The 288,358-nt window shown below is 42.6% G+C and overlaps 9 protein-coding genes and 1 long non-coding RNA gene across 13 annotated transcripts in view; 8 read left to right on the top strand and 2 right to left on the bottom strand.

The window, feature by feature from the left end:
* The first annotated feature begins 51,608 nt into the window (after positions 1–51,608).
* LOC143415135 (G2/M phase-specific E3 ubiquitin-protein ligase-like) lies at positions 51,609–53,426 on the top strand. Its single transcript, XM_076880580.1, has 5 exons — positions 51,609–51,680; positions 52,415–52,587; positions 52,695–52,778; positions 52,885–53,099; positions 53,233–53,426. Exons 2-5 carry the CDS (start codon positions 52,547–52,549, stop codon positions 53,424–53,426), a joined length of 534 nt encoding a protein of 177 aa, XP_076736695.1. The 5' UTR covers positions 51,609–51,680; positions 52,415–52,546.
* A 5,048-nt stretch (positions 53,427–58,474) lies between these two features.
* urp2 (urotensin II-related peptide) lies at positions 58,475–61,605 on the top strand. The gene is made up of 5 exons (XM_076880751.1): positions 58,475–58,988; positions 59,277–59,600; positions 60,129–60,163; positions 60,772–60,928; positions 61,221–61,605. The coding sequence occupies exons 1-5, from the start codon at positions 58,892–58,894 to the stop codon at positions 61,250–61,252; spliced, it is 645 nt and encodes a 214-aa protein (XP_076736866.1). The 5' UTR covers positions 58,475–58,891; the 3' UTR covers positions 61,253–61,605.
* Positions 61,606–64,736: 3,131 nt separating this feature from the next.
* Positions 64,737–76,021, bottom strand: LOC101485119 (uncharacterized). The gene is made up of 6 exons (XM_014407668.3): positions 73,230–76,021; positions 68,521–68,630; positions 68,306–68,431; positions 68,114–68,220; positions 65,913–66,094; positions 64,737–65,823 (listed from the first exon to the last, which is right to left on the bottom strand). The coding sequence occupies exons 1-6, from the start codon at positions 75,624–75,626 to the stop codon at positions 65,671–65,673; spliced, it is 3,075 nt and encodes a 1,024-aa protein (XP_014263154.3). The 5' UTR covers positions 75,627–76,021; the 3' UTR covers positions 64,737–65,670.
* Positions 76,022–83,460: 7,439 nt separating this feature from the next.
* rcan1b (regulator of calcineurin 1b) lies at positions 83,461–105,415 on the top strand. 3 transcript variants are annotated; one of them, XM_004564133.5, is made up of 5 exons: positions 83,461–83,618; positions 83,781–83,917; positions 97,990–98,163; positions 99,407–99,566; positions 102,393–105,415. In XM_004564133.5, exons 2-5 carry the CDS (start codon positions 83,792–83,794, stop codon positions 102,575–102,577), a joined length of 645 nt encoding a protein of 214 aa, XP_004564190.1. In that variant the 5' UTR covers positions 83,461–83,618; positions 83,781–83,791; the 3' UTR covers positions 102,578–105,415. The 3 variants fall into 3 exon arrangements, with proteins under 3 accessions (XP_004564190.1, XP_012778164.1, XP_004564189.1); XM_012922710.5 differs by lacking the exons at positions 83,461–83,618; positions 83,781–83,917 and adding an exon at positions 90,654–97,330; XM_004564132.6 differs by lacking the exons at positions 83,461–83,618; positions 83,781–83,917 and adding an exon at positions 90,655–97,336.
* A 5,354-nt stretch (positions 105,416–110,769) lies between these two features.
* On the top strand, positions 110,770–124,877 carry carm1l (coactivator-associated arginine methyltransferase 1, like). Its single transcript, XM_004564131.4, has 14 exons — positions 110,770–110,916; positions 112,504–112,630; positions 113,437–113,565; positions 113,653–113,807; positions 113,879–113,983; positions 114,266–114,376; positions 115,812–115,989; positions 116,511–116,601; positions 118,960–119,041; positions 121,980–122,065; positions 122,561–122,650; positions 122,881–123,018; positions 123,411–123,500; positions 123,604–124,877. Exons 1-14 carry the CDS (start codon positions 110,854–110,856, stop codon positions 123,644–123,646), a joined length of 1,488 nt encoding a protein of 495 aa, XP_004564188.1. The 5' UTR covers positions 110,770–110,853; the 3' UTR covers positions 123,647–124,877.
* A 16,938-nt stretch (positions 124,878–141,815) lies between these two features.
* On the top strand, positions 141,816–205,898 carry plcd4a (phospholipase C, delta 4a). Its single transcript, XM_076880403.1, has 19 exons — positions 141,816–141,896; positions 155,245–155,292; positions 155,799–155,957; positions 156,164–156,392; positions 163,843–163,972; positions 164,525–164,756; positions 164,902–165,103; positions 173,343–173,487; positions 177,381–177,533; positions 177,677–177,787; positions 179,760–179,768; positions 182,519–182,542; positions 187,044–187,058; positions 197,703–197,859; positions 197,944–198,060; positions 203,072–203,250; positions 203,363–203,495; positions 203,955–204,104; positions 205,706–205,898. Exons 2-19 carry the CDS (start codon positions 155,268–155,270, stop codon positions 205,795–205,797), a joined length of 2,262 nt encoding a protein of 753 aa, XP_076736518.1. The 5' UTR covers positions 141,816–141,896; positions 155,245–155,267; the 3' UTR covers positions 205,798–205,898.
* Positions 205,899–212,519: 6,621 nt separating this feature from the next.
* On the top strand, positions 212,520–224,271 carry slx9 (SLX9 ribosome biogenesis factor). The gene is made up of 7 exons (XM_012922704.5): positions 212,520–212,995; positions 213,534–213,654; positions 216,940–216,972; positions 220,296–220,364; positions 222,242–222,416; positions 223,842–223,907; positions 224,000–224,271. Exons 1-7 carry the CDS (start codon positions 212,825–212,827, stop codon positions 224,124–224,126), a joined length of 762 nt encoding a protein of 253 aa, XP_012778158.3. The 5' UTR covers positions 212,520–212,824; the 3' UTR covers positions 224,127–224,271.
* A 4,560-nt stretch (positions 224,272–228,831) lies between these two features.
* Positions 228,832–230,017, bottom strand: LOC143415169 (uncharacterized). The gene is made up of 3 exons (XR_013095800.1): positions 229,926–230,017; positions 229,556–229,636; positions 228,832–229,096 (listed from the first exon to the last, which is right to left on the bottom strand). It is a non-coding gene; the product is annotated as an uncharacterized LOC143415169 (long non-coding RNA).
* A 121-nt stretch (positions 230,018–230,138) lies between these two features.
* On the top strand, positions 230,139–259,887 carry LOC101480434 (adenosine deaminase RNA specific B1). Its single transcript, XM_004564127.3, has 10 exons — positions 230,139–230,178; positions 241,370–241,414; positions 242,525–243,447; positions 246,117–246,231; positions 250,955–251,123; positions 251,961–252,115; positions 252,232–252,400; positions 254,256–254,437; positions 257,339–257,517; positions 258,580–259,887. Exons 2-10 carry the CDS (start codon positions 241,411–241,413, stop codon positions 258,754–258,756), a joined length of 2,073 nt encoding a protein of 690 aa, XP_004564184.3. The 5' UTR covers positions 230,139–230,178; positions 241,370–241,410; the 3' UTR covers positions 258,757–259,887.
* Positions 259,888–277,141: 17,254 nt separating this feature from the next.
* The window catches only part of cep70 (centrosomal protein 70), a 15,291-nt gene continuing 4,074 nt past the window's right edge, over positions 277,142–288,358 (top strand). The window contains exons 1-5 of one of the 2 annotated variants that reach the window (XM_012922701.3): positions 277,142–277,729; positions 278,069–278,168; positions 278,513–278,636; positions 279,744–279,924; positions 280,409–280,560. In XM_012922701.3, the coding sequence (XP_012778155.1) occupies positions 277,721–277,729; positions 278,069–278,168; positions 278,513–278,636; positions 279,744–279,924; positions 280,409–280,560 (566 nt within the window). In that variant the 5' untranslated portion in view covers positions 277,142–277,720. Of the gene's footprint in view, positions 277,730–277,817; positions 277,967–278,068; positions 278,169–278,512; positions 278,637–279,743; positions 279,925–280,408; positions 280,561–288,358 lie in introns of those variants that run through there. The other variant, XM_076880255.1, reaches the window with a different exon arrangement.

Raw genomic sequence — 288,358 nt, 5'->3', positions numbered from 1 at the left:
TTAGAATATAAGGTGCTTAAATTTGCTTGAGGGGTCCAGTTGTAGATCAGAGGAATAGGAAAGGATTTGTCAATGTGTGTGTGTTTAAGTTTGGTTTAGCCGTAGGCCTGAGAGTGTGTGTTGTGTAGAGGGAGAGGAATTTATTGACACTGGGGTTCTGCCTGTCATACAAGGAGGCAGGAAGCTACAGTTGGTGGATGCTAGGACTGTATGGAACAGATAGGAAAGAGAGGAGAAGTCTGCTACCTTTGTCCCTGAATGTAATTAAAGCTCATAAGTAGAAGTAGGTTTGCCGGAGACCCTCCACAAGCTTAGTGGTAAAAGTAAGACAACAAGAGGCCAATGGCCCAGTGGAAACTGCCAAATGGATGCAGAGGGGGGGTCTCAGTGCTTGTAATCTGTTAACTATGTTTTCTAGAGGAATTTGTTGAACCTTGGGTGAGGGGAGATGGACTTTTATGACTGGCAGGAAGTCACATACACAGAGACATACACATAGTGCTTTAACTGTTTCGACGCACACCCACCCACACACACACACTCACTCACGTGCTCGCGCATACATACACAAACACAGAGTTTGCAACAAACCATGGGGGTTTTACGATGGGGTCGCTCCTATAAAACTGGTGGAAACAAACAAAGAAGTGAAGATCTGCAGAGGGACACCAGCCCTGTACGTCTCTCCTTCTGGAAGGTGCACGCGTAACTGAAGATGAACGAAGGTTTTGTGAAATGACTGCTGAGTCCGGTGTCGTCTCTGGAGGCACGAGGAATAAAAAGAACCGGGGTGAACCTGCTTTACATAACAACGGATGGATGGGTACAGAGCATTACTACTACACTCACTGGCCACTTCATTTGGTATACCTTGTAAGTAGTAGGCTGAACCCTTTTTTCCTGCAGAACTGTAGCACAGATTTAACAAAGTGCTGGAAACTCCTCAGAGATTTAGCATTATACAGTTGGTGCAATGTTTGGTCAGTGCCATTAGAGTGAACTCATTGTCATATTTAAAACCAGTCTGCAATGATTTGGCATCTGCTTCTCTTGCTGGAAACATCCAAACAAACAAGGTATTTTCATAGAGTGACTGCTGGTCACTGGATAGCCTCTCATTCTTTGGACCATTCTCTGTAAACTCTGGAGGTGGTTGTGTTGGGAAATCTGAACAATCATGCCACATTCAGAGTCATTTAAATGACCTTTCTTCCCCATTTTGATCCTGCTTTGACCTCGTCTCTGTGCCTAAACACAAAATAAACAAGTTATTGCCACATGATTGGCTGAATAGATTTAGTTTCAGCACTCACACCTAATGAATTTGCCAGTGTCGTTGTGTACAACTCTTCCAAGATTTTAATAATTCATGCAATAATATTTGATAGTTTTTAACCCACACGTGACATTGAAGTGAATCTCTATGTATGACTGTCACACAAAACCACAAATTTGACAACATTAATTTGATCAGTGTGTTTAACAATTTAAACAACTTGCAGACCATATCATATTCCCTCTGTGATATCCATTTACTTATTTATTGATAAATCCATTCATCCTAAATTATTAATTGTGTTATGTCAAAAAGGTCAGTAGTGGCTCTCTTTCACTGACAAACTGCCCTCTTTATCTAAAAAGTGAAAGTGATATTTTCAGTTCAATTCAGCTTTGTTTATACAGCACCAAATCACAACAACAATTGCTTTAAGGCACTTTACATTGTAGGGTCGACCCTACAATAATACATTCAGAGAAAAACCCAACAATCATATGACCCCCTATGAGCAAGCTCTTTGATGACGGTGGGAAGGAAAAACTCCCTTTTAACAGGAAGAAACCTCCGGCACAATTCCTAGGCCGCATCCTTTGAGCGGCTGTGAAACAGCCTTCAGATTTGTGTCACCGCTGTCTCGGTGGAGTTTAATAAACTCAGCCATCTGCTCCTTGCTATCTAAAATATAACAGGACGCTGGAGTAAACTCTCGACTCTCACACTTCTGTTTAATCAGTTTTCTGTTTGACGTTTATTCAGCTGTGTGAAAACTATAAATTTAATCTCAGCCAAACCGATTTACTCAGGAACAAAGAAATCACTGAAAAAAGCCAAACAATAACATTTTTAAGTTGTCTGAGTGACTCATATATCATGTTCAACCTGAGCAGTGAAAGACCGCGGGGTTTGAAAACGATGTGCTGGGAGTTTGCCTTCGTATTTCTGGCAGGTTTTCATATTGTTACTATTACTAAATTTTTATACATTAGATTAAACTGTATCAACCTCATTATAATAAAAATAAGGTATTTTAAAAAAAATTTTTGTCAACTTACTTACAGTTTATTTTGTTATTGTTATTATTAAATTACTAGCTGAGAAATGTTTGTTGCTAAGCGGTCTTTGGTTGGCATAGGCAATCCATCCACTACAACAAGAGAAGATTGCTATCTGTGCGGGACAAGGGCGCTGAGATTGATTAAATATATTACAGATCCAGTCTGTTTGCTACATTCGGGCGATCGTGGCTCAAAGAGTAGGGAGTTCATCTTGTAATCAGAAGGTTGCCAGTTCGAGCCCCGGCTCAGACAGTCTCGGTCATTGTGTCCTTGGGCAAGACACTTCACCTACCAGAGGGGCCGATGGCGCGATATGGCAGCCTCGCCTCTGTCAGTGCGCCCCAGGGCAGCTGTGGCTACAACTGTAGCTGCCTCCACCAGTGTGTGAATGTGAGAGTGAATGAATAGTGGAACTGTAAAGCACTTTGAGGGCCCTGAAAAGCGCTATATAAATGCAATCCATTATTATTTGTAAATATTTTTGTAGTATGTTATTTTAAGCCTTTTGTTTAGAGAACAAAGCAATGCTGAGCAACAACTGCTTCTGCTACTGAAAGGAAATGACATCACCCTACCTGTGCTTTGATTAACAAAATAAAAGAACAAAACTGACATACTGAGGAGAAAAAAGATTTGAGGTTTACTGAAACTGTAACTCAGACATCGTGTCAGTTAATGTTTTCATATACTACAGTCAAATGAATAAAATATTTGTGTGTTTGTCTTTTAATATGGTAACATCCAATCATCCATTAATGCTTTTGTGCTTGTGCAGTTCAGCATGAGAACACAACGCCTCAATAAATAACATTTTAGCTGTGAAACCGTGTGCCATCAAAAAACAAGGAAATTACTGCTACGCTATAGTTTATTTCTATGCACGTGATTTAAACACACATGAAAATGAACACAGCTTTTTGAATCAAAGTAGATATAGTCAGTAGAACATTTCTTTTTACTCATTAGCAGCATGCTTACAATACATTTTACAAACTGTTTTTGTGATAATAATTCTGCTTTATGGTGCATTATTCAAAGAGAAACAATATGAACGTACTGACAGAGGTGATGTTTTAACACAATGATCCTACAAATACAAAATCTGTTAAAACACGCAACTGTTGATTTTTGTATTATTTTTATGGAATACAGTTGACTACAAAAAGACTAATAAAACAACTTTTATTGATGAGCAAATGAGTGTTTTATGTTTATTTATTGTGAAAAACACATTCCCAAAAATGTCCCGAACTTCCTCTGTGGTCTTTCTCTTTTCCTCCTCCATAGAAGGTCCAGTTTCAGCGTACTTTACCCTTTATATTCACGACCCTTCTTATGCGTGTTTTCTGCTCTGTTGTTCAGACCATTTCAGCCTCGTCTCTCTAACTTTATCCTCCAAACTGCTCAACCTGTGCTGTTGGAGCTCAGTGTCTTTCTAGCCAGTTGTGTACATTGCATGTGGCTGATCTGTCCTTAGTGTCCATGCATTAAAAGCCTTTTCCTTTGCTTTTGTCACCAGCAGGGTGACAAAAGCAAAGGAAGTTATGTTTCAGTTTGTTGTTGTTATGTAATTATGTTATCTGTGGTCATGGGGAGCCCCTTTCATTATTTATTTACAAGATCAAACAGCTGAGCGAAACACAGCAACAAAGCAAAAGTTCTTATTTATGAAAACAAAACCTTCATTGGTGAAAACTTCCATCATTCACCAAAGTAAACATTAACAAATCAGTAAACTTGGATTACTGATTATATGGCTCCCAGTGTAATTTGCATGTTCTTTACTTAAAATTGCTTATGCCGTACTGAAGCACCCTGAAATGTGCAGCATACTTATGATGTCCTGTAACATGGGGATGTTTGTTTTAACAGAAATAACAATTAAATTAAATTTTGTAGTTAAAATTAATAATGTTGAAAATCATCTTTAGCTTTAACATGATCACAAAGTTGTGTACTCAAAACTTGTGCATGTGAGTGTAGACGTTTACTCGGTATCTCTCAGATTTTACGACACCTCGTCATATCTCTGTTAATGTCTCTGCTCAGTCCTCGCTCATAAAGATTAACATGCTTGTCTTCAGTTTCCACAGCTGTGTCTAAAGTGCATAGGTTACATCTGCCGACTTATCAAGGTCCGAAGAGATGCCCATACTCATTCTTCTCTGATAGCAACATGAAAAGCACCCAGCAGAGTCAAGGTGAGTAAGACAATAATCTCCTTTCTCATTATTAAGCTTGAATGATTTTTTGAGCACTGGCAATGACACATAATGAAACAACACCAAAATTGGGGGACGAGATGGATTAAATCCTGAGTTCCTCCTGACATACACGCACGGCTCAGGTCACAGATATGTTTTTCTCCTCTGAGAGGAAGGATTGGTGTGTGATTTTGAGCTGCTGGTGTTTGAACTTTAAAGTGTTTGTCACACACACACACACACACACACACACACATAATGTGAGAAGCTAAAAGGGTGGTGTGTTTTGCCGTGTGGAGATGTTTCTGTTAGGTGTTGATGTAGTTAACATGATCTTAATCCAATAACATGTAGATACTGCTAAAAGGCTTGCTGCTAGCTCTCACACACTGGTGCAGTTAACAGAGCCCTGTCTGAAACACTGGATACAGACGTACTGAGTGCTGAAGAGGAGGAAAAGCACACTGATACATTTCACTTTGTTTTCATTGATTCTTTTGGTGAAGACAATTCAGATATTTTTTAGTTCAAACATTTAAACAGACACCTTGATGTAAGCAATCCAACATGTGATTATCAGTCATTATTTCACGTTCGACACTATTTTAAGCAAAAAGGAATGATACCCAGGCGATGGTCAGCACACAAGATCACTTTTCACATCCATTTCTCTTCAGTCCAGCCGACTCTTTCTGTCCTTCCCTGCTGTTAGTTTTTGTCTCTCCATGTGTCTTGGTAAATGGTAAATGGCCTGTATTTGTACAGCGCTTTTACTAGTCCCCTAGGGACCCCAAAGCACTTCACACACCCAGTCATCCACCCATTCACACACTGGTGGAGGCTACAGTTGTAGCCACAGCCACCCTGGGCCAGACTGACAGAAGCGAGGCTGCCGTATCGCGCCATCAGCCCTTCTGGCCAACACCAGTAGGCGGTAGGTGAAGTGTCTTGCCCAAGGACACAACGACCGAGATTGTCCGAGCCGGGGCTCGAACTGGCAACCTTCCGATCACAAGGCGAACCCTTTTTGAGCCATGATCGCCCCAAGATCGACTTTGTCTTGGGGCGGTCGTGGCTCAAGAGTTGGCAGTTCATCTTGTAATCAGAAGGTTGCCAGTTCGAGCCCCGGCTCGGACAGTCTCGGTCGTTGTGTCCTTGGGCAAGACACTTCACCCGTTGCCTACTGGTGGTGGTCAGAGGGCCCGGTGGCGCCAGTGTCCGGCAGCCTCGCCTCTGTCAGTGCGCCCCAGGGTGGCTGTGGCTACAATGTAGCTGTGAATGGCGCTTTGGGGTCCTTAGGGACGAGTAAAGCGCTGTACAAATACAGGCCATTTACCATTCTTGTCTGTTTTCATCCTTCACATCTTCTACTTCTGCCTTATTTTCTGGTTTATTTCTTTTTTATTTATTCATCCTTTTACTGCCACTTATCATCACATCTCTGCTGCTCGTTTCTTCATCGGCTTGTCTTTACCTTTGCTCCCGTGCCTTCCATCTATCTATATCTGTCTTCAGGTGTTATCTGTCCATTTAAAGCAGGGGGCAATTAGGCCGTCTCATTAATAATACATAGTAAAGCTGGTTAATTATTTACTTTAATTGCTGATTTAAGTTTCCTTTTCTTGGCAGAATAGCACACACACACACACACACACACACACACACACACACACACACACACACACACACACACACACACACACACACAGTGGTTACTGACTCTGAAAGGTGACAGAAGGATTGAGTTTCTCCAGCTCTCCTTCTCCCTTTTTTCATCCCTTTGCGTGAACATGCACAGACTGCGATTCTGCAGTGATAGATGTTGAAGCATGGTCCTCAGGTCAATACAGTCGGGTGTAAATGAAAGTAGCACAGCAACTTGTAAAAACTGGTGCCTCTGTGTTTCTGTGATTGCAGCAGAATAAAGAGGTTACTAATGAGCTAACGTTTACTGGATTACTGATTCCTGCACTTTCATCATTCACACTGATTCACTCCTCCCTGCAAGATAAATGACAAGACTGATACAATGACACTGTTCTTAAGGAATATGAAGCTGCAGGTGGCAGATTTTAGCTAACCCTAGTACAATGACAGGGACGATGCCAGCATAGCTCTTCAAAGGCAGTGACGACTGCTGCTGATGAGTGATGTTTGTATGGATTAACCAAACCAGAGATCACTGAGAAAGATTCAGACCTAGGCAAGCTGAGCACACTTATGATTGGTCAGGAAAAAGGGAAATAGCTAAAAACTAAACTAAGATTTTACATTAAAGCCTGATTTATCTTTCTTCATCAGTACTTTGGTGTACCTTTGGTTTTAAATGTGCTATATAAATACAGTTGTATTGTATCAGTCATGTAATCTGTTCCTTTCCTTTGATGTGTGTATCAGTCTAATTGTGCTTATCTGAAAACCTTTGGACTTGAGATTGCCTTTCAAACAGGATGTGCAGGAGTGTTTGACCACATTTCCTCCTGTGTGTCATATTTGGTCTCTGAATTCTTTGTGTCTCTCTCTAAGTAAAAAACAAACCTTCCTCACCTCTCCATGTGTTTTTGTGCAGGCCAGTGTCCCCATGAAGAAGCTGCTTGGACTTCATTAGATTGTACTGTATGGTGACGTCCTGCTGTCAGTAACAAGGATTCATCCTGTTGTGCTGCAGACTCACAGGAAATCACTGTTACTGGAGGCATGCTTCACATCAGCTTTCACAAGCATCGCACAAGTTTATACTGAACCCATAAAAGAAAGAAAGAAGAAAGAAAGAAAGAAAATGCTGGATGTAGCTGGATGATAGAAATTAAACCTCATAGATGCAATGTGACATTCAATGTTTTTTCTTTTGATTTGTCAGGAACAGTGTTGGTCAAGTTACTTGAAAAAAGTAATTAGTAAGTAATTACTGATTACTTCTCCAAAAAAGTAGTTACTTTTAAAAAACATGATACACTTCCTGAATAGACCTTTCAGCCCAATTCTGTTCTTTTCTGCATAATGATCATATAAATGTAATCAAATGAAAAAAAATCTCTTTGTAAAACTTGTTTTATTCGTGCCACCATGCTGCCCAATATTTAAACCTATTGTCTGCATATTCTAGCAGATAAAATAAAATCATGTTTTGTGTTTACACTCTTTGAAATAAATGCAAGTAAAACACAGCAAAAAAGAAATAAAATCAAAGATTCAGCAGCTCTGAGTCCTGTCACTCTTAAACCTGCTGTCACCCAGCAACAAGAACGGTTTCTGGGGTCAGCTCAGGATCACAGTATACAGTATAAATAGTCTTTGACTGAGCTGGCAGACAAATACAAGCAGTGTCTGAAGGAGTTAGCTTAGAAATGTGAAAAACTACGTCTGCTGGCTCACAATCAAAAGTCCCAGACTTTACAACAAAACAATCATAGACTGGCTCGGAAACATCAGACAATATTTTATTACCGGCTGACTCACAAACACCAGTCAATGTTTGAGAAACACAAAACTTTTTATTACTGAAACAAAACACACAGTTTCCATATCGGCACTATGGAACTAGGAACAATAGTCTCTGTTTTCATTTTCTTAGGCTCAGCGTGAGCATGAAGGGAAAGTTGATTTCACTCACTGTTGAGGTGGGATCCACAGACACAGCATCAGTAGACGCAAGCGATAACACAGGCTGAAGCTGGGACTGGACAGGACACGCAGCGTCAAAGTGCCAGGACGGTACAGGGTACAGGTGGAAATCTAAACCACAAGGAAATGAAGAAAAACTGAAGCTATATAACACCAGCAGAAAGACCCAGGACAGTGTACTGAGTCTGTCTTTGTGCCACTGCTCTTTACTTTGCTTACTTTGTGGGAATATTTCAAATGAATGGCCAGAAGTTAAATATTATTAAATACATCAGAGCTTGAAGATCATTTTGATAGGTTCAATTATGAGCTTACCTGGTGATTTATTTGATTGTGAGTAATAACCAAGGCACACATCTCAGCTTTAACAAATCTGATAAAAGCTTTTTATTAAAGCGTATCCAGTGAACTGTGGTGACCTAAACCTCGTGTTACAGGCTCATTCAGGTCATTTGATTCTTTGTCTTGCAGTAAAGAATCTAAAAAACTAATTTTGGATGGTCACATTTATTTTTTGGTGGATGATAAATGAACCAGTACTTATACTGCATTTTCTCTAATATTCACTTGCCCCTCACACTCACACTGCAGTGCATCCAACAGATGCAGCCATGGATTCAGTACGGTGCCCAAGAACACTTTAACATGCAGCCTGGAGGAGGCAGCTTTTGGTAGATGGCCCACTGCAGCACTCTAACGACCCAGCAAGTTTGAAGCAAATCATGTAGCACAAAACGACACAGTCGTGGACGCTGATCGTGCCGTAGCGAGTCATTATTATTTTTCTTTAGTTGAACTGATGCGTTCTGTTTTTGTCAGGCAGTTAAATTTTTGTGTGTGCTGGCAAGTGATGTGAGAACTTTGTGTGTGTTTGGGAGAGGGGGGGTTAAAGTAATTACATTTCCATGAGCGTGTACAGTCTCCTCAGAGGCTCTGTGTGTTCTGCCACTGTGAGCTTACACACACCTCTTGATGCGCACACACCGTTAAGCTACTGTGGTCGTATTTCATCCTGTGAGTTTGTAAACAGGGCCTGGTGTGCATGTTTGTATGGGTGGCCATTTTTCTGCCCAACATGTTTTCCGTTTTAGGCTGTTCAGTGTAACCCAGGGGAACCTGTGACTAATCACACACAAACGCACACGTGCAGGCATGCATATATTTTTAAGCAAGGCAATATACTGACAAAAGTTATGCATAGATATACATAGTTTCAAGATATGTACACAAACAAAAGGACAACTCTCTCTCTCAAACACACACATGCACTCATTGGCCCCATGAGGCCTTCCGTTAGCTCTCACTTAGACATTTGGTCATGACACAATGGAGGAAAGGCGGCCCAGCGGAACCAACAATGGGCAAACACAAACAAATAACAGCAGTGAGATGCCAAAACAACAGCAGGAGAGCTGAGGAGGAGGAACTGAGCGCTCACATTGGTTTATCTGAACAACAAAAAGACTCAAGTGAGTCTGGACTTGACAACCTTAAAAAGCTTTTGCATGAATTGTAGTTTATGTAGAAAAAGAAATAGATGTACAGTAAGCCGAAGAGTAGGAGACAAATTTTGAATTCTACATCGACAAATCTCGTCTGACAGACAATTAAAGGGGGTAACAAACGCACCACAAAAGCCGGATCCGTGGAACCATTTTTCAAATGGTGAGCTCTGGATACAGTGGGGCAAAAAAGTATTTAGTCAGCCACCGATCGTGCAAGTTCCCCCACCTAAAATGATGACAGAGGTCAGTAATTTGCACCAGAGGTACACTTCAACTGTGAGAGACAGAATGTGAAAAAAAAATCCATGAATTCACATGGTAGGATTTGTAAAGAATTTATTGGTAAATCAGGGTGGAAAATAAGTATTTGGTCAATAACAAAAATACAACTCAATACTTTGTAACATAACCTTTGTTGGCAATAACAGAGGTCAAACGTTTACTATAGGTCTTTACCAGGTTTGCACACACAGTAGCTGGTATTTTGGCCCATTCCTCCATGCAGATCTTCTCGAGAGCAGTGATGTTTTGGGGCTGTCGCAGAGCAACACGGACTTTCAACTCCCGCCACAGATTTTCTATGGGGTTGAGGTCTGGAGACTGGCTAGGCCACTCCAGGACTTTCAAATGCTTCTTACGGAGCCACTCCTTTGTTGCCCGGGCGGTGTGTTTTGGATCATTGTCATGTTGGAAAACCCAGCCTCGTTTCATCTTCAAAGTTCTCACTGATGGAAGGAGGTTTTGGCTCAAAATCTCACGATACATGGCCCCATTCATTCTGTCCTTAACACGGATCAGTCGTCCTGTCCCCTTGGCAGAAAAACAGCCCCATAGCATGATGTTTCCACCCCCATGCTTCACAGTAGGTATGGTGTTCTTGGGATGCAACTCAGTATTCTTCTTCCTCCAAACACGACGAGTTGAGTTTATACCAAAAAGTTCTACTTTGGTTTCATCTGACCACATGACATTCTCCCAATCCTCTGCTGTATCATCCATGTGCTCTCTGGCAAACTTCAGACGGGCCTGGACATGCACTGGCTTCAGCAGCGGAACACGTCTGGCACTGCGGGATTTGATTCCCTGCCGTTGTAGTGTGTTACTGATGGTGACCTTTGTTACTTTGGTCCCAGCTCTCTGCAGGTCATTCACCAGGTCCCCCCGTGTGGTTCTGGGATCTTTGCTCACCGTTCTCATGATCATTTTGACCCCACGGGATGAGATCTTGCGTGGAGCCCCAGATCGAGGGAGATTATCAGTGGTCTTGTATGTCTTCCATTTTCTGATGATTGCTCCCACAGTTGATTTTTTCACACCAAGCTGCTTGCCTATTGTAGATTCACTCTTCCCAGTCTGGTGCAAGTCTACAATACTTTTCCTGGTGTCCTTCGAAAGCTCTTTGGTCTTGGCCATGGCGGAGTTTGGAGTCTGACTGTTTGAGGCTGTGGACAGGTGTCTTTTATACAGATGATGAGTTCAAACAGGTGCCATTCATACAGGTAACGAGTGGGGGACAGAAAAGCTTCTTACAGAAGACGTTACAGGTCTGTGAGAGCCAGAGATTTTCCTTGTTTGAGGTGACCAAATACTTATTTTCCACCCTGATTTACGAATAAATTCTTTACAAATCCTACCATGTGGCTTCATGGATTTTTTTTTCACATTCTGTCTCTCACAGTTGAAGTGTACCTCTGGTGCAAATTACTGACCTCTGTCATCATTTTAGGTGGGGGAACTTGCACAATCGGTGGCTGACTAAATACTTTTTTGCTCCACTGTAGCTCCAAATCACAACAAAAGTCGCCTCAAGGAGCTTCAGAGATACAGAGAAAAACCCAACAATCATATGAAGCACTTTGGCGACAGTGGGAAGGACAAACTCCCTTCTAACAGGAAGAAACCTCAGGCAGAACCAGGCTCAGTGAGGGGCGGGGCCATCTGCTGTGATTGGTTGGGGTGATGCAGTTGTGCATAAACCTTGTGTTTGGCCACCCCTAACCAATGGTCACAAGCAGAAACGGCTGCAGTGGGCCCAGAACTACATGAAGACTAATTTTCAAACAGTGTTGTTCACTGATGAGTGCAGCGCAGCCCTGTATGGTTCAGATGGATGTAGAGGTGGATGGTTGGCTGCATCGTCAGCAAGGAGGTGGAGTCATGTTTTGAGCCAGAATCACGGGGAGAGAGCTGGTCGGCCCTTTTAGGGTCCCTGAAGGAGTGAAAATGACCTCTGCAAAGGATGTGGAGTTTCTGACTGACCACTTTCTTCCATAGTAGAAAGAGAAGAACTGTGCCTTCTGCAACACAACCATCTTCATGCAACACAATGCACCACCTCATGCTACAAGGAACACCTCTGGATCATTGGCTGCTGTTGGCATAAAGGGAGAGAAACTCATGGTGTGGTCCCCATTCCTCCCTGACTTCAAGTCTATTGAGAACCTTTGGAACATCCTCAAGCAAAGAAATATGAGGGTGGGAGGCCGTTCACATCCAAACAGCAGCTCCGGGAGGCTATTCTGACATCAAGACATTCAAGTAGAAACTTTCCAAAAACTCATAAGTTCCATGGATGCAAGAATTGTAAAACTGCTATCAAATAAGAGTTCCTGTGTTAATGTGTAACTTGACCTGTTAAGATGTTTCTGACTGAAATAGCTTCTGATTTCAGTGAAATTGATCCACTAATGCTGCAAATTCAACAAATAACCATTTTCAATTCTCTACAACCTATAAAATGTTTTGAAACTCTGTGTGCGTAATAATTTGGAACAAAGCATTTTAAGATTTTTATTTTTGAAAAACATACTGTTTTCATTGGGATGTTTGTTCAGTAACATTTTGTCGATGACTCGAAATTATGCCAACTGTCATTTGAATCGACTATTTAGGAAAAACAGAGAAAAATATCATTTGCATAATAATTTGGAATGCAGTGTAGAGTGCAAATGACCAGTCAGCTGGCAGACTACGAGAAACTAATGGATGTGAATCAGTGCCTACAGGAAGATGCTGGAAGCGGGGGAGGAGAGATTCAAACTGTCGCTCAGCCCCTTGCACCCTGCATCCATTATCCGAAGACACGAACACAGCAGTCGATGGCCCAGAGGGGAAAATGGAAAAATGAAGAAGAGTCTGGAAGCTTGCTTGCCTACGCACCCGTTTGATAGAGCGCGGCACCATGAGCGTGGCAGAGACTCACAAGGATGGAAAACGTGTTTGACTGAAGAACAGGTCAGAGAAACATTACTCTGAGACCAGTTGTGGTGAGATGTGTCGGGGGGTCCTCTCATAAATGTCTCCTGAACAAATATAGGCGTAGTTAGGAAGGGTTCTGAGCATGTACTTTATTATACCGGCCTCCCAAGTGCACAAAGGACTATTTACAAAAAGAATAAACATGTAACTTTATTATTTTATTATTTTATTTACAAAGCTAAGTGGATAAACCAGCCTACATGTTACCCTCACCGAGTGCCAGATAGGCCACCAATACCTCCCTTTATAATCCATTGCCCCTCCCACTAGCCATAATATTTCTCCATCATGCCAATTTTCTTCACAAAACAATACTTTTCTCTGCTTATTTCCAGCCATATTTTCCATGATAATCATATATGTATTTATGAGTGTCATGGTCCTGGGTCGTGTGACCCAGTGTGTTATGCTTAACCTATTTTGATGTTTATTGTTTTCTTAGGTTCTTTAAGGTAGCCCAGTCCTTTTGTAATTATGTTACCCTTGCATTACGTCTCCCTTGCCCTTCGTGTGTTTATGTCTGTGTGTCTTGTACTGTCAAGTTCATGCTGTCAGTTATGTCACCTCCCCCTGTACTACGTCTCCCCGGTTCATGTCTCATGTTTCCTGTTTTACTTTGAAGGCCTGCATTCACTGTCTGTGTATTCAGTTTCACTCCTCCTGTCCTGTCGTTAAGTTCATGTGTGTCAGCTGCGTTCCCATGTGTGGCCACTTCCCCTGATCATCCCTCATGTGTATTTAGTCTCTGTGTTTCTTACAGTCTGTGTCGCGTCGTCTGTGTTCCCACCCTCCATGTTTCCATGCCCGGTCTGTTGTAGTCATAGCCTTACCTTAGTTCATTCCCAGTTTAGGTTTCTGTTTAGTTATTGCTTTTGAGCTGCCCTTATTCTTGTTTGTTTCTCTTGCGTTACCAGCCACAATAAAAGGCTCGCTTTTGTTTAAAGTTTACTCCCGTGTCACTCGTGTCTGCACCTGAGTCCTCCACGCACTCTCCACACGGTCTGTCACAGCGGACCGTGACAATGAGTACTTTCAGGCAACTTACAGTGTCTCGCAATAAGGGAAAAACCCAAACAAAAAGTAATGCCGTTCACGTGGAACCCCCCTCCCAAAAACGTGCAAACCCACTATTCACTCACTGGGCCCACGTCTTCATTTTAGGTTTGACAGCGTTTTAGTAGGTAAAGGTGATGCTTTGACATGAATTTGGGGAAGGCCTCAGAGGGGACTGATGATGGCTCCCGGCCTGGTAGATCCTCATGGATCTGTACCACATACAATTAGGATTTTGTTTCCATTACATGTAATTTAATACTTTAATTTATTCAAAATAATAATAATAAATAAATAATAACTCACGGAATTAATAGTTAAAAAGTAACAAACAATAATATAGTTATTATTAGTCCTGTTTATTATTGTTAGCATTCAGCTTAAAGGCATGTTTCTACAGTCTAAGACAGCCAGGCCTTCATCACGTGTTCATATTGATGGTCTGAGGCAATCCTAAATTAGTTTGTACAATATAATGTGATTCCAGTTAGCACTGATGAATGATGGTTTGTGAAACGTTCATATGCACACTCAGGTTTGTGTGTATCCACTGTTTGGGATGGAGTTCCAGTGTTTGATTAAACCTTCATTTCGAGTAACCAGTGAGAACAGAGAGACGTGGCTCTCTTTGTCAGCTCGTTTTGCCTCAGCAGCCTTTGCCATGCAGCTCCAACAGCCTCCTCTCCATTCTCCTTGCCAGAGCCTCCTGTTCAGGCTCTTTTACAGCTCTGTGGCATTCTCAGCCTCCTGCACAGCCTTTCAGGGGGATCCCATGACCAGGTAGATTTGAGCTAAGAGACAGTACGATTAAAAAAAAGAAGACTAGCTAGTTAACAAGGGACACCCTGTCCTCATTCATTTTGCTACATGACATGAACCCACGACACACTTTTGTCTTTTGATCAGTTTTTGTGCGCTCATGCAGGTTGGGTCAGCTTGGCTTCTGCTGTGGAAAAGGCAGACAGACGGACAAACTGGAAATGTTTATTCCCCTTCCCAGTGTGCGAGCACTTATGCATTTTCAAGTTACAGTCAAGTTATAATGAGGCAATTAAAACAGGACCTGGCACACACACACACGCGCACGCACGCACGCACGCACGCACACACACACACGCACACACGCACGCAGGCACACACACACAGGCACGCACGCACGCACACACACACACACACACACACAGCATGCAAGGTCATTCCTCTTTGTTTTTCTCTTTCTTGCACTTCCAATATTTCTTCAGTACATCTCTTCTTCTCCCATCTTTCTTTTCTGTCTCGTCTCTCCTTTCTCATCCCCACTTTGCTCTGCTGCCAGTGCATAATGGCACTGAGCAAGGCAGCCCGTGTCCCCCTCCCACCCACATCTCAGAGAGATTCAATTGGATTGGAAGCCAATCAATCACTATGAGTATTGAGCTGTTATTGGATTTGACCGTGGCTGACGGGGTGAGCTGGGTGGATGGAGGGGGGCTGGTTTGATTAAAGCTCTGCTCCAATGAAGGTAGATCTGATGGATTATTGCTATGGATGTACAGGACACGGAGACTGTGTGTGTAGGTGGAAGGGTGGATATCATGTGTGATTATGGTTGACATGTGTCATTGTTTGAGGTTTTGAAGCACGGCCAGCCCTGACTGATGTCTGCTGAAGTCCAGCACTAGCTATTTATCATATAGGGATGTACTCACTCTGTGTCTCACGTTTCATTTCACATTTCAATTACTAAACTAATGCGATCAGAACAGACTGTGACCATGGAGTAAGTATGGTTTTCCACATCGCAAGAGGACTCCTAAAAGGAAACGTGGCTTAATTACTACGATCACAATACGTTTGCTGGTATTTAAAGTGCACATGTTTCTGTGCATGTACAGCAATATACTGTAACCTAGGAAACACAATACGACAATATGTATTAAAGAAAAAGAGGCAACACGACAAACAATGACCACTGGAAACTTTTCACTCGCACACAAAAATGCACAGATACATAAATAAACAATCTTCTTGTGGTGTGTGTGTGTGTGTGTGCATGTGTGAGAGCGAGTGTCCGTGTCATCAAATATACTTGAAAAGGAGGGTGGGAAGCCGCAGTCACGCATCAGGAGCCAGCTGCAGACAGATGGATCCAGGATATCTGGGCCGTCCGCAGCCCACAAGAGTACCAAAGGCCAAACACCCCGGCAACGTCAGCAGGAGAACGGGGGAGGCCCCGGCAACGACCTGAACCACCAGTTCAGTCGACCCCACCAGGTGGGTCCCCAGGCGCCCAAGAACTTGGCTTGGTTGGATGCATGCTAAGCTAAGTATTATATTTCAGAACAACAACGTAACATCAGCAGACTCGGGAAAGGACAATAAACCTCGTGAATTCCCATCAGTTACTTTTACAATAAAACCTACTGCAGGTGAGAGGGACTAGGGCTAAAGTGCAACTTTAAATGAAAAAATAGATTTTTAAAAATTTCAGTGGAGAAATATCTGAAGATTTCTGTCTTTTGTTTTTACTTTCTTTGAAAAATGAAAATAATCTCACATAATGTGGAGACATTTCTCACAGAGGTCCTGCTGTTTTCCTGACCTGGCTGATGATACATAGTCCCGGGATTTAGCATGAGCCTCACTCATTATTACCGCACTCTTTTGTATTCCTTCCTTTTTCTCTTTGTCACTGTGTGTCAGTGCAAACTGCTATAAATCCTCCTCCCTTACTGAGAAATGACAGACCACCAACCCACCCCTGCAACCACACACACAAATAACCCTTGGCAGTGTGTATGAGTGATGGCTGCATTAGGTCTGTGGAGAATCTCCGTTATGACAGTGATGATGCTAAAGGATCTCTGACTCACACACACACACACACATGCGCAGGCACACACACCATGATCACAATGAGAGAGGAGAGAGATACAGATCAGATAAAAACTACACTTTAAACAAAGGTGGCATTTACGCTCAGATTATGAAATTTCTTCATAGAAATCCTGTTAATTTAGACACAAACACACACACACACACAGTTCTGACAGTAGTGGCAAGCTGCAGCCACAGATAATGCTGTAAGGAGCCAGTCAATACTAATTCACTCACTCTAACCTGCTTAGCACTGACCAGTCATTCTGTGTGTATGTGTTTGGATGTGTGTAAGTGAGAGAGAGGAAAAAGTTTCCCTTTCACTGTAAGTGAATGTGTGTGTGTATGTGTGCGTCCACCAGTGTGTCAGTAACCCATTTAGTGCTCCCCATACATATTTCTTTGCTGTAACATGAAACGTAGCTGTAGACCAGATCAATAGAAATGTTTCTTTGTTAATGAAGAAGTGTCCAGTGTGTGCGTGTCTGAGCGTGTGCTGCACTTGACCACTGGTTTAAGTTAGCGGACAATTCATACAGCCCATAAACGTCATTTCTAACGCACACATGCGCGTCTTTGTCACCGTAGGTGAAGGGCGTCTACCAGTTGTCCTCACGTTTAAGAGGAACACCAAATTTCATGGGATGTGCAAAGCTGGATGCTGCTGATACAGTAACTGGCCAGAATCACAGGTCAGGCAATAACAACAACAGTTCAGTGTGTTTATTCACAGTGAAAACCAAAGATCAGCACTAATGAAGGTCCCGGCCTCCCACATGTCAGGGTTATCCATTTTCAACACTGCATCCACTGGAATCTGCACACAGGGAAATGGTTGGTGAGCCATTATACACAGGCAAGTAGCACAGCCACACACACACACACACATACAGAAAACAGCAGGTCAGCACAGCGGCCTGTAGGCCTCAGTAAAAAGTTCATAAGCTACAGTAGTTACTGTAACGCATTATTAAGTAACGCGTTACAGTAACTACGTTATTATTGTGGTAACGAGCACGGTAACTAGTTATTATGCCAAAATCAGGAACGCGTTACTCGTTACTGGGATTCAGATAGGCTCGTTACTCGTTACTTCGTGTGGTGGCTATCACGGAGCTTCCACAGATTCAGTAACATTAGCAAGTGGTGGAGGCCAGCAGGTGGATGAACGAAAAGGGACGCAGAAGGAAAAGAGACCCGAGGTGGCCGCCGGTCCGAGTGTGAACTGAACTTCAGGTAAGAAGTTATGACCTGCAGTCTCTCTGGGTCAGATATGAACCAAGTTTAGGTGGAGTTTATTTTCGTTATGCTGACTTTTTCCGTACTGCGTGCTAGCTAGCATGACGGAGTTTCTATACAGCTGGGTGGTGCTATGATGTTAGTGATGTTGAACTTTATTTTGTTCATAAGTTATTAGAGTTGCCAACCGTCCCGTCTGGTATTCAGAGAAAATATTACGCGTTTCTTATTTAGGTGAAAAGGAACAGTTTGTCCCGTAATTCAGCTACAATGAAAAAGACACAAAGCTGCAGTTATTCTGTCTTTATGCTGCAGCTGCCCCTTCTTCTCTCATTCTCTCCTCCTGCCTCTCCTGTTTCTACTTCAATCATGAAACTGATCAATGATCAGCTGATCGTCTCTCTTGTTTGTTTATCGCTCACTTTGCGCCGAAAGAGGAAACCAGCAGATGTCGTGCTAAACAACAGCAGCACGTTTAAGCTTGATCAGCTGTTTTTAGAATTTATTTCATATTAATTTCTAGTATCAGCTGATGTTTGCTGGAGCCACAGCTGTAAAGCTGCTGGTCATGATGTGGGTTTGGATATGTGGTGAGAGGGAAACATGAAGATGAAACCAGGAGATGTCCTTACTGAATCATCAGAGCTGTGATGGAGAAACAGGTTTACCTTTTAGGTGACATGGATGAGTTGAAGTTATGAACTGTTTCTGAGAGACTAATAACACCAGGATCCTTTTCTAAGCAGCTGACAGCTGGTAACTGTGCAGGGGCGGGTCTAGCAAAGTGTTGCCAGGGGGCCAGGTAGGGCATTAACAGGGAGAGGGGGGCACAAAGAAATACTTTTCTTTCTTATTCTCATTTAAAATGTCTAGCTTTTAAAAAATAATTATCTGAATCTTACAACAAACGATTGATAGATTGATGCATATATACCATCAGAACAGTGTCCATCACTGTCACAACAGCGTTTGTTTTCATTCAAAGGCTTTATGATTTTTCCTATAATGGCGGCCGGTCTCTAGTCAAAATGCCCGGGACGATTTTTTGTCCCAGTCCAGCCCTGTATGCAGCTCATCTGCAGTCTGGTGTTGCCTACATCTTCCTATTCAGAAGGCAGAATTTCTGAGTTCTGAGTACAATCAAAAGCACCACGACTGCAGTTTTTGTGTTGGATGTAAAAGGCACACATGACGCTGTGACGTAGGCTAGAATCATGGCAGCAGTCAACAATGGTCCAGGCGTGGGATTTCTCTCGTGGAAATATGCACATTATCTTTTCCTTTCTATTGGTCGGTGGCACAGTGCACTGTGGCAAGTAAGCAAGCTAGAAGACTGCAAAGTTATGGAAGAAACACATTAACAAGAGAATTCTGAGTAAAACCAAAGTTACTTTCCCTAGTAACTAGTTACTTTGAAAGTAACGAGTAACTTGAAGTAACTGAGTTACTTTTGAGAGAAGTAACTAGTAATGTAACTAAGTTACTATTTTAAAGTAACTTACCCAACACTGTTCATAAGCCTGCTATAAAGTTTTCTGCAGTCTTCTATTCCAGACCTTCTTCATTTAGCAAGCTGATACAAACATCTTCATCTTTCCCTACAAGTTTGCATTGAAATGAAAGTGAGCAAAAGTCCTGGGAGTAACTTAGCATATGTTGGCACATAGCATTATCAGTTATTACATAAAACCCAGGAAAAAGGGGACCTCGGATCAGCTAAAACATGAGCAAAGCCAGACGGTAATTATTTCCTGTCACGGGGTGGCCTAAACAGCATCTTCAGCCAACTCACAAGCACCCACCTCCGATGGGTCAGCTGGAGGGTCTTACAGTGTCATATTCTTAGTGATGGCGATTAGCCTCAACAGAGCAAGTCTGCATTTTTGTTTGGCTTGTTTGATTGTAACTTTATATGGTTACAGAGAAAAACTAAATGAATGAAATGAAAAAGAAAAAACATCTGTAGATATGTAGGATTTTTTCAGTATACTCATATTTTTTTAACCTTATTGTTTTCTAACCAGTTTCACCATAACTGCTTAAACACCGTCTTTTTTTACATTGGCAGCAAAGTGAAGGGGCTGACGGGCCTTTCAAACATCTTGATTCCCTTTAGCTGGACTGCCATATCTCTTATTGATAACCTGTCCAGTTTCATTAGCATATCTAATTCATACATAACTCACATAAACTGATGAGTATGCATGAATCCCCAGGGTCAATATTTCATTTTTGCTCCATTTGCACAATCATTGAATTTCTCTGAGAATGGGAGATTGTGCAGGTGCAAATGTGTGTGTTATGTGTATTGCATGAAGGTGTGATAAGTAGACAGATAATAATTAGATTCTGATTAGATTTGGATCAAAGACATAGTCTATGTATTACTTGCAGGATTGGACTTCATAGCTTAACAGCCAAATATCTAAATGGTTTTAGCAGCATTAAATTATCTATTCCATAAAAAACAAAGTATTCACAAAATTACTGAAGTAACCAATCATGTGCTATTTCAGATGGAAGTGTTGTTCTGAGTCAGGTTAAACATTGGTTATCTCTTTATCGAGGCACATTTTAGATGCTAAATGAACAGCTGGTTTTTAAAATGGAGGCAAAAGACATTTAGCCTACGTTCACTCTGCAGGTCTTAATGCTCAATTCAGATTGTTTTATCAAATACGATTTTTTTGTCTGCTCGTTCACACTACAAATAAAATGCGACAGCAAACGTGCTCTAGTGTGAACGCTCAAAGCGGCCCGCATGCTCAAAAGAAGACGTCACGCACGACGCGCTCTGTTTAGACCCAGAGCAACAGTATTGTTTGACTGATGGCCTTAATATAAAGACTTCGGACTTCACGTTTCCCAATTTTTGCTTTAAGTTATTTTGTTATTTACATAATAATGTAAATAACCTAATAATGATCCTTATTGCTGTTTTAGAGGAGCGGTGCTTCAAAGGATAGTTGCAGATTTCTGTCAGAATCTGCAGATTATACAGTACAAAGAAAATGTTCACGTTTCTCCAACGTTGTCTTCCCAAGAGTTTCACTGACATCTACGCTGGATGGCCAGGAAGCGTTCACGATGTCTTCTCCGGCGCTGATAATTGGCGTCAGTCTTGTGTCGGTGACGTAAAAGACGGATTTAATGCGACATGACCATCAAACAGCAGTCGCTTTCTAAAACATCGGATATGTATCGGATTCAGAACCACATACGAAAGTGTCCCAGATCGGATTTGAAAATATCGGATTTGTGCCGTTCACACTGTCACACCATGATCGGATAGATGGGTCGCATAGGGTCAAAGAAGTCGGATTTGATGCACTTTCGCCTGCAGTGTGAACGTAGCCTTAGAAAGGAGCCATTTTTGAGTGACTGGAAGTAAAGAGTTTTCAGAACAGTGAACAAAGGCGGGTGCAACAAAGCCATAGAAAGTCATGACACCAGCTGAAGTCTATCAGTAATTAGAAAGTAATCGTGCCACTTAATATCAAATTAATATCAGATGGTTCAGTTCAGTCTCATTACCAAGGTTTCACACAAGAAGAAGCTCACGATGGGTAAATCATTTCCCCTAGGGATCAATAAAGTATTCTGATTCTGATTAAAACCAATGAGCTCAAGACCTGCAAAACAACAAAAACATACTGATGGGATTGGTTACAGAGGAACTTCTAAACTACTGAAGGTTCCAGTGAGCAGTGAGTGTTGGGACCATAATCCAGAAGTGCAAAAATCACAATTTTACCATGAACTGACCTTGACAAGATGCCCCCACAAGATTTCAGACAGAGTGAAAAGAATGATCAGAAGAGGTCTCAAGAAAAACCTGGAATCAGCAGAAAAAGCATATTGAAGCGCATTTGCTGAGCAGCATGTAGACAAGCCTCTGAAATACTGGGAGGATAGAGTTTGTTCAGATGAGACCAAAACTGAACTCTTTGGATGGCATAATACAATGAGTTCACTACTATGCCATGTGTGCCTTTGGAGGTCAAAGGCACTGCATAAACACAATATCAGCAGTGAAGTTTGCAGGTTGGAACATCATGGTGTGGGGCTGGTTTTACCTTATAGCACTGGCATACTTGATATAACTAAGGAATGGAAGAATGCAAACAATATAGTCCACAGGGACACCTGACTAAGCTCATCTGTCAGTCTGTCTATCACATCACAAACAATAAGGGGCTCAGAACCATCTCTGATGTAATCCCACTCCCACCGTGAGCCAATTTGCGGTCGTCATGCTGTCGTTTTAGATCCACTGTGAACTTGAGCACTCTACAGACTGGTGAGATGGAAACTTTAAATAAAATGTTAGATTTAAAAACACCACAGGACTTCATTTCAAGTATAACTTGTTCTTTTCGTTTAACAACAGGACCCAGACTCCACGTTATTATCAGAAAGTTCCTCCCTGTCTTTCATCACAGCTGTCCTGTGCCAGATGTTCTGGGAGACATGCCATCATTTATTTTTCAACAGCACAATACCCCCAAACACACCTCCAGGCTGTGTGAGGGCTGTTTGACCAAGAAGGAGAATGGTGGAGTGCTGCACCAGATGGCCTGGCCTCCACAGTCACCTGACCTAAACCCAGTGGAGATGGTTTGGATGAGATGGAGGAACAACAAGTGCTCAGCATCTCTGGGAACTCCTTCAAGGCTGTTGGAAACCATTTCAGGTGACGACCTCGTGAAGCTCATGGAGAGAATGCCAAGAGTGCAACGTAGTAATCAAAGCAAAGGGTGGCCACACACACACACACACACACACACACACACACACACACACACACACACACACACACACACACACACACACACACACACACACACACTTTCTTTTATAGTAGCAGATAGAGCGAAGTATGTCTGTACTGGTGGTAATGGCAGAGCTCTGGCACACCAGCCTGTGGAGGACACGTCTCCAGTACATCATCTGTCTGCAGCATCTGTATCTCACTTTAATGGTACTTATGATATTATTTATTGTCATTACCATCTGAGGCCACTCTAACCACTAGCATATACACAAGTGCATGCAAGTGCAGGTAGCAGCCACGGTAAGTGATATAGATTGCAGCACTCTTCAGTCCGTACAGAATGGAGGTCGTGACCTTGGACCAAATCATCAAAGAGCTGTAAATCTCTCAGTGTTTTGAGTAACATCCTCTTAAACTTGTCTTCTTTTGCACCAAAATACACTTAAATTAATGAAATTAAAACAACAATCCAAGGCACTGGAAAATTACCAAAAAGCTTATCCCTCATTTTAATCTGTTATCAAACCTTTATATGTAAGAACCCATGGCACACGATTTTACTTATTCAATGTGGAACTGACCATAAAATCACATGCAATTCAGATTAGATCTGTCAAGCTATGCTCTGCTGCCAGGTTTGTAATTTCTACATCAGATCATAAACTCTAAACATTTCTTTTGCCGTTTTTCCCCAATCCGGAGCCTGAGACAACATTTCACACTCAGTAGGATTAGGTTACTTGCAGATTCTGTCCATAGGTGTAAATCTAACTGTATGTCTTTGGACTGTGAGAAGAAGCCAGAATACCTGAACAGAAACCATGCAGACACAGGGAGAACATGCAAAGATGGTGGGCCAAAGGCAATACATATGACACATGGGATTACCAAACAGTGTCATATCAAAGTATAATTATTATTAGAGTCTGGAAAAACCTTGAGCCAGAGGGCTTGTCTCACTCGCCACCATGCTGAAAAAACGTGAGCCAAGGATGGCAAAGCTAACATGTTATCAATCAACACACGTAACCTGAAGAAAGGTTTTTATCATATGTGACCATAACACCTTAATATGTTGCAGATGACTGACAACATATACCTGTAATAGTACAGCATTCCACACGTTGCATGCAACATTGGGGAAAGTTTTAGATGACAGGTGGCAGAGCAGGTCGGCTACTAATCAGAAGGTCGGTGGTTCGATCCCAGGCTGCCTCCTGGCTGCATGCTAGGGCAAGATACTAACCCCATGTTTGCCCACTGGTGGTGGTTGCTTACCCAGGGCAGCTGTGGCTACAACGTAGCTGCCATCACCAGTGTGTGAATGGCTGGATGTGTAAAGCGCTTTGGGGTCCTTAGGGACTAAGTAAAGCGCTATACAAATGCAGGCCATTTACCATTTGATAATCCCAAGATGTAGTTTGCAGGTGAATAAAGGTGACAACTTACAGTGTTTGGCAATATATGCTGTTGTAGTACTCAGCATTTTGCAGCATATGTGAAACTGCAATAATATCCTATTTTAAGTGTCATGATGATATTCTCTATTCTCTGACACATGGTATATTTGCATTTTGGACACTGTCTTCATCTTCCAGCAGCTTTTAAAGTGTAGTATGTATTTATACTTTAAAAAAATCCACCAAAGATAAAAAGTCATATCGAACTTTTCCTCCCAAAAGATAATTTACCTATCTCTGTCTTCCTCCTCTTCCTTATTTCTCCATCTGTCTCATCCTTGCAAGGCCATTACCCCATTAATCAAATACAGGCCACCTCACCACTATCTGTCTTCTGCCGAGGCTGGTCATGATGGGATGGGGAAGCAGGGAGGAGAATCAATGAGGCCCCTGCCTGTCAAGTCTGCTCAGTCATTTTCATATCCATCTACCCATTGCTGTGTCCTCCTCTTCTTCTTCAACGCTGCCATTTTTTTCATTGTTAATTTCCAAACCCAAAGGTGTGTTGACTAAGGCACCAAATGCTGCTACAGCCTCTCTGCATCCTCACATGTAGTAGCTTACAAGCATTTGATGAACTTTGAGTCTCATTAACGATGCATATTGTGTAAAAAATTAACATTTATTTGTATTCTAAGAAAATGTCTCCGTATTTCTAAGAAATGTGTTGAATTAATGAAAAGACGACTTGATGACTGCTAGAAAGGAGAACGTTAAACTGAGGGGCATGCTACTAATGAAGTTCAAAATGATGTGGGAGTTTTCATGAATGCAGCTCTGTGCTGAAGACGTTTCTCTGACTGAGTGCACCTAAATCTATACAGGCATAGATCATTCCATCAAGTAGGAATTACCTCTACACATTTTTAAGTTACACTCTGCTCTAAACTCAACATGATGTCACAAAGTTGGCAGATTTATTAATACCAGTTTGAGTAACATGTGGTGGTGCACATTTTCACAGTAATGTAAAAATGTAAAAATCTTTTGTAATAAATTTTATGAAAGGACAAAACGCATCACTGACTTTCACTAAGATAGTTTCCCAGACAGGGATAGCTCAGTAGGTAGAGTGGTGGCCCCATGATTGGAAGGTCGGGGGTTCGACTCCACTGAACAGCTACCCTGAGGTACCCCTGAGCAAGGTACCGTCTCTACACACTGCTCCCCGGGCGCTGCATTGGTGGCTGCCCACTGCTTCACTGGGTGAATGGGTTAAATGAAGAGGAGCTATTTCCCTATGGGGACTAACACATACACATTATAGAGATGGGGGTCTGCTCTGTAGAAGGCTCTTATTTCACATCATTAAGAGGTGAAGATATGCAGCTGAAGAACAAGCACTAAACTGAGAAAAGCAAAAATCCCTCATTTGAACTTTGTCATAAAGTTCTTGAAGATACAAAGAAAATGATATATTTTATAACAGTGTTCTGTAAATACCTTTTGTTAATGATTGCTGGATTACCATTCACATGTGTTAAAATCACAGCATAGAGAGGATATTTGTGCCGGGGTTTGGAAGTCGACGGCCTTCTGTGGGGGGGGGGGGGGGGGGGGGGGGGGGCAGTTATTTGTCTGGGCTCTCTTACCTGTTTGTAAAATGACTGCAGTGATTTATCTGAGATGTGCAGAGCGTAGAAGGCGAGTTAAAATACATGTGGCTCACGGCGGCCAATTCACTGCAATAACATTAATAATGTAACATTAGTAACATAAATACTGTTATAATGTAGACGGCTCTTACTTACCTAACAGTAAAATTACTGTTAAGACATCTACTTAATACATGTAACAAATTGTGTTATTAAAGTGTTTATTCATTCATCGTATTTTAAATTTTACATGGTTTCTACATTCAGGTGGGGGCATATGATGATGATGAAGCTTTGATTGCACAATCCCAAGAAACAATGTGAAAAATGTATAAAACAGGTATCAGTTGTTTAGATTCTCCCGACTGCAGAGTTGAAACAAACTGTATCCTGTGGGGACAGCGAGCGCTGTTTGTATGGTCGCTCATTAGGACCAGGCTGAACACTAATAACTGTTCATTCTCTCCTACCTGTCAGCACATGGAGTTTTTCCACCTATAACTAAATAAATACTGCAGGTTGGACACTTATTTGCGGGACATGTACCAGTTGCTGGATTTGGGATCTCCCATTCCCAGAGCCAAATTTTTGAACCAGAGTATTAAAATAAATCACAAAGACGATAGACTAAGATTAGCAGCAGACCTTGAGTAAGCAGGCATGACTGTGATGGTCAAAGCTATCACTGTTAATTTATTTGGAAAACGTAAATGAGGGAATTTACAATGGTTTTAAGCACAGTGCCAGAGCTTTGTGGTTCTCTCCTACAGCAGCGTTTCACTGACCTTATTAATCATCAGAAATATTTAGAACAAAGGGCCACATGTTTCTGGCAGAAACACACACATGTATACATATTGTTGCACTTTTAAAATGTGATTTTTCATTTTATATAAGAACATTATCAGTGCAATGAAATAATCGTTTTATGCTTTCATGTTCAGAAACACAAATCAGTAATAATCATAGAATATAACAATCCCTTTCTGCCTGGCTTGTTCGGACAACCTGCATTTTATTTGCTTCAAACGTGCATCTATGTCAGTATTTCATTAGAACGCTGATTCTGGCACAATTATAGAATCCCTCAACAAATTTAAAAGGTGTACATATATAGTGTAGCAAGTCTGTAAATGAATGCACCTCCACACTGCTCCCCCTGGTGGATACACAAGACATTAATACTGATTTTCCTAAATGGGGTATTATTAGTTATTATTAGGAGTATTGCTACTCATGGTCACATCACCCACACCGCAGGCAGGGGATATCATTATGACCACACATCATTCAGTCAGGACTCCACGAAGGATCAATCGTGGTCCTGTTTTTCCATGGCCTCTCCAAACTCCTCCCACACCCAGGTTTTTGCTTCAGCCACTATCCAAGCTGTTTTCTGCTTGGCTTCCAAAGTCCCACAGGCTAACCAAGCCCAATAGGACTCCTTCTTCAGCCTGGTGGCCCCCTTCACCTCTGGTGTCCACCATTTGGTTCGGGGGTTACCACCACGACAGGCACCAACCACCTTGTGGACGTAGGTCAGTGCAGCAGCTTCGGCAATGGAGGTACTGAACATGGTCCATTCAGACTCAGTGTTCCCAGTCTCCCTCAGAGTGCTGTTGAAGCTCTGCTGGACAAAACAGCAGAGTAACAAAACAGCACTTGGGTTCAGATCTGGGAGGCCTTTCCTCCCAATCACACCTCTCCAGGTCTCACCGTCATTGCCCACATTAGCATTGAAGTCTCCCAGTAGGACGACAGAGTCCCCAGGTCAAGCACCCTCCAGTACCCCACCCAGGGACTCTAAAAAGCCTGGGTTCTCTAAACTGTCGTTCAATGCATAGTCAGGACCCGTTCCCTGACCCAAAGGTGCAGGCGAAAAACCCTCTGGTCCACTGGGAAAAACCCTAATGTACAGGCAGCAAGCCTTGGCCCCATGGGCTAAGGCCCGGCCACTAGACGCCTCGGGCACTTATAGGGGTCGTTTGAATGGCTCTTTGTCTGGTCCCTCACCCAGGACCAATTTGCCATGGGAGACCCTACCAGGGGGCAAAAACCCCCAGACACCATAGCCCCTGGGATCCCTGGGACACTCAAATCCCTCCACCACAATAAGGTAGCGATTCACAGAGGGGTGAATCATCTTCTTTTGCATGAATAAAGGAAGCATCTGCAGATGGTGTACCTGAGAGGAGCCATCCCTAACGAGTTCCCATAAAGTTGGAGGCATGAAACTGTCCAAAATGGAGCTAAATAAATAAAATAACATTGAATTGAATTAAACTGAGAGCGATCTATTCCTTCACAAATGTTTGTAGAAGCAGTCTGCATGCCTATGTACGTGATTTTATACACCTGTAGTCGTGGAAGTGAACACATGAATTCAATTATTTGGATAAGTGAGTAAATACATGGTCCTTGCAGCACAACCACCACAAACATATGATAGATACAGTATGATGATGGACATCAGAATGCAACATATGCAAAAAGAGTTCAAACTTAAACATATGTAGCAGTAATATGAATTCATTTATGACTGATAGGTTTATTTTTAACAGCTAGGATAGGCTTCAGAGCCTGTAACCCTGAGTGGTATAAGTGAACGTGGATGGACTGATGTACAGTTATTTTTATGTTGATACTTTTATGTGTAGCGAGGTATTTTTATACTGTTGCTTCTTTTCCTTAAGCCATGGGTTAAAACATTCTCTACTGCTTGTCATTCTCAGCTAATGTTAAGTCATTTTTGGCAATATGCTAGATATTTATTTTATAATAGAATAATAATACTGCGAAATTCTTCAGACAGTAAGGAGTGCAGAAAGGTGATCTGATCAAGTTTATCTCGTTAAACTGCTAAATAGAGGAGGAAGGTGTTTCTGTTTGTGTGTCTCTTGGGGGAGGGGCTTCTCTGGTTGCCTTTATGTAAAAGTCAGGGCTCGTCACACAGACCCAAGTATCTCTGAACACACTGTGAATGCTATTGGACCCAGTACTGTCACGATCCTGGCTCGTTTGACCCACAGTTTTGAGTTTTCACATATTTTGATGGTTTATGTTTAAGTTCATTTCGTTATCTTAAGCTCCTAGGTTGCCCAGTTATAGTTCATTGTATATTAGATTCCCCCCATGTTTAAGTCTCTCTCGCCCTTCATGTGTTTCAGTGATGTCTTTGTCTCCGTCTCATCCTCACTCCTCACAGTCAGCGCCTGCTAACTGTGACAAATACATGTTAAGTCATTAGAATCACATACACTGCTTTTTCCTACAGGCTATGCAGCATTAGATCCAAATACATAAGAATATTAAGAATAGATTCTGGAAATGCGTGCAAACAGCCTCTGTCCTTTTAATCACACACACACGGTCATATTCAGTACACCCATGTTCTTATTTTCTGCCTTCGTTCATCTCTCGCTCACACACCAATCACACACAGAATCAGGTCATGCCCTTCTCGTGTTTCCTTTGACACATGGTAATAGATTCCGCTGTAGCTCTACGCCTCGGCTAAGTGGCCTCACCTTTCACTGAAAACAAATCACTCTCTCCCACTCACACACACCCACACCCACACCCACACACACACATACACCCTCACACACACCCACACCCGCACGCACACACACACACACACACACACACACACACACACACACACCTTCACACACACCCACACCCGCACGCACACACACACACACACACACACACACACACACACACACCCGCACGCACACACACACACCCTCACACACACACACACACACACACACACACACCCTGACACACACACACACACACACACACACACTCCATCCCTCACATTTTTACACATTTTCTTTCTCACCCTCTTTCTCCTGTTTATCCTCATTTCTGACCTTTCTCTACTCTCTTTCTCTTTTTCTCCCATGGGTGCGCTTCCTTTCACTTGGTCCATCATCCTTATCATCAGTTTATTTATATGCAGTTTTTCCTTTTTAATCCCTTAAACATAAAACTCTTAATTTTAAGTTTTAAAGGTGTTATCTTCAGACAAATTACCAAGCAGCAATAGAAACTGCAGTAGAAATTAATAATAAAATAGTAGTATTTTAAGGTGATTAATAATTTTTATTATAAATGATAATTATAATTACTAATAATTATAATGGTAAGCATTTTAGATCCCAAACCTAACTGTAACTGTGACATTTCTGTATAGACAGAACAGAACTTTTTCCAACACTATAATAAAAACATTGTGGCTATTTTAAAATGTAAGCTTAGATTGATAAATAAATAAAGTTCATCATTTAGCTGCACTCAGAGTTTGCTGGTTAACACTGGTCTCCACTGCTGTTGTTCAGCAGCTACAAAAACAACCGTATTTATCATTAGTGCCAATTAACTTTAAAGATACTGGCTCGCTAAATGTCTGTCAACTATAAAATAGGAGACAGCTAGTTCCACTGTTTGACTGATGCAGCTGGCAGCTGTTTTATCCAAAATGATTGTTTTACAAAGCAAACATCATCAATTTGAACGCCGACTAAAACATGTAAATGTAAAAATTTTAATGCCTAAAATATTTTATATTTTAGGCATTACTCACGCAAGTCTACGATTTTCTTTAGAGAACAGAAGCTCAAAATATACAGACTCATAGAAAGACCTCAACAAACTGAACTCTTGGCTTAATATGTGTTGGATTTTATTTAATGTAATGCTTTTAAAAGTGAACATTTCAGTTGATAATGTGAAGGATCACCAGCATTTATTATTTCATGCAATAAGGCTTTACTTGTTTATTACACTGACTGTTCAAGCTCATTTTTTAAATTATTCTTGTTATTATATTTAACCTTTTTCTTTTTGACACTGCAGGGACTGCACCTTATTTTGTTGTACTTTTACAATGACAGTAACGATATTCTGATCTTTGTCCAGAATCACACGGAGACTTTTCCTATAGCTGACTTAAATAAGTGGAATTTGTTTTCACCATAAAATCATCAGTTCCTTGTGTTTATCTGTTAGAATTAATACAATACGAGAAGGGAAAAGGTTATATGTTGAAGGTATAAATGAATCTGTATCACCCAGTACATAAGATAAGATAAGATAAGATAAGATAAGATAACCTTTATTAGTCCCACACGTGGGAAATTTGTTTTGTCACAGCAGGAAGTGGACAGTGCAAAAGTTATGAGGCAAAAATTAGAATACAATAAGAATAAATACAGTACACAACTGTACAGAATAGAATAAAATAAAATACTATATACAGTAGAATAAAATAAAATAAATATACAATAAGATAAAAATAGAATACAAATACAAATACTATATACAACTGAGTAAAAATACAACGATGACAGAAAGGATTATTGCACTTAGTATTATTGCATATGTATGGATGTGTGTGCTTGACATCTAAACCACACTGCTATTTGCTTCATGACATTTATAAATATGTTGTTTACTATTTGTGACCATATCAACTAAAACGCACGTATATTAATGAATTCATAAACTAAGCCGCATTAATATAGTCCACTATGAAGGGCCAGCTCTGGATCCATGCATCTCTGAGGCCATATATGGAGGTTGATAGCCCTCTAGAGGTGAGCAAAAGGATCTCAAACACCGTTGAGCCTGAAACCAGGGACAGGTCTGGGATCACTCTGATAACCACTTAAAAAGAAAACATAGCTGCTTCTGAATGAAACAGGACCAAATACAGAAAACATGGAACGACCAAAAACATGCGGATTTGCTTGTGCTGACTGTCCCATTCTTCTTCTATCTCATCTTCTGAAAACAAATGAGCACAAATGATCCTTTTGTTTTCTTCAACACTTATTATTGACAAGACTTTCCCGGTTTACAAAAGAATAACAGAACAGGGGGCATCTTCACATAATAATGAATGCATTAACTGTGACATCTAAACTATTAAAGAAATTGCTATTTAAGAAATTCATAAATATAATAATATAATATAAATAAAGTTATTTTCTTACCGTTTGGGACCATGTCAACTAGAGTGCCTGTTAAATAACGAGCATAAACTAAGCTGCATTCCTGTGCTTGGGCCGACTCTGCACATATGCATGCATGTCCATAACATTTTGAAATTATGGCAGGTATCGATGATGTTGATGAGATAGAGATCTCAGAAACTCTTGTATCAAATATGATACAAAAGGCTTTATAGGGTTAAGTCGATCTTTGGATCTTGTCAAAGTCAGCTCTGCGAGTTCTATGAAACCTCAGATGAGAACTAGCGCCCATTTTTTTTGGTTTTTTGCCTGTTTGTTTTTTCAGCTGCCAGAATTGTTGTCTGACGGCCAAAAAAGATGCCCAACAGATTTACTTTACCAAGTAGATCAGAATCAGAAAGGGTTTTATTGCCAAATGTTGAGAAGGTTTACAACATTGCTTCGGTACTTAGTGCAAACATACTGTAAAACAAACACTTAAATACACATAAAAATTCTAATCAAAAGTGCTAGGCAGGTAGATATATACATAAATGCAGGTGATGATTAGCGCAAAAAATGGAACAGATGCAGAGAACACAGTATAGGGTCATCACGGCCTTGCCTTATTGGTCCATTTGATTGACCTTTGTTATTATTATTTGTTTATTTATTTTAATTTAAGTTATTACAGACGAGACAGACATATCTGGGGGATAGGAAAGGAGAGAGAAAGAGAGGAAGGGAAAGAAAAACAAAGGGGAAGAGGGGCAGTGAGAGAAGACACATAAAGGAAAGAAGAAGAAAAATCACCTGTTGAGAGAAAAAAAACAGAGAAACAAGCAAAAAGAGAGCAACATAATAAACACAACACCGCAGCAATAATCTAGCTAACAGTAAAGACTAAATATTGAACGCTTTTGTGCAGCACTTAGGACCAACAGCGGACAATGTGCTTTGAGGTAGCAGCCAAAAAAGCTGTAGTTTGTGTGGATCAGCACGCTTGTATTCAAAAGGTTTCTCCATGTAATGATCTGCTAGAGGGTGTGGGGAGCCATAGGGCATGGAGCAGAAACAAAACCACAAAAAACAAAGCAGCGAAAACACACAGAGCAAACACAAAAACAAAACCACAACCACCCACCCAGGGCGGGCGGAGGGGGACCAGGAAGGAGGGCCAGAAACAAAACCACAAAAAACAAAGCAGCAAAAACATACAGAGCAAACACAACAAGGACACAAGAGTCCGAGACCCAGCTTCAGGAGGGCGACCAGGAACCCGGCAGAGCAGGAGCAAATGGCGAAGCAGTTCAGGCGGCCGCCCCAGAGGTCGACAGAAAAGCATAATGGAGTACAAAAGTTCGGGAGGCCGACCAGGAGGCCAACGGTCCAGCAGTCCATAGCCCATGAGCTCAGGGGGCCGACCCGGAGGTCGAGAGCACAGCAGGTCACAGGCCAAAGATTCAGGGGGCCGACCCCGACGGCAATGATGTCCAACAAACGGCCCGGAAAGCGGCCGGCGATCCCGAGGGGCAAAACGAGGCTTGGGCGACAGCAACACAACCGCAGAACCAGGCGAGGCCGACACAGAAATTGAGGCCGAAGCTGGACCAGGCGGAGGCGAAGCAGGAACAAAAGCCGAGGCTGGAACTGACGACAGCGAAACAGGAGTCGAGGCCGAAGCCGGACCAGGCGAAACACAGGCTGAAGCCGGACCAGACGAACCAGAAGCAGAAGCCGAGGCTGGACCAGGTGACAGCGAGGCAGGAGCAGGACCAGGCGAGGCAGAAGCAGAGGCCGGACCAGGCGAGGCAGAAGCAGAGGCCGGAACAGGGGAGGCAGCAGCAGAGGCTGGACCAGGCGAGGCAGCAGCAGAGACTGGACCAGGCGAAGCTGAAGCCGAGGCTGGACCAGGCGAAACAGAAGCTGAGGCTGAAGCTGGACCAGGCGAAGCACAGGCTTAAGCTGGACCAGGCGAAGCAGAAGCTGAGGCTGAAGCTGGACCAGGCGAAGCAGAAACAGAGGCTGAAGCTGGACCAGGCGAAGCACAGGCTTAAGCTGGACCAGGCGAAGCAGAAGCTGAGGCTGAAGCTGGACCAGGCGAAGCAGAAGCTGAGGCTGAAGCTGGACCAGGCGAAGCAGAAACTGAGGCTGGACCAGGCGAAGCAGAAGCTGAGGCTTAAGCTGGACCAGGCGAAGCAGAAGCTGAGGCTGAAGCTGGACCAGGCGAAGCACAGGCTTAAGCTGGACCAGGCGAAGCACAGGCTTAAGCTGGACCAGGCGAAGCAGAAGCTGAGGCTGAAGGTGGACCAGGCGAAGCAGAAACAGAGGCTGGACCAGGCGAGACAGTAGCAGAGGCTGGACCAGGCGAAACAGAAGCTGAGGCTGAAGCTGGACCAGGCAAAGCACAGGCTGAAGCTGGACCAGGCGAAGCAGAAGCCGAGGCTGAAGCTGAACCAGGCGAAGCAGAAGCTGAGGCTGAAGCTGGACCAGGCGAAGCAGAAGCCGAGGCTGAAGCTGAACCAGACGACGGCGAAGCAGGAGCTGAGGCTGAAACTGGACCATGCGAAACAGAAGCAGAAGCCGAGGCTGAAGCTGAACCAGACGACGGCGAAGCAGAAGCTGAGGCTGAAACTGGACCATGCGAAACAGAAGCAGAAGCCGAGGCTGAGGCCGGACCAGGCGAAACAGAAGCAGAAGCCGAGGCTGAGGCCGGACCATGCGAAACAGAAGCAGAAGCCGAGGCTGAGGCCGGACCATGCGAAACAGAAGCAGAAGCCGAGGCTGAGGCTGAACCAGGCGAAGCACAGGTTGTAGCTGGACCAGGCGAAGCAGAAGCTGAGGCTGAAGCTGGACCAGGCGAAACAGAAGCACAAGCCGAGGCTGAGGCTGAACCAGGCGAAGCAGAAGCTGAGGCTGAAACTGGACCAGGCAAAACAGAGGCAGAAGCCGAGGCTGAGGCTGGACCAGGCAAAACAGAAGCAGAAGCCGAGGCTGTGGCTGAACCAGGCAAAGCAGGAGCTGAGGCCGGAACTGAACCAGGCAAAGCACAGGCTGAAACTGGACCAGACGAAGCAGAAGCTGAGGCCGAGGCTGGACCAGGCGAAACAGAAGCTGAGGCTGAAGCTGGAACAGGCGAAGCAGAAGCAGAACCAGGTGACAGTGAGGAAGCCGCAGGTGGTGGCTGGACGGGGTCCTCGGGCCCCCCAGCTGACATGGCAGGAGGCTGTGTAAGTTGCAGCAACACACAGTCTATAGTGGGTGAAATGAGTTTGTATGAGTTCTCAGACTGAGGTGTGGCAGAACCAGGCGAGGCGTCGTCCTCAGGCTGAGGCGCAGAAGCAGCAAGCGGTAGCGCAGCAGGTGGTGGCACTGCAGCCACAGGTGGTGAAGCAGCAGGTGGCCAGACGGGCTCCTTGGGCGAGGTGTGAAACTGGACGGGCTCCTCGGGCCCTCCAGCTGACGAGGCGTGAGGCTGGACAGGCTCCTCGGGCCCTTCAGCTGACGAGGCGTGAGGCTGGACGGGCTCTTCTGGCCCTCCAGCTGATGAAACATGAAGCTGGCTGGGTTCACCCGAACCTCCAGCAGACGAAACATGAAGCTGGCTGGGTTCTCCCGAACCTCCAGCAGACAAAACATGAAGCTGGCTGGGTTCTCCCGAACCTCCAGCAGACGAAACATGAAGCTGGCTGGGTTCTCCCGAACTTCCAGCAGACAAGACATGAAGTTGGCTGGGTTCTCCCGAACCTCCAGCAAACGAGACGTGAGGCCGGACGGGCTCCCCGGGCCCTCCAGCTGACACTGAAATAGGCTGCACAAGCTGCACCTCCGTCTCCAGCTCCAAACCGGCCTGGATAGCAGTCCCACAGCAGCTTAGCTGAGCCTGATGGCTAGCATTTCCAGTGAAAACAGTCTCATCATAGCCGGGCTCATGACCCGGAAAGGCAGTGTCCGTTCCAATAATCTCCGGAGAAAAAACATGAGGAGCCAAGATATAGTCACTCACTTGTGTTCGTGGTGTGGAGCGTCGATGGCGCGCACGCCGCTTTTTCTTGAGAGTGGAAGACGGCTGTGCAATAGGTGGAAGTCCCTGGTAACTCCGAGGTCCCCCGAGAGCCAGTCGAGTACCCCGGAAAGAGGGCTCGTGCTCCGGAATGTATTTTCTTCTATTTGATCTCAAAAAGCTCCTAAAACAGTCAGTGATCACTGTTGACCTCCCTCGGCTTTTATTGCCGCTAATCATTTATTTAAGCTCAGTTTTTAAAACCTTAGGATGTAACTACAGCCCAGCCCATGCAGCAGTATATGAATGACTTACCTCGTATTGTGGATGGATTATCTCAGTTGTTCTCCTGGCTGAAGTTTGGTCCTTTTACAGCATCCTGCCATGCGATTACATTTGTTCCTGACCACCGAGAACACTCACGGTAACTTTTATCGAGTGGAAAAAAAAGTTATCTTGTTTATATTATGCTAACGTAGCTGTGTCGCTAGCGGTCACGCAGCACATCATTATATACCAGCTAGCCCAACTTCAGTAACCCTACAAACGTTACTGCTGTTTAGTTTTCTGTCTTCATTTATGCTGGAAGTGATAACAGAGCTGTACGTTTTAATTTGTTTCCAAAACCCCGCAGTCAGGACATGCTATATTGTATTTAGATAGAAGCTAGCGAGCTAACTCCCTGCTAACTTCTAACTCCGTTAAATGTCATAAATTCCGTTTTCATGGATGCCTGGATGTTAAACTCAATTGTTACACCTGGTAGAGCAGAATGCTGATCATTTTATTAAAGATGAAAGACTTTAGACAGTTTTTCAACTCTCAGTAATGCCACAGTGATCGTTTGATATATGGACCTGCAGCGGAGTTTAGACCCAGACACGGCTAGTGACGTCAGACTGAACAACCGGATAGCAGGTGAGCCCGGGAGCTGAAGGAGGCGGGGATCCCTCTCCATAATAGCTTCAGCAACGTTAACCATCACAAGCTTGCTCTTCAAATCGGGCGCTGTAAAGATGCGGTCGAGGATCGCTTGGATCCGAGCCGTCTCCTCCAGACACTCGGTGAGAGCTGAATCCGCTGGGTCCATGACTGGTCGGTTCGTTCTGTCACGGCGGGGTGCGCCGATGTGTGAGGAAGCAGGACCCAAAAGCAGATGATGGACGAGGAGTTGTAAGTTGTAACAGAAAAGTGATCCTTTATTAATGACGGCACAGGAAACCAAAGCAAACTGACAAAAACACTAAGAGGGACTGAGACCAAAAAACTATAACTATAACTGTGGTGGAAAATAACAGGCAAAGACTATGACTAAGACTACCGTAGAATAACAGACGAAAACCATGACTGTGACTGAGGTCAAATAAACAGACGAACCGACAATGACAAGCAGAAAACAGAAGGCTTAAATACCCACATGAGGTGATCAGTGGAAGTGGAGGCACATGGGGGAACAGCTGACAGACATAACCCTAATGACAGGACCAAGAAAGGAAAGCTAACTATAATGAACAAGGAACACAAGACACTGTCAAAATAAAACAGTGTTACGGCCCTAGCTGGACCTCCTGATACTGCCCTTGTGTGGGCGTGGTGTTTTCTTCTCCCTCTCCTCCTTCGTTCTGGCCCCTCCCCTTGTCTCTCTCTGCCCCTGCCTTCTCCTTTAGGTCACACCTGCTGTTCATCTGCTCTCGTTACAACCAATTACCCTCAGGGGTGATATAAGCTGGAGAAGAGCAGTGTGGTGGAGGAGGGAGAGGTTTCTGGTGGATTTCCTCTGTTCTGGTCAGAGTGTGCTACTGGCCTAGGTGTGGAACAGCCTGCTGGTGTGTGACCAGCCTTCTGGTGTGTGACCAGCCTTCTGGTGTGTGACCAGCCTTCTGGTGTGTGACCAGCCTTCTGGTGTGTGACCAGCCTTCTGGTGTGTGACCAGCCTTCTGGTGTGTGACCAGCCTTCTGGTGTGTGACCAGCCTTCTGGTGTGTGGCTCTTTGTGAGTAGTGATTGCCCATGAGTGACGGCAGCCTTCATTAGTTTGTGTGGCCTGCCTGGATATTGTTTGCTAGCATCGTTGCTGTCTCTTTCTGTTGAAGCCTTATTGTTGCTTTCTTTGTTGAAGTGGTCATTACCACTTTGGGTTGACCTCCCTGATTTCTCATTAAAGCAGCGGTGCTGTCTCCTTTTGTTGTTGCCATTTATATGATTATTGAGGTGTTTGCCTACAATAAAGATCTATTTTATGTTAAATACCTCTGCCTGGCGTTCTTTCATTCCACCTGGATCTAACTGTTACTGTCCCCCACCCTCATCGCCTAGCTTTTAAGTGGGGACGTAACAAACAGGAACACTAAAACTAAGCATGGCAACACAAACTTAACAGACCTAAATACATAATGATAAATACCATCCATCCATTCGCTACCGCTTATCCTTTTCAGGGTCGCGGGGGGCGCTGGAGCCAATCCCAGCTGTCATAGGGCGAGAGGCGGGGTACACCCTGGACAGGTCGCCAGTCTGTCGCAGGGCCAACACACAGGGACAGACAACCATTCACACTCACATTCACTCACACATTCACACCTATGGGCAATTTGGATTATCCAATTAACCTATCCCCACAAACTGCATGTCTTTGGACGGTGGGAGGAAGCCGGAGTACCCGGAGGGAACCCACGCAAACACGGGGAGAACATGCAAACTCCACACAGAAAGACCCCGGCCTGATGGTGGAATTGAACTCAGGACCTTCTTGCTGTGTGGCAACAGTGCTAACCACCGTGCCACCGTGCTGCCCATGATAAATACCAAAACCCCAAAACATAGAAAACCAAGGAACAATAAACAATAACAACCCAAACTAAAGACAGATAGGAACTGACACAAAAACTAATAACATCAAAAATGAAACCAATACAAAAGAGAGGCTCAGAGCGCTGGGTCAGAGACCCAGCCTGTGACACAAGGAGGACCACCGGAGGAGCAACCGTGTCACCCTCTTGGGAAGAGCTAAGGAGAGCCACAGATGAGGGGTCACCCAGCAGCCACGGAGCAGAGAACCAGCTCACATTAACATGCCTGACTCAATAGTCTTCATGTGCATTAGGATGAATGATCACATTGAGGCAGAGGTGGGAAGTAACGAGGTACAAATACTTTGTTACTGTACTTAAGTAGAATTTTCAGGTACCTGTACTTTGGCAGCTTGTTTTTTTTACTCCCTACATTTTAACACAAATATCTTAACTTTCTACTCCTTACATTTCCAAAAACAGGCTTGTTACTTTTGGTTTAAGACATTTGAGGGGAGTTATTATTTCACATCACCGTGCACCTTCAAAACTCAAACCAGTTTGAGCCTAAACACATGAAAAGCATCCAAATGGTGCAGAAATCAGCAGGAGCGATCGCATCTCCAATCGCGATCGCGATCTCCAAGATTACATCGATCGGTGCTTCCAGGATCTTGTAATGAAGAAGGCCCAGAGTGCATCTTCCCCGGCCAAATGTGAGACGCCGTCGTCGAAAAGATGTCGCCCGGCAGCCAGCCGGCAAAGATATTGCCGACATACTGGAGTCAAACGACAACCGATTGTCCAGTTTTGATGCAAGGCTGCAATTGGTGTAGATCAGGGGTTGGCCACCCTGGGCACGCGTGCCACAGCTGGCGCGCGAAGGGTTAACTGATTGCATGACCATAGCTGGACTGGCCATCGTCCATACTGGGTATGTGCCCAATGGCCGATGGTGATTTTTCGTTTTTATGGGCCGATGATTTTTTTTTTCTTTTTCTTTTTTGTAAATAACGGTATAAACAATGAAAGCTGGTGGATTGGCCAGGTGCTGGCAGATGTGTAAAAATAACTCTGGCGGTGGCTATGGCGGAGTTTCCACAGAGTAGATGAGGGAAAGGGGAGACAGGAGGAGGAGAGACCCGAGGCGGCCGCCGGTCCGAGTGTCAGGTGAACTGAACTTCAGGTAAGAAGTTATGACCTGCAGTCTATCTGGGTCAGATATAAACCAAGTTTAGGTGGTTTATTTTCGTTGTGCTGACTTTTTACAGTCAGTTACAATAACTCGTACTGCGTGCTAGCTAACATGACGGAGTTTCTACAGCTGGGTGGTGCTATGATGTTACTGATAGTGAATTTTATTTTATTCATAAGGTTAGGTAGTAGAGTTGCCAACCGTCCGTAAAAAGACGGAATCGTTCTGTATTCAGAGACAATGTTATTCGTTTCTTGTTGAGGTGAAAAGAAACACAGTTTGTCCCGTAATTCAGCTACAATGAAAAAGACACAAAGCTGGAGTTATTCTGTGTTTACGCTGCACAGCTGCCTCTTATTCTCTCATTCTCTCCCCTGCCTCTCCTGTTTCTACTTCAATCATGAAACTGATCAATGATCAGCTGATCGTCTCTCTTGTTTGTTTATCGCTCACTTTGCGCCAGAAAGAGGAAACCAGCAGATGTCGCGCTAAACAACAGCAGCACGTTTAAGCTTGATCAGCTGTTGTTAGAATTTATTTAATATTAATTTCTAGTATCAGCTGATGTTTGCTGGAGCCACAGCTGTAAAGCTGCTGGTCATGATATGGTTTGGATATGTGGTGAGAGGGAAACGTGAAGATGAAACCAGGAGATGTCCTTACTGGATCATCAGAGCTGAACAGGTGATGGAGAAACAGGTTTACCTTTTAGGTGACATGGATGAGTTGAAGTTATGAACTGTTTCTGAGAGACAAATAACACCAGGATCCTTTTCTAAGCAGCTGACAGCTGGTAACTGTGCAGGGGCGGGTCTAGCAAAGTGTTGCCAGGGGGGCAGGTAGGGCATTAACAGGGAGAGGGGGGCACAAAGAAATACTTTTCTTTCTTATTCTCATTTAAAATGTCTCACTTTTAATAAATAATTATCTGAATCTTACAACCAAAGTTTTTATCTGATGTAAAATGTATAGAAATTATACATATACCAACAAGACATGCATTTTCTGTTGTACAGACCATTTGCTGTTATGGAGTTCTTGTTATGGATAAAAAATTTGTTTCAAAATAGCTGATAACTGTTCGCTGATAGCTGCAAACATCTGCAAACAAATACAATTCTATAAAGTTGTTGTCAGGGGTTGCTGAGTGGATGTGGAGAAAAGGACTCAAACGCAGGACTCATGGTGAAGATGCAGGGTGTTTATTGTGAGGGACGAATGACGAAAACAGGAGATGGCTGACTGACTGAATAACTGAATGAACGGCTGACTGATCTGAACTTGGGAGGCAAACATGGGGCATAGACAGCAGTTACAACATTAATGACGCGACGCTGACCAGGAGAGAACTGAGGACTTAAATACACTGGCTGATCAATGACTGATAGGTGACAGGTGAGTGAGCAGCTGAACACAATTGAACTAACGATGCATGGAATAAGAACTAGAACATAATGCACACAGAGTTACGTAACACACAACAGGAAGTGGAACGTACAGAGGATAAACAGTGAACATGAACTGAAAATACTGGGTCAACGACCCAGAAACCCTGACAGTTGTTCTATATAGTGTGTAACTGTTGATATAGAGGGTTATTATATTTATTGCTAATGCAATTATATGGCACATTGACTTCTGAGGAAATTTTAGATGGCACTCATCATCAAAAAGCAGAATTTACACCGTCACTCTCCGTCAGTGATCTAATTGGAATGTTTCCGGGTTTTCATGCTGCTCACCCCTGTCCTTGGTTTCTTTCTTTATTTCTTTCACTGCTTCGATCACCTGCTTCCACACTCATCCACAAACAACAACCTTTATTTCAACACATACGCACAGCACGATCATGCACAATCATGCGCTCAACGGCAGCACATTTACATCAATCAGACAGCGCACACAGTCGTATATGATACACACACTTAAGTATGAGGGTCCGTACAAGCCAAAATTTATTCTTTGACTCTCACACACATACATTCTTCTTTCACACACATATATTTTCACTCTCACACACATATATTTTCACTATCACATACATATATTTTCACTCTCACACACATATATTTTCACTCTCACACACATACATTCTTCTTTCACACACATATATTTTCACTCTCACACACATATATTTTCACTCTCACATACATATATTTTCACTCTCACACACATATATTTTCACTCTCACACACATATATTTTCACTATCACATACATATATTTTCACTATCACATACATATATTTTCACTCTCACACACATATATTTTCACTCTCACACACATATATTTTCACTCTCACATACATATATTTTCACTCTCACATACATATATTTTCACTCTCACATACATATATTTTCACTCTCACATACATATATTTTCACTCTCACACACATACATTCTTCTTTCACACACATATATTTTCACTCTCACACACATATATTTTCACTCTCACACACATATATTTTCACTCTCACACACATATATTTTCACTCTCACATACATATATTTTCACTCTCACACACATATATTTTCACTCTCACACACATATATTTTCACTCTCACACACATATATTTTCACTCTCACACACATATATTTTCACTCTCACATACATATATTTTCACTCTCACACACATATATTTTCACTCTCACACACATACATTCTTCTCTCACACACATATATTTTCACTCTCACACACATATATTTTCACTCTCACACACATATATTTTCACTCTCACACACATATATTTTCACTCTCACACACATATATTTTCACTCTCACACACATATATTTTCACTCTCACACACATATATTTTCACTCTCACACACATATATTTTCACTCTCACACACATATATTTTCACTCTCACACACATATATTTTCACTCTCACACACATATATTTTCACTCTCACACACATATATTTTCACTCTCACACACATATATTTTCACTCTCACACACATATATTTTCACTATCACACACATATATTTTCACTCTCACACACATACATTCTTCTTTCACACACATATATTTTCACTCTCACACACATATATTTTCACTCTCACACACATACATTCTTCTTTCACACACATATATTTTAACTCTCACACACATATATTTTCACTCTCACACACATACATTCTTCTTTCACACACATATATTTTCACTCTCACACACATATATTTTCACTCTCACACACATATATTTTAACTCTCACACACATATATTTTCACTCTCACACACATACATTCTTCTTTCACACACATATATTTTCACTCTCACACACATATATTTTCACTCTCACACACATATATTTTCACTCTCACACACATATATTTTCACTATCACACACATATATTTTCACTCTCACACACATACATTCTTCTTTCACACACATATATTTTCACTCTCACACACATATATTTTAACTCTCACACACATATATTTTCACTCTCACACACATACATTCTTCTTTCACACACATATATTTTCACTCTCACACACATATATTTTAACTCTCACACACATATATTTTAACTCTCACACACATATATTTTCACTCTCACACACATATATTTTCACTCTCACACACATACATTCTTCTTTCACACACATATATTTTCACTCTCACACACATATATTTTCACTCTCACACACATATATTTTCACTCTCACACACATACATTCTTCTTTCACACACATATATTTTCACTCTCACACACATATATTTTCACTCTCACACACGTATATTTTCACTCTCACACACGTATATTTTCACTCTCACACACATATATTTTCACTCTCACATACATATATTTTCACTCTCACATACATATATTTTCACTCTCACATACATATATTTTCACTCTCACACACGTATATTTTCACTCTCACACACGTATATTTTCACTCTCACACACATATATTTTCACTCTCACACACGTATATTTTCACTCTCACACACATATATTTTCACTCTCACACACGTATATTTTCACTCTCACACACATATATTTTCACTCTCACACACATATATTTTCACTCTCACACACGTATATTTTCACTCTCACACACGTATATTTTCACTCTCACACACGTATATTTTCACTCTCACACACATATATTTTCACTCTCACACACATATATTTTCACTCTCACACACATATATTTTCACTCTCACACACGTATATTTTCACTCTCACACACGTATATTTTCACTCTCACACACATATATTTTCACTCTCACATACATATATTTTCACTCTCACATACATATATTTTCACTCTCACATACGTATATTTTCACTCTCACACACGTATATTTTCACTCTCACACACGTATATTTTCACTCTCACACACATATATTTTCACTCTCACACACATATATTTTCACTCTCACACACATATATTTTCACTCTCACACACGTATATTTTCACTCTCACACACGTATATTTTCACTCTCACACACATATATTTTCACTCTCACACACGTATATTTTCACTCTCACACACATATATTTTCACTCTCACACACATATATTTTCACTCTCACATACATATATTTTCACTCTCACACACATATATTTTCACTCTCACACACATATATTTTCACTCTCACACACATATATTTTCACTCTCACATACATATATTTTCACTCTCACACACATATATTTTCACTCTCACACACATATTTTCACTCTCACACACATATATTTTCACTCTCACACACATATATTTTCACTCTCACATACATATATTTTCACTATCACACACATATATTTTCACTCTCACACACATATATTTTCACTCTCACACACATATATTTTCACTCTCACACACATATATTTTCACTCTCACACACATATATTTTCACTCTCACATACATATATTTTCACTCTCACATACATATATTTTCACTCTCACACACATATATTTTCACTCTCACACACATATATTTTCACTCTCACATACATATATTTTCACTCTCACACACATATATTTTCACTCTCACACACATATATTTTCACTCTCACATACATATATTTTCACTCTCACACACATATATTTTCACTCTCACACACGTATATTTTCACTCTCACACACGTATATTTTCACTCTCACACACATATATTTTCACTCTCACATACATATATTTTCACTCTCACACACATATATTTTCACTCTCACACACATATATTTTCACTCTCACACACATATATTTTCACTCTCACACACATATATTTTCACTATCACACACATATATTTTCACTCTCACACACATATATTTTCACTCTCACACACATATATTTTCACTCTCACACACATATATTTTCACTCTCACATACATATATTTTCACTATCACACACATATATTTTCACTCTCACACACATATATTTTCACTCTCACACACATATATTTTCACTCTCACATACATATATTTTCATTCTCACACACATACATTCTTCTTTCACACACATATATTTTCACTCTCACATACATATACTTTCACTCTCACGTAGTTTTATTTTAATTTTTATATTTAGATATTTTTATTCTCATGTTTACACATATTTAACACACACATTGCAATATTATGCTCTCTTATACATGTATTTTAATCTACATATTTACACATTTGCACTCTAACATACATGCATTTTCATTTATGCATTCCTACATTTTGCTCTCATTTACATGCATTCAAAATGCATTTAATCTTACAAATAATATATGTATGTAAGAAGAGAATGCATACATATCTGAAGAAAATATATGTATGCAAGAGAATAATGTATGTGAATGAAAGAGTATAGTGGAAACGGAAGGAGTTTAATGGAAACGGAAGGCTGGGTGTCTGTACCGCTGTGATTGGCTGAGAAGCACGCGCGGGTCACTTTCAAGTGTCTGACAGCATGGAGGGGGGAGAAGAAACTCGAGTTCTTCAGCAAGCTGTCGGGTTGTTAAGAAATATTTTATCATCTCCTGAAACGGTCACATCGTTGTCCTCGTCACTTGATCGAGATGGGATGGGCTCAACTGCACCCAGTGTTACCCACAGCACGGTGGAAAGTGAGATGAGGGAACTTTTTAGACCAGCTAACACCCGGGTATCTTCAACGAGTCAAGTAGCTACACGGAGTTCGACTGGAGTGGGGCAGTCTTTGCGATATCAGACCCAGAAACACTTTGGCAACTGGAACTGCAGATCAAGGAAAAGGTAAGAACAAAACAGTTTGCCACTTAACTATACAACTGCGAAATACAAAATACAAAATGTGCTTTGCTGATTTAGCAACGCACTTTTTTACCCTTATAAATTTTTAGCCCTAGCTAATTTATTCAGCAGCATCCACATTAAAAACAGTAAAGACAGTGGCATTTATTTCAATATTAGTGGCTGTTTGTACTTGTGACCCGAGTGTAAGTTGATGCTTACTTTAAGATTACTTTATTAAATCTTCTTTATTAATGTGGGAGGTGGTAGCTACATTAGCCTGCTAAATAAAAGGTTGGGTTAATTTTCTTGTTGTTTTTGTTTAGTTTTGTATTTATTTATTTATTTATTTTTTGGGGTAGAATTTTAATCTTGCTAGAAGACATCAATCCAACTCTGTGTTGTGAGTGGATCAATATCTGTACCACTGTAGAGGTAGATAAACATGGATGCCAAGTCATGCCTTCAGTCCAGTTTCTACAGTGTATGAAATAAGAAAAAAAGAAATTTGATCGGTGTCCTTTTTGTTCTTTAGTCAAAGTAATAGCAAATGTTTCTTTGTATGCCTCTTTGTAGAGCAGTAAAAAAAAAATCCTTATGCATTGTACTATATATATATATATATATATATATATATATATATATATATATATATATTTTTTTTTTTTTTTTTTTTTTTTTTTAATTCAAGCGTCAGTGAATTAAAATGGTCAAACCCCAAAACATTTTCTATTTTACGTACATTTTCCATTTTTTTTCAAAGGCAATTTATAGGCATGCTATTACTTTATGCATTTTTTTTCTTTCAAATTATGTTTCTGTTATTTGTGTTTGCTATTATACTCAACTCTTACATGCACAAGCAACTTTAAACATATTCAAGTGGGCTAAATGGCTAGCTGCGATACTGTTTTTTTTTTTAAATATAAACTGTGTAACATTTTATTTTATTTATAAAAGCTTAGCAACAGTTTAACGTGTAAGCTGGTCACTACCAAGTGACATTAGCAACTTTCTTAAGGAACTGATAGTGTCTAAGTATAGGTAAATAAAACAAAAGATACATAAATCTGAATATAGTTTCTGTTTTGTTTCATAGGGCCAAGACACATTATCATGATACTTTCAACAAAGATGTCATCCTTCTTCCACGGCCATCAAGCAGTGTTTTTGTCAAGCATCGCACAAAACAACATTTACATGAACAAGGGCATATATTGAATGGATTTGAATTCCAAAAATCCTGGGACCAGAAAACTGTCTCTGAACAAATAAGGGACGCCTTTGGAGATAAACTTTCTATTGATTTAAGGTAGGTTGTGCTAGCAGTCGAAACCTAATGCGACACAGCTTTTGTCAGTAGTCTTTTCGATATCTAGGCATTTCAAAGCTTTACATAACGATTTAAGTCAGAGAACAGGTAGACATGAATCAGTAAACTAAAATAAAAGAACCAAATCAGTTATCCTTTCTTGAACACTCCATTTTTGGCATACTTTTTTGACATTTGTATAAAGTTTACTTCTGTTACTACTGGTTTAAGTCTGATTCAAAGAGGAAAACAAGATTAGCTCTAAAAAAGTTATTGGAACATTTTTGCTGTTTTGGACTTTAAACATTTTACAACTTACTGTAACTGTTTTCCAGCCTGGAGTTTCTGATGGCTTGTGGAAACAGACTGATTGCGCCCAAACTGCGAGCAGGACAGGAGCTGGATGCAAATCTCATACATAAAATTTATAAATCGAAAGCCCTATACATCAGACCATCAAAACCAATTTTGGTACGTTGTTTGGCTTTTGAATGAATCTACATAGCACTGTACAGTAATAATATGAAGACCAGAAATTGGTGCATAAACAACCTTTGAACTTTCTCATCTCTGTTCTTTTTAAACTTGCCTTTCACCTTTTGTAGTTGGATAGAATAGTACCAAATTAATGTTCCTTTTTTAAAATGTTAATCCTAAGCTCTGGTATTGACTAAATTTACAGCTGCTCTGTTGGACTGTTTGTGAATTATAGAACGTAAGACTACTGCTGTTCAGGAGATGTGTTACAATTTTGTCTGCCTAGTATGTAAAAGTAATTGTGAGAAAGATCTATTAACTCTTGAAATTTCTCACCCTATGGTAGCTGGGATAGGCTCCAACCACCCCACCTCTGATAAGAATAAGCAGAAGAGGTTGGATATATGGTATTTAATGTTCAAATTCAATATATGTGAATTATTATAATTATTATTTTATTTCTAAGGATGATATTACAAGCTACAGCAGTGAGGAAAACTGTGAAGAAAACCCTGTTTCATCAAGGCAGCTGCGCTCATCATCTTCAGACAGTTTTGCCAGTTCAACAGCTGCCTTCCAACCAATCTCTGCTCCGACGCAATCTCCTGCCTCATCAGTTTGTAATGGAACATTATTAACGGAAACTCCTGCCTTGACCCATGAAAGTAGTATCTCACACAAGTACAGCAGCGCTTCAACAAACATTTCCTTCAGCCAGTTACCAGTGTCTTCATTGGAAATCTACCCTTCCACTAGTCAGCCTTCTACCTCATCATCTGCATCTTTAAGTGATCCAGTTCTGGTCCTGACGTGCCGAAATACCTCAAGCTCACCCTACCAGACCAGGAATCCAGAGAATGATTGTTCAGCATTACCCTCTACATCAACACACAGTCAATCTGTAAACTACGATAACTACCTTTCAATCATGACTCCACTATCTGACATGTCTTCTGATGATGAGGAACTTAACCAGGCTATACTAGCAAGCCTGCAGAGCGAAAGGTTAGTTTCAAATACAAATGTTTTACAGTAGCCAATTAAACACACCATATTTGTTGCAATCCAATACTGTAACCAGTGTTGTGAAGGAGTGTAATCCATCCTCAGATATTTATATGCATATATGATATTTATATTTGCTGTTAACAAAACAGTTTTTTGAATAATGTCTACAGAGTCAAATGATAATGCTGTAATGCTGGCAAATTTTATTTTATTTGAAATAGGCAGCGAATTTTTAACAGCCTATCTGACAATGAAATGAAATTTACTTATTGTGCATTGAAACTATTTTTCTTTGCTCTAGTGCTTTCTAGTTCTCCAAAACATATAAACAATATAAAAAGCCACTGAGCAATATACTCCTTTGTACATTTTGCTTATGATTATGATCATTTCCTTTAGGGATTAATAAAGTATGCTGATTCTGATTTTGACAAAACTTTGTATGTCCTTGTAGCCCTTGTATGTGAATGTTTTTACTGATGTTCTTTTCAATATTTTTTCTTTTTTTTTCTTTTCTTTTTTTTAATCCTACAGGACTTCAAGTTGTTTGGTATCAGCAAAAGATATTTTGGAGGAACTTTCTGCAAAAGTAAACCAACAGAAGAAATGCAAGTTCAACATTAATAGATCAACAGTCCTGGATGGAGCAATTAGAGGTTTTAAACAAGCGACATATGATCCATGCCACACAATTTCTGTCAGGTTTTCTGACGATATGGGAGTACCTGAAGAGGCTGTTGACTTGGGTGGACCAAGAAGAGAATTTCTAAGACTTCTGATCGAAGCTTTACCCCTGTCTCCAATGTTTGAGGGTGAAGAAGGCAAAATGAACTTGGCGCTTGATAGTGCTGGTATGTATTGATTTTAGGCTGATATCCCTGGAGTAATGCAATAAAAAAATCATTTTTATGAAGTTCGTGTCAAGCGCTTTCATGCATCTATTGACATGTAATGTTTTTCATTATTTCTAGCCATGAGGGAGGACAGGTACTTCATTGCAGGCAGAGCCATTGCAGTAAGCCTTGTATATGGTGGTCCACCAGCAGGCTTTCTGTCCCCAACACTCTTCTCTTGCCTTGTTGATGGCCCAGATTTGGCTAAACCAGTTTTAGAAGATGTTGCCGATAGTGACCTGCGTGAAAAAATTAAAAGGGTAAAACTGATTTGTCAGTTGTTGGATAATGGTTTAGTATTGTGTGTGTCGCGCTGGCCTAGTAGGTGTGGCTGTTATTCCTCTCTTCCTCCTCCTGCCCACTACCTGTTCGGTGCTGCTGCGTAGTGATGGGACGTTCTGTATCGAGGCTTCGGAGCGTGTGTCGAGTAATGGAGGGGGCGTTTCCGCGAAGCGCGTATCGAGGCTTGCTTCATTTATGGGAGGAGCTGAAAATGATGACGTCCGAAGCCTCGCTGCCCGGCTGTACCACGTGACTGGTTCATGAAGTGGTTCGAACTTTGCCGCGAGATATGACAGCGATATAAACCCCTCAGACTTCATTCAAAATGTGGGTGTTTGATGGAGAGTTGCGGTTAGTGAGAGTTTGGAGACAGTTTGGAGGTTTATGAGAGTGAGGAGAGAAAGTCAGGAGAGAATGGAGCCAGCTAAGAAGAGGAGGATGTCCTCCCCTGTGTGGGAACATTTTGATCTTATTCCTCCCAACAAGGTATGTAAATTTCTACAGAAGATGTATTTTCATGATACTGATGGTGCAATACAATTTATGTTGAGCTGTCTTGACTTTTGTACAAGGTGAAGTGTTTTCTATGTGCCAGGGAGCTGGGATATAACAACAACAACACCTCATCCATGCTTAGGCACTACAGAGCTTTGCATGAGAATAAGGGGGACACCGATTGTGGAGCAAGACCAGGTGAGCCATCAAATGCAATGATAATATAGGATGCAGTAATGTTACTAAATGATATAACAATATTATACAACTGTTATAAGTTACGTATGTGATATTTATATTTGTGCTTTATCTTTATTGTCTTTCCTCAGGAGAACAATCTCAAATAGATGAAGACCTGGTCAGCATGGTGATTGAGGACTCCCAGCCATTTAGCATTGTGGAGGACAAAGGATTCAAAAGATTTGTTAAATCATTAAATCCTAGCTATGTTCTCCCCACTAAAAAGGTCATAAAAGCAATGAAAATGTAGTTTTTACAGAATAAAATGTGAACAGGCAGGACTGAGGCTCAAAGCCTCAGTGTGTAGCTGTCCATACCTCAACGTTACAAAAGCACAACCACTGTCCACACCCCAACCACACCTCACCTCACAGTAAATGATCATTTCCATTTCAAGCATTTCCAAATAATCATTTCCCATACTGCCACTATAAATATACACAGTATACTGCCATCACTACAATATACATGTTTTACACACTCCTTTTGTTGTTGACATTTACAGGCTGTGTGCAAAATGCCACACTCTTCAAATTCATGCCAGCTATTATTTTTACGTCCAGTAGGTGTCCTGCTAGAGCAAATGAAGCTTCATGAAGCTTCGCGTTGGGGTGAACCAATTGGATGAAAAGCTTCAGTGCTTCATGGGGCTTCATCTGCCCATCACTACTGCTGCGTGCGCATGGCCACTGATTAGACCTTGGGTGCAATCAACAACTAAGCACAGCCTGGTGTGCGCCGCCCTGCCAGGTGAGCCACATTAGAGCAATCAAGGGTGGGCGTGCCTAGTAGACCTTAAAATGCATGCAGCAGTCATTTGACCTGTGAGCAACATACTGAGAGGACGGCAAACAAAGCACTTTTCCACTGTGAGGAAGACTTTGAACAAGACGGGCTATCGGTAAGCTCTTGAGCTCACATTTGCTGCACATATATTTGGAACTATGGAAGCTCAGTTGTGCAAATGTTTTACGCTTAGGGAAATAGTTGCTGCATTGAAGTTTAAAAAATTATATTGACAAAAATGAATGTTTAAGTTTGAATAAATTGTTTGTTCAGTTAGTGTTCCCACATATTTATGTTAATTAATATTAAAAATAGTTACCCCCCCCCCCCCAAATCCTTGGGTGGATCGTAAAACTAGTGAATAAATGTTTGGTTTTGATTTAAAGAAAATAATTCTTTGTAAAGAAAATCCTTAAAGTCTATTAAAATGTTTGAACTTTAAAATGTATACTTTAAAATACAATTGTTTATAAAAAAAAAGTGTTAATGCAAAGAAGACACATTTTGTATATTTAAGAACCACAGTTAAATTAACAGTTAACCACATGGTAAATGGCTTTACTGAAGTGTATTTTGTTATTTCATCTGTCTTCTGTGTAATGCATGTAATTTATCTGAATGGTTAATGGAATGTTCTTTATTTTTGTGTTGAAAGGTTTTTTTTTTACCTGCTGCTACCTACCTACCAGCTATCAAACTAGCTGGTCACAATAAAGTTGAGTGAAATTCAAAGTCTGGTCTTTTTCAAGTGTGGGCACCTCACAGTCAAAGGAACACTTGACAGTGTGCATTTTGTTCTACTCATGTATTAATTGGGGCCCATTAATTTTTTATTTTTTTTATTTGAAGGTTAAAGAGTGTAAATCCTTTGAAGATCTGATAGTAGCAACTGAGCCACTTCAGGAATACTTAGCCAATGCTGGCTGCCTGAGGCCGCTACGGAGGCTGGAAGACAAGGATCTGCTTATACATGACATTATCATGTTCCAAGTAATACACAGAGTCCGTGGTCCATTTGAAAGGTATGTATTTATTTATTTATTTATTTATTGTTGTCCAATAAGTAACTCAAACCCATGCTGATTGCCTTGTATTCTGGGAATTTTGTGTGACATTTCTTTATGTGTAGGTACACCATGCCTCCAAAGGTGACAGCATCACATGAAAAATGCAGATTTGGGATATACACTTTTGATGATGTGAATAATCTGAAGTAAAAATTATTGTATATATAAATTCATGTTTTAGATTATACTTCTTGGATCCATTCATTTTTGATGTGATTTGTGATTTTAAAGGTAATTCTGATTATCATTTAGATTTCAGGATGGACTACGGACACTTGAGGTGCTGGACAAAATCCAAGCTCACCCAGAGAGTTTTCGCACCCTTCTATGCTGGTCACCTTCAGTGCTTACAGCTGACCTTCTTGACAGCCTCTTTACCATCCGCCTTTCTCCAGCTGGGAGCAATAAAAGGCATGCTGAAGCAGTTGTCATTAGTTTCTGGAGAGACTACCTAACAGATGCAGAAGGTAAATTTAGCGTTTTAAGCATTGTGTTCAATTTATAATGCAGTGCATCTTTTCATTGAATCAGTTAAAAGTAGAAATGCTTGCTGTGTTTTTGTCTTTAATGACATTTTTGACAGTATTGCTTTTCCTTTAGATCAAGACGGAACACAGAAGCTGGGGACAATTCTTGCCTTCGCCACTGGAGCCAACACTGTTCCACCAATTGGCTTCTCTCCACAACCGTCCGGTTCTGAAATTCTGTGGCAGCTCTTTGAATACGTGAGAGAGAGAGAGAGAGATATATATAAAAATAAAAAAAATGAAGACAAAATAAATGGACCTCATTAAGTGAATCTAATACACCATGCTCCTCCATAAAATTGAAAAGATTAACAAAATGATATGAGACCACTCGATTTAATTCTGCCCATAATCGCTCAATTCTTTGATTATGCACAGACCTGCCAGTGATAACACTATCCCTGTTCAGTCCTTGCCTGTAAAGCATGAAACAGGCAACGCCAGTGTTTTCTAGTCCATGATCACATCTCACGCTGGATGGCATTCCAAAGTTCTGAACACCAACCATGAACAGTGACAAAACACTTGATGCCCTGTTGTTATCTAAACACGCAAGGTAGATGATGGTTCTACTGAAACCATCCACACAGCCATGGAACACCATCCTCCATCTCACAAGTTTGTGGTTTCCATCTATATGCCTATAGAAAAATGAAATAAGTATAAGTTATGTATGGGGAAACTATGACATGGTCAAGGATATGCACACGTTTGAGTAAATAAAACAATGAGTTATTTTGCTTTAGATAATCCATTTCGCTATAGACTTAGAATCAGGACTGTTTTCCTGTTAGAATTTTCTCACCATAACTGATTGGGGAAAGGAACACTGTACAGTCGTCGACGTATTGCATTGAGTCTTCTGAGGGAACGTCCAAAGGGGTCAATTTCTTGTAGACTTTGTCTTACACACCACCTTTGGATTCGTAACCCACGTGATCTCAAGCTGCCATGCACATATCGTTCACCTGCATTTGTGGTATACTGAAGGAGTTCCCTAACAACCCTGTTCAGGTTTTCATCGGATAATGTTGCATAAGTCAGTGGCTCAATGCCAAGGTCCTCTCTGTGCCTGTACAGAGTACGGGAGCTAACCCCTAAACATGTTGCAATGCTTTGCCAGTTCATTCCAAGAGATACTAAATGAGATATTTGCTCTCTTGAAATGCTGTATCGCGGTCGACCTTGAGAGCAAGTCATGAGAGGTGGAGGTAGCAAGACAAGTCTGTTCTCAGATGTAGTTCCTTGTCTGGTTTCATAAGCAGTCAGTAAAAAAATTAGCCATCCATTTAAGGACTGTAATGTATTCACTGCTTCTCTATTTCTTGCATCGTCAACAAATCTTGAGATGGACAAAATTCCAGATAAGGTTTGAATGTGATCACCAAGTTCTCTATGGAGCCTCTGACGAACAAAAGAATCTGTAGCTTCTTTGAATTTGTTCCAAACATTCTAATACATTATTTAAAAAAGTTCTAATTTCATTTTCATTACTACTTACTCGACAAATTAACTGCAATACTAGCAAAGAAAGCAGGACAACTTTGAACAGCTTCATTGCTTGGTTCTTCTGGTTTAGGTCTGGGTATGTCAAGTAAGTTCTCCAAGTGTATTACATTTCCTGGTTTAAGAATAACTTCCTGCTTAAAGGATTAACTTCCTGTGTTAGGAAATGCAGATGTGAATGTCAGAGTGTATGTATGCAAGGGTAAAGGATAAACACTGGGATTGTATGTGTATATGAGTATAGGAGTACAAATATATATGTGTTGAAAGGTAAAGGGTATGTATATATATGTATGACTAGAAAGGGCTGCACCTGCAAGGAGAATAAATATATGTCAACATAAAAATATGTAGCATTAAGAAAAATAAAATACATGTGTGTGAAAGGAAGATTAATGGATTTATGTGAGAGTGAATATACATGGATATGAATTAAGAATAAAGGTGTGCGAGATGACAATATATGTATGTGAGAGTGAAAATATATGTATGTATGTGAGAGTGACAATACATGTGCATGAAAGAAGAATATATGTATGTGAGAGTGACAATACATGTGCATGAAAGAAGAATATATGTATGTGAGAGTCAAAGTATGAATTTTGGCTTGTACGGCCCCTCATACTTAAGCCAAGCCTACTCATATTAGTAAATATGCACACACATAATCAGACTCAGGGAGCATCTCACCACGCATTTTTTCTCTCTCTCCTTCTCTTTACAGTGGGGCAAAAAAGTATTTAGTCAGCCACCGATTGTGCAAGTTCCATCCATCCATTCGCTTCCGCTTATCCTTTTCAGGGTCGCGGGGGGCGCTGGAGCCTATCTCAGCTGTCATTGGGCGAGAGGCAGGGTACACCCTGGACAGGTCGCCAGTCTGTCGCAGGGCCAACACACAGAGGGACAGACAACCATTCACACTCACATTCACTCGCACACTCACACCTTACGGAAAAGTATTGTAGACCTGCACCAGACTGGGAAGAGTGAATCTACAATAGATTAGATTAGATAGAACTTTATTAATCCCTCGGGTGGGTTCCTCTGGGAAATTCGATGGCAATAGGCAAGCAGCTTGGTGTGAAAAAATCAACTGTGGGAGCAATCATCAAAAAATGGAAGACATACAAGACCACTGATAATCTCCCTCGATCTGGGGCTCCACGCAAGATCTCATCCCGTGGGGTCAAAATGATCATGAGAACGGTGAGCAAAGATCCCAGAACCACACGGGGGGACCTGGTGAATGACCTGCAGAGAGCTGGGACCAAAGTAACAAAGGTCACCATCAGTAACACACTACAACGGCAGGGAATCAAATCCCGCAGTGCCAGACGTGTTCCGCTGCTGAAGCCAGTGCATGTCCAGGCCCGTCTGAAGTTTGCCAGAGAGCACATGGATGATACAGCAGAGGATTGGGAGAATGTCATGTGGTCAGATGAAACCAAAGTAGAACTTTTTGGTATAAACTCAACTCGTCGTGTTTGGAGGAAGAAGAATACTGAGTTGCATCCCAAGAACACCATACCTACTGTGAAGCATGGGGGTGGAAACATCATGCTATGGGGCTGTTTTTCTGCCAAGGGGACAGGACGACTGATCCGTGTTAAGGACAGAATGAATGGGGCCATGTATCGTGAGATTTTGAGCCAAAACCTCCTTCCATCAGTGAGAACTTTGAAGATGAAACGAGGCTGGGTCTTCCAACATGACAATGATCCAAAACACACCGCCCGGGCAACAAAGGAGTGGCTCCGTAAGAAGCATTTGAAAGTCCTGGAGTGGCCTAGCCAGTCTCCAGACCTCAACCCCATAGAAAATCTGTGGCGGGAGTTGAAAGTCCGTGTTGCTCGGCGACAGCCCCAAAACATCACTGCTCTCGAGAAGATCTGCATGGAGGAATGGGCCAAAATACCAGCTACTGTGTGTGCAAACCTGGTAAAGACCTATAGTAAACGTTTGACCTCTGTTATTGCCAACAAAGGTTATGTTACAAAGTATTGAGTTGTATTTTTGTTATTGACCAAATACTTATTTTCCACCCTGATTTACCAATAAATTCTTTACAAATCCTACCATGTGGATTCATGGATTTTTTTTTCACATTCTGTCTCTCACAGTTAAGGTGTATCTCTGGTGCAAATTACTGACCTCTGTCATCATTTTAGGTGGGGGAACTTGCACAATCGGTGGCTGACTAAATACTTTTTTGCCCCACTGTAAATGGAGAAAGGGTGGGTGGTTTCTCTGCACAGTTGGATAAATGGTAAATGGTCTGTATTTATATAACGCTTTACTAGTCCCTAAGGACCCCAAAGCGCTTTACATATCCAGTCATCCACCCAGTCACGCACACATTCACACACTGGATGTTGTATACTATTCAAAACCGGGTATCAAAATTACACTGAAGCCTATTGGTTGAGTTTTGGTAGCATCCTGGGTATCAGTAACTAGTCATCATTAGTAGTAGGTTTGAATCTCACCTCTACCTATCCAGTGTAACGTATTTTTGTTTCATTGGATGCTTCAAATTGCAGTGGGTCATATGTGTTGACTTTCACATCTTAACATCAGGGCTCCATTTTTATATCTCATCTATAGCACCTATGTGAGCCTGTCTCAGAGTACCTGAAATCGCAAAACAGCGACAGCAAGAGAGAAAGACACAAAAGGGAAAAAATCAAGCTGCTACTATCTTCAACTATGTCATGGTTATTAATAGACAGAGACTTTCACCAGCTGAAAAACTGCATGAAAACGTACTAGAAAATAATCTAGTCAGATTCTGATATTCCTGTTTTTGTTTTGATTTTTAAAGAATGAAATGAATGAAAGAAATGTGCAAACACACATCCTGTAAGTGTCTATAAGAGGAGAAGCTAAAGGCTTCTACAGAAACTGGAAGAAGAAAACATTCCGTTTGTATTTCCCTTAAACTTTCAAACTCAGTCACTTTTTGTCTCCGTGGACACACACAGCGTGTTAACGTCAAAGCTAGTCAGAAAGATTGAGACAATGAGGGAATGTTTTTAAACTAAATTCTTTTCACCCAGCAACTCTCCTGGTCTCTCTCACCCTTCTTATATTCTATCTCTTTGCAAAGTTCAATATTTCCCCCCATCGTGTCCTTCCACCATCACACGGATTAATGTGGTTCACGGGTGTATATTTGTAGCTATCACTAAGGTGTCAGCTTTCTGTCTGAAGGTTTAGTCATTCCAATGAGCAACAACTGAAAAGCCCTTTTTGGACATGAATTCCCAGCCTTCATGTGCACTTTGATGTGCATCCCGCTTGTTTTCAGAGTCTGTGTGTGGTTTTCACTATTCTTCCAAGTTCATTTGTATGTGTATGTGAGTTTCTAGTGTATTCATGTGTGTGTGTGTGTGTGTGTGTGTGTGTGTGTGTGTGTGTGTGTGTGTGTGTGTGTGCAGTCGGAGGCTCCAAGCCCTCATGCGTCAGAATGCTTTTCTTTTTCTGTGGCCCCTGAGCAAACATATTAAGAACTACCTTATCACTGCTTATACAGCCATGTCCACATACACAAGACACACATATTAAACACAAGCCTAAGCACACACACACAGACACCAGATTCACAAAACAATACAGCTGACACCAAACACACAAAGCTTGCCGCCACACTCTCCAAATGTCACCGACCCATCGAGGAGGAAGGGCTGGGCTACGTGGCCTTTCAGGTCTCATTGGTTGATGCTGAGAAATCAGTCTGACGCTCTGGGACAAACCAAGGATTATAAAAGCGAGGTACGCTGACTGTGTCCGAAAAAGCAACACACTCTTGACAAGCCTTCTTTGAGAGGTGCATCCATGGATTATGAAAAGAAAAACTTTCTCTGTTTCACAGATGAAACTGATGCTGAACTGTAGGTTTTTTAGAGAAGCTGCAGAGATTTAATTGACAAATACCAATTTAGGTGTAGTATCACACCTGAAGATAACGCTGATTATCTCTTTGAGTAAACTGGAAACGACAGACTCTCCATAGACAAGTCACTAAAAGAACCCAGAAAATCTCCAGAGCTCATTTTTTGGATGGATAATTTGAGCATCAGGAGAAACAATACAGACTGAGAACTTGTAGAACAAAAACACTGTGGGAAAAAGATTCTTAGTCCAAGTTTGAAACTTTCAGAAAAAGTAAATTCATATAGACTTCAGGCCTGAGCATCATCTTTTCTTCTTTTTCAACTAAAGCCACAATGCTAAACAGAGCAACAGCTTTGATGGGGATGGCGTTCATCCTGCACGTTCTGATGATTCTAGGGATGCAAGTGGAAGCAGCAGCTGATGAAAGAGGTAAAAAAATGTTAATAATACAAGACCGCCTAATTCTCATAGCCGGCATTTCCTTATTCTTGAAGAGTTACTGGTTAAAGGTTTGTTTGTGTTTAAAAAAACTGTGCTTTCATTTAAAGCACGTCACAGTTTTTAAAAAAGTCATTCAGTCTTCAGCCTCGGTCTTTGCATCAATCGTTTCAAAAGAAGGTGTATGATGGCTGGAACCGAATAGCAGCTTCTTGTGTTTCTGTGCACGCTCTTCATGGAAAAGCCAGCCTAATCGCTTTATTGTTATTTGTTTTGTAGGCTTTGTGAAACAACCACGTTCCCTTCGTAGTCTTTTTCATGTCTCAGCTGTTCCACAGAAGACCTTAGCATTCAATTCAAACCAATACCTGAAGCACTGGCTCCTCAAAAGCACAGCAGCTCAACATGATGGTACAGCACAAACCACTGACCGAACTGCCACAAGAACTATTGCAGACACCAAGTCCAAGCAACCAGTGGTCAACAGCAACACAGCTGGTCCTGGTACACAAGCCAAGCTGCAGAAGATGATCTCAGCCCTGGAGGAATTTCACCGGGCATTTAACAGAACCCGGAGCTCACAGCTTACCATCATGCCACGAGGTAATACCACTCTTCTTTTAACTTTTTTATGCATTTCCTTCTTCATTGTATTATAAAATGTATTACTCTTTAAGGTTCCAGCATTAGCAGAAAGAAAACGCCAAGAGAAAGGTCTCAACATAAAGAATATCTCTCCCACATTAAGACACTGTATCTGGGATATTTTCTACCATTGGCCTTTATCACAGCACGAAGGAGGAGATCAGATAATCAGAGCATCAGTCAATCACCTGCCCCTCCCCATGTACCTCGATGTCTCCACCAGAATGAATGAATATGCCTTTGTGAATATGTTTTTTAAAGTTCTTTGAGTACTCTGACTAGACTAGAAAAATATTAGTTCATTTCAAAACACTTTGTACTTACGAGTTGCTGCATTAAAGACTATTTAACATCAGACTAACTCAAACATGCAGCTCCTTAGGTAATGTCTGGAGAGACTCAGGACTGCACAGTATTTACAGGCTTGGCCTAAACCAAGAAGTGACCTCTGCTTTCCTGACATTTTTGTTTTGTTTTTCATTTCAGTAAGCAGCAGAAATGCCGGGGGGAAAGAGAAAGTGGTAAGTTAGACCCAAAGTCTAAAGATCTGAGTGCTGCATGAATGTATGAACAAATGTCACTTAGTAGGGCCCGCAGTCTGAAGCGGTTCAAGTGGTCAGTCAGATTAGAAACATGCAAAATAACTGCATTCAAATTAGACATAAAGAAAACAGATACGTGAATTGGCTGACAAGAAATGAGAATTTTGTGGTCCCTGCATTATTCACTTGCTTGAGTAGTCTTTGGTTGCTTGCAGGTTAATAGTCTATCTGAAGAGAAAACTGGCTTGTTGTTTAGTTTTATTCAAAACACTGGTCTTTGTCCCAAAGGTGGGCAGTTCTAATGAAGTGCTGGTTGCATTTTGAACATGACTTCTTAAATCCAGCAATAAAGAACTTTGACCAAAGGATTAAATGAACCAGAGTGTGACAGGGTGCAGAAACGAGGATGTCTTGAAATCCAAGCAAAGCCACTATGTAACAATTTCCACGTATAGGAGTGTAAAACAGCCAATGATGTTTGTGTGGTTGCATTCTTAAAAGGGGGGAGAAGGAAAGTATCTCGTTGATGACTCGTGCTTTGATTGCTGACAGCCAGTTTAATCTTTTTGTTACCGTTGTGATGGAAGCTCACTGCTGCTGAAGGAGCGGTGAATCCCACCACTGCGTGCCCAGTGTTACTTGACAGCACTGCATCCAAAGCCAGTGCAGACGTCATCCCAAGCCTGACTGGTCGAAACTTTAGGAAGTCCTTCCCACCACAGACCAAGAAGACCAACAAAAGAGGTGAGCAAAGTTAGTATATATCTTCTGACAGGTGGTGTATTTGGTTGACAGACCATAATAATAAACAGGTCAAACCTATTTATGTATTAAGCCAAGCTGCTCTCATTCAGCTTTGATTAATGCAGCACATTTGCAGAGCGGCAGTTCTTGGGGACTGGAGTGCATAATTATGTGTGCAATTTTTAGTGTGCATGAATTTATCATTGCTCTTTGAGGTGTTGTCACAGCTTTTTCACCAGCATGTCTTCAGACTGATTTATAACCACGTGTTCCTTCTTTGCTTCTTCCACAGTGTGTTTCTGGAAGTATTGCTCTCAGAAATGACAGCTTTCCAGCCGCGGCTCACTTTTGTGTCTCATCTTCTTCCTTTCGCTCATCCTTCCATCTACCCAAGTATGCGTCTCCATTTTTTATTCAGCCTCCATCCTCTTCTGTATCTCCTGCCTGACTTTTGAGTGCTAAGAAACTGTGGCTATGACAACAGAAAGATCTTCGTGCCGAACCAGGCCGGCGCCAGCCTTGGACCTTTTCATTCATGCATCAACTAACAAGACAGACCAGTCAAAACAAACCTTGTGCACCCTTGGTCAAGACACACACACTTGTTAACCCTTACGCTCCTTTATAAGACAGACACGCGTCAGTTTTTCAATGTGTGTGCCATATTTTAAATAAAGTTTATCATTTGCATAGCAAATACTGACTGTGATGACAAAGGCTGCCATTTTATTTCCTACAGTCAGAGATCTGAAACAGTAACTTCACTTTGTGGTTTTTCTTTGATTACACAGTTTGTATTTAAAGGATTTTGTAACACTGGTTGTTGAGCTGAGATCAAATGCAGTACTTTATTTAGATACAGCTTCAGCAGCAGTATGTTGCAATCTGACACTAAATCATCATCAGAGTTAATAGTATTTGATGAGTGACACCAGCTAGCCTCAGTAGTCAAACCAGCCTATGTCCAGACCAGCAGTGAATTCTTCAACCGGGCGTTTCTGGGGAAACTGGACTGTGAGTATTTGGTGTCCGGGTATGTAAATTCTGGGTCACTTCATTCAAAGGGTTTCTGCAGAAGTCAGCGTCATTGTCATCCAGCTGGTGATTATATACAAGTCTCTGTGTTAAATGTGCTTGACCTTGCAATCACAATCATTTTGTCTATTTTTATTTACCACAATGATTCAAGCATACACTGCTTTGGAAAGTCAAAAGTCTAGCACAGGACCAAGAGCAGGCTATTATATCAAACATCACACCACTGTTTGAGCACATGATGGACATGGACAGTGGTTAGGTTGTGGACTGTAGCAGTGATGTAGCAGGAAAATATCTAAAAATAGTCTATCCTCGCATGGCAATAATTTGTGCATCCAGCCTTTACACTGCTGCCTTCTTGTGGCCACAGTTAGCTACAGTCTGCTGCCCTTGCTTAAATTTCATAAGGGAATGCAACCCTTGCTGTTTTGAAGGTGTGTCAGTCAATTACTTTAGTGGGCAAGATGAGAGGCCAGGAGGTTTTTCTGATGGTTTGTGCGTAAGCATTGTGGATAAACCACTGGCCTTTGACTATAAACTGATTAGAGACCAGCATGTGGCACAAGCGACCACTGACTGACCTTTCACTGTTCTGAGATCACTTACTATATGCGCTTCATATACAGCTAGCATTAGCAAGTAAAAGAGCCTCAGTGGTTTGTCAGCGTAATACGAGTCTCCTCTTTGTACCTACTTTGGCTAACATGTGGGATGAAGAGAAGATGGAGAATAAAAAAGCCGTTAATAAATTTTAGTACATTAACAAGGAAAGCTCTGATTACGATAGAGAGGGGATGGCAGCTCTAATCATATCTGATCTAATAAAATGCAGGCTCAGCAGTACTTATTAACATCTATGAGATTATCTGAATGTACTGTCTTTAACCAGCAGCTCCAAATTCATTTTCATTCATATTTTTAATCCCCTGTAGATATTTACAGTTAAAGCGTTTGCTCAAGCCTTTAATTCAGCTGATTTTTTTAATTATTAACTTACTTAATGTGCTTTAACAAATCTAAATGAAGGCCTGTATTTCTGAGCTCACTAGTTTTTCAGAGATAAGTGGTCCTCACAGGACAGCAACTACAAACGTGATTTATTTTATGAACCATGTTGCTGGGCACTAAACTGTATATATGCAGTGTTGGGGAGTAACGGAGTACACGTACCGCCGTTACGCATTTAAAATACAAAATATGAGTAACTATTCCGTTACAGTTACCGTTTAAAAAGGTGGTATTCAGAATACAGTTACTTTGTTGAAATAAAGGCATTACACGGCAGTCTTTTCCTGTTTCATTAGGCTATGCCCTCTCTATTTTTGGTTTCCACGCCGGTGATACTCCCCCACTGAAGCTAAAAGTGAGTCCGCTGGATCCATCCTGGTCTCGTCGTTCTGTCAGGGCTCTGTGTGCGGGCAGGCGGAGATGAGCATCCAAATGCAGGACTTGGAGACATAAATGTAACTGAGAACCTCAGTTTTATTGCTGGCACCAAACAAAAAAAGAAACCAAAGCGTGAAAACACAAACTGGAACACACAGGCAGGATCTGAGAGTACAATGCAACAGAGAGCAGAGGAAAGCACAGGAAAACACAGGGCTTATATACACAGGGCGGTAATCAGGGAATGGGCAACAGGAGGGAGACACAGCTGGGAGAAATTAGACTAACGAGACAGGGGGAGCAAAGCTGGACACACTGACATAAGACACAATCCTTCAAAATAAAACAGGAAACAACACACAAATCACAAAGACGCAGACTTGACACTGAGAGGCAGACAGAAAGAATATAAGACATGGAACTCAAACTATACTAAACATAAGACACAACCGAAGAACTAATCCCTCACCAAGAATAAGACATATATATTTATAATAATAAAGCACCAGAGAATAAGAAAATAATCCATAATGCAAAAAAATAAACAATGACAACTCAAAATGCTGCGTCAGAACTGACCCAGAACCGAGACATCCCACCGTTCATCTGACTCCTCAGGACTTGCCTGACCCTCTGCAGCTTGCAGCTTTCCCAGCAGTCTCTTCATGGTTTCTATTTGCCTGTTGTTCCCAAGTTCCTGTCTTGGATTTCCTCGAGCTGTCCTTTGTTGTTATCCGACTACATTTCTCTAGTCCGAATAGCATTCCAGTGTTATTGCAGTAGATCTTGGTGGTGTAGATCAGTGCACTGATGTCTTGTTCACTCTTGGCATACAGTTTGATGTCATAAAATAAAATTATTTGCGATACTTTCTGGATGTCATAATACAACAAAAATCGACATACTACTAGAAAGATAACTTTAGAGTAACTTTGTGCTGAACATTGGGGGGTTAGGGGTTAGGAGGTTAGGGGGTCTCTGGATCTCCGTTTAAATAAATAAATAAATCTGGGTAAATTCCCAGATGGTAAACATGGGACTATTTTGCTGGTAATACCTGAAATGAATAAAGAAAAGCAACAGCCTATTTATGCAAGAATATTCATAATTTTATTGGGGGGGTTATATTGGTTGGGTCTGATTATTGGGGGGCGGGGGGGGGGGGGGGGGGGGGGGGTCATAACCCCCCTGACCCCCCTGGAGATTCTGCCCTTGTACAGACCATAATACTATTCTGAATGCTGACTGCTTTTAGTCTCCTCACCATTCTAACAATGCACCGTCAGATCTGCCTTCAGGAAATGTTTTCACTTTGATTACATTCATGTATACCTTACATAGAAGGGCTGCAACACAGACAGCAAAGGCAAAGAAAGTCCACAAAGTGATCCAATCAGTTTAATTCTAGCACTGAGCATGTACATGAAGAACAAAATGATTCTAATACTGGGACAAGCACGGCTGAATCAGAGTGAACTGTGATCTGCATCCATCAAAAACACATTTACAGTAGACAAATCCAGAATCAAAGCACGGCCACACACAGCTAGTGACAAGCGTAAGATTCAAAGTATTTCCAAGATTATTACACTAAACAGTCCCACTGCATGAGCACACATCAGTGTGTTATTGATCTGTTTTGTTGAGACACACTGTGCTCTTTACTACCTAACAAATGCTTTATGTTTTCATTTTCTATTATCACGAAGTAGATCATGAGCAGTGATTATAAATCAGCAGTGATAGAACTGAATCACTAGCTAAGGAGTAAACACATCACACTGGAAAAATAAGATCTTTCCATGTTGGGATTTTAATGGTGTGTGAAATGAACATCATTAACATTTTCACTTTAAATAGAATAAAAGATGAAAAAATCATTTTGATTTCCTATAAACTGAGTGTTGTTATTGATCACAAAGTCAAGGCTGCGATAATTGTTGTCTTTGAGACTGCGTCTCTCACTCTCTCGCTGTGTGTGTGTGTGTCCGTGTGTGTGTGTGTCCGTGTGTGTGTGTGTGTGTGTGTCCGTGTGTGTGTGTGTGTGTGTGTGTGTGTGTGTGTGTGTGTGTGTATACAACGGTCAGAGTCAGTGTTGCAGTGACACGGTCCTGCCATTATCTGAAAAGTGAAGTAGTTGTGTTGTCATCATTTTTAAAATGGTCAAGATAGAGATCACACACACACACACACACACACACACACACACACACACACAGACCCGTGTGTTAGTGCTTTCCTCTTTACTAGTTTTCCTTATGTTCTTTACATATTTCTTGATTTCCTTGATTTATACGCTGCCCTACATTTTGTTTAATTCATTTTGCAACATGCAAATAGGCAAACTCAATCTCCCTCTCAGCAGGACAGGTGCCGGTGAACTCCTCTCTCTGGTAGGCACGGTTCAAATACCGCCACACGCAGGTCATCTCCCGAGGAATCTCAAAGCCACGATATTTCTTTGCTACAACCTGAGAAAAAAGGCATAGAAAATAACCAACAATGGGTCCTTCTGATCGAGCTCATGTAAACGTTCTAGCAACCTGAATAAGCTGCAGACCTTTAGAATGTGGAGTTTGGGCAGCAGGTTGCAGTCAGCCAAGGTGAGCTCTGGCCCATCTAGGAAGCTCCTAGTTGACTCTGGCACATCTCCTAAGACATCAGCATCAATCTCTGCAGACAGGGGAGTCCTTAGGAAGTCATCAAGGCGCTGAAGAGACTTCAACAAAGCTTTCTGTAAGGCTACAAAGTCAGAGGGAGAGAAGTTCAAGTTCAAGGTTCTTTATTTGTCACATGCATAGTTATACAAGTATAACACAGTGAAATGTAGCCTGACACGCTCCTCGACATGTGCAAAAAAAAAATTGGGGGGGGGGGGGTGTAGAGGAAAAACATTATATATATATACATATAGTATGTACATTGGGTGAATGTGCAGTAGTTGCAGCAAGCAGGTGAATTCTGTACATTAATATGAATAGACATCTGACTATTTTACAGGATAGACAATGTAAACATATTTAAAATTAAAGGAATTGAAATGTACATTGTGCCTTGGTTTAGTGTCTGGAAGAGTCCTGTCTCAGTCAATTATAGATGATGTGAGAGGGCGGGTGTGTGTGTTTAGGGCCCGGATGGCTTGGGGATAGAAGCTCCTCTTGAGTCTCTCTGTCCTTGCCCGGAAGATGCGGAACCTTCTACCAGATTGCAGAAGTTGGAACAGTTTGTTGCCAGGATGGGACGGGTCCTTCAGTATCTGCGCTGCTCTAGTCCGGCATCTCCTGGTGTAGGTGTCCTGAAGCGGGGGGAGAGCAATCCTGCAGCAGCGTTCTGCTGTACGGATCACTCTCTGGAGAGCTTTTTGGTCCTTCACACAGCTGTTCCCAAACCACGATGTCATGTTCTGTGTGAGGATGCTCTCCACAGCGCCTGTATAGAAAATCCTGAGGATCTTTGGAGAGACCCTGAACTTCCTCAGTTGTCGTAGGTGATACAGGCGCTGTCTAGCCTTTTTGGTCTGGACCTGAATGTGGGCAGCCCATGTCAGGTCTGAGGATGACATGACATCCTGTCAATCACACGCTGATGTGATTGACAGGATGAACTATCTGAACAAACACTGATGTTTTCCACAACAACCAGCTCCTTATTTACACACCAGTATTCACCATTTCCAAAAGACTTTTAATAAAATGCAAATATTTGCAGGTTTGTTTGGGTTTTTTTGCAAATCATTTATAGTTTAAACATATTGAATACTGTTTTTCAAAAAATACATGATTACTTTAAGGGTCTTTGAGGGTCACCTGAGCTACCCTCCCAACAATATGCTTTATCACAAAGGAGAGTTTTAAGTCTTAAGCTCATCTTAAAAGGGCGTCTGTCTCCTGAATCCAAACTGGGAGCTGATTCCACAAAACAGCCTCTGCCTCCCATTCTACTCTTAAATATCCTGAGAAGCACAAGTGAGTCAACAATCTGAGAGCTTTCTGTTCAGGTGATACCATGAGCTCTGTCACCTGAGATTGAGCCTGATTATTCAAGAAGAAAAAGAGTAAGTTATGGTGAGGGTTTCCCCACAGAGGTACGGCATGGGAAAACAGCTTTAGTTTAAATAGTTTCAATTTTCCAATATAAAACGAGGAAAAGTCTGCGTATTCCATCTTCTATAGTTTAATATAGTTTAACATCTGTATAACACTGCATGGCCATGACCAATGTTCCCTCACACAAACTCCCTGAGCGTCCCCTGGACCACTGTGAGCAACAGCAGACGTGTGCACTGTGGTCACGCCAGCATCCAGTCCATCCAAGTCACATGTTTATTAAAATAATCAAATTACAGCATTTATGTTAGACGACTTTTAATGAACTGCTTTAGCCCACTTACAATGAAAACTTAAAAAAATCTTGTTCCTGACCTGTAGCATGTTAACACTGTTGGAAGGAAAAATAACTTCAACTCCAACTTTCTTCTTTTTTTTTATATAAAGCTCTGACTTGTATTCTGAGTCTGTGGTCTGGGAGAGAGTCTGTAACTCTGTCTGTAAAATACAGTAAACAATGACCAATGTTGGGCAGTTAATTATATAGTTACTTCTTCAAAAAAGTAACTGAGTTATGCAAACAAAGCTTTTTGCAGCTGTTTACCTAAAAATGCAGCCAAGGCGTTTTTTTATGCTGCAGTCACAAACAAACCACACACACACCTTACTAACTTTCTTGAATACATGTTTCCAACCTAACTGTGTCCCTTCTTACCATCTGTTGTGTCTTTTCTTGAGTTTTTGATGTACGCTGAGAATTTGGCAAAGATGTCGATGCCAGCTGTGTTAGCTTCTGGATGTTTGGGAGCCAGTCTGGGATATCTGGAGACAAAATGGAGAAATTTGAAATTAACCTCAACACGGCTTCCCATCGCAAACACATGTCTTTCAATGTGTGCTTGCATACCGGGGTGGAGTCAGTTTCTCCTCCAAGAATTCTTCTATCTTGTTGACATCAACCTTGACTTCACCATTAAAGGTCACAAAAGGAGGGTTGGTTCCTGGAGCAAGGTTGTGGAGGTCAGCCGGCTTCCTGATAACCCAAAAGTCAGGTGCATGTGGTCACTCTCATGTGTATCATAGTCACTGTATGAATACGTGTATGCGTCTGCACCATGTTACCGCTTGAGGTCGACTGTGGTGACATTAAAAATGACTCCTTTTAGCCACAGGATCATAAAGAGTCTCTGAGAGAAAGGACAGTTTCCGATGCTCTGTCCATCACTTCCTGCCTACACACACAAAGACCAGTCATCACGTGTCCTGCAGGTGATCTATGGATAAAAACTGTAGTGCTTCACTTATGAACAGCAGAACAAATGGGTGGATGAAGGAAATAAAGAAATAAAACCCCAAAAGAACGATACGGTGTAAGTGTAGATCTTACATCTCTTTTCTCATATTATAATTAATTTGACTGAATAAATCTGGACTCTGTGTTTAACAGAGATGTACAGGAGAATATCCTCTGCATGATAATTCCTGTTTCTCTCCCATGTGAATACACAAGCACATCAGCTATCTGTTGAAGTTCAGGTGAATCTAACACAACTAAAATGTGTCTGTGTCCTATTATTAGCTGAATTGGGATAAATATCTCAGTATGGTCACTGTTAGAGATCCAATACTGGAAAGAAATTCTAAAAAAATGATCTCGCAGAGGAGTAATGTAAAGAGTAACGTGATCAATAACTTTTATAAGCAACGTGCTTCATCTTTGCGCTATGAGTGTTGTGTAAAACAGTTTTCCTGTGAGTAAAGAATTCATACTGAATGTTGCTGCAACAGCTCTGAGCTCTCAGTAACAAACAGGAGGATAATCAGCTTACCCAGCGAGACTGCTGAGATTAACATAGCACACCAGCACTATTCAGACTATTTCATTCTGTACTCTTTTACAAACAAAAGCAGAAACTGTGTTTCAGCATAAGTTGAAAGTAAAATGCTTATTTTAAGATTTTCATGATCGTGCTGTTTTAAAGAAATCCTCAGATGTGAGGATTTACAGCTTTTCTAGACCACAGAGAAGGAAACCTGAACTTCTACATAATATTTGTATCTACCTCCATCTGTGCTGCCCACAGGGCCCGTGACAAAGGAAGGCTTTGTTTGAACAAGCTTGTTACGTGGACGCGGCCGACGCTCGGGTATTTGTGCTAAATCTCTCAGGTAATGAAAGTTATTCTCAGGATGCTGTTGAACCAGAGCACAGAGCACACAATGGTCACAGAAGTGCAAGCTTCATGTACTTTGAATCTTTTTCAAATCTCATTTAAAATTACATGCATTAAGTAATGTGGGTTACCATGGCGATGGATTAGAACAGCACTGTCTTAATGGGATGAGATAAGCAGATCAAGATTAGCTTTTTCACTTGCTGTTTGTCTGTCACGGTCCTGGGGTGGTGCTCCAGTTTGGTCACTCTTGTTGTTCATTTTTGCAGATTGTTGATGTTCACTGTGAGAGAGCTCAGCTCTTGTTCAGTTTGTTTTTCCTGTCCAGTGTCTGACACCCAACTGTGGCTGTGGTTCTGCCACATTAATAATAACAGTGACTCTTACAGGCAGCCGTTTAAGTTTATTGCTCTATTCCAGGAAGCAAGCTTAGCTAACAAGTTTGTGTGAGAGAACCAGCTGACAGACATCTGTGCTTATTCATACATTTCTGCCAAACTCACATTTTACATTTTTACAAAAATTCCAATTAGATATTAGTTTTCTATTTTGTGTGCAGTGATCAGCAGTCATGGATTAATCATCCCCTGAGTTCAGTTGCTTCCAGGCACTTTATATAGTAAGATAACAACCCTACAATGAAGCAGCAAGCTCAGAATACGTAGTCTCCATCCTTCTAACTCTCGTGATGCTAGTTTCTCGGGTTAAAATGTGTTCACAGATTGAGGTTGTAAATCATGATATCAAAGAACATTTTGAAGGCTTCTGTGTCTGAAATTCAGAGTCTGAACATGGAAATCCACTGAAATTCATCTAAATCAGATTCCACTTGCATGGCATGGATGGGTCACAAATTCAGACCAGATTCAGTTTGGCTCTGGTCATTTCCCAGCTCATCCTGTCTAGATCGGGCCAGTGTGACAGCAAACATGGATGCTGGGACGTGGAGGAGAAGGGAGATGAGCTGGTAGCTGACAGCTGAGCTAATGGGCAACACTGGCCTGAACAGGCAACTGTGTGAACAAACACTGTGAATACTGAAACAGTGTGTGCAATGTGCTGGGCCAAGACCAGGCTCGACCTCCCAAAACTATATTGAAATATTTAACCTCTGTAAAAGGCACTTCTTACAGCACATTTACTGATAAAACGAAAGACTTGGAAAGTCCCCCTGCATTTGTTTTCAGGGAACTATGAGCACTAGCAGTCACACGCACCGTCTGTCAGTGAAGGCTGAATATTAGAAGAGATTAGAAATGGGAAACATTTAAGCACTTTTCTCTATATTTATTACAGATTTTTATCCAGTACAACCAGAAATAATCTTATTCTATATATAGAAAAATTACATTCTCTCAGTGTTACTGAATAATTATTCAAAGAGTTTTTATTTAATTCAGCATGTTGTGTTAAAGTGGAGTCACTGCTCTTCCTATGGTGAAATGTGGTGGAGCTCCACCGGTCATGGCTCTCTTTGCGTCCTCACACAAAGTTGAGCTTATTGAACTAATTCAGCTGCTCTGGAACAGGAAACTCTCAGCGTCTCAGTTTAAAGTCAGAGTTTGATTAACATACTGATGAAGCTGCTACAGCCTCAAAGTTTCAGGCACCAGTGACACTACATGTGGGTAACAAGTTATAGACACCAGTGACATCTCCACACACTTTACTGAGCAGGTATCACCTGAGCTGCTGTCACAGCCTTCGTGGGCTCTATAACCCTCTCTGCTGCACTGCAAACATCGGTTCTATACATTGTGTGTGTCTGCCGTCTGTCACTGCCAGTGTTGTGTTTGTTTGTGCTCAGCTCTCAGCCTCTTTTCTTTGTATCTGCTTCCTCTTGGTTTGATGAGAGAACACAGCATTGCGTTTCACTTCTATGGTGCTGACTGTCAGATCTATGTCCCTCTGCAGAACAAAGGCTCATGTTCCACACAGCCATTACTTCAGTGTCTCAATTAAGGCTTGGATGTCTCTTAACTTTTTAAAATTCAGTGATAAAGAGACCGAGGTGATGGTGTTTGGTAGCCCCACTGAGACCCCCAATGTGTATTTAGATACCTTGACCCAATATGTTAAGCCAGCTGTCACAAACCTGGGGGTCAAAGTGGACTGTGATCTGAAGTCATTTACCGAGGGTGCAAAATGCTGCAGCTCGTCTGAAGTTTGAGCACATTTCCTCTATTTTAGCTTCATTTCACTGGCTGCCCATTTCTTTCAGGATTCATTTCTAAAATTCTTTTATTTGCTTTTAAAGCTCTCCATGGCCTCGCCCCATCCTATCTCTCTGAGCTGCTACAGCCTTATACACCCACCCGCTCTCTCAGGTCAGCTGATCAGCTGCCCCTGATTGTGCTTTTGCTGTAGCAGATCCAGTGTTGGTTTATTTTATTTTATTTTATTTTATTTAGTTAATTCTACGTTGTTTTATGTTGTTGGGTTTTTTAAAAAAATATAAGGCTGTTTTAAGTCAAATCTATATGTATTATGTGTTTTATTTTATTCTATTGTTATTAACTTATTTACTGCACAGCACTTTGATCGTGTGCTGGCTATTTTAAAATGCTTTATAAATAAACTTGGATTGGGGTAGACAAATTGACTGTATTTTTGGAAGTACATGAAATATCAATAAATTACACTGACAGTGAATCAGTATGTTTAATGCTAAAGTAGAATGCCATGGAAAAATCAGGATCCTTTTTGTACCACATAAAAAGACTGTAAAAACACATCTAAGCATAAATTCTACTTAATACGACAAATGCATTTATAACATATGTGGCAGTGAAATATTAACAATAAAGGTCGTTTAGTCTCTGTGTAGATTTATTTGTTATTAACTGATATTTTTGTGTAATTAAGGAAGTTTTCACTAACAATGGTGTAACATGGAAAATTATTAAAAGCTATAATTGTGCTAATTTCACTGATGGCTTAGTATCTTATAAAATTGGTTACCAAAAACATAATAAGAACAAATAAGAAGATAAATGCATATTCTTTATGACTGAGGTATTTACCGTCGCAGATTCTGGGACTCTTACAAAGAATGTGGTATTTTTCACTTTTTTTTGCACAAGTATTTAGAAGCATCGAATATTTTACAATAATTAAAAAAAAACAATCAAATAATTTATTTTTATAACGTAGGTCTCATATTTATCAAAATTATTTTCTAAGTCAGGACAGCTTGAAGTTTTTTTCGTCACATTTTATGGAGCCAATACTCTGATCTTGATGTTCAGGAAGTCGTCTTCAGGTTTGTATCAGGTTCAAACACAGACGGAGGCCTGATGGCGAGTGGGATGGAAAAAGTCTTTGATATATGAAGCTAACATTTCATAACGTTTTATCAGTCTTTATTAGTTTTATCTGTGTTTCTTGTTCCTAATTCTTTTGTGTATTCATATCATATTTCCTTTCATTTTCAGATTTTCTCTTGTACTAATGTCCTCCCTGTTCTCACAAGAACTTTATATTTCTCTGCTTATTTTCTGTGCACTTTCACTTTGCTGTATCATGAGCTTCTCCATAGAGACTAATTCATTATTCATTATGACAAAATGCTCTTTGTAAATTCCCACTATGATAATAGTAATAACTATCCGTCTGGCATTCATCACAGGCCAAAGGAACCATGGAAGAGTTGATTACCTTGACATACAGGGAGATTTCATAGGGTTGGTTCTCCAGTGTTTTACTGTCCACCACAGGACTGTCCGCTCTCCTGTCGGAGGTCACCTTGATCTCTTCCCTCGTCTCTGCAGTCATCGCCTCCCGCTGAGGGACATATGAGCAACCATGTTCCAGCAGCACCACTCTCTTTTTCTTCACCTGCTCGTCTTTCTTTTTGGGCAGCGATTCATCTTTGATAACTGACTTCAGCTCATTTATCCAATCCGCCTTCCTCGGTGAACTGATCTTTTCTGCTGACGTTTCTTTATCCACCCATTCTTTCCTTCCCCACTCCTTCTCCCAGAACTCTTTTTTGATGTGCCTCAGCTCTTTACTCCAGTCCTTCCTTTCAGCAGCAGTCGTCTCTTCTTCTGGCTGATCTGTTTTAATCCAGTCTCTATCTTTTCTCCTGGGTGACAGCACTTTTACTTTCCCCAGTTCGTCTTTCCTAAGACCTTGTGGCTCAGGACACAAGAACCCATTCTCCATTGTTTGCTTCAGTGTTTTAATGCTCTCATTTAGATCTGCCTCTGCCTCACTGTTGTGCACTTTTAGCTTTATGTCCTGTGTCTCCATGTCCTCTTTACCCAGTATGGCCTCGTCTCCTGGCAGCACTTGGTGATCTTCATCTTTTATCTTGTCTGTGGCATCATCAGAACCGCTCATAATGGTGAAAGGATGTACTTCTTCTGATTTTTCACTGGGCTTCTCCTCCATCGTTTCAGTCTCATCATCAAGAACGGTGACTGGCTCTTCTGCCATCTCCACTTCTCCTTCCATTGACTCTTCTACTGCTCCTCCTCCAGTCTCAAATTCTACAAGCATCTCTGTCTGTGGATGTTCTTTTGTGTTGTTTCTCCAAATTGTGTCTGCTTCTTTCAGGAGCTGCAAAGGATGCTCTTGTAAAGCACTTCCTTCTGTTGTGGATTCATTTTTCTCAGATTTGTCCTCTCCTTCTGTCCCGTCGAGCTTCACCTCGATGCCTTTCTCAGATAGAGAAGCTTCCTCCACCTGGTCCTTTGTGTCTGTATGTACCTCTTCTCCAGTCTGGCCCACTGGTTCTGGAGGAACTGTTATAGCTTGTATTTCAAGCTTAGCAGCTTTTTCTTCTTGCATTTCTAGATCATTTCTTGCTCTGTGCTCTTCTTGGCCCATTAACTCTCCAGCAACATTATTGGCTATCGTTTCCTCCATTTCTGAACTCTTTCCTCCCCCGTCCATCTCTGCCAAGTTGTTAACTTGCTCTTCTGCTTGCTCCTTCTGGGTGACGTCTTCAGTCCTTTTAGCTTTAGTGTCTCCATCTGACTGTGGCTGTTCTTCAGAGGTTAGGGCCGTCAGCTCTGGTTCTTGTGCCGTTTGATTGGTTCCTGCTCTCACGGGGATCTCAGAGCCATGATTTACACACTCCTGGACTCCCTGGCATTGCCATGTAAGATTATCAATAACAACCTCCTGTTTTATGGATTCTGAGGGATCTTCTCCATCATTGTTTTTTATTTCATTTTGACTCTCATTATCTAATTGGTAGGTTTGATTGGCCACCTCTTCAGCTGTAACACTTCTATCGACTGGTGTGTGATCAGTGCCCAGAGCTGAAGCTTGGATGCTGGCCTGTTCATTTATTCCAGAAGAAAAAGGAGCCACTTCTATGTTCAGATTAACCTCTGTTATGTTGCCAGCAGTGGGCAAAGTAGCAGTTTCTGTTTCGCCTCGGTCACCAGTACATGTGTTGGAACCGATTCTTGACTCCCACACAGAAGTACCTCCGTCCTGAAGACAGGACACGTGATCGTCGGTGCCTTCGTCCATGTTTTCCTGCCTTACATCTGTTCCTGCGCTTGCTGTTTCTCCCCCTTGTTTGTTTTCTTCACTTTCCTCCTCTTTTTCATCATCTCCATTGCTGTTTAATATTTGCCGTTTCCCTGGTTCAACCACAACCAATAGAGGGGAAAGAGAGAGATTTTCAGCCATCTTTGTATCTTCAGATTCTTTGTCTGTTGTCAGTGTGGTGGTTATTTCTTGATGTCCATCTCCCGCTCCCATTTCTCCATTCACCTCTTCTTCCAGTACTTCACATTCATCCTCCCCCTCTCCTATTTCTCCATCTGATAACAGGGTCACATGTGTAATCTCTCCTTTCTGCCAATCATTGTCTTCTTTACTTTCATCTTCAGTTTGTTCTGCTTCAGCAACCATCAAAACATCTTCCCCAACCTCCTCTGCCAGTTCCACCTCATCATCATCATCATCTTCTTCTTCTTCCTCGGCGTCGTCTTTGATTCTGTGGGTATCCAGGTCTGAAAACATACCTTGTGGGCTGTGGGCAACGGCTCCATTTGGCAGGTCTGGACTTTGGCTACAACTTAATTGAGCCATTAGGAAAATAACACAACTTATTTAGAAAGAAATGATAGTGTCCAAGTTTGCAGGATGAATGTGCAGCTTTATAACATGTAAAATTAGTGAAAATGATCCGGCGTTCTAGAAGAGTTCAAAGATGGGTATGAAGAGTAAAACTTACACTCCCAGTTTTAAGCTTGAATCCCAGAGGAAATCAAAGCGCTGATAGAAAACAAATGAATACAGTCTCACAGGATTTCTGACGAGTCCAGATTCTAAAAAGTAAAGATGGATGGTTACCAAAGTTTGACATCTGTAACAGCTCTAGGAGTGACACGAGGTTCCAAAGTTCCAAAGTAAAGCAAGAAGAAAAATCCAGATTTCCCCTGTAAGATGGTTATGGGGCTCTCTCATCAGTACTGTGCCTCAGGCACCGCTCCACGTCAATAAGTACGTTTCGCCTCCTCGCTTTCTTCTCTCTCTCTCTCACTAAGGGATTAAACCAAGGCTGATCCCACATGATCACAAGCTTAAACTCTGCCACCCAGAGGCCAGCACCATTTGATCTGGAGTTTCTTAACACATTCAACCACACATCACAGCTACATCTACGAAACCTACCCTCCAGTAGATAGACAAAGCCATATATACAACATCTAGTGAACTTCAGTTTTATTTGTACAGTGCAGGTTCACCAGAACTATTTTATTGAAGCACTCTCAGCCCAGTTTACTACATGAACGTGTTTAAATGCTGTCTTCATTTTGTCATACTAGTATCTTTAATAGATGATATTAAGATATGAAAGAAACTTGAATAAGTCCAGACGCTTTTCTTTCCAAGCTCCTTAGACTACGACGACCTGGATGACTGAGAAGCTTCACAGACACGTGAAACAGAAAAATGTTTTTGTTTTAATTCAGCTGAAACCAATAAAAGAAAAAGTGTGTTGTTTTTGAGTAAGAAGGTTAGAGAAGGAAGAGCCTACAGACCCTTTCCAAAAAATATGAATATCATGGAAAAGTTCATTTATTTCCTTAATTCCATTCAAAACGTTAAACTTTCATATATTATAGATTCAGGGTTTCAAGTACTTAGATGTTTATTTAATTACATAATTTGGGCTTCCAGCTCATAAAAAACTCAAAAACAGGATTTCAAAAAATGAGAATACTGTCAAGACCAGAGGCGGAGCCAGACATTTGAAACACCCGGGGCTTAGCCCTAAAGGGTAGTATGCATGTGGGATTTTTTTTTTTTTTTTTTTTTTTGGGGGGGGGGGGGGGGGGGGGGGGGGTAAGAAATGACTGAAAGATTAATTGGCTCTGTTTTGAGTTTTGTTCAAAAAAGAATGACTTCATAGAGGGAAAAATATATATCATATGCAGGACACCTTAAACTAGTTTTTTAATTAAGCAGCGAGGCAGAACAAAGTCAGGGCTGTATCAAGACACGAGGACTAATCCCCAATTCAACCAGACCCAGAACTGATCCAGAATTAAAACAGGACTACAACAGTTCAAAATCAGGACTACTGAGGACTTAACCAAGACAGAACCAGAAAGCTAGATGATAGTAGCACTAAAAATCATCATAGACCTGCACTACACTTATTTTTTAAATTCTACCAAAGAACTCTGTTTAGATTGAGAAAAGTTTATATAATTATTTATCCTTGTTGTGCAAACAAGCCTGCAGAACTTAATAAATATAGAATTTGAAAAATAGCAAACCTAAAAAGAAACACGAGATACATGAGGACCTATGATACGGTGATACTTTTGGTAAACAACCATTTGACTAACATGTGTGTCTCACCTGCTCTTGTTCATCTGTTCTGTCCTCATTCTCCATCTCCCTCTCTGTTCCTCTCTCTCTCTTTGTGCTGACAATCATCAAATATACAGTTGAAACCAGATATTTACACACTCTTCAGATCAAAACACAAACACTTTTTTAATTGTAACATCAAATCAGACTAATTGCTTATTTTTTTTTTAGATTGATAAATAAATTATTTATCAATGTGTCGGTGAAGGTTTTCAGTCAACCAGGTCATCGTAGTCAAAGGAGCTTGCAAAGAAAAGCGTCTGGACTTCTTTAAGTTGCTTGAAGACGTTTCACCTCTCATCCGAGAAGTTTCTTCAGTTCTAAGGTCAAATGGTGGAGAGTCCCAGATATAAAGCTAGTGGGAGTTTCCCCCCACAGAGGGACAAAAGGACCCCCTGATGATCCTCTAATCGCCTGAGCCAAGGTGGGAAACTGGGCGTGGGTCACAATCAGCCAGAGTTTCAGGTGAGTTCATTGTGAAACCTGGCCCCACCTTATCATGCGAATTCCTGAGATCAGATGGCCCAGGATGTGAGTGGGCGTTAAGGCGTCTGGGGAGGGATCTCAAAACTGGATTATAGATGGCAGAGAGTTGGTGTCGTAAACCCCGCCTCTGTTCAAAGATGGTCGCTCACAGTGGACATAGATGGCTTCCCATATGGAAAAGATATATATAAATCTTATAAAGTTTGTATCTGTCTTGTGTGAAACTTGTATGAAAAGCATATAAGTGTGAAAACAGATATAAGATCCCTTGAAAAATTATATAATGAAACTTGTATGTTTTGGATACTTACTAAAACAATGTATGAAAGTAATGTGAGAGTGGCCACTTTCATGAATAATCACATATAAGTTTTTACTATTTCTTTTCTGTATGGGTTCTTTCACTCCTCTTTCAAACCATCTGTCCTCTCTGTCCAAAATGTGAACGTTGACATCCTCAAAGAGTGACCTTTGACCTTAAGATGCAGATGGACAGCTGAGTCTTGTCCTGTGGAGGTGGCTCTTCTGTGTTGTGCCATGCGCTTGTGAAGTGGCTGTTTGGTCTCTCCGATGTAGAGGTCTGGGCATTCCTCGCTGCACTGTACAGCATACACCACATTGTTAAGTCTGCTTTTCTTTGCAAGCTCCTTTGACTATTACTTATCAATAACATATTTGTTAACTTTCAGAGTAAAGAGAGAAACTATCTGTATTTCTTAATTGTAAATGGCACCAAATTGTATTCAAACTGAGCCACACTTATGGAGCTCCACAGTTCTGTTCCTGGTGTTTTGGTTGATATCTCTTGATGTTCCCATGTCACAGAAACAGGCTCTGTGTTTTGCCTTATATGCATCCACAGCTGTGCCACCAGTTTACTCACATGGACTCTACGAACCAATCAGAAGCTTCTTCAGCTCAGAATGGAATCGTCTGGAGTTTCTTATTAATTAACAATAAACTTAGTGTACATGTACTCCTACATTTGATGAAAGTGATAAAAAATAGGAAGCTCTGTCTCTCTTTATTCTGACATTTAACTAATTCAAAAGATATTTCAATATTTATCTAAAACAAGTTTACTCTAAATTGATGTTGTACAGTAAAAAAAATGTTCTTGTGTTTTCCATAAAGTGTAAATATCTGGTTTCAACTGTGAATATACTGCTGTGTATTGAAGTTCCTCTTGTTTTGCATAGGAATATACTGAACAACATACAAAGCATAATATATAAAATACTACCAGAGTTTTTTCTTTGAAAGAAGCCCCTTATGTCCATTCTTGTATATCAGTGCATTACTGAAACCGATTTATTTAGCTGTGGAGGGAAACAACTGAAAATATGAAATAAACACACATGTAAGCTAAGACTCTCTAAAGAAACAGCATTGTTGTTGTTCGGCTTTTCATTTCGCCATTTGTTGAGTCACTTGAAGAGCAATAACGTAATATTGGTCAAGTGATCAGTTTGATATCAATCTTTCGTGATGCACCGTCATATTTACATTATTTGTACGGTGCGAATGATTTTCTTTGGTACCTGGTCAAACTTAAGCTCTCCTTAGTATGGCTGGCTCCGTTTCTCCAACAGCGCACTCACAGGCGGCAGCTGCCCCGCCCCTTCGCTCAGTCGTTTAGTGCCTGAGCTCGGATCATACCAATATCAGGGGGGATTCACGCACAGTCGTAAATTCCCACAGTGTGCACTATGTGCTTCGACTATTGTGTGTACTTTTTGTTTTATACAGTTGTCAGCCAGACATCTAACTATGAAAAAATAACACCCCAAAAGACCCCGGGCTTCTGACAAAACAACCCGGGCTTAAGCCCAGTAAGCCACCCCCACGCTCCGCCCCTGGTCAAGACATCACTGTTTAGTTCTCAGTTTTTGCAGGAAAAAAGAAAGAAATTAGGATTACAACAAATCAATCAAAATGTGGTACTTTCAAAATGATACGTCAATCTTCAATACTTGGTTGGGAAACACTTTGCCTTAATCGCTGCTTCAATGCGCCGTGGCATTGAGGCAATCAGCCTGTGGCTGTCGGCAAAGTTATGTGACATCAGTGATGTTTGTACTAACTTGGTTTTAAAGCCTTTACTTTCAAATATACGCCATTCAATAGTCGACCTTAATCTTACAGAGATTGTGATGATTTTGTGGATAATTAAAGTCAGTCATATATCCACAAACACAACAAGCTGAAAGTCAGTGATGCTGCTCGGTTTGCAGTCCTGAACATCAGGGCACAAGCAGGATCCACTGCACTGTTAATGTGAGCTATGTTACATTGCTGCCTCTGTTCGGTGGTGTCGAGCCAAACGGACTTTAACGTGTGTTTGAACGAGCTGACGGTTCACTCGTTAAGCTGAAAGAAAGATGCTTTAATCACAGCAGTCACACATGTGTCCACTGCACCATCTGGAACTCTTCTTGTTTACACTCGTAATAACACAAACACTAAATCCTGCTTCTCTGGTGCTGTTGTGTAGCAGTGTGTACACCTGAGACTGTCACCTGTCTGTCTGTCCTGCACTCTCTCTCTGTTTCTTTCTCTCTGATTGTGGAATAAAAGTATGAACATGTGTTTATAAGTTACACTTGTGTTTGAATCCTGCAGCTTATCACACATTTGATGTCCAGGTGTGACGACTGCAAGTGTCCAGAGTGAGGACAGACTGAGGGACCCACTGCTGCACATCATCTGTGAGGCTTTGCACCCCTGATGATCCACCAGGACAAACTCAGCAGTGTGTGAGGAAGAGGAGGAGGAAGAGCCAGCAGCAGCTGACAGATGGAGAGAATAGACAGACTGTTCCCTGTTTGTGAAGGACTGCTAGGAAAGTTTAACATAACTGTCTGTGCTGAATCAGTCTTATTAGGTAATGTTCAAATAATGTTATCATCCCAGTGTTTCCAGTGTGAGAGAAAGTACTCAGGGCCTTCAAGCTACACACTATGAAAGGCAGCAACAAGTTCAATGTTCAGAAACTAAATGTTGGTTTCAGTTCTATGAAGCTTTGAGTATTTTGGATCAGTAGCTGCTGTGTTTGTTGCATCATATTGCTGTAACTGTTTATATGCTTTATATATTCTGAGCTAAGTTGATCTATAGTGTTACATCATATTCTATAAGGATGTTATGTGTTTGTAGACTTTCTGCCCAGTTTGACCCATTTAGCAGAAGTCAGCCTGTTTGAGGCTCTGATATCTATTCTGTATGACTTAAAGCAGTTATGACATGGTCTGATTATTACGGAGCCCCGCAAGGGACATGGGAGGAAAAAAAATTACAATGAACTTTTGCGAGATCTCTGTGCCGGGAGAGCGGTGTTCCTCCCGGCTGTAGTAGGACCTCCTGTTAGCTTCGAGATGGTGGGTGTCAGATCTACGAAAACGTCGGAGCACTTTTGCAAATATGTGATGTCTTGTAAACCGAGCAGATATTTGACGTTTACACAGCTACATTCACGCCTCAAAATATCTTAAAAGTGTATTTTGTGACCCAGAAAGAGTAATATTACAACTGAGTAGCTGCCGCCATTGTTTGAATTCAACTTTTGTGAGATCCCGAGTTACCTTTGCGAGATCTTGCAAAAGTTTTGCGAGATCCCGAGTTTGTTTTGCGAGATCTCGCAAAAGTTCATCTTAATTTTTTTTCCTCCCATGTCCCTTGCGGGGCTCTGTATAAAAGTTTATTTTGTGACCCAGAAAGAGTAATATTACAACTAAGTAGCTACAACTAAGTAACTAATCTTAAATGACTGTTCAGTACAGAAATGAAGCCCAACAATTTTACTAGTGATGTGCGGATCGATCCTGAAATATCGATTCCTCCGATACCAGTCATTTATGTTCTAGAATCGATTCTCACATTAAAATATCGATATTTTAGTAATTTAGAGTCAATTTGTAGTTTATCATTAACAGGAACACAGTGGAAAGAAACTATAACATTCGGATTGTCTACATTCAAAGGAACTACTTCCTCTTCCGCCTTTCATAGTCATGTATGAAATACGGCTGTATAAATGTCTCGCAGCCCTTTGGCGTGCGCACTCACAACAATGGCTGAGCGTAATCGGAGTCATGTGCGGACGTATATTACCTCCACAAACAGCTGAGACGTGGTTTGCGATACATGTGGCAAAAAAGTGCTCCAAGAGTGAGGTGTTGTGGCCATACTAGGGAGACGTTCAAAAGGGCTGTTGGGGGGGGGGTTAAATACATTTTACAGTGTTTATTTATTGGATAAAATACGTTAAATGTCACTGTTATTATTGGCCAGCCCGGAAACAGCGGGGTGTCCAAATTCAGAGGCTGCTTCCACCTGAGGACCCGTCATTGTTGGAGACTGGAATTGTCTGGGCCGCGCTATGAATTCTGCGATATGGTTTTTCAATTTTGTTGTCCGGGTGGAAAATCGGGAGAAATTCGGGAGAATGGTGGTTCCGGGAGATTTTCGGGAGGGGCACTGAAATTCGGTATTCTCCCGGAAAAATCGGGAGGGTTGGCATGTATGGTTGTGGCAACATCACTAACTTACTTTTAAAAGTTTACTCTTCGGTTGCCCCACTTCAGCCGTCCACCGTTTTTTCGGCAAAATTGTCCACACGCACCGCCGCGCTATGCATTCTGGGATATGTTGGGCTATGCAGTCTACACCACCACGTCCTTAAAATTCAGGGAAATGAAGGGCGCATTTGAGGGCCGCATTTTGAGAAGCCTTTGAAATGGGACAGCCTTCGTCACGTCGCTGTGACGTAATCGGCCTTAAAATGCGGCCTTTAAGGCTGCAGACCCCAACCTGAAACAGTTACTCATTTGTTTTGGTCATGTAAATTTACATGTAAATTCTGGAAGGACTTCCACAAGTTTATTACTGACTCTGTTCTACCTACTTTTCAACTATACTACAAGGATGTTGTCTTTGGCTATTATAATTTTAAAGACAAGGACAGTGATGCTTTCTTCTTTATAAATATGGCTTTAATTTTGGGAAAATTTCACATACACAAAAGCAAAGTCCTCGGCAGAAAGCCTGAACTTCTTGTATTAAAAATGGAACTCAATATATAGGACAATCTCCTCATCAAAAAACACTAAGGCTCTCAAGACTGTTAACATCTGTAACCGTTTGAAACAACTAACTTGATTTTGGCTCTTGCAAACTTTTGTTTATTTACGTTCCCCTTAATTTATTTTATTTTTCTACTCACTTTTGTTTCACTGTCCCTGTCACTCTCGTTGTTCCTCACTGTAACACCACAATGTCATCTTTTATGTGATTCCTGTTTTACTTAACTCATTCACTGCTATAGCCGTCAATTGCAGTGAATGAGTCAATGGGTTTAACTCATTCACTGCCAATGGCTGGCAGTGAATGAGTTAACTGTATGTCTAAAATGTGATAAATAAAGTTTTAAAAAAAAGGCTGCAGACCCTGAACTGGGATACAGCCCCTGTGTGGAGGTAAGTCATCGGACCGCTGAGGAACGTGAGACGGCAGTAACGCACCGTGAACGGATGTAAACTGCCGCGAAGGCCCGGCGAAGAAGAAAACCCGGAAGTGCTTCCGCTGTTCCGTGTAGCTACAGGTAGCTGTAAGTGCAGCTGATGTCAGACAGTAGCTCGGGTTTGAGAGCACAGTGAGGAGCCAGCGGCCGCCTGAAGGCACACACAGAAAGGACATCGCTGCTAACACCGGCGGGTAAACAGCGCAGCGACGCCTTTGTCATAATAATATGTTTATCCACAAAAATAGCTTCATGTCCTGGTTTTGGTACGCGGCATATCAAAGGTGTTGGTAGGTGTAGAGTCAGGCAGTAAGCAGTATGTGTCGGTGCTGACGGAAGGCTGTCGATGTTTCCAGATATTTGGGTGATGCAGCAGGCGGATAATGGCGGCGAGGAGGAGGCGGCCCCGGTAGATGTTCAGTTCACGGATTTACCGGACGCCCTGGTGGCCTGCAAAGTGGCGGAGGATTTATTCAACGAGGAAAGGCTTAAGGTAAGCTGTCAGGCACTGGCCTGTGTGCGGCGCAGCTAAACAGTGCTTACATATGAACGTGAAACATGAACCAATAGCTTTGGCGCTTTTGTGTAGTTCATTAGAGACTGTTCTTTGTTTTTAAACCAAAATATGAAATTATCTGATAGTATGACAGGAATAAACGTGTATCTATGGAGCACAGTAGCCTTAAATGAGAAAGATGTGTGTGCAGGAGAGCCACAGGTTTATGTGGTTTCATCGCTCCATCTGGTGGCAGGGGGATTACTGGCATCCATCCATGAAAATCAATGAATTAGCTCCATTAAAGACTAGTATAGTAGTAGCTATAGTCACGCCCCAAACTGATTCTGCTGGAAACCGTCTCTGGGACTTTGGAATTTCTTTAGTTCATTCCTGAGGTTCGACTTTCCTCTGGTTTGGAGTCTGTTTGCTAGCTTTAATCAGAAAAGAAGGTCCAGTTGGGTTCAGACCCAAAATGCTCCTGGATTAAACCGAATAGTCAGGGTGTTTGTTGATGTCACACAGGGGAACATGGCTGAAATGAAATGCATAATGGATGGTCTCCTACATCTCCTGCAGCTTCTTGGGGGAAGGAGGTGAGCAGGTTAACAGGTGGTTCTGTCACCAAGGCGAATCCCAAATCGGTGAGCATTTTCGTGGACTCCCCATCCTGTAAATCAGAAATGTCACTGCATTAATATTTGATGAAAATAAAACCAGCAGAATCATTCTGAGGCAGGCAGGGAGTATTCAGTCCCAGTGGACATGTGCTGTGTGGAAAAACAGATTTGTGCCGGTGAAGCCAGGACTGTGTGATACTAATAATTTGTGCAGTTACGTCACTTTCACCTTTGGAGCAGTTTCTCCTGTGGATGCTGGGTGCAGCAATGTGCAGCAGCTGGTGAGAGACTCAGTTGAGTAACAACACAAACATCAAAAACTTCTCTTTTGATGTTTGATGCTCATCTAATTAGTTGCTATTGTGATTTCAGTAATGAGACATCCTCACGGTAACTAGCTTAAGCATAACGTTTTCAACAACGGTTCGTAAACAATAACCGGTGGCTTCAGTTTGATAGTGGCTGAACTCGAGATGAACCTACGTGACTTATTTGTGGCATTTCCTCACACGACATCCGTTTCTTTTTCTTTCTTTCTTTCTTTTGTCTTATACGTGACAGCTCAAAAGTTTTGAATGAATTCTGATAAAACTGAAGTAGTGTAGTGCGGGGTTATGTTACCAGTCCAATCAGATTTGGCTGACAGCCACCAAGGTCAACTCGTTTTTGTTGTTTCCTGTAGTCCACTGTCGCCTCCTTTGTTTCGCTGATGTTGAAAGAGGTTGTTGTCCTAGCACCAGTTGTTTGGTCCCTTCATGTCCACTCTGTAGACTGTGTCATCGTCGCCCGTGATGGTCATATCATCTGTACTGTACCGTGTTTGTGATGAGCGAGGAGGAAGTGTGTTTTCCAACTCTCACTGTCATGTTGAATGCTGAGCTGTAGTCAGCTAAGGGCTTTCACACATATATGTTCCCTTTTTCCAGGTGGGCAGGGCAGTGTGTGTGTGGCCAATGCAATGGCAACGTCTGTGGCTCGGTTTCTTCTGTAGGCTAATTGGACCAGCGTGTAAGGGAGGTAGACTGGATGTGTAGTCTGACTGTCTGCTGGCTTTGTGATGACTGATGTTAGTGCAACAGGGCAGTAGTCATTTAGACAGACCACTTGTTTCTTGGCGATGGGAATGGTGGTGGACGCCCTGAAGGGAGATGTTGAAGATATTGGCAATCACCTTTGCCAGCTGGTCACACGTGCTCTGAGAACATGACCAGGAATGCTTTCTGGTCCTGGAGCTTTATATAGCTTGACCTTTTTGAAGGCCATTGTGGCAGCCTCACTCCCCACTGGAGGACATGAAACTGTGTTTGAGTGAGCATAGAGGGTGTTTAGCTTGTCTGGGAGAGATGTGACGGACTGAACACTGACCTGGTTTTTCTTTTATTAGTCAGTGATACAGCGTAGTCGTAATCGCTTGGGGTCAGAGGAGCGCAGAAGAGCGGTAAGTGGACTCCTGTGGACTTTGTCCTGGTAGTCCCACTTGGCCTTGGTTGTGACCTCAACACTGATCACTACAAAGCGGGAAAATACCTCCAACAGGCCCCTAATCTGAGCTTATACCGTTAGGTTTTAGGGGTTTTAAGCATTCTAGCCATTTTTAATAAAATGACTTCTTATATAGGACTTCATATGTTTTATATAGCACTGAAATTTGATATAGCGCTGATTAGGGCTGGGCCATATTATACCGTTCACGGTAATACCGGTATAATGTTAGGCAACAATAGGAAAATGAAATATCGCGATAGAATATGAGTAAAACGCGCATGCGCAGTGCCTTTGTTTTCATACGCACATGGCCGATTGTTGAGTGAAACAGATGAACCAGAATTGGTTTGTAAAAATGGTGCAACTTCAGTGATGTGGAACTGGTTTGGTGTTTGTCCGTCAGATACACAACAAAGCACATTTTTTTGCAGAACATGCAAGCGGCCGTTGTCATTGTCATATTTGTCGGACTAAGATGCTCTTAAATCTGGGAGTAATCTGGGTCCTAAACTCCTTATGCTTCAGTTCAAACGAACACTGCAGCATCACTGAGCATTAAAAACTGTCTAAATTCTTTCATCTTTAATAAAACGATCAGCATTGCTGCTTTACCAGGTGTAACTATGAAGTTTAACTTCCAGGCATCCATGAAAACAAAAGTTATTACATTTAACAGAGTTAGAAGTTAGCGGGAAGCTAGCGGAAGTTAGCTCGCTAGTTACCTAAGCATGATATTGCATGTTCTGACTGAGAGATTTCTGAAAAAAATCAAACGTACAGCTCTGCTATCACTTCCAACATAAATGAAGACAGGAAACTAAACAGCAGTGACGTTTGTAGGGTTACTGAAGTTGGGCTAGCTGGTATATAATGATGTGCTACGTAATCGCTAGCGACACAGCTATGTTAGCATAACATAAACAGGGAAGCTGGAGGACGAACACTAACACTTTTCCACTTATAAAAGTTAACGTGAAGGTTCTTCATGGTTAGAGACAAATGCAATCGCATGGCAGGGTGCTGTAAACAGACCAAACTTCAGTCAGGAGAACAACTGAGATAATCCATCCACAATACGAGGTTAGTCATTAATATACTGCAACAACATGGGAATAGAGCAGCTGCCAGAGAATTCAACATTAATGAATCAATGGTACAGAAGTGGAGGAAGCAAGAAGAATGAGTTTAATAAAGTTTGATTTATCTGACTGCTTTGTTTCGCTTGATGTGCGTTATAATCCCGTGCACCTTATGGTCCGAAAAATACGTATTGCATACTGCAGTTTAATTTTGCAAAGCACCTCTTTTTAACTTCAGTGGATATTATATATGGTTATGCTCAGGATATGTCAGCCCATTTCTACTGGAAATGCCTTTTGATTAAACTTTCAGCAAGGAATTTGTATTTGCACTGTTACATTTTTATAAAGCTTTAATGTACATAAAAACCAGCTTCTTATTTAAGTGAAAATAAATGGAAGGTTTTCTTTTTGCGCTAGTAATGTTGTGGAGTTGTATTTTGTCTCGCATCAATTATATCGTCAGTTATATCGTTATCGCAAATTTTCAAATATATATCGTGATAAATATTTTTGGCCATATCGCCCTGCTCTAGCGCTGATTAAACTTATTCTATTCAGACATTCTTATAGATGCTAATCTGAAAGTGCTGCTGAGCCTGTACTTTGGTCAGCTCGTCATGCCCTCTCTCCATCATGCTGTTGTTAATGTAATGTAAAGAAGTCATTCACTTTTTCAAAACTCATATTCTCTACATTTCATGCTTTGCCTCTCCAAAACGTGAAATAGACATGCATGCAGAAGTTGCATTACTGCATGCAATAATTGCATTACCAGCAGGGGGAGATAATATATTTAAAGCCAGGAAGTCAGTAGTGAGCAAGTATGAAGAGCATTCTAGGGTTCATATTCCTTAGAAAAGATTAAGCTAGGCAGCTAATATGTATGTACATGCAAATGTGTTAATAACGTCTGTTTAAACACTTTTGCCTTGAAATAAAACATATCTCTGGTGTTACTGCAGCTTACTGCATGCATGTACATTTCATATTTTGGGGAGACGAAGCATTAAATGGATTTGAATATGTTTCTAGGGCAAACACTACCTAGGCTGCTTTTGTAGTTTTGTTTCTACTGTAGTATATACTGCGTCAGGCTGAACAGGGAGGGGAGCGACACCCTAATCCCATTGTGGAGTTCACCAGGAACAAGAGAAATGTGACAAAATATGTCGAAGATCAAAAGATACTGCAAAAGCAGCCCTAAAGTTTCTCTGCACTGGTTCTTATACAGCGCTTTACACAACTTGCCTCAATCATGTCTTTCTATGCTTTGTCCGTAAGTGCTTCCTATCTAACATTCATGTGCGTCCACACTGCATCACGTAGCTATTCAGGGTTAGTATCTTGCCCAAGGATATTTGGCATGCAGACTTGAGCACACAGTGGTCAAACCATCAACTTTCCGATCAGTAGGTGATCTGCGCTACCACCCCACCTAAAGAATTAGGGTATTCTTCAAAGACAAGAAGCTCAACCCAATGGAGCACACGTTTCAGCTATTAGATACAAAAATGAATGCAGAAACACCCAAAAAACGAAGAGTCGCTGACAGCAGTAAGGACCTAGCAGAGCGTTTTAAAGGAGGAAGAACAGCGTTTGGTGATATCCACGGGTTCTAGACTTGAAGATGTTATACCTGCACCGCGTGGGCCAACCTCATATTAAACACTATGGATTAAGAATGGAATCGCACTCAGGTTCATATTCAATCACAATTTGGGCAATGTTCTGCTAGGAAACCTTGGTTCCTGTCATCCATGTTGATGCTACTTGGACACGTAACACCTACCTAAGCATGGTTGCAGACAAATGTGCACCATTTCATGGAAACTGTGTGCTCTGATGACTGCAGTGTCTTTCAGTGGGTTAATGCTCCCTGCCATAAAGGGCCAAACAAGGTTCAGTGATGGTTTGAGTAGCATAACAAGGAGTTTGAGGTGTTAAGTGTTCCTCCAAATTCTCCAGATCTCAGTCCAACATCAGTGGGATGTGCTGGACAAACAATCCGATCCATGAAGACTTGACACTGGAACTGGGATTTGAAGAAGTCCTAAAACAAAGATTCTAAGTTCATTGCATTGTTCTACCTTCTAAAAACATATTTGCATGTCCAAATTGCTGCTATGAATGGAACCTTTCACCTATAAGTCACAGCTGTTAATAGTGATACTGATGTTGGTCATGTTCAATGTGTATTTCATGGAAGTATTTTAAGAGTGCACTATTAAATTTGTAAAATGGCAAAAAGCATAGTTGCATGCAGTTCTGGCCTACAAATAAATGATGCAGGAAGCAGCAGGAAGAAATAACATACTGTGATTGAGTTTTAAAAGCTTAAAAACTGGAAACAAGTTGAATATCTTTAAAATGCACGTCAGAAAAATGCAGATTGGCTCAAACAGAGTTTGTGAAGGTTTTACCAAGGAAGCAGTTTTTTAATAGAGCCTCTTATATATTTTAGCCAAAGGTGTAGGGCTGTTCGGTATAACGATATATATCAGCTCACGATATGAAAACGTCTATCGTTTCATATTACGCTATCTATCGTTTGTTTTGTGGGGCGATCGTGGCTCAAGAGTTGGGAGTTTGTCTTGTAATCGGAAGGTTGCCGGTTTGAGCCCCGGCTCCGACAGTCTCGGTCGTTGTGTCCTTGGGCAAGACGCTTCACTTCACACTTCAGCCTCGCCTCTGTCAGTGCGCCCCAGGGTGGCTGTGGCTACAATGTAGCTGCCATCACCAGTGTGTGAATGATTGTGTAAAGCGCTTTGGGGTCCTTAGGGACTAGAAAAAGCGCTATACAAGTACAGGCCATTTACCATTTTTACCATTTGTGGTGTCGCAAATGAAAGTGTTTACGGCAATATTTTTCATGGTTTTGATGGTCACTGTACAACTGCTTAAAGTTCTCTCATTCTCTTATATTTAATATAACCACACTACGGACAGACAAGCGACTGTTTTTATGCGTTATCGCTAGCAACAACGATCGTCTGGCTCCGCCGTCCGCTTGTTTAATTTCCACATAAACCTTTCACAATAAAGCTGAAGAGCCTGTTGAGGTTTTTCAAAATAAACTGAATCATGTGAAATAGTATGCAGAGTGTTTATGAATGAGAGGCCAAAAGGAGCCGCCAGGTGCTAAAAAATAAACCTTAGAGCAGGCTTTTCCCCGCAGCATGCTGTGTAATAAATATTCACAAAGAAAAATGCGCCTGTTTCAACTTATCTAATACTGGACTCCAGGTACACAACACCCAGCTGAAAACACTTCACGCAAGTCGAGCTGCCCGAGATTCACAGAATTAGCTGAAAATGTTAAATTTTTGTGATATATATTGTTGTCGGGACGATAAATGTCTTATATCAGGATAAGATCGTGGCACCCAGACTCTGGAATAACCTCCCCGTTCATATTCGCACTGCCGAGTCTATCCAGTCTTTTAAATTACGTCTTAAAACTTATTTTTTTACTTTGGCTTTTGATTCTGTCTAGTTGGCTGTTTTTAGCTTGTTGCGTTGTTACCTATTGTTGTCCTCTTTTATTGTTTGTTTTAACTGTCTCATGTTTTTATTGACTGTGAAGCACTATGATCAACACTGTTGTTTTAATATGTGCTATATAAATAAATTTTGATTGAGGAGATTTTGGTCATATTGCACAGCCCTGCAAAGGTGTGCAAAACACTGAAAACTCTTTTTAACAAACAAATGTTTTTAACTAGTGGACACAGTCAGGTTCTGCTAGAGTTTTCTAAACTTTCTTGGTTCTACTAACCTAGTTAGCTGGACACTAACTTCATTTTTCTCTAAGACCTGAAGGTTTGTCAGTATTGTCAGCAAAATGATGATTTTCCAAATTTTCTGTTATAGTTTTGCTATGCACCTACTGGCCTCAGGAGGGCAGTAGAGGCCTGTCTCCACATGATCACTGTACCCCAGTATGAACTTAAATACTAATGTTTGCTGAGCTGTGCAAGTTTTATTTCTGTGCTAGAAAGGAGAGCACGGTGCCATAAAAATGTGTGCTTGTTTTGTGTCTGCCTGGTGAGGCAATGGAAACAAATGTGTAGATGAAACAAAAACAGTGGGATGGAAAAAATGCAGGGCTGGGCTTGCACACACAGTGGCTGCAGCAGGGTGAGGCTGAGACCTGCAGGTGATTAGTGCAAGTATGTCTGTAGTTTCTGTAGTGTTGCTTAACATCAATACACAACACTCGATGGACACTGAGCATCAGCAGACTGTCAGGAGGCTCACTAATATTACAGCACTGTGTTTGCACATTTCTGTCTCTCACACACACACAGTGTGGATATTATACATGGTTATGCTGAGGATATGTCGGCCAGTTTCCACTGGAAATGCCTTTTGGTTAAACTGTCAGCAAAGAATTTGCACTGATATATTTTTATATAACTTTAATGCAGATAAAAAACAGCTGCTTGTTTGCACAGACCCAAAGCAACGGGTTATTTCCCTTTTCTACATCTGTTCTCTAAAAACAGGAAGTGATTTAGTAGCTGAATAAGTTCATCACAAAGTTATAAGGTGAAAAATCATAGACATGTAGATTGCTTAAAAAACAGAAAAACACATTTCATGAAGCTGATCAAATTATATAAAAACAAAAATCTCTTGACAAAGTGAAAATACATTGATGGGTTTTTTGCACTAATAAAGTTGTGGAGTTGTAAAGTATTTTGTGTAGTGTCACTTATATCGTCAGTTATATCGTTATTGTAAATTTTCAAATGTATATCGTGATAAATATTTTTGGTCATATCGCCCTGCTCTAGCATGTATATAAGAATTCACAGCCTTTGCACAATACGTTGCTGAAGCCTTTGGTCTTTCTGAGTATGATGCTGAAAGCTTGGCACCTGTTTTTGGACAGTGTCTCCCATTCTGCTTTCTAGCACCTCTGAAGCTCCTACCGGTTGGATGGGGAGCACTGACGCAGAGCCATTATCAGAGCTCCTCAGAGACCTTTCTACATCTGCTTCAGTTGTTCCCTCAGCCCTGGTACCTCTCGATTTCCCCGTGCTCGTTCTTCCTGATGTTCTAAGCTAGGACAGGATCTATCACAGCTATGGTTTTCTGCCCACCACTGTGTCTGGTTGGTTGTCCAACAGCTGCTTATCTGGAGTCCCACAGGACCTTAGCCTCATTGTTCTCAACAGCGTTTGATGATGGCTCCCACCAGGACTTGGGACTGTGTTGTCCACGTGCCACACAGATGATCCTGTACATCAGTTAAGCTACTTGGTCGTGCCTCTCAGTGAACACTGTCACAGCTTGCATCTTACATCCTGCTGCGATGTGTTGGATAGTCTCCGGGGCAGGTTTGCATAGTTTGGGGCTGAGGTCCTGGATTGTGGCTCTGACACTCGCTAATCCTTGTCCTCCCTCTTTTATAGGGACATAGAGTGTCGTGGTCATGGACTTTGGGTGGAGGGTTTTCCCTGTTTCTTTCTGTGCCTGCTTATTGTTACAGGACATGTATCTGTGAAGGTTCTCAGTCATCCAGGTCCTCGTAGTCAAAGGAGCTTGCAAAGAAAAGCGTCTGGACTTCTTTAAGTTGCTTGAAGACGTTTCACCTCTCATCCGAGAAGTTTCTTCAGTTCTAAGGTCAAATGGTGGAGAGTCCCAGATATAAACCTAGTGGGAGTTTCCCCCCACAGAGGGACAAAAGGACCCCCTGATGATCCTCTAATCGCCTGAGCCAAGGTGTGAAACTGGGTGTGGGTCACAATCAGCCAGAGTTTCGGGTGAGCTCATTGTGAAACCTGGCCCCACCCTATCATGCGATTTCCTGAGGTCAGATGGCCCAGGATGTGAGTGGGCGTTAAGGCGTCTGGGAAGGATCTCAAAACTGGATTATAGATGGCAGAGAGTTGGTGTCGTAAACCCCGCCTCTGTTCAAAGATGGTCGCTCACAGTGGACATAGAAGCTTCTTTCACTCCTCTTTCAAACCATCTGTCCTCTCTGTCCAAAATGTGAACATTGGCATCCTCGAAAGAGTGACCTTTGACCTTTAGATGCAGATGGACTGCTGAGCCTTGTCCTGTGGAGGTGGTTCTTCTGTGTTGTGCCATGCGCTTGTGAAGTGGCTGTTTGGTCTCTCCAATGTAGAGGTCTGAGCATTCCTCGCTGCACTGTACAGCATACACCACATTGTTAAGTCTGTGTTTTGGCGTTTTGTCTTTGTGATGAACCAGTTTTTGTCTGAGCATGTTGCTGGGTCTGAAATACACCGGGATGTCGTGCTTGGAGAAAACCCTCCTGAGTTTCTCTGATACACCGGCTACATAGGGGATGACAATGTTGTTGCATCTGTCCTTCTTATCCTCCCTCGCTGGTGTCTGATCTTCTTTTCTCTGCCTCTTTGCTGACTTTAAGAACGCCCAGTTAGGATAACCTAGGGCTGTTCGATATAACCGTATATATCGGATGATGATATAAAAGCGTCTATCGTTTCATTTTACGCTATCGTTTGTTTCGTGGTGTCGCAAAATAAACTGTTTACGGCAATATTTGTTCATGGTTCTGATGGTCACTGTAGCGGCTGTGTTCATTTCTTAAAGTTCTCTCTTTCTCTTATATTTAATATAACCACACTACAGACGGACAAGCACCTGTTTTTATGCGTCGTCGTTAGCAACAATGACGGTAAAACCATCGCGTGTCCGCTTGTTTATGTTCCACATAAATCTTTCACAATAAAGCTCAAGATCCTGTTGAGACTTTTCAAAATAAACTGAATCACGTGACAGAGCAGATTATTTACAGATGAGAAGTAAAAAAGACGCCAGGTGCTAAAAAATAAAGCTTAGACTCAAACGTTAGAACAGGCTTTTCCCCGCAGCACGCCGTGTAATAAATACTCACAAAGAAGACGGCGCCGTTACAACTTATGTCTAAAAATGTATCGTTTCATGCATCAGTTAAAACACTCTACTCCAGCTACACGACGCGCAGCAGGAAACACTTCACGCAAGTCGAGCTGCTCGAGATTCACAGAATTTACAAAAATGTTACATTTCTGTGATTTATATCGTTATCGGACGATAGATGTCTGATATCGGGACATGAGGTTTTGGTCATATCGCACAGCCCTAAGATAACCACACGTTTTGAGTGCTTCCTTTACATGTGTGTGTTCCTTCTTTTTTCCTTCAGGCTTAGAGGGAACATGTTCTGCCCGGTGGTGTAGGGTCCTGATTACTCCAAGTTTGTGTTCAGAGGGTGATGGGAGTCAAAGAGGAGGTACTGGTCCGTGTGTGTGGGCTTCCGGTAAACTTCGATGTTGAGGTTGCCGTTCTCTTCAATGTGCACGGCGCAGTCCAGGAAAGGCAAACAGTCGTCCTTTGTGTCTTCCCTGGTGAACTTGATGTTTTTATCCACAGCGTTAATGTGCGCGGCGAAGGATTCCACTTCTTGTGTCTTGATTTTGACCCAGGTGTCATCCACATATCTGTACCAGTGGCTGGGTACTCTTACTTTGAAAGAGCCAAGAGCCTTCCTTTCCACTTCCTCCATGTAAAGGTTGGCTACAATAGGTGACACGGGGGAGTCCATGGCACAGCCATGTTTTTGTCTGTAAAAGCCTTCGTTGTATTTGAAGTATGTGGTGGTGAGGCAGAGGTCTAACAGTGTGCAGGTCTGATCGGGGGTGAAGTTGGTCCTGTCTTCTTGTAGTCGTTTTCTGACCGTCTACACTGGACATATGCATTTACAGCTTGGAGCTTATTCGTACCATTCAGCTGGCTTGTCAGCACCTGCTTTTCCTTCTGGCTGTACCTGACTGTGGCTGACCTTTGTGCATAGTCATCATGTTCCCACTGGCCTGTGGGATATCCAGGTACGTGTAGCTTTTGTACTACATCTGCTGTTGTTCCTCCACCCCTTCAGTGCGGATGAGCTTGCCTGTCTTTGCAGCCATTCGACTGTACTTATCCAGTCTGAATAACATCCTGATGCCTTCACTGTACATCCTGGTGATGTGGATCAGTGAGTCTGTGTCCTGGCTTATAGCTTGTCACCCATGTACAGTAGTTGGCTGATGGTTGCTCCACTGCAAAATTTGTAGCCATGTCCACTGTTAAATGGTAAATGGACTGATTCTTATAGTGCTTTTCTACTCTCAAAGTGCTTTATACAACATCCATCCATTCTGTCGGGGTCGCAGGGCAGCTAGAGCCTTTCCCAGCTGGACAGGTCTCCAGGCTGTCGCAGGGCTAACAGACAACCATTCACACTCAGGTTCACACCTATGGGCAATTTAGACTTACCCAAGTAACCTAATTAAGCTTGACACACTTTCATACTCTGATGCACCGGAGAACAACTTGGGGTTAGTGTCTTGCTCAAGGATATTTGGCATGCAGACTGGAGGAGCCAGGGATTGAACCACCAACCGCCCGATCAGTAGATGACCTGCTCTACCTAGCTGCAGCCACCCCAAGTGTGACAGATGTGTGACAGATGTCGGTGATGATCAGGGGATTGAGGTCTAACAGCAGCAAGAACATTCAGTTGGCGTCCAGTGTTGTTTTTACAGTCCCACTGAGTTCCCCGTGAATATTATCAGTGTGTTACTAGCTTTGTACAGCGTAAATGAAACGTGTGCTTACTCAGCTTGGAACATCCAGGTTGGAGTAATCTGCTGGTAGCTTCATGGTGTCTGTAAACTTGATTTTTCAGTCTTAACAATCCATTCAAATTTGGCTCAGATCTACCAAAGTCTCCAAGGTCATTGTTCAAAACATCGACCTCTGACCTCTCCTTCAAGGTCAGTCATTTGATTTAGCAGACATCTGCACTCTAAGTGCTTCTTGGTGATCTTTGTAAATATTGTGACTTTTTTCCCCCTCAATGAAATGAAAAGTCATGTATGTTGTGTATGTCAGCCGTCATGTTTAGTCTTTGGCTTTCGGCCTCAGAGAGACGTAGTTCTTCTTGTAATTAAATTAGTTAATATCTAACTAATTAAAGATTATACTTTTTCTTTTATTTGGCTTTAATTGATATCTTATGTAACTGTATTATTCAGTTCCAGTGTACGGCACTTTGGTTGTTTTAAAGTGCTTTATCAATAAAGATGATGATGTTGACTGTATGAGCAGTCACAGTGTTGTCTGTCATTGTGTGAAGCTTTAAGCTCTCTGCTATTAATGCCTCACAGAAACATGTTATCAACCTGCCTCTGGATCCCTTCATGCTTCTCACTCGTCCTGTCTTTCTACTCTTCCTTCACCCCTTTTATTTTTTACTTTGGGCGTCAGTCTCCCAGCTACCTGTGTCATTTCTCTGTCTTTCAGTCATATATACAAAGAAAAGATATGAATGTATGTTTTTGTTCTGCGTGTGGAATCCAAAGTGAGGCTCCCTGTCATAGTTTCCACTAAGAAACAGCATCAGGAGGCAGTGATGTCAGCTCTGTCTCCCACTCTCTCGCACAGACGCAGTCACTGCCCTTCATTATGTATGTATGATTAGTCAGTGTTGTATCTGTCAGTGGAGGAATAGGAAGAGAGAAGAAAATAGATTTCCCTCCTCCTTCCACCGATGATTGGCCTGCAGTGAATGAGACCAGGAAAAAGAGAGGAGGGGACTGTGGCTAATGCGTCATAGGCTGGCAGGCCCTCATTTAAGTGGCTTTGGATCTGGGAGAGAGAGAGAGATTAAAGTGTGAGTGACATTTTCAGCTCTCCACACCCAAATCTCTGGAAAATTCCTTGAGTTTTCAGTCTGCTGCTGAGCGAGACAGGAACAAGCTGCAGCAGAAGAAAACGCAGATTAGCAAATGTTAGATGTTGTTTTCAATTTCTAACTTTAGATTCTCGTTTCATAATCTTGGAATGTGCCGCACTGCCTCTCTAACGTTGTGGACTTGATGTACTGTGGGCACCGAAGGAGAAAAACTGCTGCTGCGCATGTGAAGCCAGTGCTGGGGAAGAACCCGACCACGGTCCTGTTTGGAACATCCCGTTGTCTCTGCTCGTCCGTCACCCTGGGGAAAGCAACAGTCCTCCAACCTCGTCCCTCCTCTTCCTCAACTTCATTGACTGTTACAGCATTGCATCGCACCCTGAACTCAGTTATCAGGTGGAAAAGGTTGCGGATCGGCGGGTCGCCTGTCATGCACATTAAGACCACTAAATGTAACCGGTTCTGCCTGGTGGCCTCGGTGACCAGCCGGGAATTATTTCACCACTCTGAGGTGCAGGTAACAGTACGGTGTCACTAAAGGATTTCCTGGAATTTGACTGCAGCTGACCCTGTGTGCATCCTGAGACATCTTTACTGGCTTCCAGGCTCGACCAGCAGCTTCCACCTGCATTTTGTGTTGACTGTATATAGGTTTTATGTGCAGTTCATCATGTAATGTAGCTATTGAGAGGTCTGCTTAAACGTGATTTTACAGCTGAATCAACCCAAGCATCCAGCTCAACTACCCTCTAAAAACGGTCTTTCAGTAGTAATGCAGCAACTCGACTGTTAGATGGTGTAATGACAGCCAAGACTGACTGTAAAACACAGTAATGAGGATTTTGCAGCATGGCCGTGCTTTTTAACATAGTTTCCTTAAGCTGTTGGTGCAACTCGATAATAAAACAGTGTTAAGAAAAAGATGAATCCTACATCTGCACTAATGTGTGCTAATCTGTAGGCGTTTAGGTAATATCGATCATTTCAGTGTGTCTGCATGATCAGATGTCTGTGCCTTTATTCATAGAATCTTCAAACTGGCTCTTGTTCAATATTTTTAGTGAAGAAAGTGCTAAATGGGCTGAACGGAGTTGAAGTCTGTAAGATGGTTCAGAGATCTCAGTCATTACTTCAGTCTCCTCCTGCTGTCTGCTTCCTCTGTGTTTCCAGGCTGGCTTTGAGGCCTTGTTCCGTTCATTCGACTCGGAGGTGCAGTTCCAGTACTTCAAGTCGTTTCGGCGGATCAGGATCAGTTTCAGAGATGCTCTGGCTGCAGCGGAGGCGAGACTCCGACTACATAAGACGGACTTCAACGGCAAAGAAATGAGACTTTACTTCGCTCAGGTAATATCTGTAGGCTGAGATCTATCAGACACATGAATGTAACTTGTTCAGACCTTCAACGCGCTAAACCAGGCGGAGCTCTTGATTCACTTTCTGAATGTCATCTATGGTTGTCCCAGAGTTTGGAATAATAAATGAAAATTGAAATAATAACTAAAAAACAGCTTGTACATTGTGGAAGAACATTAGCTTGTGTGTTATAGCAGTGTTCGTTCTTCTCTTATAGAGATGTGCATACTTTCACTTATTGTGACACCGGTCAGCATCCTCCAGACTAAATTTGACATGTTAGCTTCAGTTTAATATGAATGGAGCTGCTGCTCTGTATATGTATATAAGAATAGAATAACTTAGTGTAGTTTATAAGTGTTACATTCTGTCTACCTAAACAATGTTGTTAGCTTGCTTTATGTCAGCTAGCTGATTAATTCATCCTTTCTAATGCTACAAAATAATAAACATTTCAGTTCAGTTTTATGTACACAGCGCCAAATCACAACAACAGTCGCCTCAAGGTGCTTTATACTGTAAGGTCGACCCTACAATAACACATACAGAGAAAAACCCAACAATCATATGACCCCCTATGAGCAGCACTTTGGCGACAGTGGGAAGGAAAAACTCCCTTTTAACAGGAAGAAACCTCCAGCAGAACCAGGCTCAGGGAGGGGCGGGGCCATCTGCTGCGACCGGTGCACAATGCCCTGTGGTGAATGACGCAGTGGGCAGTGATTAGACGTTCCACTTCACAGTAGGGCGGATCCCAGAAGCATAGGATTTCCACCTCCATGTTTGCTGTGGGGACTTTGGGTGGTACTCTCACTGGAGCAGTGGGACGATGACAGTTACATGCAAATCAACGTAGAACCTTTGCAACGTTTTTTCTTCTTCTACTAGAATGAAACTACCCTAAAAATGAGAAACTGTTCGTTTGTTTTTAAGCAAACTTACAAAGTCAGAGGAGGATTGAATAAATAATTTTCTCACTGTAGTTAAAGTTGGTGAAATACACAGGAAAAAATATCCAATAAATCACTGAATCTACAGTTTAATGTGACTGTGTGGCTTCAGTGGTACGACTATAGAAGCACTGTATAAATATCAGTGCATTAGTTAGCTGGGTAGGTAGGTGACAGAAACATAATCATCAATCCATTTCTTTCTATATGATGCTACAGTCTCAGTAAACCTGTGATATATTGCTGGTTATTATAAAGTGCTGCCCTGCCTTTGCACTGTGTAGTCTGTGCACATAGGGAGTCCTCGGCTGGAGCCTCCCAAGCCAGAGAAGCAGTTCCTGATCTCGCCTCCTGCTTCCCCTCCAGTCGGCTGGGAACAGTCTCAGGACGCCACACCGGTCATCAACTATGACCTGCTTTGTGCCATCTCTAAACTGGGGCCAGGTATACAACACATTATGATTTGTGTTTTCCATCCGTGTGTGAATGTGTGACAGGTTTGTAAAACACAATCGACACTTCCTGCAGCCTCAAATGCAAACTGAAGGCTCTTTACAGGCTTGGAACGAAGCTGAGTGGTACATGATTTAAAACGCTGTTCCTCTTCTTTTAATCTTTTTGTCTTCCTTCATTTAATTCTCGATAAATTCATCACAACTGATTACAAGTGCAAAGTGTGTGAGCTTGTCTCCACACTGATATTGACATCAACGCCTACAACTCAAAGTCAGGAGCCAGGTAGCAAGGACTGCCAGCAGAACTGCAGACAGGTGTGGTGGTTAGAGGGAAAACCCAACACCGCGATCAGAGCGTCGTTACTGTCACGGAAACAAGTACAACAAAATTAAGTGCTGTCCCTGCTGCACTGAAAAGAACAGAAATAATAAAGAGAAAAACTATAAAATGAGATTTAAAAAGGACAAAAGAACCATCTATTGCACTTAAGGAGCTGCGCTATGGTAGGTGCTCATTGCAGTGTTTCATTTTCATTTCCACTTTGTTTTGTTGTACATGGTCCCTGTTAAATAATCTCCTTAGAGAAAAGATGTCCCAGGCCGGGATCGAGATGACATCACGTAAATAGAGCAACAGTGCATACTAGATTCCAGATACTCAGGAAGCTGAGCCCTGAATTATGATACAAACCATTCACACTGAGATCTTCAAGGTCAGTTTCATGATAATTGGTCAATAATTGACTAAAAGGCTTAGAAACTATCATTATTACAAACAGTGTATTGTGAACATATAGAAGGTATTGCAGATAAGATTTAAAAGATTTAAAATATGTCACATTTGACCACTGACCTCTTTTTCATGGGCAATAGAAAGATCTGAAGGTAAAAGTCAGTTTTAAATGGCACTATACAACTTTATTATGTTTCTTACTGCTCTTGTTTCTATTGAATACATATAGGGATTCTAAATATCACGTTACTTTTGACCTCTGACCTCTTCTTCAAGGTCAAACTTTCATGAAATGTGGGGGAGGTTCTATAAATTAATGCTTACAAGTCTTGTGCATGTCACACAATCCATTATTGTTGTTGTTGTTGTTATTGTTATTATTATTATTATTATTATTATTATTATTATTATGATGATGATGTGTTGGTGAAAGTCTGGCAACACAGCTTTGTATAGCCGTACAGGCGAATGGCTCCTCGAGAGACATGGGTGACACTGAGCTCAGGGAAGTGATGGGAAACCCACACTTCATGCACATCTGCTAGCATAGACACACAGCACATTTAAAAGCAGTGAGGATTAGAAACCAACAAATGTTTCTGGCACAACTTCACCTTCTTCCAAGGTGCATGGAGAAGACAAAGATCTGATGACCCGAAGACTCCAGCAACACTTAAAGTAATCCGGTCTTTAAGTGATGACGTGACGAATCCTGCTTCCAAACTGCTGTGTTCACTAAGGCTGTTGTGTTTTTAACTTGTTTTAATGCTTTGTGTCTTGTTCTATGTAATCTACAAGCCCTTACAAACAGTCAGTGATCACTGTCGGCCTCTCGGTTTTTATTACCGCTAATCATGTTAAAGCTCTGTTTTTAAAACCTTACGATGTAACTACAGCCCAGCGCATGCAGCAGTATATTAGTGACTAACCTCGTATTGTGGATGGATAATCTCAGTTGTTCTCCTGACTGAAGCTTGGTCCGTTTACAGCATCCTGCTATGTGACTGCATTTGTCTCTAACCATCAGGAACCCTCACGTTAACTTTTATCAAGTAGCAAAAAAGTTAGCGTTCATCCTCCAGCTTCACCGTGTTTATGCTATGCTAACATAGCTGTGTCGCTAGCGATCACGTAGCACATCATTATATAGCAGCTAGCCCAACTTCAGTAACCCTACAAACGTCACTGCTGTTTAGTTTCTGTCTTCATTTATGTTGGAAGTGGTAGCAGAGCTGTACGTTTGAATTTTTCAGAAATCTCTCAGTCAGAACATGCTACATCATGTTTAGGTGGAAGCTAGCGAGCTAACTTCCTGTTAACTTCTAACTCTGTTAAATGTAATAAATCCTGTTTTCATGGATGCCTGGATGTTAAACTTAATTGTTACACCTGGTAAAGCAGCAACGCTGATCATTTTATTACAGATGAAAGAATTTAGACAGTTTTTAACTCTCAGTAATGCCGCAGTGATCATGTGACTTTGGGACCTGCAGCAGAGTTTAGGCCCGGGAACGGCTAATGACGTCAGACTTAAAGACTGGATAGGGGCGGCTTTACTAAGTGACCAACACGCTTTGGCGTGTGGCCTTCAATGACCCCGATGAAGGCCACACCCTGAAACACGTTTGTCACTTAGTAAAGCTGTTCCCTATTACTTTAAATTTGACTATTTGACTGTTAAAACTATTTAGACCTGTTGCAGCTCCACATGCTGATGCTATGTTCACACCACCAATGTCAAAGTTAGAAGAAGTAAAGGTAGTATGGGTTAGGAGTTGGTGTCGGCTGATGTGGCTAAAGCATCTAGATTCTGCCTCCAGATGTATAAAAGCAATGTTTCCTAAAATTGAATGATTAAAATAGTTTCTTTGATACATTTGAAATTGCCAGCTGATGTCAGACCTCATTGACATCTAAAACTGAGATCATCAGGTCGTCAGGATCGTGACAGCTTTGTTCTCCATTTTGCATTATCTCTATCGCTGAAGAGGGAAACCTCATCGCTGCACAGTGACTTGGTACATTGTAGCACGCCCTGTGGGAAACGTCCTCCAATTTGACCTTTTTTTGTTTTATTCTTAGGGGGGAAGTACGAGCTTCACACAGCAACACCAACCACTCCCAGCGTGGTCGTCCATGTGTGCGACGACGAACGCGGTGACAGCTCCGCACCCGATGACAGCGACCAGGATGACAAGCCCCGCCCACCACGACCAAAGATCATTCAGACTCGACGGCCTGACTACACACCTAGAGTTGAGCAGTGAGCGGTGCTGACAGGGGAATCTGTACTGTGTCAGCGTCGATCAGCAGCTGAACACGCTCGCAGAGATTTGGATAAAACTGTGAGAAGGCGTCTGTGGGTGCTGCAATATCCAGCTGAAGCAAATGACTAGAATTGCATGCTGCATTTGTGTCGTGTTCGACAGACCGAAGCGGGAAAGGGTTTAAATTGACTTACTGTGTACGACTGTTGATATCTGCTCTGGTGCTCCATTTGTCTGTTATTAAGGTGTGAAGCAACCCGCTTCAGCTTTTTCACATTTTAGTGGCTTGTGTGCTCACTAGCATGAAGTCATGACAGTGTCCATTGCTCTGCACTGTTGTCTGATGTATCTGCTTGGCCTAAACAAAGCTGGCCTCCTGCTGTCTTTGCTGCGACTCAGTTTCCCAAAAAAAGCAGTTTTCCTGGAATTCTCTTCAAAGTAGTGTTTGAAGTTTGCTGCATTCTGTGTGTGTTTTGGTTGTCTCATAGCAAACAGCTGTTATTAAAGGCACCCACATAGGAAGTGATTTGTAGTGACGGAGACCTTCAGGCAACAACTATCAAGATGGCTGCTGGTGGCATGAAGTTTGGAGTTAACCCTCGAGAACCTGAATGTCTGCAGGCCGCTGACTCTCAACAACACAGCGATACACCGTGATCACATCCTGCGTGGACGGCCGTTTACTCTTTGGCTTAAAGTCCAACCAATGTTTATCTGTTACTTTAGAACGCCACACTTACCTGTTCGTGTCCCTGACCATGCCGTGCTTTAAAAAAACATGACACTTTCTGCCATGTGGGGGTTAAATAGTGTTCTGAAAAATGTCTTTCTGCCAATGTGTGCGAGCGCTGCTGTTCAACCAGTGACTCAAGCCCCAAACACGCTGCCGGTTATTTTGGGGCCTGTTTTGTACTTGTGGCACATCCAGCTCATGTCCTATGGCTTCTACTATGAAGCAGGATGGTCAAGATAAAAATGGTCTTATCCAGGTCATCTCAGGGTTAACCCTGGATTTTCTTTACTTAGATGGTGCAGTAAGACGTGGTATATATCACTCATGTACCCATGGTAACTAACCTCTTATAAAAAGAGGTTATGATAGAGGTCGCAGATCACCACCTACGTACCAGTCTGTGCGGTCCCTCAGACCTCTGTGTGTGGATACTGGGAGGGTCTAAATTATTTTTAGTGTGTGAAGTCTACATGTTCGCTGCAATTAAACCGTTTCAGTTCTGTGAGGATTAGTGTATGGTCCCAAACAGAGCTCCTTGTTGTACTCGCTCAGTTTGTATCAAATGAATTCTGCTCTTGTATTTATTCACTGTCAGGCTGCAGCTGATACAATAAAAACTCTTTCAAACAGACATTTCATTACATTATAGTCCATCAGATCCTCTGATGTCTTAATGATAGAGCTGTGATATTGAGAAGTTTGATAAGTTACACAGTCAGCAGTTTTGGCAGCTTTCCTTCCTGGTTTCAAATCGGCTAAACTTCATATAATTTTAATACTAAAGCAGTGTACAGCACCTCTGTTACTGCATGTGTTTAACTTCTCATATTTTTATCTTCCTTCTTAACTCTCAGCCGTATCAGACTGATGGGGACTGTGGTCACCCTGCCGACAGGCCCAAGTTTGTGAAGCGATAACTCAAGAATGAGGCGACATAGGTTTTTGAAATTAATACCATAGGAGGCTGAGGGGTAGCACTGTAAAATCTGCTGCTCTGCTGGCTGTTTACGTACCATGTTTGACCAGGCAACACCATCCCTTTCATGTGATAGTGCAGAGAAATCCCGGGTTGACCAGCGATGGGAGGTTTTATCCTGATTTCAGATATTCCAGTAAGAGAATAAAGGATGGGATATACTGGACTTGCTTCGTAGTACAGGGCCCTGTTGTGTGCATGTTTGACTGTGTGCTTTCAAAGATGTACTAACTGCTGTGTTGCTGTTGCATCAGTAGGATTACAGCAATTTCCAACTAATTGTTGTTTGATTTCCAAAATGTTGCAGCCGTGAACGCGGCGTCATTGTCACCCTGCCAGTATGGGCTGGCAGACGTTGGGGACAACGAAGTATTGACTGACTGAACGAAGATGGCTTGTTTCACATTGATACCATAAGTGTATCTACTATGAGGCTGAGGTGCAGCACTGGCTATCTTTAATATGTCTGCTTTTCTGAAGTTTTTATAAGACTAGCTTAGCTTTTTCTGGTATATAGTGCTCAGCTGCAGATGTTCGAACGCTGTGTCTCAAATCTGTGTAGCTAATGCATAACACAGGACTGTCACCTCTACATGAACATTTCAGAACTGGACTGATGCTATATATCCCAGTTTAACTCTGTATAAATGGAATCACAACACATTTGTTTGTTTCAACCTGTAAATGGAACTTTAGGGCCACGTGACACTTTGTGATACTGAAAGAATCTAAAAATGAAAACGTGTCTGTCTTTGCCAGTCGAGCATCTTAACGGGCTGTAACTGCACCTTTAGTCCGGGTATTTTGTTTCCCTTTCATTTAGACACAATTGGACAGTGTGGTGGTTTGGCTACTTTTTTACTAGAATTTTATTATTTTTGAAATAAGTAATACGTTACCGTGAATAAATATTTCACCATCTAATTCCATCTGTGTCATTGTCCTATATAAGAGTATATGTCTGTATTACACACATAAGTTTGAGTATATTTCTGAACTGTTTTAAGGACTCCTGGTTGAAGTCATTTGAATGAGGTTTGTGTTTTTCCTGTATGTGAATTTTGTAATATTTTGGTCACAGTGGGCTGGATGTTTTGACAGTGTAAATAAACACAGTTCGAAAGCCTTCCACAGACTAGAATCACAAAAAGAAGTGTCCTCACTCTGTTGTGTTAACTTCAGTGATCTCTTCCTCTAAACCATTAATGAGCCTTCTAGACTCCATTCGTTCAACACTTCTCAAAGACATTTTAGCTTTGATTAATGCTTTCTTTACTAACAGACACCGCATGCGTTCGACGTTATTAAACCATTCCTTTAAAAGGCCTTTCTTTGATCCAGCTGTCTCCCCTTATTTACTTCTTCAGACTGAAGACGTCACTTGGATGAGTGACGAAACGTTTCTCCCACTGAAAACTTCCACATGAACAGAATCAACTCTTTGGCTTTTTTAGCTCAGGTGGTAGATCAGTAACATTACTAAAATTTTATTTATATAGCACCTTTCAAGACAAACATCACAAAGGTCTTCGCACAAAAATACAAAGGCATTTAAAACAAAACAGACAAAAGTTCACCAAATGCAGGTCATTGCTTCGATCTGTGGATGCTCCATTCTGCATCTCAAATATCCTTGTGCGAGATACTAATCCCAATTCATACATCAGAGTATGAATGTGTGTGAATGTTAGATAGAAAAAGCATTTTTTTAAAAGTGCTTGTGTGAACGGGTGAATGAGGAATGTTGTATAAAGCACTGTGAGTGCTCAGGTACAGTAGAACAGCGCCATAGATGAAACGTTTTTGTGACAAATGCTAATGGAATCATTCTTATGAGTGGCATCTATTTGGTTCTTTTTTCTTTTTCTTTTTTTTTCTTTTTTTTTTTTTCTCGCCTGTCCCATTTGGTTCTTTAGCCATCAGAATTGTTGTCTGAAGACCAACAAGGATACCCAGTGGATTTACTTTGCCAAATGGATCATCGTGGCATTGCCGTATTGGTCCATTTGGTCGATCTTTGTTTTTATTGTTTATTATATTTTATTTTCAGATGTTACAGACGGGACAGACATGAGTGAGAGATAGGAAAGGGAGAAAGAAAGAGGAAGGAAAGGAAAAACAGAAGGGGAGAGGGACAATGAGAAAGGGGGGGGAGAAAAAAAATAAAAATCTCCTGGATCACCTGTTGAGAGAAGAATAGAAAACAAGCAGAAAAAAAACAAAGCAACATACTAAACACAACACCATCGCATTAATCTAGCTAAGTGTAAACAGCAGTAAATACTAAATATTCAATGTTGTTGTGCAGCACGCAGGACAGATGTGCTTCGAAGTAGCAGCCAAGAAAGGTGTAATTTGGGTCTACGAGCAGTGAACACCCGTGTACATACCTGTGTGGATCAGCGCGCTTGTATTCCAAAGGTTTCTCCATGTGACGATCTGCTAGGGAGTGTGGGGGGGCCACAGCCCCTATTTGGTTCTTTTCAATTCAATTTTATTTATAAAATGCCAAATCACAACAACAGTCGCCTCAAGGTGCTTTATACTGTAAGGTCGACCCTACAATAATACATACAGAGAAAAACCCAACAATCATATGACCCCCTATGAGCAGCACTTTGGTGACAGTGGGAAGGAAAAACTCCCTTTTAACAGGAAGAAACCTCCAGCAGAACCAGGCTCAGGGAGGGGCGGGGCCATCTGCTGTGATTGGCTGGTGTGAGAGAAGGAAGACAGGATAAAGACATGCTGTGGAAGAGAGACAGAGGTTAATAACAGGTATGATTCAATTCAGAGAGGTCTATTAACACATCGTGAGTGAAGAAGAAACACCCAGTGCATCATGGGAATCCCCAACAGCCTCAGGGATTCAGCGTCACCTGATTGAGCCTGAATCTTAGCTGGAAGCTGGTTCCACAGAAGAGGGGCCTGGAAACTGAAGGCTCTGCCTCCCATTCTACTTTTAAATACTCTAGGAACAACAAGTAGGCCTGCAGTGTGAGAGCAAAGTGCTCTAATAGGATGATATGGTACTACAAGGTCATTAAGATAAGATGGGGCCTGATTATTTAAGACCTTGTATGTGAGGAGCAGGATTTTGAATTCTGGATTTAACAGGAAGCCAAAACAGGAGAAATCTGCTCTCTCGTTCTAGTCCCTGTCAGGACTCTTGGTGCAGCATTTTGGATTAGCTGAAGGCTTTCAGGGAGTTTGTAGGACTTCCTGATAATAATGAATTACAGTCGTGTAATTCATGAACTAGTGAACCTTCTCAGGAGTGGCAGGCCGACTAATTACCCCAAGACCGCAGTGACGAGTCCTCCAAGAGGTCACAAAAGACCCCAGAACAACATCCCAAGAACCGCAGGCCTCATCTGTGCCAATTAAGGTCAGTGTTCATGAGAAAGAGACTGAGCACCAACAACAACAACATTAAAATATGGTGGTGGCAGTGTGACGGTGGCAGTGCCGCTATCGAAGAAGAATAGTTTGCACTGCTGACAGAGACGAATCTGTTGTTGAGGTATGAAGTGAGCCAGTGTAGTGCTGTGCCGCTGACACCAGCACTGAAGTGCAGGCGTTGTACAAGACCGTTGTGGTTTCTATTCTATGCTGCAGGTTGCCTTGATACTAATGATGGTCTGTTTGAAGTTGAAGCTTCATGTGTCATAAAAAGAAGTGACAAGAAAAGGAAGAACACAGCATGGATATGTCACATGATGTTAAACTGAAGCTGGTGGGCAGAAACTTGGTAGAGTGGGCAATCATAATGAAGCAGTTCCTTTTAATTTGTAGATTCAAGCTGCTCTTCATATTTCTGGCCACCAGATGTCACCAAAGACTGTATTGAAAAGCTTTGATCAATGAACCTTTTTCAATACAAGCTTCAGTGCTTCAGAAAGTGTCATTTGGCCGTCACTATCCGAAACTCACCTTTTGAGACTTTTGAGAGGATTGGAAGTTTGTAGGTTGGTCAGTAGTTTTTTGGTAAGGTGGGTTCTAGGTTATTGTTCTTCATCAGAGGTCCAACTGCCTGCTTGAAGAGAGCTGAACCAGTACTGAAAGACAGAACTGTTGATGATTGAGAGAATGCTTGGACCAGCGTCTAGTGGATGGGTTGTGGATTTAATGAAAGAAGGATGGGATAGTGTGGTTTGAAAACAGATCAGAAGAAAGAATCAGTTAAAATGTGAGGGGAGGTAGTAATACTACTCCTAATATTCTGAACTTTACTAGCAGAGGCATCCTAAAAAGGCACTGGAGGAGATAACAGAGTTGGTGGTGGAGAACAAAATCCTCATAATGGGATTATTGGAGGTTTTTGTGATTTTGTAAAAGAAATATTTACAACAGCAGATTTACAGATTTCTTCTGGGTTATTTTACAAAATTAAAAACAGAGCTTGAAACTTGCTCCTCCTTCACTGTCTCTCTGGTTTTATACAATCTGTCCTGAGAGCTCCAGCAGTGTCACTGATCCAGGGTGACTTTTTAGGCCTGGGTTTACTCAGTTTATACGGAGCAATGGTTTCGATAACTGTGGCGCAAGTGGTGCTAAATAAGTTGATAAGGCGAGGGAGCTGGAGGCAGGTGCTTTCAAAGGCCTCACCAAAATTCTTAGCAGTAGAGGAATTAATACAACCTGATCAGCGTAATGTGTCCAATTCAGTGTTAGGTACAGGAAACATGGAGCAGTGCATACAAATGACAGGGAAGCTGTCTGATAAGCAGGCATCAGTTATATTCAGATTAAAATCGAACACCTGATGGCAACACAGTGTGTGGCCTAGTTTGAGAGGGTGTAGTCTGTTCACGAACCGGAAATCCAGAGAGGCTGTATAGATGAATTCAAAACGCTTCTGGAAAATATCTGTCAAATATGTGAAATCACATGTACCACATCACCCTATTAGAGCACTTCGCTCTCGCTCTGCAGGCCTACTTGTTGTTCCTAGAGTATTTAAAAGTAGAATGGGAGGCAGAGCCTTCAGTTTTCAGGCCCCTCTTCTGTGGAACCAGCTTCCAGTTTGGATTCAGGAGACAGACACTATCTCTATTTTCAAGATTAGGCTTCAAACTTTCCTTTTTGCTAAAGCATATAGTTAGGGCTGGACCAGGTGACCCTGAATCCTCCCTTAGTTATGCTGCAATAGACGTAGGCTGCCGGGGATTCCCATGATGCACTGGCTCTTTCCTTTCCAGTCGCCTTTCTCACTCACTATGTATTAACAGACCTCTCTGCATTGAATCATATCTGTTATTAACCTCTGTCTCTCTTCCACAGCATGTCTTTATCCTGTCTTCCTTCTCTCACCCCAACCAATCACAGCAGATGGCCCCGCCCCTCCCTGAGCCTGGTTCTGCTGGAGGTTTCTTCCTGTTAAAAGGGAGTTTTTCCTTCCCACTGTCACCAAAGTGCTGCTCACAGGGGGTCATATGATTGTTGGGTTTTTCTCTGTATCTATTAATGTAGGATCTACCTTACAATATAAAGCGCCTTGAGGTGACTGTTGTTGTGATTTGGCACTGTGTAAATTGAATTGAAGTGAATTGAACATGTCTGAGTAACTTGTGTACAAAACCTTTGGTGTTTCAGAGTAAGGTCTTTGGATATTGTTGATATTGTGCAAGTATCAAGATTTTAATGGTTTATATCGTCCCCAAATGACACTGGGCTAATTAATTAAATAGTTTATTCTTTGCAAGCACTGTAAAAAAAAACTACATCTGCTCACGATAAATTATAAAACTATCAGGTCCCAGAGAGTAGTTTTACACCAACATTTGTACTCTGAGTGAGAAGACCAGGATTTACTTACACTGTGATTAGTCAATGAAAATGTCACAAACACATCAACATAATAATTTTAATCATACTAATAAAGAGTTTTAACAGTTTATTTGATTAATTTAAAAATGTAAGAAGACTATTTTCACTATTGTCAAGTCACCATAAATCATATTTGTTTGTTTTATAAAGATGCAACAGTAATGATTCATGTCAACAGAATTTTAAAGAGCAGAGCACAAATACACTTTCAGTGCGCGTTTGTCCAAATCTTAAACGTATCAAGTATCGATCCAAATACAAGAACAAACAGCAAATAATCCACTTCTGAACCTGTCGATAATGTAAAGTTCCACTGACCTAATGTTAACACCAGTGTGAGAAAACAATTCTTCTCTTTGAAACACTGTTTGTGCTCCAGCTCAGCTGCAGGGTGTAGCTGTACTGAGACTGAAACGCTGATCTAACACCTCGACGTTACAATACACGATTGATACTGGAATACTGAATGCAGTATTCCAGTATTCCAGTAAGTTACTTCTGGAATACTAAATGCAGACTTTCGTTTTTTCTTTGGGAGCTATACCACAATGTACAACTGAGCCAGCGAGGCTACTGCTCCGATGTTATGTTAGTTGGTTAGTTCTGGATTTCTACGTAATTTATTTTCCCTGCTGGACTCCCTGCATTCATCCCTCCTCCCTCTTTCTTCCATTCCTTCTGTGCCTCCTCCTCCCTTTTTCTCTCTTTCCAAAGAGCAGCTTCCTTTTACACTGAAAAATGGAGACGAGAAGTGATCATTCACTGGCTTTCTCTGTCAGGGTCTTCACTCTGCAGGAAAAGGTGAGAGCTGAAGCATGCGTGGATACACATAAAGAGGTGATATTGGAGGTGACAGAGGTGCACTCTTTCACCTCCAATAAAGTGTTTTGCATGCACTGGCATTGGCTACTGTAGCTGTAATTCTGCATGAATGCTGTTGCTGTGGAAGTGAAAGCAAACAGGCTGCTGCTGTTGAGAACGTAGGATCAGCTGTGTATAATTCTAAAAAACATGCCTTTTTATTTATTATTGAGCTGTTAAGAAGAACAATTACACAAGAACTGAAATGAAAATCAGTGAAAGTTTTGGTTCAAATCCTCATCAGTATGTACAAAGGAGGTCTGGAGAGTCGTCGAAGTATGTGTGTCTACAGTCATCTGTAAAAGTCAGCAGAGGCTTTGTCACCTTTTTGCAGTTAGGCTGAAGAAGAAGAAACTGTTCATTGTTAAAGCAAGGTTAAACTAACAGATGCACATAAGTCTTACATCCTGTTGACTTGAACATTTACAGTATAGGGCCTGAAAATTCCAGTAGTGTTAATTTGTCATATTAATGTCGCTTTATAACAGTAAGGTCGACAGAGTATTTTTCCCGGTGTCAGGTAAATCATTCCTACAGTTTAAATGAGCCTGGCAGCCTGTGTTACTGTGGAGAAGCAGGGGTTGGTGCAATATGGGCTGTAAGGCCAGGTTAGGAGAGGCGTGTTCACATGTTAGTGCCATGATCGACGCCATTCTGATAGCTATCAATAAAGGCTGATTAAATGGCCTGTATTTATATAGCGCTTTACTAGTCCCTAAGGACCCCAAAGCGCTTTACATATCCAGTCATCCACCCATCCACACACTGGTGATGGCAGCTACATTGTAGCCACAGCCACCCTGGGGCGCACTGACAGAGGCGAGGCTGCCGGACACTGGCGCCACCGGGCCCTCTGACCACCACCAGTAGGCAACGGGTGAAGTGTCTTGCCCAAGGACACAACGACCGAGACTGTCGGGGCTCGAACCGGCAACCTTCCGATTACAAGGCGAACTCCCAACTCTTGAGCCACGATCGCCCAATTAGTGCATAGCACAGCAGCTATCTGGAATTTTGGTCAAGTTAAACCCAAAACTGTTCAAAGGATGGCTGGAGGGCAAAGGACTGCAGTACGTTTTGGGCGTGTCCCTGTAGCTCTGGCAGCACATGAACATTTGACTGAAGCCTGGGTTCTGGCTGGACCACTCACTGACGAGTCTTCCCTGTTTTTGCAGCAAAAACAAACATTCCCACAGTATGATGCCGCACCACCATGCTTCACTGTAGGGATTGCATTGGCCAAGTCAGTAGCATCAGAACGACCAGCTCAGCCTTCAATTTGAAAGTGGAAATTCCCACCATGACATTTCCCATCACTGAAATTGCTGTGTTGAGAATTTATCCAGTGAACAAAAGCAAAAACTTTATATAGTTTTGTCCGTGCAAGATAGGTATTGTTTTTTCTCTGCAGTTAGCAAATTCTGCTCCATAACTAATAATGCAGTTATACATAATGCAGTTCGCTTGTAGGCAAACTTAAGATTTGGAAGACAGAGCTGAACACTTTGCTGTGGTTGGCTTCTGAAGGAGGAGCAGGTTCAAGGAGAGGTGAGCAGAGGCCAGCATATGAATGTGTGCGGACAGAGAAACGACCAAGAACTCACTCTTCATCTCACCACAGGACAGGAAGCTCAGCAGGTAACTGTGCAGGATGGTAAGTACGCAAGGAAAAGCAAAACACATACACAACTATACAAACACACTATGTTTGCTTAGACCAGTGGTTAGCGGCAGTAATAACAGAAAGCCAGTTAGTAATTGAAAGTATGTATATATGTATTTATAGTGAATATCATCTGGCAATAGAAGGTGGTTAGTTCTGACCTAACTTTACTGCTCTTGTATGGAAGTTTGTGTCCCAGTGGGTCACACGTTGGCTGTAACACTTTGCATGTGAGTGGGTAGCATTAGCAGTTTATGTTTTTTGTTTAAGTAAAGTTTTCATGGAAATACGTCGCTCTGTCTTGTATTTAGTTTTCCTCAGTGATGTTTCTGAGGTCTTTATGGGTTTTGGGGTCTTTCAAGCTCACGTAGGTGGCCCAGCCAGTGTTGATCATACTCCGGCTTTCATCTAATGAATCATTCTTCCTAATCCCGAGTCACCTAGAAGCCCTTACAGCAGCCTTCATGGTGAACAAGTGAAAAGGCAAGACCAGCACAGACCTTGTACAGTGAATGGCCAGCAAAACCTTGCGCCACACATTAGTCAGTTGACTTCCATCCTCCCCTCTGGTACTGATTCACGAGGTCGCCCCTGCTTCTGTACAGTCCCAGAGGGGAGGTGTCATGATCTGAAGAAGCTGAATACTGCACCATGTCTGGTGTCAATGCAGTTGCTATGACGTGTTCTTTAAATGACTCACAGCTGCTGATCTCGGTGACGTTTGGCACTTAAAAACTCTGTGGATACAAATCTTACTGTTTTTAAGTGTCCTCTTTATGTGTGGAACGTGTTTACAGCCAACGAAGCATTGGTTTTCCAGTTCACTGTTTCCGAGGAGATGGACTGCTGCCAGGTCGGAGGTCAGTCCTTCTTAGTCACCAACAACAACAACTTCAGTCTTCTGCTGCAATTCAAAACTCCAGCTGGTTTGTAGAGTATATTCTATAATAATTCCTACCATGAGAAGTTCTGATTTGTAGACTGCTGAAAGAAACTTGTCTTTGACTCTTTAGATATGCAGAACTTCCAGAGATTACTGAAGACCGAGGAAAATGAAGAGAAGGGGAAAGGTTGGATTGAAGTACATCAGGGAGGCAATAAGGATGCAGAGAGAGGACCAACAATGTTTAACAGAAGGATTGAAAAGAACCCTGCACAGTGCTACCAGGTAAGCGAACCAAGAATTCGAACCTTAAATTTGACACTCGAACATGGTTTAATGCTTCTGCGTGTTTGCAGTTCCACAGCTGTCTGACCCAGCAGCAGAGCCTGCTTCAGGACTACTTGAGGAACGCCACCTATCAGAAAGCCATTTTAGTCAATGAGGCTGACTTCAGAGACAAGGTGCACTTCTATGAATGGATAGTGTTATAGCACGTTCCTTAATTATGTCTATAAGGTCTGTACAGTTTACCTATTTCACTGCTGTGAAACGTGTTTTCCCATTTCCTGGTTTCTTATTGTTTTCCATATAAAAGCTTGTGCTCTTGCTGAAAAGCTGTCTACAGTTTTTGCTTTGTGACACTTTCAGTTCTTTTCCTTTTCACTTTTGGTCTGAGGTTTTCACTTTGTCTTTATTCTATGGGAAGTTTGACTTGGCATCTGCATGCTTTCTTGTCTCTGTAGGTGGTTCTGGATGTGGGCTGTGGTTCTGGTATTCTGTCTTTTTTTGCAGTGCAGGCAGGGGCTGCCAGAGTGTATGCTGTTGAGTCCAGCCCTATGGCCAAGTATACACAGGTCAGCGTGGTTCATTCTTTTACCGTTTATATTGTTTTCCTTAACTGTGCAGGTTTAACTCTTTGTTTATATTTGAAAACCTTTCTTGCAATAATGAAGCCATTGTTTAGCATTCTCTAACTAACCTACAAGCATAATTTGAAGTTTTGGTGTGTAAGAGCTAAAGACATGAAGGGCCTGGATTACAGTCTACATGCATTTTGGCTTTGATAAAGTCTTAAGTGAGACCAGAGTCATGCGTGCAAGCACATAGGGCACATACATGAGATGCAGAGCGTGGCATTCTCAGGAGTTAATGGATTGCTTCAACATGTGGCCAAGAGTTTAGTAGGATAGGGGCTGCAGAAAGCTGAAGCACACAGTACAGACTTACACCAGTGCTGGAAATGATACATTCGTAACTGAAACAATACTACTGTCATGCAAAAGTGCTTTTTAAACACAGACAGGAACAGCTATTTGTAAAAACTCTTTGGGTTAAATAAGTAATGCAAACTTTAACAACAGGAGACTTTCTGTGTGTGCATTCTTCCTTTGTGTCTGCATGGATTTGCTCCAAATATTCTGCCATCCTACCACAGTTAGAAGACATTCGTGTTAGGTGGACTGGTAATTACATATTGGCATGTACAGTGGTTTGCAAAAGTATTCGGCCCCCTGAACTTTCCCACATTCTGTCACATTACAGCCACAAACATGAATCAGTTTTATTGTAATTCCAGGTGAAAGACCAACACAAAGTGGTGCACACGTGAGAAGTGGAACGAACATCAGACATGACTCCAAACATGTTTTACAAATAAATAACTGCAAAGTGGGGTGTGCGTAATTATTCAGCTCTGAGTCAATACTTTGTAGAACCAGCTTTTGCTGCAGTTCCAGCTGCCAGTCTTTTAGGGTCTGTCTCTACCAGCTTTGCACATCTACAGACTGAAATCTTTGCCCATTCTTCTTTGAAACAGCTCCAGCTCAGTCAGATTAGATGGGCAGCGTTTGTGAACAGCAGTTTTCAGATCTTGCCACACAAGCAACTGTAGCTTGTAGGCTAAAGTACTTTAGTACTGCAGGCTTTAGACTACAAAAGTCCATTCCTGAGTCAAATGAGTTTAATAAACCCTAGCTAAAGTCCTGTTAAAAACTTGAGAAAACTATTTCTCATAAACATGAAAGTTTATTTGGAGACAAACTTCTCTAAAAAGTGGGGTTCACAATGGCTAAAATGATTACTTATTATGAAACAGATTGATAATGAGTGGGATACAAACATAAGACAAAATAGGAACGTCTGCTAACATGTTTCCAGAGTGTTGCACAGTACAGTATAGTATGTGGTACAGTGTCCTGGTGCTATGGAGTGAAGTTAATATTCTTTAATAGTCGTGCAGTCTTACAGTGAGTTGTTTAACGCAGGAGATATTTTCTGTCTCCTGTTCAGATCCTGGTGGAGGATAACCGTCTCTCTGAGCACATCAGGGTCTTTGAGGGGGAGATGGAGCAGGTCAATCTTCCTGACATGGTGGATGTCATCATCTCTGAGCCCATGGGTTATATGTTAGTTAACGAAAGGCTCATGGAGAACTTCTTGTTTGCCAGGAGATGGCTCAAACCCAATGGTAGGAATCCAGATATTGAGGTTAAACTATGTTTTAATGTAACGAGGCATCATTTGTATAAGCCACTATGGATGTGATTAAAAACACTGAGAAAAAGAACACCTTTAATTGAGTTCCAACTGCAGGAATTCTCTTTGTTCTGAGTAAGAAGGTACTTTGTTCCAAGTGGCACCTCAAAAAGTACTGAGCAGGGCTGGACTGATTAGTTCAGCTCTTCAGCTCGGTGCATTTTCTTTACGTGAGAGGAATAACAAATGAAAACTGCTGCTGTCACTCTATTGGTGGAAGTAATAAACAGCAATGCAGTGAAATCTTGATTTCCTCTGCTGACGAGGTTTGGTTCGATTTTATGGTGACAGCAGCTCATTGGCTGAAGCAGTTTTATGAAACTGCACCTTGAGCCTGCCCCCACATTCTGCAGTGGAACAGGAGCGACTATATCTTCCTCTGTTAGCGTTTTTGTCTTTCACTTATTCATTTTCTCTGCCTTTCTATTATTATCCACTTCTCTCAATTTCCAGGTGTGATGTTTCCCTCCTATGGAGACATTCACGTGGCTCCTTTCAGTGATGACCAGCTGTACTTTGAGCACTACGCACGGGCCAATTTCTGGTCTGTCACTCACGCACAGATGCACAGACATAACTCTATTCCCGGGGACACGAACACACTGGCTCCTTTTTATATCTCGCGCGTTTGACAGTCAGGCTGTGAAACATTTAGTCCAGTCCTGACTCATACAAACCAAAATGGATTTGGGTTTTTTTGTATCAGTCGAAGTCCACAAAGAAAGCAGGAAAAAGTCAGAAGCTGAAGAGGTACGGGACATATAGTAGGGTGCAAACGAGGGAAAAACATGTCAAACTGAGGGCTTAAATATGCACAGGAGGTGATTAGAGAGAAGCAACTCAGCTGGGAAAACAATGCACTGGTGAACTGAACCGGACCAACGAGACAGAAGGGGAAGTAAAACCAAATGCAAGGCACACAAAAAAAATCTAAATAACACATAGAAAGTAATATTGCTGTACCCTCTGAGTGAGTGAAATCGGTTTTAGTAGCAAGGAAGGAAATGATCTTTTTGCACAGAGACACAGTGTGGTTAATCAGATGGTGCAAAAAGCTCCATTTGGTCAACCTCACAAATAGGACGAGTGGATTTGTACAAATTGAAATGGCTGGTGATGCACAGATGCAAGGTTATCAACGGTTCCACCCTCGTGCAATAAAGGACGTATGTTCTATCACAAGACGGCTAATCATCTACATAAGGCGTGAGGGTGTAGTATCCATGGCAGTTTATCTTGAAACAACAACTGTAATCTGCATATTAGCACAAATTCCCAAATAGAATCGTTTTCTCAAAATAGTATTTAAACCTTATTCTCTGAAACACAACTGGACCCTAGTCTTGACCTTCTGATTTTTAAGCTAAGGCAGGAATATTTCTGATCACCTGGACCCATCATTTCATGTTAACACAGGGAGAAATATACTTTGAAGAAACACAACAAAAAAGGAACAGAAAGAACTTTTATGATGAGACAGCATGCCTTTTTTGTTTTTATAACATTTGTCATTCATTTGTTTGATGTGACGTTGGACAAAGTGGAAAACGGCATGCATACTAGACCAGAGGTCATACAGGGGACTCTGAGCACCTGACTCATGTGGATACAGCCCTAATTACTGGGCTCTCAGGCCTGATCACCGCTCGTATGTGCCAGCATGCTTTGGCCAGTTCACAGAACATGTTTTTAAGACTTCTGACTTCGTTTAAAATACAGCTCTGGTGATGATCGCTTCCATGCCTTTGACGTGTTCAGCCTGCAAACAATACCACCTCTGTTTTGGAGTTTGCATGTGCATGCATGCATGCCACCATGTGTGTGTATGTGAGTGCTGCTATGCTCTCTTCCCCTCACTGCTTTACCACTATGTGCAGGTCAGGCTCCGTCGGTACTGAGGAATGAATGTAAACTGTAAACATTTTCCATCAGTTTCTACTTCCCTCACTTTTCAGCAGTAGAAGAAAGACATTTGACAATTTTAATCTTTGTAATCACATTTACAATAACATTAATTATTCTCTGAAGTTCTGCATGATTTCCTGTTTTTTGGGGGGTGGGGGTTGTGTATTTCTCATACACATTTCTGATCCAACAAACTTAAATATTAGACAAAGTTAACACAAGTGAACACAAAATGAAGGCGTTTATTATTAAGGGGAAAAAAAATCAAAACCTTCATGGCCCTGGGGGTCTGGTCTGGGGAGGTTTTGCTGCCGCGAGACCTGGAAGACTGGCCGTGGTAAACGGAACCATGAATGTCTACCAGAACATCCTGAAGGAGAATGTCCGACCATCTGCTCGTCACCCTGAGCTCTACAGCAGGATAACGATCCAAACACATCAGCAAGTCCACCTCTGACTAGACCCCTCCAAAGTCTTCATTTTGTTTTTCTTCATCCATCCAAAATCCTGACCTGAATCCGACTGACATGCTGTGGCACGACCTTAAAAATACCCTGCAGCGTGGCTGAATTACATCAATTCTGCAAAGATGAGTGGGTCTAAATTCCACTCTAAAACACTCATTGCCAGTTATGACAAACATCTGACTACTGTTGTTGGTGCTAAGCGTGGCCCAACCACTCGTTAGGTTTAGGGGGGGTAATTACTTTTGTAGGTTGTAGATGCAGATTGTTTTACACCTTCATTCACAAACTGCATGTTGTGTTTACTTTTGTTATGTTTTATCTAAATGGGAAAAAAGGAAGAGGGCAAACATTTTTTCACACCACAGTATATATAAGCTATTGTTAAATATTTTGCTCAGACTAATTAAGTTGCAATCTGAGCGCATTTAGAAACTGAGGGGTAAAATTACAGGTACGGTGTTAACCACCAGTTGTGCCAATCGGTCGACTGCAAATAACTTGATCTCTGCTCTTTACATGTTTCCCTTCAGGCAGCAGAGGAGCTTCTATGGCGTGAACCTGAGTGCTCTTCACAATGCTGCGGTGGAAGAGTTATTCAGGCAGCCTATAGTGGTATGGTGCACTGTATGATACAAAACATACACGTAGATGAATAGAAAATGTGTAATGAACATTAAACTCAGCACAAAAACTAAGGATATTTGTGATCTTAGATGGTGCCACATTTGTAAGGAAAATGTATTAGTGGGTTGCACCCATGAAAAACGTGCCAAATCTGCGCTACCATTTCCAGTCAGCTTGTTGTATGATTGACTCTTGTTTTGAGCTTCTGGTAGAGCTGATGATCAGGTGGCTGACTGGTGCCTGATTATCAGGACCTGTTAGCATGGACCCCGTTTCAACAGTCAATAGATATCTTATCCAAGCATGACACATTTGGCTGATCTGGCAACTACAATTTGGTCTTCTGCAAAATCAAGTAGCAGCATTGTTTCAAGTGAGGCCTAGTACCATCTCTAAATTGAAGGTGAAGTTTCATATGTGTCAGAGACAGTCCATGAGCACTGAGTCCAGATTCTGCCTATGGCGGTTGGATCATGGCATCAAAGTACTTTTCGATTCGAGTACTAACCAGGCCTGATCGTATTTAGCATTTGAGTTTGGACAAGATCAATCATGCTCAGGGTTGTATGGTCATCAATGCCAAATTCTGTGTTAAACTGACTCCACTTTTAGCAATGAAAATTGTTCTCACAGATGGGTCATTGGCTTGAACCCAGAGACCATCATGAGTTTTACTGAACAGTCTAAACCAGGCAACTGGGAACTGCAGAACAGTTCCCAGTTGTTTTGATTGTCTTCCTCGTCATGTTATGATAAAAACAAAAGATAAAGCTGTTTTATTGAGGGCTCATTGGATGGTTTTGATCAAAATGATGTACATAATATTGTCAGAATTGTGGAGTCCAGCACAATTGCAGGCACGGTCTCTGCGCACAGATGAAAAATCTAACCTGAATTGAAATTAAAATAAATACTTTAACAATTCAGTTCTGCAGTGTGAGTCAGTGACTGGCTGCTCCCGTATGGGATCAGAACGATGCCACCTTATCCCACAGTCCAGCCAATGATGCGATTCACATTCGTATATATGCAGCTAATCAACGTCGCTGACAGGCTCTGACAGCGTCCTTATGTGCCGACACCGGTGTTTTAGCAAAGCGGCTGATGTGGAGTGAAGCCACGTTAATGACAACGTGTACAACCATTGGAGATGTGAGCAGGACAGACGAACAACTGACGGGAAAGTGTGGACTTTATACCAGTTTTTATATTGTGTTGATCGGCCACGTAAAACCAGAGTTATGATAAAATATCTGCAATGTTTGGTTTTCTTCCTGAATACTGTCGTTGTTTATATTTACTGCAGGAAGAAACGGTAAAAACGGCGTTTTATAAGGAAAACGCTCGAAAGCCTGTGAGCAAAAACAAAACTCCCAGCCTTTCCTATTGGTGGAAAAATGTACCATGTGGACCAATCAAAAAATTATATGGCAACATGGCCTTTAGTTGTTTAGGGAGGGGGAAGTTTTAGGAGTGACGGCGTGTTTGAGATGTGAGAGATTTGCGACGTTTAGCACAAATCTTGTGTAGTTAGTGTGTAGTGAGTGTGTAGTCAGTGTGTAGTGTAGTCAATAGTGTTGTTGTGTGTGTCAGAACAATGAGGCGACTGCTGAGTGTTACAGGTGTTACAGCAGTGACACATCTGCTGCTGTCAGGCCTGCAGGTATCAGGCTGTTGTTCTCCTTCATCTCATAGTGGACACAAATTATTTTTGGAGTGAAACAAATAATTTGTGTGGCATCAGATTAGATGCAGAACAGCTGATTGTTCTGTAAATAGTTTGAAATGTTTGTTTAAAAACACCTTGGCTGCATTTTTAGGTAAACAGCTGCAAAACTTTGTTGTTTGCAAAACTCAGTTACTTTTTTGAAGAAGTAACTATATAATTAATTACCCAACATTGGTCATTATTTACTGTATTTGCAGACAGAGTTACAGACTCTCTCCCAGACCACAGACTCATCATACAGTCAGAGTTTTATTTAAAAAAGAAAGTTGTGTTTTCAAAATTGGAGTTCAAGTTATTTTTCCTTCCAACAGTGTTAACATGCTACAGGTCATGAACAAGATTCTTTTAAATTTTCATTGTAAGTGGGATAAAGCAGTTAATTAGAAGTCGTCTAACATAAATGCTGTAATTTGATTACTTTAATAAACATGTGACTTGGATGGATCGGATGCTGGCGTGACTACAGTGCACACGTCTGCTGTTGCTCACAGCGGTCCAAGAGACGCTCAGGGAGTTTGTGTGTTCGTTCAGACACGTGAAACATTAGAGGCAACATTGCATGAGGGGAAGGTAAACTGGCGGTCTGACAAAGGGAGCTGAAGGCAAGGTACACAAAACAAACACAAAATAAAGCAGGAGGAGTGAAAACTGAAGAGGGAAAACACATATTCATAAACTTAATACAAGAGAACTGTCACCAGAAGGAAGGACACAAAACAAGGAATAAAGCTAAGGAAACTAGGAACTGAGAACTAAATACACTAAGGACTTCCTGAAGTTATTATAAACATTACACAAAGCAGCAACCACAATAAGCTTTTCTATTTAAAACAAAAACATCAAAGTGATGCAAAATGCTGCGTGAACTCACCCAGGACCATGAATAATATGTTCCTCAACACAACTGAGCACTCTCTGTGCATGACATCAAAACAGAAAAACAAGGAAATGTCTTTTGGACGAATGCGTCCACAGAGCCAGAAGTTCAAGTTCCAGCCTAAAGGGACAGAGAATCAGTGCAAAGGAGCCCTGGAGCCGCTGTGGACGAACACTTACTGTGACATTTTTTAATGTGTGCTCTTTTAATTTGTCATCACTCTGTGTGATAATTGGCATTGTTGCTTTCGCAGTTTCTTTTTCCTCCTAAATTTTATACTCTTATCAAAAGCTTGTAATAAATTTAAACGTTTGTTCCAGGACACATTTGATGTTCATATCCTGATGGCCAGGTCTGTCAAGCACTGCATCAATTTCATGGAAGCTAAAGAAGAGGATTTACTCAGGTTATACACTGAATCATATTTGTTGCCTGATCAGAAACATTGTATCTACACCTCATCTATGCAGTGATTATGTCACATTATTGATGATTTAAGATGTGACTGGAATGTACTTATAGGCAGAAAACAGATGAGTGGTTATATAAATAAACGAGTCACACCTGAGTAAAAACACAGCGTACATCAGTTAACTCTAAGAATTCCTGTTGGTTTTGTTATAGTGTGCTATAAATGATAGCTTTGCCATTTCATTTTTTTAATGTTCAAAGTTGAATTATTGACTTACTTTATGATTTAATACTTTATTATACTTTACATATGTTACTACTTAATGTTTTACTTTTTCTGGTTGGAAAGTAAGGTGATGCTAGATAGTCCAAACAGTTTGAGAAAAACACAAGTTAATGACATATTAACGAACACTGGATGCCAAAACCTTTGTGTGCAAAGGTTTTTAACTATTTGATGAAAATTGAAAAACAAAATCTGTGTTTACAGAATAGAGATTCCCTTTGTGTTTACTCTGCTCCAGTCTGGTCTGATCCATGGACTTGCCTTCTGGTTTGATGTGGCCTACCTGGGATCCAAGTAAGTAATCCAATGCTTTCTTTCTAAGATTTAATGAAGGATTTTCAATGCAGACCAAATGGAAGGATGCATGGAACGAAAATATGTTATAGCAACAGAAAAACTTTGATTATTCAAGCACACAGAAAATTTTGATCTGACAAACAAAATATTAAGCCATGTCCCCCTCAATAGGTATATTCACCTGAAGCCGTTCAGTATGGAGGTGATCTCTCTCACTCTCTTTGTAGGGCCACAGTATGGTTCTCCACTGCTCCCACAGAGCCTCTGACCCGCTGGTTCCAGGTCAGATGTCTACTTCAGACGCCGCTCTTTGCCAAGCTTGGACAGACTTTGTCTGGGACAGTCCAACTGGCTGCTAACAACAGGTACAGCTGTGCTGTCCATAGGACTGCATTATCAATAGGGCAAAGAGGGAAAAGCAAAGGAGCTTTAATACCCTGCTTTAGTTCCACAGGTGCTTAAAGTGCTCGAGTTGCCAGTTGGACACGTTTTCACAAGAAAAGAGAGAAACTCACAGAAAAATACATAATCAGCTAATTCAGACTGTCTCGTTACTTACAAATATGAATGATACAATATTTGCCAGTTAATTATCTGTCAGTTGCCTTCCTAATCACTTTTTATGTACCTTTGTGGGCAAATAAAGGCACTTATCGCAGACAGGTCAGTGGGGTTGGGGATCAATAAAGGTTCAACAACAAGTTTTTCCCAGGTTACAGATTTCAACTTGTACCAACCCTTATCTTTCTCACTCCAGACAAAGCTATGACATCCACATCACAGCTACAGTGGACCAATCAGGCTTCAGATCTGGGAACATCCTGGATCTCAAGAATCCTTTCTTCAGGTCACTTCTCTCTACTCTTTAATGCATACATGCTGAATTATTTTGCTATAAAATTTGCCCATGAAATCTTGATTTGTTTCTTTTTGTTTGCTTTCAACTTCAGAAGTTACCCAAGTGGAAATCTTCAAAGTTCATTTTGTCAGTAGACCAAATTTAAACATGAGTACAATTTGTACAGTTCATGTAAGTTCTATGTCCATAAATATCCATCCATCCATCATCTTCTGTTTATCTGGGCATGGGTCACGTGGACAGCATTCTAAGCAGAGACTCCAAGACCTCCCACTTCCCAGCCACCTCCTTCAGCTTATCCAGGGGAACACCAAGCTTTCCCAGGCCAGCTGAGAGATGTAATCTCCCCCAGCATGTCCTGGGTCTTCTTGGGGCCTCCTTCTGCTGGGACATGCCCAGCATGTCCCTTTCAAAAGACTGAACTCCTCACACTCTCTCTAAGGGAGAGGCCAGCTACCCTTTGGAAAAAAATAATTTCTGGCACTTGTTTCTGCGTTCTTGTTTTTCTTTCAGTCACCATCCAGAGCTTGTGACCATAGGTGTGGATAGGGATGTAGATCGACCAGCAAAGCGACAGCTTAGCCTTCTACACTATGACAAACTGGTATAGCCCCAATCGCTCTGTCAGTCTCTTGTTTCCCTCTCCCCTCACTCATGAACAAGACCCTAAGATATTTAACCCTTTGGGGTCCACGGATGCGCCAGCGCATCCAAATCACATGACCAATTTAAGATGACAGAGCAATAAGTTGCAGCCACCCTGAGTCTCCATTTCAACTTGTGTTGGAAATGTGGACTTCAAACTATATACCAGTTTTTAAATTGTGTTGATAGACCAGGTAAAACCAGAGTTATGATAAAAATAAATGTTTTTTCCTGAATACTATCGTAATGTTTACTGCAGGAAGAAGAGCATAAGAGCAAAGGAAAGAGCGAGATAGCAAGTTTTGAAATGTGAGAGGTTTGTGACGTTTAGTGTGTTTGGAGTGTGAAGTTAGTCTGTTGTCTTGTGTAGTTAGTATTTAGTGTAGTTGTCTGTTTTGTTTTGTGTGTCAAAATACCTCCTGCTTCCAGGCCTGCAGGTATCAGGCTGGTTATGTGCTCCTCTGTCTTATGGTGGACAGAAATGATTTTTTTTTGGAGTGGCACAAATAATTTGTGCAGCATCTTATTTGATACAAAACACCTGATTGTTCTGTAAATTGTTTTAAATGGTTACAAAAAAAAAATAACGCCTGATGTCTTGGTTGCATTTTTAGGAAAATAGTTGCATATAACTTTGTTGTCTGCAAAACTTGTGCATAGGTTTTTAAAATGTACAATTTCTATTTTCATTTTTAACAAAAAATAATTCATTAAACATGTTTGTGGTTTTTACAATAAAATATATACATTTTTTACACTGATTTTATGTTTTATGTCTGATTTTAGATCAACTGTGTTAATAAAATTTGTCAAAATTGAAAAAATTGCTGTAAATTCAGACATGTGAGGTTGTGTTGATACCAAACAAGGCAAGATAAATAGTTTTTAAAGGTGAAATATAGAGGTAAAATCAAAGTAGTTAAAACAGCCAAGTATACCCTGGACCTCAGATGGTTAAACTCCTCTACTTGGGGCAGCAAGTCATTCCTGGCCTGAAGTGAGCACTATATACTCTTTTCTGGCTGAAGACCATGACCACCCCAGATCTCTATGTGATGTTGCAGAGACATGTCAACCAAGACAGCCCTACAACATCCAAAGGTTTTGGGGAACTCAGGGGGAACCTTGTCAAACCTAGGGGCCCAGCTACCAAGGAGCTGTTTAACTACCTCAGTGATCACGTCCCCAGTGATGGGCGGGTCTTCCCCTTGTCACTAGACTCTGCTTCCTCTACAGAAGGCGTGTCTGTGAGATTGAGGAGGTCCTTGAAATATTCCTTCCACTGCCCAACTATATCCCCAGTTGAAGTCAGCACCACCCCACCTCTACTGCACAACCATGTAAGGGCAGCACTGCTTTCCCCACCTGCGCCATGTTGCACTTGTACATCAGCTACCTCTGAAATCCCACAAGCTAACCAAGCCCAACAGAACTCCATCTTCAGCTCTCTTTAGCTCTGGTGTCCATCATCTGGTTTTGGGGATTACAACCATGACAGGCACCAACCACCTTGCTGTCAAAGCTCCTTGCAGCTGCTTCAGCGATGGAGGTGTAGAACATGGTCCATTTGTCCCCAACTTCCCCCAGAATGCTGTCAACGTTTTGCCAGAGGAAAGAGTTGAAGATCTTGCAGACTGGCACCTCTTCCAGGTGTTACCAGAGCACCCTCACTATATATTTAGGCATACCAGCTTTGTCTAGCTTCCTTCTCTGAAACCTGATGCAACTGACCACCTGGCAATCAGTTGAAAGCTCAGATCCTCACTTCACCCAAATGTACAGAACATGTGGGCACAAATCCAATGATATGATTACAAAGATCAGACATCGACCTGCGACCTAGGGCATCTTGGTGTCTCATGCCCTTATGGACACCCCTGTGTTCGAACATGGTCCTTGTTATTCACAAAAGTAAGAAAACCACTCGGGTTCAGATCAGGCAGATCTGCTCCACCATCTTCACTGTTGCTGTCCATGTTTAGTGTTGAAGTCTCCCAGTAGGATGTTTCTTCAGGCTGTGCCCAGCCAGGACCCATGGGCTAACCTGACCACCAGACCCTCTCCCTTGAGCTCCATCCCAAGGCCTGGCTCCAGGGTAGGGCCCTGGTAACGCTTTGCAAGGCAGGATACACTGGTCCCTTGATTTTATTCTTTCCTTAGGGGTCAACTGAACTGCTCTTTGTCTGGCCCCTCACCCAGGATCAATTTGCCTTGGGAGACCCTTTCTGTTTATAAATAAATAAGATATTTTTTGTCTGTGTATGAAATTACATTTATTTAAAACAAAAGCACTTCTCCTGAGATGGAGATCCAGTGCAGGTAACCTCTGCATGCTGTGGTAGAAAGTAAGTTGATCTTCAAAATCTCCATGTATAAACTACCTTATATGCCTATATGTTGTCAATACAAACAAAGACAAACAGCTTTAAATAGCTTTATATAGGACTTTTATCACGTTGACCCTAGATCTTTCAACTCCAGAGAAGAGGTCAAATGTGACATGATATTTTAAATCTTTATACAGTACTTTCTATATGTTGTTAATACACACCACACTTACTGCATAAGAATTATAGTTTTCAAGCTGATGTATGAGGTTTTTTTCCTGAACAATAAAGCATTAAGTTGACTGTCACTTGGTGTTCGCTCTCTCTGCGGTAGAGTATCACTTCCTGTTCCTGCTCAAACACAGTGGTGTTTCTGAGTAGCTTATCTGCTTAGCAATTTAATTAAAAACTTTTAGATAACTTCTTTTTTCATAGTATAATCTTCACGTGCGTCATCCGAAGCACACTTTCTGTGTACTCACTACCTAACTTATAGCCAAAGTATTCACTCTCTGTCTCTGTACTGTTTCGCTAGCTTAGCTTAGCTCGTAGCCGACTCGTTAGCACCATGGCTACTTCACCTGTCCCTCCTGCACTTTCCTGCTGATTGTGTCAGATGTTTAGTTACTCCTCGGCCTCCTTTAGCAGTAATGATATCTGTAACAAATGTAGCATATTTGCAGCTCTGGAGGCCAGGATTGTTGAACTGGAGACTCGGCTTCGCACCCTTCATTCACCCGTAGCTAGCCAGGCCCCTGTAGCTGGTGCAGCCGAAGGTAGCGTAGGCCCCGCTAGCTGTTCCCCGGCAGACCCCGAGCAGCTGGGGAAAGAGGGCGGCTGGGTGACGGTGAGGAGGAAGCATAGTCCTAAACAGAAGCCCCAGGTACACCACCAACCCGTTCATGTGTCTAACCGTTTTTCCCCACTCAGCGACACACCCACCGGGGACATGTGAAGCTAGAGACACCGGCAACCATAGTCAATTGTCTTCCAAGGGCCAGAGCAGGCGACATTGAGGGAAATTTAAAACTGCTGGCTAAGGGTAAATGTATGTAAATAAGGGTAAAATTCACGTCGGCAGTAATGACACCCGGTTACGCCAATCGGAGGTCACTAAAATCAATATTGAATCGGTGTGCAACTTTGCCAAAACAATGTGGGACTCTGTAGTTTTCTCTGGTCCCCTCCCCAATCAGACCAGGAGTGACATGTTTAGCCGCATGTTCTCCTTAAATTGCTGGCTGTCTGAGTGGTGTCCCAGAAACGATGTGGGCTTCATAGATAATTGGCAAACCTTCTGGAGGAAACCTGGTCTTGTTAGGAGAGACGGCATCCATCCCACTTTGGATGGAGCAGCTCTCATTTCTAGAAATATGGACAAATTTATTAAACCCCCCAAAATATGACTATCCAGAGTTGGGACCAGGAAGCAGAGTTGCAGTCTTACACGCCTCTCTGCAGCTTCTCTCCTCCTGCTACCCCCCAAAAACCCATCTCCATAGAGACTGTGTCAGCTCCCAAACAGACAAAAAATAAACTAAAAACCAGCAACAAACAACTTAAACATAAACAATTACAAAGAAAGAACAATACAGTATCCACATCTGAACCAAAGAGTAAAACGGTGAAATCTGGATTATTAAATATTAGGTCTCTCTCCTCCAAGTCTCTGTTAGTACATGACTTAATAATTGATCAACAAATTGATTTACTCTGCCTTACAGAAACCTGGTTGCAGCAGGATGATTATGTTAGTTTAAATGAATCAACACCCCCGAGTCATTCTAACTATCAGAAACCTCGAAGCACAGGCCGAGGGGGCGGTGTGGCAGCAATTTTTCACACCAACCTATTAATCAACCAAAGACCCAGACAGACTTTTAATTCATTTGAAAGCCTGATGCTTAGCCTCGTCCACCCCAGCTGTAAAATTCAGAAACCAGTCTTACTTGTTATCATCTATCGTCCACCTGGGCGTTACACAGAGTTTCTGTCTGATTTCTCAGACTTTTTATCTGATTTAGTTCTGAGCTCAGATAAAATAATTGTTGTGGGTGATTTTAACATCCATGTAGATGCTAAAAATGACAGCCTCAACATGGCATTTAATCTGTTATTAGACTCAATCGGCTTCTCTCAAAATGTAAAAGAACCCACCCACCACTTTAATCACACTCTAGATCTTGTTTTAACATATGGCATAGAAACTGAACATTTAACAGTGTTTCCTGAAAACCCTCTCCTGTCTGATCATTTCCTGATAACATTTACATTTACAATAATTGATTACACAGCGGTGGAGAGTAGACTTTATCAAAGTAGGTGTCTTTCTGAAAGCACTGTAACTAAGTTTAAGAATATAATCCACCCACTGTTATCATCTTCAATGCCCTGTACCAACACAGAGCAGAGCAGCTACCTGAACGCTACTCCAACAGAGGTCGATTATCTTGTTAATAATTTCACCTCCTCACTACGTACGACTCTGGATACTGTAGCTCCAGTGAAAACTAAGGCCTCAAATCAGAAGTACCTGACTCCGTGGTATAATTCTCAAACACGTACCCTAAAGCAGATGACTCGTAATCTGGAGAGGAAATGGCATGTCACAAATTTAGAGGATCATCATTTAGCCTGGAGAAATAGTTTGCTGCTTTATAAGAAAGCCCTCCACAAAGCCAGAATATCTTACTATTCATCACTGATTGACGCCAGGACCGCCTCCTACAACGCGGGTCTCGCCACTGGCGATATGAGCGCCTACAAAGCGGCCTCATACGGCGTGCGGCGCGCGGTGAGAGATGCCAAACGCCGGTACCGGGAACGTGTGGAGTCCCGCTTCCACCAGGGCGACACACGGAGTATGTGGCACGGACTACGCACCATTACGGACTACAAAGCCAGGGACACTGCGCCGATCAACGCCGACTCTGCATTCACCAACGAGCTGAATCGGTTCTACCCCCATTTTGAGGTTAGCCAGGCGGCTAATGCTATCTACCGCCTGACTACCGAGGACAGTGACGTCATCAGCGAGAGACCGGTGACCAGCATCGCGGAGCATGACGTCCGAGCGGCACTGAGGAGAGTGAACACAAGGAAAGCGGCGGGGCCAGACGGCATCACCGGCCGTCTGCTGCGCTGCTGTGCTGACCAGCTAGCAGGTGTGTTCACTTACATCTTCAACGAGTCCCTGGCGAAGTCTGTGGTCCCCACATGCTTCAAAAGATCCACCATCATCCCTGTGCCCAAGAACAGCAAACCCTCATCCGTGAACGATTACCGGCCAGTTGCACTGACCTCAGTAGTAATGAAGGTGTTTGAGAGGCTGCTGAAGAACATCATCTCCTCCTCCATCCCAGACACCACAGATCCGCTGCAGTTTGCCTGCAGATCCAAAAGATCCACAGAGGATGCCATCGCCCACGTCCTACACACCACTCTCAGCCACGTGGACAAGAAACAGGGTAACTATGTGCGAATGCTGTTTGTTGATTACAGTTCAGCGTTTAACACAATAGTGCCCTGCAGACTGTTCACAAAGCTGAGGGATCTGGGACTTAACAGCCGTCTGTGTGCATGGGTGTTGGACTTCCTCACTGGCAGAACTCAGGTGGTGAGGGTGGGCAGGTGCTTCTCCAACAGCATCACCACCAACACAGGAGCACCTCAGGGATGTGTCCTCTCGCCACTGCTCTACTCCCTCTACACTTCAGACTGTGTGGCCACCCACGGCTCCAACACCATTGTGAAGTTTGCTGACGACACAGTGGTGTTGGGTGCCATCTCCAACAACGATGAGGCGGCCTACATGGATGAAGTGAAGAATCTGGCATCGTGGTGCCAGGACAACCACCTCCAGCTGAACGTCAGCAAGACCAAGGAGCTGGTGGTGGACTTCAGAAGGGGTCAGCACAGAGACTACAAGCCCATTATCATCAATGGAGCTCCAGTGGACAGGGTGCAGTCCTTCAAGTATCTTGGTGTCCACATCTCCTCAGACCTGACATGGGCTGCCCACATTCAGGTCCAGACCAAAAAGGCTAGGCAGCGCCTGTATCACCTACGACAACTGAGGAAGTTCAGGGTCTCTCCAAAGATCCTCAGGATTTTCTATACAGGCGCTGTGGAGAGCATCCTCACACAGAACATGACATCGTGGTTTGGGAACAGCTGTGTGAAGGACCAAAAAGCTCTCCAGAGAATGATCCGTACAGCAGAACGCTGCTGCAGGATTGCTCTCCCCCCGCTTCAGGACACCTACACCAGGAGATGCTGGACTAGAGCAGCGCAGATACTGAAGGACCCGTCCCATCCTGGCAACAAACTGTTCCAACTTCTGCAATCTGGTAGAAGGTTCCGCATCTTCCGGGCAAGGACAGAGAGACTCAAGAGGAGCTTCTATCCCCAAGCCATCCGTGCCCTAAACACACACACCCGCCCTCTCACATCATCTATAATTGACTGAGACAGGACTCTTCCAGACACTAAACCAAGGCACAATGTACATTTCAATTCCTTTAATTTTAAATATGTTTATATTGTCTATCCTGTAAAATAGTCAGATGTCTATTCATATTAATGTACAGAATTCACCTGCTTGCTGCTACTACTGCACATTCACCCAGTGTATATACTATATGTAGATATATATAATGTTCTTCCTCTACACCCCCCCCCCCCCCAATTTTTGCACATGTCAAGGAGCGTGTCAGGCTACATTTCACTGTGTGTTATACTTGTATAACTATGCATGTGACAAATAAAGAACCTTGAACCTTGAACCTTGATTGAAGAAAATAAGAACAACCCCAGGTTTCTCTTCAGCTCTGTAGCCAGGCTGACAAACAGTCAGAGCTCTTTTGAGCCAACCATCCCTTTAACGTTAACTAGTAATGACTTCATGAACTTCTTCACAAATAACATTTTAATCATTAGAGAAAAAATTACCAGTAATCATCCCACAGATGTAATATTATCTACAGCTACTCTTAGTACCATTGATGTTAAGTTAGACTCTTTTTCTCCAATTGATCTTTCTGAGTTAACTTCAATAATTACTTCCTCCAAACCATCAACGTGTCTTTTAGACCCCATTCCTACAAAACTGCTCAAAGAAGTCCTGCCATTAAATAATGCTTCGATCTTAAATATGATCAACGTATCTCTAATAATCGGCTATAATAATGACAACATATTAAACGAACAATATTTGTCTCATATATATAATACAGCTATACATACACTGTCAAAGATACTTGTCTTTGAGTGAAGATTTAAGGTGATAGGAAATATAAATAACTTTAAATAAATAGCTTGAATCTTTGACACAGAGTTCAAGCTCACTGCTGTAATATCTCATAATAATCTGACAATAAATATAATATTGGCCACATTGTATTTACATTACCAAAGTGAGATGATTTTAGTCTCATGAACAACATCAGCTAATTGTTATTTACTAACAAACCTTAAAATGACTGTTCAGTACAGAAATGAAGCCCAACAATCATCTTTTACTAGGGGTGCAACGATACACAAAATTCACGGTTCGGTTCGATACTTTGGTGTAACGGTTCGATATTTTTTCGATACAAAAAAAAATGTTTGTGCCTTTTTAATTTGTCATTTATTAAAATTATAAATATATATTTTAACTCAAAAGTACAGTTTTTAAATTTAATGTTGCTGAAACAACAAAGTAATAAAATAATAAATCTATCTGATTGAGGAATCACTCATCGTTGGAAAAGAGTTTATTACAGAGAAATGCCTCTTTCCAAAATAAAAGCTATACTATACACTTCTTCTGGGCTATATAGGGCTTTGGAGTTGACGTCACGCCGCAATGCATTATGGGAGCGCAGCGCCATTTTCGGGGTCTACGAATCAAAACAAACACACTGTGTTGGAACGACGACTACAAGAAAGATGCTTAAAAGCAGCTCAAAAGAGAATGAACTGTATAGAGACCGATTGCGTCCAGAGGCGAAGCAGCGGTACTTGCAGAAAATAGCGTGCATTGGAAATGTGGACCCGTATGAAATACGGCCGTGGAGTAGAAACCCTGAAGACCAACCGCTACTGACGTAGCCTGACATATTTTCGTACCTTGTCTGTGGAGTCAGCGCGTACAAGTCGTCATTCAAACAAAGGTAAGTCAGCTCGAGTACTGCGAGTAAAATGCGTTTGATTTCCCTGCAAACATTCACATTAGTGCAGCATAAATTCATTCATGAGGGGAAATTACAGTGAGAACATGTGGAGGCTGTTAGGTGGATAACATAATGAGTTCAGTGCATTGATGAGACACTGTCCTGAAGGATTTAGTTATTCTTTATGGTTAAAGAAATTGCAATGATTTATTCATATTTATTATAAATAATCCTAATTATACATCTTGCTTCCATGTTTGTATCCTGTGTCACTAAAAATAAATTTTATTTTAGTTTCATATATTGATTAATGACCTGCAGAATCTCATTATCATATTAAGTGATTCATAATTGTCACTTTATGCTTTCTCCATCTTGAAAGTGATGACATCCTTGCATTACATACTTTAGGTTCATTTTCTGCAGGCAGGTTTCTGACAGAGAACAGGCAGATTTAGAATATAACATGCAGCGTTCTATACAGGGAGTGCAGAATTATTAGGCAAATGAGTATTTTGTCCACATCATCCTCTTCATGCATGTTGTCTTACTCCAAGCTGTATAGGCTCGAAAGCCTACTACCAATTAAGCATATTAGGTGATGTGCATCTCTGTAATGAGAAGGGGTGTGGTCTAATGACATCAACACCCTATATCAGGTGTGCATAATTATTAGGCAACGTCCTTTCCGTTGGCAAAATGGGTCAAAAGAAGGACTTGACAGGCTCAGAAAAGCCAAAAATAGTGAGATATCTTGCAGAGGGATGCAGCAGTCTCAAAATTGCAAAGCTTCTGAAGCGTGATCATCGAACAATCAAGCGTTTCATTCAAAATAGTCAACAGGGTCGCAAGAAGCGTGTGGAAAAACCAAGGCGCAAAATAACTGCCCATGAACTGAGAAAAGTCAAGCGTGCAGCTGCCAAGATGCCACTTGCCACCAGTTTGGCCATATTTCAGAGCTGCAACATCACTGGAGTGCCCAAAAGCACAAGGTGTGCAATACTCAGAGACATGGCCAAGGTAAGAAAGGCTGAAAGACGACCACCACTGAACAAGACACACAAGCTGAAACGTCAAGACTGGGCCAAGAAATATCTCAAGACTGGTTTTTCTAAGGTCTTATGGACTGATGAAATGAGAGTGAGTCTTGATGGGCCAGATGGATGGGCCCGTGGCTGGATTGGTAAAGGGCAGAGAGCTCCAGTCCGACTCAGACGCCAGCAAGGTGGAGGTGGAGTACTGGTTTGGGCTGGTATCATCAAAGATGAGCTTGTGGGGCCTTTTCGGGTTGAGGATGGAGTCGAGCTCAATTCCCAGTCCTACTGCCAGTTTCTGGAAGACACCTTCTTCAAGCAGTGGTACAGGAAGAAGTCTGCATCCTTCAAGAAAAACATGATTTTCATGCAGGACAATGCTCCATCACACGCGTCCAAGTACTCCACAGCGTGGCTGGCAAGAAAGGGTATAAAAGAAGAAAAACTAATGACATGGCCTCTTTGTTCACCTGATCTGAACCCCATTGAGAACCTGTGGTCCATCATCAAATGTGAGATTTACAAGGAGGGAAAACAGTACACCTTTCTGAACAGTGTCTGGGAGGCTGTGGTTGCTGCTGCACGCAATGTTGATGGTGAACAGATCAAAACACTGACAGAATCCATGGATGGCAGGCTTTTGAGTGTCCTTGCAAAGAAAGGTGGCTATATTGGTCGCTGATTTGTTTTTGTTTTGCTTTTGAATGTCAGAAATGTATATTTGTGAATGTGGAGATGTTATATTGGTTTCACTGGTAAAAATAAATAATTGAAATGGGTATATATTTGTTTTTTGTTAAGTTGCCTAATAATTATGCACAGTAATAGTCACCTGCACACACAGATATCCCCCTAAAATAGCTAAAACTAAAAACAAACTAAAAACTACTTCCAAAAACATTCAGCTTTGATATTAATGAGTTTTTTGGGTTCATTGAGAACATGGTTGTTGTTCAATAATATCATTATTCCTCAAAAATACAACTTGCCTAATAATTCTGCACTCCCTGTAGATGGATACATAAAGAAATGAAAAATTACATGTATGTGCTAACTTTCTAAACACTTTGTTACATTTATGATAAAGTAGATAAAACACATTTATGTCGGCCTTGGCTCATAGTTCTTGTCTTTAAATGAACTTTGTGTGTGTTTCAGGTGCTGCACTCTCAAAGACTGAATGAACCAGCATTGCAGCCATGGGTCACTGTGAGCATCACAGGAAAGGTTGAAGCCGCCCGCTGCACCTGTATGGCCGGAGTCGCGGAGACCTGCAGCCATGTCGCTGCTCTTCATTTTAATGTAGAAGCAACAGTGCTGATCCATGGCACAAGGACTGTTACAGATGAACCTGCATACTGGGTTTTGCTGGGTAATATGACCAAGATACAGCCAGAGGTTGGCCATAAGATAGACTTCTCCTCTTCAGCTGCCCAAAAAAAGGCTCTTGATCAAAACATAAACAGACCATCTGTAGTGACAGGTAAAAGGAGCCATCCTCAAAACAGAAAAATCCCACCTGCTACTGTGGAGGAGTTGTCACTGCTATTGGATACTTTGCTGGAACGAGCTAACTGCGCTAACGCTCTAGTTCCCACCAATGTAATTGAGCATTGCGTGGCACATCCAACATACTGTTTTACTTTAGTCCATGACGCGCTTACCTTCAGGGTCATACATCACATGAAGACCAAAATAGTTCCAAAGGCCAGATCTGAATGAGGGTGGGGGAGGTTCAGTTTGCCATGTTGCAAGGAGACCTTAGCTTCTGTCTCGCTAGCTTGCCCTGTGCTCAGATCCACTGAGCGCTCAACACAGACAGCATCGTCAGAAGGAAAGTTGATAAAATAAATTACAAATGTTGTATTGTTCGATACGAATGCGTACCGAACCGAAAGCACTGTTTCGAACGGTTCAATATCGATACGAGTATCGTTGCACCCCTAATATATATATATATATATATATATTAGGGGTGCAACGATATGTAGCTGGGTAATTATGTCATTGGCATCGGTGAGCCACTGTCAATATGTGACATATTGAAATCGCGTTTGAATTTGCCCTTGTTTTTTTGCTTTCACTTTGCAATCCTGCGAACTGTGTATAGAGAGCGACAGCACTGATCTGTGAGTGATGATAATTTGTGCACCAATTCCTCTGACATCGTCTTATTAATCGTTAGCTTACTATGCAAACATGACAAGTGAAATCTCCCGCAGCTTAAACATGTGAGAGGTTGATCGCGCAGAGAATCGCTGAGCTTATGTGAGTGCGTGTGTAAAAGCAGGAGGATTTATATTTGACTACAATGACCTGGATGACTGAGAACCTTCACAGACAGATATATATTTTAGTTCTGCTGAGCCAAATAAGACAGGTCAGGGTGAAGAAGTGACAGCCAAAGAAAAGCTTACCACAAAACGGAGAAGTTATGACAAATCAGACTATAAGGCAAAAAGAAAGTGCAGCTTTATGGTTTCATGGACAAAATAATTTCTGTGGCTGCAATATGACGAGCTAAATAACCAGGGCTGCACATAAGTGGTCCGCAGGTGCGCATTCGCTGTCAAAATAAAAAATGCGCACAAGGGTTAGGGTTAAATTTAAAAACTGTACTTTTGAGTTAAAATATATATTTATAATTTTAATAAATGACAAATTAAAAAGGCATGAACATTTTTTTTTTGTATCGAAAAAATATCGAACCGTGACACCAAAGTATCGAACCGAACCGAACCGAACCGTGAATTTTGTGTATCGTTGCACCCCTAATATATATATATATATATATATATAACACCCAGCACGCCCCTGCGGGCGGTTTATCCTTCAAGCTCGGGTCCTCTACCAGAGGCCTGGGAGCTTGAGGGTCCTGCGCAGTATCTTAGCTGTTCCCAGGACTGCGCTCTTCTGGACAGAGATCTCCGATGTTGTTCCCGGGATCTGCTGGAGCCACTCGCCTAGCTTGGGAGTCACCGCACCTAGTGCTCCGATTACCACGGGGACCACCGTTACCTTCACCCTCCACATCCTCTCGAGCTCTTCTCTGAGCCCTTGGTATTTCTCCAGCTTCTCGTGTTCCTTCTTCCTGATATTGCTGTCATTCGGAACCGCTACATCGATCACTACGGCCGTCTTCTTCTGTTTGTCTACCACCACTATGTCCGGTTGGTTAGCCACCACCATTTTGTCCGTCTGTATCTGGAAGTCCCACAGGATCTTAGCTCGGTCATTCTCCACCACCCTTGGGGGCATCTCCCATTTTGACCTCGGGACTTCCAGGTTATACTCGGCACAGATGTTCCTGTACACTATGCCGGCCACTTGGTTATGGCGTTCCATGTATGCCTTGCCTGCTAGCATCTTGCACCCTGCTGTTATGTGCTGGATTGTCTCTGGGGCATCTTTACACAGCCTGCACCTGGGGTCTTGCCTGGTGTGATAGACCCCAGCCTCTATGGATCTTGTGCTCAGAGCTTGTTCTTGTGCTGCCATGATTAGTGCCTCTGTGCTGTCTTTCAGTCCAGCTTTGTCCAGCCACTGGTAGGATTTCTGGATATCAGCCACCTCCTCTATCTGCCGGTGGTACATACCATGCAGGGGCCTGTCCTTCCATGATGGTTCCTCGTCTCCCTCCTCTTTCTTGGGTTTTTGCTGCCTGAGGTATTCACTGAGCACTCGGTCAGTTGGGGCCATCTTCCCAATGTATTCTTGGATGTTCGTTGTCTCATCCTGGACTGTGGTGCTGACACTCACCAGTCCCCGGCCCCCTTCCTTCCGCTTAGCGTACAGCCTCAGGGTGCTGGACTTGGGGTGAAACCCTCCATGCATGGTAAGGAGCTTTCTTGTCTTTATGTCAGTGGCTTCTATCTCCTCCTTTGGCCAGCCTATTACCCCAGCAGGGTACCTGATCACGGGCAGGGCGTACGTGTTGATGGCCCGGATCTTGTTCTTACCATTCAGCTGACTCCTCAGGACTTGCCTGACCCTCTGCAGGTACTTGGTGGTTGCAGCTTTTCTAGTGGCCTCTTCATGGTTCCCATTCGCCTGCGGGATCCCCAAGTACTTGTAACTGTCCTCTATGTCTGCAATGTTGCCTTCTGGTAGTTCAATCCCCTCAGTTCTGACTACCTTCCCTCTCTTTGTTACCATCCGACTACACTTCTCCAGTCCGAACGACATTCCAATGTCATTGCTGTATAGCCTGGTAGTGTGGATCAGTGAATCGATGTCTCGTTCACTCTTGGCATACAGCTTGATGTCATCCATGTACAGGAGGTGGCTGACAACTGTTCCGTTCCGTAGTCGGTATCCGTAGCCAGTCTTGTTAATGATCTCACTGAGGGGGTTCAGGCCTATGCAGAACAGCAGTGGGGACAGAGCATCTCCTTGGTAGATCCCGCACTTGATGGTGACTTGTGCTATGGGCTTGGAGTTGGCCTCTAGTGTTGTACGCCACATCCCCATTGAGTTCCTGATGAAGGCTCTTAGGGTCCCATTGATCTTGTACAATTCTAGGCATTCCAGTATCCAGCTGTGGGGCATTGAGTCATAGGCCTTCTTGTAATCAATCCAGGCAGTGCACAGGTTGGTCAGTCTGGTCTTGCAGTCTCGGCTGACTGTTCTGTCTACCAGTAGCTGGTGTTTTGCGCCTCTGGTATTCTTGCCAATTCCTTTCTGTGTCCCGCTCATGTATTGACCCATGTGCCTGTTCATCTTAGCCGATATGATGCCTGACAGGAGCTTCCATGTAGTACTGAGGCAGGTTATTGGTCGGTAGTTGGAGGGGACCGGTCCCTTCTTGGGGTCCTTGGGGATCAGGACCGTCCGGCCTTCGGTTAGCCATTCCGGGTGTCTCTCGTTAACTAGCAGCTGGTTCATTTGTGCTGCCAGACGCTCGTGGAGTGCAGTCAGCTTCTTCAGCCAGTAGGCGTGAACCATGTCGGGCCCTGGTGCTGTCCAACTCTTCATACTGGAGACCCTTTCTTGGATATCTGCCACTGTGATGGTTACTGGACCCTGTTCAGGGAGGTCGCTGTGGTCTGCCCTCAGATCCTCTAGCCACTGAGCATTGCCGTTATGGGTTGCATCCTTCTCCCATATGCTCTTCCAGTATTGCTCCGTCTCCAGCCTTGGTGGTGCTGTTCTCTTATTTTCCCTTGCCACTGAGAGTACACCTTTGCTGGTTCTGTGGAGAACAGCTGGTTTATTCTCCTGCCTTCTATCTTTCTGGTGTACCTCCTCAAGCGGCTGGCCAAGGCTGTGAGTCTTTGCTTGGCAGTTTCCAAGGCCTCAGGTATGGACAGCTTGCTGTATTTCTTACGCACCTTATTTGTCGCACCTTTCTGCAACTCCGTTAGTTGGCTAACCTCCCTCCGTGCTACTTTGATCTTGCCCTCTAGCCTCCTTCTCCATGGAGGGTACTGCCCCTTGTGGCTGTTCAACTTGTAGCCAAGCATCTCACTGATCACTGCTGCCGTATTGTAGATCAGCTTGTTAGTGTCGGTAATCGTGGTTGTAGGTATTGCCCGTAGTGCTGCATTAACATCATCTAGCAGACCTTCTGAGGGTACTTCACGTAATCTTGGTAACCGGCTACGGGGGATCCAGGTTTCAAGCTTGGCCATGATCCTATTTTTCAGGTCAGTTCCTCTCGCACTCAACGATCCTTCTCCTATCGCACTTGGGGCTATGTACCCAATCTCGGGTGGGGGTGATGATATCGCCCCCCTGACCTGGCGTCCTGACTCCTCCTTGCCGTAGCATTTGTGTTGTACCTCGTCAATCTCTAGCTGTGAGAGCAGTCCCTTCTTTCGAATGTTGGAACACTGAGCTACTAGTTGTTTTGCCGTCATTGTGGATGTTGGGTATCGAAGAATCCATAGGTCCCTCATCCTATTCATGTAGCCCCTTCCGCCGGCGTTACTTGCGTAGTAGCATTCCATATATATATATATATATATATATATATATATATATATATATATATATATATATATATATATATATATCTCAAATCAAATCAAATCACTTTTATTGGGGCGGCTGCAGCGGGGCGTGGTCTGAGCGGAGTATGTTCATACACTGCTGTCTCTCTGAGACTTGAGTGATCAGAGAAATGTCTGAAAGTCTTATGGGCATCACAGCATTTACTATTCTGAACAGTGACATTTTAAAAAATGGCTCAGACAATTTTTTGTTGACTGGAGAGCCACTGAGTTACAGTAAGTGTAATAACAATAAATTATGTTGCCATATCAACCACCTGAATGAAACATTTGAAAACATTTAAACAGATGTAAGGATTGCAGCGACCCAGAAGGTTTCTGGTTCCAGTTTTTGTGGGTGTTACCTCTTCAAGCAGAAGAATGAGCCACTGTCTGTTAACTTTGCAGAGCTCAAATTGCACTGGAATCTTGGGAATACTGTCCCATAGTTCCTGTCTGAATTCCTCAGCATATAGGTTGTCCTGCCAGTTTTACTCAACAGGTTTTACTGAAAATGGGAGAGACAAAATCGTCACATTGTATCATGTCAATGTCAATTTACTGGTCCAAAGAAAAATAAATAAAGATGATTTTTCAGGGGAAATGGTCCTCCAACTCTCCAAAGAGACTTCAGCCCGCTTGTTCAAGCTTGTGGTGCATATTATCTACATTTGTCTGACAACTCTGGGAACTTTTGTTATAGGAAATCTTCAGTGGTTTCATTTTTTTTCTTTAATCACTGCCATTAGTATGTTTTGCAACCATGAGATTGCAAAGGTCTTGAGAGAGCTCAGTGGTTTTACCCATCATTTCTCGTGTGACACTTTGGTAACAAGTTACCTTTTTAAGTAAATATATTTCTAAAGATGCTATTGTAGTTATAGTCCATCTAAAAATAAGGTTTTACCATGATGAGAGTCCTGTGATAAGTTGACTCCATGATTCAGTAACTTATGGAACCACCTTTACCAGCAGTAACTGCCAGTTTATTGGTGTATGCAGGCATTTGGTTATGCACTGCTTTCTGAATGTAGTTTTCTTTTTGGACTCTACTGATGAATAAACTAGCCAACCCCCTGATGCATAGTCTCAGTTCTTCTAGCCTTCTACCTACTGGGTTCTACAGCTTGTGCTTGATGTGAGGGAGCCCATCCATTTTAACATTGGCTTAGTGAGTGTAATTTGAGGTGAGGAGCTGATCTGAAGCCACAAATTATTGATGCCCCTGAACCTGAGCAGAAACACAGATGAAAAGCACAGAGAGAATATTCATGTTGTAAACTGGCAAATTTGTAATGCAGCTCTCCGTTGCATAAGTAATGTTAGTAATCAGGCAACTGGTAATCTGTCACATTGTTTATTGTTTTGATAGGAAAACATTACCTGATGTATTCTCTCCACAAGCCTGCTGTTAAACTGACTTGATCAAACTTTGATGATTGGGGATCGGTAACATGACGCAGGGCAGAACACATGCTGCACTATCAGTTTGAGTTCTGCTGCTCCTAAACCTGCCATCACAGACAACGTAGTCTGTGTGCAATTCTCTGCCAAAGAGTTTGGGGGAATGACAACAATAAATATTTAATAAAAATAAAACACTGTAATATTTCAACACAAGAGATATAACGAGTCTGGCTGCTGTGAGTCAGTCTCACTCAACAACTTCCTAAATATTGAAAACTTTCAATTAGTTGGAAAATGTTTATTTAAAATGCACAGTAAATCATTTTCGGTAAATAGGCATTGAAAATTCTTAAAATCATTTATTACATTTAAATGTGAAATGAGCACAATCAAGGTGAGTCAAAACTACACTTATGCTCATGGCCAAGGTGCAAGTATTCACATGGATTCATAATGCCAGTGAAACTCACTGTACTGAAACCCTTCCCCACCAAACAATTCAGGCTATTTACGGCGCTTTCAACCCAACTCTGTGCTATTCATGATGTTTTAGGAGCTGAACTTTTGCATCCAAATGAAGTCTTTCTTCAGCTCCACATGTAATGCATGCACAGCTTGCAGAACACTTTAAGAAAGGGGACAGGAAGCAGATGGGGAACAGTGAGGAGGAGGGGCAGCTCACTCACCTGCTCACCCAGGTTTGACTTGTTCTCTTATCAGTGCATTGTGGCATGCAGATACACAGCAGCAGCAGAGGCTCCCAGATTTTATGATCTTTTAACAGCACAGCAGCAGTCAGCTGGACACCGGGATGATCCTGCAACAGGTCAGATTCACCTTCATTTTCCAGTGTTTTCCTCCCAGCCTCAGTTTTATTCTTCCATGGCTTCGTTTACATTCCTTATGTATGAACTGTAAAGGACACATACTCCTCAGAAACGCAGGAGCACGCTCACTTACTTGCTGTAATACTTGAATACTTGAATTGAATCTTTGTCATATTTTTTGTTTTCTAGTAAAATGTTACCTTTTATCACTTGATAAAAAACAACACCTTGCACTTACCAATATGTAACACAGCAGCTTTGTGGTTTTTGCTGTAGTCAGAGTATAGTGTAGCTCTGCCAGTGGTTTAGGTAAAGCAAATGACTTTACTAATGTCAGAGACAACTGTAACTGATTCTGTGAAACAGAAAGAGCTTGGTTAAAGAAATAAATGACTAACGGTAATGAAAAAAAGAGATTTGTCAAGCGTAGCTGGATTAAAGAGCTTAACAAAGACAGTATGAAAAATGTATTATGAGACATGAAACCATGAAAGACCAGCAAAATAACTCCCAGCAGCATAAACAGCACAGGGCAGGAAGCTTCTTCGTGGAGCAGGCATCTCATGAATATGCACTCGGAGAAAGTGAGTCTGCATTCATTCATGAAGTAAAACAGCTGGCTGGTGAATAGGATGTCTTGATCCACGCTCAATCATCCAGGTGAGTAAATCTCCAAAAGCTGATTCTGTTCATCTCGACGTTTTCAGTGGGAGAAACGTTTTGTCACTCATCCAGGTGACCAGCTGACTGCAGGTTTCCCCAATCTTATAAACTGTTCCTTCAGTGGGCTGGTGTCAGTTATTATGCACTGTTTATAAGGCTGGGGAAACCTGCAGTCAGCTGAGACTGAAGACGTCACCTGGATGATGATGAAACGTTTCTCCCACTGAAAACGTCCAGATGAACAGAATCAACTTTTGGAGATGTTATAGGACCTTCTTTCTTTGAGGGGACAACACAGATCTTCCAAAATACAAAACAACTTTGTCTCATGGTAAATGGATAAACAAGCCTTTCTTTACACCTTCAGATTGTTTATCTTCAGCATCCACTTTACTGTTTGTTGTTTTCTTTAACAGCCTAAAATGATATGCGGGCCAGGAACTGGTTTGATTTATTTAATAATTTATTTATTAATAATATAAGAAAATCCTACAGAATCGTATTAATACAGTGGTACAAAAACCGATCTTTTAAAAAGTAAAGGGACTGGTTCTTATATAACACGTTTCTACTCTGAGCACTCAAAGCACTTTGAACAACTTGCCTCATTCACACAAGCACTTTCTCTATGTTCTTTCTATCTAATGTTCACACTCCAATGGATGCATCCAGATCCTTATCTAGCCTAAGGATATTTGGCATGTAGACTGGAATCAAGCCACCAAAATGTACCATTTTAAGAAAAAAAATAGGCTAATTTTGAATTCTTTTGGCAGCAACACATATCAACAAAAGTTGGGACAGCGTACCACACCCTGTTCTTTAAACAAGAGTCCATAAATGTCTGAGGAGACCAGCTGCAGGACTTTTAGGAGAGATATGTTGTTGCACTCTTGTCTAGTTGTGAAATGTTTTCAGTTGGTAGAAGGACTGCATAAGCTGCAAACACTATCACAGTCTTTGCAGATTATGCAAGTTGGGAGGATATTTTTAGCTCTAAAAGCTTTTAGGATTGATAGGCACCGTGCACATTTTCACTGCTATGCAGATGACACCCAGCTCTGTCCATGAAGCCAGATAACACACACCAATGAGTTAAACTGCAGGAATGTCTTAAAGACATAAAGACCTGGATGGCCGCTAACTTTCTGCTTCTTCTTTTTTCCAGCAGTGTCTTTATTTATTTTGAACATAGCAGTGTACACATCTATGAAGCGTAACCAAACACGTAGAATAGAATAGAATAGAATAGAATAGAATAGAATAGAATAGAATTAAACTTTATTGTCATTGCACATGCACAGGTACAGGGCAACGAAATGCAGTTTGCATCCATCCAGAAGTGCTTTAGTGATATAGGTATATTACAATATATATTAGCAATAATATAGATATGTAAGTATATAACAGAAATGGGTCTATTATGGTATGTTATAATGTACACAGTATGAAGTATGTTGTGAATATTCTATAACTATAAGTATGTACAGGCTATGAACAGGATATAAATATGAAAAACTATACAGAATATGAAATAAATAACTTTACAGAATCTGAGATATACAGCTATACAGAAATGGGAACTATGCAAGTTGTAAACAGTTGTAGGATTAAAAATTATCGAATGTACAGAATGATTATTTACACAGAGCTATACAGTAGTGCAGTTAAGGTAAGTGAGGGTGTAGATAGTTTCTACAGAGGTATATAAAGTGCTAGTGGTTGTGAGTGGTGGTTCACTCCATGTTATTATTATGTGTTTGAGGGTACAGTTGTCCATTGTGGGTGTGTGTATGTTCAGTCCATGTGTTAACGTGGGTCAGATGTCAGGAGGCAGAGTTCAGGAGTCTGACAGCTGTGGGGAAGAAGCTGTTCCGGTACCTGGTGGTCTTAGTCCGGAGGCTCCTGTAGCGCCTCCCAGAGGGCAGGAGGGTGAAGAGTCCATGTGATGGGTGACTGGGGTCTCTGATGATTTTCCCAGCCCTTTTCAGACACCGCTTCCTGTAGATGTCTTTTATGGCAGGAAGTGGTGCTCCGGCGATGCGCTGGGCAGTTTTCACGACCCTCTGCAACGCCTTCCGGTCCGAGGCAGAGCAGTTCCCGTACCAGACTGTTATACAGTTGGTCAGGATGCTCTCGATGGTGCAGCGATAGAAGTTCACCAGGATGTCTGAGGACAGGTGGTTCTTCCTCAGAGTCCTCAAGAAGAAGAGGCACTGGTGAGCCTTCTTGACCAGCTTGGAGCAGCTGGTCGTCCAGGTGAGATCCTCGGAGATGTGGACTCCCAGGAACTTGAAGCTGCTCACACGCTCCACAGCCGTCCCCTTAATGTGGATGGGTGGATGTGGGTCAGCATTCCTCCTGTAGTCCACGATGAGCTCCTTGGTCTTCTCGGTGTTAAGCAGCAGGTTGTTTGTGTCGCACCACTCAGCCAGACGATCCACCTCCTCCCTGTAGGCGGCCTCATCGTTGTCACTGATGAGGCCAATCACCATGGTGTCATCTGCAAACTTAATGATGGTGTTGGAACCATCAGCAAGTGCACTTCAAGTAGCTACACTTACAGAGACTACAAGCTACACATACTGCCTTTATACACATAACACCATATAGGAGAGGATGAGAAAAAAAACCCAGCAACGACAAAACAACAAAAAACAACACAACACAACACAAAAGCAAAACAAACAAGGAGGAAAAAAAAGAAAAAAAATTATGCACCCTCACAGGTATATGTTCAATGTAAATTAGAAAGTAGTTGTTTAATGTCAAGCAATAAACATATTCCCAAATGGACTGCAGAGGGCCACCTATGAATCCTCCCCAAAAATTTCCACCAAGTGGGGCAAGTTTTTATTAGCAAGGAAGTTTTTGAAGGGGCCCCAGATGCTATCAAAGCATTGTTGCTTACCCCTGATTGCGTAGGTGATCTTTTCTAAGGGCAGAGTAGACGTTAACTCTGAAATCCATTTACTTCTTCTTGGTCTATCCACCTCTTTCCAAGTAATGGCAATCACTCACTTAGCCATCAGCAGCCCTATGTCTAAAAATAAGCGATGTTTCCTTGTTATATTACAGTTAGCTGGACAGGTGCCCAGCAGAAAAAGTTTTGGTTCTAAATGCATTTTTATTTCTAATATTTCTTCAGTCCATTGTTTCACTTCTTCCCAGAATTTCCTAATTTCAGGACACTGCCACAAACAATGGAGAAGTGTGCCCTTTTCCTCGTTGCATTTTATACAAACATCCGGGATGGTAGTGTAGAAAGCATTAAGTTTGACTGGAGTCATGTACGTACGCATTAACCAAGAGATTTAAACGCGTGTTCACTGTTTGTGATTGTGCCCTGGCGCAAGCCCTCTCCCTCTCTTCAAGGGAGATGTTCTCCTGTAAGTCTTCTTTCCAGGATTCAAGCTTCTTTACGGACGTTTCTGTAGAGGCAGCCACCAGTTCATTATAGGTTTTGGAAATCAAGCCCCTTCCCCGGCAATCTTTCACCATCATTTCTTCAAGTGTTGATAGGCCAGGAATGGACAAGGGCTGGTTTTGCTGTGCTCTAATAAAATCTCTCAGCTGTAAATATCTAAAGAACTGGCTGCGGACTATGTCATGCTTTACAACCATTTCATCAAAGGACAGTAAATGTTTATTTATTATTGTAAAGATCTCCTATTTTTTGTAACCCCCTCTCAGCCCATATTTTAAATCCCCCTTTCACCCCGTCCTGGGGGGAAATTATCATTTCCCCATATCCACAGTGGCACATTCTCTTCTGAATAGTAAATTAGTGTTCTCAGCATTGCATTGGGCCCGAAGCAGCAATAAATTTTGGTGTATTTCAGGGGACCTTGTTTGATAGTATTCATTTTCTAATTCCTTTATTTTTGTCTCTATCCGTTTTGCCTTTTGGAAAGTCAATCTTGCTTTAGAGCTAGTGATGCTAATTATTTGGCCCCTAATAAAAGCCTTAAAAGCCTCCCATCTTATGCTTGCAGAAGTTTCTGTTTTATTCATTTCAAAATAGAGGCTAATTTGTTCATCCAAAAGTGAGACAAAACCAGGGTCCGCCAACCATTTTTGTTTGCAACGCCAAATCCTAGCATCTTTCACAAGCTTTGAGTCCTCAACCAATGAGCCCTGACAGGCTCACCTGTGAGGTGAAACCATATCAGGTGATGACATCATGAAGCTCACTGAGAGAAGGCCGAGGGTTTGCAGCGCTGTCAACACAGCAGAGAGCGGCTACTGTCAGGAATGTAAAATATAAAATATATTTAGAGTTATTCATCAATTTTTTTTGCTATATAATTCCATATATCTTGTTTCATATATTTGATGGCTTCACTTTGTATCTACAAAGTAAACTATTAAAAATAAAGAAAAACCATTAAAGCGAACGTGGCTCAAGAGTTGGGAGTTCACCTTGTAATCAGAAGGTTGCCGGTTCGAGCCCCGGCTAGGACAGTCTCGATCGTTGTGTCCTTGGGCAACACACTTCACCCTACCGCCTACTGGTGTTGGCCAGAGTGGCCGATGGTGCAATATGGCAGCCTCGCCTCTGTCAGTCTGCCCCAGGGCAGCTGTGGCTACAACTGTAGCTGCCTCCACCAGTGTGTGAACGTGAGAGTGAATGAATAGTGGCATTGTAAAGAGCTTTGAGGGTCTCGAAAAGCGCTGTATAAATACAATCCATTATTATTATTAAATGAGAAGGTGTGTCCAAACTTTTGACTGGTAGTGTAGCTCATAACTTGATCTTCAGGCATATTATTGTGGAGCTGATTGATAGATACAGAATGAAAGCATCAAATACTTTCCATTCAGTTTAAATGCTTAAGGCCTTAAAGCTAAGAGTAAAATTAACATTTAACTTGTGCTTGCTCATAATTCAATTCAATTCAATTAAATTTTATTTATATAGCGCCAAATCACAACATAAGTCGCCTCAAGGCGCTTCATAGATACAGAGAAAAACCCAACAATCATATGACCCCCTATGAGCAAGCACTTTGGCAAAAGTGGGAAGGAAAAACTCCCTTTTAACAGGAAGAAACCTCCGGCAGAACCAGGCTCAGGGAGGGGCGGGGCCATCTGCTGCGACCGGTTGGGGTGAGAGAAGGAAGACAGGATAAAGACATGCTGTGGAAGAGAGACAGAGGTTAATAACAGATATGATTCAATGCAGAGAGGTCTGTTAACACATAGTGAGTGAGAAAGGTGACTGGAAAGGAAAAACTCAATGCATCATGGGAATCCCCCGGCAGCCTACGTCTATTGCAGCATAACTAAGGGAGGATTCAGGGTCACCTGGTCCAGCCCTAACTATATTCTTTAGCAAAAAGGAAAGTTTGAAGCCTAATCTTGAAAGTAGAGATAGTGTCTGTCTCCTGAATCCGAACTGGAAGCTGGTTCCACAGAAGAGGGGCCTTAAAACTGAAGGCTCTGCCTCCCATTCTACTTTTAAATACTCTAGGAACAACAAGTAGGCCTGCAGAGCGAGAGCGAAGTGCTCTAATAGGATGATATGGTACTACAAGGTCATTAAGATAAGATGGGGCCTGATTATTTAAGACCTTGTATGTGAGGAGCAGGATTTTGAATTCAATTCTGGATTTAACAGGAAGCCAAAACAGGAGAAATATGCTCTCTTTCTAGTCCCTGTCAGGACTCTTGCTGCAGCATTTTGGATCAGCTGAAGGCTTTTCAGGGAGTTTTTTGGACATCCTGATAATAATGAATTACAGTCGTCCAGCCTGGAAGTAATAAATGCATGAACTAGTTTTTCAGCGTCACTCTGAGACAGGATATTTCTAACTTTAGAGATGTTGCGCAAATGGAAGAACGCAGTCTTACATATTTGTTTAATATGTGCGTTGAAGGACATGTCCTGGTCAAAAATGACTCCAAGGTTCCTCATAGTGTTACTGGAGGCCAAGGTAATGCCATCCAGAGTAAGAATCTGGTTAGATACCATATTTCTAGGCTTTTCAGGGCCAAGTAAAATAACCTCAGTTTGATCTGAATTAAGAAGCAGAAAGTTAGCGGCCATCCAGGTCTTTATGTCTTTAAGACATTCCTGCAGTTTAACTCATTGGTGTGTGTTATCTGGCTTCATGGACAGATAGAGCTGGGTGTCATCAGCATAGCAGTGTAAATGTATGCTATGTCTTCTAATGATGCTGCCTAAGGGAAGCATGTATAATGTAAACAGAATTGGTCCTAGCACTGAACCCTGTGGAACTCCATAATTAACCTCAGTGTGTGAAGAGGACTCTCCATTTACATGCACAAACTGGAGTCTATTAGATAGATATGATACAAACCACTGCAGTGCAGTACCTGTAATACCTACAGCATGTTCTAATCGCTCTAATAGGATATTATGGTCGACAGTATCGAACGCTGCACTGAGGTCTAGCAGGACAAGCACAGAGATGAGTCCACTGTCAGAGGCCATAAGAAGATCATTTGTAACCTTCACTAAAGCTGTTTCTGTGCTGTGATGCGCTCTGAAACCTGACTGAAACTCTTCAAATAAGCCTCTGCAGATGATCTGTTAGCTGTTTGACAACTACTCTTTCAAGGATGTTTGATATAAAGGAAGGTTGGAGATTGGCCTATAATTAGCTAAGACTGCTGTGTCTAGAGATGCTTTTTGAGTAAAGGTTTAACTACAGCCAGCTTGAAGGCCTGTGGTACATAGCCGATCATTAGAGATAGGTTGATCATATTTAAGATCGAAGAATTAATTAATGGCAGGACTTCTTTGAGCAGTTTTGTAGGAATGGGGTCTAAAAGACACGTTGATGGTTTGGAGGAAGTAATTATTGAAGTTAACTCAGAAAGATCAATTAGAGAAAAAGAGTCTAACTTAACATCAATGGTACTAAGAGTAGCTGTAGATAATATTACATCTGTGGGATGATTACTGGTAATTTTTTCTCTAATGATAAAGATTTTATTTGTGAAGAAGTTCATGAAGTCATTACTAGTTAACGTTAAAGGGATTGTTGGCTCAAAAGAGCTCTGACTTTTTGTCAGCCTGGCTACAGAGCTGAAGAGAAACCTGGGGTTGTTCTTATTTACTTCAATCAGTGATGAATAGTAAGATGTTCTGGCTTTGCGGAGGGCTTTCTTATAAAGCAGCAAACTATTTCTCCAGGCTAAATGATAATCCTCTAAATTTGTGACACGCCATTTCCTCTCCAGATTACGAGTCATCTGCTTTAGGCTACGTGTTTGAGAATTATACCACGGAGTCAGGTACTTCTGATTAGAGACCTTAGTTTTCACTGGAGCTACAGTATCCAGAGTCGTACGTAGTGAGGAGGTGAAATTATTAACAAGATGATCGACCTCTGTTGGGGTAGCGTTCAGATAGCTGCTCTGCTCTGTGTTGGTACAGGGCATTGAAGATGATAACAGTGGGTGGATTATATTCTTAAACTTAGTTACAGTGCTTTCAGAAAGACATCTACTTTGATAAAGTCTACTCTCCACCGCTGTGTAATCAATTATTGTAAATGTAAATGTTATCAGGAAATGATCAGACAGGAGAGGGTTTTCAGGAAACACTGTTAAATGTTCAGTTTCTATGCCATATGTTAAAACAAGATCTAGAGTGTGATTAAAGTGGTGGGTGGGTTCTTTTACAGTTTGAGAGAAACCAATTGAGTCTAATAACAGATTAAATGCCATGTTGAGGCTGTCATTTTTAGCATCTACATGGATGTTAAAATCACCCACAATAATTATTTTATCTGAGCTCAGAACTAAATTAGATAAAAAGTCTGAGAAATCAGACAGAAACTCTGTGTAAGGCCCAGGTGGACGATAGATGATAACAAGTAAGACTGGTTTCTGAGTTTCACAGCTGGGGTGGACAATGTTAAGCATCAGGCTTTCAAATGAATTAAAAGTCTGTCTGGGTCTTTCATTAATTAATAGGCTGGTGTGAAAAATTGCTGCCACACCGCCCCCTCGGCCTGTGCTTCGAGATTTCTGGTAGTTATAGGGGGTCATATGATTGTTGGGTTTTTCTCTGTATCTATGAAGCGCCTTGAGGCGACTTATGTTGTGATTTGGCGCTATATAAATAAAATTGAATTGAATTGAATTGTTTGAGCCAAAGTGGACTACATGGGAGACGACCAAGGAGGACACCATTACTGAAAACAAACAATAAAAAAGCCAGACTGGAATGTGCCAACCTACATGTTGACAAGCCACAAAGCTTCTGAGAGAAAGTCCTATGGAAGGATGAGACAAAAATGGAACCTTTTGCCAAGGCACATCGGGTCTATGTTCACAGACTTTGCTTGATCTGGCACAGTGTCTTGAATCTGTGCAGGGTACAATGAAATCTCAAGACTATCAAGGGATTCTAGAGAGAAATGTGTTGGCCAGTGTCAGAAAGCTTGGTCCCAGTCGCAGTCAGGGGTCTTGCAACAGGACAATGACCCAAAGCAGAGAGCTAAAACCCCCAAGAATGGCTAAGAGGAAAACATTGGACTATTCTAAAGTGGCCTTCTATGAGCCCTGACCTCAATCCTATTGAGCATCTTTGGAAGGAGCTGAAACATGCCGTCTGGAAAAGGCGCCCTTCAAACTGGAAAAAACTGGAGCAGTTTGCTCATGAAGAGTGGGCCAAAATACCTGCTGAGGTGCAGAAGTCTCATTGACAGTTACAGGAATCATTTGATTGCAGCGATTGTCTCAAAAGGTTGTGCAACAAAATATTAAGTTGTGGGTACCATCATTTTTGTCCAGGCCTGTTCTATGCATTTATTTTGTAAGTAATTCTGTTGAAGCAAGGAACGCTGAACACTGTAGCAATGCTCACAGGTACTAGTGAGACAGCTATTCAGGTGAAAGAGATTAGACAGGTTCCTCCGGCTTATCTCTCAATACATCTGAGGGAGGGCAAAAGGACTTTACATACAGCCTTTTATGATTAAAGTTATATAGAGTGACATACCAGAGTTTATCTGTACAGTGTGTGGTTTTGCTAATAGTTAATTATTCTTAAATCTAATCAGAAAATGATAGAATAAGTGGTAAATGGCCTGTATTTGTATAGCGCTTTACACATTCAGTCATCCACACATTCACACACTAAATAGATCTAATCAAAATGTAATCAATAAAGTTAGAATCACCACAATGAAATGTTTCTGATACCAGAGTTCTGGTCTTTTGTCTGTGTGTGTGTGTGTGTGAACGTAATATGGTCAACACCTTGGAGACGCTTACAGCTGCTGTGAAGGCTCAAAACAACACCATTGAGCGTATGAGGGGAAACATCAGAGAGAGGCCTGCTCAAAATGACACCCTTGAGCGACAGTTGGAAAACATCGCGGAACGGATCACTGCAGTTGTGAGGTCTCAGAATCAAAAGACTGACAACACCATGGAACAGAAGTTTGATACCATCATGGGGAGGCTCGCGGCTCTCCAACGGGAGATCGAGGGACCAGCCTCGGAGTGCTAGAATTCGAGCTGCTCACAAAGGAGAAATCAACAATATTCAACATTTGGACACCACGGCCCCAGCTTCAGGCCCAAGGCTGGAGCCCACCAAAACAACTCCCTGATAACGACTGTGTGATGACTATTCTTCCCGCCCCATGAAGGACACCTGGATTGGCTGGAGGACTGTTTACTTAGCCTGATAGGCCGAAGGACACTGTCTCAGCTAAACTATGGACACACACACACTTACACTGATAAGCACTCACTCATCCCCCTCCCTTTCCAACGCCTTCGATGCTTGTGCCCTACCGGGGATGATAGCAGTCAACTGGACCAGCACAGATGCTGCAGGACCGGATGCGCTGTCTACGCCGGCTCTCTCTTACCCTTTACCCGCCCTGTTGCTTGTCTCGTGTTTCTATGGTGTATTGATAGTCATGTGCTTTGTGCTGAGGTGTTTTTTCTTTTATCAAACTGTTCTCCCACTAGGAGCTCAGTCTGAGTGGAGTTTTTTTTCTCCTCCTCTTACCTCATGTAGTGTATTTTCGTTGTTTTTTTCCTATCAGCCTACCTTCTGACATGTCTGCCCAATGTGATGTTTGTGTAAAGTTGGTCAGAAGGTTCCTTTGTGAGTGCGCATGCGCCATTAGCGTGCTGCCTGCTGTAACCCCTAATTTCCCTCGGGATGAATAAAGTATTCTGATTCTGATTCTGAATGCAAACAAACGCTGTTGTGACAGTGATGCACACTGTTCTGATGGTATATATGTATCAATCTATCAATCGTTTGTTGTAAGATTCAGATAATTATTTATTAAAGTGAGACATTTTAAATGAGAATAAGAAAGAAAAGTATTTCTTTGTGCCCCCCTCTCCCTGTTAATGCCTACCTGCCCCCTGGCAACACTTTGCTAGACCCGCCCCTGCACAGTTACCAGCTGTCAGCTGCTTAGAAAAGGATCCTGGTGTTATTTGTCTCTCAGAAACAGTTCATAACTTCAACTCATTCATGTCACCTAAAAGGTAAACCTGTTTCTCCATCACAGCTCTGATGATCCAGTAAGGACATCTCCTGGTTTCATCTTCATGTTTCCCTCTCACCACATATCCAAACCATATCATGACCAGCAGCTTTACAGCTGTGGCTCCAGCAAACATCAGCGGATACTAGAAATTAATATTAAATAAATTCTAACAACAGCTGATCAAGCTTAAACGTGCTGCTGTTGTTTAGCACGACATCTGCTGGTTTCCTCTTTCTGGCGCAAAGTGAGCGATAAACAAACAAGAGAGACGATCAGCTGATCATTGATCAGTTTCATGATTGAAGTAGAAACGGGAGAGGGAGGGGGAGAGAATGAAAGAAGAAGAGGCAGCTGTGCAGCAAAGACACAGAATAACTGCAGCTTTGTGTCTTTTCCATTGTAGCTGAATTACGGGACAAACTGTGTTTCTTTTCACCTCAATAAGAAACGCGTAATATTTTCTCTGAATACGAGGCGATTCCGTCGTTTTACAGGACAGTTGGCAACTCTACTAACTAACCTTATGAATAAAATAAAGTTAACTATCAGTAACATCATAGCACCACCCAGCTGTATAGAAACTCCGTCATACTAGCTAGTACCCAGCATAACGAAAATAAACTCCACCTAAACTTGGTTCATATCTGACCCAGAGAGACTGCAGGTCATAACTTCTTACCTGAAGTTCAGTTCACCTGATACTCGGACCGGCGGCCGCCTCGGGTCTCTCCTCCTCCTTCCTCCCTTTCTCTCATCCACCTGCTGGCCTCCACCACTTGCTAATGTTGCTGAATCTGTGGAAGCTCCACGATAGCCACCACACGAAGTAACGAATAACGAGCCTATCAAAATCCCAGTAACGCGTTCCCGGTTTTGGCATAATAACTAGTTACCGTGCTCGTTACCACAATAATAACCTAGTTACTCTAACGCGTTACTTACGCGTTACTTACGTGTTATGACAGACAGAGACACAGACGCAGACTCATAAGCAGGCTTAATGACATCATGGACAGACAGGGGGGGACATGGAAGGAGGGAGCAGGACAGGCACAGAACAGAAACCTAACAAAACGGCGAATAATACTGGGATACCTAATCAGAATAACAAAAGCACAAAGAAACACAAAACACAACACACAGACTCAGGACCATGACAGTGTGTGCTTCTGTGCTGCTATTGTTTGTGTTAACTGAGAACGTAGCAATGGCACAACGCCCACATCTTGTCTGAGGCGGACAAGCTTTTAGTGTATGGTCAGAATGACTAAGCAAACATTTAGGGAATGTCTGACTTTACCATGTATGATTTAATATAAGGAACCATATAGAGTATATTGTGTTTGAACCACAGACCCATGAAGAGAACAAGTATTCCTATGTAACTGAGTTAAAACGTAATCATATTGGAATCATGATATTCATATGGGGTTGCGTTAAAAGGAAGTATTGAGAGATCATACAATCATAAAGAGAAACGGTATATTCATGTCATGTCAAGTATATAAATATATGATTACGCTGAAAAAAATCATTTGAATCTATCTGTGACTGAGCTAATGAGAGCTGCTTGTTTGAGGGCCTTTCTGTCTGTTCATTGGGTTAATATCAGGCGAGTGACTTGACCATTCAAGAATATCCCACTTCTTTGCTTTAACAAACTGCTGGTTACCACTCCTAATATCGTAGCAAATTCTTAGATGTTTTTCTGTTTTCACAGCTCGAGGATGGCTTGTTTTACCTGCATGGGGAGCTCCTTTGACTGCATGTTGCTTAATTGACAATGACATAACAAAGGAGCTGACCACACCTGCCCATAAAATGGCCTTTGAGTCAACTGTCCAGTTAATTGTCGTCCCTTTAAAAAGAGGCCCAAACCGCTGATCCAATTCGAATGTGGATGAACGCTGAGAGTCTGCACATTATGTCCATGAGAAATGTAACCAGAGTAATAAGATGATTTAAATGAAGTAATCTCTGACCTGGTAGCTGAAAAATGAGAGAGAAAGAGGGTAACAGGGTGTGGCTGGACATCAGGTGATTGGATGTCAATAAAGTTGATGCCAGAGGTCATCTCGGCACATGTGACGTCTAGAAAGGACGTCTAAGAGTTACTTGAAACAAGGCATTTTTTACAGTCAGAGCTTTTCTCCTTTCCTTGCACTGACTGCTATGTTATGCCCTTTAGATGGCAGAGTGACCGCACAACAAATGGCTTCCACAGGAAATGGCCTCCGTAAGTCAGCTCACGTCTTGTTTATGCCTGCTGGGGTAACTTTGTTTGATTAATAAGTACATGTTCCTTTTCCCCCCTGACCTTTTTCCTGTGTGTGTACACTGGAACATCTGATTCATTTTAAACAGTTCATTATAGCATCATTCTTGTCACTCTGATTTTAGAAAGATAATCAAAGAACACAAATGATACAAATGTGAGTAGAATATCTGCTTAATATTTGATTCACAGATGAAACAAACTAAATCTTATTTTGCTAAACCTGACTTAAATGAAATGTTCTTTTTTTTAAATTCACATTTAAGATGCACAATAATCTTTTTTGTTTAGCATATCTATTCAGTAGTAGATGTCTAGACAGTGTCATAACGCTTTGGATGTGTGATGGAACTTCACATTAGCCTGTCAGAAACTTGAAATTAAAATTAAACATGGCATGTTTGCATTTAAATTTCTTCGAACCATGCTTTATTTTTTTATTTGTCATGACTGTCTCTTTTACACAGGTAGTCAGGGGGATGATAACCTCCAGGCCATGCTGGTGGGGGCGATGATGAGGAAAATTAAGTCTCGTAACTGGAAGAAGCAGCGATATTTCAAGCTGGAGGATGACTTCATGACCATCTGGTACCAGTCTAAGAAGGCTGGCAATGTCCGCTCCACATGTAAGAGAACAGTTATAATTAAAGAACCCGTGGAAAAATGACCTAATAGACCTGATCCAACAGTGGGCGTTTTGCTTACAAGTATATGTGTGTGCGGGTCACAAGCTCTTGGCATTAAGCATGCTCACAATCTGGCACAATTTTTCTTTTTTTTTGCTTTATTTTTGTGTCTAAAACCTCCTAAATTCCACTTTCTTTGTTCCTAGTTTCTGTGAATGATGTGGAAGCAGTTCGAGAGGGGCACCAGAGTGAGGTCCTCCTCAGTATTGCAGATGAGTTCCCACCTGACAGATGCTTCACATTGGTCTTTCGCGGTCGCAGGGGCAATTTGGACCTGGTGGCCGAGTCAGCTGAGGAAGCACAGTCCTGGATATGGGGCATGAGGAAACTGATTGAGAATGTGGAAAACATGGGTGAGAGGGAGAAACTCGATCAGTATCCTTCACTCAGTTTACATACATATGCGGTCAACCTAACTATATATAAAGAATTTGTGTTGGGTGTACATTACATCACATTACATTTTTCAGTAATACAGTAATGTAATGAGTTACTGTACTAAACTCAGTAATCTTATAATCACATTTGCATGTCAGATAGAAAGAGAAAAAAAATAAACATATCTTCTTCTTCTTCCTGCAGACATGTGCTACTCTTTTGTGTGCAGAGAGGAGAACTATAGTGCCGGGTCTACAACGTTTCGGGAGTGGAGATTTGGGGTTTATTTTTATTGCATGAAAACACAGTAATAAAGTATGTCAAGGAAAGAAACTGCAGTATACTGCTATCAAAATGTCAGCTCTTTGCAAACGTCTGAACAGATAGCAGGCGAACACAAAACTGGCGAAAAACCCAGTGTGATCTTACAGCTACATGTATGCTGACCTCAGCCAGCAGCCAGTGCAGGTAACATGGAAGTGATGAGCAGTCGGGTTTACACAAGTAAACAAAATGCAGTTTCTAAATGAAGGTGTTTGTTATTAAGGGGGAAACCCTAAAGGGGAAAAACTCCAAACCTGCATGGCCTGGTGTGAAGTGATTGCCCCTAAACCTAATAACTGGTGGGGCCACCCTTAGCAGCAACAACTGCAATCAAGTGTTTGCAGTAACTGGCAATGAGTCTTTTATAGCGTGATGCAGGAATTTTGGCACACTCATCTCTGTAGAATTGTTGTAATTCAACCACTTTGGAGGGTTTTCGAGCACAAACCGCCTTTCTAAGTTCATGCCACAGCATCTCAATCAGATTCAGCTCAGGACTTTGACTAGGCCACTCCAAAGTCTTCATTTTGTTTTTCTTAAGCCATTCAGAGGTGGACTTGCTGGATCATTACTCTGCTGTAGAACCCAAGTGCACTTCAGCTTGAGGTCATGAACGGATGACCGGACATTCTCTTTTAGGATGTTTTATTTGACAGCAGAATTCATGGTTTCATTTACCACAGAAAGTTTTCCACGTCCTGAGGCAGCAAAACAGCCCCAGACCACCATCACCATTTTTTTTACTGTTAATATGATGTTCATTTTCTTTTCTTTTTTTGTTCTTTTTTTTTTGTGTCACGTTTGGATCTTTAGCATCAGAATTGCTGTCTTAAGGCCAAGAAAGATGCCAAGCGGATTTATTTTACCAAGTGGATCATCATTGCCTTGCCATATTGGTCCATTTGATTGACCTTTATTATAATTATGAATTTATTTTATTTTCAGTTGCTATAAACGGGACAGACATGACTGGGGGATAGGACAGGGAGAAAGAATGAAAGAAAGAGAGGGAGAGAAAGAAAACCAAAGGGGAGAAGAGACGGTGAGAAGGGGGGGAAGAAAAAACAAACAAACACCTGGGTCACCTGTATGGAGAAAAAAAACAGAAGAGAAAGCAAACAACAAAGAGCAACATAATAAAAAAAACGGCACCATCACAATAAACTAGCTAGCAGTAGATATCAGTAGATACTAAATAATAAACGATATTGTGCAGCACGCAAGATAGACAGCGCACAATGTGCTTTGAGGCAGCAGCCAGGAAAGCTGTAGTCCGCGTCTGTGAACACCCGTGTGTACACCTGTGTGCATACCTGTGTGGATCAGCACGCTTGCATTCCAAAGGTTTCTCCATGTAACGATCTGCTAGGGAGTGTGGGGGGGCCACAGCCCCGTCCACCAGGGTATGAAGCAGGTATGGAGGAGATCAAAACTCCAGACATCCAGAGGCCCCCAGAACACAAGAGACCAAGGAAGACCAACAGAGGGGCAGCCGCGCCACTGTCCCAGAAAGAGCTGAGGAGAGTCCCAGATGAGGGCTCACTCAGCAGCCGCAGAGCAGAAGCCAGGGGGAGTTGCAGTGACGCGCCCGTGAGCTCCGCCGGCAGCCAGCTGTGCCTGAGTGACCGAGCCCCAGGCCGAGAGGCCGGGGGCACCCCACCTCCGAAGTGGCCCGAGTGAGCCCCAGGCTCCAGGCCCCGATAAGTGGCCGCCAAGGAGTGAGCCGGTGTGTACCCGGACGCCCACCCCCAGACACAAAGAACCACCAACGCACCGACACCTGAGGGAGTCCGCCACTGGCAGGGGAAGTGGTGGTGGGTGGAGATAGGCCTCCAAACCTTGGAGGGCCTGAGATGTCCCCAGAGAGGTGGCGTCTGATACCCAACCTGACATATAGACACAGAAATACAGGCACACACAGACACAAACATCCATTCCCACCCTCATGCTCTCATATGCACTTACTCCACACTCAACCAACGTGGAGACAGACATAAAGAGACGCTGTACACACGATCATACTCCCCAAGCGTACTCTACGAACCGGGTCTAGGTACCCTTGCCCCTGGAGGGGGGAACTGCACCCAGACCCAGGTGGTGTTACCCTTTTCCCTGCGGTGGGGAGAGGCAGACCGCCCCGACTCCGCAGCAGCAGGGAGGCCCCACACTCCAGACCGCAGTCGGACGGCCAACTCCTCCTAGCCCCCCCGCTCTAGCAGGCCGCAGAGAACGGGGGTGAGAGAAGACTCCAAACCTCCCTCCACCCGCTCATTGTAGTGTTGATGCATGTGTGTTCTAAGGTGCATTTAAAACCCAGGAGGGCATGGAGCTACCTGCCAGAGAGCAGCAGGTAAGCGCATAGTCCCTCCTGCTAGCCCTCAATGTCTACGTGTATTTAAAATTGAGAGGTGGGCAACGACGCCAGGGGTGAGGCGTACACCCTGATGGTAATTTGGACTCCGTGTATCATGCCCACCCCCAAGATCCTATATGTATGTGTAATGAGAGTGTGAGTAATGTGAATGTCTAAGTTGTGGGATAAAATTGAGGCAGAGGCAGCCAGAAGGGGACAGAGGGGGGAGTAGCCTCCTCTGCACCCTGGTGACATACCCCTACTCCAAGGCCCTGCATGTGTGGGTGGTTGTGGTGGAGCGGGAAGAGGGAGGCAGCTGGAGATGGGGAGGGAAGGAAGGGAGGGGCAGGTGACCCCTCCCTGGGGCCAGCTCCCCCGCTGACCCCAGTAGGCACCCCCATACTCCGCGACCCACCAGGGAAAGGGGGCCCAGGCCCATCCAGACCGGGGCCCAGCGCAGCAGCGCCCCCCGGCCCCACAGAGCCCGGGACAGTCCACCCAACCCCACCACAGAGAAAACTGCACCCACCCCACCATCCACTCATCTTCCAGACTACATGAGACAATAAACACCCAGGCTGAGATCTTCCTCCACCTCTCCTGTATCTCCCCCTCCTGCAGAGAGTTCCTGAGGAGAGGAAAGCTCCTGCAAGTTGAAGAGCCCCCCAGGTGGCTCGACGCACCGGCAGCACCCTGCGCCAGGGATGGGCCCCCATGCACCCACCCGCCCACAACCCCGGCAACACACAAACCAGGACCCAAGGCCCCGAGGCCCGGCCAGGGCCCCAGCCCAGAGACGGAGCGCCCCCAGAACCTCACGCCCATCCCGGACCCACCCAGGGGCAGCCAGGCTACCAGGTCAGTAACCCACGTCCGTCAGCACAGACTCTCCCCTAGCCCCGCTACATGCAGCCACGAGGAAACAGTCACTCGAGAGCCAAAAGAGCCCCCAACCGGACATAACTGCTACCCCGGGTTGAGCCCCCCAAGGAAGATGCCTCCGGGGAACCCCCCGACGCCCTAAGCCTGTCCCTACCCCCACACCAATCACAACAGTGAAGGCGGGACCAAACTATGACCCCCCACCCCCATGTTCATTTTCTTAAAAGGTGTGTTACAACTGTGTTACTTTTACCCCAGATATAATGGGGACAAACACCTTCCAAAAAGTTCTGCTTTTGTCTCATCAGTCCAGAGAATATATTCCCAAAAGTCTTGTGGATCATCAAGATGTTTTCTGGCAAAACTGAGGTGAGCCTTTAATGTCCTTATTGGTCAGCAGTAGTTTCTCCTTGACCTGCTCTGACTGCTGCTTTTGATATAGTAGACCAGGGGTCCCCAACTCCAGGCCTCGAGGGCCGGTGTCCTGCAGTTTTTAGATGTGTCCATGATCCAACACAGCTGATTCAAATGGCTACATTACCTCCTCAACATGTCTTGCAGTTCTCCAGAGGCCTGGTAATGAACTAATCATTTGATTCAGGTGTGCAGACCCAGGGTGAGATCTAAAACCTGCAGGACACCGGCCCTCGAGGCCTGGAGTTGGGGACTCCTGCAGTAGACCATCTCATGTCCCATTTAGAATACCATGTGGGCATCAAAGGTACAGCTTTTGAGTGGTTCAGGAGAGAACTTTCTCAGTCCACTTTGGTGACTCTGTATCTTCCTCAGCCTCTCTGGCATGTGGTGTCCCACAAGGAGTCCTTCAGGTGCCTTTTGGGAAGCTGGAACAGGTGGCCTGTTTCAAACTTGTGATTCTTTCTGACAGTCTTGTCATTGCCATAGTATTATTCATATACTCAAGAGTACTACTCCATTTCTCTTCATATTTACACCATGGACGTACTTGAATCCACCTTCAATGCTCCCGGCTTTGCTTTACCTGTACTACTACATTGTCACACATAAGATCCCAAACTTATTTTTGTATTTATACCTTCATGCAATTTGCACATCTCTCTTACAAATTATCAGTCTTACTTTTACTGTTTTTAACTAACTTCATTTCTACCTTTCTTTAATTTTTATCACCATCCATCCATCCATCCATCTTCTTCTGCTTATCTGGGCCCAGGTCAGGGGGGCAGCAGCCTAAAAAGAGAAGCCCAGACCTCCCTCTCCCCGGCCACCTCCTCAAAGAGATATAATCCCTCCAGCATGTCCTGGGTTTGCCCCGGGTTGGACATGCCCAGAACACCTCACCCAGGAGGCATCATTTTCAAATGCCCAAACCACCTTTTCAATATAGAGGAGCAACAGCTCTACTTTACACTCAGTGCTCTCTTTACCACAATGGACCAGTACAGGATCTGCATCACTGCAGCCGCACCACCAATCCATCTCCTGCTCCTGTCACTCGTGAACAAGACCCCAAGATACTGTCCCGGAGTGGGGACCCTTTTCCAGCTGAGGACCATGGCCTAAAAATTACAAACAGAATAGGTGACAAAGGGCAGCCCTGGCGGAGTCCATCAACCACCTGAAATAAGTCTGACTTATTGCCGGCTATGTGGACCAAGCTCTTGCAACAGTTGTGTAAGGATTGAATGGCAACGCATACTCCTGAAGCACCTCCCACAGGACACTCCGAGGGACATGGTTGAATGCCTTCCCCAAATCCACAAACAACATTTAAACTGGTTGGGCAAACTCCTATGCACCCTCAAGTATCCTCAAGAGGATAAAGAGCTGATCCAGTGTCCCACGACCAGGACAAAAAACACATTGTTCCTCCTGTATCCAAGGACTTTCCTTTCCACCACACCAGTCTGCCGATCCAGATGTACCGCCCCTGAGCTCCACACAACACTAAAGAGGCATGTCAACCAAGACAGCCATACAACGTCCAGATCATTTAGGAACTCATCCACCCAATGGGCCGTGCCACCAAGGAGTTGTTTAGCTACCTTAGTGACTTCACCCCTGGAGATAAGCGAGTTGCCCCCCTCGTTCCCAGATGCCACCTCCACGGAAGATGTGCCAGTGGGATTAAGGAGGTCCTCAAAGTATTCCTTCCTACAATTTTCTCAGTCAAAGTCAGCAGTGCTCGACCCGCACTATACACAGTGCAGGTAGAGCACCACTTTCCTTTTCTGAGTCGCCTGACAGTTTGGCAGAATCTCTTCAAGGCAGTCCAAAATTCTTTTCCATGGCTTCTCCAAGCTCCTCCCACACCCAAGTTTTTGCTTCAACCACTGCCTGAGCCACGTTCCGCTTGGCCTGTCAGTATCTATCAGCTGTCTCCACAGTACCACAGGCTAGCCAAGCCTTCTTCAGCCTGGTGGCTCCCTTCACCTCTGGTGTCCACCATTTGGTTCGGGGGTTACCACCACGACAGACACCAACCACCTTGTGACCGCTGCTCAGTGCAGTGGCTTAATTCAATTCAATTCAATTCAATTTTATTTATATAGCGCCAAATCACAACATAAGTCGCCTCAAGGCGCTTCATAGATACAGAGAAAAACCCAACAATCATATGACCCCCTATGAGCAAGCACTTTGGCAAAAGTGGGAAGGAAAAACTCCCTTTTAACAGGAAGAAACCTCCGGCAGAACCAGGCTCAGGGAGGGGCGGGGCCATCTGCTGTGATTGGTTGGGGTGAGAGAAGGAAGACAGGATAAAGACATGCTGTGGAAGAGAGACAGAGGTTAATAACAGATATGATTCAATGCAGAGAGGTCTGTTAACACATAGTGAGTGAGAAAGGTGACTGGAAAGGAAAAACTCAATGCATCATGGGAATCCCCCGGCAGCCTACGTCTATTGCAGCATAACTAAGGGAGGATTCAGGGTCACCTGGTCCAGCCCTAACTATATGCTTTAGCAAAAAGGAAAGTTTGAAGCCTAATCTTGAAAGTAGAGATAGTAGCAATATGCTTAATGCTTAAGCAATAGAGGTACTGTACATATATATATATATATATAAAAAAAACACCCAGCACGCCCCTGCGGGCGGTTTATCCTTCAAGCTCGGGTCCTCTACCAGAGGCCTGGGAGCTTGAGGGTCCTGTGCAGTATCTTAGCTGTTCCCAGGACTGTGCTCTTCTGGACAGAGATCTCCGATGTTGTTCCCGGGATCTGCTGGAGCCACTCGCCTAGCTTGGGAGTCACCGCACCTAGTGCTCCGATTACCACGGGGACCACCGTTACCTTCACCCTCCACATCCTCTCGAGCTCTTCTCTGAGCCCTTGGTATTTCTCCAGCTTCTCGTGTTCCTTCTTCCTGATATTGCTGTCATTCGGAACCGCTACATCGATCACTACGGCCGTCTTCTTCTGTTTGTCTACCACCACTATGTCTGGTTGGTTAGCCACCACCATTTTGTCCGTCTGTATCTGGAAGTCCCACAGGATCTTAGCTCGGTCATTCTCCACCACCCTTGGGGGCATCTCCCATTTTGACCTTGGGACCTTGGGATATATATATATATATATATATATATATATATATATATATATATATATATATATATATATATATATATATATAGATAGATAGATAGATAGATAGATAGATAGATAGATAGATAGATAGACATACTGCACTTTGTCATAGTATAGGCCCTTACCAGGCCCCTGTGACTCTTTTAATTGTGGTGTTTATTGTGACTTTACTATTTTTATTCTTTGTCATGATGCTGTTAGGTAACAATTTCCCTTGTGAGATCAATAAGGTATCTGTCTGTCTATCTTTACAGTGACCATTGTACCATTACTGTAGCAAAAAAAAAAGTTTTATTAGAAAGTTCCTTGATTGTTGTACTCAGATGGATTGGTGAATGGTTCAAAAAGGCAGACAAGAACAATGATGGCAGGATGAACTTTAAGGAAGTGCAAGACCTGCTGAAGATGATGAATGTGGACATGAATGAACATCATGCTCACCACCTTTTTACAGTGAGAGACCTGTACTAAATGTGTATACTAACAAAGTATACACATTCCTGTGATTTAAATATTCAGTATTAAGGTTGTTTGGGTTCTGTTGTAATTTTCTTGGTACTAGGATTAGGAGATTATTAAATCCAGTTCTTTGTATTCTTCAACGAACAAGAAAGACACGGCTCAAAGTGGTCTAACTCAAAAGATCTTTAATTTGACATATTCCAGAATATGGAGACTAGGCACACACAGCAACGCCAGCTCAAGTCTCAGGCAAAAACAGGAAGCTTGGTTATTTATATACTTCATCTAGACGTCACACACACTTTAAGTTTCGATCAAACACTCTACTTAGTTTCACTTTCGGCCTGCAGCTCCTATTTTTGCAAAAGCATGCAGTTTCCTGTCAGCCTGCGACCTAGTTTTACACTGAAGTTTGGGCCTCTCATAAAACAATCTAATCAGCAAATAAGCATTAAGAATATATATTTATTTCTCAACAAGATCTTACACTTTGATGCATCTGTCCACCTGGCTACAGTACACATTTTTTGCCTCTTGTCTCAGATGGCTGATAAGTCCCAATCAGGTACCCTGGAGAATGATGAGTTTGTGCTCTTCTACAAGATGTTGACTCAGCGAGAGGATGTACTGAAGGTATTTCAGGAATACTCTGTTGATGGTCAGAAGCTATCCCAAAGCAACCTGGAGGACTTCCTTAGAGAGGAACAGCTTGAGGGGGATGATATCCAACTGCATGCTAAGCAGCTCATTGAGTGCTATGAACCCTCGGACAAAGGTGCACACATTGTAAAGAATACACTGCATCTTGATGTTTTGTTTGAATATAATTTTTATGACATTAGGATCAGTCTATTCCCTCATGAGATTTTATGGTACAGTTAGCACATTACACCATTGACACCATCTTACTGTCATTCCAGCCAAGCGCATGAATGCCATGACATTTGATGGCTTTTTGATGTACCTCGGCTCAGCTGAAGGCTCCATTTTTAACCCACAGCAGAGGGGGATCTTTCAGGACATGACTCAGCCACTCTGTCATTATTTCATCTCATCGTCCCACAACACCTACCTGATGGAGGACCAGCTCAGAGGACAAAGCAGTGTGGAGGGATACATCAGGTAGCAGTACTGGCTTAAAATTACCATGCTTTGATCAAATTCACCCCAACATTATTCTAAAATATGTTGCACATGAAGAGCTGGGGTAGCTAGTGAACCACTCCTTCTAACAAGCGTGTCTGCAATATGCTAGCTTGTCCAGAGATACTTCTAGAGAGTAGTACCTTGAAAGAGTAGGGGTTTGTAAAATTGCACAGTAAGCCAAAACATGGTTGCTCACAGCTAATTCATCAGGTTGAGATTTATCAGTACGTATTCGTAGTCCAAAGTTGGATTATCATCAATTTTGATCATTTTGGTTTGCTTAAGTCACGCACAAGTAAATACTGGACTAGATCATTAATAATTAAATGCTTTCCTTTGTAATCATTTTTGTATATTTGTAATATTCTTCTTGTGTATTTCATGCATGTATTATTTTAAGACAGGTGGGGATTATGTCTCCTCCCCCCCGTCTTCATCATTAATGATCTAGGCCAGTATTTACTTGGGCATGACTTAACCAATTAACCAATACCAACCTGTTATATATCAGCTGATTTATCTATGAAGATGTGATTGGTTCATTTGAATTTTTTTCTGTTTTCTGAAGCACACTTCTACTACAGGGAGTGCAGAATTATTAGGCAAGTTGTATTTTTGAGGAATAATGTTATTATTGAACAACAACCATGTTCTCAATGAACCCAAAAAACTCATTAATATCAAAGCTGAATGTTTTTGGAAGTAGTTTTTAGTTTGTTTTTAGTTTTAGCTATTTTAGGGGGATATCTGTGTGTGCAGGTGACTATTACTGTGCAGAATTATTAGGCAACTTAACAAAAAACAAATATATACCCATTTCAATTATTTATTTTTACCAGTGAAACCAATATAACATCTCCACATTCACAAATATACATTTCTGACATTCAAAAACAAAACAAAAACAAATCAGCGACCAATATAGCCACCTTTCTTTGCAAGGACACTCAAAAGCCTGCCATCCATGGATTCTGTCAGTGTTTTGATCTGTTCACCATCAACATTGCGTGCAGCAGCAACCACAGCCTCCCAGACACTGTTCAGAGAGGTGTACTGTTTTCCCTCCTTGTAAATCTCACATTTGATGATGGACCACAGGTTCTCAATGGGGTTCAGATCAGGTGAACAAGGAGGCCATGTCATTAGTTTTTCTTCTTTTATACCCTTTCTTGCCAGCCACGCTGTGGAGTACTTGGACGCGTGTGATGGAGCATTGTCCTGCATGAAAATCATGTTTTTCTTGAAGGATGCAGACTTCTTCCTGTACCACTGCTTGAAGAAGGTGTCTTCCAGAAACTGGCAGTAGGACTGGGAGTTGAGCTTGACTCCATCCTCAACCCGAAAAGGCCCCACAAGCTCATCTTTGATGATACCAGCCCAAACCAGTACTCCACCTCCACCTTGCTGGCGTCTGAGTCGGACTGGAGCTCTCTGCCCTTTACCAATCCAGCCACGGGCCCATCCATCTGGCCCATCAAGACTCACTCTCATTTCATCAGTCCATAAAACCTTAGAAAAACCAGTCTTGAGATATTTCTTGGCCCAGTCTTGACGTTTCAACTTGTGTGTCTTGTTCAGTGGTGGTCGTCTTTCAGCCTTTCTTACCTTGGCCATGTCTCTGAGTATTGCACACCTTGTGCTTTTGGGCACTCCAGTGATGTTGCAGCTCTGAAATATGGCCAAACTGGTGGCAAGTGGCATCTTGGCAGCTGCACGCTTGACTTTTCTCAGTTCATGGGCAGTTAATTTGCGCCTTGGTTTTTCCACACGCTTCTTGCGACCCTGTTGACTATTTTGAATGAAACGCTTGATTGTTCGATGATCACGCTTCAGAAGCTTTGCAATTTTGAGACTGCTGCATCCCTCTGCAAGATATCTCACTATTTTTGACTTTTCTGAGCCTGTCAAGTCCTTCTTTTGACCCATTTTGCCAAAGGAAAGGACGTTGCCTAATAATTATGCACACCTGATATAGGGTGTTGATGTCATTAGACCACACCCCTTCTCATTACAGAGATGCACATCACCTAATATGCTTAATTGGTAGTAGGCTTTCGAGCCTATACAGCTTGGAGTAAGACAACATGCATGAAGAGGATGATGTGGACAAAATACTCATTTGCCTAATAATTCTGCACTCCCTGTATGTGTTACTATGACCCTGATGAAGGCCACAAGCCGAAACGCGTTGGTCAGTCAAAAAAATTGTTCCTCTTTCCTTTAAGTGTGCTGTCTTTAAGTGTGCTCTGCCACTAAGAGTACTCCTTGGGTGGTTCAGTGGAGTTCAGCTTGTTTTTTTTTTCTCTCTGGCATACCTCTTTAAGCAGCTGGCCAAGGCTGTGAGTCTTTGGTTGGGAGTTTCCAAGGCTTCAGTTATGAACAGCACTTTTTAGGTACCTCTTTTATCATCGCACCTTTCTACAGCTCCGATAGTTGGCTAACTTCCCTCCATTATGGCTTGATCTTGGCTTCTTGTCTCCTTCTCCATGGAGGGCACTTCTTCTTGTAGCTGTTCATTTTTGAGCCAGGCCACATCTTCTAGTAGACCTTCAGAGGGTCTTGGTAACTGGACACTTGCTACGGAGAGTCCAGGTTTCTGTTGGAGAACTTGTCCCCTTGGTGCTCAGAAAATAACCGAAAACTGAACATCCTATCACGGGTAATGGGAAATACAGACTCAGTCGTGAAGCTCTGGATGCAAAGCAGACAGTGAGTTTATTTACAGTCCCAAAAAAACAGTCTTAAACATGAAAAGAAGTGCAATAGTCCAACAGTGCTTTTCTCCAAATTCCCAGTAGTGGTGCAGGTGAGTCTCCCCAGTGGTAATCCTAGCAAGCTTCTTCTCTCCAACCCTCCTCCCCGTACTTTTCCTCCTAAAAGACAAGCAACAACAACAGATGAGCAGGTTAACCAGCTAAAGCTACATCACCAATAACGAGCACACTTTACTTACGAGTACAAACCAGCGTCGACTGCCATCCGGACACACCGTTACCTCAGCCCAAAATGGGGGCTGATTAGTGACAGCTGGGTTGAAGAGTAGGTACAGGTGTGTTGTCTGCTGAGCGGAGACACTTCCGGGTCAGGGGTCGCCACACTCTCACTCTCCCAGAAGCAGACCCAGAGGGCGGGGAGAAGAAAAAAAGGGAGAGAGCACACAAGCACACCACAAGCAGGTCGTCCAGGGAGGACCTGAAACAACTTATCATGAACTTTGGGAGGCACAGGCAGGTCCACTCCCCACCTTACAAATGGAGAATGGCTTCACAAACACCATCGCCCCGGTAAAGAAGGCCCAGCAGCGGATTCACTTCCTCTGTGTCCTCAGGGAGAATAACCTGTACTGGAAGATGCAACTGGCCTTCTACGACTCCTCAATGGAAAGCGTTCTCTCCTACTGCTATGGTGTTTGGTACACAGGGGTCAAACACTATCAGCAAACACTTTCCTCGCAAAACCCACCCCTGCCCACCCACCTCATCAATATGAGCCATGGTCTGAGTAACTCTCATCACTAAGGCCAATCACACACAGACTCTACTCAGACCAAGTCCTTTGCTCTACTTTCAAGCACTTTGCAACCTTTTCTCCAACGTGTTCCTTTTCTATTGTTTTTAATAGATTCGTCTTGATTGTATATATTTCTCCTGTTTGTTAATTATACCTGCTGTCTTACTATTTATATTTTATTTATCCACAGTTGGTGTGGAGCACCCATAATTAAATTTTACATGTGCAATGGAAATAAAGGGCAATTCAATTCAATTCTTATTACGACACTTAAAACAGAGCAAAGTGGCTTAATGCTTCCCACAACGTCTACTTTTTAAATTTAAATGTAAAATTCTAAATTTTAAAAGTAAGTAGACAATGATTTAATTGATTTCAGAATTTTCTTCTCAATCAATCAATCAATCAATCAATCAATCAATCAATCAATCAATCAATCAATCAATCAATCAATGTTTATTTCTATAGCACATTTAGAAAGGACCAGTGTCCACAAAAGTGCTTCACACAAGTGCCGGAATGCAGGTTACAACAAAAGACAACAAAAACAGTTACAGTTATGTAGCACAAATGCAGACCAGGTGGAAGTCCGAACTAATGTGCTTAAAAGGCTAGATTAAACAAGTGAGTTTTTAAGCGCGATTTAAGTCTAACTCTAGTCTTTCGGCGGAGCCTTGGTTGCACTAAGAGCAGTTGGTTAGAGGATCTAAATGCTCTTATGGGGCTATACAAGTCGATGAGGTCAGTTAGGTAACTTGGTGCCAGGTTATTTAAAATTCTAAAAGTATACAAAAGGATTTTAAAAACGATATGGTATTTGATGGGGAGCCAGTGTAGATTGGCTAGAACAGGGGTGATGTGATCATGCCTTCTGGAGCCAGTTAAGAGGTGTGCTGCGGCATTTTGAACTAATTGCAAGTGTTGGAGGAGAGAGAATTGGAGGCCGAAATATAGCGAGTTGCAATAGTCCAATCTAGAACTAATGAAGGCGTGGATAAGCTTTTCAAAGTCTTAATGTGGAATATAGGGCTTTGCCTTGGAAATTTGGCATAGCTGGTAAAAACTCATTTTTGCAACTGTGGGCACTCACTCGTGCCCACAGTTGACTAGCTTTTCTAACTGGAAAACATTCTTATCACTATACTCCGCTGAGTTTAATAAAATAAAGAGAGGGCCTTGACATCATATTATTTTTAAGTGATTATTTCTCATCCATTAAATGTATCAATGAAAATATTAGAATAACACAAGGGATACCATGAAAGATTTGCTAATAGTCTTAGTGTTGTAAAGGCTCACCTTTCAGCACATTCACTTCACCAGATGCACCTTGTTTCTTTTCCTCACCTTTGATTGGGTGTGGTGCTTCGCCTTAATTGCACTCACCTGTCATTCGTTATATAAGGACTGCACTCACCTACCCCTCACTCTTTCTTCACTCCCACATGGGGCGGCAGCTGAGAGAGAGCAGTCCATGTGTGTCTTTCTTTCCTTTACCTGTTATACAATAAAACGACAAAACCTGCAAATGATGACTGCTTATTCTCATTCTAATCCGATGAGCCCATGATGATGACTACTGAAACCCTGAACCTTCCTTCCTCCAAAACACTTAGTTTGGAAATTAATATTCAATTCAATTTTATTTATATAGCGCCAAATCACAGCAACAGTCACCTAAAGGTGTTTTATATTGCACAGTAGATCGTACACTAATAGATACAGAGAAAAACCCAACAATCATATGACCCCCTATGAGCAGCACTTTGGCGACAGTGGGGAGGACAAACTTCCTTTTAACAGGAAGAAACCTCCAGCAGAACCAGGCTCAGGGAGGGGCGGGGCCATCTGCTGTGATTGGTTGGGGTGAGAGAAGGAAGACAGGATAAAGACATGCTGTGGAAGAGAGACAGAGGTTAATAACAGATATGATTCAATGCAGAGAGGTCTGTTAACACATAGTGAGCGAGAAAGGTGACTGGAAAGGAAAAACTCAGTGCATCATGGGAATCCCCGGCAGCCTACGTCTATTGCAGCATAACTAAGGGAGGATTCAGGGTCACCTGGTCCAGCCCTAACTATATGCTTTAGCAAAAAGGAAAGTTTGAAGCCTAATCTTGAAAGTAGAGATAGTGTCTGTCTCCTGAATCCAAACTGGAAGCTGGTTCCACAGAAGAGGGGCCTGAAAACTGAAGGCTCTGCCTCCCATTCTACTTTTAAATACTCTAGGAACAACAAGTAGGCCTGCAGAGCGAGAGCGAAGTGCTCTAATAGGGTGATATGGTACTACAAGGTCATTAAGATAAGATATTATGAAAATGTTTCCTCCTTAATTTAAATATTTCTTTTTAGTGTTAGATTAAATTCAAAGTCAGCTGTTTAAATAAGAACAGAACATTTTTCATCAGGGGATGTGACGTGAAAATATCTTAAAAATTTATTTTGTGACCCAGAAAGAGTAATATTTCAAACTCCGCCACTCTGCGTTCCTCCGCAACTGCCTTGTTTAAGTTTTGGACAAAATGCATTCTGGGATATTTGCCTGGGTTTGGCTACAGTAGCTTGCGAGCTGTAAATGTATGTCTTCTAATGATGCTGCCTAAGGGAAGCATGTATAATGTAAATAGGATTGGTCCTGAACCCTGTGGAACTCCATAATTAACCTCAGGCTGGCTGAAACTCTTCAAATAAGCCATTCCTCTGCAGATGATCTGTTAGCTGTTTGACAACTACTCTTTCAAGGATGTTTGATATGAAAGGAAGGTTGGAGATTGGCCTATAATTAGCTAAGACTGCTGGGTCTAGAGATGCTTTTTGAGTAAAGGTTTAACTACAGCCAGCTTGAAGGCCTGTGGTACATAGCTGATTATTAGAGATAGGTTGATCATATTTAAGATTGAAGCAATACAGTTTTTTCTGAATGCTTAAACCCTAACTGTGATTCTTATAGCACAATTCCTAAAACTATTAATACTTATAGCAAAACCACTCACTGAGTTTGCAAAACTAAAAGCACAAACACTGCTTTGCACTCAGCTTCCAAATGATCAACACACTCCTAGCAAAACTATACACATTTATGGCTGTTATTTACAGTATTTTGCCAACTGTCTGGCACACTGTCTCATGTGAAAACTGTGTTAGATAATTAGTTCACTTTGCAATCAGCCTACGCACTATAAATAAGCTACAGGTAAGCTGTGCGTGTGGAGTACAATGGAGGGAGCAGGAAGAGTGAGAAGAGTGAGAATTAGAGGAGGCCGAGGAAGAGGACGTGGAGGTGAAGAAGTAGGACGAAGAGGATGACAAGGACAAGGAGGTGAAGTTAGAGGACAAGGACAAGGATGAGGAGGGGGAAGAGGAAGGGTAAGAAGAGTAAGAAATAGAATTACTGATGACATCAGAGCTACAATAGTGGACCATGTAATCAACCGTGGAGTGAGTTCCATTTACCACAGCAGGTTTTCCAGGTCCTGGCAGGCAGCAAAAGAGCCCCAGACCAACACACTACCACCACCATATTTTACTGTTGGTATGATGTTCATTTTCTGAAATGCTGTGTTACTTTTACACTGGATGTCGATATGGGACACACACCTTCCAAAAAGTTAAACTTTTGTCTCGTCAGCTCAGAGTATATTCCCAAAGGACTTGGGGATCATCAAGATATTTTCAGGCATAACTGAGATGAGTCTTTGTGCTCCTTTTGCTCAGCAGTGGTTTTTGAACTCTGTCATGAAGGATCTCTTTCTCATGGTGGAGTCACGAACACTGACCTCAACCAAGCGAGGCATTCGGGTCTTTGGATGTTTCTCTTGGGTCTTTCTAACATCTTCATCGCTGTACTAGATTTTGAGGATCTTTTGGCATACTCTACTTTGTCAGACAGATCCTATTTAAGTGATTTCTTGATTGAGATCAGGTGGTGGCAGTAATCAGGTCTCGGTGTGGCTAGAGAAATTGAACTCGGCTTTCCAAAGATATAATACACCACCATTAATTTAAGTTATAACAGGGGGTTGCAATGATTTTTTCACACAGGATCCTGTCAGAAAGTCAGTAGAAGCAATCCAGAATCCAGAATGTGTGAATAAAAGGCAGACGGGGTCAAGTGAGTGTAGGCAGGGTTGTCTGGGTGGAGAGAAGTGTTAGGGATGATGTGTGACACAGGGATAGCAGCAAGAGTGAAAGGGAAGGTGTACAAGATCATAGTGAGACAGACTGTGATGTATGGTTTGGAAAAAGTGGCACTGACAAAAAGACAGGATGGTAAGCCGGAGGTGGCAGAGTTGACAATGATAACATTTTCATTTAAAAAAAATGAGTGTATTAGAGGGATAGTTCATGTAGAGGAGTTTGGAGACAAAGTTAGAGAAGCAAGGTTGAAATGGTTTGTGCAGAGGAGAGATGGTGGATATATTAGACAAAGGATTATGATTATGGATCTGCTTGGAAGGGGGAACACAGGAAGACCTCAGAGGAAGTTCAGGGATGTAGTGACGGACATATAAAGGGTTGGTGTGACAGTGGAGGATACTAAAAATAAAGTGACACGGAGGCAGATGATCCACTGTAGGAGCAATCGAAGGAAGAAGAAGAAGAAGAAGATGAAGGATATATTCATGGCCATTGTATTTTTTACCTTTCTGTGAACCAGAACAGAATCAATAATAAAGGAAAGATTGTATTTGTCCTTGTTCTTCAGGGCTCTGAATCGTGGCTGCCGATGTGTTGAAGTAGACTGCTGGGATGGTGCCAATGGAGAGCCCATTGTATATCATGGACACACTTTCACCTCCAAGATACTTTTCAAGGATGTGGTTAGTGCAGTTGGAAACTATGCCTTCAAGGTAGGATCACCTGAGTGGGTTATTTTACACTTTTATAAGGGAATAGCAGTGTTTCGGTTGATAGCTGTCCTACAGCTTAAGCAGAATGCTTTGCCTAAAACCTCTGCTCCCTGAGAAACAGAACAACGTACAATGTATTTAGTATAGGATATCACACCCCCATGTGTCCTGGCTGAAGAAACATCTACTCACACCTTTAAAGCAGATGACCTGTAATGGCACATGTGAGGCCCTGCCTGCACATATACATCCCCGTCATCACAGTCATAAACCAACCTCTTTTTTTTTTATTCCAGACCACTCACATGGCTTTACTCCTTACTAATATTCATTACCTCCCTGTCCTTTGGATATTAGAGAGACATCCCTCCGTGCTGAAAGAGAGAGCTGCACAGTAAGCTACATGGAGAATGTAACCCATGGTGACTCTGAACCCATTAAGAGGCTGCAGTGGGCTGTCTGTGGGAGCCACTCCACAATCACTGGCGCACACCCCACTTTGCAGTTATTTATTTGTAAAAATGTTTGGAATCATGTCTGATTTTCGTTCCACTTCTCACGTGTGCACCACTTTGTGTTGGTCTTTCACCTGGAATTCCAATAAAACTGATTCATGTTTGTGGCTGTAATGTGACAACATGTGGGAAAAGTTCAAGGGGGCCGAATACTTTTCAAGCCACTGTATGTTATACTGTATAACAGATTAATGGGACAGCAGTGCAGTGGCTTCAGAACTTGCCTTAGAAGCCTCTGGTTTAAAATATTTCTTCAACAGTAAAGTAACCCAGTGACAGTTGTCAGTATTTCCACTACTGCACAGCAAACAATAATTGTTAATAGTTCATTTGGCAAATCTCATTTTTCAAATTGTAAACAAATACAGTTTAAAAGATGGTTTCTGTTGCTGCCACAGTATAATTCAGTTTAATGTAACCTGAAATGTCTATCATAGTGGCCAATCATATTAGACCTCGTCTTCCTGTGGGCTCTGCCTCCAGACAGTCAAAAGTAAGTTTATTCATACAAGCAGAAGGTGCAGAGAGCTATCTGTGAGAGCCTAAGAGTATAGCAGCGTGTGCAAAGCAGACACTGTCCCAGGCATGATGGCTTCTTTGTATGCAAGGCTGCTGAATTCTATACGCATGGGTTGTTGAATTGACATGAAAGGAATCTAATTCCAAATTTCATATTTGTTGGAAACTCAATATTGCCCATCCATCTGCTGGTCTTACAGCCAGTCAGGCACAACCCGAGATGATGTGCAGACATTTAAGTTTTCTGTTATCATACAGTGGTGTGAAAAAGTGTCTTTCCAATTCCTGATTTCCAATATTTTTACATGCTTGTCATATTTAAATGTTTTAGATAATCAAGTAAATTTAAATTTTAGATAAAGATAACACAAGTACACACAAACTGTAGTTTCTAAATGAGGGTGTTTATTATTAAAAGGAAAGAAAACAAATCTGCGTGGCCCTGTGTGAAAATGACTGACCCTCCCTCGTTTTAACATAAACTGACATCTTTGGAGAGCTGAGTTCAGTTTCTCTACGCAGACCTGATTACTGCCAACACCTGTTCTTATTCAAGAAATCACTATACAGGACCTGCCTGACAAAGTGGGGTAGACCAATAGAACCTTTAAAAGCCAGACATCATGCTGTGATCCAAGGAAATTCAGGAATTAATATGAAACACATTTATGGAGATCTCTCAGTCTGGAAAACCATTATATGGCTTTATTATGGCCTTATAAGGCCATTTTTAAAGCTGTGGGAGTACAGTGAACCACAGTGAGAGCCATTGTCCACAAATGGCGAAGAGGTCACAAAGACCCCAGAACAACATCCAAACAAGGCCTCAGCTCCCTCAGTTAAGGTCAGTGTTCATGACTCCACCATAAGAAAGAGACTGAGCAAAAATGGCATGCATGGCAGAGTGTCATGGTCCTGGGTTTTGACCCAGTGTTTTGCATTTGAAGACTTTTGAATCTTGGTTATTCATTATTGTCATATTCCTAGGGTAACTTATATTTCCTAGTTCAGTTTTCTTATGTGTTTGAGATTTTCTGATTGTGTTTATCCCTTGTGGTTCTGGTCTAGTTCCCTGAGTGTTTTCCTTTCCCTTTGTTTCCTGTGTATGTCAGTCTTGTTCTCATTTCCCACAGTCTTTGTCTCTGTGTTCTGTCTTTACTCCTTAGTCTCCCTGGCCTGTTGTGTCTCTCGCTCCCTCTCTCTTTGTTTCTTAGCCATGTCTCTGTTTCGTCTCCCTTACCTGTTCCCATGTTACTCTCCTTATATTTCTTCCTTTGTCTCCTCTGTCTGTTATGACCTGTGTTACCACCTGTTGCCCATCCTCTCGTTATCCAGTGTATTTAAGTCCTCAGTTTGTATTTGCTCCTCATCACATCATCAGTCTTCAGGTAGTCCTCCGGTCATGTTACCCCTGTGCTGTGTGCTCCATGCTTTGCTTTCTAGTGTCTAGCTACTATGCCAAGAGTTTAGTGTTTTGTATTTTTAGTTTGTAGTTATCGGCAATAAAGCTGCTTAAGTTCAGGTTTTGTCTCCAGAGTCCTGCATTTGGGTCCTCATCCTGGCTGCCACACAGCCAGACCTTGACACAGAGTTCCAAGACAAAAACCACTGCTGAGCAAAAGGAACTTAAAGGCTAGTCTCAGGTTTCCCAGAAAACATCTTGATGATGCCCAAGACTTCTGGGAAAATATTCTGAGGAATAACGAGAAGAAAAGTTGAACTTATTGGAAGGCATGTGCCCCATTACATCTGGCATAAAAGTAACACAGCTGTAAACACATTGTCAGAAAAGGAACATCATACCAACAGTAAAATATGGTGGTGGTAGTGTGTTGGTCTGGGGCTGTTTCCCTGCCTCAGGACCTGGAAAACCTGCTGTGGTAAATGGAACCATGAATTCTGCTGTGTAGCAAAACATCCTGAAGGACAATGTCCATCCATCTGTTTGTGACCTGAAGCTAATGTGCACTTGGGTTTGGCTCTGGATTCAAAATGGACAAGCAAATCTACCTGAATGGCTTAGAAAAAACAAATGAAGATATTGGAGTAGCCTAGTCAAAGTCCTGACCTGAATCCAACTGTCATGTTCTGGCTTGACCTTAAAAATACAGTTCATGCTTGAAAACTCTCCAATGTTAATGAAATCCAACAATTCTGCAAAGATGAGTGGGAAAAAATTCCTCCACAGTGCTGTAAAAGACTTCCAGTTATGACAAATGCTTGATTGCAGTTGTTGCTGCTAAGATGCTAAGCTGGCCAACCAGTTAGTAGGTTTGGGGTCCAGTCACTTTTACACAGGGCCTGTCTTTATAATAAACGACTTCATTTTGAAACTGCATTTTGTGTTAACTTGTGTTATAATATTTTAATTGGTTTGATCTGAAATATTTAAGTTTGCCAAACATACAAATATAGGAAATCAGGAAGGGTGCAAACACTTTTTCACACCACTGTAGGGGCGATCGTGGCTCAAGAGTTGGGAGTTCGCCTTGTAATTGGAAGGTTGCCGGTTCGACCCCCGGCTTGGACAGTCTCGGTCGTTGTGTCCTTGGGCAAGACACTTCACCCGTTGCCTACTGGTGGTGGTCAGAGGGCCCGGTGGCGCCAGTGTCCAGCAGCCTTGCCTCTGTCAGTGCGCCCCAGGGTGGCTGTGGCTACAATGTAGCTGCCATCACCAGTGTGTGACTGTGTGGATGACTGGTTGTGTAAAGTGCTTTGGGGTCCTTAGGGACTAGTAAAGCACTATACAAATACAGGCCATTTACTATTTTTACCATTTCACTGTAACTGTTTCCAGTCTTCAATTACAAAAGGTACTCACTCCCTCCATCTCTCTTCCTCCTCCTCTCCCCCATTCAGGTATCACAATATCCAGTCATCCTGTCCATTGAGAACCACTGCAGTGTTGAACAACAGAGAGTCATGGCACATCATCTAAACCACATTCTTGGTGACAGGTTGTTGAAAACTATACTGGATGGCAAGGCCCCCATCAGACTGCCCTCTCCTGAGGTGAGGGCTGTAATCTATTGTCCAACTCTAATGCCATATCATTTGATAGAAATGCAAATTATCAACTACTAGAATGCTAAATTCAAAGAAACCCCGAACACCTATGGTATATGTTAAAGATGACTTTTTGACCCCTATGTTAGGATCTTAAGGGGAAGATTCTTGTGAAGGCGAAGAAAGATGGTGGTTTAGAGCAGAGTTTAAGTGGGATGGTGGAAGATTCTCTGAATGGGGAGGTCAGCGATGACGATGAGGCAGCTGAAATTGATGAAGATCACCCACACCATGAGAGTATCCATTGCAGACTCAAGGTGGGTCTAGATGTTTGACACAGTCTCACAACTCTCAGACAACCCACTGTGCATGTGCTGATGATCCAGTCTGATATACAGGGTGGGCCATTTATATGGATACAGCGTAATAACATGGGAATGGTTGGTGATATTAAAGTCCTGTTTGTGGCACATTAGTATATGTGAGGGGGCAAACTCCTCAAGATGGGTGGTGACCATGGTGGCCATTTAGGAGTCGGCCATCTTGGATACAACTTTTGTTTTTTCCAATAGGAAGAGGGCCATGTGACACATCAGACTTATTGGTAATGTCACAAGAAAAACAATGGTGGTCTTGGTTTCAACGTAACTTTATTCTTTCATGAGTTATTTACAAGTTTCTGACCACTTATAAAATGTGTTCAATGTGCTGCCCATTGTGTTGGATTGTCAATGCAACCCTCTTCTCCCACTCTTTACACACTGATAGCAACACCGCGGGAGAAATGCCAGCACAGGCATCCAGTATCCGTAGTTTCAGGTGCTGCACATCTCGTATCTTCACACCAGAGACAGTTGCCTTCAGATGACCCCAAAGATAAAAGTCTAAGGGGGTCAGATCGGGAGACCTTGGGGTCATTCAATTGGCTCACGATGACCAATCCACTTTCCAGAAACTGTTCATCTAGGAATGCTTGGACCTGCACCCATAATGTGGTGGTGCACCATCTTGCTGGAAAAACTCAGGGAACGTGCCAGCTTCAGTGCATAAAGAGGGAAACACATCATCATGTAGCAATTTCAAATATCCAGCAGCCTTGAGGTTTCCATTGATGAAGAATGGACCCACTATCGTTGTGCCCCATATACCACACCAAACCATCACTTTTGTTGTTCCAACAGTCTTGGAGGGATCCATCCAGTGTGGGTTAGTGTCAGACCAATAGCGGTGCTTTTGTTTGTTAACGTCACCATTCACATAAAAGTTTGCCATTCTGCAAATTCTGTGCGCCGATCTGGGTCATCCTCATTGAGATGCTGCAGTAGCTGGAGTTTGTAAGGGTGCCATTTGTGAGTAGCTAACATCTGCCGGAGGGATGTTCGACTAATGCCACTCTCCAGTGACATGCGCCAAGTGCTATGCTGTTGGCTCTTGCTGAATGAAGCGAGGACAGCCACTGATGTTTCTTCATTAGTCACAGTTTTCTTGCGTCCACATTTTGGCAAATCCAACACTGAACCAGTTTCACGAAACTTAGCAAGCAGTTTGCTGACTATAGCATGGGAGATGGGTGGTCTCGTAGGGTGTCTTGCATTGAAATCTGCTGCAATGACCCGGTTACTACGTTCACCAGATAGCAACACAATTTCGATCCGCTCCTGACGTGTTAACCTCTTCAACATGTCAATGGCTGTGAACAAAGAGAAACTTGTAAATAACTCATGAAAGAATAAAGTTACGTTGAAACCAAGCACACCATTGTTTTTCTTGTGACATTACCAATAAGTTTGATGTGTCACATGACCCTCTTCCTATTGGAAAAACAAAAGTTATATCCAAGATGGCCAACTTCTAAATGGCCATCATGGTCACCACCCATCTTGAGGAGTTTGCCTTACAAACCCAGCAGTGAGATCTTAAGAGATCCAGCCTACAGCTCTTCAATGGGTGTCACAGGGTCCCCAGGAAAAAAAATTGTAAATGTAAAATAATAAAATAAATATTCTTCGGTGGCAATAACAAAGTATAACATAAATTATTCAGTAGCAATTACACAAGAATATCCAGAAATGTCCCTGCCTACAATTAAACACATTCACTTACCGAAAATTGGGGGCATCTGCTGCGGCAGCCTTTTACCACAAACTTAGTCACTGCTCGGTGACATTCGTCTATCCTGGCCTGAAAGGAGACGCTACCGGTAGACTGCAGCGAGAACTGCCAGCATCTGAGCCAGACTCTGTCTGTCTCATCATGGTCACCTAAATGCACATAATGACAGGTTTGTAATAAGGCAGATCGCGCTAACATAATATGCACTGTTAGGTGATTATTTACCTGCCGCATTAACGGGAGAGGACATGCAAACGTTACCGCTGCTGCTGGGTTGAGATTCACGAGTCCGGAGCGAATTAAAAACACGACATTCATTTAATGTCATCGTGTGTTTTGTGAGCAAATGCTTTTGCATATTCGTAGTGTTTCCTCCCTTAAATGAAATATCTACTTTACAAGTATTGCAAGTTGCCCTGTTGTCATCCGTTCTCGTAAAGTATAACCAAACTTTTGAGCGTTTGAGCCACTTACGTGCCGTGTTTCCTGCCAGGTAAATGACGCTCGGCAACGTGGTGACGTCATTTACCTGGCAGGAATCGATAAGGGAATCGTTTGCAAAAATGGCAAACAATTCCAAGGAACTGAAACAGTGGGAACCGGTTCTCAACAAGAACCGGTTTTCGATACCCATCCCTATTCAGGATCATTTGTTTTGATCTCTACGATAAATCGCTTGCATTAAAAACTGTTTCTTGAGGAAGTCAAATGCTGGTTGAACCATGAGTCTTATCAGAAGTAGTCCTTGGGAGAAGTTACAGTGAGCAGAGAGATAGCCTTGCTAAAATCTGTAAACTTTTATTCGCATATCTATATATGATTCCAACCAATTATGGAATAATAGACTCCATAATTAACCTTATTGTGTGAAGAAGGTTCCCTGTTTACATGGGCAAACTGGAGTTCCACAGCATTACGTGCTAACACCAATTTTGTTTACATTGTATTTGCTTCCCACCTGCGGTTTCCCAAGGCATGGGTGTAACCCTATTAATACATACACGATATATAATAATTTACCCTCTCCCAATTGCATCCGTCACCCGCCATTGTACCACTCAAACAGATGACTTTGATGGGAATGGGAGGCAGTGGCTTCAGCTTTCCGACCACTCTTCTCTGAGGCCTGCTCCCAGTCTGGATTTGGATGACAGATACCCTGTCTACTATTAAGATTAGGCTTCAAACTTTCCTTTTTGCTAAAGCATATAGTTAGGGCTCGACCAGGTGACCCTGAATCCTCCCTTAGTTATGCTGCAATAGGTGTAGGCTGCTGGGGGATTCCCATGGCCATAGGGCGATCGTGGCTCAAGAGTTGGGAGTTCGCCTTGTAATCGGAAGGTTGCCGGTTCGAGCCCCGGCTTGGACAGTCTCGGTCGTTGTGTGCTTGGGCAAGACACTTCACCCGTTGCCTACTGGTGGTGGTCAGAGGGCCCGGTGGCGCCAGTGTCCGGCAGCCTCGCCTCTGTCAGTGCGCCCCAGGGTGGCTGTGGCTACAATGTAGCTGCCATCACCAGTGTGTGAATGTGTGTGTGAATGTGTGGATGACTGGATATGTAAAGCGCTTTGGGGTCCTTAGGGACTAGTAAAGCGCTATATAAATACAGGCCATTTACCATTTACCATGATGCACTGGGTGTTTCTTCTTCAGTCACCTTTCTCACTCACTATGTGTTAATAGACCTCTCTGCACTGTATCATATTAATCTCTGTCTCTCTTCCACATCATGTCTTTATCCTGTCTTCTTAACCCAATCGGTCAAAGCAGATGACCTTCCTGAGCCCGGTTCTGCCGGAGGTTTCTTCCTGTTTTTCATTTCCTAAGTGTCAAACACCTCACACAAGTTTGTCACAAGACTGAAACAGCCATGAGCACTCAATGGAACTCAAAGGCAGACCCACCCAGGGAAACAGAACAGGATTCACAAGGAGGGGGCTCACTAGGAGAGAGGGAAATAGAGTTGGTGTCACTGGTCCAGGGGAAAACCTTCCAGTTACACTGACTGGAGGTGGTGAACTTTGCTTACTTGAGCAGAGTAAAGTGATTTTCAGGGAGGGGAAGCAACTGCTAGACTCTCTCAGCTCCAACAATCGCTCTCTCCGATTCCAGTGGGAGACAGGGTCCAGGAGGGCAGACAGGTGAGTAATGAAACAGTGACTGAGCTTAGACCAGTGCGGTGGAGAGAAGAAGAGCAGTGTTGAGTGAACAGGTGAACCAAGCAGGTAAGTGATATAACCTGGACCCAAACTGAGACAGACTGGAAACAGGGAGAGAATATCATTAGCCACGAGAAGTCAAAAGATCTAAGAAATTACATAGAGAAGCCAAGTTACCACTAAAGAGTAGCAGAAAATCTGGCTGGATCTGGACTTGGTGGCTGGAGAAAACACTGGAAAAATCCCAGTATATGACAGTATTATATTTGCATATTATTTAAATAGTTAAATAGATCAAATAGCATTTGCAGATCTTCTTTGTCTCTAGATGTTTTAGGGAGTGACAACCCCTCACCCACCGTGGGCAGCGAGAACTGTCTCAAGGTTAATGGTTACAGTTCTGGGTCAGGCCACCATGTTTCCTCCCATTAACAAACACTCCTGTGGGAGACAAGGCAGCAGCATTACTATGGGAGGAAATAAACACCACCATGATTGGAAGGTCGGGGGTTCGAATCCACTGAATGGCTACCCTGAGGTACCCCTGAGCAAGGTAGCGTCCCTACACACTGCTCCCCAGGCGCCCAATGGCTGCCCACTGATTCACTGAGTGAATGGGTTAAATGCAGAGAGGAATTTCCCCATGGAGATCAATAAAGTTTGGTGACTTTTGAATGCAACTGGCCAGGGAAATTTTCAAAATGTGATATGTGATGGCACAGCACAATGCAAGCTCCATATCAGCTGTTTAGAGCTGCTAGACACTTTTCTAGCTCTAGAGATGTTTCTCTTCAGTTCTAATTTAAGAAAAGACAGTCCAACGGTGGTTACATAGAGCAACGGGGGGACACTCCCTTTCAATCCGAATGTGCTTTTTCTGTCTTGTCTTTTTAGAGGTCAAATGTGATCATAAGATGTCTGCAACCAAAGTGCAAGGGCTCCGTCCACCAAGGGCCTTCATGCTTATGAATAGCAAGTGTTTGCCAGGATTAGCATGTTGTCCTTTTCTAGGGTTGATGTTTTGAAAAGTAATTTTTACAACAAGTGTCATTCACCCAATGACACGCATATTCATGCAAGCTTTTTCCTATACCCGAGTGCCTTCTCTAACATTTAGATACACATTCAAACTCCAGTAGATGCATCAGGAGCAACTCCAGCTTCAGTTGAAGGATACGCCTTTGACTGAGACTCCAAAAGCCAGGAAACAAATGACCATCCTATCCGGTCCTTAAGTCTGTCGTCATTAGCCGTTCCTGGGCCCAAACTCCACTGCAGGTCACACGATCACTGGGACATCACAGAGAGTTAAAAACTGGCTAAATCCTTTCATCTGTAATAAAATGATCAGCGTTGCTACTTTACCAGGTGTAACATTTAAGTTTAACATCCAGGCATCCATGAAAACAGAATTTATTAAATTTAACGGAGTTAGAAGTTAGCAGGAAGTTAGCTCGCTAGTTTCCACCTAAATATAATATACCATGTCCTGACCGAGAGATTTCGGAAACAAATTAAGATGTACAGCTCTGCTATCTTCTATCTGCTATTCCAACATAAATGAAGACAGAAAACTAAACAGCAGTGACATTTGTAGGGTTACTGAAGTTGGGCTAGCTGGTATATAATAATAATAATAATAATAATAATAATAATAATAATAATAATAATAATAATAATAATGAATTGCATTTATATAGCGCTTTTCGAGACCCTCAAGGCGCTTTACAATACCACTATTCATTCACTCTCACATTCACACACTGGTGGAGGCAGCTACAGTTGTAGCCACAGCTGCCCTGGGGCAGACTGACAGAAGCCAGGCTGCCATATTGCGCCATCGGCCCCTCTGGCCAACACCAGTGGGCGGTAGGTGAAGTGTCTTGCCCAGGGACACAATGACCAAGACAGACAGAGCTGGGGATCGAACCATAAACCTTCCGGTTACAAGATGAGCTTGTTGGGAAGCATGTAATGATGTGCTACAAGATCGCTAGCGACACAGCTATCTTAGCATAACATAAGCACAGTGAAGCTGGAGGATGAACGCTAACTTTTTTCCACTCGATAAAAGTTAACGTGAGGGTTCCTGATGGTTAGAGACAAATGTAATCACATGGCAGGATGCTGTAAAAGGACCAAACTTCAGTCAGGAGAACAACTGAGATAATCCATCCACAATACGAGGTTAGTCATTAATATACTGCTGCATGCGCTGGGCTGTAGTTACATGACAAGGTTTTATAAACTGAGCTTAAAAATGATTAGCGGTAATAAAAACCGAGAGAGGCTGACAGTGATCACTGACTGTTTTTGGATGTCATGGATAATTCCTCCCAGCTACTCCATGACGTGCTGGCTGGGCACAGGAGCACGTTCACTGAGAGACTGAGATTACCAAAAAGCAACACTGACCATCTTCCATTGGTTTTAATAAGTATGAACACCCAGCCCCCAACTCGAGGATCCCCACAACATAACCTAATAAACCTACACCTTAGTTCACAGATTCGCTTTGTCTAGGCTGTATTTCTGGGGTTACACACAACCCAGGAATGAAATCATGAATACATGATGGGCTTGGATTTACATCATTATGAATGAAATGTGCTCTATTTGGAAGCAGCCGGCCCCGCCCCTTTCGACAGGTTGTGTGAGACTTTAAATCATCAAACTGTAAATTATAAATTTTAAATTGTTATTGATCCTTTACCTCTAGTCCTAAAGTGTATATTTATTTTCTTACTCTTCTTATATTTATTGTTTGTTTACTTGCACTGCTGTAACTGGAGCCTCGTCGTCTCTCTATATACCGTATTTTCACGACCATAAGGCGCACTTAAAAGTCTTAGATTTTCTTCAAAAAGTACGGCGCGCCCTATAGCGCAGTGCGCCCTGTGTGTTGTAAGGAGGACGTAGTAGAGAACACCATGAGAACGCTAAAGGGTGAAGTGTGGGCGTTGATCGTATATACCGGACAATCGCACATACCTGTATAAAAGGACAGGTATGTGCATTATGTGGAACATCGTTGTTTTAACAACCCTGAAAATGGCAAAGAGACACGCTTATGAAGCACAGTTTAAACTGAAGGCCATCAGCTACGCGGAGGAACATGGAAATCGAGCAGCGGCGAGAGAATTTAAGATTAACGAATCAATGGTTCGCAAATGGAGGAAGCTAGAAAACAAGCTCCGGCAGGTCAAGAAAACGCAGCTGAGTTTCCGCGGACATAAGGCGAGGTGGCCCGAGTTGGAGGAAAGACTCGAGCGGTGGATCATCGAGCAAAGAACGAGCGGGAGAAGCGTTTCGACGGTCACCATTCGGCTAAAAGCAGTTTCACTTTCACTTTTTATGAAACTGTGCCATTTTTCCATCCGGACCAGGACTACGGCAGCGCAGCAACTTCCAGCGGATTATAAGGAAAAGCTGGCCATCTTCCGCTCCTACTGCAGCAAACACATCGGCGACAAAAACATCCAGCCCAGCCACATCACTAACATGGACGAGGTCCCGCTCACTTTTGACATCCCGGTGAGTCACACTGTGGAGAAGAAGGGGACCAGCACGGTAGCGATACACACAACGGGGTATGAAAGGTCTTCTTTTACTGTTGTGCTTGGCTGCCATGCTAATGGACAGAAACTGCCGCCTATGGTGATTTTTAAGCGAAAGACTTTGCCTAAAGAGAAGTTTCCAGCAGGAATCATCATTAAGGCAAATGAAAAGGGCTGGATGGATGAGGAAATGATGAAAGAGTGGCTGAGGGAGGTGTATGTAAGGAGACCAGGTGGTTTTTTCCACGCATCACCATCGCTCTTAATCTGTGACTCTATGCGTGCCCATCTCACAGCCGATGTGAAAAAACTAGTGAAACAAAGGAACTGTGAGCTTGCTGTCATTCAGGAGGCCTGACAAAGGAACTCCAACCGCTGGACATCAGTGTGAACCGCCCGTTCAAAGTAAGGCTGCGAGCGGCGTGGGAGCGATGGATGACCGATGGGGACCACAGTTTCACTAAGAGTGGAAGGCAGCGCCGGGCGAGTTACGCCACAATTTGCCAATGGATTGTAGATGCTTGGGCTAACATGTCTGCTGGCACTGTTGTTCGAGCTTTCGCAAAAGCCGGCATCATTTCCGAGGAGCCGCACGGCACGGAAAGTGACTCTGACAGTGAAGAAAGTGAACCTGGCATGTTTGATGGAGATTTAGCGCAGCTGTTCAATTCAGACACAGAGGATGAGGACTTCGATGGGTTTGATTGATGATAAAAATGTGAGTACCAAACTTTGTTTTGCTCCTGCTTTATTTTTAAATACGCACACTTGTATGCTTGTGTGTTGTTGATGATGACGATTACTGGTAATAAAAATGTGAGTAAGGTACCGAACTCAGGTTTGCTCCCGCTTTATTTTTAAATACGCATACGGTATTTGTATGCGCCCTATGATCCAGTGCGCCTTATGTGTGTGTTAAATACAGTAATGGCACACATAACTGAGACTGCGCCTTTTAGCACAGTGCGTCTTATGGTCGTGAAAATACGATACTGGACTGTATGTAGCGGAGATGACAATAAAGTTTACTTTGACTTCAGCAGCGAGCAGGCGCACCGAGGGCTCTCGCGCTCAGTTTTCGTGTACAGAATTTCGAAAAAACATCGGTGCAAATTATACGTCTGTATCCTGATGTCTGGTGTTTTCGTGTTTTGTTGTTTTGTTTGTATTTTGTTTTTATTTTGCAAGTTGGTTATTAGATGCTGCTCCAGCCACCAGTGAATCCCCGCCGCCCCGCCCTCTCCTCCCTGTGCCGCAAGCAGCAGGCGCACCTCGCAAACGGAGGGCGTCCTTACTCCCAGGAAATGGGCGATAGAAAACCGATCAGTGCCTATGACATTCCCAAAGTTTGCTGACATGATGTCGGGGCAGCATGAGTACGAGCAACTTTTTTTTTTGCCAATGCCTGTGATGCCGCCCCCATCATGATGCCGCCCTAGGCAACCGCCCATGTCCCCCATATCAAAAGCCACTGCTGGGTATTGGTATGGTGAGTAGCCTTCAGTGATAGTAATAACAGCAGTAGTACATTCGTGTAGTTGTAAAAAGCATGATAATATATTAAGTAATCCAAAGTATTCAGAATATGTTACTGTCATTGAGTAACGTAACGGAATACGTTGTAAAATAGATTTTGGGGCATGTAATCTGTAATCTGCAGTGGAATACATTTTAAAAGTAACCTTCCCAGCACAGTTTGTGTCTGGTGTATGCGCTTCATACCTATATTGACCACACTCAGATTATATATTTATTTGATTGCTCTTGCTAATCCAGCCATCTCTGTAAAGCTCTGTCTAATCAGAGGATATCCCACCGGATTGTGGAGGCTTGCAGCAGCAAAGGTCTGGCAACATCACGGTGTCGTGGTCTGGGTGAGTGCTGGGGTTTTTCCACTCAGTCACAGTTCCACCCCAGGGCGGAGTTGCTGCTTTCCTGCATGTCTCCACACCTGCTGGCAATTGAGCTGCCAGTACTTAAGACCAGCGCTCACCTCTCCTCTTCGCCAAGTCTTCAGCTAACCACACTATCCTGTTGTCTGCCACCTCCATCTCCTGGCAATACACACTTTCATCCGGAAGCTGGTTTGTGCTTGGCAGCTCTTTGCGTCACAGCACCTCTCGGATTCACTCACCTGCCTGCCCTCCTGTCACAGTACTCAATCAGACCACCATCTCCTGGAGACCAAAAACTGCTCACTCGGACCACTCACTCCTTCCTTGCCATTCCTCCACCTGCCAAAGTAAGAATGTTTCTTTATGGTTCATACTCACCAGGATTCACAGACTCAGTCACTAAAACTTGTCTCCTCTCATTCTAGTGTTCAGAGCCTCCAGGTCATGTTTCCTGCCCCGTGCCCCTGTACATATCTCCTCATCACAATTCTCTGGTGCTTTCCTAAGTCTAGTATTTCTCATAGTTTAGCGTCACTCCTGTTTACCACCGTAATTGAAGTCCCATGTTATTCCTCATAGTTCACAGTATTTGTCAGGCCCTAGGAAATAAAGTTCTGTTTATCACACTCGTCCGTGCCTCTGTGTGATCTGCATTTGAGTCTGGTTATCGGGTTCCGCCGCCACTGAGGCTGGTTGGTCAGGGCGAGTACTGCAGGGAGTATTCCTGCAGTCATTAAGTGATGCTATGAAGGATCAGCTTGCTACCCGTGATGAGCCTGCTTCCTTTGAGGAGCTGGCCTCTCTCACTCTCCGCATTGACAACCGGTTGCGGGAAAGAGAGAGGGAGAGAAGCCGCGAATCACAGTACTCTCTTCCCCGCACCCCGCCGCGTTCGCTGGCGCCCATGCTTATGGTCTCTCAGCCTCTGGATGCCGGAACGTCCACCTCCGTCGTGGACATTAAGCCCGAACCCATTCAGGGTTACCACTCTCGGTTATCTCCAGAGGAAAGAGAGAGGAGATTGAGCTCTGCCTGTTTTTATTGTAGCTCGCAGGAGCATTTAGTCGCATCCTGCCTCAGGAAGAGATGGAGCGACCCACCTGTAGTTTCGGGGGTACGGGTGGGCGGTTCACACTTCACCAGGAAACCCAGACTGGTGCTGACAGTCACTCTAGAAAGTAATCAAGCTCTCCATTCCCTGTAGGCATTAGTGGACTCCGGTTCTGAGCAGAATTTAGTCAACACAGGCCTTTCCACACAGTTAGGAATTCCACTGACTCGACTGGAGCAGGCCATTCCAGCGCGTGCATTAAATAATCCGATTTTCGCCCAGATCTCTCACATCACCAAACCCGTCACTTTAGTCACCTCAGGTAATCACAGAGAGAGCGTCACCTTTTATGTTCTCCCTTCTGCAGACTCGCCCCTCACTCTAGGCTTTCCTTGGTTAAAACTCCACAATCCCCACCTGGACTGGGAGGGACAGAAGGTGATAAGCTGGAGTCTATTTTGCCATTCAAACTGTCTGACCTGCGCACGTGTGCCCAGGCCCAATGAGGCCACTCCCTTGAGTGAGAGGTCACCCGACCTCACAGGCGTCCCCACCATTTACTATGACTTACGTGAAGTGCTTAATAAAAGCAAAGCTCAGTCACTGCCCCCTCACAGGCCATATGATTGTGCAATAGATTTGCTCCCCGGCGCACAGCCGAAGATAGTGTAGGCCCCGTTAGCTGTTCCCCGGCAGACCCCAAGCAGCTGGGGAAAGAGGGCGGCTGGGTCACGGTGAGGAGGAAGCATAGTCCTAAACAGAAGCCCCAGGTACACCACCAACCCGTTCATGTGTCTAACCGTTTTTCCCCACTCGGCGACACACCCGCCGGGGGTTAAACTCTGGTAATTGGTTATTCTGTTCTCAGACATGTGAAGCTAGAGACACCGGCAACCATAGTCAGTTGTCTTCCAGGGGCAGAGCTGGCTAAGGGTAAACATAAATTCAGTAAAATCATAATTCACGTCGGCAGTAATGACACCCGGTTACGCCAATCGGAGGTCACTATAATCAATATTGAATCGGTGTGCAACTTTGCCAAAACAATGTGGGACTCTGTAGTTTTCTCTGGTCCCCTCCCCAATCAGACCAGGAGTGACATGTTTAGCTGCATGTTCTCCTTAAATTGCTGGCTGTCTGAGTGGTGTCCCAGAAACGATGTGGGCTTCATAGATAATTGGCAAACCTTCTGGAGGAAACCTGGTCTTGTTAGGAGAGACGGCATTCATCCCACTTTGGATGGAGCAGCTCTCATTTCTAGAAATATGGACAAATTTATTAAACCCCCCAAAATATGACTATCCAGAGTTGGGACCAGGAAGCAGAGTTGCAGTCTTACACGCCTCTCTGCAGCTTCTCTCCTCCTGCTACCCCCCAAAAACCCATCTCCATAGAGACTGTGTCAGCTTCCAAACAGACAAAAAACAAACTAAAAACCAGCAACAAACAACTTAAACATAAACAATTACAAAGAAAGAACAATACAGTATCCACATCTGAACCAAAGAGTAACACAGTGAAATGTGGATTATTAAATATTAGGTCTCTCTCCTCCAAGTCTCTGTTAGTACATGACTTAATAATTGATCAACAGATTGATTTGCTCTGCCTTACAGAAACCTGGTTGCAGCAGGATGATTATGTTAGTTTAAATGAATCAACACCCCCGAGTCATTCTAACTACCAGAAATCTTGAAGCACAGGCCGAGGGGGCGGTGTGGCAGCAATTTTTCACACCAACCTATTAATCAATGAAAGACCAAGACAGACTTTTAATTCATTTGAAAGCCTGATGCTTAGCCTCGTCCACCCCAGCTGTGAAACTCAGAAACCAGTCTTACTTGTTATCATCTATCGTCCACCTGGGCCTTACACAGAGTTTCTGTCTGATTTCTCAGACTTTTTATCTGATTTAGTTCTGAGCTCAGATAAAATAATTATTGTGGGTGATTTTAACATCCATGTAGATGCTAAAAATGACAGCCTCAACATGGCATTTAATCTGTTATTAGACTCAATTGGTTTCTCTCAAAATGTAAAAGAACCCACCCACCACTTTAATCACACTCTAGATCTTGTGTTAACATATGGCATAGAAACTGAACATTTAACAGTGTTTCCTGAAAACCCTCTCCTGTCTGATCATTTCCTGATAACATTTACATTTACAATAATTGATTACACAGCAGTGGAGAGTAGACTTTATCAAAGTAGATGTCTTTCTGAAAGCACTGTAACTAAGTTTAAGAATATAATCCACCCACTGTTATCATCTCCAATGCCCTGTACCAACACAGAGCAGAGCAGCTATCTCAACGCTGCTCCAACAGAGGTCGATCATCTTGTTAATAATTTCACCTCCTCACTACGTACGACTCTGGATACTGTAGCTCCTGTGAAAACTAAGGTCTCTAATCAGAAGTACCTGACTCCGTGGTATAATTCTCAAACACGTAGCCTAAAGCAGATGACTCGTAATCTGGAGAGGAAATGGCGTGTCACAAATTTAGAGGATCATCATTTAGCCTGGAGAAATAGTTTGCTGCTTTATAAGAAAGCCCTCCACAAAGCCAGAACATCTTACTATTCGTCACTGATTGAAGTAAATAAGAACAACCCCAGGTTTCTCTTCAGCTCTGTAGCCAGGCTGACAAACAGTCAGAGCTCTTTTGAGCCAACCATCCCTTTAACGTTAACTAGTAATGACTTCATGAACTTCTTCACAAATAACATTTTAATCATTAGAGAAAAAATTACCAGTAATCATCCCACAGATGTAATATTATCTACAGCTACTCTTAGTACCATTGATGTTAAGTTAGACTCTTTTTCTCAAATTGATCTTTCTGAGTTAACTTCAATAATTACTTCCTCCAAACCATCAACGTGTCTTTTAGACCCCATTCCTACAAAACTGCTCAAAGAAGTCCTGCCATTAATTAATTCTTCGATCTTAAATATGATCAACCTATCTCTAATGATCAGCTATGTACCACAGGCCTTCAAGCTGGCTGTAGTTAAACCTTTACTCAAAAAGCATCTCTAGACCCAGCAGTCTTAGCTAATTATAGGCCAATCTCCAACCTTCCTTTCATATCAAACATCCTTGAAAGAGTAGTTGTCAAACAGCTAACAGATCATCTGCAGAGGTTTATTTGAAGAGTTTCAGTCAGGTTTCAGAGCTCATCACAGCACAGAAACAGCTTTAGTGAAGGTTACAAATGATCTTCTTATGGCCTCTGACAGTGGACTCATCTCTGTGCTTGTCCTGCTAGACCTCAGTGCAGCGTTCGATACTGTCGACCTTAATATCCTATTAGAGCGATTAGAACATGCTGTAGGTATTACAGGTACTGTGCTGCAGTGGTTTGTATCATATCTATCTAATAGACTTCAGGTTGTTCATGTAAATAGAGAGTCCTCTTCACACACTGAGGTTAATTATGGAGTTCCACAGGGTTCAGTGCTAGGACCAATTCTGTTTACATTATACATGCTTCCCTTAGGCAGCATCATTAGAAGACATAGCATACATTTTCACTGCTATGCAGATGACGCCCAGCTCTATCTGTCCATGAAGCCAGATAACACACACCAATGAGTTAAACTGCAGGAATGTCTTAAAGACATAAAGACCTGGATGGCCGCTAACTTTCTGCTTCTTAATTCAGATCAAACTGAGGTTATTGTACTCGGCCCTGAAAAGCTTAGAAATATGGTATCTAACCAGATTCTTACTCTGGATGGCATTACCTTGGCCTCCAGTAACACTGTGAGGAACCTTGGAGTCATTTTTGACCAGGACATGTCCTTCAATGCACATATTAAACAAATATGTAAGACTGCTTTCTTCCATTTGTGCAACATCTCTAAAGTTAGAAATATCCTGTCTCAGAGTGACGCTGAAAAACTAGTTCATGCATTTATTACTTCCAGGCTGGACGACTGTAATTCATTATTATCAGGATGTCCAAAAAACTCGCTGAAAAGCCTTCAGCTGATCCAAAATGCTGCAGCAAGAGTCCTGACAGGGACTAGAAAGAGAGAGCAGATTTCTCCTGTTTGGCTTCCTGTTAAATCCAGAATTCAAAATCCTGCTCCTCACATACAAGGTCTTAAATAATCAGGCCCCATCTTATCTTAATGACCTTGTAGTACCATATCACCCTATTAGAGCACTTCGCTCTCGCTCTGCAGGCCTACTTGTTGTTCCTAGAGTATTTAAAAGTAGAATGGGAGGCAGAGCCTTCAGTTTTCAGGCCCCTCTTCTGTGGAACCAGCTTCCAGTTTGGATTCAGGAGACAGACACTATCTCTACTTTCAAGATTAGGCTTCAAACTTTCCTTTTTGCTAAAGCATATAGTTAGGGCTGGACCAGGTGACCCTGAATCCTCCCTTAGTTATGCTGCAATAGACGTAGGCTGCCGGGGGATTCCCATGATGCATTGAGTTTTTCCTTTCCAGTCACCTTTCTCACTCACTATGTATTAACAGACCTCTCTGCATTGAATCATACCTGTTATTAACCTCTGTCTCTCTTCCACAGCATGTCTTTATCCTGTCTTCCTTCTCTCACCCCAACCGGTCGCAGCAGATGGCCCCGCCCCTCCCTGACCCTGGTTCTGCTGGAGGTTTCTTCCTGTTAAAAGGGAGTTTTTCCTTCCCACTGTCGCCAAAGTGCTGCTCATAGGGGGTCATATGATTGTTGGGTTTTTCTCTGTATCTATGAAGCACCTTAAGGCGACTTATGTTGTGATTTAGCGCTATATAAATAAAATTTAATTGAATTGAATTTTCAACATGGATGTATTTTTCAACAGATTCAATACTGCAGTCAGCCAGCACTCCACAGCCGCTCCAGTGTCTCTCCCTCTCTCTCCATATTGTACCATAGCTTCCTGTGAGAGTCCTGACACCCCTCCCCCACCGGTCACTTTTACTCATGGCCAGGTTCAGAGACTAATGAGAAGACTCCAATCAGGCCAGTCTGCTGGACCAGACGGGGTGAGTCCTCCAGGCCTGTGCACCCCAGTTTTATGGAGTCTTTCACAAAGTGTTCATGATGAGTCCGAGCGTCCCAGTGCTGTGGAAGATGTCATGCCTGATTCCTGTACCAAATACGCCACATCCCAGTGGCCCCCACTTTCCACGTCATGAAGACCCTGGAAAGACTCATCCTGGACCAGCCCCGACCCATAGTCAGACCACATCAGGATCCTATTTAGTCTCCTCGAGCTAAGGAGGCTCAATCTACACCCAGCTGAACCAGCTGGTGACCACTGTGAGTGTCATGTTTTTGTCCAGTGTATTGAACACCACCAGCCTGACCCTCTTGGGTGATAAGCTGACAGCGATGCAGGTGGATGCCTTTTCCGTGGCCTGCATTGCTGACTACAATATGTGTCTTCAACATTGTGTGCCTGACAAGGTGATCAGCAACAAGGACTGTCCTCTCCCCCTCCCTCTTCACCCTCTACACCACAGACTTCAGCTTCTGCACAGAGACCTCCATCTTCAGAAGTTTTCTGATGACTCTGCGGTGATTGGACTCATCAGTGAGGGTGAACGAAACAGAGTACCGGGCTGTGGTTGAGTTGGCATTGCACCCTACATTTGCTGATGGAAGTACTGATGAAACTTGCATCCATCTATTCTCTTCTTTATCCTTGTTAGGGTTGTGGGGGTGCTGGAGCTGTCTTAGGGCGAGAGGCAGGGTACACCCTGGACAGGTCGCCAGTCAGTCGCAGGCCTAACACAAAGAGACAAACATTCACACTCACATTCACACCTATGGGCAATTTAGTGTTTCCAATTAACATAACCCCACTAACTGCATGTCTTTGGACTGTGGGAGGAAGCTGGAGTACCCGGAGGGAACCCATGCAAACATGAGGAGAACATGCAAACTCCACACAGAAGGGCCTTGGCCTGAGGGTGGAATCAAGCTCAGGACGTTCTTGCTGTGAGGCAAAAATTACAGCACTGTGCTGCTTTGAGTGTAAAATCAATGATCATAGGCAGGTAGTGCTAGAGGTTTTTCCTGATGTTAGGCTTCAACCTAAACATCATTATGCAAAACATTATCCAACTCTGCTTTGGGGCCCTGCTGCACATTTAGACCACAATAATTGAAGCCAAACATCTTTTTTTTTTTTCAAAAGAGTGGTGCATGACACTCAAACATTTCAAAATATACTTTGAAAACATTGGCAATTAGCCACCAGCAAATCACGGCAAACTCCCAGCAGATAGATTCCTGTCACAATCATCATCATTCTGGGTGTCTGAATGCTCACAGTCAATGTTGTTGTTAAGTGGAATGAAACTATAAATCTCTTGTGAGCTACTCTGAGCTACAATGAGGCTCTCTTCTTTGCAGGATGAGTGAAATGGCTGGCTCTGCAAAAATGTGTGGTCACATGACCAATTTCTTCTATGGTTCCCTAGAAACAGGGGTGGCACAACTTCCCCGCTGGCACAAATCACCCCACTTTGCCCTAAAGCAAAGGTAAGAACTAAACTTACCTTTTTTTAACCTCTGGCAGTTCACCACTTACCTTTGTACCATTTCAAGTTATTCATTGGACGGGAAACGACCTGAATTGCAATAAATAACTGGAAAGATTGGGGTGTTCTAAAACTTCGATAGTGTGCAGATTTAAGAAAGCAAATTTTTGCTGCCATCTGTTTGTCTTTTTTTTTTAGCGTTTTCGTTGCATCTCAGTTAGAGTACCAAATATCCAGATTTGGTCATCCTTAAAAGTCTGTAAGTCAATCAGAGGGATCCGATTCCAGTTCTCACAACCAGGACAAATATTGGCTGGATTACATGATCCATCATTTACACCTATTCAGGCTCAGACCATAACACTATCATCACGTTTGACTGTTGGTATGATGTTCTTTTTATGAAATGCTGTGTTAGTTTCATACCGGATGGAATGAGATGGAAACCTTCCAAAAAGTTCAGCTTTTGTCTCATCAGTCCACATAATATCTTCCCAGAAGTCTTGGAGATTGTTAAGTTGTTTTATTGGCCAATGAGCCTTTGTGTTATTGGTCACCTGTGGTTTTCGTCTTGGAACTCCTGAATGCCATTCTTGCCCAGTCTCCCAGTCTTTCTTATTCATGAACACTTACCTTTAACTGTGTTAACAGTGGGAAGTAGAGGGGCAGTTCTCTGGATATTGTTCTGGGTTCTGTGACCTCCAGGATGAGTCGCTGATGCACTCTTGGAATAATTGTTGTAGGCCTACGAGGGTTCACCTCTGTTCCAGTTTACGCTCTTTGTGGATAATGGCTTTTACCATGGTTCACTGGAGGATCAGAGTCTTAGCAGTGGGTTTGTAAGCTTTTCCAGACTGTTGATCTCAATTACTTTGTTTTATCGTTTTCTGTTCTATAGTTTATAGCTTCTTTAAATGATGACTTGATATGTTGTTTTTGAGATCGCTTAGCCTGCTTTGCTTTGTCAGACAGCTTTTATGTAAGAAATTGAAGTGGTTGTAATTCAACATTGTTTTGTTCTGTCTTTGATGCTGAGACGTAGTGGCCGGGATACAGCAAAGCTGAAACCATGAAACTGCCTTCACCATGTTTCACAGATGGAGCTAGGCTTTTGTTAGAAGAGTAACAGTAGATAGAAATCACCTACATAGAAAAAGCAACTGAAAAAATGCCAAAGTCATGTAGCCTGTAACGTCGTTCAGCATGAGATGTTTTGTGTTGGGGCATTAATTATCTGGGAAGAAATATGCTTGGGGGGATGCTTAGACCTCAACCAGCTAGGCCTCATGTAGCAGGAGTATCCACCTGAGACTGGGAGCTGTTCACGAGCATGGAGGATGAAGGAATGAATATTGACTGGTTTTTACTGAAACATAGTATTTAATAATGCAAGAGAGAAAACCCAGCAATCATGATCCCTGTTAAACAAGCATTTGGCGACAGTGGGAAGGAAGAACTCCCTTTTAAAACAAAGAGACCTCCAGCAGAACCAGGCTCAGCAAAGAGAAGATGGGTAAGAAAATAGAAAAAAGAGAACATAAGGAGACAAGGATAAAGCAATCTTTAGCAGCATAACAAACAGATGGTTCAGGATCAGCCTGTCCTGTTCTAAGTTTTTTTCAGTCGAATCTTTAATGTAGCAGTTGTGTTTTTCTCCCAAATTGTAACCGGAGAGGTGTTTGATAGCTGAAGGCTCCGCCTCCCATTCTACTTCTACAAACAAATAAGCCTGCATCAGTTTTTCCTAGGGTGCTTTATTTGGATAATACAGTGTTTTAGAGTCATTATTCAAGATTTAGTTTGGGAGGAAAATAATCTTAAATGAACTTTACAGATGCCAACAAGGAGAAGTAGCTTCTTCCCCTAAAAGGCTGCTCCTCTTAGGAGTTACTACAGCCGATCATCTCCTTACATCTCACCGTATCCCTGTCACCCTCCTGTAATTCCAAGCCTCTGCATATCCTCTTTCACTACATCCATCAATCTTCTCTGCGGTCTTCCTGTTTTCCTCCTGCCTGCCAACTCCATATTTAAAATCCTTTATTTAGTATATCCATCTTAAACAGTCCCTTCCACTCCTGCTGTTGTTCTTCTTTCACACGTTACCCCTGACACCTGTCTCCACTCACTCCACCCTTCCTGCACTCTCTTCATCTATTGTGCTCTGTGCGTTTCTTTGAATGGGTGACCCCAGGTATTTAAATTCACCTATCTTCCCCGTTTTTTGTCCTTGATGCTCACCTTTCGACCCGTTTCCCTCTCATTCACATACATGTAGTTCCCCTGAAAAGAAACTGACATCAGAGAAATATGGTGATTCTTTCTACACGTAGTTATTACTCTCACTGGAGTGTTAAGGATCAACTTTTAGGCTGATTTTAATTATGATTTTAAAACAGTCTGATAATAAAGTAATTATAGGACTCCAGCCTAGAAGTAGCAAATGCATGAACTACTTTTTCAGCAACACTTGGAGATGCTTCTAATTTTGTGTAATAATGAGGACCCCAACCTATTGCAAAACTAGCAACTGAACAGATGATGGAGATGGAAAGCAGTCCTACATATTTGTTTAATATGTGCACTGAAGGACCAAAATGATCAAAATGACTCCAAGGTTCCTCACAGTGTTCCTCGAGGCTAAGGTAAGGTCATCCACAGTTAGCATCTGGCTACACATCAGGTTGCTAAAAATTTTAAGGCCAAGAACAATAAGAACTTTTGTCTGAATTTAGAAATCTACAGTTTACCCACGGCTTTAAGAATGCTATATATTTCAATTGACTGATTTGTGATAGGTTTCTGGTTTCCTATAACGGGGCATCGTCTGCATAGCAACGACTATATATGCCTTCATTCAGTGTCTTACTTCATTTGTCCTTTGTGTTTTTCACAGAAGTCAAAGCAACGCCTCTCTAAGGAGCTGTCAGACTGTGTTGTTTACTGCAAAAGTGTCCATTTCACTAGCTTCAAACACTCACGTATTCACTCCAAGTTCTATGAGGTGGCTTCTTTCACAGAGTCTAAAGCCCGGAAACACCTTAGAGACGCCGGTTAGTTCACTCACATGCTTGTTTTCTGATACAGATTTTGTTTTTGACCACACGAGAGTGTAACTTTTCTGATATCTATTTCAGGGGCTGAATTTGTGCACCATAACTCACGGCAGCTGAGCAGAGTTTATCCCAGTGGTTTTCGAACAGACTCTTCCAATTTTAATCCTCAGGAAATGTGGAATGCTGGTTGCCAAATTGGTGATGCAACAATAAGACAGATTTAAGTCTATATCAAGCATTTTTCAACGCTGCTCTCAGATCATTTACATTAATGCCTGACTTCTCACTGTGATATGTTTTGCTTGATGATATAATTTCACTCTTAATTTGGAATGATTAGGAGTTTTATTTTCATGGTAGTCCAGGTAAAATACAGAAATACCAGGTTTGCTGGCAGGAATCCCCTAAATCAGGCTCCTTTCAGCGTCTTTAGATCTTTTCTGAAGCAAAACTAAAGCAGAAAGTCGGTATTGTCCTTATTTTAACACTATGTTTAGCAGCAGCCACCATCTGTGTTAGGTGTGGCTGTGTGCAGACAGGAATAGGACCCAAGGTGCAGACTCCGGAGACAGAACTTAAACCAAAACAGCTTTAATGCTGAACTCAAACATAACATAACTGGGGAAAAAGGTCAAAAATAAACTAACACCAGCGGATTGACAAAACACACAGCAAAATAAACGGTAGATCGCAACATGGACACAGAGAAACACAGGGCTTAAATACACAGAAGGAGCAATCAGGGAATGAATAACAGGAGGAAAACACAGCTGGGGCAAATCAGAACTGACGAGACAAAAGGAAGCGTAAACTGAACACACTGAGATAAGACAGAGACCTTCAAAGTAAAACAGGAAACACATAACACAGACTCACATGCAGGCACTACAGAGGGAACAGAGACGTGGGACCAGGGCAGACACAAACACTGACTGAACACGGGGATATAGGAACTAAGGATACATAGAGACGCGAACTAGACAAGGGGATACAGGTGATAGGGGAGACAGAGCAACTAAAGAAGACAGAGACATAAACCATAAGACAGAACTCAAAGAAACCAAAGACTAAAAAGTATAAATAATATAATAAACTCAAATACCCTGGGTCAACGACCCAGGCATCCTAACAGTACCCCCCCCTTAAGGGCTGGCTTCCAGACAGCCCAAACCAAAACACCAAAACAAAAAACAAAACAAAACAAAAACAACCCAACCAGGGCGGGCGGCGGGGGAAACAGGATGGAGGGCTCGAAACAAAACCAAACAAGGAGCCAGAAACAAAAAAAAAAAAAAAAAAAAAAAAAAAAAGAACAAACAACGGAGCCCGGAAAGCAACAGAACAAAACACAGGAACAAAGTCCAAAACAACAGCACCAAGGCCCAGGCACAGTCCAAAAGCAAACAAACAAAAGAGCTCACGAAAGGCGCAGAGGCCCAGGCAATAGTCTCAAAAAAGTTCAGGGGGGCCAGCCCGGAGGCTAACGGCACAACAGTCCAAACCCGGGCAGGTCAGGGGGGCGGCCCGGAGGCTGATGGTCCAAGAGCCCAGAAAACAGGTCAGGAGGCCGGCCAGGCGGGAGGCACCGGTGGCGACGGAGCAGATCAGGAGGCCGGCCGGGCGGGAGGCACCGACGGCGACCGAGCAGATCAGGAGGCCGGGCGGGCGGGAGGCACCGACGGCGACCGAGCAGATCAGGAGGCCGGCCGGGCGGGAGGCACCGACGGCGACCGAGCAGATCAGGAGGCCGGCCGGGCGGGAGGCACCGACGGCGACGTAGTTCAGGGGGCCGTCCATGACGGCAATGACGTCCAGTCATCGGCCGGACAAGACGTGCAGGACGAGCAGGCCGGACAGGATGTGCAGGACGAGCAGGCCGTGCAGGCCGGACAAGACGTGCAGGACGTGCAGGAACAGACAGCATGGAGACCTCAGGAGCAGATGAAGCTGAACACTCGGAGGCCGGACCAGGCGGAGCTACAGAGGCTGAGGCCGGACCAGGCGGAGGAGCCGGTGGTGGCTGAACGGCCTCGCCAGAACCATCAGCAGACACTGGGACGTGCTGGCTGGGTCCTCCCGGACCCCCAGCTGACGAGGCAAGAGGCTGAACGGCCCCTCGGATCCTCCAGCAGGAAGAGTCGGCTGAAGCGGTTCCTCGGACCCTCCAGCGGCGACAGGTGGCTGAACGGGCCCCTCGGACCCTCCAGCAGAGACAGGTGGCTGAACTGGCCCCTCGGATCCTCCAGCAGGAAGAGACGGCTGAAGCAATCCGGTTGTTCAGTGATGACGCGACGAATCCTACTTCCGGGCCTAAAGCAGTCTGCGTTTAATATGGCTTTTGTGTTGTTAACATGTTTAATGTTATGTATTTTCTTCTATTTGATCTCAAAAAGCTCCTAAAACAGTCAGTGATCACTGTTGACCTCCCTCGGCTTTTATTACCGCTAATCATTTATTTAAGCTCAGTTTTTAAAACCTTAGGATGTAGCTACAGCCCAGCCCATGCAGCAGTATATGAATGACTAACCTCGTATTGTGGATGGATTATCTCAGTTGTTCTCCTGGCTGAAGTTTGGTCCTTTTACAGCATCCTGCCATGCGATTACATTTGTTCCTGACCACCGAGAACACTCACGGTAACTTTTATCGAGTGGAAAAAAGTTAGCTTGTTTATATTATGCTAACATAGCTATGTCGCAAGCGGTCACGTAGCACATCATTATATACCAGCTAGCCCAACTTCAGTAACCCTACAAACGTCACTGCTGTTTAGTTTTCTGTCTTCATTTATGCTGGAAGTGATAACAGAGCTGTACGTTTTAATTTGTTTCCAAAACCCCGCAGTCAGGACATGCTATATTGTATTTAGATAGAAGCTAGCGAGCTAACTCCCTGCTAACTTCTAACTCCGTTAAATGTCATAAATTCCGTTTTCATGGATGCCTGGATGTTAAACTCAATTGTTACACCTGGTAGAGCAGAACGCTGATCATTTTATTAAAGATGAAAGACTTTAGACAGTTTTTCAACTCTCAGTAATGCCATAGTGATCGTTTGATATATGGACCTGCAGCGGAGTTTAGACCCAGACACGGCTAGTGACGTCAGACTGAACAACCGGATTCCTCGGACCCTCCAGCGGAGACAGGTGGCTGAACGGGCTCCCCGGGCCCTCCAGCTGACGAGGCGTGAGGCTGAACGGGCTCCCCGGGCCCTCCAGCTGACGAGGCGTGAGGCTGAACGGGCTCCTCGGGCCCTCCAGCTGACGAGGCGTGAGGCTGAACGGGCTCCCCGGGCCCTCCAGCTCACGTGGCGTGAGGCTGAACGGATGACCGAGGAGAGGAGCGACGGTGGCGTCGCTTCCTTTTAGACGAGGGAACAGGAACCGGTGGAGAAACGGAGACCTCCTCCTCATCCTCCGACCACACAGCCGCCAGAAAAAGGCAGGCGAACGGACAGGCGAACAAGGTCCCGGCTGGCGTGAGGAAGGGGAGGAAGCCTGCAGTGGCGATGAGGCAGAGTGTGCGTTGCCCTGCGGCAGCGGTGGGGAAGATGTAGTGAGGGAGAGAGCAAGCTCACTAGCCCTGACTTGCTCTCTCCAGGCAGTTATGGTGTTCCCCAACTCAGTGTCCTTAGCAAACTGCCTAAGCCGGGGATTATGCCGAATGATGGCCTCCACCGCGCTCAGCCCCACTGCCATGGTCCTTAAATCCGAGGACTGGGCGATGCGGTCGAGCAGGCTCACCAGCCGCTCCATCTCGCCGCTGAACTCTGAGAAAAAGGAGTCTGCAGGGTCCATGTTCTGGTCGCGATCTTCTGTTAGGTGTGGCTGTGTGCAGACAGGAATAGGACCCAAGGTGCAGACTCCGGAGACAGAACTTAAACCAAAACAGCTTTAATGCTGAACTCAAACATAACATAACTGGGGAAAAAGGTCAAAAATAAACTAACACCAGCGGATTGACAAAACACACAGCAAAATAAACGGTAGATCACGACACGGACACAGAGAAACACAGGGCTTAAATACACAGAAGGAGCAATCAGGGAATGAATAACAGGAGGGAAACACAGCTGGGGCAAATCAGAACTGACGAGACAAAAGGAAGCGTAAACTGAACACACTGAGATAAGACAGAGACCTTCAAAGTAAAACAGGAAACACATAACACAGACTCACATGCAGGCACTACAGAGGGAACAGAGACGTGGGACCAGGGCAGACACAAACACTGACTGAACACGGGGATATAGGAACTAAGGATACACATAGACGCGAACTAGACAAGGGGATACAGGTGATAGGGGAGACAGAGCAACTAAAGAAGACAGAGACATAAACCATAAGACAGAACTCAAAGAAACCAAAGACTAAAAAGTATAAATAATATAATAAACTCAAATACCCTGGGTCAACGACCCAGGCATCCTAACAATCTGAGTTCTGTGTGTACATTTACAAAGATGCTCTTTTTCAGCTTTTTATAATGACGTACTGATGACGTGTTTGAAGGGTTAGAAACAGGGTTGGTCAGCAGGCTCAGCACAGTCTAAAGTATTGTTTGTGCGTCAATGGTCATTAAGTTTCCATAGTAGAAACTCAGCTTTGCAAAATGAACCCTTTATTTATCTTATTGTGTTTTTCTTTGACACCAACAAATAATTGTATTGAATTATTATTATTATTATTTACACAAAACTGTGATTTTCTGAGTTCTAACAAATATGCTTGGATATAATAATTATTTATTTCACATTTTTGTTCAGTTTTTTCATAATTAATATAATTATATTATATTAATATAATTAAATTCACAACTAAGCCTGCTGACAAACAAAATGTGACAGTTAGGCGTCCCAGGAAGAAACTGATACAAATGTAAGGAGACTTTCGTAAAACACTTTTTATTCATTTAAATTCAAATGTCAGTGACAGATGAGGAAGGATATCCAGAAAGGAAAATTAAAATTACTTTAAGATGAAACAAATATTTTTCCTTCAAATAAAACATAAATAATATCTGTCCACATAATGTCACCACTTATTATACTGAATGATCCTGGCTGAAGCTAAAATCTGTGCAGCTTTAATAATAAAACAACAAAATGCCAAGTGGCCCAGCACATCATGCACTTAATCAGAACTGAACAGACCCAAACATTTCCCCAAAATCCCCACAAAAAATGATTTTTCTCCTCTTCCACTCAGTTGCTTTAAACTTCCAGACAGCAGGGGAGGGGATGGATGTGAACGATGGACATTTTAGTCAGAACGGCTGCTGTGGCTATGTGTTGAAGCCCAGCTTCATGAGAGAGGCGGACGTAAGGTTTGACCCTGAGATGCCTCAGAAACGGGATCACTACCATCCTGTTGTCCTCACCGTACAGGTGAAAGAGAGATTTTTTATATATATTTTCATTAAAAAATCGATGGATCTCTTTAAAAGTGACGTCTTTACCACGCTGAACAAAATGTGTGTTTTCATTAAATGTAATGAAGGTGATCAGTGGTCAGCAGTTACCCAAAGTCAACATCAAAGAAGACTCTATAGTGGATCCTCTGGTCAGAGTGGAGGTCCATGGAGTTCCTATGGACCAGGCCAAGCAAGAGACGAGATATATTGAGAACAACGGTACATACTCACACTGACTTCAGTTTGATAAGGAGAGATCACTTGGAAGAATTGGACATCATTTATAGAGATAGAAAAGTTAGACTGCGATTACCCATCGTGGCAGAATGGAAACCCAGCCGTGGTAGGTTTAGGACCGGACCCCCCAGGAGCTCTGGCTGAGGTGTCTGAGGTGGAGATGGGGAAGAGGTGGGTCTTAAAGGGAGAATGACGGAGAGCACAGATTTAAACCGTGCAAAGCGGAGGCTGATTGGCTCAGATTAGACTAGTAATGATGTCAGCATTGACACTGACAGCGTGGTACAGCAGTAGTCATGTAAAGAACAGGAAAGCAGGTAGATGAGTGATTACAGGCCTTCTTTACTGCACTTATGTTTAAGCTTCATCAGAAACCATTTTAAATGTGATATATTAGACCCTGTCTGAGCGCTGGTGCTGAGCAGTTCATCCTTTTCACAGGGTTTAACCCCATGTGGTATGACACTCTGCATTTCACCATTCACACGCCTGAGCTGGCCATGGTGCGCTTTGTAGTGGAAGACTATGACAAGACATCTAAGAATGACTTTGTGGGCCAGTACACACTCCCTCTGAGCTGCATGCAGCAAGGTACGGATCAGTTTCTTCTTTAAACTTTGTCTTCATATTCACATTAACATTTAAAACAAATTTTTATTTGTATAGCGCCAAATCACAACAACAGTTGCCTCAAGGTGGTTAATATTGTGAGCTAGACCCTACAAGGATATGTTGGGTCTGTGTTTCCACAAGCCCCGCTAATTCTAGAGACTTATTCATCATGAAGAAAACAAGACAGTCGATCGATCAAACACTTGCGCAAGGGAGGCCTCATCTGTGTCCACCATGAAAATGACCTCGACCACGACCTCCCTCGCTGCCCTTTTTATTGAGACACAGTTCACACAAAACATGTCAGAACAAAGCCACGCCCCCTTGGTTCTGAGACAAAGCATTTGTATGTATATGTGTGAACTTCTGTAAGAATGTGTGTGTGTGTGTGTGTGTGTGTGTGTGTGTGTGTGTGTGTGTGTGTGTGTGTGTGTGTGTGTGTGTGTGTGTGTGTGTGTCAGACCTTCTGCTGACCAAAGGGTCGTAAACCCTGGAAGCTTACATCAAAAGAAACAGATCTTTCAGATAGGATGTATCTACAATAAAACCTCCCCAGCACAGAATGGTTGGAGAGGTGGTCAGGATCAAAGGAATGGCTTTGATCGTACTGCTTGAACTAACGCTGTACAAATTTAAGAAACACAATGGCAACATTCAACAATTAGACTTATCAGGATACAACCCCCCCATGTTCTCATTGGGTTTTCATGTGCTCCTCTTTGAGAGTCATCACCATTGCTAAGAAGCATCAAACACATTATATTCTTTATGCAAACTTACTGTTTGTGATCAGTGTTGCGGTCATTATTCAGAAGCGGTCATATATTACACACATTACACACACATTACATTTGTAATGGAGTACATTAATTAATTAGAGAAGAAAACAATGTTGAACTGCTACTTTGGCGTTTCTCTATAAAATAACCTGAAATGTCTCATAATTAGCATTTAACAATGTGAACCTGAGGCTACAGTTACACACCACATACACACATCCCTACGTGTGAGGACACACATGTGATCTTTCTCTTAGTATTTAGCCTGACGGCTCATCACTGCTTTTGTTACCTGTTGAAGTTTAGGATCTGGCTGCTGGGTTGGAGTCGCCATTCACTGAGCCAAGAACCCAGACTGATGTTAAAGTTAACCTAGTGTTAGCATGCTGTGCAGATGCTTGCAAAGAGAAGATTGTGTTAGCAACATAACGCATTTCTTTCTGTCCTGGATGCAGTTTGCACTTTACCATCGTGCTCTCGTCCTTTTGTGCAATAATAAGTAATTTCCATATCCACACTGTACACTGCACCACTATTTTCCTCCTCTGACACACAAATCAGCTGATTGTAGTGAGAGTGGAACAGATAAGTGGGATCAATAGGCAGGCAGACCAACGATTCCAAGGAACTGGACTACTGGGAACCAGTTTATTTTCCATTATACAATAAGAGTCTGAAAGATGTGGTGAAAACCCTCACTAGTAGAACCATAACATGACATTTGCAGTATTTTGTCTCTCATCTGTCGGCGTGTATAAATATACCTCGTTGCCTCCTAATTGTTTCCTCTTGTGTTCTTAGGTTATCGTCACATTCACCTGTTATCCAAAGATGGGACCAGTATACCTCCCTCCTCCTTATTTGTTTACCTCAGGATCAAACATCTGGAATAGCTGTGGGATTCTTTCTTCATACTATAACATTAATCTGAAAACAGTTCCCACCTGATCCTGTTACATTCAGATCATTTTTTTAACAATCACTTTATTTAATGAAGCTGCACAAAATGTCAAAACATTCATGATGAGAAAAATATGAAGTTACAGGATTTTTGCATTATTCTTACTCTGTCATACTTTTAATGTTTGAAATAAAAAAAAAATCTCAAAATATCGATTTTGTGCAGAATTTTTTTCTATGAACAAATATAAACATCGATATCATGAGAAATCATAGTTTCAGTGGTGGATCAGAACTATTTTGATGTAATAGTACTGTTGTACTGTTTGTTTTTGATCCTTCACTGGAGGAAACATTTCCAGTTCAACTTTAAATGGTCCTACGTTCATGTAATGATGTTGACCACATTATAAAATAGTTGATATGAAAGGAATCATGGATAATATGATGGCTTCACTTTATAGCTGCAGTTATTGTACTCGTGCTTTGATGAGATGAGAGAATACGTCCAAATCATAGAACCATTTGTATTTGTTGTCTTATTTGACATCACTGATACACTGCCCAGTGTGGGTCGTAGGGTTAGTAAGTAAATGTGCATATTTCTTCTTTGCTCCCTGCCCAACATTACTGCTCCTGTTGGGTGGACTGTGTGCACCTGCTGTACAGGTGAATGTGCTCCTTTCTATCAGTGCACTGTAGATTTTTACTTAGACAATCATGACTACTCTCCAGTCCTCAGGTTTAACTCTGGTCAAAGATCAGGACAAAATTATTCGCCCCCCTTTGAAAATTTCATTTTTTATATTATTTTAACGATTATTTTCCTACTGCTGTTATTTTACCATAGTTATATTTTTGTTACTGTATCGTTTTACTTTGCACACAGAAACAAAATTAGTTCACAAAAATAAAATCAAGTTTGCTTATTGCTGATAACAGGTATCTGCAGGTATTTGTTGTGTCTCACACACATCTCCTGAGTAATCCCAGCCCATTCTTCTTTGGTCAGTCATTGCACCAAAGAAGAATGGAAAGAACTTTTAACAGGAGGAAGAGTGAGGGAGGGACAGCCATCTGCCCTGACCGGTCTGGGGGGAGCGCAGGAAGACACAGTGTGAAGCAGAGCTAGAGTTTAATAATGACTGAATACAAAGTGGTGTATAAACACAGAGTGAAAAGAGGCTGATGAAGAAGTGCATCATGGGAAGCCCCCGGCAGCCTCGGCATATTGCAGCACAAGTAAACAAAGGATCAGGGTCATCGAGGATCCTTTGGGAGGCAGCGGCGAGAGAATCACTCTCTGCTCCTGAGCTGCAGTCACCCAGCTCCTACAGGGAGAGAAATAGGGAGGGACGACCTCCCCACACTAAACGACCACCCAGGCATAGTCTCACACACACACACACACACACACACAAACACACACACACACACACACACACAAACGAATGACACAAGAACACACAAAGATATTTGAGACCGAGAGGTAGATCACTCCCATGGAGGGAGGGAATCAACCAGGAAACGGGTAACCCTGAACACCAAGGCCCCAGACTCCCCTGCAGCATCCACCAGCACCCCACACCACCCTAGACCTCTTTTATAGATGAAGAAACTCTTTCCTGGCTAAATGAAGATCTTCTGGGTTAGTCCAGCACCATTTCTTCTCCAGCTTACAGGTTACGTTTTTAAAGGTGCACATTTGTGAACAGGGAGTCAAGCACTTCTGAACGGAGGCTTTTCTTTCCAGACGGGCAACAATGTGCAGGGTCGTGTGCAGTGAGGATGTAACACTATGACCAATATAATCCACCTCTGTGGGAACGGAGTTTAACCAGCTGCTCTGTCTGTCACACTTTCAAATGACTGTTTTGGTAAATCACCAGAGGTGAAGGGAGCCACCAGGCTGAAGAAGGAGTCCTATCGGGCTTGGTTAGCCTGTGGGACTCCGGAGGCAGCCGACAGGTATCGACAGGCCAAGCGGAATGCGGCTCGGGCAGTGGCTGAAGCAAAAACTCGGGTGTGGGAGGAGTTCGGAGAGGCCATGGAAAAAGACTTTCGGACTGCCTCGAAGAGATTCTGGCAAACCGTCAGACGTCTCAGGAGGGGAAAGCGGTGCTCTACCTGCACTGTGTATAGTGCTGGCGGAGCGCTGCTGACGTCGACTGAGAAAATTGTCAGGCGGTGGAAGGAATACTTCGAGGACCTCCTTAATCCCACTGACACGTCTTCCGAGGAGGAAGCAGAGTCTGGGGATGAGGGGAATGACCCGCCAATTTCCGGGGGCGAGGTCACTGAGGCAGTTAAACAACTCCTTGGTGGCAGAGCCCCTGGTGTTGATGAGGTCCGCCCCGAGTTCCTGAAGGCTCTGGATGTTGTAGGGCTGTCCTGGTTGACACGCCTCTGCAATGTTGCGTGGAGATCAGGGGCAGTACCTGTGGACTGGCAGACCGGGGTGGTGGTCCCCATCTTTAAGAAGGGGGACCGGAGGGTGTGTTCCAACTACAGGGGGATCACACTCCTCAGCCTCCCTGGGAAAGTCTATGCCAGGGTGCTGGAAAGGAGAGTTCGTCCGTTAGTCGAACCTCGGATACAGGAGGAACAATGCGGTGTTCGTCCTGGTCGCGGAACACTGGACCAGCTCTTTATCCTCTCCAGGATACTTGAGGGTGCATGGGAGTTTGCCCAACCAGTCTACATGTGTTTTGTGGACTTGGAGAAGGCATTCGACCGTGTCCCTCGGGGTGTCCTGTGGGAGGTGTTGCGGGAATGTGGGGTGTCTGGCCCATTGCTACGGGCCATTCGATCCCTATACAACCGTTGCAAGAGCTTGGTTCGCATTGCCGGCAATAAGTCGGACTCGTTCCCGGTGGGTGATGGGCTTCGCCAGGGCTGCCCTTTGTCTCCGGTTCTGTTCATAATTTTTATGGACAGGATTTCTAGGCGCAGCCAAGTGGCGGAGGGCTTTCGCTTTGGTGGCCTCAGAATCTCATCTCTGATTTTTGCAGATGATGTGGTTCTGTTGGCTTCATCGGGTGAGGGCCTCCAGCTCGCACTGGAACGGTTCGCAGCCGAGTGTGAAGCAGCGGGAATGAGGATCAGCACCTCCAAATCTGAGGCCATGGTTCTCAGCCGGAAAAGGGTGGAGTGCCCACTCCGGGTCGGGGATGAGTTCCTGCCACAAGTGGAGGAGTTCAAGTATCTCGGGGTCTTGTTCGCGAGTGATGGGAGAAGGGAGCCGGAGATCAACAGACGGATTGGGGCTGCAGCTGCAGTAATGCGGACGCTGCACCGGTCCGTCGTGGTGAAGAGGGAGCTGAGTGTAAAAGCGAAGCTCTCAATTTACCGGTCGATCTACGTCCCTACCCTCACCTATGGCCACGAGCTGTGGGTAGTGACCGAAAGAACGAGATCGCGGATACAAGCGGCAGAAATGAGCTTCCTCCGAAGGGTGGCTGGCCTCTCCCTTAGAGATAGGGTGAGAAGTTCGGCCATCCGGGAGGGGCTCAGAGTAGAGCAGCTGCTGCTCCACATCGAAAGGAGCCAGCTGAGGTGGTTCGGGCATCTGACAAGGATGCCCCCTGGGCGCCTCCTGGGTGAGGTGTTCCAGGCATGTCCCACCGGGAGGAGGCCCCGGGGCAGACCCAGGACACGCTGGAGAGATTATATCTCTCGGCTGGCCTGGGAACGCCTTGGTATTCCCCCGGATAAGCTGGAGGAGGTGGCTGGGGAGAGGGAGGTCTGGGCCTCTTTGCTTAGGCTGCTGCCCCCGCGACCCGGCCCCGGACAAAGCGGATGAAGATGGATGGATGGATGGATGTTTTGGTAAATCTATACGTAGGTTTGAAAGACTGCTGCTCCTCCTCCTTTTACAGCATATGTGCTTTAACTGATTCATCCTGGTGTAACCAGGTCTCTGTGAGGCAGAATACATCAATCATTCACTAACAGGTCATCAGAAGACAGAGACATGATGTTTAATTGTCCACATTTAACTGCTTCAGTCTTTGGTTCCCACAGGGTGTCACAAGCCCGAGTCAGCCGGCCTGCAGCCTGGTTCAGGTGCTCCTGTGTTTTCAACTTTTTTCTTACTTTCTTTATTGGTTTGTTTTGAATACTGTTCTCTCTCTAAATTGTGGTGATATTTTATGCTTGGATTGTTTGTGATCATTTTTGGTGGTCTGGGCCCAGACAGTCTCTGTGGGGATGGCAGGAGGCGAGAAGCTGAAAAGAGGTTTTGCATCTCTGCTTCCTGGTCTCAACTCTCAATAGTTTTTGGGGGGTTTAATAAGTTTCATCAGATTTCTAAACATCAAATGTTCTCCATCCAATCTTTCCTAATAAGAAGAATTATCTTTTCTTATTTAAGAAGACCGCCAATTGACACAAGTGGGTGTTGACGTGAATTCTGATTTTACTCGATCAGTTTCTGTCCTTAACCAGCAGTTTTGCTGGGTTTGGGTGATCATTGGCTTTGAGACTACAGTTCCTGAAGTCATTCAGTGTTGGCAGCTGTTCTGGAGTCTTTAGATACATCTCTCACTATTTATTTCCCCTACTTCTGCCAGGCTTGTTCTTAATTGTGTGGCTTCCTTTGAGCATCTCAATGATACTTATCAGTTCAGCTCTTGACACTTGGAGACATTGCGACATTGCAATACTTTTGTGTATCCATCTGCATGTTCATATTTCTTTTTCTAAGCAAGAGCAAATACAAAACCTGAGCGAGGTTGTTGTGTGTGTGTGTGTGTGTGTGTGTGGATAATAGCAAACACTGAAATACATTTTTTGCACGCAACAATGAATTTTGTTCACTCAGCTTGTCTTCGCTCAAAATAAATTTCTCCTCAAAACGCAGCACTTGTACTTGCAAATTCTTTTCACGTGCGCTCAGAGTAGTAACACAAAAATAACACCATAGGCCAGTATGTCCCAGGCTAACACACAGACAACCATTCACACCTGCCATTGATTTGGAATCACTCATAAATGTGGATGCATGTGTTTGACTGCGGGTGGAAGCTGAAGAGAGCATCTGCTCATGATAAACTGATTATTATGTTATTATATGTTGTAAAGTTGAATATTTTACTTTACACCTATTACTGAAATGCGTGTTCTTAATGTTTTGTCCCCAGTGCCAACATACAAATGTTTAGGAAGACACTTTGTGTAAGTAAAAGCTTTATAACAGCAGAATCATAGCAGAGCTGATCCCGTTAGAAATGCTTCTTATAAAGTAAACGAGTCATTATAAAAAACCTGCTGAATTATTTTATTTTCTATTGACAACAGTAAGTGACTAGACTGAGTTGGTAAAGCTTTGTACTGTCCCACTGTGAACCAGCTGGAGGCTGGAAATGAAGAAGCATGAGCACACCTCCCAACACGGCTGCTTGTGTGCATTTCCCCCACATCCAGCTGCACGAGTTTCTCAGAAAAGTCAAAATGATTGTAGACGATTTGCTTGAGTTCTTATTATCCAGCTGTGTTTCACCATGTCTGTGTTTGTTTACACAGGCACATAATGTACAGTGTAGCACACTAGTGCTGAAAAGACTGGTTATTTTTTATTGCTAAATCCAGCAACAAATAAACATCGTTTTCACGTAATGATGGAACTATTTTATCTTTCATTTTCTTGCATGCTGATGATCTTATTACCTATTAATCCAAGTCTGGGGCATTCTGTTCGGCCCAGAGGAAATATCACCCTGACTTTAACTATGATGTGTAAGTATGTTTGCAAAATCCCTTCTGGTCTCTACTTGTTATTCTCAATAACTCACTTCAGTCATAGCGCTGAATCGATGCTTTTGACTCTTATTACATGAAGGGCCAACTCGCATAAAGCAATGTCCAAAATCATTATTCCTGACAGTGGCAGAGCTGAACAGCCAGAGGTTTACAGGGAAAACCTGCTTCTAACCAAATAAATCCTGAGAAAACTCTAATAAGAGACTCAGGGCAGTAATAATTCGCTTATTTTTCTTTTTTAAATCTTGCATCTTATTTTAGGTTTGTGGGGGCGCTGGAGCCTGTCCTGCTGTCATAGAGAGAAAGCACACCAGTCTATCACTGAGGCAGTTAAACATGCTCACATTGACACTTACATGCGTTCAGTCCCTAATCTCTTTCTCCTTTAACCCACAGTTCAAACCATTCCAAAATAGTCATGCACAAATTATTAAATAGGACGTCCGTAACGTATACGCATTTGTACTTTTACTTGTTTCGTGAGCTATATTTAAGAAGACTAAAATTATTCACATAAATAAATGTTTTGTCATACTGAATTTAAATGTGCAGATGATGTGAATATGAATTGGTTGGCTACCTTTGTGGCTTACTTCCAACTATTGTATAAATAGAAAATAAAATATAAAAAGATGTATCAGAATAAATATTTTGTGCACTCTCCTCGAGTTGCAATGTTAACTACTATTTGTTTTATTTCATCAAACCAAGTTATTCAGCAAATTTAAGGAAGTAATTATTTTCCCATTTTCTAAAAGGTAAAAATAAATAAATAACATAACTTGGTACTAAACCTTTTTTGGAAATTATACCAATATATATATTAAAGTTTTGGAGAACAACTTTTGGAAATTAGTATCACTAGGAACTTTCACTCCTCCTCGTTTTACACCGAGGCACTAAGCTGGTACACCAGTCGCCTCAGAACTACTATAACTACTTCCGGTAGTTATTACCAAAGTAAAATATGTTCAAGCTTCTTATACGCTCTCTAAGTCAGTTAAAATGTTAACACCGTCGATGGCAGCTGCGATGACAGGGGGGAAGTTAAGTACGCGGCGTGTTTCCCATTAAGGAAATACCAAAACCTTGTTTGAGGCAACATGTTCAAAGGAGAGAAAACACTTTTGAAGGCAAAACAGAACGATTTCCGGTGTTAGCTTGGACGACTTGACCTACATTGCACGCTCTCTAATGGAAATATCAACACGAGGGAGTTCGTGTAAGAAGTGGACTTAAAGTTGGTTCGGCGGTATTAAAATGGTTGGGAAGATAAAATATGTTCGGCAGAAGCTTCACCACGAGGCCGTAAAGGTCGATGGGCCGATCGGCTTCGCGCAGCACGGCTCACTGGTGTCTTCTACTGTACGGAAGGATCCTGGTGAACTACTCACAGCAAATCTAAGACTGGGGAGCAAGCCTCACAGACAGGTGTGTGTTTAAAACCATGGACATAACGAACAGTCCAAATCCGTCACTGCCACTTTCTTGGGACGGACGTGACAATATCAACCTTTACCTGACTGAAACTCTTCATATAAGCCATTCCTCTGCAGATGATCTGTTAGCTGGTTGACTCTTTCAAGGATGTTTGATATGAAAGGAAGGTTGGAGATTGGCCTATAATTAGCTGAGACTGCTGGGTCTAGAGATGCTTTTTGAGTAAAGGTTTAACTACAGCCAGCTTGAAGGCCTGTGGTACATAGCTGATTATTAGAGATAGGTTGATCATATTTAAGATTGAAGCATTAATTAATGGCAGGACTTCTTTGAGCAGTTTTGTAGGAATGGGGTCTAAAAGACACGTTGATGGTTTGGAGGAAGTAATTACTGAATTACTGAGTAACTAATTACCAGCTCGAGACCATTACACTTAGAGACAGACAGAATCACACATTAGGCTCCATTCTAGCACAAATGTGGTGGATAGAAGTCTTTGAGTTATAGATGCACTTTCAAACCCTTGCAGGCGCCTGCGTTGGCATCCTTCCCCTCCAGTGTTTTTGCTGGCACCAAGATCTCTCCTGAAGCTCTGGTACAGACACTCAAGTTTGATGAAGCTCCAGATGTGCCCACACCTGTCACGAAAGGTAAGAGACGTTTGTCCATGTCAGTGTGATGGCTTATTTGATTATTGTATTATGACCCACAGAGGTCAGTGAAGCAAATTAAGGTATCAACTGTAAAGACGGTATAAGTGTGGCTCAGGTCTAAAGCTGCACTGAAGCACACAAAGCTCTGTGTCCTTTGCTTCTGTGCCTGAGTCTTAACCTACATGTAAATAATTCAGAAAATGTATTCCTAATCGGGTAAACTGCTACAGTTAAATGAAAACGATTCATTATTTATTTATATCAGTGACATTTGTAAGGTGTCTGATAGGGCTGGGCGATATGGCCTAAAATTCATATTGCGATATAATTTGAAGCATGTGCGGTAACGATATATATCACGTAGGGGTGCAACGATACACAAAATTCACGGTTCGGTTCGATACTTTGGTGTCACGGTTCGATATTTTTTCGATACAAAAAAAATGTTCATGCCTTTTTAATTTGTCATTTATTAAAATTATAAATATATATTTTAACTCAAAAGTACAGTTTTTAAATTTAACCCTAACCCTTGTGCGTGTTTTTTATTTTGACAGCGAATGCGCACCTGCGGACCACTTATGTGCAGCCCTGGTTATTTAGCTCGTCATATTGCAGCCACAGAAATTCTTTTGTCCATGAAACCATAAAGCTGCACTTTCTTTTTGCCTTATAGTCTGATTTGTCATAACTTCTCCGTTTTGTGGTAAGCTTTTCTTTGGCTGTCACTTCTTCACCCTGACCTGTCTTATTTGGCTCAGCAGAACTGAAATATATATCCTCAACCTCTCACATGTTTAAGCTTGCTGCGGGAGATTTCACTTGTCATGTTTGCATAGTAAGCTAACGATTAATAAGACGATGTCAGAGGAATTGGTGCACAAATTATCATCACTCACAGATCAGTGCTGTCGCTCTCTATACACAGTTCGCGCGATTGCAAAGTGAAAGCAAAAAAACAAGCGCAAATTCAAACGTGACTTCAATATGTCATATAGTGACAGTGGCTCACCGATGCCAATGACATAATTACCCAGCTACATTTCTGAAAGAATGCAAAAGCATTGACATATATTTTTCCTACAATAGCCCGACGGGGAGGGCAGAGAAAGATTTTGGTAGCCCGACTGAAAAAAATCGCTAGCCCCAGGATGTCGGGCTAGCGATATTGCAAGCCCTGTATCTGATTGAGGAATCACTCATCTTTGGAAAAGCGAGTTTATTACAGAGAAATGTCTCTTTCCAAAATAAAAGCTATACTATCCGCTTCTTCTGGGCTATATTCTCAGCAGCATAAGGAGAATCACGTGCTAACAGCTGTCTAAATGACTCGGCTAAAGTTAGTAGCATGCTTGTTGTTTTTGTCTTTGCACTAGGATGATGTCGGTGTAAATGTGCAGTCATATTCGTTGTGTTCCCACTAGTGCTTTCAGGTTAATCTCGTTGAAATGACCTTAACGCCACAACACGGCAAATCTCTGTTAACGAGCTACCGCCGATCGCCCCGTGCATGGGGCTAGACGGCCAACACGTTAATGAGCTAACTGCGCTAACACACTAGCTCCCACCCATGTAATTGAGCATTGCGTGGCACATCCAACATACTGTTTTACTTTAGTCCATGACTCGCTTACCTTCAGGGTCATACGTCACATGAAAACCAAAATAATTCCAAACGCCAGATCTGGAGAGCTTAACTTCTGTCTTGCTAGCTTGCCCTGCACTCTTCCTTCTGACGATGCTGTCTGTGTTGAGCACTCAGTGGATCTGCGCTCGACAGTGCAGCCTAGGCGGAGTAGTCGAACGCAGATTCACTGAGCGCTCAACACAGACAGCATCGTCAGAAGGAAAGTTGATAAAATAAATTACAAATGTTGTATTGTTCGATACATATGCGTACCGAACCGAAAGCACTGTATCGAACGGTTCAATATCGATACGAATATCGTTGCACCCCTAATATCACGATATACTCTTTTCTTCTGTATAACGTATTTTTCACACTATAAGGCACACTTTGGTAAGTCGCACTGCTTGATGGATGTCAGAGCATTACGGCTGCCGTAGTGAGGAGCTTCGCGAAGTAATCTGGGTCCAAAACTCCGTCAGTTCAGGTCCCAAAGTCAAACGAACACTGAGAGTTAAAAACTCTCTAAATTCTTTCATCTTTAATTAAATCATCAGCGTTGCTGCTTTACCAGGTCTAATAATTAAGTTTAACATCCATGAAAACAGAATTTATGACATTTAACGGAGTTAGAAGTTAACAGGAAGTTAGCTCGCTAGTTTCCACCTAAACATTTCATAGCATGTTCTGACAGAGAGATTTTTAATTCAAACGTACAGCTCTGCTGCCACTTCCAACATAAATGAAGACAGAAAAATAAACAGCAGTGATGTTTGTAGCGTTACTGAAGTTTGGCTAGCTGCTATATAATGTTGTGCTACGTGATTGCTAGTGACACAGCTATGTTAGCATAACATTAGCACAGTGAAGCTGGAGGATGAACACCAACTTTTTCCACTCGATAAAAGTTAACGTGAGGGATTCTGGTGGTCAGGGACAAATGCAGTCGCATAGCAGGATGCTGTACACGGGCCAAACTTCAGTCAGGAGAACAACTGAGATTATTCATCCACAATACGAGGTTAGTCATTAATATACTGCAACAACATGGGAACAGAGCAGCTGCAGAGAATTCAACATTAATGAATCAATGTTACGGAAGTGGAGGAAGCGCAGTTTTTGGCTTCCCCCATATTTCAAAAGTGCTTCATCCCTTTGCCGTGACTGTCGGCCGCCATCATTTGCAGATGATAATGGTTTTAGCCGCTGCCATGCTTTGACCAAAACAGGTGCAGCTTGATGACATCATCAACATGCGCTATCGCGATAGAGCGGTATAGTCAAAATCTCTATCGTTGGCCAAATTTATATCGTTTCTATCGCCCACCCCTTGTGTCTGACTTATTAAAATGAGTGTTATTAAAATGCTGATGAGAGAAATATTTTGTGTTTGGGACCTAACAGAGCTGCTCGATATGGTTACTTAAGAAATGTACAAAATTTTAAAAAATGGTGTGACAGGAACAAACTATGCTTGAATCTCTGTAAACTGTTGATGTGATTTAGAAATAAAATGAAATTCAGTCAAGTTGTTGAGCTGACTGAGTGTCTCTCTTGCTCAGCTGTGAAGCCAGTTGCAGTTAATCTTAGGTTTATGTGCTCAGGCCCCGGAGTGTAAATGCTGGTTTTCACTCAGTGTTTTGATTTTATTTCAGCATTTGAGAACAGCAGAGAAAAAGCAACAACAGGTAAGAAGACTTCAGAATCTCTGTAATTTGAGAATAGAGCAGTTTCAAGTTTGAACTGTACAGAGGCAGAAAAACAGCATAATTGTGTGTGTCTTTTAGGGCTGCCACGATTAGTCGACTAGTCACGATTATGTCGACTATTAAAATCGTCGACGACTGATTTAATAGTCGACGCATCGTTTGAAGCTTTGTAAGATCACAAAGGACGCAGGAATAAGTAGCAGGATTTAAGAGTGTAATAACGGACTGAAACAGAAGATGGCAGCACTGCATGTACAAGGATGCCAGCTGCCGTTAAACCCCGAAGAAGAAGAAGCTGTGTCCCAGAATTCATAGCGCAGCCCAGCGCAGTTGTCAACAATGGCGGCAGCTAGTTAGTTTTAACTTTACTCTTATTATTCTTTCTGGGTCACAAAATAAACGTTTAACATATTTTCAGGCGAGAATGTAGCTGTGTAAACCTCAAATATCTGCTCAGTTTATCAGGACACCACATATTTTCAAAAGCGCTCCGACGTTTTCGGAGACGTCTGTTACCCACTAGCTCGATAGCTAGCCGGGGGCTAGGTCACTAGCGCCGTGAGAACACCGGACTCCCGGCAAATCTTTTTCAAACCCACCGCTGTCTTTCGCTACTCAGGTTAAACATGATATATAAGTCACTTAGATAACTTAAACATGTTATTGTTTGGCTTTCTTTAGTATTTTATTTGTTCCTGAGTAAATCGGTTTGGCTGAGATTAAAGTTTTTGCACAGCTAAAACTGTCAAGCAGACAGCTGATTATCAGAAGTGTGAGATGCTCGAGAATTTACTCCGGTGTCCTGTTATATTTTAGATAGCAAGGAGTTTATTAAACTTCACCGAAACAATCTGCAAATTTCATTAAAAATTAATAAACTACCATCTTGTCTTTATTTTTAGTTAGCACAGACCTTAAACACTTAAAGCTGTAAGCTAATGATAGTTATATAAGACCAGATGCTGCTGGTGCAATAAGCTGTACGTCCAATGGATGATGATCTGATTAGTCGACTAATCGCAAAAATAATCGGTGACTAGTCGACTATCAAAATAATTGTTTGTGGCAGCCCTAGTGTCTTTAATGAGCCTGTTTTGGTTCTTCCGTGTATATGAAGGCCTCCATGAAACTGTTGAAATGCTCGTCACTACTTAGAGTCGTCTAAAGCAGCTGCAAAGCTGTGATGTGCTGAACCAGTCTTCTCTCTCCCTGCTGTGGTGTTGTTTTCTCATTTGCCTTCAGCTGTTCGATATCACTTACTCTGCAGTGTGTGCGGTGTGGTGGATGTACGACGGTTAGGTGGAGAACTCGTCTTCTGCCCACCTCAATCACAGAGATCCATTTCATCTGACAGTGGAAAAATGAGGCTCCCAGTGGGAACAGTGGTGGTAAAGCATGCCCCCTGCCTAACAAACACACTGGAAACCCCCACCTACTTGTGAAAGATTGGATTTCTCCACCTGTGCTCACAGTTGTAGCCAGTGGCAGATGCTTATCTTTGCCTGTTCTGTTGAAACACTTGTGTTGTTTGGTGCTGTGCTGGTAGATAAAGGCCTGCTAGGATGTCTGCACTGTTCACAGTGTGGAGATAACATGCCTGTCTGAACAACACTGGCTGACATACAGTGGGGTAAATAATTATTGGATGAGCAGCAGGTTTGCACACATCTCAGGGGGGATTTTGGCCCACTCCACTTGACAAACAACTCCATGCTTCAGCTCCCTCCACAGATGTCCTGGAGCATTGACGTTTGGAGACTGGGGAGCCTTTAATGGGCCTCTTCCTTAGCCTGTCTGTTGTTGCCTTGGTTGGTATTTTGTCTCTCCATTACATTTAAACATGATAAAAATGATAGACAGCTCATTCTTTGTAAGTGAGCAAACGTACAAGATGTTGAGTTAGGCATGTCTCCCCATCGCTAGCTTAAACAAGTCCTTGGCAGTTCCTGTTATATAAAATATATAAAAAAATTCCCCACTTGCCCCTGTGGGCGGTTTATCCTTCAAGCTCGGGTCCTCTACCAGAGGCCTGGGAGCTTGAGGGTCCTGCGCAGTATCTTAGCTGTTCCCAGGACTGCGCTCTTCTGGACAGAGATCTCCGATGTTGTTCCCGGGATCTGCTGGAGCCACTCGCCTAGCTTGGGAGTCACCGCACCTAGTGCTCCGATTACCACGGGGACCACCGTTACCTTCACCCTCCACATCCTCTCGAGCTCTTCTCTGAGCCCTTGGTATTGGGGGCATCTCCCATTTTGACCTCGGGACTTCCAGGTTATACTCGGCACAGATGTTCCTGTACACTATGCCGGCCACTTGGTTATGGCGTTCCATGTATGCCTTGCCTGCTAGCATCTTGCACCCTGCTGTTATGTGCTGGATTGTCTCTGGGGCATCTTTACACAGCCTGCACCTGGGGTCTTGCCTGGTGTGATAGACCCCAGCCTCTATGGATCTTGTGCTCAGAGCTTGTTCTTGTGCTGCCATGATTAGTGCCTCTGTGCTGTCTTTCAGTCCAGCTTTGTCCAGCCACTGGTAGGATTTCTGGATATCAGCCACCTCCTCTATCTGCCGGTGGTACATACATGCAGGGGCCTGTCCTCCCATGATGGTTCCTCGTCTTTTTTAATTTGCTTCGTATTTCGCCGCATGTCTTCACAGAACAAATGTGGACTCACTCAGCCTTAATGTTAAACAAGAGGGAGTTGTTATGGAATTTAAAACACCAACATATAGTCAGTAGATTTTATTTAAAAGTGTTTATATTGACAGAATACTGCATCTCTAATGTAATTAACCCCAATATGAGCAGTAGTGCACCGTATACCAGAACACACTGACTGGGTAAAGCTGCCTGTGTGGGCGCTTCATGGGTCAGTGTTGACCTAGCTTTTACTTTAGTGCTGGGCACTGCTATGATTTAAAAAAGGGACGTAGAGCAAAGAACAGCATGTTTGAAGCTGCTGCTAAAGCATGGATCAATAAGCTTCAATATATTTCTGATGCTGTTGCAGCTACAGGGACAGGACTGCTCAGAGCCTCTACAGCCTTTTGTCTTCACTCTTTCATTTCCAAAAGGAAAGAACTGTGTTTCTACATTGGGTTAACCCTGCATGGGTTTTGGTCCTGACACATGCACGGAGTGTCAGCGCTGGTTTATGCAGCACGAAGCTTTGTTTTCTGTTCACGAAGGAAGGTTTGCAGCCATCTTTGATGAGTCACATAAAGCTGCCTCTCATAGGCCCCTCCCACTGTGCTGTTATATCGACTGATATTCCTGTTTGTGTGTGTTTGTGTTTCTACAGGCACAGAAATCAAGAAAATGCAGTCAAAGAAAGAAAAGATGAAGGAGAGGAGGGAGCGGTGGCTCAGCAGTGAGTTCACATGGACACAACAATGTAACCTGCTCTTATTTAGTCTGGCAGCTGTGGTTCAGTCGTACAGCTCCATTTCTTACCAAAAATCTCAGGCCAACACGTATTTTCATCTAAGTGAACAGTCCAAACACACTCTGGAGTCTGCCACGTTGGGACCTGTGTTCATTCTTATTAATGTAATATTTTTGTCAGTGTCACTTCACTATTACACTGTTTTAATTACTGAGTTAGGGTTAGTTTGCAGGGAGGCTGAGGTGAAGGTACTGGTGTCTGATCGCTCTGTGCTCGAGCCCCACTGTGGTCCACAAACTCTTCAAAAACATCAGAAACAACAATGGCAGGTTTCGATCTGCCGTCCAGAGGGACCTGTGTACGGTCCAGGTGTCGCATCAGTGTTGCTAGAACTGAATTCAAAGCTCGTGAAAAAACAGTCGGACGCGTCGTTCTGTGGAGAAGGTGAACCCGTCACACTCCACTCACCGTGGACACGCGTGTTTGGAAACTGTGTGTTTGTGTGATCTTAGTTGTTTTCATGTAACACAGATTATTAAAGGTTTTAAAAACGACATCTTCTTCCAATTAGGAATCTTCTCTCCGTGATCATTTCAGCTAATTGGGATTAGCCTGTAACAGTAGCCCTGTGATGAGCCAATCAATTCGTCAGTAACACAACACGTCTCCTCTTCAGGCGTATAATTAGTTACTAATGGCTTCATGTCTCAGCCCTGCTGAAACCCTAAACCAGCTCCACAGTGGATCGTCCCAGTGTTACAGTCTGGGCTCCACTGGCCAAGGACATCCAGCTTTCACTTTAAATGTACAGCTTGAATGGACACGTTAGGGAAAGAAGATTCATTTCCAGGAATTGCTAAACTTAAAGTAATTCTGATGCTTGGGGAGTAAGAAGTATGGTAAATGGTCTGTATTTATATAGCGCTTTACTAGTCCCTAAGGACCCCAAAGCGCTTTACACATCCAGTCATCCACCCATTCACACACTGGTGATGGCAGCTACATTGTAGCCACAGCCACCCTGGGGCGCACTGACAGGCTGCCGGACACTGGCGCCACCGGGCCCTCTGACCACCACCAGTAGGCAACGGGTGAAGTGTCTTGCCCAAGGACACAACGACCGAGACTGTCCAAGCCGGGGCTCGAACCGGCAACCTTCTGATTACAAGGTGAACTCCCAACTCTTGAGCCACGATCGCCCCTGTAATATGCAGTACATACTTTAATGGTTTGTTTCCACATCACTGGGGCTCAGCTGTTTGACAGGAGAATGAATCCTGGTACTTGGTCGTCAGCTGTGGAGAGTTTAGTTGGCATGAAGGTTCCTTTGGGATCAATACTTCTTATTGTTTTGGTAGACACGCCGCTCATTTTCACTGTGATGCCAGAAAATAGTTTGAAAAGAATTAAGTGACAGTAAAATGGATAAAACCCTCCTGTTAAAGTACCACAGAGGCTTTCTTCATGTGCAACGGTCTGCATGTGTGATGTCACAGAGCTGCCATCACAGAGCGGCTGAGAACGCCGTCGCTCACAGGTTCGGCTTGTTGTTGTCAGCCGTCCCTCGTCTTTATTCTGTAGTCTGCAAACACTGTCTGCGTGTGTTACTCAATGTAACATCTCAGTTTAAATCAACTTTGACATGTTTAAGTTCACATGTGAGAGTTAACGGTGTCATTGCACAGTCCTACGTGGTACAATAGCACAATGACACTGATAACTGTCCCACGACGGCACATCACAGTGACTTCAGTAATAAAATGAAGAAGAATAAGTGTATGTTATATAGAAACCTCACATCTTGTACTGACATTTCCTGTTACTATATGTCTCACTGTAATAATTTCGCTGCTGTTTCTCAGAGATCAGCTCCATTAAGCAGGCGAAAGAGCTCCAAGCAGCCGAGGTCCAGAGACAGGCCACTCCTGTAGTGGGAGACATGAGGCCGCTGGCTGACGCCTTACCGGATCTCTCTCAGCTCATCTCCCCAGCTTCCACAGCCCCCGTCGCTTGCCGCAAAAGCAGGAAAATCAAAGTGTAAGTGCCAAGGTGACCGCTGAGCAAGCCAGGCATCAAGTGTCAACATGACAGTTGTTGATTATCAAGTGCAGCGTCCCAAAGTGATCCCGTTTCTTTTGTCCTTGAAGACAGCAAATCAGGACTAATGGCATGTTTGTGGCTGATGAGGCTTCATCTACTGGCTGCTCTCACTTGTGTTCGCTGTCCGTTTCTTAATGACCAAATATTTTAGTAGAAATGAGCAGAGGTTGGAAAAATGAGCTTACTTTGGGCTGATCAGGCCAAAATAAGACGTTTTATTTCAATAATAAAGAGATTTTCTAAGCTTAACTGTTTTCCGCAGGCGTGTCCATCAGTGCCTGCTATACTGACACAAAATGAATTATGGACCATCGCACGAGCACCACTGTTTTACTGCTGACACAGGCCTGCACTTACATCTTTTGCTGGACTCGGATGAGTCGTCAGTCCAGTCAGTTTTTTCCATTGTCACCATGGTTCACCACAGTCCTCAGAAACTTTGTCATCTTTGTACACTGATGTGCTGGTTTTCACATCTTTAGTCTCAATCACTTTCTTTGTATTTTAGAGAATTTGTACTTCACTTTGTTCTGTCGTGTTCATGATGAGTGACAAAAAAAACAAACCTTGAACTGTAAATTTGTTATTCAAGCAGCAGTAATCAGGCCTGGGTTCATCTAGGTCAAAGTTCAACTTTAACACTATTCAGTAATAACAACAACAATGATAAGAAGAAGAATATCAAAAGCAAACACTAAGTGATGCTTTCATTTGGATCAGTGTCAGATATCTCCTAAGTACAGTCAGCTGACTCATGACCACAGGTCTGTCTGAGAGAGGGAACCTTTAGTAATTAAATGAGCTTCAATGTCTGTCCTCGTCTGTCCCCATATGTGCCTGTCCTGTCCCCGACTGTCCCTGTCTGTCCCCCGCTGTCCCTGTCCTGTCTCTGTCTGTTTCCATCTGTCCCCGACTGTCCCTGTCTGTCCCCCGCTGTCCCTGTCCTGTCTCTGTCTGTTTCCATCTGTCCCCGTCCTGTCTCTGTCTGTCCCCCGCTGTCCCTGTCCTGTCTCTGTCTGTCCCCATCTGTCCCCGTCCGTCCCTGTCTGTGCCCATCAGCTCCATTTCTTTTTCCTGGCCTACGTCAGATGTCTTGCAGAGTTTGGGTGGAGCTACCTGAAGGAGCAGCTTCTCCCACAGACTGTGATAAAAACATCTTTAGTTTGATTTACACTCTGTGGTCATGTGACCACCACATACTGATGTCAAAGCAACATTAAAGTAGTGACTGCCTGATAAATAAACCCCGCAGCGTTTCCCTGCTGTGTGGAAGACCAGTAGGAGACACCATTAGAAGAAACTGTCCACTGTTCTTGATGTGTTAAAGTGTCCCCATGTCTCTGTCCGATGTCCTCCCTTTAGCCCGGTGAAGAGACCAGAGCCCACAGATTTCAGTCAGATGAAACGCTCACAGAAACGCAGACTGCTGTAAGAGTTTTCTTTCTTTCTTACAGTGATTGAGAGCCAGGCTACACTCCTGTGTGGAAATCCTCTGCCACTCTTCTTTATTGTTTTTACAGGGAGACTGAGACCAGCAGGTTCAGCAAAGCAGTAAGGACGCTCTCAGGTAAAACCAACCCTCTGGCTGATATCGGTGAGCTGCTGAGGAAGAAGATGAGACAGGAGGAAGAGCAAAGCTGCGTTTAGCAAGATCCCAAAGCTGGACTGTGGGAGGCTGAAGAGTATCCACACACGAACATTTCTAACTGTCAGCGAACAGCAACAACCCTGATACCTGTGAGTGACACAGCAGGGTTTCTCTGAAATAATAAATCACAACATTCAGACCCAACATGTTCTGTTTCATTTCTCCTACAAGGTCACAAACTTTAATCACTGTGTTCATTAAAAATAATAATAACATCCCAGGATGTGTACTTTCAGCTGCTTGCCTGTGAATAAGGCCGTGACCTGACAGTAGTGTTCAGACTGTCACCACATGCACATACCTCTAACATACAGAAATGTGGATGCTTCTGATAATTCCCCTTTCTCTCAGCCTGGTGTGTTCCCAGGAATGTGGCACATGTCTCCGTGCTGACTCTCCGCTGTAGATGCAAATGAAATAACAGTGTGAAACCCAAGTCTGACTTACAGGAAATGCAGAAATCAGAAGAGAGAAGACATAAGTAATGTCAAGGCAACGTGCTAGCTTTGATGTGTGATTTTAGCTTCTGCTCTTTTTTAGACTCTTCTTCATTAATTCTTAATAAATGAAATGAACGAATGAAGGTCTGGATTTGACTCCCAAGTATTTAATTTGCAATTAAAGACATTTATGTGAAGCCACAACATACGATCAAGGCTCTGAATGCACCGAAGGACAAACCAAACATTACAGGAGTGAATGACAGAAAGAAGAAGAGCACAGTGAACAGGAAACGGCCTGGGCAGTGATGCCAGGATTCTGTCTGTGGTTCAAAATGCAAACAAACTCCTACATGTCATTCTGTACACGGCTGTACTACAAACTGGGGTTAATGGTAAGTCAGAGCTTTGCTTTCTGCTTTTATTTAAACAGCTAAATCACATTAGTCGTTTATGCTTAACACTAAACCGGGTCTTAAACGGGTTATATTTAGAGTTTCAATCCAAAAGCACCACCTCATAATTCAATTACATTTACAGCATATGTTCAATGTGCTGCAGAACCTGTGCTGGGGATAAGCGTAGGGATCATGTTGAGAGCCGTCTGACCTCATGTGACCCATATGAAGGCTCTCACAGTATGGATCAGTTAGAGAGACAATGCTACTGTATGAAAGCCATCCAGTTAATAAATGTATTCCTTTGTTTCCAGAGTCATCGACTCGAAGCCCTTTTATAATTAGAGGCAAGAAAAACCTAATCAATACAAAGTCCGGTGCTGCCATTAGAACTCATTAATAATGAATCTATGGGACGAGCGCAGTGTTGAATTAAAGTAACCAGAGCTCATTGTTAGCAGCCTCCAAATGAAGTGAATATATGAAGCACGGTGCTTCCCAGGCTTGTATCTGTGAATCCACTGTTCTCAGATCTCACAGCCTTAAACTGCAAGCACAAATATTTCATGACCAACAGACACAAACGCAGCTATGAAAGAACACAATCGCAATTCAAGTGTGGCAGTGAATGAACTGTGACAACAACAACAACAATAATAATAGTGCCTGAAAGGCTACAGATGCTGGGTTCACTAGGACAAAGCAAAGTGATCCAATGCGTTAGGAGAATTTAGTGGAGGCTGGGTCTGTAGCCCATGTGCTAATGACTTATTTTAAAGTTACAGTCAGATTCAGGCACCAAACCTAGTTCAGTTTAGGAAAAGATTTAAGTTTCAGTATAAATACTTTCAGAATATGAAATATCCAGGTGTTCTTACTTCAAGGTTAGAACTCCTGAAGGTACGTTTCTCTCACTACTGCAGTATAACTCTCTACATCAGGGGTGGGGAGCTCCAGGCCTCGAGGGCCTGATTCATTCCTTGCCAGGCCTCTGGAGAACTTCAAGACGTGTTGAGGAGGTCATTTAGCCATTTGAACCAGCTGTGCTGGATCGAGGACACATCTAAACCCTGCAGGACACCGGCCCTCGAGGCCTGGAGTTGAACACCGCTGCTGACACAGCAGAGCTTCTTTCTAAGCCTGTATCAGTGCTGCTGGCCTCTCTTTAACTGTCCCTCGCTCTGATCTTAAAACCAGATGTGCTTTTGAGGTTGTTGCACCCAAACTGTGAGACTGCCTCTCTCTGTTTGTTTCAAGCGATGTGTGTGAATGAGGCACGTTGTATAAAGCGCTGTGTGATTTTACCCTTAATCTTTTCTCTTCATGCATACATGCGTGTGTGTGTGTACAGGGAGTGCAGAATTATTAGGCAAATGAGTATTTTGTCCACATCATCCTCCACATGCATGTTGTCTTACTCCAAGCTGTATAGGCTCGAAAGCCTACTACCAATTAAGCATATTAGGTGATGTGCATCTCTGTAATGAGAAGGGGTGTGGTCTAATGACATCAACACCCTATATCAGGTGTGCATAATTATTAGGCGCAAAATAACTGCCCATGAACTGAGAAAAGTCAAGCGTGCAGCTGCCAAGATGCCACTTGCCACCAGTTTGGCCATATTTCAGAGCTGCAACATCACTGGAGTGCCCAAAAGCACAAGGTGTGCAATACTCAGAGACATGGCCGAGGTAAGAAAGGCTGAAAGACGACCACCACTGAACAAGACACACAAGCTGAAAGGTCAAGACTGGGCCAAGAAATATCTCAAGACTGGTTTTTCTAAGGTTTTATGGACTGATGAAATGAGAGTGAGTCTTGATGGGCCAGATGGATGGGCCCGTGGCTGGATTGGTAAAGGGCAGAGAGCTCCAGTCCCACTCAGACGCCAGCAAGGTGGAGGTGGAGTACTGGTTTGGGCTGGTATCATCAAAGATGAGCTTGTGGGGCCTTTTCGGGTTGAGGATGGAGTCAAGCTCAACTTCCAGTCCTACTGCCAGTTTCTGGAAGACACCTTCTTCAAGCAGTGGTACAGGAAGAAGTCTGCATCCTTCAAGAAAAACATGATTTCCATGCAGGACAATGCTCCATCACACGCGTCCAAGTACTCCACAGCGTGGCTGGCAAGAAAGGGTATAAAAGAAGAAAAACTAATGACATGGCCTCCTTGTTCACCTGATCTGAACCCCATTGAGAACCTGTGGCTCATCATCAAATGTGAGATTTACAAGGAGGGAAAACAGTACACCTCTCTGAACAGTGTCTGGGAGGCTGCGGTTGCTGCTGCACGCAATGTTGATGGTGAACAGATCAAAACACTGACAGAATCCATGGATGGCAGGCTTTTGAGTGTCCTTGCAAAGAAAGGTGGCTATATTGGTCGCTGATTTGTTTTTGTTTTGTTTTTGAATGTCAGAAATGTATATTTGTGAATGTGGAGATGTTATATTGGTTTCACTGGTAAAAATAAATCATTGAAATGGGTATATATTTGTTTTTTGTTAAGTTGCCTAATAATTATGCACAGTAATAGTCACCTGCACACACAGATATCCCCCTAAAATAGCTAAAACTAAAAACAAACTAAAAACTACTTCCACAAACATTCAGCTTTGATATTAATGAGTTTTTTGGGTTCATTGAGAACATGTTTGTTGTTCAATAATAAAATTATTCCTCAAAAATACAACTTGCCTAATAATTCTGCACTCCCTGTGTGTGTGTGTGTGTGTGTGTGTGTGTGTGTGTGTGTGTGTGTGTGTGTGTGTGTGTGTGTGTGTGTGTGTGTGTGTGTGTGTAACCAACATAACCAGATCAGGTTAGAAGTCTGTGTTCACATAAATAAAGTGTTGATGAATCCAGACATAAATATATTTCATTAGCTTAACTCACTTATGTAAAGACAACTTTAGTTAAACCAGTGAAACTTTGCAGCTCACACTTACCTGACTGACACTAGTGAGGCAGTCGCTGGGTTTTATTTTACTAAACCCGTTTTAAGTGGTATAACCGTAGAATATTTAAGTTGACTTACTACACCAGGATATGCCCACAGCTTCCACACAGTGTAGTTAAGTAAACTGAAATGACAGCACTTTAGTGGAACAAACGTTTGTTTACTCTGCTGAGTATCAGTGAACATGTTCTTTCTTCCTCACCGAGCTTAATGTTTAACAGTTTTCACTAAAACTGTTAAACTGTTAAAAATAGAAACACTTTTCCTATAATAAGCAGGAAAAGTGTTTCTATTTCACTCTCACATGAATGCAGTCATAGCTGCCATTTTCTATGCTGCTTTAAATTTGTTACTGTTGTCAAACCAACAACAAATGGACTCGTAGCAGAAAGGAAGTGGAGAGAAACAGAAAATGCATAGAGTAAATATATTTACTTTGAATCTGTTGTCTGTTAATGTGAAAAAGCTAATCACCAGCTTTACCCTTCAGCTCGAACAACCACCAGCTGTCATTAATATTCTAAGATAAACTCCCAGAACCAGAGGAAACACTGGAGTCAGTTTATGAGATTGTAAAAAACTGAATATACTTTCTCTGCCTCTAAATATGATCAAAACATGCAATCAACAAAAACCTTCTGGACTTGTTGGACCTGCACAAACCCAGAGAAACTTTCAAACAATATTTCAAAGGGTTACACAGTGCTGTGCCACAGGAAATACTTCAGTCAATTCATTTCCTCACTTGCTCCACTCTCCGTTTTATTTCTTTCCTCTTCCCTGACCGACATAAAAGGAAAACCTCACGTGAACAAGTGGAAAGTCTGTTAAAACACATCCAGACATCGTTTCAAAGCGCATTAGTAGCTCAGTGTGTGGATCCATTCAGTTTGTTTTTTACCACCTGAGCTTTCGTCGAGAGACCGTTTCCGTCACAGTTCTTTGTAAAACCTCAGATGTGTACTTCAGCTTTGTGGGGAGGCTCCAGTCCAGTAAGTAAACGAGGCCAAACAAAACAGCGACTGCATCTGCAGTGTTACCAAGGTCATGCAGCATTTCAGCATCTTCAGTGATTACTCCGACATCTTCAAGGTCACCGGTGGGTTCTGCTCCTTCCTTCCTAATGGTAAGATTCCCAGGATCTGCCGCATTGCCTCCTGGTTCTCCTCAGCATCCTCAAAAACAAAAGAAATAAACCTTCAGCCAGAACACAAACCACAGTAAATATCTGGTGTAGCTTTCCAGCTGTGCTAACATCCACTTTTGGCCTGTTGGTATCTGTTCCCAGCCATGGATAAGACAAAGGCTGCACTGGAAAACTCAACAGCACATCCGCTAAAACATTTGTTAAACGTTAGTCTATAAATTCTTAATGTTGGTGAGAAGAGATCTTTACTGCATGCAGTTGTCCTGAGGGAAGAACAGATATTCTGTATTTCTGTGCATGCACCCCAACAGGGTTTATTCTGTGGGCCATCTGTTCTGATCCCAGGAAGAAATGAAAATAAAAATACTTTATTAATATCAATGAGGAAAAGAATGAATAATTAATAATCAATTAAATTAAAAATGTAAACAGCATCACAACATTCAAAAAAGCTAAATCTGTGGAAAGCAGAGGTCACTAAACTTACCATGTACGCCTTTATGAGGGTTTCTGGGTCTTCATTGAGATAAACAATTACACAAGCTCTTTTAACTTCGTTGGCATCATCCTGCAGCGTGTAAGATTATTGTGCAGTAAATAACACAAGAAAAAAATTAAAAGAAATAAAAAGAAGAAACACAAACACCAAAACTGACATTTTTTATAGTTTCTGTAGCTGAAACAGTTCACATCTTAATTTCATGGAGTTTTTAGGGAGAAAGACAGGAACAAACGCCAAACAAGCATGCATTATTCAGAATAATAAAAATGAAATGAGTAACAGTTGCATTCACACAATAATTACAGAGTGAATAAAAATATGTCAGTGAACTGAAGTTTGTTAAAAACAAACACACCTCGTCTGCCATGATGTTCTTAATGTTTTGTCCAGCAGCTCCTCCTTTCATTAGCTGTGCGGAGAGGTGGTGTAGCCGCTGCATGAAGCTGGATGTCAGGGGTGATGCTGCAAACATTTAATCGTTACCATATATGGCGCCGCTGCTGTCCAATGAGAAGCGCAGCCCTGAAGCATCCAGAGGAGTTTTGAACCTTCACGCTCTGCAGGCGCCGTCACACCGAGGAGGCTTCAGCGCCGTCACGCAGCTCGCTGTGAGTAGCTCTCATTAGTTCATTGGTTGGTTTTCCAGCCTCCTGTCAGTGTTGTCAGAGCGCGCGGTCAGTAAACAGGACAAGAGCTTTAGCAAGAAAGCATCAGGTTAGTCATGTTGCTTAAAATGTGTCTTTTATTCTGAACTTTAGGAACCCGTTTTCTTTAATTACTGTCTTTTTTTTTTAATCCTTTTACTTTGGCGCGAGTGCTTGGAAGTGCGCAGACGCACGCGGTGCACTAAGCTGGGGCCTAGTTTGATTTGGGCGGACAGCTAAAATATAACAAATCAGTCAGTCGATCAATATTTAGGGGGAGGTCACACGAACCGACCTCTAGCACAGGTTTGGCTCCCTGCTGTGACACGTGTGTGTCTAATTAAATAGCGTTGTAAACAAACAAACAAACAATGGTTAATATTTCGCTCTTTTTGTTCACATGGAATATCATTAGAGCTTAGATTCATATTTGAAATATGATCCTTCATATTATTTGAATCTGCTGCATCACAGAAATACTGCCATCAGTCTAAATATGGAGATCTGTGAATCTTCCCTCAAACTCGGGTTTTTCTGTCTACAAATGAAATTAACAAAGTTTTGTGATTTTCAGCCTTTGTTGCCTCATAGAAAAAAAATTTTTTGACAGGTTTGTGCAGTAAGTACAGTGAGTACTTATGGAAGAAGTAATCATTGGGTTTCATATTCAGTGCTTACAGAAAACGATAGGTTCACATTTTCCCTCAGCTTGCCTCACTCGATGATGGGCCTGGGTTATACAGGGGCTGGCTGCAGTTCAAACAGCTGATGCTATGTGTTGGTACATTCATACTGCAGTGTCTGTGTGTTTCTGTGCCGCTGCCTCCGTCCAGCTTTTCATCCCTGCTGTAGTTCAAATTGAAACTTATGGTTGACGTCAGAATTTCCTGTAAAGCTGAGCAGCTTCTTCTGTGCAGCATCAGTCTGACTTTCACTCTTGCTGTAAAGGACAAGAAATGAAGAGGAAAACGTGACTCTATTAATATCCTACATGTCACATTTATTAAAAGATATTTACAATATTCTTGTAAAAGCAAAAAGAGCCTCAGGATGAATCATGTCTGTCCCTGAGGGTGACAGCACAGACAAAGAAACAGTGCGGAGCATGTAAAGGTTAAAGGGGAGCTGGCAGGCTGTAGCTGTGGGTGCAGCGTTGGTCCGTCCAGGCTGATATGAGCCAGCTGGAATATTTCTGATCATCATGTGAAACATCTCCTCGCTGTCGGATGATGTTAATAAACGTTTTTGGATACAACACTTCACTTTTCATGTGAACGGCATCAAATACGTCACCTCCAGGAGACACTGACTAAGTCTTTATGATCATCCCCACATTCAGAATATTATCACATCTATTTTCTTTGGCTGCACTGAGCCTTCACACTACTGTGGGACACTCAGTGGGCTTGTTTGGAGCGACTCATATTCTGAAAGTTTTTTTAAAAAGGATCTAATTGAAAAATAAAACATAGCCGTCATCAGAAGCATTAAAGTAAGCGCTCATATGACTTCCATGATGCTTCCTCATAATTTCCCTGTTGAAACTAAAAAAAGAGCATGGGATGTATTCAGCCACAGAAGCTAGTTACCTATTAGTTTAGTAAACAAGTATTTTCATTTGTTTTCCATTAGTCCATTGATCAATCGAGTAATCTGATTTCTTTTCCTTATTAATGAATAGTAATAAATATTCAAAAGAAAAAACAGGCATTTCCAAATGATCTGTCGTTGGTTTCAGTTTTTGAAAGCTTTAAACTGTAACTGCATGCAACATCTGTCCAAATAAACTAATACAGCATTTACATTAAAGCCTTATTAAAGTTGTATTTTTTAAAGAAAACGTTTTCTTAATTGTAAAAATAAATATAGTAATGTCAAATAATATGAGCTATACATGCATAACAAGCGTTCTCTGTTAGGAGGCTCACTGGCATTAACCGGAGCCTAAAACTGTTTTCAGCAGTTTGTGTGCTGCTGAAAACAGGACATGATGACGGTGTAGACGTTAATGTGTCCAACTGGACAACGCTCAGAGATTTTCTGTACTTAGATTTTTTTGTGAAAAAATATTTTATTTTTATATTTTTAAAATATGAAACCAATTTAATAACAGAGTTGTTTTTTTATTTCACTTTTAATCTGAAAAATGTTACAAAAGCCTTGAAATAAATATGGTCTCGTACATCTCTTTAGACTCAGCGCTGTTTCCTGCTTCCATGTAAAGTAGGATGGCTGCTGTCAGCCTTCAGCACGCTGACCTGACCATAGAGACTAACGTCTGGAGCAGCTGCTTTGAGGAAGGGCTCCCGCAGCTTTTCCCCAGTAAAGGTTTAAATTGTGGTTACAGGAACAGGAGCTCCTGCTTTGGATGCTACAAACACATTTCTTTCTCTCAGCCTGACCTCATCATCTCAGTAACAGATGAACTCCACACACACATCTGAAGCACCTGCGATTACAGGGTGACAATGGGACGCTACAGAGCAGCGCATTGAACAAAGAACTGAGCAAATAATTCATGTTGAAGGTTTTTAACGATCACATTATTCTAATTACTGCATGATGTAGCAGCCTATATGTCACACACTCCCACTCAAAGGTTTGGACACCCCTTTTCTTTATTTTTACTATTTTCTACATCGTAGATACAAACTGAAGACATCAAATACATGAAGCAAGATATATGGAATCATGTAAAAAGAAAAGATAAATAACTCTAACTATGTTTTCGATTCCTGACAGTAGCCGCCCTCTGCTGTGTCGACAGCTGCAAACACTCGGCCTTCTCTCAGTGAGCTTCATGATGTCATCACCTGACATGGTTTCACCTCACAGCCTGTCAGGGTTCATTGGTGGAGTTTCTTGCCTTCTTAATGGGGTTGGGACTAGGGCTGGGCCATGTCATACCGTTCACGGTAATACCGGTGTAATGTTGGGCAATGATAAGAAAATGAAATATGGCGATAGAATATGGGTAAAATGCTCACGCACAGTGCCTTTGTTTTCATACGCACACGGTGGCGACGCAGAATGAGGAGGGCGAAAGCGGATCGTTGAATGAAACAGATGAACCAGAACTGGTTTGTAAAAATGCTGCAGCTTCAGTGGTGTGGAACTGGTTTAGCTTTCGTCCGTCAGATACACAACAAAGCACTATTTTTGGTAGCGCATGCTAGTGGGCCGTCGTTATTACCGTGTTTTTTGGAAAATACGGCGCACTTAAAATCAATCCTTTGATTTTTCTGAAAATCGACAGAGCCCCTTATAATCCCGTGTCCTTATGTATGAATCCTGATTGTGTTTACTGACCTCAAAACGATTTTATGTCAAATATCAAATGTTTTAGTGCGACTTTGCGCTACGAAGCCGCACCGCTTGATGGATTGTCGGAGCGTTACGGCTGTCGTAGGCGGAGCCTCGCGGAGTGATACGTACTGTGCTTCAACATAATGTTACCGTATTGTGTGTGTATAACTGTTTTTAAGTTTTGTGGATATTATACATGGTTATGCTGAGGATATGTTGGGTAATTTTATACCTTTTGGTCATATCGCCCTGCTCTAGTTGGGACCATCAGGTGTGTTGTGCAGCGGATGATCTGATATCCTCGTGTTGGTGTTGTTCCCAGACCATCATCAAAATGTTGTTCCAGGTTCAACATTGCAAGTGACCAATCACATTGTTGTGACGTTATTCTTCTGCGCACCAAGCCATTCGTGCATTTATGAAATTCCAGTGTTGCAAGGACAATATCAATTCTGCTTACTGTTTATTAAAGGGTTACGGTTAGGGTCAGGGTCCGTTGATCGGCGGACAGAGGCGGTTTCACGCAGCTTAAGTACAGTTTTTTGTTTTACGCCGGTTTTTCCCGAAGTCGCAAAAGTATGACGTCACAACATTCTGATTGGTCACTTGCAATGTTGATCCTGGAACAACATTTAGTATGATGATCTGGGAACAACACCAACACGAGGATATCAGATCAACCGTTGTGCAGCAGTCAGGTTGGTGCACAGCTGACAGACCTATTTGACAACTGTTAGAGTTCATATTATTAAAAGAACCAATCATTGATTTGATTTGATTTTATTGATTAGCATTCAAATATCTCAGTGAAGACAGAACAAAGATCTACCACAAAGCAAGAAAGCACGAGACAAGGCTAATCAAAAGGTACTGGCTGAAGCATTTGCTTATTACGCCAACCCTTTAACAAAAGATCTTTTTGCATGCAGCTCCTGTACACAGGGCTCGAAGCAAAGAATAAAACAAAGCAAAAACAAAACAAACAAAAAAAAACCTGTCCACCTTAGATAAGTAACTACATCAAAGCAAAAGAATCAAGAGGGGTTTTTTTGTTTTTTGTTTTTTTTTGCTCTTTTCATTCTTGATTTATATATTTTTCTAATACTCTATTTTTAAACAAGGAGAATGAACTCCACCTTTTTAAATCACTGTCATAACTATTCCACAGGTTAACTCCTCTAACAGAAACACATCTCTGCTTTATATTTGTCCTCATCTTGTTTTTTTTAAAGAAATCTGTTCCCCTTAAGTCATATTGACTCTCTCTGACTTTGAACAGCTTCTGAGTACTGCGGCAAAGCAAGTTATTTTGTGCTTTATACATTATCTGTGCCATTTTATATTCAACTAAATCATAACATTTCAGGGTATTCAGATTAATAAACAAAATGTTAGTTGGTTCTATATAAGTTTGATTGGTGTATAATTCTTATAGCTCTTTTTTGTAACTTGAAAATATGAAGAGTGTTCGTTTTATATGCATTGCCCCATATCTCCAGACAGTAAGTCATATATGGAAGCAACAGAGTACAATAAAGTGTGTATAATGATTTTTTGTTCAGGACATGCTTTGTTTTATAGAGAATAGCAATGGTTTTTGACATTTTTGTTTTCACATGGTTTATATGAGACTTCCAACTCAGCTTATCATCAATTATCACTCCAAGAAATTTATTCTCGTACACTCTTTCAATTTCAATTCCATTAACCCTGATTTTAGATACATTTTTCATTTGTCTAGTGCCAAAAATAATCAATTTTGTTTTCTTTATATTTAACGATAACTTATTTACGTCAAACCAGTTTTTTAATATATTTAACTCCTTTTCCGCTGTAGTCAGAAGCTGTTCTAAGTTTTTACCTGAGCAGTACAGAGTCGTATCATCAGCAAACAATACACATTTTAACAGTTTGGAAACACTACATATGTCATTTATATATAATATAAATAATTTAGGGCCCAGCACAGAGCCCTGAGGAACACCACAAGTTACCTTCAACTGCTTAGATTTTACATTATTGAATTCGACTTATTGATATCTGTCATCCAGGTAACTTTTCATCCACTTGTATGCTATCCCTCTTATGCCATATCTCTCTAGTTTATTCATTAATATAGAATGATCAATTGTATCAAACGCCTTTTTTAAGTCTATAAAAACACCAACAGTATATTCCTTATTATCTATTGCATTAGATATCCCTTCTACAAGTTCCATCACTGCCATCGAAGTGGACCTTTTCACTCTAAAGCCATATTGGTTATCACTTAGGAGATTATGCTTCTCAATATATTTATCAAGTCTATTAACAAATAACTTTTCTAAAATTTTTGAGAACTGTGGGAGTAGTGATATTGGCCTATAATTGGTAAACTGACATCTCTCTCCGTTTTTATGGATTGGAATAACTTTTGCTATTTTCATTTGTGAGGGAAACACACCAGTTTGAAAGGACAGATTACAAATGTATGCGAAAGGTTGCACTATATATTCTATAATACTTTTAACTAATATCATGTCAGTACCAAAACAGTCAGTGGACTTTTTATTTTTAAATGTCTTCACAATGTTAATTATTTCTCTATGAGTTGCAGCACCAATAAACATGGAGGACACATTCTGAGTAATATGTTTATTTAGGTCGTTATTATTTCTTGACTCTGGAATTTCTTTTGCTAAATTAAAGCCAACATTTACAAAGAAATCATTAAATTCATTTGCAATGTCTTTAGTTTTATCAAGCACAATATCTTTATCTTTTTTAAAATAATCTGGATAATTCTTATTTTTTGAGCCCTTTTTGATTAGACTGTTTAATATCCTCCATGTTTCTTGTGTGTTACTACTTTGCTCCAATAATTTGTGGTAATATTCTTTCTTAGTTGTTCTTATAATATTTACTAATCTATTTTTATATAACTTGTACTTTATTTCAGCATCCTTTGTCCTCTGTTTTATGAATCTCTTATATAGATTATTTTTCTTTTTACATGCATCTTCTATCCCCTTTGTGATCCATGGCTTATTTGATCTGTGATGCTTTCTAGTGATCTTCATTAAAGGACAATGTTTTTCATATAGTGAAATTACTGTTGATAAGAATGCATGATATCATAGTCATGACAATAAAGAAAAACCATTAAATGAGAAGGCGTGTCCAATAGGGCTGCTACGATTTGTCGACTAGTCACGATTACGTCGACTATCAAAATCGTCGACGACTGATTTAATAGTCGACGCGTCGTTTGAAACTTTGTAAGATCACAAAAGATGCAGGAATAAGTGGCAGGATTTAAGAGTGTAATAACGGACTGAAACAGAAGATGGCAGCACTGCATGTACAAGGATGCCAGCTACCGTTAAACCCCGAAGAAGAAGAAGAAGAAGCAGCTGTGTACCAGAATTCATAGCGCAGCCCAGCGCAGTTTCCAATAATGGCGGCAGCTAGTTAGTTTTAATGTTACTCTTATTATTCTTTCTGGGTCACAAAATAAAAGTTTAACATATTTTCAGGCGAGAATGTAGCTGTGTAAACCTCAAATATCTGCTCAGTTTATCAGGACACCGCATATTTTCAAAAGCGCTCCGACGTTTTCGGAGACATCTGTTACCCACTAGCTCGTTAGCGAGCCGGGGGCTAGGTCACTAGAGCCGTGAGAACACCGGACTCCCCGCAAATCAGGTTAAATATATATGAGTCACTTAGATAACTTAAAATGTTATTGTTTGGCTTTCTTTAGTATTTTATTTGTTCCTGAGTAAATCGGTTTGGCTGAGATTAAAGTTATAGTTTTTACACAGCTGAATAAACGTCAAGCAGACAGCTGATCATCAGAAGTGTGAGATGCTCGAGGATATACTCCGGTGTCCTGTTATATTTTAGATAGCAAGGAGTTTATTAAACTTCACCGAAACAATCTGCAAATTTCATTAAAATTTAATGAACTATCATCTTGTCTTTATTTTTAGTTAGCACAGACCTTAAACACTTAAAGCTGTAAGCTAATGATAGTTATATAAGAGCAGATGCTGCTGGTGCAATAAGCTGTAGTTTTACGTCCAATGGATGATGATCTGATTAGTCGACTAATTGCAAAAATAATCGGTGACTAGTCGACTATCAAAATAATCGTTTGTGGCAGCCCTAGTGTCCAAAGTTCTGACTGGTACATGATGAGTTTTAAGTGATGAAAGTTTTCTGGACAAGGAGAGCTTCTACATACTGAACAGATTTACTCACTGTTTATGGAGGCGGTGGTAGCTCAGAGCGTTTAGTTATATAGCAAACTAACACAGCATGATGTTACATAGTTACAGCTAATGTCCACTTTAACGAGTGAACATGAAGTTCCACAGTGCTGACTTGACCTCCATGAAACAGTTGAAAGAGTGTGTTGCACACCTGGTCTTATCGATTGTTGAAGGGCTGTCTGAGATATGAGCTGCAGGCTGTTAGATTTACATCAGCTTTGAAAGAACGACCCATTTCGCATGTACATTAGTTTACATGGTCTCTGTCGCACATTACTACTGGTCTGAACCTATAAACAATGTTCAAAAAAGCTGAATCTCTGAGGTTTGCCCTCATTTTCATTGTTGCTTGTTCAGTTATTTCTAATAATGAGGTCTCATCTCTTAAAGCACTCAGTAGTAAGAAAGTTTAATCACATATTTGACACATGTAGACTTTAAATGATCTATGATCTATTAAAAGTGTCTCACAGGTTTGTAATAGTGAAGTTAGTGGGCACAATCATTATGTTCACGATCAGACATACAGACATACAGACATACAGTGTGCAAAATCTCACCACTAGATGTCACTAGACTGTAGATTGCAGTCAATGCTACTGTAAGGCTTTTAATCAAACTAGCAGTAACATTTTTGTATTATTAATGGCACACTATTAAACACTAATAAGTGCTCTACTGATCACTTGTAAAGCTTCTTACTCCTTTGAGTACTTCTAATCCAATCATCTGCCTAATTTTTCTTCAGTTACTCGATTAGTCAGCGATTATTTCAATAACAAGTTTACAGATGATGCAGTGGAAACGCTCTGAGGGAGGCTTGAGCTGATGTTCCCAGCTGCTGATGACCATGCTAAAGAGCCTCTTTACAGGACAAGCTATAATTATAACTATAATTAAAAATGTGATGTCCACCTGTACACACAAAAACTGAAGATTGGAGTTCTCAGCATTCGTTCATACCTTTATTAAAAGGTATCCACACCTTCTAAAACAACTTCGATAGAGCATGATATTGATGTGGGTGATGCAAAACCAATCCGGCAGAGGTTCTACAGAGTCTCTGAGGAAAAGAGGAAAATAATTGAGCAGGAAGTTCAGTACATGTTGGAAAACAACACTGCAGTGCCGTCGTCATCAAGCTGAGCTTCCCCATGTTTGTTGGTTGAAAAAGCTGATAAATCACCACGTTGTTGCACAGACTTTCGTAAAGTAAATGCAGTGACCAAACCCGATTCCTATCCTTTGCCTCATATTGACGACTGTATTGACCAAGTTGGTGCAGCAGAATATGTGAGCAAGTTTGTGGCAGGTGCCACTGACTCCCAGAGCTCAGGAAATATCTGCTTTCATCACGCCATCCGGTCTTTATTCATATACAGTCATGGGTTTTGGTTTACGCAATGCTCCAGCTACATTTCAGCGACTCATAAATATGGTTGTTAATGGGCTGAAAGGCTGTGCTGTTTACCTAGATGACGTGGTGGTATATAGTAGCACCTGGGAGGATCATCTGGATCGTATTCGCACTCTGTTTGAACGACTAGTTTGGGGAAATCTGACTATCAACCTGGCATTCCAAGAAGTTCAACTCCCATCAGCTGAATTATTCGGTCATTGAAAAGGAAGCTTTGGCATTAGTTTTGGCCTTGCAGCATTTCAGAGTATATTTGGATTCTGCTCGGCCAATTGAGGTATCTTCTGACCATAACCCTCTCACTTTCTTGAACTCATTGCAGAACCCAAATCAGAGGCTCATGCATTGGCTCTCTTTTTGCAGCCTTACACTTTGGACATCCAGCACATTAAGGGCAAAGATAATGTCTTGGCAGATGCTTTGTCCCGTGCCCCTTTGTAACCAGCAGCTTCACTCCTCATATGCTTTGAAGTATGTCCTCTCCAGTATCGTTTTCCTTCCTCTTAAATTGCTCCTAGGTACCAAGGTTGCTGAGGTTGGAAATGTGCTGAAGATGGAAGGACTTTGAGCATGCAGAAAGGTGTTGCGTGGGTGTACATATGTTGGACATTAATCTCTACACGTTCTTCTAGCTGCAAATTCATAATGTACATGATTGTGTTTGTCGCCTCAGGGTGAAACTCTATTCTATGGGGGGAGTGTGACAGCCAGTGGGCTGGCCTTTTGTTTTGCTTTTTCTGTTACCTGTTCCTTGCAGGTAGGTGGAGCTGACCCAATTATAGATGCAGCACACCTGAGAAGGCCAGTCCCAGTATATAAAGACATCTTGACTGAACCATGGGCGGCTGTCTCCATCCATCGTGTTTATTTGAGGCTTCAGTTATGGCTGTTATATCATTTCAATTGTGTTTCAGTTTCTTCACCTTATTTTCATTAAATATATCGTACAGCCTTTAAAAGCCTGTGTGTGGTCTCCCACTTGCTTGTCACTTCCTTTGAGCTGGGTTGTGACAGACCCGGCTCAAAGACAGACATTTTCCAATACAGTAAGAGACAGTCAATCGAACGGCCTCTGTGCTGGTGAAATTCAGCAATGCTCTGGGGACTCATTCGGTGGAGTGGCTTTACAGATAAAAGCTCCCAACATAAAGAAAAATGGCAGCAAGGAACTTGAGCTGAAGACTGAAGATTGAGGGAAAATGTGTTTATTGCAGAAGCACATACCTCAGAATTACTTTGGCTATTTTATTTCTATCCCATAGCTTTAAAATTCTTTGGATGTTCTTTGACATCACACATGACATGAAATACAAGCAGATTCTGGAGTGGCTTAAATGATTTGAATTACTAACTACACTGTATTTTTACACACCAGTGCTGGAGCTCCCACAGATCCCACGAGGCAGGTCAAGTTTGGCTTGATTAAACACTGGGGCATCACATCCACTAAACATTCTCAGGATAATGTTCAAACTGTTCATCACCTTTATGATATTAACTAGAATGCAGAATGTTACTATGGTGCTGATCAGCAGCTTCATGAAACCATAGGTATTTGTATCCATTCTGTGAGGTCTTGTGGATAAAGTCAAGTTAATGACAAGGTGCAATAACAATTTTGGCATCTATGGTACATGGATGTGGTGCTTCTGGCTCCCCATATACAGTATGTATGGTCAACCGATTTGGCTCAGTGTGACACTCTTCGTGTTCAAGCCCATAGTTTCAGAGATTCATTCATTCATTGTGCAACAGCTGCTAATATTTTCACTGTCTGCAGAACTGGAGGGCTCTTAATCTTCACATGAGTTCAGAGTTCAGCTGGCACAGCGATTTAGAATCTTTTACCCCATGTGGGTATATTAAATTTAGTCTATGGTATTCAGAAAGTAAACAGTACAAGGACTGTGTTTGTTGGGCCAAAACCACAAAAGATGATCTCCTTGATGAGGAGGAGTTGATACAACCCCTCTTCTCTGACTCCGCCCACCTCTGCACTGCTGCTTGAGTTTGGTCTGAAGTTCTGCTGACAACCCCGACTCTAGACGATATGAATATAACAGTGCTGGAAAAAAAACAAAAAACAGAGTCTCTTCCACCAAATCAAATATTTACATTTTTTATTAGAAATGGTCAACACCTGTAACATATCTGACTCAACTTTGCATGTTTCCTGCAGGTGAAGGGCTGCTCATCATTGGAGGACACAAAGTAGAAAGCATGAGTGAGTCACTAATGTCTTTGTTTCAAATCCTGCTAAAGATAAAGTCTTCATTTGAAATTTAAAAATAAATGAATAATACATAATATATGTCCAGGTATTTTATGAGGAAACACAATTATTATTTAAATATCCCACATATTCACATAGGATGGTCCTTGAACATGTATCATCTTTAGCTTTTTTTTAGGATTGATCTACTATGAGACTTCAGTCTGATTTGATGGCAGATTATGCTTGTTCCCTTGCTCTTAAAGAAGTTCCCTCTAAAGACCCCTAAGAGTTACGTTCCAGAAGTAGTACAGTACACACTTTATTATTCGTGTTAGACAGCAGTAATCCTGTCCCTGTCCTGTGTAAGCCCAGTGTTCCTCCAGCGTCGCTTCCAGGATATTTTTGGCCAAATATCCAGAATTTACAAAGTAATTAGAATACAATTTCTGTTAAATAAGATAACATTTTAAGCATAATAGTCTGAAAACAGAAGGGGAGATTATGGGTTTACTCCACATTTGTTCAGATGCTGCTGACTCTAATTTCTGGTAACCACATTTCCTTAAAACCTTTGCTACATATATATAAGGTGAATCCTGCATTTTATAGGAATGTTTTCTGTACGTAACACTGGACAGAGTAACCTATTAAGCTGTTGCATGAGGATGTTATAAATGAAAATTGGCACCAAGTTTGGCTTTGTTGACCGGGCCTTGTGATGTGTGCCCCCAGACTGTTTATGTAGGTTTTCAGTCATCCAGGTCGAAGCAGTGTAGGGACAACCCCCACGAGGGTTTAAACACCAATGACTCTCCACCATTGGGTTTTAGAAATGACGAGGCCTCTTGGATGAGCGGTGAAATGTCTTCACAAAACTTAAAGTCACTTTCTTTCCAAGCTCCTTTTACTGTATTCCCAAAATATAAAATCATTTCGAGAAAGACTTCAGGAAAGATACATAGTGAGTAATGTATAATGAGATACATATTAAGCTTTCCATGTTAAGGAAAGTATTAAATGTTAACGATCTACATCCACAAGATAAAGCAATCTCTAAATTTTCCATTTACAAGATCCTTCAACAAAGGCATAGTGAGTTACTCTTTCTGGGCACTGCAGGTTCATGCAGCGTTAAGGAAAATCAGAACCGGGACAACCACGTCTCCAAAGAGGGAATTGCAGCTGAGGCTGTTCAACTCCCCAGTGGGAATGCGAGGGATGGGCGGAAACGTCCCTTAGAAGAAGGCAATAATGGACATACCAATTCCAGGTACAGGCCCAGGAAGCGTAAGAAAGTCCCTCGGCCCATACCGCCCAAAAATGCTCTTATGCAGCTGAACGAGATCAAGCCAGGGTTGCAGTATAAGCTCCTCTCTCAGACTGGGCCGGTCCATGCACCAGTCTTTGAGATGACCGTGGAGGTCAATGGGCAGGTTTTTGAAGGTCTGGGTCCTACCAAGAAGAAGGCTAAGCTGAGTGCAGCAGAAAAGGCACTGTGCTCCTTCGTCCAGTTTCCTAATGCATCGGAAGCACATGCTGCCATGGGCCGGACCCTGTCTGCTCACACGGACTTCACCTCGGACCATGCCATTCCAGATATGCTCTTTAGTGCATCGGAGACATTCAACCCTACAGAAGACACTTTTTACCTTGGTTCCGATACCAGTTTCTTCAGTTCACTGGGAATAGAGTACCCATTGCCATCCTCTCCTGTCCCAAACCTGGCACAGTCTCCCATACCTCCAGCACCCTCCGCCTTCATCTCCCTAACAGCCGGCAAGAATCCTGTCATGTTTCTCAATGAGGTGCGGCCAGGCCTCAAGTATGACTTTGTGTCAGAAAGCGGGGAGAGTCATGCCAAGAACTTTGTCATGTCGGTGACGGTAGACTCTGAGAATTTCCAGGGTTCTGGGCGCAATAAGAAGCTGGCCAAGACTCGGGCTGCCCAAGCTGCTCTGTCTGCTCTCTTTAAGATACAGCTGGACCAGACACCATCACGACAGCCAATACCCAGAGAGGGACTGCAGCTTCACCAGCCACAGGTGAGCATGGAAGAAATCAGTCTGTCCCTCCGTCTGACTCACTGACAGACTGACGTATGTGTGGCCTCTTCCTGATGACAGCATATTTGTCACACATGTTTCAGATCATCACTGGTGAGGGTGAGATGATTATACAGCATCTTTAATAACTTTAAAAAACAAGTTTGTATTTATTTTGGATTTCTTTTAATACACAGGGCCAGAATTATGCATGTCTGTGCATTGGGACCAGCAAAGACTGTTCAATTCAATTTTATTTAAATAGCACCAAATCACAACAACAGTTTCTTCGAGGTGCTTAGCTGACCGTAACTACATAGAAGAGTAACTCTGCATTTGATCTTAGCTCATGTTTAAATCCTTTATCTAATTTGCTGGCCGGGGTTTCTGATGAACTTCAGCGATGCTCTATTTTGAGAGTTCTTGAACTCTGTAAGAGCCCCTTTCTTTAACCAGAAACGATGGAAAAGTGGAACACGGATGTGTCTTGATGCATGCTCAGTCATCCAGGAGAAACGTTTCGTCACTCATCCAGGTGACTTCTTCAGTCTCAGCTGACTGCAGGTTTCCCCAGCCTTATAAACAGTACATTTGCAGAGTAACATAGTGTACGCTGTTAAGTGCCAGGAGGATATGGCGTTATTTTTGTGCCACTATTCTGAGTGCACATAAAAAAAAATTGCTGTAAAAGCTGCTGCTCATGATATCGGTTTGGATACGTGGTGAGAGGGAAACATGAAGGTGATACAAATCATACCAACAAGACACAGTGTACATCACTGTCACAACAGTGTTTGTTTTAGTTCAAAGGCTTTATGGTTTTTCCTGTAATACCTGGTGGTGTAGTCGGTGATTTTTTTGTCAGTACAGCCTTTTATATTATGTTTAACCCGAGTGACCACCCGGTCAGCTGGTGGGTAACGGGCATCTCCGAAAACGTTAGAGCACTTTTGCAAATATGTGATGTCTTGATGAATCGAGCAGATATTTGAAGTTTACACAGAAACATTCTCGCATGAAAATATCTTAAAAGTTTATTTTGTGACCCAGAAAGAGTAACATTTCAAACTCCGCCCCTCTGTGTTCCTCCGCCACTGCCTCGTTTGAGTTTTGCATGAAATGCATTCTGGGATATTGCATTTTGTCATTTCGAGCTGATTGGAGACCAGAACAGCCAATCAGGTTTTTTTGCATCCAAGTCTGTGATTGGCTGGTTTTGTGGCACAAATATAACGGTGTAGAGAAAGAGTTGAAGGCACGGGCAGAAATGTTGAGAGCGTGAGCAACACATTGTGATCGAGCGCAAATGCAAAAACTGAGCGAGAGGGGCTGCTGTTGTGTGTGTGGATAATAGCAAACACTGAAATACATGTTTTGCACGCAGCAATGAATTTTGTTCACTCAAATTCAGCTTTTCTTCGCTCAAAATAAATTTCTCCTCAAAATGCAACACTTGCACCTGCAAACTTTTTTTTACGTGCGCTCAAAATAGTGGCACAAAGATCACGCCATAGGAGGATTGCCAGGATTTATGCATCGGGGAAACCAAACAACCTCTGGCTACAACACAGCAGAGCCACCTCGTCAGGCCAGGACTCTGCAGTCTATCTACACCTACAGGCCAGTGGACACTCTTTCAATGATGAGGATGTAACATCCTGGACAGGGAGGAACGCTGGTTTGAGGGCGGAGTCAAGGAGTCCATTTACGTGAAAAGAGAAAGACCATCTCTGAATCGAGGAGGGGCCTAAGGGTACATCTGTCACCATCTTACAATGCTGTGATTGCAGCCATTCCCCACCTCTCTGTGAATGGGACTCATGGTTATTGATCAGTGGTTGTTGATCAATGGTCATGAGAATTTGCATATTAATGATGAAGGAGCTGACCTCCCAGCCCATTGTTCCTTCAGTGGGCTGGTTTCAGTCATTATGCAAATGTCCTGTTTATAAGATTGGAACCTGCAGTCAGCTGATACTGAAGACGTCACCTGATGATGACGAAACATTTCTCCCACTGAAAACATCCAGATGAACAGAATAAACTTTTGGAGAATACGGATGTGATTGTGCAACAAATCCATTCCTGTTCTGATGAGGGGGATTTAAAGTGATTACCTGAACCATGTAAGTGACAAATATAAGAAAAAGAAATCAGGAGTGAGGATTTCTTTTGGACTACAGCCTGAGTTGAATGAGGCAGGGCTGTATTGATCATGGACCACGCTGTCTAAGGCTGATTGAAGATGATAGCTTTAGGAGATAACTTTCATGATGCTGAGAAGCTATATAAACATGCTTCCAATTCCTATATTACAACAAAGCTGCTATGTTAACCCTCTGTGTGCTATTCAAACACTGCAATTTGTTATACCAGCCTTTCCAAGTCATTTGTTGAATTAAAGGATTTGGGTGTTTTTTGAAGCTACTCACATCCCTGCTTGGCTTTCACAGTTATGCAGCATTCCTTAATGAAATAAGGAATGATATACTGAAATATGGATTTAAGCTGCTTTAAGTAACTTCTTATCCTCCTTCACTAACATTTTCTTTTGCTAATGTTTGTTAAATACAATTGAATAACAGTTGCTTCTCTAAAATTGTTGGTTGGATATTTGTTATGTCTTATTTCACATTATTTCACTGTTGCACTTATGTGTCACTCCTCAGGTCCTGGCAGATGCAGTCTCTCATCTAGTTATTGATAAGTTCAGCAAACTGACGGATAACTTCAGGGCTCCACATGCTCAACGGAAAGTCTTGGCAGGTGTTGTCATGACAGCAGGTATTCTTGTAGCCCAGGTCATCTCCTAATTAGAAGGTTGCTAGTCTGATCCCAGCTGCTCCGAGAGTTTAAATGTGTACATAAGGCTCATGCCACCAACCCCCAACCAAATCTGCAGGAGATCTATAGTGAGGTACGCGTACTTGTTCAACTCAATTCAAATGACTTTTATTTATACAGCACCAAATCACAACAACAGTCGCCTCAAGGTGCTTTATACTGTAAGGTAGACCCTACAATACATACAGAGAAAAACCCAACAATCATATGACCCCCTGTGAGCAAGCACTTTGGTGACAGTGGGAAGGAAAATGCAGAGAGGTCTATTAACACATAGTGACTGAAGAAGAAACTCCCATAGCATCATGGGAATCCCCAGCAGCCTACACCTATTGCAGCATAACTAAGGGAGGATTCAGGGTCACCTGGTCCAGCCCTAACTATATGCTTTAGCAAAAAGGAAAGTTTGAAGCCTAATCTTGAAAGTAGAGATAGTGTCTGTCTCCTGAATCCAAACTGGAAGCTGGTTCCACAGAAGAGGGGCCTGAAAACTGAAGGCTCTGCCTCCCATTCTACTTTTAAATACTCTAGGAACAATAAGTAGGCCTGCAGAGCGAGAGCGAAGTGCTCTAATAGGGTGATATGGTACTACAAGGTCATTAAGATAAGATGGGGCCTGATTATTTAAGACCTTGTATGTGAGGAGCAGGATTTTGAATTCAATGTTTAAGTTGTTTGTTGCTGGTTTTTAGTTTGTTTTTTGTCTGTTTGGGAGCTGACACAGTCTCTGTGGAGATGGGTTTGGGGGGTAGCAGGAGGAGAGAAGCTGCAGAGAGGCGTGTAAGACTGCGACTCTGCTTCCTGGTCCCAACTCTGGATAGTCATATTTTGGGGGGTTTAATAAAGTTGTGGGATGGATCCAAGGTGGGATGGATGCGTCTCTCTTTATAATCTGTTTATTCACAAGTCAAATAGTGAAGTATTAGTTTGAATGAAAGCCTTACTAGTACTACATGTAAAGCTGGCTTAATGCAGAAAGATCAATCTTACTATAACTACAGCTTAGAATCAAATATGTAAATTAGGCAAATTCAATTACTGATAAACTTTTACACTTCTTACAAAGACCAGACTATTGGGATACTTAATATTCTGTTTCTTCTGGGCTGCACTGTAACTGCACATGTGAGCATATTTTCTATACATGACAGCAGGCACACAAAGGGACACAGGTACAATAGGGGGAGGCATTGAGAGGAGGTATGAAAATAATACATTTACATTAGCTAAGGTAACCCTTACTCCTAGCATGTCAACATCTGGTGGCCTGGCATTGATCTTAATGCATCTAAATCACAGTATCAGCTGAACCATTAGTTCAGGGGCAAAGTGGCCGTTGGTTGGAGGTCAAGCAACTGCTGTTAATCAAATCAACCAATTTGAACTCAGGAACTTCTTTAAACCAGCTGGGGCAGGGATAGCTCAGTAGGTAGAGTGGTCGGCCCATGATCAGAAGGGGGTCGGGGGTTTGAATCCACTGAGCGGTTACCCTGAGGTTCCATCTCTACACACAGCTCCCCAGGTGCTGGATTGGTAGCTGCCCACTAAGTGAATGGGTTAAATGCAGAGGACTAGAAATTCCCCCCGTGTGGGACTATATGGGATTAAACATTTAAAAATTAATCAGCAGTCTCTGTCAGTCTCAACAGTGAGAAGACACGAGTGAAACCAAACATGGTGCATGATCATGCTTCATAACAAGGTCCAACAACAATAGACTGGTATAATGTTTGATGGTCTATATCTGCTTTACAGCTTATGCACATGGGCTACACAACTTGATAATCTTGTGAGTAAAATGGGTAGAGCTCTGTCAGCGGTGGGAAAAGTTCCAAAATAAATGACACCAAATATTTTGAATACATTAGGTTAGTCACAGCTTGATTATTGTGTGGAGGTGTTTCAACTAAAGTAATTAAAAGTTCCAAGTTTAAATCATGCTGCTCATTGTGCATTGCAGTGCTCTTCAAGAACCAGTGCAAATCCGATTTATCATAACTTGGGCCGGCTAATTGTTCGAGGTCATGTCATGATCAGAAATGTACTAGTGAAGAGATTATGGACGATGTTACATCAAAATTGAGTAAAGGTTATAAATAGAAAACACTAATCTACCAAGTTGATAAGTTTCAGTTCAGTGAAAGCACTACTTCACAACAAAAGATGGCTCATGTGAGCAAGCATGAGTGGGAAGGAAAATCTATCTTTTAAGAGGAAGAAACATCTGGTAGAACCATGTTCATGGAGGGACAGTCATCCATCATGTTTGAGGTGAGAGTAAAGAGAAGACAGCAGAGAGAGAGAGACTGGAAATATGGTAAACTAAAGGATTGTTAATGATTAAATACATTAGTGATATATAAACACGCACCAAACAAAGGTGAGTGACGAATTTAGTCCATCATTGGAAGTCCAGTTCAGTGTAACTTGTTCTGCAGCAATGCAGGTTGATCAAGCCTTGAAAGCTGCTGCTACTAATTCCCACAGCTGTTCCAACTTTTCTGGATTACTTCCCCCTCTGTCTGCATAAAAGCAGTGCTGGGACACACTGATGTACCCTCGTGAGCATCAGCTGAACAGTATTGTACTGCAGAAAGTAGTGTGTTGCTACAAACATGGTGAGAAAAACCAATGGAAGAGAGACAGACCATCATAACACTTATAAATGTAGATCTGCAAAGAAAGTCAAGGTGTCAGTGAGTCCAGTTTCCTTCAGCATCAAAGGCTCAGAAACTGTGACAGCAGGAGGTCTGCAGACCCAAAGACACGACTGACTCAGAGGAAAAGTTTCTGAAAGTTAAGAGCTGTGTGATGGCGGCTCACAGGACAACAGCTTCAAGCAGCTCAATAGTGGTCGTAGTGAGAAAGTCTCAATTTCAGCTGTGAAGAGAAAACTGCAAGCTGCCGGTTTGACAGGACGAGTGGCAGCAAGAAAGCTCTATCTGTCCCACAGGATCTTAGCTCGTTCATTCTCCACCTCCTTTGGGGGTATAGGAGCCATATGAGTTGCTCCTTTTTTGATTAAGTGCGTTGGTTTAAATGGACTCACTGTATTGGTGCACTGCTGAGTATGGATATGCTAAAGCTAAATCTTTGCTCCAGGAGAACTTTGGCAATTCGCTGAGAATTGCTGCTGCCTACATTGAAAGGGTCAGTAAATGGCCTCCTATACAATCTGATGACGTGAAGGCTTTGCAGGAATATGGGTGTTTATTAAGGCAATGTTGCAATGCAATGGGAGACGTTGAGTCCTTGCATGAGTTGGATGTCTCTGCTAATATGCAAGCAGTTATAAAAAAGTTGCCTTATAAGCTCAGGGATAAATGGAGGAATGTTGTGTGCAATCTGCAGGAGAGGTTTCAACGTAAAGTGGTTTTTAGCGATGTTGTTGAGTTTGTCGAAAGGCAAGTGAAGATCGCAAGTGACCCATTGTTTGGAGACATAAAGGATCCTCCAACAGACATCAGAAAAGAGGCGAGGAATGGTAAGTCTCAGTTTTACCCTACGGCTAAGAGGAGTAGTTTTGCTACTACGGTGGCCAAGGTGGAAGGGAAGATTGAGCCAGTGTTGAGGCGTTTGAGTGGTTCAGTTGTGACCAAGGCTTGCTTGTTTTGTGGAGCAGGGCATATGTTGGATTTGTGTCCTTCATTTGAAAGAAAGTTGCACTGTGAAAGATTATCTTTTTTGAAAGAGAATGGTGTGTTTTGGTTGTCTGCGCATTGGGCACAGAAGCAAGGACTGCAGGAAACGTCTCTTGTGTAAAGTCTGTAATCAGAAACATCCCACACTCTTACATATCCACTCCAAGCAGAGGGAAAGCGTTTCAATGCAAACTATAGGAGGGAGAGAACCACCAGATGAAGGTCCTTCGTGTGCTGTGCAAAGCAGTGGTGTTACTGGGGCTGGTGAGCAAAATAGTGCTCTGTCCATGATACCAGTTAGAGTGAAGTCCAAGAAAGGTAATCAGTCACTGATAACCTTTGCTTTTCTAGATCCTGGGAGTTCAGCTTCATTTTGTACTGATGGGCTCATGAATAGGCTGAATCTTTCAGGAAGGAAAATTGGCATTCTGTTGCGGACAATGGGTCAGGAGAAAATGGTCAGTAGTTATGTGGTTCCAGATCAGCTGGTTTGTGCTGCCAGACGCTTGTGGAGTCCAGGCAGCTCCTTCAGCCGGCATGAATCATGTCAGGGCCTGATGCTGTCCAACTCTTCATACTGGAGCTTACTGGTCTCCTATAAACAAGCATTTGGTGACAGTAGGAAGGTAAAACAGCTTTTAACAGGAAGTAACCTCTGGTGGAACAAGGCTCAGGTACGGGCAGCCATATGCAGCAATTGGCTGGGGTAAGAGGAGGGAGACAGGGCCATGTTTGGACAGGTATCCTTATTATGCAGATTGGAAGATAAGATATGTGGAAAGATAAAAAAAACAGGGAGATTTTCAGTTGAAGCCACATAAGCAGGCACGTGGTAGCCTGGTTACTCTGAGAGTGGTTTCTCAGCAGGACATCTTTCCTTGAAGAAAAACTGTTCCAGACACTATTCATTTTAAATTTTCTGGATAATAAAATATGCTGAAGTTGAAGCGGTCAAATTGATTCGGCTGAAGTGACAAGATGTTAGGGACCTTATGAACCAGTGCAATGTTTTACCCATCCAGGTGCAGATGTGAAGGAGGCTCAGGTCATCTGCGTATCCACAGGGACAAAGTGCATCGGTCGTGAATACATGAGTAACCGAGGTTTGGCCCTCAATGACTGCCATGCAGAGATTGTAGCTCGTCGGTCTCTCATTAGGTTCCTGTACTCCCAGCTGGAGTACTTCCTCAGGTAAAAGCCTCCCACCTACTTTCAAAGTGCTCCCTACAAACACTGTACATAGAACTGAGTCTACCAAAGCAGTCTTTACCCTTACTTACTGAATCAAAAGAACTAAATACAGTTGGTCTGTTGACTGTTTCTACAGTGGTGTGAAAAAGTGTTTGGGTCCTTGCTGATTTCCTATTTTCTGTATGTTTGTCATACCTAAATGTTTCAGATCATTAAACAAAAATATAAATATTAGACAAAGATAACACAAGTAAACGTGTCTATTATTAAGGAGGAAAAAATCCAAACCTACATGGCCATGTGTGGAAAAAGTGATTGGCGATGGCCCCGAAACCAAATAGCTCTTTGGGCCACCCTTAGCAGCAACAACTGCAGTCAAGCATTTGCAATAACTAGCAATAACTCTTTTACAGCACTGCAGAGGAATTTTGGCCCACTTTCCATAATTGTTGTATTTCAGCCACATTCGAGGGTTTTCGACTATTAACCACCTGTTTAAGGTCATGCCACAGCATCTCAACCGGTTTGAGATAACACTAGTAACACTAGTAACACTAGTAACACTAGTAACACTAGTAAACACTAGTAAACAAGGTCAAAACAAAGTTTTGACCTTGTTTACTAGTGTTATCTCTTTCTAATGTTTATATTTGTTTGATCATCTGAAACATTTAAGTGTAATAGAAATGGAAAAAATATTAAATCAGGAAGGAGGCAAACACTTTTTCACACCCCTCTAGTGTTTTAACAAATGAGCAATTACTGTCAACCAGCCGTTCTGAACATTTCAGAAAGCACTGCTAGCCTACCAGTCTTTTGTCTGCATTTCTGTTTTAGTAACAGTGAAGAAGAACATCAGAAATCCATTTTTATGCGGTGCGATAACAGTCAAGGCTTCAGAGTAAAGGAAAATGTCCAATTCCACCTGTATATCAGCACCTCCCCCTGTGGAGATGCTCGCATCTTTTCACCTCATGAAGGCGGAGTGGACGGTAAGTGGATTATTATGATCGTTACAAATAGAGATTCATAGTGATGAAACAATATTTGTTTGCCTGAAAATATGTAGGTTACTGTTATGTCGTCAGTGATTTTTTACCTGTGTCAGATCAGGGAGATGGACATCCCAACAGAAAGGCCCGTGGGCAGCTGCGCACTAAAATTGAGTCTGGTGAGGGAACCATACCTGTGCACTCCAGTAACACCATCAAGACATGGGACGGTGTTCTTCACGGAGAAAGGCTGCTTACCATGTCTTGCAGCGACAAGATTGCAAGGTGTCTGTTTTGTTTGTTACATGCTCACATGGTGATTAGCAACATCACATGTTGTCCTTTCCTGGGGGCTTTTATGGCCAGGTATAAGGGCATAAAAGCTCTTATACCTGGGCCCTTTATATAATCTTTGTAAAGTATGAAAGTACAGATAACAATCTAAGGAGCTTGGAAACAAAAGCGTCTGGACTTAAGTTTTCTTGAAGACATTTCATCTGAGAAGTTCTTAAATTCTAAGAAAAATTGGTGGAGAGTACCAGATTTTAAGCCCTATGGGAGTGTCCCCCCAAGAAGGTCATGGACCCCCTTATGATCGACTACCTAATCACATGAGGCAAGGTGTGAAAATCGACGTGGGTCACAATCAGCTAAGGTTTCGGGTGGACCTACTGTGAAACCTGGCCCCACCCTATCATGTGATTTCCTGAGGTCAGATGGCCCAGGGTGTGAGTGGGAGTTAAAGCATCTGGGAAGGATCTCAAAACTGGATTATAGATGACAGATAGTTGGTGTCGTAAGCCCCGCCCTCTGTTCAAAGATGATTGTTCACAGTGGACATAGATGCTTCGTTCTAGAACTGAAGAAGCTTCTCGGATGAGAGGTGAAACGTCTTCAAGCAACTGAAAGAAGTCCAGACGCTTTTCTTTGCAAGCTCCTTAGACTACCATGACCTGCATGACCGAGAACCTTCACAGATATACAGATAACATTAAAATTATACCCTCCCCACCCCCTCATATAAATTTGAGAGTTTTGTCAAAAATTTCTGAAGTTCATTTTTAGCTGAGCAAGGGATTTTCAACATAGCATTTATAAACATACTAACCCTTTTTACCTTCTTCAATATGATATGTGCCCTAATTACTAACTTTCTAAGGTGGCCTTTGTGGCTGGAAAGAAAATTATACAAGGCACTGCTGAGAGGCTGGGCCGATACAATATGTAATAACCAAGTACATCCATGAGCCTTGGTTTTATTTAATGTTTTATTAAATAAATAATAGTACTCTGGGAATACTATGAACAAGCATCTTATGCTTCCACATCGTGAGATAACATTAGCCAGGCAAACTTAAATGAAATGGGCTCAGCTGTCATCATCATCATTGGACACATTTGGTTTCCTCCTAATTCAGAGTGAGCTAATGGCAAGAAGGAGAAGGAGGAGAAGAAGAAGGCGGCGGCGGAGAAGAAGGCGGCGGCGGAGAAGAAGGCGGCGGAGGAGGAGAAGGCGGCGGCGGAGAAGAAGGCGGCGGAGGAGGAGAAGAAGGCGGCGGAGGAGGAGAAGAAGAAGGCGGCGGAGGAGGAGAAGAAGAAGGCGGCGGAGGAGGAGAAGAAGAAGGCGGTGGAGGAGAAGAAGAAGGCGGCGGAGGAGAAGCGGCAGAGGAGAAGAAGAAGGCGGCAGAGGAGAAGAAGAAGGCGGCAGAGGAGAAGAAGAAGGCGGCAGAGGAGAAGGCAGAGGAGAAGGCAAAGAAGAAGGCGGTGGCGAAGAAGAATTTTGATTGTACAGGTCGTCGAATAGGCAAAATAGATTTTGGTGTGAACTCATTTCTACTAGCCATTGTCTATGCTGTCGTCTAAATGCACAAGTTTAACACTCCATCTTCATATTTATAGCCTTGTACTATCCATTTGTTCTAAATATTAAAACCAGCTCTGCAGAATCACTTTAGTTTGAAGTGTTTTGGAAGAGATCAATGGGAATCCTGTTGATGTGTACAGAGGCTGAATCTAGGAGGACACTAACAGCAGCAGACCCCTCTGTGCCTGTATCAGATTTATATTTTCAGGAAATACTAATCTGCTTTATTTCTTTGTTTCTGTCAATTTCTCTGAAGATTTTACTCTGTTCCTTCAGGTGGAACGTTGTCGGATTTCAAGGCTCTTTGTTGAGCTACTTTACTGAGCCCATCTATTTCTCCAGCATCATCCTGGGCAGCCTGTACCATGCCGACCACCTCTCCAGAGCCATGTACCAGCGGATTACTGAGATTGAAGAGCTGCCACAGTCCTTTAGCCTGAACAGGCCACTGCTCAGTGGTGAGAGGCACTGTAGTTTTCCACAGTTCACTGATTTCTCTGATCTGTTCATTCGGACCTGATTGTTCTGAGAATCTGAAACCAGGTCCTGCTCACAGATTTTATGGAAAATTCCCAAACCAAGAGATATAATTTTTGTTTTAATTTTTAACATTTGAAAGGTTGCCAATTAATTAGTAAAATAATCCATGAGGTAATGAAAATGGCTGGCAAAATGTGTTCACATGTTTTGAACCTGTGTACAATACACAGCATTGATATCAAACCCATTTTACATCATGGGCCATGTACAGCCCACTCTGATGTGAAGTGGGCCAGTAGTGTGGATGGCATTCATGGCCGTGGGGGTCTTTATTATTAGAATAATTAGTAAAATGTACAAAAATACAGTTAAAAGTTAAAATCCACACTGTGAAGTATGCGACACACACACCTCCCCCACACACCCCCACCGCACAACTGAGGCCGGGGAGCCATCCAGCCGAACCTACCCCCCCCCCCCCCCCCCCCCCCGAGGAAATCGGCCACAGCCATCTGCGCCCCTGGCCTATGGACCACCTTGAACTTAAAGGGCTGTAAAGCCAGATACCACCGGGTGATCCGGGCGTTGGCATCCTTCATGTGGTGGAGCCACTGCAGCGGGGTGTGGTCCGAGCAAAGGGTGAATGAGCGCCCCAGGAAATAAAGCGAAGGGAGTCAACCGCCCACCGGATAGCCAAGCACTCTTTCTCCACAGTAATGTACCGCCTCTCCCACTCGGACAGCTTCCGGCTAATGTAGAGCACGGGCCGGTCTCTACTTGTGGACGAACCTGCCCGCCCCCCAAGTGGTACCCGAAATACTGAACCTCCCTCCGTCCAACCGCACACTTCTTCGGGTTGGTCGTGAGCCCCGCCTGCCTCAGGGACTCCAGGACTGCAGCCACCCGCTGCACATGCTCCGCCCAGGTGTCCCTATGGATGATCACGTCATCCAAGTAGGTGGCAGCATACGCAGCGTGCGGACGCAGCACCCGGTCAATGAGGCGCTGAAAGATGGCCGGGGCTCCAACAAGCCGAATGGAAGCATGATGAACTGGCACAAACCGTACGGAGTGGAGAAGGCGGTTTTCTCCTTTGACTCTGCAGACAAGGGAATCTGCCAGTAGCCCTTGGTTAAATCCAGTGTCATGAAAAAACGGGCCGTGCCTAACCGGTCCAGGAGCTCGTCGACCCAGGGCATGGGATAAGCATCAAACTGTGACACCTCCTTCAGAACCATATGGTCTATATGGTTCTGAAGGAGGTGTCACAGTTTGATGCTGGTGTAGCCCCATCATTCTCATGGTGAAGAAGGATGGGTCTCATCCTTCTTCACCATGAGAACGATGGGGCTACACCAGGCGCTGTGCGACTCTTCTATTACTCCCATCTTCAGCGTTTCGGCCAATTCCCTCTGAACGATTTGCCTTTTGTGTTCAGGGAGCCTGTAGGGCCATGAACGCACCATCACGCCAGGCTGTGTTTCAAAATGATGCTCAATGAGAGACGTTCAGCCGGGCAGGGGGGAGAACATGTCGACAAAGCGCTGTTGCAGCGCTCTCTGGGCCTGTGTGAGATGGTCATCACAATGGAGGGAGGCGGGAATGATAGAATTTGGCACCTCTGGCCCCAACTCATCTCTCTCCTTAACCAGGCTCACTAGAGAAGCAGACTCGGCCTCCCTCCATGCTTTCAGGAGGTTGAGGTGATAAATCTGCGTGGCCCCTCCCCTGTCCATTCGTGCGACCTCATAGTCAACGTCCCCCACTCGCCGTGTGACCTTAAAGGGACCTTGCCATTTGGCGAGTAACTTTGAGCTAGAAGAAGGGAGTAATACAAGCACTTTGTCTCCCAGTGAAAATTGCCTGAGTCTAGCCCCTCTGTTATACAGGCGCTGCTGACGCTGCTGAGCCTGGAGCAAATTCTTCCGTGATAACCTCCCCAAAGTGTGGAGTTTCCCTCTCAGGTCCAACACGTACTGAATCTCGTCTTTTTGCGGGGCTCGGACCATCCTCCCAGCTTTCTTTAATTAGGTCGAGCACCCCACTTCGAACGGCCGATCCTCGCCAGTCAGCTTGCAGGCACAGAACCGCCGGCGATGGTCTTCCGGGGTGAGGCCCATCCGGTCCAACATGGCCCGGCACACGTCGTCGAAGCTGCTCCACGAGGCTGGCGGCAGGCCGTGGGCCCACTCCGCTCGCAGCCACTGGCACGTTCCGCTGTAGCACGGAACGCCTCCAAAAAAACCTGGGGATCGTCACCGTCCCCCATCCTGGGCATCACCACTAACAGAGGCGGCGACTTCGGCGACGCAGCACCTTTTGACCAGTTGCTCCAGGACCTTGGTCTGGTGGTCTGAATGTTCCTGGAGCTTCATCAGATGTTCCCGCTGGGCCACGGCCTGGTCCCGGCACATCGTCGCCAACTCCGCCAGCATCTGTGCCAACAACTGCACAGGCTGAGTGGGCGACGCATCATGGGGGTCAGACATCCCACACTGGGTTTTAGCACCACTTGTGAAGTATGCGACACACACACCTATGCACCGTGACAGCTCGTTCCAGTCCAGCCAACCTCCCGCTCGACTCTGCCGTCACTATATAGACACACAGAAGGAAGACACTCATGATACAATCGCCACCACCTGTGGCTCCCCTGCCTCCCGGTACCACCCCCCTGAGCTCACCACTCCACCCCTCCGCTGCAGCTACGCCAGGGACCACACCTCCACCACACACACATTTCCTCACCTTTTCTAAAACTGTCTGGTGGGCTGGATTGGTGTTTTCAATGAGCCGACTCTGAAACTCTGACCTTTTGTACAGCCAAACAGCTATCTCATTCATGTTTTTTAAAATGGTTTAATGTGCCCAATATGCAGGAATAAGTAACACAGAGGCCCGTCAGCCAGGAAAAGCTCCAAACTTCAGTGTGAACTGGACGGTGGGGGACAAGGGTTTAGAGCTGATCAATGCCACCACTGGGAAAGATGATCTGGGTCGACCCTCCAGGCTTTGCAAACATGCCCTCTACAGCCGATGGATGAATCTACACTGCAAGGTAACACAGTGCTGATTTTTCAATGCATGTACTGTAGTGTGAGATTGCATACTGTATCTATCCAGTCTTTAAGTGATGACGTGATGAATCCTGCTTCCGGGCCCAAAGTAGTCTGCATTTAATACGGCTGTTGTGTTTTTAACATGTTTTAATGCTTTTTATCTTGTTCTATTTAATCTCAACGAGCCCCTAAAAACAGTCAGTGATCACTGTCGGCCTCTCGGTTTTTATTATCGCTAATCATTTTAAAGCTCAGTTTTTAAACAATTACGATGTAGCTACAGTATATTAATGACTAACCTCGTATTGTGGATGGATTATCTCAGTTGTTCTCCTGGCTGAAGTTTGGTCCATTTACAGCATCCTGCCATGTGATTGCATTTGTCTCTAACCATCAGGAACCCTCACGTTAACTTTTATCAAGTCCTCCAGCTTTACTGTTTATGCTATGCTAACATAGCTTTGTCGCGCTAGTGGTCACGTAGCACATCATTATATACCAGCTAGCCCAACTTCAGTAACCCTACAAACGTCACTGCTGTTTAGTTTCCTGTCTTCATTTATCTTGGAAGTGATAACAGAGCTGTACGTTTTAATGTTTCAGAAATCTCTCAGTCAGAACATGTTATATCATGTTTAGGTGGAAGCTAGCGAGCTAACTTCCTGCTAACTTCTAACTCTGAATGTAATAAATCCTGTTTTCATGGATACCTGGATGTTAAACTTCATTGTTACACCTGGTAAAGCAGCAACGCTGATCATTTTATTACAGATGAAAGAGTTTAGACAGCTTTTAACTCTCTGTGATGTCCCAGTGATTGTGTGACCTGCAGCGGAGTTTGGGCCCAGTTACGGCTAATGACGTCAGACTTAACGACCGGATTAATAATGAAAGTGTGTGAGCAGGAGGTCTGGCCAGAAAGCCTGCGCGCGAGCTCTTTTCTCTTCCTGCACTGTCCAATAAAGGCAAATGTCAAAAAGATGTATTTTTAAAAAGTCATTCCTGGTTGTTGCACATTGTTGCTGTTGTCTAAGTGAAGGCTTGTCTCCATTATACCATAGCTCTCCTCCATGCTGCGAATCAGAACGGTGAGACCCAGAAGCTACCATGAGGCCAAACAGGCAGCAAAGGAATATCATTCTGCAAAGCAGACACTCTTCAGGGCCTTCCACAATGCTGGACTGGGCGCGTGGATAAAGAAGCCTATAGAGCAGGACCAGTTTGCTCTCTCCAGCTGATGTACCTCATTCTACCTTGATTTTGTAGCATTGTGCTACTCCCTCTTAGCCTGGACTACATGTTAAAAAGGTCAATATTCAGTCAATTATACAACTTCATACGAAGGGTAAATGTAAAAACAGACCGAGAATAGCAGCAACTTTGTAAACTGTTAGTTCTTTCTCAGGTATGGTTATGCAAAATTAATCAAGTATGAAAACCTTTGTTTTCACATTCTGTATTGGGAGCTCTAATGATCAGAGCTGCACATCTCTCACTGACTAAACTCACAAGGACACAGCATTTCTTTCTGAGTTCTAATACACACACTCGTATGTCTTATCTGCTTGAAAAATGTGTGTCGTTGCATCTTCTGTTCTCAGGTAAGCACACCTACAGTCTGTTTATGCATGGCGGTTTAACATGCCTGGGCACGCTTAAACTGCCATGTTCACAACCAAGTAACTGTTGGAACAGTTACAATATTTTAATTACTTTTAGTCAATTTCGTATCAATTACAGAAACTGAAACGTGAATGAAGAATAATTCCTGAGTTCCAGTGGGAAAACAAAAAGTCAGAAAAGACCTTTGTGAACACTTTGGAGTTACCAGGATTTCTAAATTGCAAGATTTGCAGAGTGTTGCGGTCTAGCTCAGTTTTTCATGAAGGGTATGCCGGGCAGACTTCAATATCTTTCAATCCCATCTTTCTTCACAGTAAACAAGCACTCTAGCAGTCTGTGACTCTTCAGTCTGGCTTAAGTTGGATTAGACTTGCAGTCAAGACCGCCTAATCTGAGACCAAGACAAGACCAAGTCGAGACGAGACCAAGACCGAGACAAAGTCGAGACGAGACCAAGACAGAGTCAAAAACAGTCTTTAAACTGCAGCCAGATGCTGCTTCGTTTACGGGTTTCAGGCATAGTTATGTGTTTTTGCTTTCGCACAGCCCTCCTCACCGCTGTCTACTGTCTCACTCACTTACTGAGAGGACGGACACACGCTCCACTTGACTGTCGCCTCTCTCACCCTCTCTGTTTTTCACACAATGACATTATCCTATATCCTCGCATGTGATTGGCCACAATATGGAGGGATTGGAGCGTAGCAGAGCCACTGTGTGAGAGGTGAGCAGCAAAAGGAAATGAAGTGAGGGTAGAAATGACTGAAAGATTAATAGGCTCTGTTTTGAGTTTTGTTCAAAAAAGAATGACTTCATGTAGGAAAAAAATAAATATCACATATGCAGGACACCTTAAACTAGTTTTTTAATTAAGCAGCGAGGCAGAACAAAGTCAGGGCTGTATCAAGACACAGGGACTGAACCCCAATTCAACCAGACCCAGAACTGATCCGGAATTAAAACAGGACTACAACAGTTCAAAATCAGGACTACTGAGGACTTAACAAAACTAGATGATAGTAGCACTAAAAATCATCATAGACCTGCACTACACTTATTTTTTAATTCTACCAAAGTACAATATTTAGATTGAGAAAAGTTTATATAATTATTCAGCCTTGTTGTGCAAACAAGCTGCAAAACTTAATAAATGTAGAATTTGAAAAGTAACAAATGGTATCTAAAAAGTTACACTGGATACATGTTCTGATGAGTTCTCCCTCTCTGTTCCTCTCTGCTCCTCTCTCTCCCTCTCTGCTCCTCTCTCTCTCCCTCTCTGCTCCTCTCTCTCCCTCTCTGCTCCTCTCTCTCCCTCTCTGCTCCTCTCTCTCTCTCTCTCTGCTCCTCTCTCTCTCCCTCTCTGCTCCTCTCTCTCTCCCTCTCTGCTCCTCTCTCTCCCTCTCTGCTCCTCTCTCTCTCTCTCTGCTCCTCTCTCTCTCCCTCTCTGCTCCTCTCTCTCTCCCTCTCTGCTCCTCTCTCTCCCTCTCTGCTCCTCTCTCTCTCCCTCTCTGCTCCTCTCTCTCCCTCTCTGCTCCTCTCTCTCTCCCTCTCTGCTCCTCTCTCTCCCTCTCTGCTCCTCTCTCTCTCCCTCTCTGCTCCTCTCTCTCTCCCTCTCTGCTCCTCTCTCTCTCCCTCTCTGCTCCTCTCTCTCTCCCTCTCTGCTCCTCTCTCTCTCCCTCTCTGCTCCTCTCTCTCTCCCTCTCTGCTCCTCTCTCTCTCCCTCTCTGCTCCTCTCTCTCTCTCTCTCTGCTCCTCTCTCTCTCTCTCTGCTCCTCTCTCTCTCTCTCTCTGCTCCTCTCTCTCTCCCTCTCTGCTCCTCTCTCTCTCCCTCTCTGCTCCTCTCTCTCTCCCTCTCTGCTCCTCTCTCTCTCCCTCTCTGCTCCTCTCTCTCCCTCTCTGCTCCTCTCTCTCTCCCTCTCTGCTCCTCTCTCTCTCCCTCTCTGCTCCTCTCTCTCCCTCTCTGCTCCTCTCTCTCTCCCTCTCTGCTCCTCTCTCTCTCCCTCTCTGCTCCTCTCTCTCCCTCTCTGCTCCTCTCTCTCTCCCTCTCTGCTCCTCTGCTCCTCTCTCTCCCTCTCTGCTCCTCTCTCTCCCTCTCTGCTCCTCTCTCTCTCCCTCTCTGCTCCTCTCTCTCTCCCTCTCTGTTCCTCTCTCTCCCTCTCTGCTCCTCTCTCTCTCTTTGTGCTGACAATCATCAAATATACAGTTGAAACCACATATTTATTTACTCTTCAGAGAAAAACACTTTTTTAATTGTAACATCAAATCAGACTAAATGTTTATTTTTTAGATAAATATAAAAACATATTTGTTAACTTTCAGAGTAAAGAGAGAAACTGTCTGTATTTCTTAATTGTAAATGGCACCAAATTGTATTCAAACTTGAGCCACACTTATGGAGCTCCACAGTTCTGTTCCTGGTGTTTTGTTGACATCTCCTGATGTTCCCATGTCACAGAAACAGACTCTGTGTTTTGCCTTATATGCATCCACAGCTGTGCCACCAGTTTACTCACATGGACTCTACGAACCAATCAGAAGCTTCTTCAGCTCAGAATGGAATCGTCTGGAGTTTCTTATTAATTAACAATAAACTTAGTGTATATGTGCTCCTAAATTTGATGAAAGCTCCCTCTTTTTATTCTGACATTTAAAAGTCTCAGGTACATCAAAGTGCTTCACAGACGAGCCACATTTGTGGGGTTACAGCAGTAAAGGAGCAGGAAATACAATTATCAGCAAAAGAAATACAGTTATAAAAGGGTGACGTGACAACAAGCATGAACCGGGGAAAAGTTAAAAACTAAGTTGTTTGGAAGGCTTAAACAGGTGGGTTTTTAAATGTGATTTAAAGGATTGGATGGATTCCGACGCACGGACATCCAACGGCAAGCTGTTCCAGAGGTATCCGATAGCTGTTTCAAGGGCATGTGACTGTCAAAGATGATCATTCCTGTTTTGTTTTCATTAAGGGTGAGAGAGTTGTGCAGTAGCCAGTCTCTAACATCAGCAGGCAGTTGAACAAAGGCAATAGAGGGGACTGGAGATCCAAATCCAGAGGAAAATAGATTTGGATATCATCCACATAACAATGGAAAGAAATATTATGATTTCTGAAAATTTGTCCCAGGGGTAACGGATACAAAGAGAACAGGGTAGGACTTAACACAGACCCCTGGGACACACCACAGCAGAGGGGTGCAGAGGAGGAAGAACGATTCCCCATAGAGACAGAGAAAGTCCTCTCATTTAAGTATGATTTGAACCATGAAAGTACTTTGCCTTTAAGACCAACTACATGTTCAAGCCTTGAAAGGAGGATGTCATGATCAACCGTATCGAAGGCAGAGGACAAGTCTAAAAGAACTAAAACCACAGGACGCCTTGTATCAACAGTCATTAAAAACTCTCAGTAGGGCTGTCTCGGTGCTGTGGTGAGGTTTAAAACCAGACTGGAATTTTATCTAAATCAAAACACGTTTACTCTAAATTGATGTTTAACAGTAAAAAAGTTTTTGTTTTCTCCCTAAAGTGTAAATATCTGGTTTCAACTGTGAATATCCTGCTGTGTATTGAAATCTCTCTTGTTTTGCATAGATATACTGAACAACATCCAAAGCATAATATATAAAATAACATCTACCAGAGTTTTTTCTTTGAAAGAAGCTCTTTGTGTCCATTGTTGTGTTCATCAGTACGCAATTGAAACCGATTTAGAGAGTTTGTTTAGCCGTGGAGGGAAACAACTGAAAATATGAAATGTAAGCTGAGACTCTCTAAAAATAAACAGCATTGTTGTTGTTCGGCTTTTTATTTGTCCATTTGTTGATTCACTCGAAGAGCAAGTAACGCAACCAAGTGATCAGTTTGATATCAATCTTTTGTGATTCACCGTCATATTTACATTATTAGTTCAGTACGAATGATTTGCTTTGGTTCCTGGTCAAACTTAAGCTCTCCTCTGTCTGCAGCAAACTCGCAGGCAGCAGCTTCTCCCCCCTCGCTCACATGGGTGCTGTGCTCAGTCGCCTAGTGCCTGAGCTCGGATCATACCAAAATTAGGGGGAATTTACGACGGTGCGCTCTGTGCTTCGTGTGCTGTTTTTGTTTTATACAGTTGTCAGCCAGGCTAACTAACAAATTACACTCCAAAAGACCCCATGCTTCTGAAAAAATGACCTGGGCGTAAGCCCAGTATGCCACCCCCCCGCTCCGCTGATGGTTGACTCCAAATCTCACGAACACTATGTCGATTTGAGAACGCAGGACCGAGACAGCGAGACCTAGATGAGACCAAGACCACTCTCGAGTATCTTTGAGCTACAAGTCTGACAGTATGACTTTATTGAATACTCCCTCTTACCACACTGTTTTGATACAAAGTTACACCCAACAGTGTAACTTTGTAAACAGAATATTCATGCAAACTTCAGGCCACGTGAGAGTCCAGAGCTTCCCACGAAAATCCAACACTGTTAATGTCACCAAAGAGGTCGTCTGTGGGTGTTTTTGATTAGCACTCAACTCTTAATCTCCAACACTACGAATGATCAGTCAGCTCAAACAAGTTCTCAGTCTTGTATCATCAATCTGAAATCATGTTCTGTCTCCCATAGTGTACGTGATCCTTCAGCACTGCTTAAAAGACTGCTGCTTGCCTTTCAGAATGAGGAGTTGCTCCCAAATGTCACAAACTGTACACACCTTGCCTTTAAGTCCTGCAGTTTTTAGTTGTCTCGTTTGGAAGGGTCCTGCTGCAGTTATCTATATACCTAGCACTAACTAGATACCCAACTGCAACTTAAGCAGTGAAACTGCTCTCCTTACACAAACCCTCTTACACTAGAGTACAGTACCAACCTTTGTGCAGCGAAGCTCAACTAAACCAACATCTTCATTTGTACAGAGGCAGTAAATCACAATACTTCTGGAATCCAGCATATCTGGTTGTAGACGTGGTGTTGGCACAGATACTGTAGTCCTTTTTACTACCAGTTAAAACCTGTGAAATTCCACCTTTTCCAGGATTCCTGCTGTTCTTTTATAATTGTAATATACCTCAGTAGACCTTATATCTCAAGCCTCAGAGGAGGATGTGAATGGACTGCAACCAACAAAAGCCATTTTTAACTAGTTTAACATCTGTAAAGAGTGAAAGTAATGTGAATCCTGCTGTTCGTAGTTTAATGCTGAAGACACACCCCATCTTTGCGCACCTGTGAACCTGACCCCTCTGTGCTTGAATCTTTCCTCTCCATGTGCCACTAACAGGTGAGCTTCTTTGGTTGCAGATTGTTCACTTTGTTATCGTTCCATAAAATAAAACAACCCCTCGGGGCCAAATGTGTGAGGTCTACCTGTTAAGCATGTAACATGTAAGTGTCTAATATATACAAATACAGTCAAGTCCCTGATTTAATGAATACTGAAATAATGATCAAATAAAATGCACTGAAGTGTTTTGTTTTGGGTTGTTTGGGTCTTTCTTTTCTTAAAGTAGATTATTTATATTCACCCTTACTATCCTACGTTTGACTAAGAAAGACGGAAAGCTTTGGAAGGATTTGTTCTTTGGACTCGAACAGTGTGGACCGTTTAGAGACCAAACGAGGCTCTCCCCTGTAAGAAACAGAGATGATGAGGTGGTCTGTCTGAGGAGTGGGGAACTCCAGAATCCACCCAGGGGGTGGAGTGTGCCTGCTTAACCAATCCAGAGAGAATTAGTACCTAAACAAACCAGTGCAGTGAACTTGCCCAAGGACCCTGGTCACACATAGCATTAGGCTTTATAATCAGTCCTCCTCCTTCCAGAGACAACGCTACCATCCTAAAAATCACCATTTAATCAATCGGCCCCGTGAACGTCGGGGAAACTGTGCCAGAACATCGTGTTTTATGCCAGCTGGTGTTGGTGGAAGCAGTCTGTAACACTGTGATACTGACAGACCCCCTCAAAGGAATGTGGCCTGGGCCTGTTGAGGAATGCACTCTTCCCACCTTTTTCAAGTCTACAGGCCCCACTGGAGGACAAAGGATGGTTGCCATGGTAATGGGAATGTCCTGACCACCCTGTAAACATTCATGCTTCTCTAACAGAGTGATCCAGGTCTGGTCCTCCAAAGAAAGAAAAAGGAAAAGTAGGCTGAACAAGTGACAGTGACAGCATCCTGATTTATTAAACGGCAAATTTAACATCTTAATGATGTTATCTTAACTAAGAGGGCGGCGCGAGCAGTCACAGCAGCCCGGTGCTCTCCACAACTTTGCGGCTTTCTTTTTATTTTGTGTGTTTTTGTTTCACTTTTCCTCCGACATGCAGGAGCACATATGCAGTACAGTAAGGCTGAACTGCTCACGCTTCTAAACCACAAAAACCTGCACACCTTCGCTGACAGTGACTGGGACTCACTCCCCCCAGAGATCCAAAGTGACACAGACTCTAATTTCACCATGCCACCGCTGAAGTGGCGTAGGCGACGGAGGCACAGGGAAGAGAGCGGGACTGAGGGCTAGGCTACGTGCTAACCCACACAGACCGGCTATTCCGAGTCTCTTCCTCACCAACTCACGCTCAATGAACAACAAATCAGATCACTTTTATTGTAGCATCACATGTGCAGGTACACTGGCACAGCACATGCGAGTGAAATTCTTGTGTGCGAGCTTCACAAGCAACAGAGATGTGCAAACACAACAACACAAACGAGCAAAATACAAGAATGGCCAACCTGAAACTAATAAATATATGTACAATATATAATAGTATATGCATTTCTGGATGTGTATACTAAATATTTTCCTACGTGTGTGTGTGTGTGTGTGTGTGTGTGTGTGTGTGTGTGTGTATACACATTTTTACAAATTAAATAGTAAAAAAATAATAATAATAATAAAATATACAGAGTTGAATATGTGCAAAACAAGTGGCATTTATATACAGTGTGGAGTGCATAATGTTGATATGTACAAGAATGTATGCACATTACTGAATATACCAAATATGTATATATACAGTATATATGTATGTGTGTGTGTGTGTGTGTGTGTGTGTGTGTGTGTGTGTGTGTGTGTGTGTGTATAAAATAAAATATACATTATACACCAACAACACAGTTAACAACACTGCTGCCCGGACACAGAGTACATGATGGTTCAGTGTAGACCCTTCTACTTGCCGAGAGAGCTCACAGCGATCACAATAATAGCAGTTTATGTGCCGCCGCAAGCTAATGCTAAGTCAGCCACCATTGTTCCAGTGCCCAAGAGGAACACAGTGAGCTGCTTGAATCACTATCGTCCAGTTGCTTTAACACCCATAATTACCAAATGCTTTGAGAAAATCATCATGTCACACATTAAAGCTGCCATCCCTGCAGACCTCGATCCACACCAGTTTACATACAGGGCAAACAGGTCGACAGAGGACGCCATAATAACAGCTCTTCACACAGCCCTCACACACCTGGAAGTCGTAACACCTATGTTAGAATGATGTTTGTGGACTTCAGCTCGGCCTTCAACACAGTTCAACCCCACAAACTGGTTAATAAACTAAGCAACTTGAGACCCAGCAGCTCACTGTGCAGCTGGATACTGGACATCCTGAGTGACAGACCCCAGAACGTCAGGATGGGAGAGCACACCTCCTCCACCCTCACTCTGAATATAGGTGTCCCACAGGGGTGTTACCTCAGTCCCCTCTTATAGGGCTTTGGAGCGTGATGTCACGGGAGGGGGCGTAACCACCGAAGCGCCATTTTAGCAGGTCAAGCTTAGGGCTAAAGGAGCGAAAGCACACAGATAGCATCAGCAATAGCATGCACTTCGGGAAGGGAATAAGCTGGAAAATGGGCTCTCTTTTTATCATTTCCTCACCTGGAAGCAACGTGAGGCAGCTCATGTATCGGATGTTACCAAGAGAAGGCGTCTAGCCTGGATAGCAGCTGTGAGACCAGCTGATATCCAGTTCTCTATCATCCACAGATATCTGTTGGTGCTCCACACATTTTCATTCAGGTAAGATCTAAATAAGTTCATATCACTCTTTATAGCCCATTAGTTTTATTTTCAATGCGCTCTGAGGTCATAGCAAATTAGAACAACATCCTAATGAGTGATTTTGCAGAACTACCTTCTATTTATAGAGTTGCTAATTGTTTTTCATTATTGCAGCAAACCAGCCGATGAAATGAATGAAACACATCGTGACTGAGTTCCGACGCTACACATGGGGCACTACGAAATCCCTGCTTCAAACCACATGCTACATACCAGCATGCCAATCAGATTACTTCATCCATGTCGGGGTGAAGAGGCGACCCTTCTGATGGCAAAGGTTCCCAGTGTGGCAGTAAAACCAGGGAAAATGCTCTTTTTAAATACTCTTAAAAGTCTTGTGCTGTTTATGTAGTGACAGTAAATTACAGAACGCTATAGTGGGTGATATTATTTAAATGCTGTCATGATTTTATGTGAACATTTTGTCGTTTGTAAACTATACATGACATTGATTCTACATTGTAACTGATGTGATGTTCTACAAAGTGGTTTTAATTAAAAATAGGCAAACATTTGTTTGTTTCTTCATTCAACTTTTGAACAGTGGTATTTAGTAACTACATTATCAGTAAATGCAAATTATTTACATGCCCCCCTAAATTAAAACATTATGGGTTATTCAGAACAGAACTATGCTTGGAGAAATATTTTCCCATCAGTTGATCCAACTCCTCCACAGTAGCAGGTGGGATGTTTCTTTTTTGAGGACGGCTTCTTTTACCTGTCACTACAGATGGTCTGTTTATGTTTTGATCAAGAGCCTTTTTTTGGGCAGCTGAAGAAGAGAAGTCTATCTTATGGCCAACCTCTGGCTGTATCTTGGTCATATTACCCAGCAAAACCCAGTATGCAGGTTCATCTGTAACAGTCCTTGTGCCACAGATCAACACTGTTGCTTCTACATTAAACAGAAGAGCAGCGACATGGCTGCAGGTCTCTGCGACTCTGGCCTTACAGCTGCAGCGGGCGGCTTCAACCTTCCCTGTGATGCTCACAGTGACCCATGGCTGCAATGCTGGTTCATTTAGTCTTAAAGAGTGCAGGACCTGAAACACACACAAAGTTCATTTAAAGACATGAACTATGAGCCAAGGCCGACGCAAATGTGTTTTATCTACTTTATCATAAATGTAACAAAGTGTTTAGAAAGTTAGCACATACATGTAATTTTTGATCTTTTTATGTATCCATCTATAGAACGCCGCTGTTATATTCTAAATCTGCCTGTTCTCTGTCAGAAACCCACCTGCAAAAAATGAACCTAAAGTATGTAATCAATCAAAGCTTTATTTGTCACAAGCAGGTTGCCCTGCAGTGAAATGGGACCCCCCGACCTTGAAAAACACTGAAAAGTACATAACAACGGGAAGGTACAAGAGGCAAAAGAGAGACCTCCACTCATGCTGTGCTTCCATGGTAGGACAGCACGAGAACAGGAAACAAAAAACTCCTCTGCACAAAAAAGCACATGAATGTCCACAGCACTGTTGTTGTCTTCACGTTAGAGATGGAGAAAGCATAAAGTGAAAATTATGAATCACTTAATATGATAAGGACATTCTGCAGGTCATTAATCAATGTATAAAACCAAAATAGAATATATTTTCAGTTACACAGGACAGTGTTGGTCAAGTTACTTGAAAAAAGTAATCATTAACTAATTACTGTTTACTTCCTGAAAAGAGTAATCCTGTTACTTTACTGATTACTTATTTTCAAAAGTAATTAGTTACTTAGTTACTTAGTTACGTTTTAAAAACACGATTTACAACCTGAAGAGGTGATAAAGCGATAGATCTTTCAGCCCAATTCTACTTTTTCTGCATAATCCATCATACAAAATGTAATCAAATGGAAAAGTCTCTTTTTAAAACTTGTTTTATTAGTTTTAATCTTTTAACTTTATGCATCAAGCAAACATTTAATTATATGCAACATTCTCTGACTGGAAGAAATTAGTTTAACATTTAAACCTATTTTCTGCACATTCCAGCACATAAAATAAAATATTTTTTGTGTTTACACTCAGTCTTTCAAATAGATGCAAGTAAAACACAGCAGAAAATAAATAAAGTCAAAGACTCAGCGGTCCTGTTGCTCTATTTTCACCTGTATAGCAGGAGTGGGGTAGGCGGAGGTTTACCCTGGTGCAGGTGTGCCGCAGCGGTCAGTGGAAGGATACGGCAGTTTCTCTGTGAAGTTCACATTCCAGCGGCAGCGTATTTGGCGTTTGCTCGGGAGTTCAGGGGTTTTTTCGCTGTAAAAAGAAGTTTTCTTCCCACACGGTGAACAGCAGACGCAAATGTTTTTGTCACTTTTTGCGGAATCAAACTCAAAGTAAGGTCAGTACTTCCACGCTTTAAACGCTGCACGCTCATACTATCTGCAGCACGTGTTATATGATCCATTGTTGATCTGCACACAGCTGTTGTCACGAACGTCGCACACGCTTACGTCACTCATGAGACGCAAAGAAATCACGGTTTTAGTAACGCAGCGTGCTTACTGGAAAGTAACAGTAATCTAATTACCTTTTTTGTAATAGTATCCCTTACTTTACTCGTTACTTGAAAAAGTAATCGGATTATAGTAACACGCTACTTGTAACGCGTTACTGCCCATCTCTGCTCAGGACATAAACACGGAAGCAAGGTGTATAATTAAGAGAAAGAGGTCGCGTCCAAATTCATGGGCTGCATCCTCCTGAGGACCCGGTCTACATGGTCTACGTGGGCCGGGTCCTCAGAAGGTCAGGTAGGCCGGAAGTAAACGGCTGTGAAATTGGACGGTCCAGCCTTCTGATCTGCGTCACCGCTGTCTCGGTGGAGTTTAATAAACTCGGCCGTCAGGTCCTTGCGGTCTAAAATATAACAGGACACTGGAGTAAAGTCTCCACCATCTCACACACTGTTTATCAGTTTTCTGTCTGACGTTTAGTCAGCTGTGTGAAAACCAAGGAGGAACCCACCCGGGGATTAATAAAGTTTTATTTTATCTAATCTAATCTAATCTAATAACTTTAATCTCAGCCAAACCGATTTACTCACGAACAAACAAAACACTGAAAAAAGCCAAACAATAAAATTTTTAGGTTGTCTAAGTGACTTATATATTACGTTTAACCCGAGCAGCGACAGTCCGTGGTGATCTGAACATGATGTGCCGGGAGTTGTGCCGTTCTCGGCCGCATCAGTGACCCTCGAGCTCCCGGCTTGCTATCGAGCTGGTGGGTAGCAGACGTCTCTGAAAACGTCGAAGCACTTTTGCAAATATGCGATATATATGATATATATATATATATATATCATATATATATATATATATATATATAGATATGCTTGGTTGGCAACCAATGTTAAGGTGCATTACCGCCCCCTGGCTCACAGCTCAGTGGACATTTAGATGAGAAAATATATATTTGACACATTTAAGGAAAATACTAATAAAATAAAAATAAACAAAATAAATGTTTATTAAGCAATTTTGATAGGAAATTGCTTAATTTTAGAAATGTTTTTGCTCCTTTTTGCTCCATAAAATAGTTGTTGTTGTTTTTTTAGAATCATTCAACTTAGCAGTGGGATTTACATGAAAAGAGAAACAAATTAAGTTTGAGTGAAAATGTACATTTTTTTGCACTCTCTGGTCGACTGACTCAGTGAATCAAATGACTCAAAAACCGATTCAATTTGGTGAGTGACTCATTAAAACTCGATTCAGTAAAAAGAATCAAATTTACCATCACTAGCACTATGAATTCTGGGATATGGTAGGCCATGAAGGACACACCCGACCCATCCTTCAAATTCGGGAAAAAGGAGGACGCATTTGTCGGCTGCATTTGGAGGAGTCTACGAATTTGGACAGCCTTGTACCAACTGCACTGTGGCAGTGATGTGTATTCCTCTGATTGGGAGAAAAGAAAAAAGGAGGTGTGATTCTGTTCTGAATGATTCAATATGTTGCTTGTCTCTTTGAGACTGTCATTGTTTTTGTTCTAAATAAAGTTCATTTAAAAAAACAAGAATTTGGACAGCCTTCGGTGCGTCGCTGTGACGTAATCGGTCTACAAATGCGGCCTCAGGAGGACGCAGCCCATGAGAAGTTTTGGTTGGATTATAGGGGAAAAATAAATGAGACAGGAATTAGTAGCAAAAATATTAACCCAGCAGAACCATTTTCAATTTTACTGCCATGGATATATGACAACTCCTGATTTCATTTATTACACAAGGGAAAAGTCAGATATGATCATATACGGGAAAAGTGTTCAGAACATGTGGAGATAAATACTGATGCATCGTAATTGTTAGATTATAAAGCAGGTGTTGTGTTTGTTATTCCAGAAAGAAGCTTTGTGGTGAATAAAAGAATTACTGATGACCTAACAGTTTATACTGGAGAACTGTAACAGTTTTAATCACTTCAAACTGGGTAGAGGAGGCACCAGTAGGAAGTATTTGTGCTTCCTACTGTCACGTGGCCGGTACTGAACAGGACTCAGGTGCAGAAACCCAGAGCGGAGACAGCAGATGATGCAACAATTTATTAGGTTTAAGTGCAAGAGAAAAACGTGGCAAAGACAAAAAACAACGAGACGTGGAGTCTTGGTGCGGCGTGGCCTGGGGAACGTGGCTATGGCGAGGGAATGAGGCCTGAGATGCGGAACGGAGCTGAGTGGGGAACAGTCACACTGAAGGAAGAGGATATAGGAGTTAGGTAGGTAGTGAAGGCAGCTCTGCAGTGGCCAGTTGTAAGAGCAGCAATTCTTACTTGCAGTTAGGGACCTGGAGTGTTGAGAGGGGGGTGATGAAGATCCAGGGGAGGCTGAGCGGCGTGGAAAAGCTGGCCTGAGATCCGGGGCTTCAGATGGAGTGTGATGGCAGGAGGGCAGGCAGTAGTGGTGGCCCGCTTGAAGCTGGCGCTCCGGAGCGTGTGTCGAAAAAAACAACACACTGGTTCAGAAGCACTGTGTCGAGGCTTGCTTCGTTTGGCAAAAGTCACGTGACCAGTGACGTCCGAAGCTTCATTACGCACTGAAGAGAAAATCTCCGTCCCGGTTTCCCTCCAAGGCACGAGCACCGATAAGCAGAGTTCTGTCCTTTCTTTATTAGATTCCTAATTATTCAAAGTAACACTCAAGTATGCCGTTCAGCTGGGTTAGTTACAGCGCCGGGAGTAGCTTGGGAGAACAAGGAAACACAGACTGCTTCAGGTTGCCTTCCCAAATCAACTCAAGGTTTATTTAGTACAAAACAGCTTATATAGAGGAAAAAAAGGTTCGTGTGTCAGCAGATTCTCAGTTCAAACCGGTACAGACCAAATAAGGAAACGTCTTCCTGCCTTGTGAGCAAAGAAGTATCCTTTGTGTAGTTTATCAGTTCAGCTACAATTTATGATCATTCCAGCAAAATACACTCCTAGACATAGAATACAGAGTTCTTTCATTAGTGAATTCTGAAACAAACCACCTGGCCTTTAACGAGCCTTTTTCTAAGAGATAAAGAAAAAGGGAGGATGGGAGTAAGGAAGTGGTCTCGTCTCTGTGGTATTTTCGACCTTGGGGTACCAGCCTGTGAGTCTTACACATCAATTCTTGGGTCAGAGAGAAAGAGAAAAACAACTAGTAAATGGGCCTTATTGAGTAACAGTTTTCACTACAAAGCAATATCCTGTAAATGCTACCGTGGTATCAAAATATCACAACAGTTCCCTCCTTTTATCATGAAATGATAACATAGTATAAAGACAGAATGTAATAACATAATATAAAGACAAATCATAACTGTAACTGGTCCTTCGAGCAAGCTTAATATCAAAAATTCTGAGAGCGTATACATGGTATCACACAACACGCACGTAACTGCTTCGGTACCTGATTCAAACGGATATAAGGAAGTGAATCATCCACGGGATTCGTGGAGTGTGTTGAGGGTGACAGAGAGCGAAGAGGTGATCATTCCACTGACAGATATGGAGCCAGCGAGGAAGAGAGGACGTTCTGGCGTGTGGAGATATTTTGAGTTGATTTTGCTCAATTCATTTTATCTGTCGAAGTGAAAAACTTGAAATGTCCAAAATCATGTTTTCATAATGGAAATATCATTACAGCATATGACTTCAGGAACACTTCCATGTGAATTAAAGCTAATGAAGACTACAACAATGTATTTGACACTATACGTACATTACATTGCTACAGTTTAGAAAATCATTTTGTTTATTGTTTTTAGGTGATAGTCTGCAGGACCCAGGAATACCTGCATATCTACCAACTTGCAGTGTAGTTCCTGCACTCCACAGCCTCTTCTGTTCCATGCAAGTGGATTTTCTCCAGGGCAGGAGAAACTATTTCTAAGAAAAGAAACAGACTCAGCCAGCGCACAGTAACACTAATCCTCTTTTTAAATGTAAATAACAAAAGGGCTACCTGACATAGATCATGTTTTTACTTTGCAAGTTCTTGATTAGGGGTGGGTTTTGATTATCGCTTTTCTGATTACAATCCATGCTAAATTGAATAAAGTGATATTGATTCATTAAAATCCCGTGTTGATTTGTAAATTAACGTTATTATGCCTGAAACGCCAGCATCTCAGGTTAAACCTCACAACATGTCGTCAAACACCATACAGCTAAAACAGTAACTGGGAGCAGGTTTACGGATTCTGCATACAAACGTGAACACAGAGCGCGGACCCGACGCGTCAGAGTCCGATTTTGGTGCGTCGTCGGGTCCGCGCTGTGTTTGCCTCTTTTTTTTCCGCTGGCTTCTGCAGCTGCAGGTTTCATAACTCTCTGTTTACATCTCTAATTAAGTCTCACATGTGTCAGCTTTCTTTTAATAGATACGAAATTATGGATATATACTGTTAAATGATCAGACTTGTAATATTTCTGACTGAGGCAAAACGTTCCAGATTCCAATCAAATTGAATCGGATCCTGTATCAAATCAAAATGATTCTACAAATCAGTAACGATGCAGCCGTACTCAGCTTCCTAAGCATTTTCCCTTTCCAGTTCACAATCAATCCCACCCCTAGGTCAAAAATATGTATAGGACAATTGGCCTCATCTAATATTTTGTATGAACCTGTCCAGCTGTGATTAAATGACAAGTAGATGGGGGCAGGACTTCACAGCAGGGGCATACTCCATAATGTGCTGTGCATTCTCATATGTATATTATATATATTGCTCACTTACTGTATTTACCAACATCAAGGAGTTATGAGCAAAGAAAGGCCACACCATAGTGCATGTTTAAATAGGGAAAGTTTATTGATCAAAATGTATTACGCAAATACGCATTACATTTTTTTCAGCCCCCCAATCGAGAAAACAAAACCAATTACATGTTCAAAGCAACGGAACGGTGGCCCAATATCAGAGAGAACTCCACTCTTGAGTGAGCAGTGATAATTGAGCAGTCCGTTTTATTTTGCAGATTCAAGCTGCTCTTCAAAATTTTCACCACCAGATGTCACCGGAGAGGACTGTGTTGAAAAGCTTCGAGTAATGAACCGTTTTTCAATACAAGCTTCAGTGCTTCGGAAAGCTTCATTTGGCCATCACTAGCAGGCAGGTGAGGCACAGAGAGATTTCCAGAATGATTACTAGGTATCCTGAGTCCAGAGGTGGAGTGTGAGCCAAGGTGGATACAGCAACTGTAGCACAAGAGAGTCGTGTTAACAGGATGAATCACAGCAAGAACTTAACGTATACGGCCTGTTACCAACGTGTGTTGATGACGAACTGGCAGTGAATGAACATCAACGTGTGGTTTAAATCCCTCTGGCTTGATTGCCTGCAATAGGCTCCAGGTGTGCGGGAGCTGGAGTTGGCCCTGCCCAGGGGCGGATCCCAGGTCAGTTCAGGAGCCTTATGGAAATTCCAGCCACCCACCGCAGACCATGACACCTACTGGAAGTACAAATATTTGATTTACTGTTTTTTTTAATCAACTTTAAATCATGCTTTTTATTGTTTTTGTTTTTTAATGTCTCTGTAAAGCACTTTGAATCAGCTTGTTGTTGAATTGTGCTATATAAATAAACTTGCCTTGCCTTACTCAGACTCTAGTAGCGCACCATTGAGCATATGTGATATGTGTTTGGATTCTAGACACAATATTGTTTTTTGATATAATTCATTTGATCTGGGTGATCTTGGCTCAAGAGTTGGGCGTTTGTCATGTAATCGGAAGGTTGCCGGTTCGAGCCCCGGCTTGGACAGTCTCGGTCGTTGTGTCCTTGGGCAAGACGCTTCACCCGTTGCCTACTGGTGGTGGTCAGAGGGCCCGGTGGCGCCAGTGTCCGGCAGCCTCGCCTCTGTCAGTGCGCCCCAGGGTGGCTGTGGCTACACTGCAGCTTGCCATCACCAGTGTGTGAATGGGTGGATGATTGTGCAGAGTGTAAAGCGCTTTGGGGTCCTTAGGACCAAGTAAAGCGCTATACAGACCATTTACCATTTAATCTATAGAGTCAAACATACGGGAATAGAAATACATTTTCCGTGTCGGTTTGGATGAAAATGAACAGGCTGATAAGTTTGCAAAAGCTGCAACAAGAAAAAGTCATGTAGATGTATATTATATTCAATATACAGTAAAGGTGAGGTTAAAGGAACAGAGCAGGGAAAGGTATATTATTATAGTATACAGAGAGCAGTGGGACACTGTAGAAGAAGTCATAGAAGTAAAAGAAGATATCATTTCAAGAGTAAGATTTGGTCACATAGGTTTAAATAACACTAAAAAAGATGAACAAGAATGAGACAGGGAATTGTGAACGTTGTGGACCACAGGAAACATTTGAACATGTGATGTTGGAATATGGTAAACATAGACGGGAAAGACAAATGCTCAAATCTGAATTGAAGAAGAATAGAGTTCAATTAAGGGTAAAAGAAATATTTCAAAGGGACACAGGTGGTGTAGTTTATAGGGAAATATTTGATTTTTTTTTTGTTTGTTTTTAATATTTTTATTAGGATTTTCTTCATAGTAACAGACAAAGACAAAAGAAAACCAGAACTTAGCTCAGGCTGTTTTGAGGCACATACAAGGCAGTTGAGGTAAACCACAACCCCTCCAGGAATCAAAACAAATCACAGTAAGACCAACAGTCAGGCAAATTAATTCAGTTTGGGAAAGCCCTGCAACAAGGAGGATGCCAGTACAGGTCCAACGTAGATATGGGTCCCAGGCCTGTGGAAAGAGTCCAAGGTGGAGTTGAGCATACAAGTTATATATTCATTGGGAATACAGTCCGTACAATGTTATGCCAGGATTTCTTAGTTGGGATGGCTAGCCTGCCCCAGAGGAGCAGGATATTGTTTCTGGATGAAAAATAACAACTGGAACAGCCTCTTGTGTTTGCCTTAGAAAACCAGATTGTCCATTACTCCCAGTATAAGAACTAGAGGGTCCAGAGGAACAGCAGGAATGAAAATAACTGAAAGCACCGTTGCAACATCAGACCAAAACCTTAGAATTTTCCCACATGACCAAAAACAATGCATAAAGTCCCCCCCATTCACATCTAACATACAGGGGAGCGGTTTACATCTGTTTTACTTTTTAAAGAGGGTGTGATGTATGCACAATCAATACATCACACAATTTTGAACTGAAACGATTTATCTTGGTTACAGACAGATATCCTAGAGACACAGGCCCAAATCTCCTGCCAGTCTGGACCATTTCTAGAGCGGCCTAGGTCTCTTTCCCAAGCCTGTTTAGCAGCCAGGAAGTGAGGGGCTGAGCCGGAGTATCCTTTAAAAGGAACTAATGGAAATATTTGGGTTTTTAAAGAGCAATAAGTATTTATATGAGACCATAGGTGTAAAACTGTTCCGATCCACACTCCAGCCCAGAAGGTGGCGGTAATGCACCTGAAGTTTGACAAGATAGACGAAGAAGAAGAAGAGAATTGGGGGGGGGGGATACCTACCTTGGCACGACACCTGTCGGATAGTTTGCTTGTTACACTTGTTTGAAAAAAAAAAACCCTGTCGGATAGTTTTTTTGTGTAAGCTGATTGGTGAACAAGTCGAATAACCACTTCCTATTGGTTTACTATAGTGACATCATCGCGCACTTATTTGAATGACGGAAGGAGCATATTTTTTGCATGAGATGTCTAAAAATTAGCAAAGTGTACATCAACAGCTGGTAACTTAAACTAAATTAACCAGCCTTCTTTGTTCACTACGTTTGCTAAGCTAACGTTCAGGGCCAACGCTAACTTGTTAGCTACTAGTGCTGCTAACACAGTCTGTGCCTGTTTGCTCGATTACAATTATATTTTTAAGTGGACGTTTATTTATCGACTTTCTACAGGAAATACTTACAGTAAGGACTTAATTTAACCACTTTAGGGAGTCTAAGGTGAATGAATGTGAATGGCTGAGTAAAGAATACATTAAACGAAGGTTCCCGAGTTGTGTTGAGACGCCAAAAGAAGAGCTTTTCACTGAAGCCCTTTGGACACTTGTTGATTTCTTTCTGCAGACCGAACCGATGAAACAGGTAAGCTACGTGATTAAAACAGCATGATTAAGGTGGTCCGAGGCTGCTGGGTTGTTGGATCGCCTTTCATACACTGCTTAGCGACCGCTCTCCGATACACGAGCTGCATTGTTAATGAAAGCTGGGTTTACGTTGAGTGGGACGTTTTTACGCGTGGATATGGACTTCAGGACTACTTGTGCTTTACAGTCAAGAAATCAAACATATGTTTATCTGTGGAGCTACAAGCAGTTTCAGGTAGAGCTGTATTTGTGTTAACTGGAAAGTGTTGAACTCCGCTGTCAGTGACGGTTTGTAAATGGCCTGTATTTATTTTATTTTATTTTGTGTGTGTTGCAGCAGGAACAAGTGGAGTGGGATGACGTGAACAAACGTTTACAACATCATGGTTTTAAACCGGTGTTTTTTGCAGATCCCGCTGAGAATAAGAGTCCTGCAGGTAAGAATTGTCACTACGAGACTTTATCAAAGGTCACGTGTTACGGTGGCCGAAAGTGAACAATCGTATCAGGCTGAAGACTGTAACAACTATACATGGAAACAAAAATCTGAATTGAAGACGGCTAAGGACAGAGTGTTTAAAATTAAAGTGGCTCAACAATATAGTTACTGTGTTAAATGTCAATAGATTTAATTTACATGCAACTTTAAATGAAAAGAATGATTTAAATGGTCTTTTTGTTGTTTACTTGTTTATAAATTCTACTTTGAGTTTTAAGCAAAATGTTTGGCTTGTCAGTGTGATTTGATGAGTAATGTATACGGTTGTCTGTGTGTTTGCAGATTTGGTCCTTCTGGATAAGAAGTCGGCTGCTGAGCTGAGGACAACTCTGAGGGTGATGCTCACAGACTCGGAGAGAAGGCAGGCCCTGATCCAGGAGCTTGTCATGTCCAACAACCAGCTCAAGTAAGTTCAGCACTGTGTAAGAAACATCCTAAGTGGTGCTGGGATGTTATTTAGTGATGTTTTCAGTGAAACATGTTTGTAACTATCTGTTTAAACATGGAAACTGTAAATAGCCCCCCACCCCAAGGACATTATTGCAGTTACGAATGTCATCTTACTGGACTGAACCTCAGACTGTCCTGTAACGTGGCTAGGAGAGCTGGGGTCTGTTTCAGTGACACATGTGCAATGCTACTGCTGGATATTAATAATGTATATGCAGTGTTGTATAGACCACCTGTCCTGCTGTCATTTAACCTCTCCAACATCAGATGAGTATCAGGAACACACATTTCTTGATCCTCACAGACCAGTACAGGCATGAAATGTGAGACTGGGTGGCACACTGCTGAGATGGAGTCTGTATGGAGCATGTATGCTCACCAAGTGTCGGGCAGTTTCTGTTGGTGCTTGGCTTTTCTCCAACAGTTCAGCTCTATTCAATTCAGTTTATGTTTATAGGGCCAAATGATAACAGTTTCCTCAAGACGCTTTATATTCTCAAGCAAAGACTCCAAATTAGAGCAGAGAAACCCCAACAATCATGTGACCCCCTATGAGCAGCACTTTGGCGACAGTGGGAAGGAAAAACTCCCTTTTAACAGGAAGAAACCTCCGGCAGAACCAGGCTCAGGGAGGGGCGGGGCCATCTGCTGTGATTGGTTGGGGTGAGAGAAGGAAGACAGGATAAAGACATGCTGTGGAAGAGAGACAGAGGTTAATAACAGATATGATTCAATGCAGAGAGGTCTATAGAAGAAAGCAGTCCTACATATTTGTTTAATATGAAGGACATATCCTGGTCAAAAATGACTCCAAGGTTCCTCACAGTGTTATTAGACGACATGGTGATGCCATCCAGAGTAAGAGTCTGGCACATTCTTCTGGCTACATGTGCTCTTCTTTTCTCACCCTTTGAGATTTTAACTTGTTGATGCTGTTTTAATAATTTTACGTAGAAGTTTGAAGTCATGTTGCCATAAAGTATTCAGCGAGCCGTTCAGGGCCTTAGGACTACACAAACTGCAGTCAGCAGGTGCAGACATGCTTTGCTTTGTGTGTCGTCAGAATGGAGGTTCAGGAGCACATGAGCCGAGCAGCTCAGCAGTGTCAGAGGGTCACAGAGCTGGAGGAACTGTTGGACAAGGTGAAGACCAGAGTCCAGGATCTGGAGGACCGCTACCTTAGCAAGGCAGTCCAGCAGCACAGCCACACACAGCAACTGCAGAAGGAAAAACTGGAAGCACACGTGGGTCGTTCAGCTTTTTATTTCACTGTCTTTGAATTTCCCGTTAACAAAAGGGCATTTACAAAGAGTCAAAACAAACGGCACAAGCACTCGAAGCCACAGTTACTTCTTACAACTCGGCACCAAGTAAATTAAATTTCTTTTGGAAGTCTTAGTCATGCTGAACAGCTCTGTGCATGTAAAACACTGAAAAAACACTATAGTTCATATAAGCAGATGTCTCCAGGTGTCTGCTAAAGTTTACATGATGTGAACATATTATCTGTAATGAACAAAGTCACTAAAGTTAACACTGAACCTTGAGCTGTTTCCCAAACATTTAACAGGCTACCCTGAACTCTTTAAGATGAGTGTAGGTGTTTATTTTCATCGACTGCATGTTTTCTCATAGAGCACACATTTAAACATTAATGTTATGTTTCATGTTTCAGTGGTTTGCAGTTTCCGTGTACTGGTAAAAGAAAAACCTTCTGCGTACTTTCAGAGACGGTGTGAGATTCTAGAGCAAAAGCTGTCGAAACAGAAAGAGGAGGCAACCCAGCTTCAGAGGAAACTCCATTTCATCACCAAAAAAGAAGAGCAGCGATTGGCTTTGCAGCGTCAAGCCTCCCAGCAGAGGTCTCCTGCAGATCAACAGTAAGATATTTGAAAACCTCACACACAAGATCATTGAACAGTGTGTAAAGTCTGTTCTAGACTGTCTAGGGAGGGCAGTCAGCCATACTGTTGTGCAGATCTGTAGAGGAGGGCTCATATCAAATAATACTACAACAATACCAAGTCAAAGTGAGCGTATCCACATCAGTCAAACATGGCATGTTGTAGCAGGGCCCATGCTCAAAAGTCAGGCCTGTGCCCCAGACGTGCTCAGACATGCAGACGGGAACATGCTGTGAGTTTTTGGGGAAGTTTGACTGAGTCAGCGAGGCTTAATCTGACCTCAGATTGCCTCAAATTTGGCCTCATTCTACCCCTCTAAGTCAGAGCACCAGCAGAAGAACCTGGAGGAAACAGACCAATCTGACCCAAGGTCAGTGCACGTCACATTGTCAATGCGATGTCTCGAGAACAATGCGATGTAGGATTTTCAAATTGATACCATAGTTACATGTAATAAAAACAAATCGGAGACTAGTTTGAATCCTGGTGACCTCGACTTCAAGGTCAGGGGTCAGGTTTTCTGAAAATTCAGTGAATGCAATAACTTTAAAACAAGGCGATTCTGAACCTGTTAGGAGGCTGAGGGCTAGTACTGGCTGCTGCTAGCAGTTTCAGATCTCTCAAAAGATGTCTAGTTGGATTTGTATCTTGGTTCCGGCTGAGCCACTTAAGGACATATACAGACTGGTCCTGAAGCCAGTCCTTTGTTATCTCAGCTGTGGGCTTAGGGTTATTGTCGTTTTGGACGATAAACCTTTGCCCAGGTCTGAGCTTCAGAGCCATCTGGAGGCCACTGTGCTCATTAGGACCATCGGTGCTGCAGGGATTGTTCTGTAGTCTTTCCCAGATCTGTGCCTCGATACAGTCCTGTCTCTGCGGTCTGCAGACTGCTCTTTGGACTTCAGGACTTGTGCCCTGACATTCACTGTCAACTATAGGATCTTATATAGACAAGTGTGCTACTTCACAACATGTATCCAGTCAACTGAATTTACTACAGGTGGACTCCAAGTTGTAGAAACTAAAAGATAAGCAGTCTAAGGAGCTTGGAAAGAAAAGCTTCTGGACTTCTTTAAGTTTCTTGAAGGCAAGGCAAATTTATTTGTATAGCACAATTCAACAACAAGGTGATTCAAAGTGCTTTACAGAGACATTAGAAACAAAAACAAATAAAAAGCATGATTTAAAATTGATTAAAACAAGCAAACAAACAAACTAACTAAACACACATTTCACACCTGTTCGCGCGATCTGAACCCTTATCGTAAGGGGAGCTACCAGTCCTTCTGTGGACGAGCTACTTTCTATTTTAAATTCCCTGAATTTAAAATACTCTCTAGACCCAGTCTAGACCCAGCTGGGGAGCTACCCAGAGCTCTAAACCCACTTAACAAACAAACAAACAAACAAAACAGTATATAAAATCAAAACAGATAAAATCAGAACAGTAGATAAATGTAAGTTTTGAAATTTAAGCTTAAAAGTGTGGATTTGGTGCTTTATTCAAATGCAGCTGAGAACAGGTGAGTCTTCAACCTGGATTTAAATAGTGAATTAAAGAGTGTTTCAGCTGATCTGAGGCTTTCTGGGAGTTTGTTCCAGATATAAGGAGCATAAAAGCTGAATGCAGCTTCTCCGTGTCTGGTTCTGACTCTGGGAACTGATAAAAGACCGGATCCAGATGACCTGAGGGATCTGGATGGTTCATACTGGGTCAGGAGGTCATTGATGTATTTTGGTCCTAAACCATTCAGAGCTTTATAGGCCAGCATCAGAACTTTAAAGTCTATCCTCTGACGGACAGGCAGCCAGTGTAAAGACCTCAGAGCTGGACTGATGTGGTCCACTTTTTTGGTCTTAGTGAGGACTCGAGCAGCAGAGTTCTGAATGAGCTGTAGTTGTCTGACTGATTTTTTAGGTAGACCTGTAAAGATGCTGTTACAGTAATCAAGCCTACTAAAGATGAATGCATGGACTAGTTTTTCCAGGTCCTGTTGAGACATCAGATCTTTTATCCTTGAAATATTCTTGAGGTGATAGTAAGCTGACTTTGTTATTGTCTTAATGTGTTTTTCTAAGTTTAGGTCTGCATCCATCACTACACCCAAATTTCTCGCCTGGTTTGTGGTTTTTAGGTGTATAGATTGAAGTTCTCTGGTGACCTGTAATCGTTTTTCTTTGGCGCCAAAGACTATTACTTCAGTTTTGTTTTTGTTTAGCTGGAGAAAATTGTGGCACAACCAGTCATTGATTTCCTCAATGCATTTACCAAGAGCCTGTACAGGGCCTTGGTCTCCTGGTGACATTGTGATATATATTTGTGTGTCATCTGCATAGCTGTGGTAGTTTATTTTGTTGTTGTTTATAATCTGTGCCAGTGGGAGCATGTAAATGTTAAACAGAGGGGGTCCCAAGATGGAACCTTGGGGAACTCCACATGTGATACTAGTCTGCTCAGATGTGAAGTTACCTATTGATACAAAGTATTTCCTGTTTTCTAAGTATGTTTTGAACCAGTTTAGTACAGTTCCTGAAAGACCTGCCCAGTTCTCCAGTCGTTTGAGTAATATGTTGTGGTCAACTGTATCAAATGCTGCACTGAGATCCAGTAAAACTAGGACTGACATTTTTCCACTGTCTGTGTTCAGACATATGTGTTTCACCTCTCATCTGAGAAGCTTCTTCAGTTCTAAGAGCAACTGGTGTAATAATCAGAATCAGAATCAGAATACTTTATTGATCCCTGGGGGAAATTATTTTTTGTTACAGTGCTCCATTTTAAACCAACATTAAGACAAGACAGACAATACGCTAACTAAGAATAGTACAATATATACATATATATACATACATACATACATAAGTCACTCATAGATAAATAGTTGGAAAAGAAACGTGTAGTTGTAGCAGCAAACAGTGTGTTAAGTGGATGCGTTGTACAGGGAGCCACAGGCAGGAATGATTTCCTGTGTCGTTCAGTGGTGCTTTTCGGTAATCTCAGTCTCTCACTGAACGAGCTCCTGTGACTGACCAACATGTCATGGAGTGGGTGGGAGGTGTTATCCAACATTGTCTTTATCTTGGACAGCATCCGCCTCTCCGACACCACCTTGAGGGGGTCCAGCTCCATCCCCACAACATTGCTGGCCTTACGGATCAGTTTATTAAGACTGTTGGCATCTGCGACCCTCAGCCTGCTCCCCCAGCATGCAACAGCATAGAGGATCGCACTGGCCACAACAGACTCATAGAAAATCCTCAGCATTTTCTGGCAGATGTTGAAGGACCTCAGTCGCCTCAAAAAATAGAGACGACTCTGGCCCTTCCTGTAAAGTGCTGTGGTGTTTTTAGCCCAGTCCAGTTTATTGTCAATGTGTACTCCAAGGTATTTATAGTCCTCCACAATGTCAACACTGACCCCCTGGATTGAAACAGGGGTCAAGTGTTTCCTGGTCTTCCTGAAGTCCACGATCAGTTCCTTGGTCTTTGCCACGTTGAGCTGCAGATGATTCTGCTCACACCACGTGACAAAGGAGTCGACCACAGCCCGGTACTCTGTCTCATCATCCCTGCTGATGCATCCAACCACCGCAGAGTCATCAGAAAACTTCTGAAGATGGCAGGTCTCTGTGCAGTGGCTGAAGTCTGTGGTGTAGAGGGTGAAGAGGAAGGGGGAGAGGACAGTCCCCTGTGGTGCCCCTGTGTTGCTGATCACCTTGTCAGACACACACTGTGGGAGACGTACATATTGTGGTCTTCCTGTCAGGTAATCAACAATCCAGGACACCAGAGAAGCATCCACCTGCATTGCTGCTAACTTATCACCCAGGAGGGTCGGCCTGATGGTGTTGAAAGCACTGGAAAAGTCAAAAAACATGACCCTCACAGTGCTCGCCGGCTGGTCCAGATGGGTGTAGACACGATTGAGCAGGTAGATGATGGCGTCCTCAGTTCCGAGACGAGGCTGATAAGCGAACTGAAGGGGATCCAGATGTGGTCTTACTATGGGTCGCAGCTGGTCCAGGATGAGCCTTTCCAGGGTCTTCATGATGTGGGAGGTCAATGCCACGGGCCTGTAATCCTGGGGGCCACTGGGACGTGGCGTCTTTGGTACAGGGACGAGGCATGATGTCTTCCACATCACCGGGACCCTCTGCAGACTCAGACTCAGCATAAACAGTTTATGAAAGACTCCACACAGCTGGGGGGCACAGGCCTTGAGGACAAGGGGACTCACTCCGTCTGGTCCAGCAGACTTGCCTGAGTGAAGTCTCCTCATTTGCATCTCAACCTGGTATTGAGTGAAGGTGATGGGTGGGGGAGGGGTGTCAGGAATCTCACAGGAGGCAACATGTGAGGAGAGAGGCTGGCACAGTGGTGTGGCTCTGGATTCCAGGCTGACTGCAGGTGAGGTTGTGGGGGTGGGAGCAGACACTGTGGTGTCGAATCTATTGAAAAACAGATTCAACTCGTCGGCTCTATTCTCACCTCCCTCAGCTCCCCTGCTGTTGGTTGGCCTGAATCCAGTGATGGTCTTCATGCCCCTCCACACCTCTCTCATGCTGTTCTGCTGGAGTTTCCACTCCAGCTTCCTCCTGTAATTGTCCTTAGCCTCTCTGATCTTGTCCTTTAGTAACACCTGGACCTTCCTCACCTCCTCTTTGTTGCCCCCTCTGAAAGCCCTCTTCTTGTTGTTGAGGAGGGCTTTGATGTCCTTAGTCACCCACGGCTTGTTATTTGGGTAACAATGAACAGTCTGAGCTGGAACAATGGAGTCGGTGCAGAAAGTTATGTAGTCTGTGATACACTCAGTAAGCCCATTGATGTCCTCGGCGTGAGGCTCACAGAGTGTTTCCCAGTCGGTCACCTCGAAACAGCCCTGTAGTTCCGCTATTGCCTCCTCTGACCACCTCAATAAAAGCTGGGACTCTCCACTTCCTCCTCTTAGAACTGAAGAAACTTCTCAGATGAAACACCTTCAAAGTAGGGCTGGGCGATATGGCCTAAAATTCATATTGCGATATAATTTGAAGCATGTGCGGTAACGATATATATCACGATATACTCTTTTCTTCTGTATAACGTATTTTTCACACTATAAGGACTTAAAATCCTTTAATTTTTGTCAAAAATCGAGAGTGTGCCTCATGTATGATTTCTGGTTGTGCTTACTGACCTCGAATCGATTTTGGCAGAAATCTGTTAAAAAATGTTTTAGTACAACTTTGGTAAGCAGCACTGCTTGATGGATGTCAGAGCATTACGCTGCCGTAGTGAGGAGCTTCGCGAAGTAATCTGGGTCCAAAACTCCGTCAGTTCAGGTCCCAAAGTCAAACGAACACTGAGAGTTAAAAACTCTCTAAATTCTTTCATCTTTAATTAAATCATCAGCGTTGCTGCTTTACCAGGTGTAACAAGTTTAACATCCATGAAAACAGAATTTATTAAATTTAACAGAGTTAGAAGTTAACAGGAAGTTAGCTCGCTAGTTTCCACCTAAACATTTCATACCATGTTCTGACAGAGATTTTTTTAACTAATTCAAATGTACAGCTCTGCTATCACTTCCAACATAAATGAAGACAGAAAACTAAACAGCAGTGATGTTTGCAGGGTTACTGGAGTTGGACTAGCTGGTATATAATGTTGTGCTACGTGACTGCTAGCGACACAGCTATGTTAGCATAACATTAGCACAGTGAAGCTGGAGGATGAAGCCAACTTTTTTTTCCACACGATAAAAGTTAACGTGAGGGATTCTGGTGGTCAGGGACAAATGCAATCGCATAGCAGGATGCTGTACACGGGCCAAACTTCAGTCAGGAGAACAACTGAGATTATTCATCCACAATACGAGGTTAGTTATTAATATACTGCAACAACATGGGAACAGAGCAGCTGCAGAGAATTCAACATTAATGAATCAATGTTACGGAAGTGGAGGAAGCGCAGTTTTTGGCTTCCCCCATATTTCAAAAGTGCTTCATCTCTTTGCTGTGACTGTCGGCATAATTTGCAGATGATAATGGTTTTAGCCGCTGCAACGCTTTCGGCCAAAGCCAGCGCAGCTTGATGACATCATCAACACACGCTATCGCAATAGAGCGATATAGTCTAAATCTCTATCGTTGGCCAAATTTATATCGTTTCTATCGTATATCGCCCACCCCTACTTCAAAGAAATCCAGACCCTTTTCTTTCCGAGCTCCTTAGACTACAATGACCTGGATGACTGACAACCTTCACAGACTAAAAGATGAACACTTTTGTTAAAGTTACATTTATTTATTTTATGAATTTGCATTTTATGAATCCAGTTTCAAACAAGGCTGACAAAATGTGGAGCCAGTGAAGGGCAGTGAATACTGTAAAACCCTTGTAGGTTGTACTGTGAGGGGAATCGGGTGTAAACATCTGCCAAGTCAGTTATGTGGTAAAGAGCAGCTTGTTCTTAAGCAGCCTTGGGCCCTCTATGGCCCACTGTGAGTCCTGGTATCAGGAGGAAGTGTTGTTATTTATTTATATAACAGCGAATCACAACAACAGTCGCCTCAAGGTGCTTACTGTTGTAAAGCAAACACCCCACAATAATACAGAGAAGGGACGGAAAACCCATCAGCAACCGCTTTGCTGATTATTTTGATAGTTGACGAATTTGCCTAATATTTCTTCAATTAGTCGATTAATCAGCGATTATCTCAATAATAACCGTAGGGCCCAGGCCCACTGTAGGGCCCCGTGCCCACTGTAGGGCCCCGTGCCCACTGTAGGGCCCAGGCCCACAACTTAATTGTTGTGACACGTGTTAGAAACGCAGAGAGGTGTGCTCGATTTGCCACACGGAGCAGCGCGAGAGTAAAGAGATGATGAGATTTGTCAGTTGCAGGTCTTTTGCCCACAACCGAGATGACAGACCTTGCCGACCGTACATACAATACACAAACATCACATTGGGGAGACAGGTCAGGCTAGGTAGCGAGGAAAAAAAACATTGAAATGTGTAACACAGAAGGATAATACAGGAATGCACAGATATCAACACACCACAGCACAATAAACACAGACAGCAACATGGGAAAGAGTTCCAGTGTGTACATCTGATCTGGGACCGCTGCAATCTTTCGACTGCGCCTCCAACTGACCCGATGTCCACATCAGAGGGGAGGTAAGCATTGGAGGTGGCGTTGGATCCGGGGTAGGGAGGGTGATGCATCAGTGAGTGCTTATCAGTATCAGTATATGTGTGCGTGTCCATAGTAGGGCTGCCACAAACGATTATTTTGATAGTCGACTAGTCACCGATTATTTTTGCGATTAGTCGACTAATCAGATCATCATCCATTGAACGTAAAACGTACAGCTTATTGCACCAGCAGCATCTGCTCTTATATAACTATCATTAGCTTACAGCTTTAAGTGTTTAAGGTGCTAACTAAGAATAAAGCCAAGATGATAGTTTAATGAATTTTAATGAAATTTGCAGATTGTTTTGGTGAAGTTTAATAAACTCCTTGCTATCTAAAATATAACAGGACACCGGAGTAAATTCTCGAGCATCTCACACTTCTGATAATCAGCTGTCTGCTTGATGTTTATTCAGCTGTGTAAAAACTATAACTTTAATCTCAGCCAAACCGATTTACTCAGGAACAAATAAAACACTGAAAAAAGCCAAACAATAACATTTTAAGTTATCTAAGTGACTCATATATCATGTTTAACCTGAGTAGCGAAAGACGGCGGTGGGTTTGAAAACGATTTGCCGGGAGTCCGG

This window comes from Maylandia zebra, linkage group LG23 (genome assembly GCF_041146795.1).
Source record: "Maylandia zebra isolate NMK-2024a linkage group LG23, Mzebra_GT3a, whole genome shotgun sequence".
Lineage (NCBI taxonomy): Eukaryota > Metazoa > Chordata > Actinopteri > Cichliformes > Cichlidae > Maylandia > Maylandia zebra.
This window is presented reverse-complemented; position numbering and strand designations above follow the sequence as displayed.

Excerpts from the sequence above, each read along its gene's own strand:
- plcd4a (XM_076880403.1), top strand. The coding sequence starts at position 155,268 with ATGGCTTCCACAGGAAATGGCCTCC. Across the intron at positions 156,393-163,842 it reads GAGAGGGAGAAACTCGATCA|ATGGATTGGTGAATGGTTCA; the intron begins GTATCCTTCACT and ends TGTTGTACTCAG. Across the intron at positions 203,251-203,362 it reads CTGTTGTCCTCACCGTACAG|GTGATCAGTGGTCAGCAGTT; the intron begins GTGAAAGAGAGA and ends AATGTAATGAAG.
- carm1l (XM_004564131.4), top strand. The coding sequence starts at position 110,854 with ATGGAGACGAGAAGTGATCATTCACTGGCTTTCTCTGTCAGGGTCTTC. Across the intron at positions 114,377-115,811 it reads CTATGGCCAAGTATACACAG|ATCCTGGTGGAGGATAACCG; the intron begins GTCAGCGTGGTT and ends TCTCCTGTTCAG. Across the intron at positions 116,602-118,959 it reads TACGCACGGGCCAATTTCTG|GCAGCAGAGGAGCTTCTATG; the intron begins GTCTGTCACTCA and ends GTTTCCCTTCAG.
- slx9 (XM_012922704.5), top strand. The coding sequence starts at position 212,825 with ATGGTTGGGAAGATAAAATATGTTCGGCAGAAGCTTCACCACGAGGCC. Across the intron at positions 213,655-216,939 it reads GCCCACACCTGTCACGAAAG|CATTTGAGAACAGCAGAGAA; the intron begins GTAAGAGACGTT and ends ATTTTATTTCAG. Across the intron at positions 223,908-223,999 it reads TCACAGAAACGCAGACTGCT|GGAGACTGAGACCAGCAGGT; the intron begins GTAAGAGTTTTC and ends TTGTTTTTACAG.
- LOC101480434 (XM_004564127.3), top strand. Across the intron at positions 243,448-246,116 it reads TGCAGCTTCACCAGCCACAG|GTCCTGGCAGATGCAGTCTC; the intron begins GTGAGCATGGAA and ends GTCACTCCTCAG. Across the intron at positions 251,124-251,960 it reads CAGCTGGAGTACTTCCTCAG|TAACAGTGAAGAAGAACATC; the intron begins GTAAAAGCCTCC and ends TTTCTGTTTTAG.
- rcan1b (XM_004564132.6), top strand. The coding sequence starts at position 97,004 with ATGTACTGTGGGCACCGAAGGAGAAAAACTGCTGCTGCGCATGTGAAG. Across the intron at positions 97,337-97,989 it reads TTCACCACTCTGAGGTGCAG|GCTGGCTTTGAGGCCTTGTT; the intron begins GTAACAGTACGG and ends CTGTGTTTCCAG. Across the intron at positions 98,164-99,406 it reads TGAGACTTTACTTCGCTCAG|TCTGTGCACATAGGGAGTCC; the intron begins GTAATATCTGTA and ends TGCACTGTGTAG.
- LOC143415135 (XM_076880580.1), top strand. The coding sequence starts at position 52,547 with ATGTTCCAAGTAATACACAGAGTCCGTGGTCCATTTGAAAG. Across the intron at positions 52,588-52,694 it reads GTCCGTGGTCCATTTGAAAG|GTACACCATGCCTCCAAAGG; the intron begins GTATGTATTTAT and ends CTTTATGTGTAG. Across the intron at positions 52,779-52,884 it reads GATGATGTGAATAATCTGAA|ATTTCAGGATGGACTACGGA; the intron begins GTAAAAATTATT and ends ATTATCATTTAG.
- LOC101485119 (XM_014407668.3), bottom strand. The coding sequence starts at position 75,626 with ATGGCTCAATTAAGTTGTAGCCAAAGTCCAGACCTGCCAAATGGAGCC. Across the intron at positions 68,432-68,520 it reads ACCACAGTCGACCTCAAGCG|GAAGCCGGCTGACCTCCACA; the intron begins GTAACATGGTGC and ends TTGGGTTATCAG. Across the intron at positions 66,095-68,113 it reads AAGAAAAGACACAACAGATG|CCTTACAGAAAGCTTTGTTG; the intron begins GTAAGAAGGGAC and ends CTGACTTTGTAG.
- urp2 (XM_076880751.1), top strand. The coding sequence starts at position 58,892 with ATGCTAAACAGAGCAACAGCTTTGATGGGGATGGCGTTCATCCTGCAC. Across the intron at positions 58,989-59,276 it reads AGCAGCAGCTGATGAAAGAG|GCTTTGTGAAACAACCACGT; the intron begins GTAAAAAAATGT and ends TTTGTTTTGTAG. Across the intron at positions 60,164-60,771 it reads CCGGGGGGAAAGAGAAAGTG|CTCACTGCTGCTGAAGGAGC; the intron begins GTAAGTTAGACC and ends TTGTGATGGAAG.